The 244436-nt window shown below is 47.2% G+C and overlaps 2 protein-coding genes across 2 annotated transcripts; one reads left to right on the top strand and one right to left on the bottom strand.

The window, feature by feature from the left end:
• Positions 1-56633: 56633 nt before the first annotated feature.
• Positions 56634-152886, top strand: IGFBP2 (insulin like growth factor binding protein 2). Its single transcript, XM_045032316.1, has 4 exons — positions 56634-57030; positions 134909-135129; positions 140946-141086; positions 149983-152886. Exons 1-4 carry the CDS (start codon positions 56649-56651, stop codon positions 150148-150150), a joined length of 912 nt encoding a protein of 303 aa, XP_044888251.1. The 5' UTR covers positions 56634-56648; the 3' UTR covers positions 150151-152886.
• Positions 152887-162391: 9505 nt separating this feature from the next.
• IGFBP5 (insulin like growth factor binding protein 5) lies at positions 162392-192121 on the bottom strand. Its single transcript, XM_045032064.1, has 4 exons — positions 191169-192121; positions 169212-169435; positions 168807-168926; positions 162392-167792 (listed from the first exon to the last, which is right to left on the bottom strand). Exons 1-4 carry the CDS (start codon positions 191497-191499, stop codon positions 167661-167663), a joined length of 807 nt encoding a protein of 268 aa, XP_044887999.1. The 5' UTR covers positions 191500-192121; the 3' UTR covers positions 162392-167660.
• Between the last annotated feature and the right edge of the window lie 52315 nt (positions 192122-244436).

The following is a 244436-nucleotide window of genomic DNA, read 5'->3' as shown; positions in this document are numbered from 1 at the left end:
GAGGCTGTGAATCTGAAGGTGGAACCAGCTCACTGGGGCTGTCGTTGGCTGACCCTCAGCTTGGGCTCGAGCTGTAGTATCTTTGAGTCTCTTGCCTCTAAGTTCCTTATAGAAGCTCCTGGGAACAGCATGATTGCCCAGGACCAATGGGAGTTCAGCTCACTCCTGGGGTCTTTCCAGAGTCCGAGTTACAGTCCCCTAGTCTCTAGCCCTGGCAGCACTTCCCAGGACCCACCACAGGCCAATGGCTCAGAGCAGTCCTCCATGGCCTTCACTTATACCAAACTGATAGTGCAGGGGTGGCCAACCTGTGGCTCCAGAGCTGCACGCGGCTCTTCAGAAGTTTAATATGCGGCTCCTTGTATAGGCACCAACTCTAGGGCTGGAGCTACAGGCGTCAACTTTCCAATGTGCCGGGGGGTGCTCACTGCTCAACCCCTGGCTCTGCCACAGGCCCCACCCCCACTCCACCCCTTCCCGCTCCCTCCCCTGAGCCTGCCGTGCCCTCGCTCCTCCCCCCCAAGAGCCTCCTGCATGCCACGAAACAGCTGATTGGGAGGTGTGGGGAGGGAGGGGGAGGCGCAGAGCTGTCAGTGGGTGGGAGGTGCTGGGAGAGCAGATGGGGGGCTGCTGACATATTACTGGGGCTCTTTGGCAGTGTACATTGGTAAATTCTGGTTCCTTCTCAGGGTCAGGTTGGCCACCCCTGTTATAGAGTCTCTGCTTCAAGTGAGGGATCTGAAGGAAAAGATTAGCAACTGCCTCAGGCTGAGCTCCTCTTGTTACTGGAGCTCACTCACAGACCCTGGCAGTTTCCCTGTTCCTAGAAATTCTTTCCCCCTCTGTGGCCAGTTTCATCCTTTTAAACTCCACTTTTCCAGGTGGAGCATGTTCTGCAGTCGGGCCTAATTGGGAATGCTTCTTAGCCTGTCCACCAGAGGGATGGGGGCATGTCCCATCACAATCCGCCAGGATTCTGTTTTTCAGCACTCAGGCGTTTTCTTCGTTCAGTGAAATGAGATGGGCTGGTGCCTGTTCCAGCTCATCCATTCTTGACTGTTAATGGTACAGCCTTGCGGTGATGGCATGTGCAGCTTGCAAGGAAATATTGAATGACTGAATGGGAATCAGAGTACAAAGCCTCAGGGCACTGTTTGTACCAGGCACTTGTTACCATGCATGTTGCACTCCTAGCAACCTCACAGTGACATGACAGACACACCCTTGCCCACACAATCCCTTGCAGGCACGTACATCCAGGACAAGAGTCTGGGTGTGTCACTTGTCTGGGGCAGTGAATCACACACCCTTGCATCTTTGAGTGTGTAGGAGTCGGGTAGGCCAGTTTTTGTTTTCAAATATTTCAGGTGCTAGATGACCAGCCCTGGAGATGGAAGCCCCAGAAAGGGTAGGGCAGGGGCACCAGCAGGGCAAACTTCCCAACATTGCTCACCAACAGGTCTCTGTCCTGACTAGGAGAGTGCAGGAGTACTGCCTGGTAAACAAAGGGTTAACACCAGTTCTGCTGCACCGGCAATTGGGAAGGCTTCCGAGGTGTCTGTTTAGAAGAGAGAGTGCAAGAGAATACCTTTAGGTGAGGGAGGAGTCCCAAATTGGGGAGCTTGTTTTGTGCTAACTTATTCTTACCTGAGAAGGCTGAAGCCTGGGAAATCTGGAGAGCTTATGCCCTAACTGGCATATATTAATATCTGATTCCTTATTTACATGAACAAGCATTCTGATTCCATAACTGAAGCCTTATCGCGCGATCTTCCTGCTGCATGACCAACTGTTCACCCGCTGCTTGCCTGATCCATCCTTCCAGTGTGCCACTCCTCCTTTGGTGGATGGATGCATTCTGGCGCTTCCTCAGACCTAATAAAAAATAGGAGCAGATCACACAGGCCCACTGCAGCCCACTAAGGGATCCTTCGTGTGCCCAGGGTTTTCACGCTGTGTCCCCAATGTTGCGTGGTGGTGAGTGGCACCTGAGGCAAAGATACCACTAGTGATGATCATTTAAAATAATCTTCCCTCCCTGCATGCCAACGGTGCTCCTAGAAGGGCTGGGGCAGGTTCCCCTCTCCCAGGAAACTGACAGACCCCTTTCTAAGGAGGAAAGAGTTGTGCCTCCAGGGCCTAGCAAAGCCTTGGTTTTCTGCTAAGATTGTTGGCCAGTGGGGAAGTCATTCAAAGTCAGATGTGGGGGTTGGACTAGATGACCTCCTGAGGTCCCTTCCAACCCTGATATTCTATGAAGTACTAAGCTATCATCCACCTTCTGATTTCCCATGTTATCAAACAGGCTTCAGATGGGAATAGCTTCCAGTCACTACCAGTCCGGTCTGGATGTACTCCCGTGCTCTTGCAGTGAAATGCTCTGTATTCCATTCCTGGTCTCCTGAGCTATCGAGTCCCCAGTGGAGAACGGTTTAACAATGAATTGTAGGAGGAGGCATATAACTTCCACCAGATATGCTTTGCTGCAGTATGTGTTCCCTTCTGGCTTCCCCACTTTTCAGGATGCCTGGATGTTTCACGAAGGAGAGACAGAGCCTGAAGGCATATTGGAAAGTGGCATTTCCTGGGAGCTTGCTCTGTGGCACAGGAGTACCTAGGCCGAGTCTCCAAGTGTCGTGTGGAGACATTAGCCCCACGGACTTTTCTGGGAATCACACACCTGAAACTGGCCACAACTCTTTGAAAATGGGCAGTCACCGTCAGTCATGTATTCTTGCTTCATATGTTTGATCATTAACTCCTGTCCTTTGAGATTTAAGTATAGTTAAGTTGCTGATACACTTCAGGTGCCCAAGTAGTTAGATGGATGGATGCCTTATGAAAATTGCTTCTTCGAAAATGTCTGATTGCTATTCCACGTATTCGAAGTGTTTTTCCTTGACAAGGCTTTGGCATTCCACTGGTTGCTAAATATACTTTCCTCTTGTGAATACTTGGCAGGAATCAGTGTGTGGTCTCATGCCAAACTGTCTCTTTAAATGTTAACAAGCTCATTGGTGTGGCTTTCCCAGCACAGAGTCTGTGTTCTCCTTCTTCCACATCCAAAGAACCCGCACTGGTCTCCCTCCCCTTCCGTTCGGTGTTGATATGAACTCTAAGCACATCCAAGGAGGAAGCCAGGTTTCTCTTTTAGGGGCTGAGAAAGTTATTCCCAGGAGCTTCATGGGACTCGTTTTCAGAGGTTCTGAGCACCTGTTGCTCCCATTGAGTTCAGCTGGAATTGTGGGTGTTCAACACTTCTGAAAGCCCAAAATCTTTTAATCACTCACTCTGGCCTTCCCTTCTCTCCGCCACTGGTGAGGTCCCATCCCCAGCGTTTGGGAATGGCAGATCCAACGTCCTCCCCATTGGAGGGTCAGTTAGCAAGTGAATAAAGTTGATGTGCTTCATTTTTCTCTTCTGGGTTAATTATTGGCCGAGAGGGCACTCAATGGCTGCCGTGGCTTGAGCCATGAAGAAGCCGTAAGTATTGCCACTTAATCCAAATTTACATCTTGAAAGCCCCAACATCAGCACAGCTTTCTCCCGTTCTGTGTGATACTGAATACAATTGCAGCATGAAAATGGAACTGTGCTGGTGATCCTCCAACTGCACAAACGGGGAGCTAGAGCCGTCAGGGGGAAGCCACGGTCTTGCATCTGGTACTCTCAGACCACCCTTCTTCCAGGGCTGAAGCCCCAGGCAAGAGTAGCTTGCTTTTGGGAGCACGATGTTTCTCAGTAGCAGACAAACAAGTGGTTTTCCAACCAACCTCAGCCATTTCTCAGACCTTGACTCGTGCTCAAAATGACCCCTTTTTTGAGGTGGAAAAAGGTTTGATGCCTGAACTGCAGTGCCCTCTGTAATTCCCCTCATAGCCCTCCCCCAGCTCTGCTGGTGCCCCTCAATCTTGGCCTGCTGCACCTCCTGCTATTCTAACCCTGAGCCTGACCCAGCTCTGCCAATGCACCTCACTCTGACATGCGCTCAGAGTTTGACTGGCAACTTGCCAAACACCTCAGGGATGCATCTAATTTTCAGGCAGTGGAGCAGATTGGAGCTGCTCTCATCTTTAACAGCTCTGCCTAGTCTAGAGCACTTTGGAGCTCATCTTGGGTCCCCTTCGTTAGAGTGCCATTAAGGGTCAGGGCTGGACTTGCTTTACAATTTTTATACAAAGACGGGGCCAGAACCCGAGCTGGAGCTATGCTGATTGACAACAGCTGAGGATCTGGCCCACGATTTTTATGTAAGAGCCCAATAACTTAGATACTGGGTGTGTTCTGCACACTCACGTTCACCCTGTTTTTCCCATGTGATATCAAACGTTAGAAAAATATGTCCAGTCAGGAACCAAATAATCCTCAGGACCCGTGGCAAAGCACAATCCTCTTTCTGCTGGATCTGAAGACCTCCGTGATGTTTATGAACAAAAGGGCAGGTGGGGACCATGCAGTGCTTGATTTGTAATGAAAGAGGTTCCAGGGCTCAAGCAGTTTTTTTACTTTCATAATTGATGTGGCAAGCCCAGAGGTGCCAGGCTATGAACTGCCAAGCCTAGAGGTGCTAGGGCTCAGCCCTGGCAAGCCCTGGCACAAATTAAGCACTGAGGCTATGGGCGCAGCCTTAATTGATGTAACTAAACTGGTTGGTAGAGTGGAGCCCATGCTCAGTTATTCACCACGTTAGCAGAACTGAGGCGAGAGGAAAGGGGATGAAAACACCAAAGGAGGCAGCTCTTCTGTACAGAAACAGAACAAGACAGAAAATGAGCCGAAGAATAGATTGTAGCCCATGTTAAGTAATGTCTCCCCTCTTTGGGACAGTCACATTGGCCGTGTCCTCTCTTGTTGGCCCTTTGCATGCAGTAGAAAAAGAACGCATCAGCCCAGACGGTGGAACCCATAGTGTGGTAAGACTTGTTCTCTCATCCTTCGTGTTAACAGGAAGGATTTTTATTGTGTCCAACGAAATGAAATATTTTCACTCTGGACTTTTCCAAAGGGGCCTCCAGCCTCACCAAGGAATATTTATTTATAACAGATTACTTCGATTTCAGGAATTTGCTCCGTGACCCTTCTCCATTCCTTTGATTAAATCTAATATTATTAGGAGAAGAACATTTTATTCTGTATCCCTTGTCCTTCCAGAGACAAGCGACCTGCTAGTCACCTTCTTGCGCTCCAGTTCGGAATTGGAATAATCTCAGGGCTGCGGAGTCAGGAGAATGCACTATATTAAAGGGGAACCTCCGTCCCCAAAACAAACACTACGTTAAAGAGGTGTCAGACAAAAATGCTATGCTGCCAGCCCTGGAGAAAGAGAGGCCTCCATTTTTCCAAGGCATAACTATCTTCCAAACCACCACCCGCTGATATGCCTAACCCTGGAGCTAGAAAGGTTAGTTATAGGGCAGATTGGTGCTCAGATACCCTGGCAATGGGTGTGAACTTAGGTAATTTGTAGAGAAGGGAGTTTGGTCTCTATGACCCATTCGATCTTCACTGAGGTTGCTGGTTGTGATGATTTTGCATGAGCAGTTTTTTAATTTGGGATATAAAGAATAAACCTCTTAAGGAAGTGCTCAGAAAAAAGAAAAACATGTAGGCTGGATCCCAGTTTGGGGGAGGGGGGAAGTGGAAAAAACACCGTAGGCATCAACAATAGAGAATTCATAGATCTTAAACAGCTGAAAACATATTATTCCTGGTCAACAAAGAATCATATTACGGGCGTACAAAACACGGTGTAACAACAATAAAGAAATAATTCAACTCCTCCTAGCAAGTTGAGATTTTTAAGTGTGTCATCCTCATCAACCACTTTATAATTTGTATTGGGGTAGTGCCGACTCACCCCAGACATGGACCTGTACGAACACAGAATAACGTGGTCTCTGCCCCAAATTGCTTATAACAGTGGTGGGCAACCGGTGGCCCGCAGACTGCACGCGGCCCATGAGGGTAATCCACTGGCGGGCCGCCAGACAGTTTGTGTTATGTGCATGGCCGCCCGCAGCTCCCAGTGGCTGCAGTTTGCTGTCCCTGGCCAATGGGAGCTGCAGGAAGCGGCGGCCAGCACGTCCCTGCGACCTGCGCTGCTTCCTGCAGCTCCCATTGGCCGGGAACGGCGAACCGCGGCCACTGGGAGCGGCAGGCGCCTGTCTGGTGGCCTGCCAGCGGATTACCTTGACAGGCCACAGGTTGGCCACCACTGGCTTATAACCTAAGTATAAGAAAAGAGTCAACAGGTTTGGACAAATGGGGGAGTACAAGGAAACCGTATTGGTCTCTGTCATGGGCTATACAAACCCCATACTGGGTCTGAAGGGGTTAATAGGCAATACGGAGCCCTGTCCCCCAGACCATCTGAGTAAGCTCCGACTGGAGGAGTGAGTTAAAAGGGTGCTCAGAAGCCCAGGGAAGGTGGGTGGACAGATTGCAGGAGACAGGAAACCTTCTCCGGGAAGCTAGTCAGAAGGTCCTGCCTGAGAAAGGACCACAGAGTGGATAAGGCCCTCAGGCAGAACCTTCTCCCATCACCACCACTGCCATCCCCTTTGTGAACCAGCAGGTCCTGCAGGGCCCTACTCTTCTGGACTTTTTTGTTGTTGAGAGACGTACTGTTTTAACTATAGCGGCCATGCCCCAACCTGAAGGAACCTATTGGTAGGAAGTAGCCCAGGGAAGTGTACTTGGACTTGCTGTAGGGAGGACCCTGCCGGTGTTGCTTCCCACAGGGCCCTGGGATCCGATGGAGAGGGAGGGCCCGGGTCCCCCTAGCATATCCCTTTAAGGGATGAGGCCCAGAGGCAGGTGGGGATCAAAAGATTCCCAGTTAAGGTCAGGAACAGGCACCTCTACTGCCCTGACAGAAGCAAGGGGCTAGAAGTGGGTGCGCTGACCACGAGGCTGTCTGGTCCTCCAAGCCCTCTGTCAGAATCAACATAAGAGGCAGTGGTCTCAGCACTCCACCTGCCTAACTGTAGTGAAGTGTGTGTTACCAATCCTCCAAGCCATCTAATCCAGCCTGCAGCCCAAAGCAGAAGAAAGTAGTCCTAGCGGTCAGCGTAGTCACAGGGGGGTTGCTAGCATAGCATTGGCTAAGCTGGTGGGGAACCACTCTGACCACTTGGGGGTACATCTACACTGCAGCTGGGAGCATGCTTCCCAGGGGGGGTACGCAGACATCGCTCGGTGTGAGCTAGCGCGTTAAAAATAGTTGGCGGCACAGGCCACTTGAGTACGGGCCCAGGTGGTTGGGCAGGCTTGTTCCTTGGATGGTGAACCCAGGGTGCTGCCGCTGCCACAATGTCCACCCTGCTATATTTATCACGCTCACTTGAGGGGAGCTAGCGTGAGTGCCTGGCTGGCTCGGATGCACACGCTTAGCTGCGCTGTAGACATGCCCTAAGAGTACTTACTTTGGCAACCGTACGTGTGCCTACTGCTGTCTTGTCCCCGCCCACCTTTTCCAGTTATCCACCTTGCTTTATCGCCTTCGATGCTGTGAGCCCGTGAGTCAGGCACTATATTGTATTCGTTTGTATAGCAGCTAGTTCAACAGAGCCCTGATCGGAACCTCTGGATGTTACCACAATGCAAAGTAGTAATAGGTTTTTTTTGGCATGAAATATGCTCATTAAATGTAAGACGTTGCTAGTGCAGGAAGAGGTGTCCATTCATAAAAAGGGGAACAAATCTCTGCTTGGGGAAAAGGGGGTTCTATTTAAATCAGAGTGGGAGAGAATCCGGCTCCTATTGTCTTCTAAATCGGCTGGGTTTTTAACATCCAAAAAACAAATGAAGATGAAAGACTCCTTGGTTGGGTCCTCCACCCTCTGGGGAAAACAACCCACAAAAGCTTAATAGATATTTTGTGTTAATAAATTCCATTTCTCTTATAAAATGAAGTTTGCCAGCTACCAAAGCAGGGAAAATATTTTACATAACTCCCGAGAACTCTTTCTAAAAGGTTGTTATGGGCCTGGCTTGAACAACTCTTTCCATAACCCAAAACGCAAGGGAATGCTGAGAGGTAACTAGCCTCGTCCACGCAAGGGCTGTGCTTTGTTTTTGTTTTGTTTGACTCTAGTGCAGTGGAAGTTGCAAAATGCTTCCCGGCCAGTGGATGGAGTCCAGCAAGTGGGGGTAAGAACATGGAAAAATAAATAATGGACATAGAACAAAAAGTATTTGTAAAGCAAGAATAATGTCCCGTACAGTGCTGCAGGACTGTTGCTACACAAGGCATGCAAAGCACAGCTGCCTTCGGTTATAATTGTTTTATTATTTAGTTTTAGCAGTGAGAGTAATTAACCATGAGAACAGATTCCCCCGGGAAGTAGATTGCATGATGGAACGGGCCATGCAAATACCCCAGGAGAAACTGTTTCGATACAGAAACACCCCCACCCACCCTCCCACACACACACTGACTGCACACGCTAGTTGTCACCTACCACCCCACACTAGAACCCACACAAGGTATCATCAAACAGTTATAACCCATACTTGAAGGGGGCCGAATCCTGAAAGAAATCTTTCCCAAACTCCTTCTTCTGGCCTTCAATCAACCCACCAACCTCTCCAAGCTCATCACCAGAAGCAAGCTCCCTACAGACCAGGACACACCAACTCAAATGGCACCAGACTTTGCCAGAACAACAGATACAAAACCTCCACTGCTCTGATGCTCAATGTCACCCACAACACACCTTTCAAACTCCTGGGTCCTACACGTGCCTATCACAATATGTGGTGTACCTCATCCAGTCCATCAAATGCTCCAGCAACAACTATGTGGGTGAAACCAGACAATCACTATGCTCGTGAATGAACTCACACTGATAAAAGCTAAAAATGCACTTTCACCCATGGACAAACACTTTTCACAAAGCAATCACTTCATATCTGACCTCCAAGGGCGGCTCCAAGCACCAGCACACCAGCACACCAAGCCTGCCGGTCGCCGTGAGGGCAGCAGTCAGGGAGCCTTCGGCGGGGTGCCTGCGGGAGGTCTGCCGGTCCCGCGGCTTCGGCGGCAATTCGGCGGCAGGTACGCCGAAGGCACGGGACCGGCAGACCTCCCACAGGCATCCTGCTGAAAGCTGCCTGACTGCCGTGCTTGGGGCAGCAAAATACATAAAGCCGCCCCTGCTGACTTCTTAGTCCTTATCCTCAAAGGAAACCTGCACATCACCTTCAAAAGATGAGCCTGGGAACTTCAATACAAAACTCCACGGGAAACTAAGAACCATGGACTTAACAGAGACACTGGTTTTGTGTCTCATTACAACAATTTGTCACAAATCCTACTGCCTGCTAACCCTCCATTATCTTATGGGTGCAGAATTATTAATTACTCACTTCATTTTAAATGGTCTCCTGCAACATGCATGGACCCTTTATACTTAATCTGTCCCACACCTTGTATTTAGCTTGGGTGCCTAGTTACCTTCTCCAGGCCAGAGGCAAAGCTCTGTGAAGACTAAAGGAAGGTCTACACTTAAAATGCGGCATCCAATACAACTGCACTGCTGTAGCGCTTAAGCGAAGACGCCCCATGCCAATGGGAGACCTTCTCCGATCATTTTAGTTAATTCACCTACCCAAGAGGCAGTAGCTATGTCTACGGGGAAAATCCACACCCCTGAGTGATGTAGTTATACCGATATAGGTCTGTCATGTAGACCTGGCCTCAAAGCTTGCTCCTTTCATCAACAGAACTTGGCCCAGTAAAAGATATGACTTCACTTACCTTCTCTCTCATATCTTGGGACCAACACAGCTACAACAACACTGCAAATATTCTATTTCTAGACGCACACTCTGCAACTCGGCTGCCAGAATTGAGCAATCCCAGTTTCATAAATCTGATCTGTTGCAGAAGAGGTGCCACAGCTAGGGGTGGCTGGAAATAATCTTTCCCTCCCATGAAAGATTTCAAATTTTGGAAAATATTTTTCTCCTGAACTGGGATGAAAGAGCAAACATTCAAAATCTTTTGTGGGAGGGAAAGATTGAAAAAAATTCCGTATCCAGGGAGTCTGGCAGCCCAGAGACATTTTTTGATTTAAAGGAATCTACATTTTATGACAGAAAATGTTCCATCGGAAAATTGCTGACCAGCTCCAACCCCAGCTCTGTACTCAACCCCTAATGTGCTATCCTGACAAGGATTAGGGTTATTTTAATAAGTCTGGGCCATTTAAGCTGTGTCTACACTTACGGCAGCTTGTAGAGTCCATACTCTGCACGCCCCCTAACATGGGTATAAATAGCAGTGCAGACGGTGAGGCACTGCTGAGGTGAGTAGGTATATACCCTACACGGCTCTCTGTACACCCAAGCAGTGCCCCCCCTGCTCCTGTCTACACTGCTATTTTTAGTAGTGTAGTGTTCCACTGCCTCCCCCCAGGCAACACATTTCCCTGCCGCATGTAACTACACACCAGTAGTGTGGTCACAACCTACTTTTCCCTGTGGCGTGTAGCTACACCTACCCTACACACTGTCGCCAGGATAGCAAGAGTTTTGTCAGTGATTGTGCGAGTTCTTTATCTGTTAGCAATCACATTAGGAGCAAATGGCGAGTTCCACTAAATGATCTCTCTGGGCAGAAAACCAATGCCAGAGCTGGTTCATTGATTTTGTAATGTAGTACACAGAACCTCTCACCCCATGTGCATTCATGCACATACCTTCTGGAATCTAATTATTAATTTGCTGTTAACCAGTAGCTATCTCCTTGCTTCAACTCAGTACATTGGCCAAATGGAAAATTGAAAAGAGAGAGCGAGCATGCAAAAGCAACAACAACAATAATCAAAGAGGTTTAAAGTTCTAGCAAAGTTCACTGGGTGGGGTTAAAATTCCTTGTCTGTTCAATTGTGCTGTGCTGTTCATTGCTTGGCGACTCCGGGGTTAAAGTGGCACAACCTTTGCCATTCAAAACCTGCCCACGGATCCCTTCTGGGCTTCCAGCACAGCTTCTGTTTGATTGAAATTTCTCAGGCTAGAAATGGATTGAGCGGTGCGGAGAGTTTGAAGAAAATCAAACAAGCTGGTTGATGATGTTTTTTGAAAACAAATGCTTTTATTCGATTTTTTTAAAAATGTACTCTGTGGAAGGACTGTCTTCTGAGAAAGGTGTTTGCGACTGAGACTTAGAACAGTGGTTCTCAACCTTTCCAGACTACTGTACCCCATTCAGGAGGCTGTTTGTCTTGTGTACCCCAACTTTCTTGCTTATTAAATCAGACATAAAAATACCAAAGTGTCACAGCACACCATTAATGGAAAATTGCCGACTTTCTCAATACAATAAATCGTGGCCCCCCAGGTTGAGACACACAGCTATAGTACACACAGCAATATAAACAAGTCGTCGTCTGCTTGAAATTTTAGTTTGTACTGACTTGGCTAGTGCTTTTAATGTAGCCTGTTGTAAAACTAGGCAAATATCTAGATAAGTTGACATACCCCCTGGAAGACCTCTGCGTACCCCGAGGGGTACGCTTACCTCTTGTTGAGAATCAAAGACTTAGGAGATCTTGGTTCAATTCCTAGCTCTGCCACAAACTTCTTGTGTGCCTTTGGGCAAGTCACGTTTGGGATGTCTACATTGCAGTCAGGAGGTGTGCTGCAGCTGAGATTGAAGTTTGATCTAGGTAGCTCAAAGCTAGCTTGGGTATGTCTACATGTGTTGCAATCACACCTCTCGATCGCAGTGTAGACATACCCTGAATCTCTCAGCAACTCAGTCACCCCCTCTGTACGCCAAGGATAGTAACGCTTCCTTTATCCATCCCGCCTATTGCGGCTGTCAGCGCTTTGGAGCAGGGACTGTCTGTCACTGTGCGTTTGTACACCACCTAGCACAATAAGGCTCCGATCTTGGTTGAGGCTTCCAAGCCGTACCCGTAATATGATCAATTCATAGTAATACTAAAGTCTCATACCTCAGGAATAACTGTCTTTTGCCTTTCCAGTGTTTCCATGCTCCTAGTTCTCTAGAAGAACTCGGGCAGAGACCATTGCTGGACATCGTTTTTAAGAAATGTTGAAGTTGTTAACTGCTGAAATCTTTATGCTTCATGTCGCTGTCCGCTAGCACACGCAGAGCACAGGCTGGAGGGATGGTGAGAGGGAAGGGGCAAGACAGCTGAGGTCGGTGTTTGGAATGTTGTGACTTTTTCATGTTTAAAATCCTTACCATCCTCCTTTCCTTTGCCTGCCCTCCCTCTGCCTCCTCCTGCCCACAGAGCTAGTGTAACTCATGCCTTCTACGTGTGGGGCTCTGTCCCCCTCGAGTGCCACCTAGAGATTGATGAGTCTGCCGCAGCCTTGGGTAAGAGCCATGTGGCTTTCAGCTCATGCAGTAGCGGCTCATGCATTTAGCTTCAGAGGTCCCAGGTTCGATCCTGCCAGACTGGGGTCTGTCAGTGTTACTTTAGCACCAGGGGTGCCAGCTTTGTAGCCTCATCAACCCTGATGGTACAAGCAGTTGCAGAGTCTGTGAGTCTGTTGGTGGGGGCGGGAGAAAGGGAATGACTAGGCAGAGGTCTAGGTAATAGGCCAGTCCTGCTGGCACCTTCCAAGCCCTGAACTGCAAGGTCATCAGTATACGTACGCTCAACAACTGCTCAGTGGGCTTTCTGCTCCTTTGAGCCTGACACCTGCAGGAACCCAGCCCAGCTCCCTGCATGGCAGCAGAGAGAATGGGAGAACCCTAGGGGACCCAGCGGCTCCATTCCCACATGGAGAAAGCACGCCAGGAATGGGGTGTGGGCCAACATATGAAAATTTGGGGGGCAGTTTATGGTTTGTTTTAAAGGGGCTCATGATACCGGGTAGAGTCCCGGGTAGCAGAGCTGGGAACAGAACTCAGGAGTCCTGCCCTCCTGCCCCACCCTCCATTGAAATACTAGATGTAGATACTCTCCCTCCACTTAGTACTAAATCTACATGAGTGGCTGAGGAAACATGAGGATTTCCATTTATGGGCACGTACATTTCAGTACACAGGTCTTTTCCTCACCACCATGAGCCTCTGTAAATAAAATGATGGAAAACAGCTAGTAGCTTCTTGCTGATGGGTTATTTGCATTCAACACAAGGGCTTGTTCGCGCACTACTGTTTAATTTAAAAGGGATTAATTTTCACCCTTTAATGTATTTGTTTAATACCTGTTTGATGAAGTCTCTTCTTAGGCTGCTTGGTGAGCCACCAGCTTTCACAAACGTCCTGACTCACGAGCTTCCCTCTCAACTCCTGGCTGGTCTGAATGGGGACCAGCCTCATATCAAATTCTTGCCTCTTCCCTCAACCTTCTCTCCCACCTGGAGATTACTAACTCCCTTTGGAATGAAGTGCTTTATCACGCTCATCCCTGAGGTTGATGCATCATCAAGGATTTTACTGATCTCCAGCCAGAGAAACCCTGCTGTGCGTAATTTTCTCCCTGACTCAGTGTGCCATTTCTGACTTTCTTTCTCTTTAAATCAGAGATTTGCTCTTGCAGAGGGATACATTGTTTCCATCAATTCAGGGAGTATTCTCAGCATTGAACCATGAGCTACTGGGGTGGTGGTGGTGGGGGGGGGGTTCTCCGACCTGTGTGATGCAGGAGGTCAGACTGTATGATGACATTAGTCCCTTCTGGCTAGGTTCTGGAATGGTGGGAGAGACAGAGGAAGAGAAACATTTGGATGGGTTGTAGTTAAGGGGAGTTAAGTTCTGGAACAGGCTTCCAAGGGAGGTTGTGGAATCCCCATCACTGGAGAGTTTAAGACCAGTTTGGACAAACACCTATCAGGGATGGTCTAGGCTGAGTGGCAGCCTGCATGGCATGAGCTGATGCTCTCGATCCATTTTCCTGTGGCTATGTCCACAGCACAAATATGTCCACCCAGGAGCAGCCCTAGCTGATTTGCCGCCCAGGGCAGATGTGGTTTGAGGCACCCTCCCCCACCACACACACAACAACCGAGCAAAACAAACATAAAACCAACAACACAGCCAGCCAATCAGAGTGGAGCAAAACTGGCCAGCCTATCAGAGCAGAGGAAGAAAAATACAAAAAGCCCAGCGGTGCCCACCGGAAACTAGCTTCCAGGGCAACCACCCTGCTCACCACCATAGATGGCTTCCATTCACTGTCTCCGACCTCCTCTCTCACCCTCAGAGGCTGCCACCCCAGGGACAAGGGTGAAGAATTTTCATGGGGACAGAGAAGCTTGCACTGGCCCAGCCCATGGTGGCCTGCCCCTGGGTCAATAGATAGACAGCTTAAGTCTGCAAAGCTGTCGTTCCAGAATTTTTTGCATTTACCAGGCTCATATAAAGAGATTAAACAAAGAAAGACCTGGATAGTTTGCAAGTTTGCTGGCAGATTAAAGCCTGATCAAATGAATCATTTGAACTGGCCACCATGCTCCAAAGGGGCATCCAAAGAGTTAAAGATCACCTCCAGTCCCTTCCTCAGATACCTCAGATTGGGATAAATAACTCAGACTTCAGTTAGGCATGGGCAAATCTTAGGAAGTTCTGGGGTTCTGGAAGGTTTTGATGAGTCCACGAAGGTGTTTTCCTGTTATTTGTATCGCATTCCCCCCCTTACTCTCCCCAAATACCAGTGTCTCCCATCAAAGTCATCAGGTGTGGTGCCTGTTTGTACGAGCACTGATTTTGGCTACACAGGAAGATCCAAGGAAGGGAAGGGCACCTGAGTGGAAGGAAGGAGGACAGATGGGTCAAGGATTACTCTTTGGGTGGAGTCCAAACCATTGAATGAAGTAGTTGTGATGGAGAAGGAGGTTTGAATCACAAGCTGGAGCACTGGGAAGGTGGGGAAACGACTTGTGTGTATATTTCAGTGCTTTTCCTAACCAATTTGAATCTTTGGGATAGATCAGTGATACTCAGACCTCGGTTGTTCAGGAGCTAAATTAGCGATCAGCATTACCCAAAAGAGCCACAGTTGTGTGTATTCATTGTTTCATTTACTATAGTACTGTATGTTCATATTTAAACAGTATGACAGGGGAAATAGTGTGTGTGTGTGTGTACATATCTATAAAATTCTCACAGAAAAATGACTGACCAAGCATTATTATTTTATCAACTACAATTGGTTAATAACATATAGTAGAACCTCAAAGATACGAACACCAGGGTTACGGACTGACTGGCCAACTGGACACCATGTGAAAGCAGAAGTAACCAATCAGGTGGCAGCAGCAGAGACCAAAAAAAAAAACAAAACACAACAAAACCAAAAAAAGCCCCGCAAATATTGTACTGTGCCTGTATTTCATCTTAAAGGTCGGCACATCTGGGCTGCCTGTCCCCACCCCGACTCTCACCTGCAGGGCAGCCATTTACAGCAAGACGCTGGGGCTGCCAGCCCAAGGCAGCCGGTGCCGGCAGAGCAGGAGCAGCCCTGGGGTCTGCACTGCTTTAACCCCTCCCCACCGCCGCGAGGGGGATGCAATATTCCCCCCTCCCTGGCCGGGAGGGAGATGTGCTGTTTTTTACCCTCCCTCCCCTGGGGTGGGGACAGGTGCTGGGAGGGGGATAAGCTTGCAGACTCATGCCAGCACTGAGTAGGGAGCTCAGCCGCTGCTGAAACCTGGCTTCAAGTGTCAGGAGCTGGAGCTGGAGCCCGAACTTTGCTTTGTTCAGAGTTCCGAACATTTCAGAGTTACGGACGCCCTCCATTACCGAGGTATCCGTAACCCTGAGGTCCTACTGTAGTAAAAGCATCCTGACTGGTTAATAACAGCTTGGTTAATAATTAAGTCATAGAGTGTTTTAATATCATGTGCTGCAAAGAGATGCATTAAAGAGCCACTGCAGCTCGCGAGCCTGAGTCTGAGTATCACTGGGATAGATAGATTTAGTGAGGCAGCAGTGTCAAGGCTGGTGCCAATAGGAATGGTCTCTGAACCAGTTTACCAATCCCTACCCCACAAACTTGCAGATCTCCCCATTTGAGGATTAGTTTATCATTGCTTAGTAAAACAGTATGACATTTCTGTTGTTGTTTAATCTCCTATTCCTTTAAAAGAGTGTCACTCACCATGCACTCTACAGAGATGGGTATGCACTGAATGTTTTCCTTTCAGGGGTTTATTTAGTGTGCCGAGGACTTGGGGAAACTGCTAAGCTGTAGAAAACACCATACTAATCCCTTCAAAATCAACAGCAAATTCCTGGCCAAAGCAAACAGTGCAAAGCATGCGTTATCTTGTTTTCAGGAGCAGTGTTATGTTCACTTTACCTGCTGCCTCAGAAAGAGAAATAATCTGGAGTGTGGCATTGGCAGTGATATTGTGACCACTGACCGAGTGGAAGACACTACCTCATTTTCAGAGCTGGTCAAAATTTTTAATTTGAAATGTTTTAGGATGAAAAATAGTGTTTTCACCACCATAGGCGGCAGGTTTGTATAATTTTTGGTGGGGCCCAAAATGGTGGTGCCCCCCCGCTCCCGCCCTGTAAGCCGATATAAAATGAAGCTACAACGCGTCAGTGCCACAAGATTACAAGGGTCAATTAAAAGTGGAAAGTCAGAAGCAGCACTTGCCTACTTCAATATACAGTATTATATTTTGTTGCATCTGTTGTGATGAAGTGGGAATGTTCTTAATATTTTCTCTGAATACTGTGTGGGTGCCTCAGTTTCCCCTGCAAGATGCCAACTGAAGGTGTTGGGGACAAAGAGATCAGGTGGCCTCCTTGTCCAGAAGAGACACAGAGGCCAGAGGAGGGAGTGTCAGTTTGGAGCTGGCTGGGGAAATGGGGAGAGACCCAGAACTTGGTTCTGGGCTCCCTACCCCCAAGATGGACCTGACAGAGGGGTTCTGTTTTCTGTACCAACAAGCTCTGTTTAAACTGTGTTCCCGTCATCTAATAAACCTTCTGTTTTACTGTCTGGCTGAGAGTCACATCTGACTGCAGAGTTGGGGTGCAGCGACCTCTGGTTGCCCCAGGACCAGCCTGGGCAGACTCACTTTGGAAAGTGCATGATGTGGAAGGGCATGCTGAATGCTCCGAGGTCAGACCCAGGAAGGTGTAAACTTCTTGCCCTGGAGACAGTATGCTCCGAGAGAGGAGGCTCCCCCAGAGTCCTGACTGGCTTTGTATGGAGATGTTCCAAAGCATCACAGCATCCCCTTCCACACCGTGCACTTCCCAGAAGTCCGCACAGGCACTGACACTCCCTCCTCCGGCCTTTGTCTCTTTTCCAGGCATTAGGAGGCCACCTGATCTCTCTGTTCTCCAACACCTTCAGTTGGCACCTTGCAGGGGAAACTGATTTGGGAGAAATGAAGTAAAAGCTGCCCAAACCGAGCTTGAGCACTCCTGAATTTTGAGGTGTTCAAATCTGGAAGGCAGGTGCTGGGGGTGGGAGAGGGCTGTGGGCTCCATGGGGGAGCATGGCAGCAACTGTCTGGAGCTGCATGGAGCCAGATACGCTGGTCTGAGTGGCACAGTTTGCTTTTGGGGGTTGGTGAAGAGGTAGGGAGTTCCGGGGGGCAGTCAAGGGACAAGGAGCAGGGGGAGTTGGATGGGGCAGAGGTTCGAAGGGGCAGTCAGGGGACAGGCAGCAATTGGATAGGCATGGGAGTCTAAGGTTTATCAGGGGACAGGTAGGGGGTGCGGTCCTGGGGGGGGGGAAGTTGGGTGGGGTCTCAGGAGGGGGCAGTTGGGGACAAGGAGAAGGGAGGCTTAGATAGGGGCTGAGGTCCCAAGGGGCAGTTAGGGGCAGGGGTCTCGGGAGGGGGTAATTGGGGAACAAGGACCAGTGGGGCTTAGATAGGGGGTGGAGGTTCTGGGGGGCAGTTGGGGCAGGGGTCTGGGGAGGGGGCAATCAGCGGACAGAGGCTGGGATTCAAAGGGCTCTGGGCTGCCTGCAACCGCGGGGAGCGCAGAGCCTTTTAAATCCCAGCCGCAGCCGGGAATCAGAGGGCTCTGGGCTTCCCGCTGCAGCAGGCAGCCCAGAGCCCTCTGATTCCCGGCCGCGGCTGGGATTTAAAGGGCTCTGGGCAGCCCCGGCGGCGGCAGCGGCGGGGGGCGCTCCAAGCAGGGGAGAAAAAATATTGGTGGGGCAGAGCCCCTGCTTGGGATTTATTCATGGGGCTAAAGCCCCAGAGCCCCATATAAGTCGGCGCCTATGTTCACCACATCAGAAATCTCTGCAGGAAATGTCTCTTTTTGATGAAAATGGTTTTTTTTTTCACTGAAAACCCCAAACTGAAAAAATTTCAGTTTTCAGCAAATCTTTAGGTTTTGATGGCCAAAAACTGAAAAATGTTTGGGTTGTCCTCAGAAATGTTGTAAATAAATTTCAACAAAAATTTTTTTTTGTGTGGGAACCTTTCCTCTCCCACTCCAGTTTTCCAGCTCTGCTGATTGTTAATTCACCACTGTTAATTGCCTGAACGATACCCCAATCTATGCTGTCTATGAACATGACTTTTTAGTGGGTTCCCCCTGGAGGACGTAGTCACAGCATCACTAATCCCATTTGGCCAGTCATGGTAAGGGTGTTGCCAACTCTCCCGAGAAAGCGTCAGGATTTTGGCCCCTGCTGGAGCAAGTCTGGTAAAAATACAAGAAACTCCAGCCTTCCCCTGATTGCCAGTCCTGCCCAGAAGCTTTGATTGGCTGCTTTTCCCACTGCACCGCCTCCTGGGGAAGAGCAGCCAATCAGGAGAGCTGCTCCAGATCATTCTCCCCAGAGTGGTGGGGGAGCAGAAAGACCTCAGCAGCTCAGGGTGGCTCAGTCCCTCCACCCCTCTCTCCTTCTGTGGGCAACTGTGTGCTCTGCTCCTTTCCCTGCCCTTCTCCCTCCTCGCAGTACCCAGTCTGGGAAGTGGGAGAGGGGAGGCCACTGCAGTCCGCCCCTCCCCCACAAGCCTGGGAAGGACGTGAAGAGCCCTGAGACCTGCAGCAGGAGCAGAGGGGAGTGTGGACATGCAGAATTGATTGCTGGGCAGGGGATGGGCACATGTGAGGTGAGACATCCTGCAGCAGGAGCCAAAATCCCCAGGCCAAAAACCTCACCGTACAATATTTACAGAACAACCCTCAGGATGTTTTGGGTGCCTGACTCATGGTTTTTCAGCCTTTAGAGTTAGCAGTACTGCTGACGTGGGGAGGCAGTGTTGACTGGGCGCTGGAGGAGATGTAAGGGCTGGGGACACAACATTAATTGATATGGGGTGAGGGGGCAAAGATTAATTAATTGGAATTTGGGGTTTTGTGGAGGGGCTGTGAGCTCTTTGCATCACCAGGCGGCACTTTATAGAAATCTCTGTCATTTGATCTCCATTGGGTCTTCAAGCCCACACTGGGAGCATGCAGGGGGAGTTCACGCGCCTATGATTCTCTCTCTCTCTCTCACTCACACACACACACACACACACACACACACACACACTGGGGGTATGCAGAGGGAGTTAACGCACCTGTGAATGTCTCTCACACACACACACTGGGGGTGTACGAGGGGAGTTCACACACTGTGAGTGTCACACACACCTCCTGACATTGATGGGGAGTTCAGAAATGAGAAGACAGACCAAAAACTCAATGTAATTGTTTATAAAAAAAAACCTCACAGTTTTGGGGCCAACCTCATGATTTTGGGGATCTGGCTCTGGATTTTTGAAATGTTGGGGTTGGCAAAACTGAAGGTTCTAGCCCAACCCTCCAGCATGACAGAGGACAGAAGCAATGCTGAAGGGAGGTTGAGAGCTGAGAGAAGCTGATATGGACGAGGCCTTTGCTCTGCAGTGGGCTGAAAGTGGCTGATGTGGATCAGTGATAAGCCAGAATGTTTTGTATTGTTCTGACTTAGAACAAAGGTCCCCCCATATGTGGTTCATGGAGCACTGCTGGTCTGCAGAGATCTGGTTTCCCATTTGTTTCTAGTGAGGAACAGAAAATAAATGAAGAGCAAAAATGAACATTGGCCAAAATTTAAAAAAACAGGTGTCTACATTCAGGCCTGGTCTGCACTTCAAATCCATGCCCCGGAGCACCATAGCTATGCTGCCATAACCCCCTGTATACACACAACTAGGTCAATGGACGAATGCTCCTGGTGACCGAGCGGTCGTCGCTCGAGGAGGTAGACCGCCTACCGTGGTGGAACCTTGCCTGCTGTTGCTATAGGCTGCGCTAGAGTGCCTGTAGTGCAGACATGGCCGTCACCTTCTAAATGGTGTGTAGTCACTTCAAATAAGTGTCCTGGTTTTCAGAAATGCTGAGCACCCAACAGCTCCTGCTGACTGAGGCCTCGATTCAGCAAAGCACTTAAGCACATGCTTAAGTCCCATTGGTGTCAATGGGAATTAAGTGGGAATTAAGGGATGGACTTAAGCATGTGCTTAAGTCTTTGCTGAAATGGGGCCAAAATGACAGTGTGGGGCTGGTCTATACTCAATCTTTGACCTGTGACACTAGTATAAAGGTGCTCATATTGATTGAGCGTATTTTTGAAAATAGCCCAGCTTACTAAACTCTCGGCCAGTGTGATGAACAAAACCCTAACCCCAGTAAAGACATCTACGGATATGCAAATCCCCTGCCCTTTCCATTCCAACAATATCAGTACAGGTGCCGGAGGCATGTTCTGTGATCCCAAGCGGGAGAGTCTGTGAGACTCACAGTCATGAATGGGAGCGGAGATGCCCATGAGACAGAACGGAGCCCCCCTGACTTAGCAGGGCACTCTCATGGTGTTTTAAATAATTTTTAGAGTCAGTCTTTTTTCTGACTGTTATTTCAAACCTCCAGAAGCTTCATGCTGCAATCAGTTTGCTTGACGGATGACTTTTTCTCTTCCATGGTGTGTGCGCAGTGGGTTGTTGTAGGATTGTTCACGGGCCCTGGCTGCACGCGTTGGAGTGTAATTGTAGGGTTGCTGGTGAGAACTGAGCCACTGATGCTGATTTCATTTTATTTCAGAAAAAAAATTGCCCTGCAATATTCGTTTTTAGAAAAACAAAATTGGAAGGAACTTTGCAAACCCAAAGGGGAGAGAAATACTGGCCCTTCCCAGCCCTGGGAATGCTAAACTGATTTTGGTGTGTATGACCCTGGTAGCTCATCATGCCTGACTGGGAGCAAGGAAGGCTGGCCTTGTAGTCAAGTTACTGGACTGGATGTCTGGGTCCAGACCCCATCTCCGCCACAGGTTCTGTATTTGACCTCGGTTAAGTGACATAGGGTCAGACTTTTCGAAAGAGCGCAGGGGTCATTTAAACACCTAGATTGTCAAGAGTTCAGCCTCCAGCAGCTCCCAGTAGGGAAACCCAACAGGAACTGCTGGGTGCTGAGTGCTTTTGAAAATAAGGCCTACAGGTGCCTACACGAGAGCTCTTGGGTTTTGGACTCTTTTGAAAATGTGGCCGCTAGTCCCCTCTGTGGGCCTCAGTTCTGCATCCGTAAAAGGGGGGGTAACAGTTCTTCCTTTGTTTCACACTTCACCGTGTCTGTTTAGACTGCAAGCGGTTGGGGGTAGGGAGCGCATCGTCTGATGTGTTTATATAGCACCGAGCGCAGCGGGGCCCTGATCTGAGCTGGCGACAATACAGCAGCATCTTATTTCATATTCCTGTTCAAAGATAGACATTTCAGCACCATCATTTCCTTACTGTGTTATACTAATGTCGGTGAGGTATTAGAACTAAAGCCAGTTTGTGATTGAATGTATTATTATTCATTCATTTCTACAATAGCACCTAGAAACCGCAGTCCAGGATCCAGGCCCCACAGTGTTAGGTGGTGTACAGCCAAGTAAAAAATCAGACAGTCGCGTGCAGAGCTCACAGTCTGCATGTCAGACTGGCTGCAACAGGTGACTGAGACCCAGATGGTGCAGGGTTGTGTTGAGAGGATGAGTTGAGCAGAAAAGGAGACGTCACCATTACTCACTGTTTGCAGCGCGCCGGTGTGCCTGGGAGCAGAATTAGGTCCTGCATCTGTTGTTCTAACTTTAGGCAGAATAGTGTGTTGCACAGCTACTGGACTGATAATGTAAAATTTCTACAACAGTTAAGAAGGAAGGAAAATGAAAACCTATTTTTAAAGATGAGCCACTCTGCTCATTTAATATCATAATCCTCTGTGCTAACTGTATTGGATTTGGCATGCCCAACAAAGCTTATAAAAAGTTTCATAATAATTTTAGAATCTCTAATTATTAAGCGGTGACTGATCTGTATTGCTTGGTCTTAAAGCTGTTTCATATTCACTGTCAGAGAGTTAATCTCAACACACCCCAAAATGGACATCTTTTAACAGTGGCAAAGCTGAAAATTAATTCACTATTTCCCCTTCATCCTTTGAAATGTAGGGCAATGGGATCTCTTGTCTGTACATCCACCTTGTACTTTTTCTTTCTTTTGAATGCCTCAGCAGTATTAATTGTCCATAGCCCTGTTTGCTTATTCTTTCATCTTCACTCAGGCTGGGCAATGACAGTTAAAACGAGCCAGTTACACTTCAGTTTCTAGTGAGTTTCTCCACTAGCATAGCATTGCAATGTTTGCATTGCAAAAGCTTCAGGAGAAGGGTTAAGTCCAAAGAGAAAACGATTGTCACAGAAAGAAAATAAAAGGAAAGCCCATGAAAACATTGTATTAATAAAAGGTTTCATAGCCTCCTTTTAAATATTTTAACAAAACCTTCATTTGAGGCCTAAACTGATCTTGGAATAATAGTACACCTCTACCTCGATATAGTGTGACCTGATATAACACGAATTTGGATATAACGCGATAAAGCAGTGCTCTCGGGGGGGCTGCGCACTCCGGTGGACCAAAGCAAGTTCGATATAACACAGTTTCACCGATAACGCGGTAAGATTTTTGGGCTCCCGAGGACAGCGTTCTATCGAGGTAGAGGTGTATCTTGTTACTGTCATGGTCAAGTTTATTCCCTTACTAGTTGCACTAAAAAGCCTGACCTCATGACCTTTCAGGTTTTGAACTTGAACTTTGGAAGTGTAGAAGTAGGTTGACTAAGCTGTTTCTGGCACTTTTCCCAGCTCTGACCCCTCACTTTTCTGATAATGGTATTTTATGTTATAAGTGGAGAAAGTGGAAGGACAAGTGACACACACACACTCACGTTGGGCCAGGTTCATTCCTGGCATAACTCCACTGGTGTCCACATTTTACCGATGGGTACACTAAGGGTACTTCTGCCTCACAAATGAAGGTGTGATGGTGGTGCTGTCAGTCAAACCCATCCTCGCTTTAATCTAGCTGGCACAGGTAACAAGAGACTGGGGCAGCTGGCCGGTGCTGAAGCCCATGTGCCCATATCTTCACTACTATTGCTACCTGTGCTAGCTAGATTGAAGCTAGTAGGGTCTTGTCTCCCCATGCTGCAGTTAGACCTTCATTTGCAGTACAGCTGTGCCACGGGCACAGAAAGGAGAAATAGCATGCCCAGGGCCAGACAGAGAATCAGTGTCAGCATCAGGAACAGCATTCAGGAGTCCTGACTCCCAGTCCCCAGGGCTTTAATCCCTAGCTGACAGTGCACAACACCCATTGAATGAACAGTGCACAACACCCACTGAAAAAGGACAAAGCTGTTCAGCAAAACTGTGGAATAAGGAAGTCTGTGTGTTGATATTAATCCAAAGACATATTAACCGGCATGCAAGAGCTGGGATCAAATAGCTAAGGTATTAATTCAGCCAGGGGCTGGTAATGAATAAAAGAAATGCCCATGTTTACCCAAGTAGTCCCAAAGGTCTCCTGTTCAGAACATTGTGATCCTTAAAGTAATCTGTAAAAAAGTTAAACCACATGGTGAGGGCTATAAGCCATTAGGAGCAAAGTCCAGGGACCAATGTCATCTGTTAGCTGTTTCTGATCTGTCAGCCAATGGTACCATATTTAGGAGTCCCATACCACTTAAAGAGCATATATACTACCTTATAATCATTGATACCCTATATCTGGCATTGTAATACTATGTAGAGACCAGGGTAGCACACACGTGTACCAATGAGTGGAATGAGATTGTTCGAATGTTTCATAGGCCCTATACTGCTAGCAGCCAATAGAGATTCTCTTTTAGCCCAAGTGGCATTGGCCTATGCTGTGGCATAGGAAGAACTGGGTTTTTTTCTACCAATCAGCTCGTAGACTGTTGAAAGGAGGTGATGTCACGTATACACTAGACCAGGGATCGGTAACCTTTCAGAAGTGCTGTGCCGAGTCTTTATTTATTCACTCTAATTTAAGGTTTCGCGTGCCAGTAATACATTTTAACATTTTTAGAAGGTCTCTTTCTATAGGTCTATAATATAGAACTAAACTATTGTTGTATGTAAAGTAAATAAGGTTTTTAAAATGTTTAAGAAGCTTCATTTAAAATTAAATTAAAATGCAGAGCCCCCCAGACCAGTGGCCAGGACCCAGGCAGCGTGAGTGCCACTGAAAACCAGCTCGCATGCTGCCTTCGGCACCCGTGCCATAGGTTGCCTACCCCTGCACTAGACACTACCTAACACTACTGGAATTGTTTCCCTTACTTTCCTGGATGTTTTCTTCTCAGTGACAGGCTCCATCAGCTAATATCCCATAACGCACAAGGAGGGGCCATACAGGCCAAACAAGCGTCACTGGCTGCTGGTGCCACGGCCCCTCCCCGCCGAGCAGTAGTTCACATGTGAGCACAAGAGTGTAATTGCAGACTTCAAGAGGCTGAATCCCAACAGTCATTCTTTTCTCAAGTCTTTCTGACACCTGTCAGAACTTACAAGTACGGGCAGGTTGCATTCCTTCCTGCCAGAGCTGTGGCGGAAAGGCCAAGCGTTGTAGCAAGAAATCATTAAGGGACGCACATTGTTTGGGCCCACCAAAGAGCCGTGGGGTTGCTGTGTAAATGGAACTTGTGACCTTTGCTTTTTTTTTCTTCTTCTCTGGCTTCTCTGTTTATTTATTTCTTTGACACACAAAAGGGGAAGGGATGTGGGCGGAGGGCAGGGTGCCTAACCAATCCACATCACCAGCCACTGCTCCTGCCCAGGCCTTGGTGCAGACTGGGACTCGGGGCAGAGAGGCGAGAGGGTCTCTGTCCTACAGGCTGAACTGACCCACAGTGATAACTAACAGGAGATGAAAGTGCCGAGCGTGTTTGCTTTCTTGGAAATATCGGAGTGCAACCAGGCTGCAGATAGAGGCCCTTGGTGCTGAGCAGAGTCTACTCTCTAGGAAAAGAAAGAACCACAAGGGGGTGGGATGGGGCCAGGGGTATGTAGGAAAAAAAAGCAGTGGAGGCTGGAGATAGCTGACAGTGGGGAAAACCCCTAGTCTTCTCTGGGAGTGATCCTAACAGGGGCTGGAGGCCACTTCCTCACCAGACAGCAGGGTGATGAATGCAGTATAAATACCTACCCAGACAGATAACCAAGGTGAGATAAAACTTCCTCCGCAGTCAGTGACAGGTTTGTCCGAACCCTCAACCCAAAAACCCCTTTACCCCTTCCTGCCCTCCTGGCCATTGCCGCTCCTTTCCCCTTGCTGCAGGGAGCTGGATGACCTCAGCGCAGGGAGCCTTAAGGTGCAGCCACAGTTCAGCCTGGGGTGTGATTCCCAGCTCAAGGAGACGTACTCGTGCTAGCTCTGATTCAGTCGGAGCGCTAAAAATTGAGTGGAGCTGCGGCAGTGCAAGCAGCAGGAGCGGCTAGCTGCTGCAAGCATGTATCCAGGACGGTTGGTGCCTACTCAGGGCAGCTAGCCTGCCCCACCGCTCACACTGCCCTGGCTAGGCTCTATTTTTAGCATGCTAGCTTGGTCAGAGCTGGTGTGGGTACATCTCCTCAAGCTGGGAATTGCATCCCCAGCTCCAAGTGTAGACGCATGCTTGGAGACCAGGGCTGTTCCATTCAGTTCCACTCCCAAAGGAGAAGAGGTTTATGCCCAGGGCTGGTCTACACGACAAAATTAGATTGATCTAATGACATCACTCAGGGCTATGAAAAATGTAAGCTGACCTAAGCCCAGATGGAAGAATTCTTCTGGCAAATAACCAACGTCTCTTGGAGAGGTGGATTTATTACAGCAACGGAAGAACCTCTTCCATCGCAGTAGTAAGTGTCTACACTCCAGTGCTGCAGCTGTGCTGCTGTGGCATTTCTAGGGTAGACGTACCCTCAGACTGAACTCCCAGGTGATGTTGAATTCCATAAGCCCTTCCCTGCACTCACCAGACTGGTTTGAAACTCTTGACTTCAAGGGCAGGTACCTCCATAAAGTGATTCACCCAGCCCATCAAATCAGTGGGAAACCCAGGGGGAGTCAGCTTGTGCCATTCTCATTCTCCAAAGCCGTTTCCAGGCCTAATTCTGCTCTCACTGAAGTCAATAGCAAAACATCTGTGATGTTCATCAAGGGCAGGACTGGAGTCCCTGGGTTTTGGTTAAAGTTTGAAAATCATCTGAAATTTGGAGGTTGTGGCAGATAGGTAAATCCAAATGTTTTGAGGTTCACCCTTCCCTAATTAGAGGTATATAAAGTCACTAGTGTTTAGAGAGACTTTGAGCAAGTGGATGACACCATCATCATCATCATCATCATCATTAATTTAAGTATTTGTTTCTGCTAGCACCCAGAATCTACCAGGCATTGTGGGAAACATAACAGAAGACACAGTCCCTATTCCAAACCAAGTCTCCTTTAAGTAAAATATTTATTTCCCAGCCGTTGTGTGGATGCCAAAGTATTTGTAGTTGAACTGGGCTGGCCCTAGTGCAGCATGGTGATGGGGCTGATGGATGGGATATTGTACTAACGAAAAGGACAACATGAAAGGAGGATTAAAAATAGTGTTTTATGTGTATTTATTTAATCAATTTACAAGGTGCCTTTTGCAAAGTATCTAAGCGCCGCTCAAACCACAGCACAAAATATTTAAAAAATCTGTCCAGAAAGTCAGCCAGCCAGCCCCAGGGCACACCCAGCCAGCCTCAACAAAATCTGGCACCAGGAGGAACCCATTAACCATCTAGCCGGCTAGCCACCAGCAGAGGGATCCATTCTGCACTGGCAAGCCAGCCCTGAGCAGAGGGATCCATTCCACACAGATACAACAGGATAGAAGGAAAGGGAGTAGCAGAGGCCAAAACCAGAGTGTGCACAATGTAGCCCAGTGGGAATAAATGGATCCTACATGGTACCCTAAAGACAACAGAGGTTGGTTTCTGACCTGCAGATTCTGTCCAGGTGGGAGTTCCACAAACGCAGAACCTCCTGTGAGACAGTTGAGTCTTCTTCCCAACCTGACTCTGATTGCACCTGGAGACCTGGAGTTGCCCTAGGCTGGCTGACTCTAATTGCTGGGGTGACAGGTAGGGTAAGAGGTGATTGCTTAGGCCCTAAGGGCTCTGAAGGGCTTTATGTGCTGGCACTAAGGTCTTGACTATCTTTTGCAGATTGGCAGCCGATGCAGATCAGGTTGGGTGAATGTCACAGACCCCCATCACTCCTATTTGAAGGAGCAAGTTAACAGCCGTGTTCTGCAAACGTTGCTGCCTCTGGACCAATTTCAAGGGAAGCCCAATTAGAAACGCATTACAGTCATTTCACTTAGATGTGACAAGGTCATGGATGACTGTGTTGAGGTGCATGTCAGAGCGGATTTTCTTCCTCTCGTCATAAGGTCAAAGCGAGTCTTGATTCTGGCCCTGTGTATGTTGACAGAATGTTTCAGTTGGATATGAATAGTCTTCATATCCCATTCTAAACTGCTGTGAAGTGTTGCTCAGCGCTGTGAAACCACTGCTGCATTCCACCCCAGAAGTGGCTGCATTTCAGTAGCGGTAAAATGATTCTGGTATATGTAATCTGAGAAATGCTTTGGGCCCCTTTGGGCTGAGAGGTGTGATAGAAATGTAAGAAGCCATTCATAATATAGAATAGTATACAATAGTAAGCAGAGGGAATTAACTTTTGAATGGCTGACTGTTTTTAGGCAGGCTTATGACGGAACCATTCTGTGCAGGGTTTAGCTGACTCGAAGGACAGGTAAACCCCTCAGAGTGAAAGTGCATGATCTTTATTATATACCTTCCTCAGCTTGCCAAAATTCCCACCTGGAGCAAAGAGCCAAAAATGTGGACACACACACAAAAAAATGCCATGCTGACAGCTTCAAACCTTGCAATGTTTATTTCCTTAGCATGGTCAGTTTCCTGATTCAGCATTTTTCTGTAAATAATTTACAATAATAAAGGTGAAAAAACACCAGGTCTGTGGAGGCAGAGATAAATCTGCTGTAAGCCAAGGGACATCTCTTGGGAGAGGTGGAATAGTGTATCCATAACATATTGTTGCATTATTGCAGAAAAAATTACTCACCAAATACTTAGCTAAATCTATTCAAAGGGATAATGTCAGCCTAAAAATCACACTTTGACCTGAACAGTTTTTACAGACTGTTGTTACAAGTGGCACCTAAGATGGAGAAAAGGGAAAGAGATTAATATTTCTCTTTGTTTTCTCCAGTGTTTACTTTCTCCATTGGACAGCACTTTGTGCATAGTCAGTTTCATTGTTTCCCCCTGCATAGACAGGCACTTTCCCCTCTTGTTTGTCTTTTGCACAGCAACAGAGAAAGATAAACATTTGAAAAAAAGGAAAATTTGGTTGTAAAACTACAACAATTGACAGCAGGACTCAGGACAGGGCCTCAAGCTCCTTTTAACTCGCTCTTTTGTAAACTGACTAGATTTGAAGTCAACAATGTGCCTTTTAATTGCATATGAATAGTCATAGCATAAGAAGGCTTCAGGCAATGCTCAAACTGGAAAAAAGGCATCACATAGTTGCCCCTATGCTATAGTAAATATCTAGGGCTTTGTAGGCTGGTTTCTCAGCAGAAGAGAAATCAGTGATGCAAAGTCAGAGTATATTCTAAGAGCAACTTATTTATTTACATATATACACCAGTCCTGGAGTAGAGGTGGTCACAAACATCATGCAGGGATCCCTTCTTTCAGGAATTGCAGCCCAACAACAGTGCCCAGGGAGCTACTCTACCGCCAGAACTGATTCTAATCAGAGACCAAGGCAGAGAGCAAATTCACCTGCCACTCACACCTCTCCCCCTGCTTCTGAACTTTGTGTAGTAACACCACACAGCATGTCTTTCCAAGACTGAACATTTGCTTGCATGCTAAGAAAAAGAACTTGGAAGACTTTATGTAACAGTGCCACCTGGTGATGTGTCCCATACCTGTATGGCTTTTGTAAGTATGGCTTTGAAGTAAGGCTGTTAGCACAGTGCCACATGACACTCTCATAAGAAAGCTAGGGAAATGTCATCTAGATGAAATTACTATAAAATGGGGCAAAACTGGTTGAAAGACCTCATTCAAAGAGTGATCAATGGTTTGCTGTCAAACTGGGAGGGCAAATCTAGTGGGGTCTGTCAGGGATCAGTCCTGGGTCTGGTACTATTCAATATTTTAATTGATGACTTGGATAATGGAGTGGGGAGTATGCTTATAAAAGTTGTGGGTGACACCAAGCTGGGAGGGACCGAAAACACTTTGGAGGTCAGGATTAAAATTCAAAATGACTTTGGCAAATTAGAGAACTGGTCTGAAATCAACAAGATGGAATTCAATAAAGAAAAATGCAAAGTACTACACTGAGGAAGGAAAAATCAAATGCAGTGACAAAGCGAGGAATGGTGGTAGTACTGCTGAAATGGATCTAGGAGTTATAGTGGATCACAAACTGAATATGAGTCACCAATGTGGTGCAGTTGTGAAAAAGGCTGATGTCATTCTGGGGTGTGTTGACCGGAGTGTTGTATGTAAGACGTGGGAGGTAATTGTCCCATTCTACATGGCACTGGTGAGGTCTTTGCTGGAGTATTGTGTCTAATTCTGGGCGCCACACTTTGGGAAAGATGTGGACAAACTGGAGAGTCCAGAGGGCAGAAACAAAAATGATAAAAGTCTTAGAAAACCTGACCTATGAGGAAAGGTTAAAAAAAAAACTGGGAATGTTTCATCTTGAGAAAAGACTGAGGGGGACCTGATAACAGTCTTCAAATATGTGAAGGGCTGTTATAAAGAGGACAGTGATCAATTGCTCTCCATGTCCACTGAAGATAGGACAAGAAATAATGGGCTTAATCTGCAACAAGGGAGATTTAGGTTAGATATTAGGAAAACTTTCTAACTCTGAGGATAGTTAAGCACTGGGGCAGGTTACGAAGGGAGGTTGTGGAATCCCCATCACTTGAGGTTTTTAAGAACAGGTTGCACACACACCTGTCAGGGATGGTCCAGGTATACTTGGTCCTGCCTCAGCATAGGGGGCTGGATGAGATGACCTCTCAAGGTCCTTTCCAGCCAGACTTTTATGTTCTATGCCCTAAAAGTGAGGGCATTTCCCCAAGAATGTAATAGTCTGCAGTCCCCAAAAGGTGAAAGCATGTGCCCCCCCCAAGTAAAAATAGCTGCTAGGGGGCAACGAGGGATCAGCAGGGTGTAGGGAAGCCCTTATTATGCTCCCTACACCAGCAACCTGGAAGTGGGGTGATGTAGGAGTTGCTTCGCTGGCTCTGTGCCCCCAGGGAATCGTCCTACCCTGGGGTGATCTCCTGAGAGCTACTAGGACATTCCATTCAGAAGCCAGCAGTGGTGTAGCACAGAGAGACCTGCTATGCCCCCACCCCTGGATCCTGGCCAATGTTTATACAGATGAATGGCACTAAAGAAAGGTCACATTTTTTGTAATTTATGTAGCACCACAGATGTACATGGCACTTGACAGGCCCATAGTTAGCTAGGGTCCCTGCCTTGAACAGATGTATCCCCCGGAAGCGTAGCTAATGTGTGGACTGGTTTCAGAGGCGCTAAGTGCACTGCTGCTCGTACAGTGATTGGAGATACTCCGATGGAAGGTGCTAGAGCAGGGCAAAACAGTGAGAACTCTTATGTATTGTTACCGTGAAATGTGGATGAGCCAGTTTGGATCCAGTAAATCTTAACCCTGACTTTGGCCTGGAATTCAAACCACTTTTTTTTGTTGTTGAGGTTTTAAAAAGTTCCTCTGAGTTTATTTTTAAAAATATATATTTAATTTGCTCCCATCTCTGACCAGGTCTAGCTGTGTTGGTAAGAGGTGTGATCCCTAACTGACCGAGCTGGGCCAGCACACCCTCCTCATGTAGGCAGAGTTATACCTGCAAAGCTGTGCTTTTGCCAGCATAGCTTATTTCACCTGGGCGGGGAGAGAGGGGGAGGAAGGGGGCTGGAATAAACTATGCTGGAAAAAGCACAGTTTTGCCAGAATAAGTTGCATCCAGACTAGGAGCATTTAGTTGGTATAGGATATGGGTATAACCACACTGGCAAAGCACTCCTGGTGTCGACATGGCCTCTGTGTAACCCACTCCCAGCATCTGTGGCTCAGCCCTGGTCTACACTGTGGGGGGGATCGATCTAAGTTATGCAACTTCAGCTACGTGAATAAGATAGCTGAAGCTGACGTACTTAGATCGACTTACCGTGGTCTCTTCATCATGGTGAGTCGATTGCTGACGCTCCCCCGTTGACTCTGCTTGCGCCTCTCCTGGTGCTGGAGTACAGGAGTGGATGGGAGAGGGCTCAGGGATCAATTTATTGCATCTAGACTATATGTGATAAATCGATTCCCGCTGGATAGGGATACCCCGGTGGGTAGTGTAGACATACCCTCAGACACTAAAAGGGACACTTAGCACACACTGATCACATAGCTGCATCCCCCTCTGCTTTCTGGATGTCCAGAATTGCAGAGCCAGATGTTTTGGAGACAATTTGGATACTTCTCCAAGCCAGTGGAGAAGTGGAGGCTTCTCTCAAGCAGCCCCCTGAGCATTTGAACTCTCCCACTGCTGGCTAATTTGTGTCAGTCTGACTGTGTTAAACTCATTTGCACATTTTTTGTTGCTCTTGCACGTCCCTGTGTGACTATTGCTCCTGAGGGATCACATGCTGGGCTCCCGTCCCCCACAGAACATGCTGCTCCTTTCTGGGTGCTGCCAATAATGGACATGCAAAATGGTAATTGGCAAGGTGCCCCAGGATGGGTAAAAGCAGAAATAACCCAGTTCCAGTGCAAATTCCTCACTCTCTGCTGATTCGAAAGCTCAAAATATACCCATTGTGCACTTCGGAGTGTGCCAATGCACTTTTCCATTGGAGTGTTCCTCTCTCTAGTGACAGGAGGCCGGATCTCCTCTCATTGACACCAGAGTAATTCCAATAAAGGCCCGTGGAAATGAGAATCAGAATCGGGTAAGATGTCCATGGGATGACATGGGCCTCTGGAGAAAGGGAGCGAGAATGACATTTTTAGCTAAAATCTAAGAACCAGCGCTTCCCCTGACCAACTGTTATCTCTAAGGTGACAGAGCGAAGTTCAGTTCAGCTTCAGTGCCTGAAACAAAGTTGGTCCATCACATTCCTTCATCCCAAGAGTGTGCACCTTGGCACACTCCCCTCGCACTCACTTGCATTCCCAGCACTGAGCCAGTTTCATTCTTTAGGACCTGGGGCATGTTCAGTGTCTCCTGTGTGGAATCCCTAGGCCTTGTGCACACTAACCCTCTCTCTGAAAAAATTCCAGCTCTCGCTATCACTGGTTCAGGTCCATCGGCGTTAGCAGTGTTGGGAACACTAGTGTAGACCAGGCTCCTGTGGCACCAGCTTATGCCACCATGTCATGCAGACTAGCCCCGAGCAAGGATTGACGGTACTGTTGTTACATCCCCAGCAATCATCTGGGCTCTTGTGTATACTTGAACTTCCACAGCCTTAAACTGTATTGTCTTGCTGCACAGGGCTTCTGGATCTTCTGAACTCTTCAGTACCAACTCTCTGGGATGGAATGTTCCATCTGCTATCTTTCTCCCTCCCACCCTCGGGCTAATGCCTGGATTTCTCTGCCTGTTCCGCAATTTTTGTAGGCTTGATGCAGCAGGTTTTGCATTATCTCTGGCGAGCCTGTGCTCCCAGCCAGGGTGACTCATAGGCATACCTTTGGGTTTCTTCATCACCTCTTCAGCCACATGTGCTTCCCACTCTGCTCAGGGCGAATGTCATCATCTACCAGAAGCTTTGGAAAGATCCCTCTCCAGCGCACTCCTAAGGTGGTGATTCCATCCATGCCAGACCAAGGATTTCTCATTGATTCTTAAGGCTGGATTGCACTACATTGAACCGTTGGATATGGGTGAGATGTGACAAGCCAGGATTCCAGCCTCCAGGATGCTTGAGAATTAGCTACCAACACATGAACTACATCCATTTTCTTTACTGAAAGCATCATGAGGACCTTGGAGACGTGGATTCATTTTCACTACACTCCTGCAAGGAAGCTGAGTGCTACCGATGGGGAAACTGAAGCTCACATGGAGGTTAGGTGACCTGCCAAGGCCTCATGAATAATGGAAGTACAGTCATTACAGATGCCTTATGATCCTCCGTCCTAAACCATTCGCCCACATATCTAGAGATGGGCCTGAGACTCTGCAGTCAGCGCTGGATTCAGATCTCGAACTCCCTAAAGTTCACATTCGGGGTTTTGGTTTGGCTGGCACCTCGAGGGGTAGGGAGAAAAGGAAGGAAAGTTGCAGCTGATCCAGAGGATGCTGGGACTTCTCTGATTTAACGCCCCAGTGAGACTGCAGGAAGATGGAGTCTAACTAATTGCTCTCGGCGTGGAATGTGCCTGCCTTGCAAGCAGACCTTTCCGACTGCCTCTTAGCCGTATTGTTGTGGCTGTGAATAGCTCAGCCAGAGAAGCCCGTGTTTCCCTCAGGCCTTGATTTAAATCTAATGGGGCCCTTGTGCAGGCTGCCTTTATTATATGTACACAGAGACCCTTGTTAGCGTCTATGCTGCTTCATGCTGGGAACGGCCGACCTCCACCCTGGTCTGTCCACTGAAATTAGAGGACGCAGAAGCTATTTATTAGGGGACCTTTTGTCTTGTTGCAGGGCTGAGTGGCGCAGGCTACAAAGAGCCAAAGGTTTTGTTTTTGTTTTAGCAGGGGCAGGGATAGGAGGGGGAAATCCTCAAGAAGTCAGTTTAAATACAAGCTCAAGTCCACAGGGACACGCCTGGAATTCCGGAATGGCTGTAAGCTTCGTTTACCCAAGGGGTGGGGGGTTCGGCAGAGCACAGAAAGAATTCTCCCCCGAGTGGAGGAGGAGAGGAAATGGGTGTTTTCACCCCACGAAACAGGACCTGGCGATCCTTGATCATTAAAGATGGGGGGGAGGGATCGCTCAGTGGGTTAAGCATTGGCCTGCTAAACCCAGGGTTGTGAGTTCAGTCCCTGAGGGGACCATTTAGGTATCGGGGGCAAAGACCGGTCTGGGGATTGGTCCTGCTTTGAGCAGGGGGTTGGACTAGATGACCTCCTGAGGTCCCTTCTAACCCTGATATTCTATGAAAGATCCCAGGAAGCTCATCATAGAATCATAAGGTTAGAAGGGACCGCCAGGGTCATCTCGTCTAACTCCCATCACAAGAGTCGAGGAGTTAACCTTGGCATCCTGCCCACATTCCAATGTATGGACCAAATTAAGCCCTACCACAGAAAATGCCACTGAGGAAGGAGAACTCTGAGGCTCCCCTGTGCTGAGCCCCCTTGGTAGGAGGAGTATGGTGTGGGCTGTGTAGTCTGAGACCACCACACCATTACCCAACACCCACAGACTTCAGGGTTCCCTGGGGCAGGGAACCAATGGTTCCTGGCTCTGCTGTCTGTCCCCTCTCCTGTCTCTTTGGCAGAGCCGCCCCTTGTGAAATGCAGGTACCTCTGGGGTCAGAGAGCAACAGCAATCACACAACACACAAGATATTGCACAACAATGGGACAAGGGGAAATGTAGCCAAGTACTCTGGGGCAAGCTCCTTCTCTTACTGAAAGTGCCCTGGGATCATTACCACGATGCAGAGCAAATAGGACATCACTTTTTATGGTTTTGCTGGGAAATTTTGCACATGATGAGCTGTGATATTTTTAGTTCAACTGTCACTGAATGAAGTGCTCGGCTTTCCAGGGAACCTAGCTGCTTTGGTCCTGATGCTCAGATCACTAAGCAGCCTACCTGCTATGTCACCATCACAAGTTTCTACATGCGCCGTAACCCACCAGCACTTTGCTTGCCACGGCCTACAAATCACAGAGAGATTGATTTGATGTTGAAAATTCCAGGGGAGAGAGGAATTTGGTCTCCATTGTTTGTTCAATCCTTGACTTTTCTTGCTGAGATGGTATGTGCCAATTAATGCCAATCCTAATGATCTGACATCAGTAAATGAGCCCATCACAGGTGACATATGATGGGCTTATTTGACACAGGTGTCTACTCTAGGGGTCGGCAACCTTTCAGAAGTGGTGTGCCGAGTCTTCATTTATTCACTCGAATTTAAAGTTTCACGTGCCAGTAATACATTTTAACGTTTTTAGAAGGTCTCTTTTCTATAAGTCTATAATATATAACTAAACTATTGTTGTATGTAAAGTAAATAAGGTTTTTAAAATGTTTAAGAAGCTTCATTTCTTCATTGGTCCTGCTTTGAGCAGGGGGTTGGGCTAGATGATCTCCTGAGGTCCCTTCCAACCCTGATATTCTATGATTCTATGATTTAAAATTAAATTAAAATGCAGAGCCCCCCGAACCGGTGGCCAGGACCCAGGCAGTGTGAGTGCCACTGAAAATCAGCTCGCGTGCCGCCTTCGGCACACATGCCATAGGTTGCCTACCTCTGGTCTACTCTGTGTTATATGCAGCACTTACAAAAACAGAGCTGCAACCTTTTGTGATGTAGCCACCCGTCCACTGGGAACTGGAATCAGATCAAACGCTTGTTTCATATTGGCTTGAGGAACTTCACATATGATAATTATTTGTGTAAGGGGGAAACAATCCATCAGAAGTTACACATTGGCGTTCTTTTTTGTAACCCTCTGATATCATTTTACGTACGGTGAGGGCTTTTTCATTCAAACCCACATGTACATTCCACATATGGGTAAAACTTCCCCATTGCATCCGCACCCTTCATCTAATTTTCTTTTTGTAATCCCCCCGCTCCCGAGTTATTAGTGCAAGCAGCTATAGGCAAAAGAGCACCACCCTTTAAATGAGCACATTGAAAGCAAGGCCCTCCGAAAATTTACCTTGAAATATTGCTGTGCTCTTGCCATCCAGCAGAGGGCAAACAGGTTAGCTGACAAATCCTCTCTCTGCTATCCAATTCCACACTATTAATGAAATGTACATAATATAGATTCACAGTTAGTTAGGCCATAAAAGAAATACAGTCTGAGCCACTACATTTTACTGGACATCATCCTTTATCATGCCCATTATCGGCTTCTCAAACCTGTTCTTGAATCTCTGCTGTACTGGTGCCCTGACTGGTATCCAACTGATCTTACTCAAAAAGCTTTTAGCTTCTAGCTAGTCTAAAGTTCTCCTTCCTTAGCTTGAAATCTACCATGGGTGGATACAAAAACTTTACTCTGTTGGAATGAGCCGGGTTTTTTTAAGGGATACAGCTCTTTTTTCTAGCTCTGATGGGTCATAAGATATTGGATCTTAGACCTGGTCCCCTGGCAAAGATCCTAGTCCCATTCTTTGACATTCACTGGTAGCAAATATGGTAGTGTTAAATTCAGCCCAAGGTATGCAAATAAACTTCAAAAATTGTAATTGCTGGTATTCAAAGCTACAGTGCATGTACACAGCCACATTATCTTTCACCCACTGAGGTTACTGTTGACTGACAGAAACTCCAGCACTGCTGTAGGATATAACATTTTTCTCATTGCAAACTCTCTTTCTTCTCCTGGCTGCACCAGTTTCAGTAATGTACATTACACATCTGCATTTGACACCAGGAAATGAACCCCATCACAGGTGATATATTGTCGTATAGACAGCACTTACACAAAACAGCCTTTTTCAGAACCAGGCTGCGTGAATTCATTGGATTTAAGCTGTGAATAAAGAAAAGGGGACTTTAACTAAAGCGAGCGCACTTGTCTCATTTATGCTGCAACGTCTTTATTCTCTGAATAAAATATTCAGGGTGTGTTATTGGCATTTTGTGATTCTACTCTCAGAAGTCACTGCAAAAAATAACAGCTCCTTATTAGCCATTCTGCTCCCAGTGGAGTGTTCAGAATCAGATCTTGCTCACTAGCTGCCTAAGGAAATTAGGTGTCCAATTTCCACCAAATTTCAATAGGATTTAGGACCCTACATTCTTTAGACTCCTAAAACCCCAAGCCTTCGTGGCCAAGCTAAGTTTATACAACTTTTTACTCCTGTTAGTCCTGCAGAGCCAACACAGTTAAGGGAGAGGCAGCTTGAGTTCATTCTCCCTTGGACCTCAAAGGACTTGTTTGCTAAGTTCTGCTCATTTATGCCTGTGCAAACATATAGAAAGCAATGGGTTTGCACAGGTGTCACCGAAGCCTGTAGAACTTTTCTTTGTGGTAGTGGAGCGTGAGAAATAAAGAGACCAGATTGATTCAAAGTTTGCATGATGGGCTGTTAGAATGTCAGCACGTTTGATCTGGAATCACAGAGAGATCATAGGTTTCAGAGGGGTAGCCGTGTTAGTCTGTATCAGCAAAAACAACGAGGAGTCCTTGTGGCACGTTAGAGACTAACAAATTTATTCAGGCATAAGCTTTCGTGGGCTAGAACCCACTTCATCAGATGCATGGAATGAAAAATACAGTAAGCAGTATAAATATTACAGCACATGAAATGATGGGAGCTGCCTTACCAAGTTGGGGGTCAGTGCTAATGAGGCCAATTCAATTAAGGTGGAAGTGGCCTTTCTCAACAGTTGACAAGAAAGTGTGAGTATCAGCAGAGGGAGAATTACTTTTTGTGATGACTCATCCACTCCCAGTCTTTATTCAGGCCTAATATGATGGTGTCTAGTTTGCAAATTAATTCCAGTTCTGCAGTTACTCATTGGAGTCTGTTTTTGAAGATTTTTTGTTGAAGAATTGTGACTTTTAGGTCTGTAAGTGAGTGACCAGGGAGGTTGAAGTGTTCTGTGACTGATTTTGAATGTTATAATTTTTGACGTTTGATTTGTGACCATTTATTCTTTTGCGTACAGACTATCCCGTTTGGCCAATGTACATGGCAGAGGGGCATTGCTGGCACATGATGGCATATATCACATTGATAGATGTGCAGGTGAACGAGCCTCTGATGGTGTGGCTGATATGGTTAGGTCCCATGATGGTGTCCCTTGAATAGATATGTGGATAGGGTTGGCACCTGGATTAGTGTTTCTGTTGTGTGGTGTGTAGTTGCTGGTGAGTATTTGCTTCAGGTTGGGAGGCTGTCTGTAAGTGAGGACTGGCCTTTCTCCCAAGGTCTGTGAGAGTGAGGGATCGTCCTTTGGGATAGGTTGTAGACCTGTGATGATGTGCTGGAGAGGTTTTAGATGGGGGCTGTAGGTGACGGTTAGTGGCAGAATCATAGAACTGGAAGGGCATTTAGTCCAGTCCCCTGCACTCAAGGCAGGACTAAGTATTATCTAGACCATCCCTGACAGGTGTTTGTCCAACCTGCTCTTAAAAATCCCCAATGATGGAGATTCCACAACCTCCCTAGGCAATTTATTCCAGTGCTTACCCACCCTGACAATTAGGAAGTTTTTACGAATGTCCAACCGAAACCTCCCTTGCTGCAATTTAAGCCCCTTGCTTCTTGTCCTATCCTCAGAGAGATGATAAACAGGGAAACAACCCCACAATTACAGTTTTACAGTCACTTTTCAGAGTGGCCCTGCACTGCATATTCACATGTAGTTTATTTTGCTGTTTGCTGCTGGATTTCTAAGGTTTATGTTTGTCCTCAGAGTAACATGAAAGAATTTGGTCTACTACATACGTGGCCCTGAAGTCCTGGCCAAATTTCATTTGGGGTAATTCCATTTTACCTAACTACATTCCCACCACGGTTTCAACTGGATACATTGTTTTTCTTCACTTTGTATCCTCAGCTATGATGTAGCATTTCTGTGCACGGTTAACCAGCACGCCAGGTTCCAAAGCAAAAGTGGCTGCATTTTAGTACTGAAGTGATTTCTGGGTATAGCCTGTAAAGTCTCTAAAAATGTGAAATCACATTATCATTCCCAGTAGGACACTAGAACCTTAAGTAAAATAGCAAAAGAGTTGCTAGACACTATATGTCCCATGGTACTTTGCTTGTGAAATATTTCATGCTTTGTTTATTACTTGTGCTAGAGGAGTTATAGCCTCCATTGTATATTAACTGGATTATTTTATATAGATATATATTGTTGTGACAGGAGTTGCTAGATAGTGCTGTTGCGTGTGGTTATGCAGGTTCTTTTTCTTGGTGTGCAAACTGCACTCGTCGTTTTCTGATGCATTTGGAGGGGCAGGTGGGGGGGACTGTTGCCAATAGCAGCAGAGTTTGATCTCTGCCTTATTCTCTCTAGCTAGAATCAGCTCTTGGTGCAGAATTGCTCCCTGGAAAATGGGCATTGGTGTTTGTACTGAGACTTCTGAAAGAGGGGTTTGCCTGCATGCTGTTTCTGACCACCTGTGTTCAAGGACTGGGGCATAAAATGTAAATATACAGGTTACACCAAGAAAACACTCAAATTTCACATATCTGATCTCTCCTCCAATTGGATGCAAACTTGTCATGCCCCCAAATCAGCTCAGCATTGGGGTGACAATATATAATAGTGAATGAGATCATATGTATCATCTCCAGCCATGACAGGTAGGGTACTTTAAAGCATATGATTAAATATCCTGTGTTGAGACCTTGTGGCTATCTGGATAGTCCTTAGCTAACGCACTGTTATAAGTACAATGATTATAATACTCAGAAGAGAGAATTCAACTAGTGCAAGTAACAGAAATAGAAAAATAAAAGGAGAGTTTTCAACATTCACATTTGCATCTAAATATTTTTCTTATCAATACTGCTGATGAACAGAGGGGATTGTGCCTGGGTAGACAAAACCTGGTGCAGTGTGGCACTCTCCGATTCCTCCATATGAGAACTCCATCAAGAATCTGCACTCATTCCGGTGAGCTCAACCATTCGGGCAGGAACGGGGAGGAGTGTGACTAGTGCTCATCTGAGTCCATAAAGGAGAGAAACCCATGGGCCCGATTCTGGAGGGCACCTGTGACCTGGGAAGAGGCAGGAGCAGAACGTGCTGGGGCTGTGGGTAAGTGGCAGACTGGCGGAGAAAGAAAGGTAGGGTAGCGGGAAGCTGTTGTTTACAGGGTCCCCGGGCTGGGACCTAGAGTAGTGAGTGGGCCTGGGTCCCCCCACTCACTGCTGAAGAAGTGGCCAGGCTAGGGACTGCTAAACCACTGTGAGGAACGGCTAGACTGTTGCAGAAGGAGTCCCCTGGGTGGGGGGAACCTGGATTGTGACATGGCCGGAGGGCTGTGCCACGAAGCAGAGGCAGTGAGACTGGAACGGCAGGGGGTCTGCAGGCGGAGACAAGGACAGCAGAGCCACACCCACCGGAGGACACACCTGCTGGCCAGAGCTCATTCTCAAAATGGCCAGCTCAGTGGTTTGAGCATTGGCCTGCTAAACCCAGGGTTGTGAGTTCAATCCTTGAGGGGGCTACTTAGGGATGTGGGGCAAAAATTGGTCCTGCTAGTGAAGGCAGGGGGTTGGACTCAATGACCTTTCAAGGTCCCTTCCAGTTCTAGGAGATTGGTATATCTCCTATTATTATTATTATACCTGAAGTAGTAACAATAGTCTAAAAATCTGTGCTGGCTTTTTAAGAATTTGTACCCTGAGTTATAGGTTAAATAATTAAAGAACCCAGGGGGTCAAGGTGTCCATTCCTTCTTCCTCTACCCTGCCCAGTGCAAGACTGATCCCTACATTTTTTCTAGTGCTTTGTCCGGTCTAGTTTTACTTGTTCCAAGAGATGAGGCTTCTACCCCTGCCCCAGGGCGATTATTCCACAGCCTCCTAGATCCCACCAGTAGGAAGCTTTTCTTGATAAATATTCATCCTATAGTTTCCTTTTCTAAACTTCATCCCATTCCGTTGACTCACACTCTGCTGGATCGCACAAACAGTTCCATTCCCTACTGTGACCTTCTGCTGCTTTCAGACATACAGTGGCTTTTTAAACTTTTTAGGTGTTGCATTGTTACTCAAGGCAGTATCATAGCTTGGATTTCTATTGCCTAGGAAAGAGGGCGATGCTTATGCTTTCAACTATCTGAAGGGGGATTCCAAAGAGGATGGATCTAGGCTATTCTCAGTGGTACCAGATGACAGAACAAGGAGTAATGGTCTCAAGTTGCAGTGGGGGAGGCTTAGGCTGGATATTAGGAAAAACTTTTTCACTAGGAGCGTGGTGAAGCACTGGAATGGGTTCCCTAGGGAGGTGGTGGAATCTCCTTCCTTAGAGGTTTTTAAGGTCAGGCTTGACAAAAACCCTGGCTGGGATGATTTAGTTGGGGATTGGTCCTGCTTTCAGCAAGGGGTTGGACTAGATACCTCCTGAGGTCCCTTCCAACCCTGATATTTTATGATTCTATGATTGTTACCAAATTCGTATGCCTCTGCTTGTGTTTTGAAATGCATTCATCCTGCTGACCTGATCCAGGACTCCCAGACACCAACGGAAAGCTAATGAGCATAAAAGTGAAGAGTGGCTTTAATTTCCCAAATTTGTCAGATGGTGACCAAGTGATCTTGCCAAGTTCTGACTGTTAGTGCACAGGGGAATTGGGGAGCCTTACATGGAGCCAATCACTGTAGTATCTAGACACCAAAACCTGTGAGTTTATGAAGTCATGCACTTCCTCTTATGAGAAAAGATAAACACCTAGTCCATGGTAGATGGTTTTTAGCAGTTTTTCCACATTAAAAAAATCCTCTAACCTTGTTGAAAGATGCTGGATTGACCGGCCTGGAGATTGAAGGCCTCTCTGTAGTTGCAGCCTGGGCAATGGCAGTGAAAACTCAGAGTGACCAGTCTCAAGGTGAAAGGATGCTATTGTTTAGTCCTCATAGCCCATTTAGTATTTTCAGTCTTTGACCTTTCTGCTTAGACTGTCAACAAAGGTCTAGCACGGGTTTTGTGATGTGTTCAGTTGGCCACAGGGAACTGGACTAAGAACCCACCGACTCATTTCACATAGGCTATTTGACAACCAGCGGATGATTTTGGTCTTTACTGATACACTGTGGATTGGAATCAGCAACCAAGATGGAAAAAGGTCTGCATCTCATTACCAGTCCCTTTAGCCATCCAGTCCTTCAGCTGTCAGCTCACATATTTCAATTCAAGAATCACTTCAATTAGAGATTTTTTTAAAGCAAGAATATCCTTGTAAAGACACTCTGGGACCTTGGACCAGAGCCACGAGTTTTCTTTCCACTCCCTTGTACAGCTCCTTTCAGTGCCCTCCTATTCCCTCCTTCAATAGAAAGAAATCCAGGAGTCTCTGGAAGTCATTTATACTCACTTTGAGAAGCCTCCCTGGGTAACGTATGCCACATGTTTATTACCCTTAGAAGCAACGTCACTCTGCCTGAGTATTTAGAACCCTGCTCATTTGACCTCCTGCTCCCAGTGCACTGTTTTGTTGTGACGTGTTCTTTACATTTCTGGTACCAATTAAAATATTTTTGAAAAGTTTTTAGAAATAGATGCTAGACTTTTGCTACTAATAGGAGTTCAAATGCACAACCATTTCAATTTACTGCACAACCCCCTGATTGAAAGCTACCTCCAACTAGGGTGACCAGATGTCCTGATTTTATAGGGACAGTTCCGATTTTTGGGTCTTTTTCTTATATAGGATCTGTAAACCTCCTTCCCCCTCGTCCCGATTATTCACACTTGCTCTCTGGTCACCTTACCTCCAATCTTCCCTGGAGAGTCTCCATTGCTAAATAAGCAGAGGCTGGAGGCATCCAACATCGAGGCCCCATTCTCCACTGCCTGGCATCCTGTGTAGATATTTACACCTGTGCAAAGTGGCTGCAAATTGCTGACATCAAGGTACAAGATAGTTGGGAAATCAGGCCTCTTGTGTTCACTCATCCCAAGTGATAACACTTTCTTTTTACCCTGATAATATCTAATTGATGCTAAAGAAATCTAAATAATGATCTATCCTGGACAACTCTATTCATTTTTTTAACTACTGTCTGAGTCACCTAGACTACATGTTTATGGGTGCCCTAAAAATACCAAAGATAGACAGTGTAAAAACAAGCAAGTGCCCTGCACAAGAAACCAGCCTAGAATGGATCCCTCTTCCTCCTCAGAAATAAACTTTAAGTAGACCATGAATAGAAACATTTTTGCTGGGAAAACAGTTTAATGAAAAGTGACTCCATGGATCTTAGTGAAGAGAGATCTAGCTATGAAATATTAGGTGGGAGGCAATCGTGTATTTGTACATGAGTCACACAAAACTCTCCAGCCGTGTTAAGGATTTCACTTTTATATAGCTTCCTTGCTGCACAGAACTCTTTATGCAGAGAGTGAACCAAAACCCAGAGAGGAAAGGAAGGTTCTTTGAGAGAATTTAAACAAATGAAATGGCGAAGGGGAAAGAAAGAGTGAGAGAGAAAGAAAAGGAAAGAAAGTGGCATAGACAGATAAGCAGGATAAGTGAAAAAGTGACCATTAAGCATTAAGAGTCAAGGACAGAAAATATAGAGGAGGCCAAAACTGAAAAAGCATATGACATTATTCTCCCAGACTAGATGATAAACTCATAACATTTCTGTTTGTAAGTGTAACCTGCGTTCGTATCAATGTAGATCTTGTAGACCATGTAATGTAGTTTATGAGTCTGCTATTGCTGGTGCTTTTAAGCTGAGGCCTTTAGTTCACATTGTAAGTGCTTCTGCTTTTAGCTCAAGAGGTCTCAGGTTCAGTCCCTGCCAATGACCGATAAAAGGCTTTGACAAGTAGTAGCATTTGAGCAGTAGTTTCTTTGGATCTATTTAAATCCTTTTGGGTCTCCCACTTACGTTGATTGCTGGGGCATTTTCTTATTCCTATACACTTGTAACATTGGCTATCAGTGGTATCAGACCTCAGTTGTCCCTCAGTGGAAGCTGTCCTAAGTTTAAAAAAGCTGATGGGGTGGGCCTTGCTGAGCACCCTACTTATCCCTGAGCTCCTTATTCTTCTTACTCACAAGTAACAGATCTCGTGGGTTAGGATGATGAATTGCAATTTGTCCTGTTTCTGCAGCCCTTAAAGAGAACCATGCTATAGGTACGGCTATTGGTGGCCCTGGCTGTCTGGGTTTATTCTCTGTTGTTGAGGAAGTAAGTGGATCTGAAGGCAGGATGGACTAGACCCTAATGAGATTTTAGCATCAGGAGAGCAATTTCCAATTGGATTCCAAGATGACTAGGAGACAGAAGTTTCAGGTGGTGTGATTTTGGTTCCTGGAGCTGATCAAGAGCTCAATCTGTTATATACCATTTGCAGCCTAACGAGACTCTTGATAATGAGTTTGCCTCTCACTTTGGGCCAATTACCAAAAGCGGCTTCAATTTCTGAACCACTGTGCCTAGGACTGCAGCATACCAAAAGTCTGGCACAGAGCAAAGCTGTTTCCAAACCAGGGAAACCACTGACAGACCCAAAGAGCTACTGTGAAAGATTTCCCTGCTCTGTGTTACCTACAAGCTAATGGAGAGACTAATCCTGATACAGACTAATCCTGATGCAGCTAATTCTCAAAACGGCCAGCAGGAGGTGGCAGTATGGTGAGGGACCCCCTGACAGCACCTTCATCTCTCAGTGAGGGTAGCAGGACATGATGGTAGTTGATCCTCTGCTGCCTCCAACTGATGATGATGCACCCAAGATCAGGTTCTTTGTCTCACTGAAGACACAGAAAATGCACTGGAGTCCAGAAAGAGAGTGAGTGAAGTCCTTATTGGTCTGACGGCGGCATACAACACTGTGGGGCACGTCAGGCTGATTGCCAAACTGCTGCAAGTTATTCCTTGTAGGCCAATGGTGCGGCTCAGCCGAGAAATTACTAGTAACTGAAGCTTCATCTTGCAAGTTGGGGAGCAAATCAGTCACCTCAAACATCTCTGTAATAGCCTTCCTCCAGATGAAGCTTCAGTTACTAGTAATTTCTCGGCTGAGCCGCACCACATACACGGCATCCACATACTTCCAGAAACGGAGGCTGAGAAGAAGGTGTATGCTGATGACATCTATATTACTGACACTGGAAATGATCGCCGTAGGACTGAAGGGAATCTCAGTCAAAGCATGGACATTTTGACCATTTTCTTCCAGCAATGGAGACTAATTCTTAGTGAAACCAAGACAGTGGCAACTCTTTTCCATCTAAACAATTGTCTTGCCAGGCTGATCCATGTACAAGGACGGTTACTGCCATTGGACAACCAGTGATCATGTATTTGGGAGTAAAACTTGGACTGTAGCCTGACATACTGGTCTCACATGGAACACCTGAAAGTGAAGATCTTTTCCTGCACCACCTGGATATGAAAACTATCGGGAACCTCTTCAGGAGCAGAGCCTTGGTCCTTCAGAGATCTGTATTGTCCCTGGGAGGGTTGTGGCTGGCACCCCGTTCACTTGCACCTGCTTGGGCAGAGCCAGAGCGCAGCTGCCGCACACTGGGCTGCGGGAGGGATGAAAGACACCTGGGGACTGAAGATGCTGGGCCTCGAGGCGTGTAAGGTGTAAATCCGGCCCTGCTCATGTGGCAGAGGAGTGCCCGACTCAAACATCTGGAGGGCAGTTAACAACGCCTTGATTTCCGTCATACAGAAACTATGCTCCTGTTATAGAACCTGGATATGGAGCTCAGCAGGGAGTAGCCAGGTCCCAGCGCTCTGTTTTGATTTCAGAATGTTATGGAAAGGAAAGGTGTATTTTCACTCAAGGAAATAAACGTATCCCTTTCCTCAAATTCATAGCAAGTGGCTTCTCTTCGCCCCCGCACACCGCCCCAGCAACCGTGTGAGGCAATGCACTGATCATGAATGTTCAATTGCAGCTTTATTTGAACCAGCCCCTTTGTGTCTTCAGGGTGGGGAAGCTCTGTAATTGGATTTCAAGCCCATTTCTTTCCTTTTGTGAGAAAGCCTGGTCTAGTCAACTGAGCACGGAACTGGGAGCCTTCAATCATCTAATCCCAGCTCTGGCACTGATACACTTTGTGACCTTGGGCAAGTCACTTCCAAGTAAGTCCGGAGGCAGAGAGGAGGGCAGGGGTAGAAAGCTTCCCAAAAGCAATGCGGTGAATGGATCCAAAAGAACGTTAGTACTTCTTTCAGTGTCTCCAGGAATTCATGTTTGAGAAGCTTTCCTTTGGTTTCTACACATCACCGTGTGCTGTGGAAGTGCCTTTCCCTCTTGATGTTATTTGAGTGCAGCATTAGTTATAAATCCCTTTTCTCTCATTATTCTTTCTTTCTTTCTTTCTTTCTTTCTTTCTCTTTTGACAGCCTTGGGGTTAGGAGGTACTGAGCACTGTGTAGGATTGGGCCCCAAGTATATTCCACAACCTTTTTTCTTGTCACCTTCATCCTTCCCATCCCTGATACCCTTTGCATGTCATCCTTGATGTGCTTGTAAGCTCCATGTTGTCTGCAACATATCTTGTGCGCCTAGAATATGGATGTATAGAAATAACCCATAATAAGAATTCCTCAAGTTCAGGAAAGATAAGAGGAATAAATACATTTCCTTTCCCACAGCTGCGCAGTGCCCTACTTATTCATTTCAACCAGGAGAACCTCAGTGCTTGGCCTCCACTTTTTGTCTGCTAGTTCGTTTTTCTTAATTCATCATTGACAAACCACAGAGCCATAAAAGAATCAACTGACAACGTCTGTGGGAAAAAACGGCCTTGAAAAGGGTCCTAGAAATACTGTAGCATTCGCAAACAATTCCAGTGGCTAATGCCTCAGTGAGATGCAGTTTCAGTTATAAGTTTTCTTTCTAGGAACAAGCCTGCATCTGTTTGGCAATGCCATATTTTGTAGCGTAAAATAAACCCTTGAGAACAAACAGCCCAGCTTATACGGGGGGTAAACGCCTGGGAACAGAGCTCACTTGTTAATCCTAAAACTGTCAGCAAAGGCCCACTGGAGAAATTATAGCCAGCCACTGGCACTAATTCTGTCCCTCCCCGCTTCCTCTACCAAATCCGAACAGCTGTAAAATCTTCATTGTTCTTCTAGAGCCCAAGAGATTTAAAAAGAGGTCTCCTATTTTAACTTTGCCTGACTGGATCAATGAACAGCAACATCAGCAGTACAAGAAACATCAGAATCTATTGTATTTGCACCATTATTCTTTGGCTGGAGCCAATGAAAACAACATGAATAAAAGAAGGACAGTGGCCCAAGCACCTACTAAAAGAGGCATATGAACAGGAAATTCTGGTTCATTCCCACATCAGATCTGTATACTGTTTTTTTCCCTTTGGTATCATTATGTTTAATATCATCCTGCAGCACAGGCAGCTGTACCTACACTTTAGTTCCCCCCGCTCCTCCCAACAGATTTAAGAAGCACTCTGTGGAAAAATGATTTGTGCACTCTCTACCTAAACAATCGCTCTCCACAGGAATTTGTCACTGCCAGGGGTTATTAATGGCTTGCTCGTAAATACCCACGGCAAAATGAACTGTTGCAAAAATTAAGCGTGTGTTGAAAAATTGGTTTTAAATTGTCCCCTGGGTAATGACCTTTTGCCCACCAAAAAATGCAGGATTTGTTCACTGTATAATTAAGTTCAGGCCATCTCTCTTACAGACACACAGAGACAGATGCTATCTAGTTACAAGTTAAAGGGCCAGGCTGCCTCTAAAATACCTACCATATATCACAGCAGCATAACATTTGTAACTAAATGGATACCACCTTTGAAAACTTTGAAGCCTCAAAATACAGCTTCATTAGACAAGTGAAAATATTTCATTTGACCCAAATGTCACGAATTAGTGAAACCAACTGTAGTTCATAAAAAAAATACAAAAAGACTTCCACCATTCCTGGGGAATTGTGTGTGTGCAGTTACATTGATTTGCTACATTTTCTGTTGAACATCTGCTTAAATATGGACTTTAAATGGGGGTTTTGAGTGGGCTGCAGCTGTGTTTTCACCCCCCTCTATGATTTATGAGAGTCACAAGGCAAAATCTGTGATTTTTTTTTGTTTTTTGTTTTTGTTTTTTCTTCTTAAAGAGACATTCTTAAGTATCTTAGGCCCAGAATTTAAGTTTTGTAATTAAAAAAGGTTTCTGTAAAGTGAAACTTAATAGAAATAATTTCATTATTTGTTTTTAATATCAGTGAAAACTTTTTTGTTGTTATTGTTGGCTTGGATTTTAGGAGAACCCCCAGCACTTTCTGCAAACCAGATGTTGCAATGCAGTGCTAGTGCAAGAGAACTAGAAAATGAAATTGAATCTCCAAGGTGAAACTGAAAAGTCTGGATGAATTATATGTGTTGAGTGAAGTGGAAAAAGTAAATGAACTGCATAAATTTGGAAAAGCAAATTAGACCTTGAAAATTCTTTAATTTTTAATTATCCAAGGTGTTATTAGTAACAAGTGAATTTGATTTATAGCACTATATAAATGCAACAAATGAAGTTAAAATCACCAGAAGAATCATGAAAAAAAAAAGTTAAGGTTCCAACAGGAATGCTCTCTTTGTCCCTCTGCACACCGCATGTGTTTTATGGAATATGTCTAATGTCACAGGCCCAGATCTTGCAAACATTGCCCATGAGTAGTGCCATGTTTATTGTTGTGCAGGTGGGGAAGCATTTGGAGGTCCAGACTCATAAATAATAGAACACTGTATTAAGCTACCTATTTTATTTGAAAAAATAACAAATATTACATAAGTGCAACACAACTCCTTAATGTTGCTGTTGGAACTAAAAATTCATTTCCTGACTTTAATTTTAACTGTATAACCTTAATATTAATGGAGGTAGGGGATGGGGGTATTTGTTTACATTTAATTTCTTAGTGTTTTGTTAAGTGGAAAAAATAAATTGCCTTTGCTTAATAATGTTACTATTTAAAAGGTCCCATGTAAACTATGATGTTTATACATCACTGAGTGAGCGTAATGGGGATTTTTCTGCTGTTTTACATTTTTATGGCAGTATCTTCAAAATGGAAAAATTGTCCCAGCGGAAGCCCTGGTCCCTGCTTAAAGTCGTTCTGCCTGAGCCTGTTCCAACCTGTCATGTGAATATTTGTGACTCATGAGTAACACATGGGCAAACTGAAAAGCCATTTGTAATTCACACAAATGCTCATGAACACTGTTTTTTCAGCATTAAATCAGTTTTTATGACTAAAGTCCTGGACAAAATGTCTGTGTTTGTCCTTCATATTTTAAACCAAGATGTACTGCTTTCTCTCTGTGAGGCATGGAAAGCACTTCCTGCTTTGTTTGATTTGGGTTTTCAGACACTAGTGCAGACCAGCTGGATAAGGAAAGACCTTAGAGCGGGACAGGAAATTAACACCATGGGCTCTTTCATGGGCACACTGTACTTCATTTCTGACAGTTGGAGCACTGAGATCTCATTGACAGGAGCTGTGTCTTGGTTGTCCATGGGGAGCATGAGCTAATTAAAGATCTTGATTTAAACCCACTGGGGAAGCACCAGGGTCCTTAACTGAAAGGGGACAATGACACAGAGATAGGGTTTGTCTTTCCCTCTGTTGTCAGAGAGACTCGGAAACACAAGACTCACTACGCTTTCATGCACCTGTGACAGTACCATACATGAAGAAAAGCAGCAGCAGTGTCTGAATTTGCTAGAGCCAACCGAATTCTATAGGAAGTAAGGTGACCAGATGTCCTGATTTTATGGGGACAGTCCTGATATTCGGGGCTTTTTCTTATATAGGCTTCCATTACCTGCCACACCCTGTCCCGATTTTTCACACTTGCTGTCTGGTCACCCTAGTAGGAAGGGATCAGAGGTACAAGTGAAACTGTAACTCATTGGTCAGTGTAGGTTGTGTGTCTTTCTCTGTGCCTGGGCCACAGAAGACGTGAGTCTATTACAGCATTTAGCTTAAGACAAGGCTCTTTAGCTCAGGCTGCCATGATTTATGCTTTCAGCTCCAGAGGTCCCTGATTTAGGTCTGGTCTACACGACAAAGTTAGGTCGACATAAGCCACCTTGCACCGAGCTACTTGTGCATGTATCTACATTTAGATTTGTCTCCCACTGATGTAAGTACACTATTACTGTGATGCAGTAACACCACCTCCCCAAATGGCATTGAGCCACAGTTGATGTACTGAGGTTGATGCAGCATGAGTATAGATGCTGCGTGACTTACGTTAACCCTAACAGTCCTCCAGCAGTGTCCCATGATGCCTGACACTGACCACTCGGATCACAACTGGGAACTCCACTGCCCAGAGGTCATGGAGACTGGAAGGTCCCCTACCCGTGTAAAGCCTTGTGAATTTTTGAAATTCACAGCCTTTTTCTGATTGCCCAGTTTGGCTAGCACATCTGGCAGCTCTCCATTCTTGTGTGCAACTGCTCAGCTGACGACACCGACGACACATTTGAGACGCGTTCTGGCTTGGAATAGTCAGAAGATATTAGATCTCCTGGGCCTGTGGGAGAATAGGTTATGGACATAGAAATGTGGACACCTCTGAGTATTTTGCACAGGGGATGCAGGAGAAGGTGTATGACAGGGATTAGTAGCAGAGTTGCATGAAAGGGAAGGAACTGTGTCAGGCATATCAAAAGGCCAGGGATCTGAACAGTTAAGCTGGTGCTGAGCTGAAGACCTGCTGCTTTTACACAGAGCTGCATGCCATACTTTGGGGAGACCCCACTGCCACCCTATAGACTGCCATGGATACCTCTGAGAAGCCTGAGTCACAGGCCCCTAATGTGAAGAGTCAGGAGGAGGATGGTGGACATGCAATGGGGCGGGAGGTCCAACTATTCTGCAAGCCAGGATCTCACTGAGACTCTGCTGAAGTCCTGTCAATCCCAGAAGTCAAGTATGGAAGAGCTTGATTCAGGGGAAGGAACCTCGGGTAAGTGCGTAGTTGTATTTCCCATTACAGTAATGTACTGATGGCGCCTCCAACTTAACCAGACCCGGTATTGACTTTTCATGAATTTACTTGTGCTAGAAGAGGTAGCAGCACAACAAACAGAAGTAGCATTGCTATCTGCTTTTCATTCCTCTGTAAGTTGTGTGTGTGGGGTGGGGAGGGAACAGGGGACAACCATGCTGAGCAGTTTGTTTATGTTCACAGAGATGTTCATAGAATCATAGAATCTCAGGGTTGGAAGAGACCTCAGGAGGTCATCTAGTCCAACCCCCTGCTCAAAGCAGGACCAAACCCAACTAAATCATCCCATCCAGGGCTTTGTCAAGCCTGACCTTAAAAACCTCTAAGGAAGGAGATTCCACTACCTCCCTAGGTAACCCATTCCAGTTCTTCACCACCCTACTAGTGAAAAAGTTTTTCCTAATATCCAGCCTAAACCTCCCCCTCTGCAACTTGAGACCATTACTCCTTGTTCTGTCATCTTCTACCACTGAGAACAGTCTAGATCCATCCTCTTTGGAACCCCCTTTCAGGTAGTTGAAAGCAGCTATCAAATCCCCCCTCATTCTTCTCTTCTGCAGACTAAACAATCCCAGTTCCCTCAGCCTCTCCTCATAAGTCATGTGCTCCAGCCCCCTAATCATTTTTGTTGCCCTCCGCTGGACTCTCTCCAATTTATCCACATCCTTCTTGTAGTGTGGGGCCCAAAACTGGACACAGTACTCCAAATGAGGCCTCACCAGTGCTGAGTAGAGGGGAATGATCACATCCCTCGATCTGCTGGAAATGCCCCTACTTATACAACCCAAAATGCCATTAGCCTTCTTGGCAACAAGGGCACACTGTTGACTCATATTCAGCTTTTCGTCCACCGTAACCCCTAGGTCCTTTTCTGCAGAACTGCTGCCCAGCCATTCGGTCCCTAGTCTGTAGCAGTGCATGGGATTCTTCCGTCCTAAGTGCAAGACTCTGCACTTGTCCTTGTTGAACCTCATCATATTTCTTTGAATCCTCCTGAGATCTCAATGAAACTTTCATGGAGGTACTCTGTGATCTTCTCACAAAGGTTTCTAGGGATGGCAGCCTTATTTCTTCTCTATGGTAGGCCACTTTCCCATGCCAGTCAGCAATAATTTTTGCAGGCACCATTGCAGTACACAGGCTAGAAGCATACAGGCCTTGGTGGCTTCAGGACATGAGCAGCAATTGTGTTCTCTGTGCCTTTCTTACCCTCAGGAGTGAGATATCAGCTAAAATCACCACCGCTTATGGAAAATGGTGCCAGTATTCAGTTCCATTGCCCAACATTCATAGATTCATGCAACCAAGCAATTCTCCCCTCATTTTCCTCACCCCTGGTGGGCAATAACCTCCTTGGCTGGGGTTGTAAGTGGTACTGTGCACAAGCTCCCCGAGGCAGAAGTGTCAATAAGCACGTCATGTTTAAAACTTTAGGGGAGCAAGGGAAAGGCGTTCTGAATCTTAACTTTCACTTTCTGTTGTGACTGTACCAACAATGGTACCGCTGTGTGTTTTATCTGCAGCTGCCGCCATTGCAGCCTTGAGGGGTTCCCTGAATCCCCGAGTCAGACAAGGAGGAGAAAGAAGAGAACATGTTCAATGAAATCCTGCAAGCCAGTGAGCAGATATTATGCAGGACACACCACAGGGATGTTTCTTTCACAGAGACCAGTCTTGTGGGTAAGCAACGTCAGCGTCCCTTCAGTCTGCCAAAAGCTCATTCAACCGTAATTCTGCCCCTGCTGAGCCAGTAGTTGAATCATTCCTTAGTGCTGTCAAGCTGGCCAGTGTATGACTTCCTCAGCCAAGGAAGGAAGGAGTAGGCTGGGTCCCCAAGGATTGCTACTGGCATTTCAACATTGTCAGTGGTAATCCACCAGTTGGGAAAGTGTAGCCTTTTATTTTATTTAAAGTGAATTTTGTAATTTGGTACAGGAACTCCTCACTTACAGTCGTCCCGGTTAACGTTGTTTCAATGTTAAGTTGCTGATCAATTAGGGAACATGCTCCCTTCTAACATCGTTTGGCAGCCGCCTGTTTTGTCCATTGCTTGCAGGAAGAGCAGCCCATTGCAGCTAGCTGGTGGGTGGTTGGAACCAGGGTGGACCAGCAGACCCCTATCAGCTCCCCGCTCTCCTAAGTTCCCTGTGCAGCAGCTGTCCGTCCCCCCACTGCCATGTGCTGCTCCTGCTCTCTGCCTTGGAGCTGCTCCTGGGAGCCTCCTGCTTGCTGGGAGGAGGGGGAAGAGGGGTGCTAATGTCAGGGTGTCCCCCTCCACACTCTTCTGCCCACCCATACCTTATCTCCACAGAGCAGGGGGCAGGGGCAGGACAGGCTCAGGACGGACAGAGCTTGCTGGCAGCAGCGCGGTCTCAACTTGCTGATCTACTTAAAAAGGCAATGTACTTAGAGTGGGATCAGCGTACTTAAAGGGAAAATGCACATCTCTCTCTCACACGCACGGTGTGTGTCTCTGTCTCTCTCTGCCATGCTATCTCCCTTCCCTCCATTCCTGCTGCCTTGTAGAGTGTGAGGCTACATTAACAACAATGTGTTAACCCTTGAGGGCTCAGCCGAGTGCTAGTTCATCATTTAGCAGTATATATCCCACCCTCTTCCATCCTCTGACTTCACCACCTCAACTAAGCTTCACAATCATAGAATCATAGAATATCAGGGTTGGAAGGGACCTCAGGAGGTATCTAGTCCAGCCCCCTGCTCAAAGCAGGACCAAACCCAACTAAATCATCCCAGCCAGGGCTTTGTCAAGCCTGACCTTAAAAACCTCTAAGGAAGGAGATTCCACCACCTCCCTAGGGAACCCATTCCAGTGCTTCACCACCCTCCTAGTGAAAAAGTTTTTCCTAATATCCAACCTCAACCTCCCACACTGCAACTTGAGACCATTGCTCCTTGTTCTGTCATCAGGTACCACTGAGAACAGTCTAGATCCATCCTCTTTGGAACCCCCTTTCAGGTAGTTGAAAGCAGCTATCAAATCCCTCCTCACTCTTCTCTTCTGCAGACTAAACAATCCCAGTCCCCATAGCCTTTCATCATTGCTGTGTACAGTATTAAATTGTTTAAAACTGTGTGTGTGTGTGTGTGTGTGTGTGTGTGTGTGTGTGTGTGTGTGTGTGTGTGTCCTTTTGTCTGGCAAAAAAAATTTCCCTGGAACCTAACCCCCCTCAGTTACATTAATTTTTATTGGGAAATTGGATTTGCGTAACATCATTTTGTTAAAGTAGCATTTAACTACAACGTTAAATGAGGAGCTACTGCAACAGAAATAGTAATAATATAACTGCAGTTCTCAAGCCTTCTCTCACTAACTTTTTTCTTATCTGGTTGAACTCACAGTTGGCTCCCCTACTGCAGTGCATTGACTTTTTTTGCAGTAGCGAGAAGGATTGTCCAATGGTTATGGCACAAGCCTAGAACTTGGGAGACCAGAATTCTGCTCTGCCTACAGATTCCCAATATGAGCTCGGGCAAGTCAATTGGCTTTTGAGTGCCTCAGATCCCTATATGTACAATGGTGATACTAATACTTCCCTACCTCACAGGGGTGTTGTGAGGATAAATACTTCAAAGGTTGTGAAGCACTTTGAGATCTCCTGATGAAAAGCACTATATAAGAAATAGGTATTATTAGATCTGCTGGGTACTCATCAGGAGTAGTGATTGCATCAATCTCCAGAGGTTCTGAGGTTTGGTTCCTTAAGCATCAATATCTGGATGCCTCTATGAATCTCTGGAATCTGGGAAATCTCACAAGCAGAGGGTTTTGGTCATGTGGTTTGGCACTTCCAGTTTCATCTGGATACAACTATGCCTTTCTGTTGCACCCTCCATCTGAGAATCATTAAGTGCATTACAAACACTTAGGGACCCATGCAAAGTAGGGAGTAGATATACAGAATATACCTCCCTTAATCAAGACTTGCTGAATTGGAACATCTCTCCAGAAACTTATTTAAGACCAGTGATATTTAACAGCAATGTGAGAGAGCTGGACTGTGAGAGAGCCAGGGGTGCAAGTGAGAGGGACAAGAGAGGAAGCATGGTTTTGTGGTTAAGCCAGAAACCTGGGAAGTAGAAGATCAGGTTTATATTCTTGGCTCTGCAAAAGACTTGGGATGTGCCCTTGAGGAAGTCTCTGTGCCTTAGTTTCCACCTCTATAAAATCAGGACAGCACTTCCCTACATCTCAGAGGTGTTGGGAAGCCCTTGGATAGAAAGTACTGTTAATAATGGGTGTGGAAATTCACCTTCCAGGGGTTTCTTCGGGAAACAGAGGGGCGCTGAGGTGTCTCATCTGTGTTTCAGCCTCAAACTGATTCTGCCTCCTCCTTTAGTAGCTTCTTTCAGTCCTTCCATAGCTGGGATATAGACACCAAGTGCCTGGTTTCTTTCAACTCTGCCTGTCCCCGCTGTCAGTTTGCTTCTTCCACACGGAGTCCACATGCTGGGCAGATCTCAGCTGGCAGGCAGACGGGGCAGCCCTTGATCCCAATCAGATTCACTCTTCAAAACTCCAGTGGCTTGGCTGACATGGAAGCAAACACCAGCCGGATTCCTTGGCACAGGACCTGGAGCAGCCCCCTAACCTGGCACACAGCAGTGGGGGGGAGGGGGTGTCGTATCTCAGGCCTGCGGCACTGGGGGAGACTCAAGCCCCCTGGGACTGCGGGAGGAGGGGGAATTTAGTCCGCCCCCGCCAGCACTGGGGGAGGGCAGCCCCCGAGCCCCCCCCCCGGCACTGGGCTGGAGGGGGGCAGCCCCCGAGCCCCCCGTACTGGGCTGGAGGGGGGCAGTCCCCTCCCCCTCCCCGGCGCTGGGCTGGAGGGGGGCAGTTCCCGAGCCCCCCCGCACTGGGCTGGAGGGGGCAGCCCCCGAGCCCCCCCGCACTGGGCTGGAGGGAGCAGCCCCCGAGCCCCCCCTCCCCGGCGCTGGGCTGGAGGGGGGCAGTTCCCGAGCCCCCCCGCACTGGGCTGGAGGGGGCAGCCCCCGAGCCCCCCCCCGTCCGGCACTGGGCTGGAGGGGGGCAGTCCCCGAGCCCCCCCCTCCCCGGCACTGGGCTGGAGGGGGGCAGTCCCCGAGCCCCCCCCCTCCCCGGCACTGGGCTGGAGGGGGGCAGTCCCCGAGCCCCCCGTACTGGGCTGGAGGGAGCAGCCCCCGAGCCCCCCCTCCCCGGCACTGCGCTGGAGGGGGGCAGCCCCCGAGCCCCCCCGCACTGGGCTGGAGGGGGGCAGCCCGCTCCCCGCACTGGGCTGGAGACGGAGGCCGGCCCCGGCGGGGGCCGGCCCCGGCGGGGTGGGCGGAAGGGGGCGGCTCTAGGACCCGGCGGCGGCCGGCTCCCCGGGGGGCCGGGAGGAGGCTGCCACCTGCCCGCGCGCTCGCTGCCCCGCACTCCCGCGACGATGCTGCCGCGGGTCGGTCGCTGCCGCCCGGCTCCGGCCGCCTGGCTCCGGCCGCTGCTGCTGCTGCTGGCGGCGGCGCTGGCGCGGCCGGCGCTGCCCGAGGTGCTGTTCCGCTGCCCGCCCTGCACCGCCGAGCGCCTGGCCGCCTGCGCCCCGGCCGCCGCCTGCCCCGAGCTGGTGCGGGAGCCCGGCTGCGGCTGCTGCCCGGTCTGCGCCCGCCTGGAGAACCAGTCGTGCGGGGTGTACACGCCGCGCTGCGCCGCCGGGCTCCGCTGCTACCCGCACCCCGGCGCCGAGCTGCCGCTGCAGGCGCTAGTGCAGGGCCAGGGCACCTGCGTCCGGAGACGGGACGAGTACGGGGCCAGCGCCGAGCCGGGCGCAGGTGAGGGGGGCGGGATAGCGGGTGGGGGGGGGTCCGCTTGTGAGGGGGGCGGGACAGGGGGGTCCGCAAGTGAGAGCCCGGGGGGGGTGTCCAGAGGTGAGGGGGGTGGGGTGGGACGGGGCGGCAGGACAGCGGGGGGGAGGGCTCCGCAGGTGAGGGGAGCCGGGGGCGGGACGGGGGGGTCCGCAAGTGAGGAGAGAACGGGGGGGAACAGCGGGGGGGGCGGGTGTCTGCAGGTAAGGGGAGCATGGGGGTGTGTGCAGGTGAGGGGATCCCAGGGGCATAGGCGCCGACTTATATGGGGCTCTGGGGCTTTAGCCCCATGAATAAATCCCAAGCAGGGGCTCTGCCCCACCAATGTTTTTTCTCCCCTGCTTGGAGCGCCCCCCCGCCGCTGCCGCCGCCGCCAGGGCTGCCCAGAGCCCTTTAAATCCCAGCCGCGGCTGGGAATCAGAGGGCTCTGGGCTGCCTGCTGCAGCGGGAAGCCCAGAGCCCTCTGATTCCCGGCTGCGGCTGGGATTTAAAAGGCTCTGGGCTCCCCGCGGTTGCAGGCAGCCCAGAGCCCTTTAAATCCCAGCAGCGGCTGAGATTTAAAAGGCTCTGGGCTCCCCGCGGTTGCAGGCAGCCCAGAGCCCTCTGATTCCCGGCGGCGGCTGGGATTTAAAAGGCTCTGGGCTGCCCGCCGCAGCAGACAGCCCAGAGCCCTCTGATTCCCGGCCGCGGCTGGGATTTAAAGGGCTCTGGGCTGCCTGCAACCGCGGGGAGCGCAGAGCCTTTTACCTCCCAGCCGCGGCTGGGATTTAAAGGGCTCTGGGCTGCCTGCAAACGCGGGGAGCGCAGAGCCTTTTAAATCCCAGCCGCGGCTGGGATTTAAAGGGCTCTGGGCTGCCTGCAAACGCGGGGAGCGCAGAGCCCTTTAAATCCCAGGCGCGGCCGGCAAGCAGAGGGCTCTGGGCTGTCTGCTGGGGCGGGAAGCCCAGCGCCCTCTGATTCCCGGCCGCGGCGGGGATTTAAAAGGCTCTGGGCTCCCCGCGGTTGCAGGCAGCCCAGAGCCCTTTAAATCCCCGCCGCGGCTGAGATTTAAAAGGCTCTGGGCTCCCCGCGGTTGCAGGCAGCCCAGAGCCCTCTGATCCCGGCAGCGGCTGGGATTTAAAAGGCTCTGGGCTGCCCGCCGCAGCAGACAGCCCAGAGCCCTCTGATTCCCGGCCGCGGCTGGGATTTAAAGGGCTCTGGGCTGCCTGCCGCGGGAGCGCAGAGCCTTTTAAATCCCAGCCGCGGCTGGGATTTAAAGGGCTCTGGGCTGCCTGCAAACGCGGGGAGCGCAGAGCCTTTTAAATCCCAGCCGCGGCTGGGATTTAAAGGGCTCTGGGCTGCCTGCAAACGCGGGGAGCGCAGAGCCCTTTAAATCCCAGCCGCGGCCGGGAATCAGAGGGCTCTGGGCTGTCTGCTGCGGCGGGAAGCCCAGAGCCCTCAGATTCCCGGCCGCGGCGGGGATTTAAAATGCTCTGGGCTCCCCGCGGTTGCAGGCAGCCCAGAGCCCTTTAAATCCCAGCAGCGGCTGAGATTTAAAAGGCTCTGGGCTCCCCGCGGTTGCAGGCAGCCCAGAGCCCTCTGATTCCCGGCGGCGGCTGGGATTTAATAGGCTCTGGGCTGCCCGCCGCCGCAGACAGCCCACAGCCCTCTGATTCCCGGCCGCGGATGGGATTTAAAGGGCTCTGGGCTGCCAGCAAACGCGGGGAGCGCAGAGCCCTTTAAATCCCAGCCGCGGCTGGGATTTAAAGGGCTCTGGGCTGTCTGCTGCGGCGGGCAGCCCAGAGCCTTTTAAATCCCAGCCGCGGCCGGGAATCAGAGGGCTCTGGGCTTCCCGCTGCAGCAGGCAGCCCAGAGCCCTCTGATTCCCGGCCGCGGCTGGGATTTAAAGGGCTCTGGGCTGCCTGCAACCGCGGGGAGCCCAGAGCCTTTTAAATCCGAGCCGCGGCCGGGAATCAGAGGGCTCTGGGCTCCCCGCCGCGGCGGGCAGCCCAGAGCCTTTTAAATCCCAGCCGCGGCCGGGAATCAGAGGGCTCTGGGCTGCCTGCTGCGGCGGGGAGCCCAGAGCCCTCTGATTCCCTGCCGCGGCTGGGATTTTAAAAGCTCTGTGCTCCCCACGGGTGCAGGCAGCCCAGAGCCCTTTAAATCCCAGCCGCGGCTGAGATTTAAAGGGCTCTGGGCTCCCCGCCGCAGCGGGCAGCGCAGAGCCCTCTGATTCCCGGCTGCGGCTGGGATTTAAAAGGGTCTCAGCTCCCCCCGGTTGCAGGCAGCCCAGAGCCCTTTAAATCCCTGCCGCGGCTGAGTTTTTAAGGGCTGCGGGCTCCCCGCGGTTGCAGGCAGCCCAGAGCCCTTTAAATCCCAGCAGCGGCTGAGATTTAAAGGGTTCTGGGCTCCCCGCCGCAGCGGGCAGCCCAGAGCCCTCTGATTCCCGCCCCGGCTGGGATTTAAAAGGCTCTGGGCTCCCTGCGGTTGCAGGCAGCCCAGAGTCCTCTGACTCCCAGCCGGGGCTGGGATTCAAAGGGCTCTGGGATCCCCGCGGCTGCAGCCCAGAGCCCTTTGAATCCCAGCCTCTGTCCGCTGATTGCCCCCTCCCCAGACCCCTGCCCCAACTGCCCCCAGAACCTCCACCCCCTATCTAAGCCCCACTGGTCCTTGTTCCCCAATTACCCCCTCCCGAGACCCCTGCCCCTAACTGCCCCTTGGGACCTCAGCCCCTATCTAAGCCTCCCTTCTCCTTGTCCCCAACTGCCCCCTCCTGAGACCCCACCCAACTTCCCCCCGCAGGACCGCACCCCCTACCTGTCCCCTGATAAACCTCTTAGACTCCCATGCCTATCCAATTGCTGCCTGTCCCCTGACTGCCCCTTCGAACCTCTGCCCCATCCAACTCCCCCTGCTCCTTGTCCCTTGACTGCCCCCCGGAACTCCCTACCTCTTCTCCAACCCCCAAACCGCTTACTGTGCCACCAGCGTATCTGGCTCCATGCAGCTCCAGACAGTTGCTGCCATGCTCCCCCATGGAGCCCACAGCCCTCTCCCACCCCCAGCACCTGCCTTCCAGATTTGAACACCTCAAAATTCAGGAGTGCTCAAGCTCGGTTTGGGCAGCTTTTACTTCATTTCTCCCAAATCAGTTTCCCCTGCAAGGTGCCAACTGAAGGTGTTGGAGAACAGAGAGATCAGGTGGCCTCCTAATGCCTGGAAAAGAGACAAAGGCCGGAGGAGGGAGTGTCAGTGCCTGTGCGGACTTCTGGGAAGTGCACGGTGTGGAAGGGGATGCTGTGATGCTTTGGAACATCTCCATACAAAGCCAGTCAGGACTCTGGGGGAGCCTCCTCTCTCGGAGGATACTGTCTCCAGGGCAAGAAGCTTACACCTTCCTGGGTCTGACCTCGGAGCATTCAGCATGCCCTTCCACGTCATGCACTTTCCAAAGTGAGTCTGCCCAGGCTGGTCCTGGGGCAACCAGAGGTCGCTGCACCCCAACTCTGCAGTCAGATGTGACTCTCAGCCAGACAGTAAAACAGAAGGTTTATTAGATGACGGGAACACAGTTTAAACAGAGCTTGTTGGTACAGAAAACAGAACCCCTCTGTCAGGTCCATCTTGGGGGGTGGGGAGCCCAGAACCAAGTTCTGGGTCTCTCCCAATTTCCCCAGCCAGCTCCAAACTGACACTCCCTCCTCTGGCCTCTGTGTCTCTTCTGGACAAGGAGGCCACCTGATCTCTTTGTCCCCAACACAGTTGGCATCTTGCAGGGGAAACTGAGGCACCCACACAGTATTCAGAGAAAATATTAAGAACATTCCCACTTCATCACAACAGATGCAACAAAATATAATACCGTATATTGAAGTAGGCAAGTGCTGCTTCTGACTTTCCACTTTTAATTGACCCTTGTAATCTTGTGGCGCTGACGCGTTGTAGCTTCATTTTATATCGGCTTACAGGGCGGGAGCGGGGGGGCACCACCATTTTGGGCCCCACCAAAAATTATACAAACCTGCCGCCTATGCCCAGGGGGGCTCTGCAAGTGAGGGGAGCATGGAGTGGGGGCGGGACAGCGGGTGGGGGGGGTGTCCGGATGTGAGGGGAGCCCGGAGGGGGCGGGACAGTGGGGGGGACCCCAGTGGGTGAGGGGAACTGGTCTGAGGAGTATATGGGGGGGCTGGTGGGGGGAGTCGGGCTGTGGGAGGGGTGGGTGGGTGATGGGGACCCTGGTGAGGTGGGGGGGGCATGTGAGGGGACCCCAGTGGGTTGAGGGAAGCTTAGGTGAGGGGAAATCTAGAAAGGCAGGTGAGGGGGCAGGGGCACCCCAGTGGGGTGAGGAGGACCCCAGTGGGGTAGGGGAGACAGGCTGAGGGGCAACCTGGGGGGTGGGTGAGGAGAGCTGGGGGGGAGGGGACCCCAGTGGGGTGAGGGTGTTGAGGTGAGGGGAAGCTGGGGGGGGTGAGTGTGGGGAGCTGGACTGTGAGCGAGCCAGGGGTGCAAGTGAGAGGGACTCCAGTGGGGAGAAGGGAGCTGAGGCAGGGGGATCCTGGGGGCGGCACAGGTGAAAGACATTTCAGTGGGGTGAAGAGAGCTGGGCTGAGGGGGAGCCCAGCGGGTGGTGGCTTAGGGGAAGCCTGAGTGAGAGGAGCTGGGCTGATGGGGAGCCGGGGGCTGGCAGAGGGGAGCCGGAGGGAGAGGCGGCTGAGGGGAGCAATGAAACAGCCCCGAGTTGTGTGGCTTGGGCTACCAGCGGTTTTTTCTTTGCTGTGTAGACATACCCTAAGGGTACATCGCTAACATAATGGCTGTGTCTACACTGCCACTTTCAGCGCTAAAACTTTAATCATTAAGGGTGTGAAAAAACACTCCCCTGATTAAAAACGTTTTAGTGCTGAAAAGCACCAGTATAGACAGCGCTTTATTGCCAGGATAAAGCTATCACCCCTTGTTCAGGTTGGTTATTTTTTATCGCTGGGAGAGCTTTCCCCTGACGATAAAGTGTGTCTACACTGCCCACATCACAGCACTGCCTGATCTTGTTTGGAGCTTCTAGGTAGCATAAAGTGTGTAAAGATCTTTAGAAAGTCAAAACTCTTGAACAACTTGATGTGAAATCTTGCTCAGCTTACAGAAAACAAATGTCAAGGGTCTGATTTTACACTCTCCAGAAAATCGTGGACATTTAGGTTTGTCATCTCGAGTTGACTTTCCAGTTTTTACTTGTGCAGTTAGAAGGGCGGGAGGGGGCACAGTAACTTCAGAACAAATGTAAGTGTCAGCCTGGATTTCCTTACTGAATGCTGTTTTCTTGCATTTGTGGGTTTATCTCAGAACTTTTGTTACTTCTGTGGAGTTTTTTGTCTGGTTTTAAGTTTCTTGTTTCCTTGCAGTTTGTGTAATTATTTATCTTTATATATATATATATATATATAACACACAATAACAAATTTTAAAAACACTTTAGTGCTCTGTATGTGTTACTCTGTAATGCCCATAGGGATGAATAATGAAAATAATGGCAAATGGAGTATAAAGCATGGTGTTTTAATACTCAGAGCTGAACATGTCTTTGCAAAAGGGGTTGGACATCCTTTCGCACCAAAGAGAGAAGGATTCAGTCATTTTGAGCTATGTAAGTTTTAACAGGTTGTTGCAACCATTCGGGGAGAGGGGGAGGAAAGTTCCTAATAGCAGAAAAAACTGTCAGCTTCTCCTGATGTTCTTTTGTTGAAATTCATATTGTACCTTCTAGCTGCAACATGCACCCAAAATAAGGATGGGGGAGAGGTTTGTTTTTCCATTTCAAACAGGAACGGAGAACCATGAAATTCATTCTGTTCAGTTCTCAAGTTTGAGGAGCAGGGAAGAATCAAATTCACTTTCAGACGCTGATGTCAAATAGTTTGAAACATGCTGTGCTGTAGGAGCAGTTTTCTCTTGCAAAAAGGCAGGTGCTGATCCTTCCTTTTTATGCATTTCAAGGAATTCGCCCTGTTTTCACGCTTCCAGTTTAAAAAGTCTCCTTTTGCTAATTGGGGATTGGAATGTGAAACTCATATGTTATTCTTTAAATTAGGGGGTTGGCAAGTTATTTTATCTCTGATGAGAGGCAGGAAGGTTGCCTAAGTGAAACAAGGAATAAGACTCTGAAAATTCTCCTGCTGTGGGCTCTAGCATTGTTTAGTCTTCCACTTAGGTCTGCGATGCCAATCCAGAAATGGTTGTAGGCAGAAAGAAACATAAACCACCACGCAGTTAGGAAACATGCAGCACTGCTTGTTGCACAAGGGGTTTGGGTATTTTGAAGCCGTTGGGAATGTCGGAACAAAATAACGGTCTGTGAAAATCTGAGTGAGAATGTATAGATGCACCCTTGGGGCTGGATGCCACAGAGTGCTGAGTTCTCTCAACTCCCATAGAAGTTGGAAGCTGAGCTGCTCAGCACCTCTCAGGATCTGGTCCTCAGCAATAGTTTTGATGCCATTGAAATTGACTCTCTTTTTTTTTAGTTTATTTTACATCATTTGATAGTAAATTTTACACTCTGCACACAGAAACTGTATAAGCTCGGGACCAAATTTGTTGCCATCTATCTAAAGTGCTTATATGGCTCCCACCATATCCGAGGACCTCAGAATCTTTAACACATATATCCTAACATCCCTGGGAGGTAGGAAAAATGCTGTTATGCCCATTTTACAGATGGGGAACCAAGGTACAGAGAGACTGAGTTGCCCAAAGTCACTCAGGAAGCTTGTAGCAGAGCAGGGATTTGAACCTGGGTCTCCCAAAGGCCAATAGCTAGAGCTATTCTCTGATTCTTATTCTTTGATTGCTATTCTAAAGACTATATGAAATGATTTTGTGAGTTTATCTATTTCTTAGTGGATGAGTGTCCAGATTGTTGTTTTTATTGAAATGTCTTAGCCTTCCGGATCTTTCAGAGTTTTCCAAAGGCTGTAGCAGCTAGTCTGATTCTTCTTATCATCTTCACAATTCTCATTATTCAGTACTAGTCCTCCAAGGTACAATGTTTTTTCCATCTGTTCTAGTTCTTTGTCTCCAAGTTTGACCTTTATCTTTTTCTTTTATCTTCCAGTTGTCATAGGTTTTGTCTTCTCTGTGCTGCTCTTCAAACCAGATTTTCTGATTCCCAGTCTACCTGGTCAGTTATTATGTGTAAATCTTCCTCGGTCAAAGTCAATTTCATTTGTGTATCTACAAACAAAAATCAGCGTATAGGAGACAACTGTCATGCTGATACTGCTGTATGGGTTGGAATGCTGGAGTATGAGGAAAGCCGATGGACAAAAGATTTTGACTGCAGAAATAAGCTGATTTAGGGGCATACTGAGAGTTTCAAGACTTCAGGAAGTAAAAATGAAGTGATAAGAAATAACACTGTTACAGGCGATTCAAGAAAGATGACTGCCGTGGTTTGGACAAATGTCAAGAATGGACCCAGAAAGGATACCATACATGGCAATACATTCCATAGTGCAAAGAACTAGGAATAGAGGAAGACTGAGAAATAGAGGAAGCCGTGAAGCTGGTACAAGATAGAAAATGGTGGAAAGACTTAATTTGGCCCCATTGTCACTGTTGAGCTGATGGATGAGAATCAAAGAGAAAGGAAAGAAGATTACTCCCACAACCCCAGTCAAAATCATTGTCTCCCTCTTATACAGAGGCTAAGAACTGAATAGGTCATGGAGACTCTTCTTTTACCTTTTTGTCCTTAGAGGTGATCATTCCAGGGCAAGGGTGAGGCTCACTGGTAGGAGGCAGTGTTGCTATAACAATTCAGTGCATAGGAATATGGGAATGAGAAATACTGGTTTTGCCATGTTGAATTTAAATTGTTATTGGGACATCTAGGCGGTGTCTTCACTAGGGCAAAAGGTGTGTTCCTAATTTGTGTTAGCTAACTCGAGGCAAAATCTTAGCTAGTTTGTATTTTTCACATGTTAGCAGGTTGAAATAAAGACTATAGGGGAGACTTATCTTTAACTTGACCAGCTAACTTGTGTGAAAACCGCAAATTGCTTTGTCTTCTTCACTAGGATTTGATCTTGAGTTAGTTAGCTGACCCAAATCTTTTTTCCTTATTGCAGATTAGGCCTTAGGGTAAAAACATGCTTCTAATTCTGAAAAGTGGCTTTGAAGATGGTAGTGTGCATTGTAGGGTTCCTTGTTTGTGTCTCAATTATTCTAGCTCAAATTAGCAAAAAGACTGTTTTTCTAACTGCCAGAGCAGCACAATCAGCTTGGGATCATGGGATGTAAAAGTCAACCTTTGTTTTTTCTGGCTCATGTATCATCACTAGTAATCAGGGCCTTGTGTACTTTGCAATTCCAACTCCGTAGAAACTGTCACAGAATTCACCCTTTGCCACTGACTTATGCTCCAGAATATCAGCTTTCATTTAAAAAAATAAGTTTCTAGGTCTTATGATTGCAGAGAAAACCTTCCAAACATTAACTAAGCTGAGAGCCTGAAACAATAGCTTTGAAAGGTGGAAACTGGCCCATTCACCTCAATAAGGTGTTAACTTTGAAAGCTAATACAAATGTCAGCATCAGAATAGTATCAGAGGGGTAGCCGTGTTAGTCTGGGGGCTTGGCTACACTTACAAATTTGCAGCGCTGCAGCAGGGTGTGAAAACACACCCTCTGCAGCGCTGCAAATTGCGGCGCTACAAAGCGCCAGTGTAGTCAAAGCCCCAGCGCTGTCCGTTATTCCCCACAGGGAAGTGGAGTACGGACAGCGCTGGGAGAGTTTTCTCCCAGCGCTGGCGCTTTGATTACACTTAGCGCTTCAAAGCGCTGCCGCGGCAGCGCTTTGAAATGCAAGTGTAGCCAAAGCCTGGATCTTTGCTGCTTTTACAGCATCAGAATAGTTAACTTTTTCACTGTAGATCACTGTAACATCCAGCTATAGTGCTTATTTGACAAGCTCCAAATGCCTCACATCCTTCCTCAAGAGCCAAAGACCAAAAAGTAAAAAAAAATCTTCATCTTCCACCCAACAACTGCTAGAATACAGTTAAGCATTTTCAATCCAGACGTGTATCTCAATATGACAATTACAAATATAGAGGCAACATAAAATAAATTGAATGTAAATATCAATTTGAAAAACACTGGGCAATGTAGTGAGGGTGTTTTTCATTTCCATCTTTAATCCAGTGAAGACTTCTGTGTTTTAATTTCTTTCAAGATGCTGTAAAATCTCCAGTCTGTTGTGCTGAAGTGCTGCAGAATGCAGGGCTCTTGCCACAAAAGTTAGGTTACCCTTTGTGTGGACCACGCATGAGTTTCCAGACATTAAAATAACTTCAAATGGAGTGTATTTAACAAATCTATTGATGATGCATGAGCCAGAATAGAATACAGCTCATTCTCTCATCATAGCTGTGTGGTGTTTGCAGTAGGTTGGTCATCGTCTTTGTATGGCTGATGTAGAGCAACAACGATAATTTTACATTCAAATGGTTAAACCAGATAATTGTGTCAGGAGTAGCGGAGTCTATCACTGTGATACCTCCTTCATATTTGTGAATTGGGCATTGAGTAGTTATATGTTCCGTGATCTGTTCAGGGTGACCACAGCTGCCCACTGGAGAATCTTTAACTTTCCACTTCTGCAGCAAGCATGCACATCTGCCATGATTTGTACTGATGCAGTTTAGGGTTGCCCATGAGCTTCGCAGGTGATCAAAGCCAGGGATCTACTGCATCGGATCTTTCTCAAGGTGTGTATTTGTGACTTCTTGTGTACTCATTTCTGCTTTCCAAGCTTCATCAGAGGTGAAGTTGCATTGGCGAAGGTTAAATGCATGGGTCCGAAAAGGCTTACGTGACTTCAAGTGGTGGTGAGGGACATTGTTAAGGTTCCGTTGGATTGGGAGACGTTCATTTTCCATGATCCCGAAGGGTTGCGGTGAATGGATGGGGGAGCAATGGTGCGACAGAAGCGGCAGCCAAGGTGTTGGAGTTGACTTGAGGGTTCCAGTGATTCACTGCATTGCAGTGTTCAGTTGGACATCAACAAGTGGCTACTTCTGATCCATACCAGCGCACAGAACTTGGCAACAGAGTATATAAGGACCATCGCTGATCTCTGTGTCACTGATGCTGATGCTCCCCAGCTTGTGCTTGCTAGTTTCTGGATCAGGTTGACCCTTGTTTTCATCTTGGCAGCTACCTTCTTCAGATGGTTATGGAGGGTTAGTGTGCGGTCCAGCTTCACTCGGAGACAGGAGTGGGTTGGTTAATCTATGTAAGCTCTTTTGGAGCAAGATGTGCCTGTACAGATCTAGCACAATAAGACCCTAAACTGCCTGTGTTATTGTAACAAATAAATAATAATTATGAAGCAGCTCATTGAATATAACATAGCAATTCCTATCTCCACACACTTCTCCTTACTGAGGTGACAGTGGTGGTTTGTAGGAAGGGGTGAAGATTTTGAAGACTTCAGGACGCTTACTAAAGAAGTTGTTTTATTTTTGTCCTGTCCATTGGCAAATGTTCTGTTTCCTCCTTGTCCCAAGAGGCAATTGTTTCTTTTCCTCTTGGTTCCAGTTTGTTGCTAACTAAAAGCGGTATTTGCTGAGAGAATAGTTAGAAGTTCTGGCTGAGAGAAACTTCATGTAATTTGTTTTATCCACATCCAGGAATTGAGCTCAGATAAACAATGCAGAAGGGAGATCAGTGAAAAATGGAGCATAGGGGGGTGTATTTATTTATGAAACTTTGCACTAGAGTTTGTCAAATGATTAGCTGTGGCTTATTTATCTGACTAGTTTAGCCGTTGCATTTTCTCACACGTTATTCATGAACATAATGTGATTTTTACAAATTTGTTTTTTTATTCTAATTGTTTACAGACTCTTTTGTACAAACATTTTAGCTGATTGAATATTCATAAACAAGAAGTTCTGAGTATTTGTTATTTGTGTCATATGCTAGCTCTTGTAAATCACATGATATTTTTTCTGTTCTTGATTGGCTTATCTTAGCTTTAGGAAGAGGCGGAAGGCCAACTAAACCATTGGCACTTTGATTCTTTCAGAGAAATTATGTGAACACTTTAGGTAAAGAGACACACACAGAGAGATGGAAATAAAGTTTTAGGACATTGTAAGGCTTTTCTTTCATACTAGAAAGAGCATTGGATCCAGTTATGTATCTAGATCCCAGATTTTAAAATACCTTGGTTTCTTTCTCTGACTGAGAAAGAGATAAGCTATATTGATAGGCTGTTTAGCAGACTTTACATGTGTTTTGTTTCTTGTCCTAGTTGCACAAAATAATTGTGTGTGTGTGTAACTCTTTTTTCAAAGATGTTTTCACACACCTGTCTTTTCCTTGGTTGCTGTTGTGTTACATGTCCCATGCACAACAGTATTTAATGCATCTGCCAAGAGTATGAATTGAATCCGTTGGTCTCTTTTATTACACTTTATCACCAGCTGTTCACATCTGTTAATAGTTGTATATGTGTACTCAGACTTGCAGTTGCCAGTCGAGGCTTTAAATATATTGCTTTTTCTTGTTGGGTTAGCTGTATTAATGCCAGGTCTCTGGCCCAGGTCGCTTGGGAAAGTGCTCTATAAATTGTCCCACTCCTAAACAATAACATGCTGTTTCATATGTCTGCCAAATGCACTTATTTGCTCTAGGACTCTCGCACCCCTCTCAAAATTCACAACAATCATTTGTGCATCCAGTCTATAAGGTGCCACAGGACTCTCTGCAACAATCATTTGTGTCAGGAAAACTTAATAGTTATTGTACGTGCATGGTCCAGTGTGAAAAGAGTGAATTCTCTGTCATAACTGGGGTGCAGAGTTTAGGGGGAAACTCCTCCCCTTGTTGTAGTGATAATATTAAGCAGTGTCTCATAGTAATTGCCTGAACTCAATAGCGCACATAATGAGTAAACAGGGCAGTTATTAGCAAAACTGGAAGTAAAGTGAGGTCTGTTTGCTTTCAAAGATTAGTCCCTGAAAAGATACAAGGGGACAACCCTATGGTGGTCAACTCCAGGAAAGCTTCATCCTCGCACACTGTTGTTTGTGGTAGTGGCAGAGCAGAGTGAACTGCTGCCCAGAAATACCAGTCTTATTTGCACAGGTTGATTGTGAAAAGCAGGAAGTCAGAGGCTAGGGGAGCCTTGTTTTGTGTATTTGTATATAGAGCATCTGGCAAATGTTCTGGTCTCAATACAGGAGGAGGCAGCAGAGTGTATCTGCAGCTGAGTCTGGAGGCGGTTAAACTGCTGGGAGAGAAAAAGATAATGTTACTACCACAGTGCCAGTTACTCTTAACGACATGAGGGTTACCTGTAGAATGGCCTTGGGAATAAAAATTCTGGCACTTGACCTGCTCCCCTTTCCCTATGCGGAGGGTGAGAGTCTCTCCATTGCAACAGGTTATTTTGTTGTATTTATTATTTTATCAAATTCAGAGGCTAGCAAGTCCTTGTGTACAGACCAGCAGAAAGCAAGGACCTTCCTTTGTGAGATTGCAATGGAAGTTAGCTATTTTAAAAAGAAAAGAGTTAGCAATCAAGGTACTTTCTTATGGAAAGAGATGGAATATTGGGCGAAATAACAATGATCCCAAATCACTTTTGCAAATGGTAAAAACAATGTTTCAGCATTTCAGCCATTATTCATAGCAAAGCTGAGTTGTGCCTCTTGACTGGTAAAATTATATATTTGCTGCCTAGTCTCCTGTCCAGTCAAACATTCATGTGGCATTAGTTCTTTTCTGAGGAGCACTTTCTTGGTATTTGATTACAGAACCTATAACTGGAGTCTGGTCAGTAGTGACCCTTTTCGTAGATTGTGCATGTGGGAATTGGGCTATGTTGAAACTAGTACTGTTTACTCTTGCATTTTCTGTTAATACAAAATCTCTGGAGAGATAACAGAAATATAATGTTTTTCCTAGAAATTAATAATGTGTCCACATCATATTTTTGTTCAAAGACAATTTTTCGAGAATTGTGTGTGAGATTTGTAGCTTATTCAGGTCATCCAGTAGATATGGCATATATAGCCCAGTTACATATTGTTGCAAAGCGTTGGCCACCAGGTTTGTCAATATGTTGCAGATCTTGGCCACTCAGAAATTTCACAGTGGGATAGAACTCAGATCCTCCTGCTCCAAAGGCCTCTGCCTCTTTAAATAAAGGAGAATCATCTTTAGCTACGAGAAGTATTGGATCTATGATGCACAGTTGAGCAGTTCTGGTTCCATCCATTAGAGAACAGTGGTGTCACACAGACAGACTGAACCCTCCACACCCACAACCCCTCTCCCAGACACACCAGTCCAACGGTATATTTACATATTTCTACGCTCATCTTTCATTTAGGTAGCAGTAAAAACTGGCCATTATGAGCAGAATCACTGCAGTATTGGCAGTGTTGGATGCAAAGTTTAACTTCATTCAGTTGGTAAGGAGTTAAACCATGGTGAGGTTTGTGGGGAGATTGCATGCCAGACAGGGATATTGTAGTCATAGAGCTTAGCGAGAGAGAAATCTGCTAGGTCCTACTTAGTCCATCTCTCTGGGGTCAGTCTAGGATGTCCCTCTACAGTATATTCTCAAGTGTTCTGTCCATTCTAGCTTTAATTGCCCCAGGGACAAAGCACCCCACTGCCCTGTTGCAACCAGTCCATTCTAATAGATTCCTCTCACCTCAGTGTTAGAAGAGTTTTCCTGATAACCATCATACGTTTTCCTTTGCCTTTTAATAAGAAGACAGGATGGGCACTTACATTCCCAAAGCACAGACCATATGCTTGTCTCAACCTGGCGAGACAGTGCAATATGCAGTAGAGTGAGCTATCAAACTAATTTTTGTTATTTTCTGGGTGTCCTTCACCTAAAAGGTGATGCGCACACTTCTGTTTTCTCTCTACTCACCTGTTGTCTCTTCATCTTCAATCTAGTGACACTGCATCACAGCCACTCTGTCTGGAGGGGAGTCTCCAGAGTCTGTCATTGCTGCGCCGTGAAGTGTGATTATAACTCAAAATGTGACTCTAAAAATGGCATGGTGTGGCTCCATGTTTACTGGATCAATTTTTCTCAGTTTCTGAGTACAAATATTTCTTTTTTCTAATTGCCAGCCCTGCATCTTCCACCTAGGACATGAGTGTCAAGCTGAGGTTTTGTATTATCACCAATAATAAAAGATTCAGAAATTGGAACTTGGACTTTTCTGATGTGTTATCCAGAGTAGAATCCAGCTCCTCCATGCAGAGCTCTGATTACTCTTTAGGGGCAGCAAAGTAAAGGTAGTAGAAAATTATTTTTGTCAGTAAAATCAGCAGATTTAACTCAGAATACACATACAAAGAGTCTTACCGAGTAAGAAGATGCCATTCGGCATACTCACTTACCTGACAGTAACAACAATTTAATTATCTGAAGGGATCACTGCTGAGTAATAAGAATTTTATAGATTCATAGACTGTAGGATTGGAAGGGACCTCGAGAGGTCATCAAGTCCAGTCCCCTGCCCTTATGGAGGGACCAAATACTGTCTAGACCATCCCTGATAGACCATCCCCGAGAGAAAGGGAGGCACTCTCTTTCTCTCCTTCCTCCTTTGCCCTATTAGTGAAGTTACTATGGATTTATACCAGTATAACTGAGATCAGGATCTGGTTCACTGGGCCTGATTCTCCTCTCATTTACTGAGTCACTGACTTTAGTGGAGATGCTCCTGATTTGCATTCGTGTCAGTGAGAGGAGAATCAAGCCCACTGTCTCTAAATAGCATTCAGCTCAGTGTACCAGTTCCTTCAGAACACAGCTATAGGGCTAGATTGTGATCTGAGTTATACTGTTAAAACTGTAGAAGTCCTTGATTGTACCAGTGTAATAGAAAAAATTTGCTTCACAGTGTGCAGGGAATGTCCTATGTATTTTAAGACCTAAATGTAACTCCTGAGGTCAATGGAGCTACTCTGGATTTACACCAGTGTAACAGACCAAAATTTGGCCCTGTACAGAGTTACTTAGGAGTTTCAGTTCAAATGGAGGGAAGAAGGTGTCTTTTGAGTGGTATAGCTATTGAGCTCGGAGGGCACAGAGCTGACTGGTGGTTGTGTGTGGAGTGTGTGAGGCAATGCATGCTAACTTAGGAAAAATGGAGATTGACAAATGTATCAGACGAATGTCAATTCTCCCACACATCCACTCCTCCATGGATGTGCCCACAACTCAATCCTTTTAGTTTGCTTTCAACTCTTCCTCTCCATCTGGTGCCTTTTACCTTAGACCTGGCACTGGACCATTTGAAAACAAACAAGTGAAAATTAAAAAGTATCTCCTAGTAACAAACATGAAAAGTATGACAAATATCAACAGCTTATACTGTGGCCTTTCCATGCAAAATAGGATGAAGCAACAGCTGAGGTCTCTTCTTTTTGTTAGCTGCTCCTATTCCCTGTCAATTCTCCCCCAACTCTGCCTAGTGTATTCTTTCATTCTTTGCTAAATTATTTGTCTAACCTAGATTAGAACAGGGGTAGGCAACCTATGGCATGGCACAGTGAGCTGATTTTCAGTGGCACTCACACTGCCTGGGCCCTGGCCACCAGTCCAGGGGGCTCTGCATTTTAATGTAATTTTAAATGAAGCTTTTTAAACATTTTAATAACCTTATTTACCTTACATACAACAATAGTTTAGTTATATATTGTAGACTTATAGAAAGAGATCTTCTAAAACGTATGTATTAAAATGTATTACCGGCACGCGAAACCTTAAATCAGAGTGAATAAATGAAGACTTGACACACCACTTCTGAAAGGTTGCCAACCCCTGGATTAGAATTTCCTTGGAGAAGGGATAGTATGTTCTTTCTTCTCTGTACAGTGCCATGGACTTTCATGGAACACTATATACATAAAGGAGTTATCGGTCTTTGTTGAAACAGTTTGACTGCGTGACTGGTCCCAGGCTTCCTCCAACCTAAATTTTAGCAGGTTAGGCATGTTCAGCCAAGGCAATGTTATGCTTGTCTGAATATCCCTTTCTGCGTTTCATGAGATGTTCTGTGTCATCTCACTTGTAGGGACTAACCTGTCACCAAACTAGCCATTCACATGCCACTTTAGAGATGCTTCATTTCTTTGGATGTGCAATGAGAGCAGACAGGTGGAAATAAAAATAATTCTGATCCTGTACTGAATAGTGTGTATTTATCACCATTGCTGTCTACTGGATGGAAACAGAACTACTTGTTTTTTGTCATATGCCCTATACTGCTAATGGTGATTCCCCTTTTGCTCAAGTGTTATAGACCTCTTGCTTTGTAGAAGAAGGATCTTCTCTCCCTACTATCACTGTTTTGTTCCAAGGGACGCATAGTGACAACTGTTGTTTCCTAGTTGGCCATTGGTTTGTTTCAATATTTGCCCCTTATATAGCACGTTCCATCTTCTGAGTGTCATATAAATGTTACAGAATTAAATGGGGAGATCACTTCTCCCCACCTCGCTTTCAGGGATGGCATTAGTCCACCTTGTTGCCATAATGCTTTCATTGTAGTTTTAATTGGGTAGTTATTAATCTATCATCCTCTGAGATCACACATGCTGTGGGGCAAGGAGAGAGCAGTAAACAATGCTTAAAACAATTGACTAGCATTGTAGTTAACCACTTTTATTGCCCTGAATGAACAATGTCTGCGTGGCTTGCACTGAGGTGTGTGGGGTTTGTTTTTTTTTTAAAGGAATTTAGGATAATACCTTTAATTCATTATACAGGGGCCTTCTCCGCAGTCTGTTGTCCTTAGAAAACGTACCTAGATTCCTTTTGCAGCTGGTTGTGTTAAGAAATACAAGTATGTTTTCTTTGCATTTATTTTTAGACTTCCAAAATTGCAAGGGAAAGGAGGGTTACTTTGTTCAGTAGTCACTGTTACAGGTGTCCCTGTGGCTTTGTTTGTACTACTCGCCTCTTCTGGGTCAAAAGGTCTTGGCTCGTAGTTCATACCCGGACAGGGTCATACCAGTGCTCACAGAGAAGGATGGAGGTAGGTGCTTTAATGTTGGATCTTTAGGCTAAGCCATTAAACTAACACGGTCCAAGTGGAAGTTAAAATGCTGTTCATCTCAGAAAAATGAAGTGTAAAATATTAGCGAGACAAGGTGGGTGAGGCAATATCTTTTATTGCACCAACTTCTGTTGGGGTGTGTGTGTGTGTGTGTGTGTGTGAGAGAGAGAGAGAGAGAAAAAAGATTTTGAGCTTACACAGAGCTCTTCTTCGGGTCCAATAAAATATATTACCTCACCCGCCTTGTCTCTCTAATATCCTGGGACCAACATGCTTACAAATGCCCTGCATAAATCACGGGTAAAGCATCACTTTCTTACTTAACAGACCTGCTCCCTGTGTGTGTTCAGAGCCATTTTTCCTGATTTTAGTAACTAAAATAAAGTGTTTACAGCATTTTACTCTTGTTAGCTCTGCAGAGTCGGCACAGCTAAGAGGGAGTAAGATGGATTTTATTCCTTCTGGTGCACTATCAAGAGAATATGCTGCATTCCAGCTCAAGGGCCAGTCATTTACACATGTTCAAATATATTGGTGGCAAGGAATTGTACAGGTGTCATCATCATCCTGATGTTCTCATTACACCTCTGGCGTTTAGGGCAGTGACGAAGCTCCTCCACTCCTGTTTGTTTCTAGCAAGTCTTTCAGTGGTTCTCCAGCTGTGCCCCAGGTTTTTCAGCTCGGCTGCCACAGATCTTCGCCATGTTGTTTTCAGGTGGCCTCATTTTCGCTTGTCTTCAGGTGTTCATCTTATTGCCACTCTGGTCATGGAATCGGTTTCCATCCGAAGCACATGGCCAATCCATCTCCTGTGTCTCCTGGCAATGATGGTGTCACTGAGAGTGTAAACGGAAGACAATCAGATTGTACAAGCATTAGTGAAGGCACAATTTGGTCTGAAGAACCTTTAATGCCAGTGACGTTTTGTGAGAAAGAAAAAAAACTCTGTTTGACTCTGGCTTAGTTGGTAGGACTGAGTCAGTGAAAAACATATTTTTTCTTTAAACTGAGCACATTTAATCTGGAATCAATGAGAGAACATGGATTAACATGGCGCTTCATGATGATATTTTCTAAAGAGTCACGATGGTGTCTCAGTGACGCATTTGAAAACATGTAAGGCTTTGTTGATTGATGTTGAGCAAGTAATGGCACCTTTGATAGTCTGCATGGTCACTGCACATACAAATACAATCTATTTGGAGCCTGTTCTTGCACCACTGAAATCCGTGGGAAACTTGCTATTGACCAGAGCACGATTAATGGTCAGTACTGGCAGTTTTTCACAGGTGACGAAGCTTTAGCTACTTTGATAATATAGTTCTTATGAACTGCTTAATTTTTTTTTTGTGGTGAACATCCTTTCTGTTGCCTGAAACATTGAACAAATTACATAAGGGGGAGGGAATAGCTCAGTGGTTTGAGCATTGGCCTGCTAAACCCAGGGTTGTGAGCTCAATTCTTGAGGGGGCCATTTAGGGACGTGGGGATTGGTCCTGCTTTGAGCAGGGGGTTGGACTAGATGATCTCCTGAGGTCCCTTCCAACCCTAATAATCTGCTATTCTGTGATAGCAAAATCCAAATGGTGTTAAAAATACTGATTGGTATCTAAATTGTTTGTAAAAGGAAATCCAGACACATTAAACCAGAAGCTTTCCCTACTACTAACCTTGGATGTTAGTCACATTTTCAAATAAGCTCTAAAACAAAAGTCCTGACCAGAAGTTGCTCTTAAAGATTCCCTGGCATGTCCCACAGAGGTTTGAGTTCCCAGTGACCTGGCCAAATCCCAGCTCAAGCAATCCTGTCCTGCCTTCCTAAATTCCTCCTGCAGTTCCAGGTTGATATGGCATTCAGTTCTTTAGCTGTTGTGCAGTATTGTTGTGTACTGTTAAAACACCTGCCACTTCCCAACCAGGAGATGGAGCATTTCTATAACCCCTTGCCTATCTTCCAGGGATGTTATGTGAGAGTTCATCAATGTTTGTAAAGTACTTTGAAATCCTCAGAAGAAAGGCTGGTAAGTGCTTAGTATATTAGTCTTAGTAAATTGAATGCAATAAAAACAAGAGCATGAGACTTTAGCCATTTGAAGTCATAGTGTTAGGCTGAATAGTTATGGGCTACTAAAGCAATAATTTTGCTATTATATTACATTCAGAGGGGTAGCCGTGTTAGTCTGGATCTGTAAAAGCAGCAAAGAATCCTGTGGCACCTTATAGACTAACAGACGTTTTGGAGCATGAGCTTTCGTGGGTGAATATCCACTTCACATGCATCCGATGAAGTGGGTATTCACCCACGAAAGCTCATGCTCCAAAACGTCTGTTAGTCTATAAGGTGCCACAGGATTCTTTGCTGCTATTGTATTACATTATAAGTCTGTGCACATCTAACCGTGTACACTGTTGCTCAGCATTATGAACAGATGCTCTTTACATATTTAGTTTTATTAGATTTCAATCTCTTTTTAGAAATGGCAAAACTTTATTTTATGCAGCGGAATTGTAGCCATGTCAGTCTCAGGATATTAGAAGGACAAGGTGGGTGAGGTAATATCCAGTAAAAGATATTATCTCACCTGCCTTGTCTCTTCTCTCTAACACTTTCTTTTGGAATTTGCATTATATTAAGGGGTATTATGCAAAATGTAGCTTGCTTGGCCCATCCATTTCAGTGTTTGCTATGCTATTATTACTTCAGATACTTGTGTTTGGACAGGAATTTTCTCCATTCGAGCCCAGCTTCCCTTTCTTCCTAATCCAGCAATGATGTTAAAACTCATGTTTGTGATATGTCTGTCTGCTTTGGAAATGAAGGTGATGCACCAAGATCAGTATTATGGGCATGAGCCAAAGGAGAGGTGGAGCACTTGTAGCTCCTGTTGAATTTAATGAATGTGGTGTGTTCTCACGGTGAGGTCATGGAGCATAGTTTTGAAAGGGCTGAGATCTAGTAGGAAGACCCGCTGAGCTGAGGAAGGGGTGAAATGTAAATCTTCAGTCATTAGCAAAATGTGCCCAGAAAAATAATGAAAAATGAAAGTGAAATAATGGGTCTGTTCTAAGATGAATCCATTTGTAAATTTCTCCCAGGGTATGAAAGTCTCTTTTAGTCACTATTAGTTTGATTTCCTTCACCTTCCTCTGTTTTTGTCTGCTCTGTGTCTCTTCAGGATGTTTAGAAGAATATATCACTTGCTCTCAGCTTTATCATTCCAGGGAATCTCTTTGGAAATACTTTACAAGGACTTTAGAACAACAAAAGAGACTGCCTTCCAGAGAATACATCACTTTACATGGAGCTCAGTGCGTGCCGAGGCAGGATTTAGGGAATTTAATCTACGTTGTGTGAATTCCCACACAGTGCAGATATGATCAATAAAAGACATAATTATGTATCTCACTATTGGGTCTCTGGACTTCAATTCAGGGCGATCCCACTAGCTGGAGACATAACACCAGACAGAAGACTGTTCCTATAAGATTTCCAGTCCAGTTTTTCTGACCGCAGAGTGAGCACCCAAAAAGATTTGTGCGTAACCAAACCTCCTAATGCTTCTGAGGTAGCCCCACAGTAACCTAGCATACTAACTACCTTGACATTGGTCCTCTGGAAAGTCTGACCTTCTGCATGTGCAGCAGCCAAGCTCTTTGTGTATGAGACAAACTCTACTCTTTAACCCCCACAACATGTGACTTTGTTCTTAAGACTCCCAAACAAAACTGTCTGCACCTGCGGTGCTCTCCTATCTTCCTGTTTGTGCTTTGGGTGCAGCAGGTGTGGCAAGAGAAGGTGATTAGCTGAGCTGTAACTGGAGGAAAATAACACCAGTCCAGTCTGTTATTCCCCTGTGTTATCAACTTGGATAGTTTTGAATTCTCAGCTCCAAGGTGTGTTTGTGTTTAACTATGGAATTTTTTCCTATGAAACTAGTCTGTTCTAGCAGAGCTAAAGTGTTCCAGCTGACCTCAAAAACAGCTCAGTGTTAAAATGCGAGGGAGCTCCTATAAATGTTTAACCAAGACTGTATTTTTTTATATCTTCACTTCTCTCTCTCTCTCATATCAGCTGTGTGTAACCCTTTTGTATTTTAATTATACACCTTCCTTGCTTTCTCTCAGCAAAATTAGCTTTGTGTAGGACTGATACCAAGCTAAGTGACCCTATTGTTCCTGTGGTAGTATTTGTGATCTATTGGTCCTACTATCTAAATTACACCATAAGAGATGTGCAACACCAAACAGCTGGAATAAATTGTAACTGTCTTGTTGAAATAGGCTCCTATTTTGAATTTAAAAACTCCTTTAGATAAAGGATTCAGAAGTTTTGACAGTATCAAATGAGATTCAATTGTGACTACTCAATGCCTCAGTCTGCTGTTTGAGATGCAGAGTTCTGCATTATATTGTTTTTGTTGCACTGAAATAATGATTTTTCATTATCGGTTATATTTTTCTATGTAAGTGCTGTTTTTAGTGCCCTTGCACAAGCCTGAGCCTATAGACCTGAGCCTATAGCTCTGAGACACACTGCTGTGGATTTTAAAATACAGTGTAAAGGTTCCCTGTACAGTAGAACCTCAGAGTTATGAACGCCAGAGTTATGAACTGACCCATCAACCATATAGCTCATTTGGAACCGGAAGTACGCAATCAGGGAACAGCAGAAACAACAACAACAACCCCCCCCCCCCAAACAAACCCCAAAACAGTACAGTACTGTTATATGTAACCTAATTTAAAAAAAGAGAAAGCAGCATTTTTCTTCTGCATAGTAAAGTTTCAAAGCTGTATTAAGTCAATGTTCAGTTGTAAACTTCTGAAAGACCAACCATAACATTTTGTTCAGAGTTATGAACCATCTCTGTTGCCGAGGTGTTTGTAACTCCGAGGTTCTACAACTGTATGTCCTGATTTTTTTTGCTGCTTTTTCTATCCCTTTATCTCTGTCCTTTTCCCCCTTCACTTGGTTTTGTCCATGGTGTTGTTTTCTTCTTTACAAGTTGCTATGTTATTCTTTCTTGTGTCACATTTTCTGTTCACTTTACCTTTCCTCTCTGACTTTGCATGCAGAATTACTTTGTATGTTTTCTGTAAATCTCTGACATGATGATTCAGACCAGCCTCACTCAATGAAGACTTGCTCAGACTTGTTGTTCTGCCTTCTGAGAAAGCAGGACTTCATGGCTATCCCGATGGCGGAAGGGTCAGGTTCAGTGTCCTCTGTGTGTGCACATTTGTTAAGGGTGAAGGTGGCCTGCCTGTTCTGATGCTTGGATTCAGCGTAAAGCAGCCCAGGTTCAATATGCTGTGGAATCTGTGGACATCCAGATCAGCCAGTATATACAAGTCAATAAACTCTTTGCTATTTAATGAAAATAATTCTGGCATACTTTGCCCTTTTTTGGTGACCTTCCATGAGGCCCCTTTGCCTTACTCGTGCCATCAGTCCATTGACTTTAATGGAATTACAAAAGTGAGTACAGCGTCTAACTGTGCAGATTTAAGGCTTGATCCCGCTCCCATGAAAAGCTTTGCCATTGACATCAGTGAAAGCAGGACTGGACCCTTGTAACTCTCTATGATGAGAAGAAGCCTGCAGTATTTTTTTAAGTGAGGAGTCCTACCTTCCTTTCCTCGTGCTTTCAAGATGGCTTTCAATATGGGAGTCCTGTTTTTAATCCTTTAATCTTAAAGGATGTTTTCCGTTCCTGATTCCTGTGATCTGTGTAATTTGCTCCTGTTAGTGATCATAGGCCCTATGCTGCTCACACTGGGTGCTGGCCCTCTGCACAGGGGGGTGAAGTTCATTGAGCTGAATGGGAGCAGAAGCAGGCCCCTTGATAATTTTATTATAGAAACTTAACTGTTCTTTGTAAAAGAGAAATGTCACCCCATTCCTCTTATCACCAGACTCTGCACTTGTTTAAGTTGATCTCTTCTTGTTCTAGAATTCAATGTGTTGTAGCTTCTAACTTTTCCCTACTTCTTGTTTGCTTGAGGCATGACCCTGCACACCAAGAAACTTGCCCTGACCTTAAAAAGAAGCAAAAGAATGGAGAGTATGGGTGTGGATAAAAGGAGTGTATAACTCTTGGTTGACACCTTGGTTAAATGGCAGGTCTCAGTCTCTTTCCATTTAGTAAAACCAGTTCTCACTCCAGCTGCACACAGGTACCCAGAGATTTTCACACAGGGGTGGTTATTATACAAATGCGCACTTGTTTCTAAAGACTTGCTCAAAGTGTTTTAACTGTTCACAGCTTTTAGCGCTCACTTGAGAGCATTTGAGGAGAACTACTTTGCCTCACTACAGCTACATGTATCTTTTAGTTACAGCTCCCTTCCTTTATGAATGAGCAATAAAAAGAATTTCAGGCGGCTGCAGAGAGAGCAAATACTGTTGAGGCAGGAGATGCAAACTGTTACAGGCCACATGCTACCCTATGGCACCTTAGAGGCTAACAAATTTATTTGAGATAAGCTTTCATGGGCTAAAGCCCACTTCATCAGATGCATGCAGTGGAAAATACAGTAGGAATATATATATATACACAGAACATGAAAAAATGGGGGTTGTCATACCAGTTCTTTGAACTGTTTGAAATGCGCCATCCTGCTTATCACTACAAAAGTTTTTTTTTTCCTCCTGCTGATAATAGCCCACCTTAATCGACTAGTCTCATTAGATTTGGTATGGCAACCCCCATTTTTTCATGTTCTCTGTGTGTGTGGGGTGTGTGTGTGTGTGTGTGTGTGTGTGTGTATCTATATCTGTATCTGTATCTTCCTACTGTATTTTCCACTCCATGCATCCGATGAAGTGGGCTTTAGCCCACGAAAGCTTATGCTCAAATAAATTTGTTAGTCTCTAAGGTGCCACAAGGACTCCTCGTTCTTTTTGCTGATACAGACTAACACGGCTACCCCTCTGAAACATGCTACCAATGTACATGTTTCCAAACTGTGATGACAAAGTGGGGAGGAAGGGGACAGAACAGGTGTGGAGGCGTGTTTCTCCTAAATCAGCTGATTTCTGGACATGTGCAGGGAGCAGGATTATTTGTGTGGAAGCTCAGTGCCTCTGTGTAGCTCACTGCGGTGCCTGGCCCCCATGGTGGCAGGGCTCCCAGCTGTCAAGTACGTGTTTCTAGAACCCCCATTCAGGCAGTGACGGCAGAAGGTTTACAGACATGTAAGGAAGTTGCTCGTGATCTCACCAACAGGAATCAAGCGGACCAGGCTATACAGAGCAGCTGCTCCATCACCTCCAGCTGCACCATAGTAGCCTCTCAGTTCCTCCCACATGGAGAGTCTTTGCTGGTGGATAGAGGGGCTTTCCCCCTCCTGCTGTGGGTTTGTCCAGGCTTGCCACAGTTTGCTCCTCTCCAAATTTGGTGGTAGTACAGGGTAGCTTTTGAGCCCATGTCTTTATTAATGGATATCAGAGACTACTAAGCAAAGCCCTGCCATATAATTTTGCATGAGTTTGTCTGAACTTTTTCTGTGATTTAGATATGTAGGAGTTTGCACCCCTTAGAAATTGGGTTCAAACTCCCAAATTAATTCAGCATATTTAAGTTTCCCCCAGATTTCCATGCAGTCCACACACAAGCATGAATTTGGTGGATGTGCATCAAAACCACATGGATCAGTTCAAGTTATGAAACTTCTCCATGAACCGTCTGCCTGTTCTGAAACCCAGCAGGTTTGGCTGGAAATGGATTTTGAAGGGAAAGTTTCCAGAACTGGCGAGTAAGCTAATTTCAAATGCACTTTGTATAAAGGGAAGAAGGAGGAGATGCTTTATCTTTAGGTTTGGAAGGATTAGATTTTTATTGGTATATGTCGGTAAATGTCAATTTCAATGTGCACATACAAACAGATTAAAAATATTTCCATTAATAATAAAATTTACAGATGGACAAAGTCAGAAAATGCTGCCCCCCAGTTTCTTACATAATTTCACGCAGCTGTGAATATTTAAATTGATAAAAATCAAAACAATGTTTATAAATAAACATTGGTATTATAAGTTGAAATTATAAAAATCATATTCTGCCAAGACTGTTTATCTTACACCCTCCTGTTAGTGTCTTTTCCTGCTACAGTCTCCCCCCTTTCTATCTCCTCAGCATGTAAATTACACTTGTTTTGCATCTCAAAGAATTCAAGTTGGTGAAAATTAGGCTACTGCAGTGCTCATGCTGGTTTTCTGACTTACCACTTGTGCCACCACTGAATTTGGCTCATACACTTCCATGGGGCTGGCAACCCCTTACACTGCTCAGAATTTGGCCCTTTGTGTTCAAGCTATTTGCAGTATCTTGTGAGGTTTTTACTTCCTTGCTGTGAGTCTTTTTTGTTTCACTAATGTGAGCCATTTTCTGGTGGCGAGAGATTTAGGGCTGAGGGGGAGGTGAGAACGCTCCTTGTGCTTAGAGAAAAATGATGAATGACTCTCTTGTGCTCTGAACAAAACCAGGATGTAGTTTACTGTTTCTCATTCCCCCCCCCCCTTTTTTTAAACAGGTCTCCCCACCTCCATACAATCACTGGCTCCACAACATCTGGAGCCCAGTTAAAGAGCTGTTCCCAAGAGAACCCTCACTTGCCACTTACACAGATCCTCTTTCTTGAGAGCTATCAGGACAGCAAAGATACCTCGCCACCCTTAAATGCTTTTCTACCTGTGGAAATTTACCGGCATAGCTATAGCAGAATAGCTATTCCACTCTATCTGTGGTGGATTAACTTCCTGGTGTGGACTCTCTATTCCGGAATTAAAGCCACGTTTATTCCAGAATAATTATGTCACTTTTGAAGTAATTATCCCAGAATAAGAGCATCCACATGAAGAAATACAGATGCTCCCCAACTTACGCAAGCGTTCTGTTCCGGAATGCCTTGCATACGTCGAATTTTGTGTAAGTTATGCCAAAAAAAAAAAAAAGCTTACGGAACGTATGGAACTTTTTCTGTAAGTCTGGATTTGCATAAGTCGAGTTTGCATAACCTGAGGAGCATCTGTAGACTGGAATAGCTCCACAAATGGATGCTCTTATTCTGGAATAATTACTTCAAAAGTGACATAATTACTCTGGATAAAGTTATCTTTAATAAGACTATCCACACAGGGAGCTACTCTGGTCGATTTCCCTGTGTAGACAAGCCCTATCAGCAGTTTAATCAATTCATAGATTCCAAGGCCAGAATGAACTATTGTGATCACATATCTGATTTCTTGTATAACACAGGCCATAGGACTGCTCCAAAATATTTCCTAGAGCATAACTTTTAGAATAACATCCAATTGTCAGTGATGGAGAATCCACCACAACCCTTGGTAAATTGTTCGAATGATTAATTACTGTCTGTTAAAAATTTAGTCCTTGTTTCCAGTTTGAATTTGTCCAGCCACTGGATCATGTTATACCTTTCACTGCTAGATTGAAGAGCCCATTTTCCTTTGAGTAGTGGCCCTGTGGGTGCTCCACTTCCGATGCGCTTGTGCCTTTGATTGGGAATTTTTGGTAGCAGTGCCTGTTCAGCCTGTGCATGCGACCCCACATCCTTGTGCCCAGTGCCAAGACTGCCGTCCGTTTTTTCTCAACCTCCTTGGGCCCAAGATGGAGTCTACTATGTGCCCGTTTTCTACAATTTAGCTTTTTCTCAGATAGTTAACATATAGGTACTTACCTTATAGTGCTATAGTTGTTAGAACAATTATTCCCTTTGTTTTTAATTTTTCTTTAAAAAAAAACAAAACCTTTTTATTTGTAGAGAGAGTTATATAATTAACCCCTTCTAGGGTTAAAATTTCATTAGTTTTGCTTGAGAACGCTGGGTTTCCTAGGATTCAAAAGGTGCCTCTCCTGTCCTGACGCTGTTCTCATGTTGAAGACCTCACCTTTGGCAGTTGTAAGCGCTTTGCAGACTTGATGAATACATCTCTCCACACTTTAAAGGACCCAAGAGCCGCACTGTGATTCCTAGGGACTTGTTCTTGTGTAAATGTGAGGAGATTTAGTAGGTCTCATACTGCACAAAGAGCATACCCAGCCCCGTATTTAACATATGCCATGAAAGTTTATGCCCAAATAGATTTGTTAATCTCTAAAGTGCCACAAGTACTCCTCATTCTTTTTATTGACATTTAGCTGTATTAAAATGTATTTTGTTTTCTTGAGCTCAGTTTATTTGCCAAGTGATCCAGATTGCAGTATATCAGTGCCTTGTCATCTTCATTATTTAACACTCTCACAATTTTTGTGTCATCTGCAAACTTTATCAGTGATGATTTTATGTTTTTCTTCCAGGTCATTGATAAAAATGTTAAATAGCGAAGGGCCAACAACAGATTCCTGCGGGACCTCACTAGAAACATGCTCGCTCGATGATGAGATGTATATGTTAGCCAGATTTTAAACCATGTAATGTGTGCCATGATAATTTTATATAGTTCTAGTCTTTTAATTAAAATGTCATGTGGTACCAAGTCAAATGCCATAAAGAAGTCTGTTATAGCAACACTGTTACCTTTATCGACCAAACTTGTAAAAAAGGATCTATTTTCCATGAACCCAGGTTGATTGGCATTAATTATATTACCCTTCTTTATTTCTTTATTAATAAAGTCCTGTATCAGTTGATCCATAATCTTGCCTATGGTCCTTGTCAGGCTGACAGGCCTTTAATTACCTGGGTCATAATGTGTAGCCTTTTAAAATACTGGCACAACATTAGCTTTCTTTTAGTCTTCTGGAATTTCCTTAGTGTTCCAAGACTTGCTGAAAGTCAGCATTAACAGTCCAGCGAGTTTCTCCACCAGATCTATTAAAACTTTTGGATGCAAGTTATCTGGACCTGCTTGCTGACTGAAAAGTGTCTAACTTTAATAGCTGCTGTTTAGCATCCTCCTGAGATCCTAATGGAATGGAAAGAGTGTTATCAGCATCATATGATGAGACATCATCTGTTTTTTTTCCCCAAATACAAAATAGAAATATTTATTGAACACGTCTGCTTTTTCTGTGTTCTGTGTTTGGTGATAATTGTGCACCCCCAAAACATGTACATTAAAGCATCCGCATAATCTTACTGTAACTCTTGTCCTCTCTCTTTCTCCACTGTTTGTTACCATCTCCCATCAAGTCATGTCTTAATTTAAGTTGTGAACTCTCTGTGGCCAGGATGCTGGCAATATTTTGTTTTGTTATGCAGGTGTATCTCCAGAGTAATTTTATTGGTTTCATTGGATTACTCTGGATTTACACTGGCAAAATGGAGAGCAGAGTTTGGCCTTTGGGCTTTTGTCTGTAAGTGCAATGCTTGTTTATGGCACCATAGAAAGAATTTCTAATAGTAACATTTCAAGTTAGACAGGTATGGAGGACACTTCCTGCCTTCCTAATGTTCTTCTGACAGTTTTAACTAGTTACATTATTCCCCTTCACTTTCTGTCCAGTAATTTTGTGTAGTTTTACTGTATGTTACTTACCAGCTGCCACCTTCCAATCCAGAGGCATGTGAAATGATTCTTACATCAGGGTTGTAAAGCTCGTTGGGATCATTCAGTATGAAAAGCACCATTGAAATGTAAGTTCTCATTATTAGGAATAGTCCAGGCATTGTGTACCCTTTGGGGGAAGGGGTATAATAGGTACCATTTTTATTATGTTCAGGGTTCATGCCTTTCTTCAAGTCATAAAATTCTATTCACAGTCCCTAATGACCTGCTGGAATCTTGAATTTCCAGGGCTTTTGTTTTAACAAGCCCAGAGGGTTTTGTATGTGTATAAAAATATATTGTCATTCACCTATAAGGAGATGGAGTTTCCTCTTGTGAAAGAGGGATACAGTTTACATGGCTAACTCGGCTGTTTGCACTAACTGCGCTTCTTAGCACCTTGTGAGGGATTGCTGAGTGAAACCTCATCTAATTTGATGACCGTTATGTTTTCATCATGTAGCTCTGCTTTCAATATTTCCATGTAGACTTTCACTAGAAGGCTTATCGGGGAGTGTGTATTAATAGGTAGGGGAAGGATGGCATATTGAGGGTAGGCAGCATCTGCCTAATTGCTGAAGTTACACAAACTTTGCTATCTCGGGGAAAGATGTCAAACAGAATTATAGTAGATTGTTCCTAAGCAAAGCAACATCTTTAGGCTTTTCTAACTGGTTAATGATGGGGTCTTATAAAATCCTAGAAATTCAGACCTCTTGCCTGGTGTGTGTGTTACACAAAAGCTTTCTGGGTTCAAGGGCAATAGCAGTATTGCCTGTGGGTTTATAACAGTTCCTGGGATTGTGCAGTATTTAGATGAGGACACGATTGCACAATCTCAAGTTATTTTGTCTTTAACCCAGAAGACAATATTTTATTGCTATTTTTCTTGAACCTGGTCAATATTTACTCAGTCAGCTCTTTGGATTTTTCTCAGAGCTGGCTGTGCACTTGAAAAATATTGTGGGAAGCAAGGAAAACACGCACGGTCACCTCTAATGGATTGTTCTCTGAACGTAGACTAGTGACCTGTTGGGTCAGTTTGGGAGCAATCGTCTCAGTTGGTTTTGGTCAAGTAACAACTTTTGAGCCAATGATAACGCTTGAAACAGTCCAAAGAGTCTGTGGATGTGAGAGAAACCCAACCCCCCTGTCTCTGAGGCCTGAACAGGCTAGACATGTGTTCATTCGTTTTAGGGTAATGATTTGCATGTTGAATGACTGGTAACTATTTTTTCTTGTGTTTGTGCAAACTTGGGAAAGAGCCATGAATACACAGGAGGGACAAATGACCCCTTCCTGTACCAATGATGCCCACTGCAGTCTGGTGAAGGGTGAGAGGTCTCTTTGGGGAAGGCAGTGTTGTTTCATACCATATCCTCTCTCGGGTGTTATACTGGGGAAAGTAATTCACTTTCCAAAAGGAAATCTGTAGCTGGCCACTGAGGAGGTGTGCTGAATTAGCAGCCATTGCTGCCCCCAAATCAGACGTTAATGGGTGGGTATGATGTTGCAGAATCCCAATACATCTCCCTTAATTGACTTTTCACTGTGGGCGACCTTACACCTTGATTACTGCTGTCAAAAGCTAGCATGAACCGGGGTGATTTGAGCCCAATAGGCTTAATTTATAAAGTGGATTTATGTGGCAGTTCCTTAATCAGAAATCCAAGGATCATTGTTTGGTGAATGTTTGTCCAGTTGTAGGCAGATTAAGGTCCCTGGGCCAGAGCAAGGGGGGGAGGGGGCATAGCCCCGCCCCATTCCACCCTGCTGCCCACAGCCGTGCCCATGACCCCCCACCCTGTTCCGCCCGTTCCCCTGCGGCCCCACTCCTGTTCCCCCTGTGGCCACATTCCACCTGCAGCCCCACCCTGTTCCGCCCCTTCCCCTCCACAGCCCTGCCCCTCGCTCACTCCTTTCCTCTTCCCCCGCTGCGGCCCCGAGGCTGGAGAAGCTCTGAGCACGTGCCAGCTGCAGTGGGGAGCGAGAGCTCTTCCAGCTCCGTGGCCGAAGCATGAAGCCATGATGAGGAGAGATTTTTCTGGGGGCCCCAAATTGGCTGGGTCCCATGTGGTAATCCACCATTGTGTACAGTGCTATGCAAACGTAAAATGTGTATTAGGATCGTGATACAGAAATAGAAACATTAGCGCGCACCCTCCCTGGTGATAGTTTCTTACAGTAAAGTTTACTAATCCTTTGCCATTTCCGTAACAACAGATTATGTATCTGAGTATCCTGGAGTTTTATTAACTTGGCGTTGATGACTTTTGTGAGTTAGTTTTGTTAACGGCCAAATTGCATAATGATTAAGGCTATAAGAAAGTTGTGCTTTTTAAAAATTTTTTTTTGGTTGTAAAGTTGCAGCCACGGTTGGTTAAAATCGCAGCTACAGTTTGCGAAAGTTGAGGTTCAAGGCATGCCGCCTGCCTTCCAAAGCAGGGCAGAAGCGATGCCATGTGTCCTCCTTGGCTCCTGATGGCAAGCCTGATGCAGAGGTGGCTGGGCTGTATTTGAGTCAGTGGCTTTGTGACTTGGCACATGGGTTGCAACACCACTCAAATTTGTGGCAACTATGAAAGGTTGTGGTGTGTGTTAAAAGTTGTGGGTTTTGCAACAAAATTACAGCCCACAATTTTCTTACAGCCTTAATAACGATTAGGCCTTTTGCTTAACTCCCTGAGAAGGGTAACAGTAGTTGGGTAAGTTGATATGTTGTGAGGGGGCTTGGTGGCTCCAATAATGGAAGACTGAATTTGTCCCAGGTTGTACAGAGATCAGATGTGACTACCTGCCTGGTCGTCTTGGGACTGTGAAATGAGTTGTTTTCTTCATTCCAGTTCCTCACGGAAATGTGTCTGCATCTCTCATGCAAATCTACCATCGCAGTTGCTCTCTTTGTAGACCGTCTCAGGAGGGAGGTAAAGGTCTAAATGAGTCATGGAGATAGAATTTCCCTGCCACTCCTAGGTTGATCCCGGTGGATGCAGAGGTGCATTTCAGAAAACACTGTGACACTTCAATAGTTTCATAGAGTTTAAGTCAGAAGGGACCATTAGATCGTCTAGTCGGACCTCCTGTATATCACTGGCCATTAAATTTCACTCCGTTACCTCTCTGTTGAGCCTAAAGGAGCCTGAGAGTATGTTAGAACATAAGCAATGCCATACTGAAACAGACCATGGTCCATTTTGCCTAGTATCCTGTCTCCGCGAGTGTACCAGAGCTTCATGGAGAGTATACAGAACAGGGCAATTATGAAGTGATCCACCCCAGTCTTCCACTCCCGGCTTCTGGTAGTCAGAGGTTTGGGGTCACTCCAAGCAGGGAATTGAATCCCTGACTGTCTGTCTTGGCTAATAGCTATTGATGGGCCTGTCCTCCATGAACTCATCCAGTTCTTTTTTGAACCCAGTTATACTTTTGGCCATCACAGCATCCCATGGCTATGAGTTCCACAGACTAGTTGTGTGTTGTGTGAAAAAGTACTTCCTTTTGTTTATATTAAATCTGCTATCTATTGATTTCATAGGATGACCTCTGATTTTTGTATTGTGTGAAAGGATACAGAACACTTCTGTATTCACTTTCTCCACACCAGTCATGATTTTATAGACCTCTATCGTATTCCCCCCTTCATCGTCTCTTTTCTGAGCTGAGCAACCCTAAGAACATAAGAATGGCCAGACTGGGTCAGACCAAAAGTTCATCCAGCCCAGTATCCTCTCTGCCGACAGTGGCCAATGCCAGGTGCCCCAGAGGGAGTGAACCTAACAGGTAATGATCAAGTGATCTCTCTCCTGCCGTCCATCTCCACCCTCTGACAAACAGAGGCTAGGGACACCATTCCTTACCCATCCTGGCTAATAGCCATTAATGGACTTAACCTCCATGAATTTGTCTAGTTCTCTTTTAAACCCTGTTATAGTCCTAGCCTAATCTTTTTAGTGTTTCCTGTATGGAAGCCATTCCATTTGCCTTTCTCCAAACCTTTTCCAGTTCCACGCCATTGAGATGGGGTGACTAGAACTGAACACGGTATTCAAGGTGTGGACGCACTGTGGATTCCATAGTGGCATTATGATATTTTCTGTCTTATTTTCTCTGCTTTCCCTACTAGTTCCTAACATACTGCAAGGTTTTACCCCGTACTGCATTTGTTGTGTGGCTAAATAGAGCACTTTGGTCCCTTAGTTCTGAATCAGGTGCTTTTCACCAGCACACACAATATTCAGTAGTGCTTTTCACTTGATCTCAGAACTTGTAATTGAGTCTACACCAGGGCATAAGTAGGGGATATCGAAGGATTGGTTTAGCTACATCTGGGATGAAACTCAGCTGTTGTTGAACAGCATGCAGCAACAGTTGAGAGCTCACCACTCTGGCGCTCCATGTGTTAATTACAGACCATTACCAATTAATTTTGTTTAGGGATTGGATCTCCCATAAAAGGTAAATGTTGCTAATCACCTAATTTCCTTTGCTGCAGCTTTAGTTGTTGTTTAGTAGTTTAGGTACAGTATGTGTGCAGCCACTGTCCAGGCTAATTTCAAGAGAAAAGTATCAAACTTCAGTGGCCAAGAAAAAAAAATGCTGACCTATTTCAGCCACTTATTTATATTCAAGAAGCCTCTCTCTCTCTGTGTAAAAAGTTGTTGTTACTCTAATTTTTGTAAGTTTGTTCTTCTATAGTTTAAATATTATACAGTACAGTAAGTAGAAGGATTATATATCTATTTTACATTACTCAGAATAAATCTAGATTATTTTTTCATTTTATTTTTTGGTGAAATAATTTTTTCTCAGAAGCTCATTTGCTATTAAAGTTGGCTTTTGGGTTATACTCCCAAATCTCTTTGGATGCACTGTGACAGAATTTTTACATATTCCTCTGTTTTGTTTTTGTTTTTTTTAAATGTCATTAGTACATAGTTTAGCTTGATAACCAAAATGCAAAAATGACTAAAAAGCGTTCCCACTAGCCTTGAGCCCTGTGCATTACAAAAAGGTCTTGCATCGTATTATCACAAAATGTACAAAGGAACTAGAGAGAGAGAGGAAAAGTACTGCTCCATAGTATTATTTATTGACTGTTTATCATAGTGCCAAGTACTGTGTGCTCTTGTAATGAAATACATGATTAATATGGTGTTTTCATCCCATTTTACACCTGGCCATGCAGGCCTTTATATATACAGCCGTATAGATACTATAGTTATTTTATGATTTTTTTTATTAAATGGAAACAATTTTGTGTTTAATGTTAAGATTGCACTGTTAAAATCATAAAGCCAGAAAAGCAACGTTAAGCTACCTATGTCCAGTAACATTAACTAGCTACATTCCCCAATCTGTATATTTTACGGTGGAGGTTTTCAAAGTGTGGGGTGTGTGTGATGAGGTTAGCAGGGGAGCGCGAGGACCTGATGGGGCCACAATCAGTAGGGGGGGTCTGTCCTGCAGGAGAAACAGGTGGGGGTCTGTGTGAGTGCTCTTGTCTGCCGGGACCAGGCTCCCTGCCTGTAATGTTGCCAGCTGTCCAGTTTTCGACCAGAAAGTCCGATTGAAAAGGGGACCTGACAGAATCCAGTTAGATTTACTGACTGGACACCCAAAGTCTGGTTAGTGCAGGCGGGGAGGCACTGGGTCATCACCTGTGCCAGCCGTTCCTCAGCTACCTGCATCGGGCGGTTGCAGCTCCCAGCTTCAGTTCCGCAGGTGAGTCCCTCCCAACCCGGGGAGGGTGCGGGGGAGAGGGGAAAAGCAACGTGCAACGATCAAATGGGGGCGGGGCCTTGAGGGGGAGAGGTGGGGCAGGGCCTCGGGCATGGGGTCTGGGCGGGCACTCTGGGGTAGAGGCGGGGCAAGGGCGGGGCCTCGGGGGAGGAAGAGGTGGGGCAGGGAAGGTTCCGGCACTCCTGCCGGAGTGTCCAGCTTTTAAATATTACCAAGTTGGCAACTCTACCTGCCCCTTAGGGGGGTCACTGTCCACCCCCAGAATACCAGCCATTCTGGTACTTCCGGGAACAGTGTGACCCCGCCCTTGCTGGTGTGACCCCCACACTGACCATCATGACCTCGCGCACACACTGTCCTCACTGGCGTGACTTTACGCACGCCATGCGTGTGAGGTCATGGGGGCAGGGCTCTCTTCAAAACGGCATCCCCTGCCTGGTACTGGACAAGAAACATCTGGTTTTGTCTCCGTACTGGACAGGGAAGAAACCTTAGAAAGAGAGGAGTGTCCAGCTTAAAGCCGAACAAATGGTCTGACTACTGCCCATCTTGTCCCCTCGCTGGCGCAGCTGCAGTAGCCACCAATGGCAGTTACCCTCCATGCTACTGGACAGAGCCCGCTTTTGACGCTGGTCGTTCCGCATGGCCTCAGGGCACAGAGCCCCATCCGCTCCCCCTGCTGGACAGAGCCTGCGCAGGGGAAATGGACGGGGCCGTGCTGAAGGGCTGGGTTCAAGAGGGGCCTGTGTCTAGCCAGGTACTCACAAGGTGCAGCCTTCCTCTCACCTCTTCACCCAAGCCCTTCACTGTGTCCCTGTTTGCTTCCTCTGTGCAGTGGAGGAGCGAGACAGGCAGGGAGCTGGGTCCCGGCAGCTGAGACACCCCCACACCCACTCCTTGCCGCAGTGCAAGACTGCCTCATCTGCCACATGTACTGGGCACCCCTTCCCTCTGCAACCCCTGTGAGGACGGCATATCTGGCCCCCATGAGTGCAGGTCACCCCTTTCCCCATCCCCTGGCTCCCACGAATACAGGCCATCCTTCCCCCATGTTTCTTAGAAACAGGGGTGTGTGGGTGGGACATGAATCCTCTAAGAGGGGCTCAGCAAAAGAAAAAAAAAGCCAGTGATGTTCTGATTTAGGGCATGCATTTTACAACATCATAATATCATAAGCTACACGTTAAACTACAGAGGCTTGGCAAATACTGCATATGTGCAGGGCATCTGAATTAACATTGTTATAACATTTAACTTTTGCATTTCCTGATTTTTTTTAAATGTTACGTTATTGTGGAGGAGTTTTGTATTTAATTTCTTAGATTTTTTTTTTTTAAAGAACCAAGAGAGCAATGGAGAAAAAGAGAAAAAATGTCAGGAGCTACTTGATTTATGGGAATTACAAGCCCTCTGACCTCTTCAGCCACGCTTGCAAGTTCATTGAGCATACCAACATACCGCTAACATGCACACACACAGTGCATCTATAGTAGGGCCATCTCTAACTCCCAATGAAGTTAGTGGGAGTCTTTCCATTGTCTTCAGTAGGAGTTGGATTACACTCAAAGGATTAAGGAAATTTTCTACGTACGTATGCTGGTATGCAATTTTCAAATATATCCTCTTTCTATTCTTATATGACCCGCAATACTCTGGTAACTGTCTCCTAAAAGTATAAAAAGATGTCCCTGCAGTCATTCAGGGCTTTGTTTATGTTCTATGGTTTTGATTTTGTTTAGTTGATTTTAAGTGTGGCGTGATTGTGGTCAGGCTCGGTCAGAGAAGTGGGCTTTGTATATGGCTCCGAAGACTGCTCTGTGCGTGCTCACCTGTTCTCTTTGGGCAGTGAAGCTCCCTATTGGCAGGCCAGTTTCCAAGACAGCTCAGTCTCCTGCACACTCTTGAGGCTGACAGTTCTGTTGTTCCAATAGAGTGTAGCTGTTCTGGATGGTTGTATTCAAGGATAAAGTAAGACAGTCTAGTCTCTCTGTTAACTAGGGCCAGTCCCATGAAGGGCCTTGAAGATGAGGACCGAAATCTTGAATTTCACCCGGTACTCAATGTGGAGATGTGGGGATGAAATGCTCTTTGTGACGTGTGTTGCTGAGCAGATGGGCTGCTGTGTTCTGAGCAATTTATACCTTTTTCATAGTTGGTGGTTTTGTACCTTGGTACAGAAAATTGTGACAATGAAGCCTGAAGGTCCTGAAAGCGTGAATTGCCATGGCTGAGTATGGATCTGACAGGATTTGGGGTACTCTCGACATCTATACACAAAAAAGTGCAATGTTCTTGGCTGCAGCTATTTGGGTTCCAGAAGCAATGAGAAGTCCAGGGGACACTGAGGCTGCAGATTGTCCTAACAATTCGAGAGTAAAAGCTCCTAGGGGAGGGCACTGTTACAGAAGTGGCAAGTTCTTCTACACCCCAGCAACATCCCTGTTCTTCATTTAGCTGCTGATCGCAGCCACACCATTGGAGAGCTCAGAGATGGTGCTGTTTGTCAGCTGTGAAGGTGATACAGAGCTGCACATTGTCTGCATATAATATATAAAGCGAGTGGAATTTTTCAAATAGGAACAGTGGGCGAGATCGTTGTTTCGCTGCCCATATAGAGATTCTCGGTACTCTGACACGTTGAAGAGTGAGGTCGAATTCAACACGGTGCTGCAAAGCCAAGGAAAATGACCTTTCTAGTGACATAGGGCACAAACTTGAGCTCCTTATATTGTAGATGTTAATTTCCTACCATTCAGATAGTTAGACTCTCCAGTTATGAATGTTCATGTGTGTGTGCTGTTTTGTAACCTCCAATAGCGCACTGGTAAACTGTGATTAGTTCTATGCACTCTGAAGCTGTAATTTCCAAATACGAGTGCTTAAATTAGTTGTCTGATTTTCAAAGTGTCATTGACTTAAGTGGGAGCTGTGGGTCCTTTACACCTTTGAAAATTAGTGTGTGTGTGTGTGTTATGGAGTAGGTACTTAATTTTAGACAACCATGTTTCAAAATTTTGGGCTAACTTTTTGGTATTCTTGATTATGGGTCTTATTCAAAGGGTGGAGTCTGGAAGTTCAGAATGTGACTTGATGATTAGGGAGGATATTGGGAGTAGAAGAAACCTTTACTGGATTTGCTTTCTTCTTTGTGTGTATTGGACTTTTCATGACTTTTGGAAGAGGTGAAGTGGTTTCTCTTACCTTGTGCCTCTGATCTGCCAGGCATAGGGGCTTCAGGAATCAATGGCATATGAGTTTCAGTTTCCAGCGGTGGGAGTTGCAGCTTCTGAACGGCCTGATACTGGATTTTGTTCAGTGCTGTGTCTGTTCTTCCCCTGTGTCACCACTTTGGTGTTTGCATCAAGGCAGTAGGGTTTTGATTAAATTCCATTGCCACTTGGTTAGTGTCTACATAAAGCAGCTTCATAAGCTTCTATTAGATTCTATTTTTCATATTTCATTTATTATAGAGAATTGTAATGATTATTTCTTGTAATTACAAGTAAATGACAATGATGTTCAGAGAGATGAAGAAGATGCATCTCTAGCCACTGGATATCATCCTAAATAAGTACTGTATATACTGCTCAAATTTTCCTCGGAAGGTTGTCTAATTTTCATTATATTTTAATGAATTGGCTAGTATGTATGTATGTCACTGCTCTCTGTTGGACAAAATCAGAACTGCTAATTTGTTTCATAGATCTTGTATGACTAGCAACTGATGGAGACACATCCTATACTGCAAGACAAAACTGTGTTTTATTTGTATTAGGCATTACTATGTTTTAATAAGAGATTTCCATTGTTTAGATGAGGCATTTGATTCCACACATTGCATGCAGGGGGATAAACTGGAAACAGAATGCAAGGGCCTAATTGGGAATACAGTTGCCTAGCTGAGAAATGACACACCACAGATATTTAATATAACATTTCCTACTTTGGGTTCCAAAGAACAATAAGTCGTGAGCAGGCAGGGCAAGTTAGAGTAGGTCACAAGGCACATAGCAACTGGTTACTAGGGGAGAGTTTTATTTTAACCAATGATGAAACATTAATAAGGCTGGGATTTCGGCGAAAGACATGTATGATAATAGTTGTGTTTGCCACCTTGATATTTATCAGTTCAGTCTCCTTGGCCTTTTTTCCTCCCCCTCTCTGTTGGCCTCAGAGGACCCTCAGATGAATGGGTTTGTTTTGATTGCCTGTCTGATAGCTTAAAAGAAAATGTGGCCCCTTGTCCATGGGTCAGTGCAAGAATTCCAGGAAGAGTGACCTGTCTGTCAGGGAGCAGTGTACCAGAGAGTGAAGGGAGGGTGGCCACTTTCACGAGGGTTTCTTTTTTAAAATTAACCTTTGTTTTCTGTCAGGAAAGCTGTCCTGAGGCTTGACTTACTGAGGTAAACGTGTCCAGACAACCAGAGTGCTGCTAAGCATGCGAACAGGGCAGATGGTTATACCTCTAATTAGTGTGTGTGTGTCTGTAATTTTCCCCCCTCTCTGCTGATTGACTGACTGACGAGTCTTGAAAAAACTTGCAAGATGTGTTGTATGATTCATGGTGGCTGATCAGGTTCTCAGTGAAACCAGAGAGGAGAGGCATTTGGCTTGGGTTTGGAGGCTGATGGTAAGGATTAGTCAGAAATATTTAGGTCTTGATTCAGCAAAGCACTTAAGTCAGTGGGGCTACTCATGTGCTTAACATTAGGCACTTGCTTAAGTTCTTTGCTTAATGGGGCAGGTGGGAGGGTAGAGGGAAGATGAGCAGTGTTTTTGTTACCATTTTACACGGCCTGCTGCTGCAGCAGTAAACGGGTCATGTGCAAGCTGCTGGGTTTTTGGACTTTTCATAAGGAGGCTCCCAGATACCAAAGTGATGGGTAGAATATTGGCTCCTCACTCCTCTTTCCAGGCTCAGACAAGGCCACTAGGGATAGGAGGCTGCTGAAGGGCTGTAGCCTGGTTCTGGGGTCAGCCACCCGTCCCAGCACATGTGCCCCTGAATGTGCTGGCTTGGCTGGGAACACAAGGAGATAGGTTATGTGTAGTGGATTCAGCCTGCACCTAAGCAGAAAATGCACAACAGCACCTCCTGGTGTATAGTGCTGCACTGTATAGGCAGGATCTGTAGCCAGCTTCAGCTGCTGCCCGTGGGGTTCACTTGGATCCTTCCCAGTGTAAGGGAGATTCCAGTGGCTCCAGAGGAAACAGGAAAAGAGGCCAGTCAGCTAATAGCTTTCTCTTGTTCCTCAGCCCAGCAGCAAGGCGTGAGTTGGAGGAGAGATGCTGGGCCCTCTCCCAACCCAACTGCAAGCATTCCAAACTAGCCACGCTACCATCCCACCCTTCCAGCTCTTCATGACTCTTAGTCCAAGGAAGGGAAACTTTGGGGTGAGCAATCAGAAGTGAAAAGGGTTTGAGGGTTTGCTGTGGGAGAGGGGGCTGTATACATTAAATAAATTTGGGGAGTAAGTGATGAAAGAGTGGAGCGGGGCGCAGAGATGAAAATAGTGATCAGGGGGTTGTAGCGGTGGTGGGATTAAATTTTCGGGGTTGTGGCCAGACAGAAGAGAGCCGAGAGAAGGCATTGTCCAGCTGGAATGGGGTCAAGCATTGACATGGAACGGTTACTATGGCTGGGCATGGAGGTGGTTTGAATGAGGGTGTAAGATGTGACACAGAATTTTGGACGTGGTGAAATGCCTCGAGTGGGGGAAGCGATGGACATTGTGTGCAGGGAGAACCGGGGTCATAAAGATACTTCTGAAGAGAATATTTTTTTTCCTTTGGGATGCACTGGTTTGGCCCAAAACATTCTTCAGGGAGTGTTGCCATGAGGTGGTCTACACAAAAGCTTTCACCATCTCCTCGGCGAATGCCCATGCAGTACTCATGCCCCCTTCTCCTTATGCTTACACATTATTCAGTGTAGAACCCGTTTGACCGACTGTTGAACACCCTCCATTTGTTTTAAAAAAAAGTGGTGGACACCCTCCGTTGTCATTGATGTCAGCGTTGACTGAGTGAAGGAGGCACTCAGCACCTCATAGGATTAGGTCATATTTAGTGGGCTGGTCAAATGATATTGTCTGGATGAGTTTGACCCGTTAGTCTGCACTGCTGCCCCATGACCATATAAGCAGTGAGTGAGCAAGGCGTGCTGCATTAGCTTGATGGAGATGGGAGACCCCAATGCCTGAGTGTCCTGTGTCTTGCTAGGCAGCTAAAGATTTGTAGAAATATCTAGTGACCCATGTTTAAACATATCACCAGCAACTGCCTGGCCCTGACGAGATACTTAGCAATGGTCTTTCCTCTCACCTTCCCTGTTGCTCCCACTGCTGAGGGTTTCTCCAGGATGCTCTAGCAATTACAGACAGGATGCTACCTGCTCCACATACTAGGGGCTGTCCCAAAACCATTCTCACTTCCCTCCCATCTGCTTGGAAACTGCTGCACAACTCTGACTTCTTCCCTTCCCTTCTTCCCCAAGCCGCCTTCTGCAACCCTGCCTCCCTAGGGGCGAGCCTTAGTCAAGTGGGCCAGCAGGAGCCCAGGATGTGCGTGAACCGGCCCTAGCTCCCAATAGAGGTTGTAGTCCTGAAGAGCCTTCGACGTCCTGGCTGGAAGGTGCTATATAAATATCCGGCCATTCTTGCCTGGCAGCTCATTCTGTAAATGAAATGGTAGTTTAGGGTCTTCTAAACATTTATTTAATCCAGGTGTACTCAGCACAATAGGGTTTAGTGCAAGGCAGATGAGAGAAAAGGGAATTGGAGAGCCCTGGAGATGCAAACAGTCCCCTTTCTGACAAGCACAGGTGCTTCCCCAAGATTTCACGAAAGGATATGAGCAAGCTAAGAAATGGTCTCAATGGTCCCGCCAATACTGGTTAAAATTGGAAAGGTTTTACAAATAATCCTAAGAGAATTGTTTCTAGGTATCACTGGTGAGCATAAATATATGCCTGTGAGTTGGGGTCAGCACGCATGGAAAGTACAAATTGAGATGTTCCTGACCTGTGGTTGTGTTGAATTATTATTCATAGGGTCACAATATGGCAATGACATGTACATCCCACTTACCCCACCAAATGCAGCGTTCTTTCCTAGATTTCTAGAGCTTATCATATTTGCTTTTAAACGGCCTGACAAGGAGAAAGCTTCCACCATTTCCTTCTGGAAACTATTCCACAGCCTGCATATTACTGTTGGGACTTTTTTTTTTTTTTTTTTTGCTATTCAACCTACATTTCTACATCTGTTTTTCCTATTGTGAGATTATCCCACATTCTTATAAATCTAATTTAACTATTTAAAAGAAAATATTTATAATTAAATTTTCTCCCAGTGAATTTCTAATTTCCTCTTTTTTCCCCTTTTATTACAAAGATGTAAAATTTACTCATATACAAGAAAATGGGCATCTCAGCCATTTAACTAATTCCTCCCTCTGCCCTGTTGAAGATATCTTTGTCTCTAGTGCCATTTGGTTGGCAGGGAAGAGCAGTGAAAGGCAAATAATGGAACTTCAGTTGCATCTTGAAAACTGCAACAGGGATAGAAACAGTTTCTTTAAGAACAAAATAATCTAGGAGCCCTTTCACTAACTAGCACTGAGGAACTGCAGCAAACCTCAGCTCTTTCGCAGGAATCCCTTTGGTTTGAAAAGAAGTATTCATGCAGTTACGCAATCCATGTTGAATTTTCAATTTGTCACGGGTTTTTTTCCCCCTTTTGTTCACCAGCTCGACTAAGCTTCTAGTGAGTCAGTTCATTGACTGACATGGTTTAGAAACAGTAATAATCTTAAGAGCCTGCTCCTGCAGCCCTTCCTAAGACTACTCATGTGAGTAATGGCTGCAATGCAGAAGCAGGCCTGAAGTCTTTGAGAAAGTTAATGTCAGCCACACTAAGAGAGAGAAATAATTTTTCATGGTGAATTCTTTCCCTAAAGCAGGCAGTTGCCTGGTGTCTCGGTTTCTCTCTCTGGATCTGTGTGTGGAAGCCACTAGCATTTATAAGTGGGTCTTGCTCCTTTGAGAAGAAATTGCAGAAAATGAGAATCATGCCATTCTCTAGAACCAAAATCAATCATGTTCCAAGGAAAAAGGACATTAGATAAAGCTTAGGAGTCTTCCCTTCCCTTCAGTAATAATGTTGGCTTTAACTGGCAATGCGTAGGTATTGTATTTTACTTTGCTCAGAGAACTTCGTACCTGCTGTGGAGTTGCTCCCTATTTACACCACTCTAAGTGAGGCCAGAATCTGGTCTATTGGTTGGAAGTCCTCTCTCTATCTAGGCAAAGTGTTCTTAAAGCTTTGTTTACACTAGGGAACTTACCCATTGCTGGCAATGGGCATCAGCAGTGGGTGAAGCTGTCAGTGCAGAAAATGGTTTAATTTCAAGCTTGGACCAACTGGTTTTGGCATCATTTTAGAAACCCTTGTTGAACCTTAAAGACCATATCTGTGCAAGAAATTTTTATCAAAAGTTTCCTCGGGTGCTAACATAATTGTTAGGAACCCTAGAGGGTTTCAGCATTATTACCTAACACTACAGAGTGCTGAAAACCATGCTGGCACCTCAGATGTTGTCTACACTAGGGTTCCTAACACAGTCTGGTGATATCACTAAATTCTCTCCAGTGCTAAGATCCCCTAGTGTAGACAAGGCTAATCTGTTTTCAGCAGTCAGCTGCCCCTTTGCCAGTATATTTCCTACTGTAGGGAAGTCTCAGGGCATGCATCTGCCACATTAGATTACAAAATCAAGCCATTGCAGTGAATTCTAATCTGTCTATTTTATGGCCTCCCTTCTCTGCTGGACCCACAGAACAGAGGGCTCAGTGTTTGGAAATGGAGGGCCTGGTTAGTTGGAGTGCTGATTTTTTTTTCTTTTCTTTTTAATTCCATTCAACCTATGTTGATCTGGATTGGGAGTAGCATTTTCCTTGGCTCCTTTACTTTCTTTTTGATGTTAGAAGCTACATACTGTCCAAAAGCACAGATTCCTACCTAAGCTAAAGGATCTTTATTAGCTATGATCGGCATAAGACCTATGAAAAACAGTTCATAGAATCCTAGAATATCAGGGTTGGAAGGGCCCTCAGGAGGTATCTAGTCCAATCCCCTGCTCAAAGCAGGACCAATCCCCAACTAAATCATCCCAGCCAGGGCTTTGTCAAGCTGGGCCTTAAAAACCTCTGAAGATGGAGATTCCACCACCTCCCCTAAGTAGCCCATTCCAGTGCTTCACCACCTTCCTAGTGAAAAAGCTTTTCCTAATATCCAACCTAAACCTCCCCCACTGCAACTTGAGACCATTACTCCTTGTTCTGTCATCTGCTACCACTGAGAACAACCTAGATCCATCCTCTCTGGAACCCCCTTTCAGGTAGTTGAAAGCAGCTATCAGATCCCTCCTCGTTCTTCTTTTCTGCAGACTAAACAACCTCAGTTCCCTCAGCCTCTCCTCATAAGTCATGTGTTCCAGCCCCCTAATCATTTTTGTTGCTCTCCGCTGGACTCTTTCCAATTTTTCCACATCCTTCTTGTAGTGTGGGGCCCAAAACTGGACACAGTACTCCAGATGAGGCCTCACCAATGCCGAATAGAGGGGAATGATCATAAGAACGGCCATACTGGGTTAGACCAAAGGTCCATCTAGCCCAGTATCCTGTCTACCAACAGTGGCCAATGCCAGGTGCCCCAGAGGGAGTGAACCTAACAGGTAATGATCAAGTGAGCTCTGTCCTGCCATCCATCTCCCTCACGTCCCTCAATCTGCTGGCAATGCCCCTACTTATACAATCAGTTGAGCTGATTCTGCCCCACAGTCAGCAATGGTGATACATGCACATGAGATAATTCATTACAATATTAGACAAACATGATGTGTAGGCTGAAGGTTGAACATTCATGAGATAGTGTTTGTTTGTGCACATACTCTTATTCATTATAAACAATACAGTCAGTACATGGTGAAAATCTATGAAAGACTTTGCAGCAGAAATGTGTTTTAAGGGGAGATTTGAATACAGAGTCGGAGGTTAAGTTGTTAAAAATATCAGTTGTCATTTGCTAAAGTGTTAGTTAAAAACACCTCAAAAACGTTCAACAGAAAAAAATCCACTTGCCCATTCCTGTTTCCATGGTTCTCCTGCTTTGGTGATGCACAAAGGTTTTGTAACTTCAGGGTCTAAAAACGTGCAAGTGTTCATTCCTCCTATCATATTGCAATCAGGCTTTTGCAGCGAGGTGGAAAGAGCTGAATGTGAAATCATCTGGAAGGTGTAAAATCCAACTCCGGTTTCATGTAATCGTGTGTAGCTTTCTGAATTAAAAAAGAAAAATGCAACCTTTGTTGAGATCTCCTGGCATGGGAAGCAGCAGGCCCCAAATCTGACACCCATCCCTCTACATAATGTTTTCTGTTCATAATTTCTTGGTGCCCCTCTAAAATGAAGGTTGTAGTAAGTGTTAAAATCCCAGCTGCTAATCAGCAGACTTGGGCTGTGTTTCAACCCTGCTCCCATTCACAGGGGCTGTTGACGTGCCTATGTGTGTGTCTTTTGTGCTTGCCCTCCATCCTGACACAGCTCTTTTCTTTTCTTTCTTTTTTTTTTTTTAAAGGGTCAGGCTGGGGGCGTAACAAATTTTAGGCCCGTCAACCTTGACAGTGTCCCTTGGAAATTACCCTAGCAGTAGGAGAATGGAAAACTTGTTGGAGCATTTGAATTGCCGACTGGTTGGTTTGCCTCCTGGGTAAACGTGACAATGGCAAATATTGCTCCTTCCAGACAGGGCTTGATTGGAGACAGCAGGTCCTTGCACGTGAAAACGATCCCCAGAATACATGGCTTGCAATGCAGCGAACGAATGTGTCAGTCAGTCTGTGGGATCAGGCTGTATCTTGTGAGTGCTCCACTCACTCTGAATTAGATTCTACTTTTTTGTTTTGTTAATAAAATCACTTAAACTTTATTCAAGCTTATTTCACTTCACATCATCTCCTTCCTTTCTCCCCTGTGTGGGTATGGATGGAGGTCTGGAAATGTGGGCACCCCTTGAGGGAGCAGGGGGTTCTGAGAGCAGTAGTTAGTGGCACATACATTGGAGGATGTGTGGTGAAAGAGGGTAAAGAGTGATTCTTTGGAGGAATCTGAGGGTTTTGGAGGCTGAACATCTTTCTTCTGGGAGTGGAAAAGGTAACCCCCCTGCCCCCAGGGGAGAATGTAGATCTCCGTGGAATTTCTTACCCCCTTGTGTGGGGTTCTCTCATGCAGCGGATGATCTGGACCAATGCTATTTCCTTTCCCTGACGTAGCTTTAAGGATATATACATGCACAGACAATGCCTCCTTGTTTCACAGGCAAAGGCAACAGCTGGGGGCAGGTGGCAGACAGGCCTCTGCTGTTGTTTTTGCACAACCTACCAGTCAGCTTTGATTCTAAACAGGCCTCTTTAGAATGCCCTAAACCTTCAGCTGCACATCTGCCTCTGCCCATTCATATCCTGTGTGAGCTCTTGTGGCATTTATTCCCTTTGCTGCTCGAGGGCTTGACTCAGAATCACTGTGATGCTCTGGTGAGCACAGGCAAGCATGTTTGCAGTATGTTTTGGGAGTCCCGCTTCACCAAGCCCATTTCACCCCCCCATTCCCCCTCACACCTTTAAAATCACTTAATTTCACATTTAGATCCTTTACTATGTGCCTCTTTCTCCCCCATCCCTCCCCCTCATATGCTTCCTTTCTCAAAATGCCCTTGGCAGCGTTGGCATGCAATTGAAGACAGAGTCCTTTACAAAAAGAACATTTTATTTTCCCACAGGGGCTTGTTCATTCCACTGCCAGTATCTTGGGCACTTCAGTGTTTCCTTCTCCTCTAAAACCTCTACAATGGCCACTAATCTCTGATGAAGCCTAGCGGTGCCACTAAAATACAAACTTCTACCAAAATATAAGGGGGAAGCAAATGCACATGATAGAGGGGAAACAGATGTTATTATGGTGGCAGTCAGTAACGATTCGGATTTCAGGTGAAAAACGGAATGGGTGATTAAACGTTTTTTTTTTTTTAAAGATTTAAAGTACATTTCAATATTAGCTGTATATCTGTACAAAATCCTCCTTAGCTACCAGGCTGAGAAGCACAGTCCAAAACCCTGGACAGAGGGAACCAGAGCCAATTATTCACATGTATCGGTGAAGTGGACTGACTGTACCACTTCCCAAGGCTCCACATTCTTCTGTAATTTAAAGGATGATTCTGAGCCTGTAAGATTACTCATTTAAGTTACCCATTTTACATGTGGGATGGGAAGCGCTATGCGTTGCTGCTGTTGTTGTTGTTAAAGCAGTAGTAGGTGTAAAGTAATGGCAGGTGCGCGTTGCCCCCAAACTTCAGTTAGCATGTTGGGTTTCAGCAGGATTTAGGAAGAGACAGTAAATACTACGCCTTCGGCTTTCTCTAGCACCTTGTAGCTGAGGACTTTAAAGTGCTACATAAATAGTAATACTTTGTCTCACAGCCCCTCTGAGACATGCTCAGATTCCGTGGTGAGGGATTTAGATAGAGGCAATATATTTTCTGTTTTATTTATCCTTTTCCTAATGATTCCCCTCCCCCGCACCTCTCAGGGCCACTTTTCCTCTTTTGATGGCAATTCTTTCTTGGTGTTTCTAGACCTTTATCAGGTAGTCTCTTTTCCATGCTACGCATACTTAAGGCTCCTTCTCTCCTCCATTCAGTCCTCCAATCTCTTGATTTTTTTTTTACTACAGTACACCCCAAAGCTAGGAGCAGATGACTGATAGGGATAGTGCAGCATCCATGTCATAATCCCTATTTGTTTTTTCAAGTGGAAATCCTTATTAGCAAATGAGTTTGGATTGGAGTTTATCTGGCACTGAAACAAAGGGAGCGTGGGATGACTCGTATAGGTAGTGGAGAGGGAAGTGAGAAACTCCCTGAGCAGAAGTTAATTGTTGTCTGAACAAGTTGCTTTGCATCATCTTTGTCTAGTTTCATTTTGTGAGGTGGAACCCTGCTAACAACTACGTCTTTCAGATGTATGGATTGTGTTCTCTGCTAGCTCTTACAGGTAGAGATCACCTCTTTGTTCTGTGTTAGTACAGCACAAGGAGGCCCTGGTCGTTGTCAGTAATACAAATAGGCGTAAGTCGGGACTGGGCTCTCTGCGCTGTGCAGGAGGCGCTCCTTGTGTGTCTCTCGCCTAGGGCAGGGACTATGCAAAGGCAGCATGCTTAAGGCCTGGTAGGTACATGGGGAATGCTTCATGTCACTCAATGGCACCCCTTCTGGCAGATTAAGGAGGGGCACTAACTGCATCCATAGGTTTCAGAGTAGCAGCCGTGTTAGTCTGTATCCGCAAAAAGAACAGGAGTACTTGTGGCACCTTAAAGACTAACAAATTTATTTTAGCTTCCTGTCTATCCATTTATGGCTGGACACCATGATGTGTCACCTTGAGGTTGTGGGGGAAGGTGGGACTGGTAAGAGAAGTGATGAAAAGGAGGAGGAGCCTTGTGCCTAAAATGGGGGTTGTGGTTGCCTGTAGCTCGAGGTGACATAACACTAGATTTTGCTGGTGGAGAGTGTCTCTCTGCAGCAGACATGCATTGTCCTGGCTGAACCCAATAAGTGCAACTGGACTAGAAGCAACTCATCTAAATTTGAGATGCCCTTGAGCACATCTGATCTTCATGCTCTGTGAGGAGGAACAGAGCTGCTCTCCACTGTGGCTACTTAGTGAAGAAATGACAAGACCTTGTGAGACTGGTGGTAACTGTCAGCCGTCCTTACAGAGGTGGGCTGTATTTCTAATTCTGCTTTGTCTTTTATATGTCTTTCAACCCCATTGCAGTCAAGGCTGGTAATCTGGACATAAGGTGAGAGAATTCCACCTTCATGAGCTCTGAATAAACACATGGAGCAATACACCAGATTGAGATCTGAGCTTGCATGAGACAAGTTGCCAAGTCCCCAAATCACACTTTTTATTATGAAAGAACACTCTTGTGGCTAAAGCCCGGGAAAGGAGTAGGAGCACTGGCTTCTAATCCCAGCACTGCCACCAACTCCCTGCATGACGCTGAGCAATTGAGTTCACCTTAATGAGCATCAGTATCTGCCTCATGGGGACTGTGATATTTCTATGATGACTGCAAAACACTTTGAGAACCTTGTTGGAAGGTGATATAATAAAAATATTATTATTAATCCATTCTAGCAGCGTGTAGTGCTCTCTGTCTTTGGTAGTGCTAAAGGGCCACCCTGTGATACCGCCAGCCACTGCAAAAGTTTAACAAGACACCGTTAAGGAGGCTCAGAAGGAGGAGGTGAAGTTGTGAGAGCTCAGCACTTTGAAAGTTCTGGCCTTCGGGCCTAAACCTGCAAATTGCTATATCGAGTTGGATACCTACAATTTGATATTTAAATCCATCCAGTCTGAAGGCAGCAGAAATTAGGCATGTTCAACACCTCCGAAAACAAGGCCACTTTTTTTCTTTGATTGTATGCTCTTTGGGGCTGGGATCTTCTTCGAATATGTTTGCATAGCACCTAGTACATCCTGGTTGAGGCTTCTACAGCAAAGCTAAGTCATAATGGTAACACTTTTATTTAACTGCCCAAATATGGATATAGGTACCTGAGTTGAGGCAGCAAAAGTTTAAAAATTAAATTTTTTTGGTTCCAGTTCTCAGTTTCCTAAGAGTTATTTTTTCAAGGCCAAACCCTGGTCTCTCTAGAGTCAGTAGCAAAACTGACTTAATTGGGACCAAGATTTATCCTTCTATGAATTAGCAACTCAATGCTCTGATCACTTTTTTTTTCTTTTCCTTTTTGGGTATTACAATTAGTGGGATGTTTGGTGACAGGCACCTTGTGTCATATTGATGCCTTTGACATGAAAAACTACAATGTTAAAATGCAGATTGCTTGTGCTGAAATGTAGATTCTTGCCACTTTAAAAAAAAATGGCCCCAAACATTCCACTGAATATCCTGAGCCAGGAAGCTTTTGCCCCACTTGTGTTCTGTAATTATGTGCCAGATGCCAAACAAGCTGCAGAGCTTAGCGACACTTAACAAAGTGATTAGGTCTGTGGGATATGTGGCTCAGGTTACTGGCTGTATCTATTGACTTTGTATTCTTCCAGTTATTGAAGGCTTATTGTCTTGAGTGAGGCAGGTGAGGTAATTACCACAATGTCTTTCCTTTCTAATTTGCTTATCAGCTCCAGTCATGGAAGGACTGAGATAAGAAACCTGCCCTTTTTGTCCATTTGTAGATTTCTTTGTTTTGCTGTCTCAGGGGGAATGCTCTGACCAGTTATCCTTTAGGTTTTACTGCAGGGATAGCAGCATGCATCACCGAAATAAAATGGTATCATCTGTGTATCACCAAAAGTGAGCTCAGTGCCTTAGGGGTAGATACAAAGACCAAGAGGGCTTGATCCTATCTCTCTCTTTATATGTCCTCCATCACCATAGCAACCAATTGCCCTAAGTATTTATGGCTTTATTCTTACAATCACACTGTCAGGTAGGGAAGTATTCTTATCCCTGGTGGATTTACAGATGGGGGACTGAGGCATAGAGAGATAAATGATTGCCCAAGGGAGTCTGGGGTAGAACGGGGAATTGAACCATCAACTCTCCTGAAGCCCTGTCCAACGCCTCAGCTACAAGACTATTGTAATTCACCTTCTGATCTCACTTATACCACTGTAAATCAGAAGTGATGTCCATGAAGTTACACCAGTGTAAACCGGTTTAAGCAAGATCAACATCCCAGCACGATGCTCTGAAGATTTTACAATCTGAAAAAGACAAACTACCCAGGAAAAGGGAGTGATAGCGTGGGATGAAGGAAAGGAAGCTACAAGAAGCAAAATATTTGAGCCATGAAGTTTGGCACATGGTCTTAATAGTTCCTTGGGGTAGGGAGATTGGTACAGGTCATTCTTCAGGATGCAAGGGTACCACTTTCTCTTGGTGTAAATCTTGCCATAGCCAGCTATTCCTCCACGTTTCCCCATTTTTTATTATTAGGCTTTAATTAAACTAAGTACTAAGGCATGTATCTAACTTTAATTATGGGACTACAGTGAGACTGCTTAGATGTTTAAAGTTAGGCACATCCTTAAGTATCATGCTGAATCAGAGCCTTTTTCCATTACCTCGTCTTTGTCTGCTCCCCACAGTTGCTGGGGCTGATGATTGCTGATTCATTTCAGTTGCTTCATCTCTAGACCTTTCCTCTGGGTTAATTCCTTTTTCAGTCTTGCTGCTAAATCTTCCCTTTCCCTTCAGTCTTGGAGTGATTTCACTGTGCTTTATTTTGTAATGCTACTTGTGAAGGATATATTTATTTCAAAAAATATAATAAAATGTTTCTGGAGTACCTTTTGTAGAAATACATGGTTCTATCAAGTGACAGAGAGACTCACTAACACAAGAAGATCATTGTTGTTTCATTATTTTTAAAATACCTTGTAAATAGCTTTTTGATATGGTTTTCTGTTAAGCATTGTGATTATAGACGTCCGCTCTGTACATAGTGCCGGCGAATCAGAAAACAAACGTGAATAGTCTAGTATCTTTGTCATTAGGGTGTAATACAGGAGAGTAATGAACAACACAATGTATCAGAAGAAGTGAGCTGTAGCCCACGAAAGCTTATGCTGAAATAAATTTGTTAGTCTCTAAGGTGACAAAAATACTCCTGTTTTTTTTACGGATACAGACTAACACGGTTGATACTCTGCAACACAAATGATGTTACCCATCAGTTATTAGCCACACAAATAAGGATTTTGTAAATACAAAATCTATTTTTTTTAAATCTGGCTGTGCCTCTTTAAGATGTGTGTCTGATTCATTGGTGAATACATGGTGGGCCCTGTAATTCTTACATCATCTCGATTTTGCAATAATAAATTTTGGCTCATAAGATTGACATTCAGCGTTTAATATTTGTCCATTGAATTAAAGAAAAGATGTGCTGTCAGTGTTTGGAGACTAGTTCAAAGTGCAGTCTTCACATTTAAGCTGAAGCCATGTTTATGTTTTGCAATAGGTTACTGTACTGATTTTTAAAAAGAAAATACAGTTGCAGTTTCAAGTTTGCTGCCTATATTGTTAACCCTTTTTTTATAGTTATAGAATCCCATTCAGCAATAGGATACTTCATTCTCCCCATTTCTGATTGTTTAAAAGGCCTTTTTATTGCAACAAATCAAAGAGTATGACATACCTTTTCCTAAATCAATGTAAGATTTATTCTTGAGATTTGAGTACCCAGCTTTCAATGTTACACTGAAAAGCTCAATCTGTGTAATAGAAATGCCCTTCATTTTGTTGTTGTTGGAGCTAGAGTTTGCTCGAAAACAAAACCAAAGATTTGAACACTCCCATACTTCGGGGACATTTGAATTTTGAAATTTGAACTTTGTAGCCTTGAAGACTCTCTGGTGACAGGAACTAGTGAAATGGTGATCCTGCAAGAGCCAAGAGAGTGAAAGATGAGCTGTTGAACAAGGAAGGGTGTTGTGGTTTTTGTTTGTTTTTTCTCAATCCCAGTGAAATTTCAATGACTAACATTTTGGAGAAAGGAAGTAATTGATAGATTCAGCACCCCGTCATTCAGCTGAGGTTTGGGAGCTATCCATATATGTCCTATGTCCTCCCAAGCAAAACCAAGGAAAGATTAGTGTTGACATTCTTGATATTTCTAATCTAATTTAATCTAAAACAAAACAGAACAAAGCAGACCCCCCCCCCCACCTTTAACAGAAAAAAAATCCTTTTCAGGCCTCCTTCATACATCATCAAGGTTCACCCCAATTTTTAAAAAATTCTTTGCAGGCGACTTTAAAGTAATTTGATTATTATGACTTGGTAAGTCAGTGGCAGAGCTGGGATCAGAACTCAGGCATTGGTGACTTCCACCCCCAAACTCAGTCTACAAGGACACGTTGCCTTTGAATTGAAGGAGTGAGGTGTGCTTCAAGTGCCATGTCTATGCTACAAATTTATGTCAACTTAAGTTATGTCGCCGTACAGCCGCTGCAGTTATTACATTGCTTGTGCATGTGCATATTCAGCTCCTTGTGTCGGTGGTGCACGTCATCACCAGGAGTGCTTGTATCGATGCAGTGTGCAGTGTACCACAGGTAGGTATCCCACTGTGAAACTCTCCACCATCCAGCGAGGGGTATTTTGTGAAGTTTTCACAATGCCTGATGGGGCTGAAACGAGTCACTCAGGGATGATTGGGAGCATGGAGTCAACTTCCCGTAATGCAGTGTTCTCCATCCTATAATTTCATCTGCATCCCAGAATTTTCACGCCTTCTTTTCAAAATCCCACAAACCCACGCATTCCTCTTCACTGTCCGTCATCTCTGACAGAAGCATGAAGCCTGCACAGCTCTGCACTATTGTCACAAGTGTTGCAAGCTCAGGGCACATGATCTTGCAGTATTTGCAGAGCCGCAAGAGGAGCTGTGGGGATCATGACGATTCCTTGGCGCCTAGGTTGCTGTGAGACATAGAAAGAAACAATTCAAGGTTGTTGGTGCCGTTTATGGAGCAGCTGGAGATGGTGAACCACTAGCTCTGGGTCTGAGAAACATGCACTGAGATCGCATTGTTATGCAGGTTTGGGATGACGAGGAGTGGTTGCAGAACTTTCGGATGGACAAGGCCACATTCCTGGATCTGTGCTGAACTCACCCCAGCCCTCCAGTACCGGGATGCCAAAATGAGAACTGCACTGACGGTTGAGAAGGAAATCGCGATTGCATTGTGGAAACCTGCAAGGCCAGATCGCTGTTGGTCAGTCAGGAATCAATTTGGAATCGGGAAATCCACTGTAGGGGCCGTTGTCATACAAGTGTGCAGGGCCACTGCTCGTAGATGTCCACGTTTCTCCATCTGGGTCAGAGCAGCACCTGCATAGCCTCTTCTCCCCACAGGCCCAGGAGATCCAATATCTCCTGTCCACTCCAGGCAGGAACACGTCTGGAGCATGTAGCCGGCACGCTGCTAGGTGTGCTCACCAAGCCGGGCAACCAGGAAAAGTAATTAAATTTTTTTTTCAGGGCTTTAAAAGGGCGGGGAGGTTTCCTGTCTACCTGACCCCTGGGCAGCTGAGTTCAGAACTGTGACCGGAGCGGTCAGTGTGGGGCATTCTGGGACAGCTGCAGGAGGCCAGTAATGGTTGACGTAAGTAACGCAGTGTCTGCACTCTCACTGTGTGTACCGAACTCCATCAACTGTGACTCTACACCACTCGGGAAAGTGGTGTTATTGAGCTGGCATAGCGGCCACTTATGTCGGCAGGAGCCAAATTGAAATGAAGACCTATCCACAGCTAGGTTGACATAAGCTGCCTTGCGTTGACCTTACTGTGTAGTGTAGGCCATGCCAGGCTGTTTACAGATACAGCACATGCAAAAATTTCACTCTGGAAACATTTTAGGGAGTTGATAGCTATTTTAGTATCATTTTTGGCCAAATATTCAGCAGCCATCAATCATTTTCCAGGTAATTTGTCTGGGAGAGTTCTCAGATAAGATGTTAAATCTTTCATAAGCTGGAATTTTGATAAGAGTTTATTCCACTGACCTTTCGTTGGAATACTTCATAGTATCAGCACTGCAAGGTCTCTTGTCTCTTCTTTAAGAGTCTATATTGTCACCCCAACCCTCATCCCTGAGCCCCCTCCCAGAGCCAGTACCCTGTATCCCCTCCTGCACCCCAACAGTCTGGGTGCAGGAGGGGGCTCTGGGCTGGGGCAAACACCCTCTTATAGCTTGCACCCCTCACCCCCTGCCCTAGGCTCAGCCCAGAACCCCCTCCCACACCGTGAACCCCTCAGCGCCAGCCCAGAGCCCGAACCCCAACACCCTGCCCCAGCCCGGTGAAAGTGAGTGAGGGTGGGGGAGAATGAGTGACGGGGGAGGGGTGGATGGAGTGAGTGGGGTGGGGCCTCGGGGAAGGGGCGGAGTAGATCCTGAGTTGCCCTTAGCTTCAAAAAAGTTGGAGACCACTGGTATAAAGTATTATCCCAGAAAAGAATATGCTAGAAAAGGGCTTAGGCTGCAGGCAGGAGATGAGAGGTGGCTTTGGGGGGAATAATTACAGAAAAGCAATAATTGTGCTGCTGGATTTCAGAGCAGGATTTGCAATGTTAACAGTAATAAGTGGCCAATTAATAAATGCCAGATCATCTGTTGGGCGCCCTGTTAATTACTTCAGCCTGTGCCAGACAGTGGTATCATTGAAACCTGAAAAAATCCCATTAGAATGTGCTTTCATTGGTCAGCAGCCAACAGGCTTTGTAGGCTTTTTAGAAGGAACAGGCCATTAAAAGAAAGAGCCTGATAGGCTGGAGTTCGTAGAGCAATAAAGAGGGTTTTGGTGTAGGGGGAGTCTCAAGTCCCTTGTGGGGCATTTTGCATAGGTTGTTGGGCACTTCCGTGTATCCCCTACAATATTTCTGATGGGTTTAAATTCCTAGCTTTTGAATTAGGCTAGTAGTGATAAGGCTACACTTCTGCTATGGCTGTTCTCCATGTGCTCTGGCGTCTTTCCTGTGCCCGCTGATTGTTCCAAGGCCCTATCGTATTTATGAAAGGTCTGGACGCAGAAGAATTCCTTGCCTTAAAAGAAAAGGGGTCCTGGCTTAAAGCCCAGAAATAGGTTTGCAGTAATTTTCAGAGGCGTGATGGAGACATGTGTAAAACTCATTTCACCGTAATCCTGTACTGCAGGTGCGTACCACTCTCTAAACATTTGTTTCAGGTAATGCACATACTGATCAAGGGAAAGGCCTTTAAACGTGTTTGAACAGAATACCAAGATTTCACCTCTGGTATTCAGACCTCTACATGAACTTGCTCCAACCAGCTGCACATCCCAGCACTATGCTTTAGACCTACCCCCCTCTCTCTCTTGCGGGAGGGGGGATAAGAACATAAGAACGGCCATACTGGGTCAGACCAAAGGTCCATCTAGCCCAGTGTCCTGTCTTCTGTCAGTAGCCAATGCCAGGTGCCCCAGAGGGAATGAACAGAACAGGGAACCATCAAGTGATCCAGCCCCTGTCGCCCATTCCCAGCTTCTGGCAAACAGAGGCTAGGGACATTTCAGAGCATGATTTTACATCCCTGCCCATCTTGGCTAATAGCCATTGATGGACCTAACCTCTATGTGACACTATTGCACTGGTGATGCCCTTCTTTGCATTGGAACGCCTTCTCTCCAAGTCGCTGAAGCACTTTCTTCTCTTTAAACTGTATTTTAAAACGTTGCCTTTCACCTATGTTTGACCCTAACATTATTGTCATGAATCAGATGTGTGTATGAGTGTGTGTGTTATCAGTGCTCTCTACTGGGTTGAATCACAACTGTTCAACTGTGTGTCACAGGCCCTATACTGCTCACAGCTAATGGAGATTCCTCATTCAAATATGTAAAAGGTCGTTATAAGGAGGAGGGAGAAAAATTGTTCTCCTTAATCTCTGAGGATAGGACAAGAAGCAATGGGCTTAAATTACAGCAAGGGAGGTTTAGGTTGGACATTAGGAAAAACATCCTAACTGTCAGGATGGTTAAGCACTGGAATAAATTGCCTAGGGAGGTTGTGGAATCTCCATCATTGTCCAACCTGCTCTTAAAAATCTCCAAACACCTGTCAGGAATGGTCTAGATAATTCTTAGTCCTGCCTTGAGTGCAGGGGACTAGACTATGTGACTTCTCAAGTTCCCTTCCAGTTCTATGATAAGTACTCGAGGCAGCAGGGTCTGGGTTCTGTCTCTGTTGCTGCACTGGCATTGTGCACAGCCATGAAGTCCAATCTTAGGTGTCTGTGGTTTTGTTACAATCTGATGTGGCTCTTTCTCTGCTGATGGCTTTACACAAACCGAAATATATGGGAACCATGTCACCTACCCCTGAAATCCAGCCAACGTTTAACAGCATACAGCACAGGGCACGACGGTTTAGCATAGGAAGGTAATGAGACGCCTGCATCCAACTGAGACTTCAGGAGGGTTTATATTCTAATAACCCTAACTAGAACCTGACCTGTGGATTAACACCCCTCCTCCTGGAAAAAGCCCTATGGGATATTATACTGTGTATGGTCAGGGCCTCTACTTTATATTTACTCCAAAAGCAGCTTAAACCCTGTTTACTTTTTCTCTGGCCTCTTACCAGTGCTCTCACTATCACAGCGATGGATAAATATCTGTTTATACCTTTTGTCACTTTGTATTTCATCATCTCTCCCTGCCCCCTCCTCATTTTGCCTTTAGGAGTCACGAGCCTTTTCTATACAGTGACTTTATATCTCTCTCTGAAGCGATGCTACAGATAAATAAACTGAACTGAGTTCCCAGGTTCAGGACACTCACAGTTTGAGCAAGGGAGAGGAGACTGACTGGGGAGCTGTTGCTTTCGCATTCTTGGTTTTGGCCTTTATTCAACAGGGTTTCTGAATTTTACTATGTGCAATGGAGCCCAACAAGGCTCTGAAAGATACGAATGGATTTTACATGGTAACTGTGTCATCAATTTGTGTGAAAAAGCCAAGCTTGAAGGGCCAGGTAGTGAGAAGAGGTTTTGATATTGTTATTGCACGAATAAAACACTTTCATCCAAAAAGAACCCCAAATTGCTATAAATACTGTAGATATAGGGGTTGCTTATCCACCACTGAAATAAACGCAGCACAGAAACACAGTGTAGCAGTTTAGAAGAGGAAGTAAAGGATCTTGAGTCCAGATGAGACCACATGGAGAATATCAATATGTAGAATGTGATTACAGGAGTTCAAATTTGGGCACTTTTCAGTCTGTCATTTAAATGTAACATTTACAGAGTCAGGGCATCCACCTCAGTAAGTCTTTTGTTGTTGAGGATATGAGTTGCTTTGGCTTTCCAGCTGTGTCTCTGAAGGGGAGCTGCTGTGATGTTAAATGCACATATTTCATCAGCCACCTGAGAAAAGATGCTTGGTAGCAGGTGTAACACATTGTCAAACCAAGCACCACAGCATGAAATCAAGTTGGAACATGGCACTGATCAAGCTGATGCCTTTTGAACATCTTGGTTTCCTGGCATAGCCTGTGGATGGAGCTATCTGCTTCAGCTTCCTATTGGAAGAGTCAAAAGCCAGCAGCTTACAAGGGAGAACTTTCACATATGCCAGGCTAGCAGGATTCCCTTGTGTGCAGACAGCGTGCCCGCATGGGGAATGACTTACCGGGCTCAAAAATGCACAGTCCAGAAAACGTCCATGCAGAAGGAGGTGTCTGAGAAGTGCGACACCTTTCCTTGAGTGACTTGGTCCCAAGTGTAGGGAATAGCTCTGTCTGCTGTGTAAGAGAAAGAACTGAGCTACAGGTTACTGGCAGAGCCAGTGTTATAGATAGGGTCTCTATAGGTGCTACTGTTACCTGACTACCTCATGCTCGATGGAGAAAGGGGGATGGATGAGCACTGTCATGGGCATAGCACTAGGTTTTCCAGCCTTCTCGGGCAGCAATACTAGTTTACCAGACTAGAGCCTCAGCTGTGAGTTCCAGGCCCAGCTTCCTGCTGTTGAGCACTCTACCAGCAGTGGGATTTGGGATGTTTGAAACCCCAGCCCCACAATTGTGAGTGGCCCAAGCTCCATGGCAAGTTAGCACACTTGGAATTGAACAGGATGGGATGGTGGGCACACACCAAAGCCCAGCAGGCTGTTGCTGTGGAGCGGGGGGGACGGGACCCAGACTGATCGCACTAGTATTCTCCATCCCAGTGATGGGAACCCACTGGCGTGGCTTGGGAGTGGGAAGACCATAAAGTTTCCTGCTGTTGGCACTCTTCTCCACCCCGGCTCACCCCCTTCTTTGCCTGCTTGTGACCTTTAATATGAAGTGCACAAGTAGTTTCAGGCTTAAGGCAGTTGTGAACCTCATGTAAAGGCTTCTTAGGGCTGGAAATTGACAAAGAGATTTGCTGTTAACCCTTTCTCCAGCCACTGCATGAAGAACCTTTGCACTTACTGGAAGGGATTTAAAACGCCCCATGCAGCGGATGTAGACTTCCTGGGTTTTTGTTCTGACCACCTGGAAGGATGTACCAGAGGAGACTCTCAATGTAATTGTTTGTGAGCGGTAGCTGGCATCAGCACAGAACTAAGTGGGCTGATGGCAGGGAGTGTGGGGGCTGTGTTTTGCTTCTGCTTTTCCTGTTTGTTGTAACTTGGCAAACTTGAAGTTTCAGACGCTGCAGGGGCAGCGAGTTTTTTTTCTTTTTTTTCCTGGCGTTGGCTGAGATGGCTTTAGCCAACAACTGATTTTTTTCCAGGGGGATGGAGGTAGAGTGGGAGGCAGGGGAGTTAGCGTGTTAATGCTCTGCAGATTCAGAGCACGCACTGCCAGAACACTTAGGATCGGCTTCAGAGACTAGATGGGAGGCTTTCTTCATGGCCTGCTCAGCTCACACGAGTGGGTTGTGGTTGGGGCTTTCATTCTTGGCGGGGGTGGAGTCCCTGTGGAAAAAGAAAACAAAACAAAACCCCCTGTCCAGGAGACAGAGATAAAGCAGCAGTAAAACCGAGAGTTCAATTGAACCAGACGTATCTGTTTTTAAAATACTAGCAGATGTGGTGGCGGCAGCAGCAGGAACATTAATGAAGTAGAGTTTTATTAACTGAAGGTAATGGAGGCATGTGTATATGCTTTGTAACGGGTTGGAGTAAGGATTTATTTTTAGGAACTATGAAACTTAATATAGCAGGTGCTTGTAGTTCATCTTTTCTTCCATTCTCTGGAACAGTGTTTGCCAACCTTTTTGGTGGTGAGGGTCACAGTGGAATTGAAGATGTGCTGTGTTTCAGCCAATGTAGTCCATCCGTGGTCATTAAAGATCTCATGGTGCTGTTCAGAAGAATTAGGGGCATTAGTTACAATGCTCCAGTCCAGTTCCAATTTGGCTACTTACCGTCTGACATCCTAAATTCCCCCAGCAGGCTGAGCTGGATTCTTCTTCACTTCCTGTCCCAAACTATCGTATAGTGGTGTCATATGCAGTTAAATAACTGCCCTGTTTCATCCTAGAAATGGCTGCGGTTCAATGGTAGGTGAAGTGACCTGCTGTATATCTGTTGTAAAGAGCTTCGAGATGCTTCAGGCTTGAAGGTACAGTGTACATGTCATGTAAGATCACATGTGCACCTGTACACATTGCCAGTCTGTTTATCTTTAGAATTAATAGACGTTTAAGGCTGGCTTTCTTTCCTCCTATCTGTGGCAGCACATCATCTAACAATCAGTCTGCCACTGTGGGTGGCTGTTTGCCATGTACATTGTACCTCATGGCCCTGTCTTTCTTTAAATAACACAATAATCCTTCCATCTACAACTCTAGACCACTGGAGAATTGAGGGGGCTCCCAGGGTAGGTCTACACTGCAATTGAAGGTGTGATTGTAGCACAGGTAGCCATTATCCCCTGCTTGCTTTAATCTAACAATGTAGACATGGTGGCATGGTCTTTTGCATGGGCTAGCAACCCAAGTACATGCCATCCAGGAGATGCCTATACTGCAAGTAAAAGTATGATTGTAGCATGGGCAGGAATACCCATGTGAGCTTCACTCTAGCTATCATGGGTAACAGTAGCAGTATAGGCTTGGGGGCATGGGCTCGTCGCAACCCAAGCACATACCCGGGTTCCTTGAAGGGCTTGTACTCTGGTTGCTAGCCTGTGATGCCAGCACATCTACTCTGCAGGTCTTGTTATCCATGCCAGCCAGATGAAAGCTAGAATGGGTATGCCTGCCCCTGCTACAATCACAGCTTTCACCTGAAGTGTAGACGTACCGGCTGTGTCATAATGCAAAGGAAAAGCTAGTTCTCTGGGGATGTGTGCATACCAGGTACGTAAAGAAAGGGTGTGTCCCCTGGGAAAACTGGATGCCTGTGAAGTAGCTGCTGGTGTAGGATTTGTATATGACTGAGTTTTAGATAGATGTGATAATAGCTGTAATGTGACTGCTGCTTACCTCAGGGGATTAAGCTGGAGCCGAGGTCCCCAACTTCTTTCTTCTGGAGCCTTCTCTTATATTGTCAGATGGACCATACACATCACGGCACCATCATTTTTTTTCTGTCCGTTTTCTGAGTCTCTTTTTCTGCCTCTGTTTTTGCTCTCCCACTTCCCCCTCATCTTCCCTTTTCCTTTCTGTGTCCCCCTTCCCTCATTCTGGTTTTGTGACTCCCTGCCTGCTTCCCACTCAGCGGGAGGATACATGCTACTTCAAGTGGGGCCATGGGTGACTCCATGGGTGGGCAAAAAGCAGGAAAATTGGAAACAGTGCAACAAAGACATAGTGAAATCCAGGCTGTTTCTGTACAAATGCAAGAGACACAAGTAAAAACACTCTATGAATGTGTAACCGCATGCTGTCCTGACGTCTGCCTTACACTGCTACCTGTTTGAGAGGAAATTTCCCTCCAGGGAGGGTGAATGACATTGACAATTCCAGGCTGCAGGATAGGTAGGATTTCAGAACTCCAGGACTTCAGCATGAAAGAAGCAACATGAAAGTTAATGTCTCAGAGAGAAGGCTCTCATGAAGGGATAGCTCAGTGGTTTGAGCATTGGCCTGCTAAACTCAGAGTTGTGAGTTCAATGCTGGTGGGGGGGCACTTAGGGATCTGGGGCAAAATCAGCTAGTGAAGGCAGGGGGCTGGATTCAATGACCTCTCAGGGTCCCTTCCAGTTCTAGGAGATAGGTATAACACCATATATTTATAAAGATATTAGCCACAATGGTCAGGACTGCAATATCATGCTCCAGGTATCACTAAAGCCCCAGCTTCTGGCAGTTGGAGGTTGATGACAGGGGATGGGTCACTCAAAATTTGCCATTTTGTTCATTCCCTCTGAAGTGTTGGGCACTGGCCGCTGTTAGAGACAGGATGCTGAACTAGATGGACCATTGGTCTGACCCCATATGGCTGTTCTTATGGCTTTAAGTTGAATAACTTGTTCTGGCTGGTCAGTCTTGTCTCTCTAGCTGAGCTTCCTCCTGTTAAATTTACTTACACTTTGAACTGCTTGAGTGGGGATAAAGTAATCCTCAGATTTTAGCCAGATTGTCTGATAATATCTTAATTTATAGAGCATCTTTCATCTCAAAGGACTCCAAATAATTTTGCAGTCTTAGGTCTTGTCTGTAGGAGAGAGTTGCAGTAGCTTAATTTAAATAACTTAAACGGGTTAAAATTAGTGCAAACCGCATGTGGACACACTTATGTCAGTTTGTGTTTTATTTTAGTTCATCTTAAACCAATGCCTAACTGATTTAAGATAATTTGAAATAAACCTGGTTGTAACTAAAATAAGAGTCTTCACACAGGGATTTGCATTGGTTTAATGAAACCAGTTGAAAATCAGTCCTTTAGTTAAACTAGTGAAACACTGATGTAGACAGGCCCTTTAACTATGGGATAAATCTGGAAACCCTTATGCGGGCAAACTTTCTATTTATTTCAGTGGCAGGTTAGCCTGAGTAAGGACCTTGGGCACCAGTCAGAATAGCCACCTCTAGGGTTGAACATGGCCATTGTTTAATAGCACTAGTTGGAGAAGAAGTGAAGAAGAATGTCTATGTAGATTGCCACGGACTCGCAGGGGCGAAAAAAAATGCAGGCCTGTTATTTACCAGGCTGCACGTGGCAACAGACTGTATTGGTAAGGGATGCAAGGAGAGTGTGGGTCACGATGCAAACTGCAGACACACACACACACACACACACACACACACACACACACACACACACACACACACACACACCTTAATCAATTTAAAAGTTTTATTGGGGATAATTACAAGGGGTAAGGGAGCAGTGTATGATTAGCTAATAGAGTTAATGAAACTTAAAACACACAATGACTAAAATATCTACTAACAATATTTATAAACAAAGATGCAGCATTTAGTAATAACTGATACTTACAAATACAAACCAACGCATAACGACCGGCAAACGTAGAAGCTCTGTTTGAAACACGTGAGCTGAGAGAGAGGCTTCGAGGTGATCAGGCTCGGTTACGGGTATACACAGGATACACGGGTATACACAGGATTCGTTTTTCTTTCTCCTCTCCCTGCCTGCACAAGGCAGGCAGGCCATAAAGTACCCACTATGACATCATAGAAGTGTCATAGGGGACGGGGCCCAAAACCTGTTTGTGTTTGTTTCTGATTGGCACAAGCGAAGTTAACACCATGTAGGGGAGCAGGTGCCTTAAAGTCTGGCTTCGCCCCCAAAAGGTGAGGAAATGCATATTGGTTTAGAATGCGTACAACACTGAATGACAAAAGAAGAGGCCAGGGCAATACTGGTATGGGCAAGTTTTACAGGATGCAGACAGGAACTCATCTCAACAGTCTATAGCCATTTGAAACTGTCAGGGGATGTAGGTAGGTGGAATGAAGTGCTCAAAGTGAAATAAAACATTGATTACCTCCTTTCAGTAGTCTGTAGTGCTGATAATGGAGATGTAAGTTAAGTTGTCAGTTTGTTTTATTAAAAGAAACTTGTGGCATGGCTGAGGGGGACATGTGTTTCTCGGGAGAAAGCAGATAAGAGATTAGTTTGAGGCTTGGTGCTCAGCCAGAAAAGTCAAAGGATATTTTAGTTTCCAAGCTAATCCAGCCCTATAAATCACACTAATGGTAATTGAAATTGGGGTCTGGAGTTGTTTCTGAGGAGAAGGTAGAAAGGAATTATAATAATATTCCATTTTTAAAAGGCAGACTTTGAGGAAATGCACAGTGAGATTTGGGTGGGACGGGGGGATAACCCTGGATTAAACCACTGTCTGGAAAGTTGACTGTGGAAAAGTGAGATGTTATTTTAAGACTAATAATACCAATGGCTGAAATCCATTCCATTTGCATGCAATAGTCATAACAACAATAGAAGCCAATATGGCTGAAAAGGGAAAATGGAGCAATCTGAAAGATGGATGACTAGACGGCGCTAAAAGGCAGGGTGAGGTGTTGCTCTGACCTTTTTTTTTTTTTAAACTTTACTCATAGTATTTTCCTCCTATTTTTCAATCTTTATGCTTCTTTGCAGATCTTTGAGTGGAAGGTCAAACTTTTGGCAGGGCTACACAGCATCCTTTTCCAAATGCATACACAAATATTCTGTCATAGATTCTGAGGGTCAAATTCTGTCCTTAGGCACCAGTGTGCAGCAGCCCTTGGCTTCAGTGGGAGTTTGCTTGTTTGTCTAAGGGCAGAATCTGGCAGTATTCCAGTATCAGTCTCACCAATGCCATATACAGAGGTAAAATGACTTCCCTACCTCATTCACAGCTCCCCAGTGTATACATCCAAGGATCGCATTGGCCATTTTTGCCACATCATCACATTGGGACTTGCTTGTCCACTATGACACTTAGATTCTTTTCAGTGTCACTCCTTTCCAGGGTACATTCCCCCACTCTGTAGGTATGGCTTCCATTCTTTGTTCATTAATGTATGACCTTGCCTTCTGTTTGAATGGACCCAACTTACCAAGTGACTGTTGATGGAGTCTCATCACATTCTCATGGTGAAGCCTGTTAGACTCTGGAGTAGTCTCTCCACAGAAGATTTTTCTAATATACAGACTACATGGACTGAGGGCTGTTTGATTTTGCAGCGGTTACAATATGGATTTCACATATGAGCCTGCAGCTTCCTAGTCTTTGGGTGATACTGGAAAACTGCACAAGTTTAAGAGTCAGGCAGAGAAAGTGATTCACTTGTCAAAGCATGAGAAAACATGTAACTCCTGTTTACAGGAATTAGGGGTTAGCTGTATGAGGCTCCGATTCATCAAGGCAGTTCACATGAGTAATCTCATTACCTTCAGTTGGATTACTCATGTGCATAAATACTTTGCTGAATTGGGCCCTTAATCCCTAGCAAGTTCACAAGGGAGAAGGAAAAATCGAGCCCCCTATTATGCAACTCTTCCCTTTGCACATGGTGTGCTACCAAGAAAAGGAAACCTTCACCGGGGCCTTTCAAATCAGCTCTCTTCCTGTTGTTAAGAAATACCTGAATTGTGTCTGAGCTGTCTGCTCTTCATAAAGGTCTGGCTGCAAACAGCTTCAGACGCCACATAGAATCATAGAAATGTAGGGCTGGAACAGACCTTCAGAGGTCATCAAGTCCATCCCCTGCCCTGAGACAGGGCCAGGTAAACCTAGACCATCCCTGACAGGTGTTTGTCCAACCTGTTCTTAAACACCTCCAACAATGAGGATTCCACAACCTCCTTTGTAAGCCTGTTCCAGAATTTACTACCCTTATGGTGAGAGAGTTTTTTTCCCTAATATCTAACCTAAATCTACCTTGCTATAGATTAAGCCCATTACTTCTTCTCCTACCTTCAGTGGACATGGAGAACAATTAATCACTGTCTTCTTTATAACAGCCCTTCGCATATTTGAAGACTGTTATGAGGTTCCCCCTCAGTCTTCTCTCAAGACTAAACATTCCCAGTTTTTTAACCTTTCCTCACAGCCCACGTTTCTAAATCTCCTGTTATTTTTGTTGCTCTCCTCTGAACTCTCTCCAGTTTATCCATATCTTTCCTAAGTGTGGTGCCCAGTACCAGTGCCGAGTAGAGTGGGACAATTACCTCCCATGTCATGCATATGACACTCCTTGTAATGGGGTCAGCACCCACCTCTCGTGAGTGCCCCCTTTTCTCTGGCTGATAGTGCCTGCAAACACAGTTGTTTCTTGGAGGGCACCCACCTCTCGTGGATGGCCCCCTTTCTCTCGGTTAGGTGTGAGCCTGCTTTTCTTTTTCGGTCTTGCATCAGGGTGGCACCTGCCTCTCGCAAGCTCCCTTCCCGGCCGCTGTTTCTCTCCGCTGGTCTTTGGCAGCTCAGCTCTCCAGCCGAGCCGTGCACACTCCTGGGTACACAGTCCAAGTTCTTTCTCGGCCCTGGTATGGGGCTGTTGTTCTAAGGCTTCTTCCCCGAGGCCCTGCCTTCTTCAGCCACCCAGCCGGGGCTCATCTCAGTACTCTCAGCTGGTCTGGTCAGGTCCTTGGGCTCAGCCTGCCCACACTGACCTTTTCATGGTCCTACTGCTATTCTATCCAGCCAGCCAGCACCTGGTTTTTGGCAGCCTTCCCTGGGCTCAGTTCTGCCTGGTGAGCTCTCTGCAATGAGCTGCCCGTGGCCTGCTGTTCATCTAACCAGGCAGCACATGGTCCTCCCTTGTCAAGCTCCACACAGCAACTGACCTCTCTGCTCTGCTTCTTGTCTTATATAGGGTCCTTCTGGCCATAGATTGGCTGCTCCTCTGCAGCCATTCTAGGCTGTCTGGAGGACTTCTCTCTGCTCTCTTCTGGGGCAGGGTGATGCAGAGACACAAGGCCTCCCGCAGGGAGCCTCTGGACCTAGTCCACCCTGCCACACTCCTATTAATACATCCAGAATGATATTAGCCTTTTTTGCAACTGCATCATATTATTGACTCGTATTCAATTAATGATCTACTATGATGCCCAGCTGCTTTTCAGCAGTACTACCACCTACACAGTCATTCCCCGTTTTGTAGTGGTGCATTTGATTTTTCATTCCTAAGTGTAGTACTCTGCACTTGTCTTTATTGAATTTCTTCTTGTTGATTTCAGACCAGTTCTCCAATTTTCCAACGTCATTTTGAATTCTAATCCTGGCCTCCAAAGTGCCTGTGACCCCTCCCAGCTTCGTGTCATCTACCAATTTTATAAGCATACATTGTCCAAGTTATTAATGAAAATATTGAGTAATACCAGACCCTCCCAGTTTGACTGTGAACCATTGATCACTCTTTGAGTGAGGTCTTTCAATGAGTTGTGAAATTTCACCTAGACCACATTTTCCTAGTTTGCTTATGAGAATGTCATGTGGGACTATGTCAACAGACTTATTAACATCAAGATATATCCTATCTACTGCTTCTCCCCATCCAGTAGGTCAGTAACCCTTCACAAAAGGAAATTAGGCTGGTTTGACATGATTTGTTCTTGACAAATCCAGCCTGGCTATTCCTTATAACCCTATTGTTCTCTAGGTGCTTACAAATTGTTTAATCATTTGTTCCAGTATCTTTCCAGATATCAAAATTAGGCAGACTGGTCTACAATTTCACGGGTCCTCTTTGTTTCCCTTTTTAAAGACAGGTAGTATGTTTGCCCTTTTGTCCTCTGGGACCTCACCTGTCCTCCATGAGTTCTCAAAGATAACTGCTAATGGTTCCAATATTGCTTCAGGTAGTTCCTTAAGTATCCTATGATGATGTTCATCAGGCCTTGCCAACCTGAATGCATCTAATTTATCTAAATATTCTTTAATCTATTTCTGATTTTGTCCCTACATGCCTGTGCTGTTGTTTTGTACTCCTCTTTAGTATTTATCTGAGTTTTCACTTTTTGTATGATTCCTTTTGGATTTTCAGGCCATTAAAGATGCAGCCATATTGGCCTTTTACTATTCTTCCTATTTCCTCCGCTTCAGGAAAGTTTGTAGTTGTGCCTTTAATTTTGTCTCCTTGAGAAACTGCCAGCTGTTCTGAACTACTTTAGATTTTCTTCCCCGGGACCTTACTTACCATTTTTCTGAGTTTATTGAAGTCTGCTTTTTCTTGAGATGCATTGTCCTTATTCCGCTGCTCTCCTTCCTTTGCTTGGAATCATGAAAGCTATCATTTCATGATCACTTTCACCCAAATTGCCTTCCACTTTCACATACATGACCAATTCCTCCTTGTTGGTCAGAATCAAGTCTAAAATGGCTGTCCCCCTGGTTACTTCCTCCACTTTCTGAAACAAAAAGTTATCCCCAATACATTCCAATTACTTATTGGGAATTTTGTGTTTTGACATGTTACTTTTCCAGCAGTTGTCTGAGTACTTCAAGTCCCCCATTACTACCAGGTCTTGTATGCTTTTCTGCAACCACCCAGCAGGGTCCTTATTACATATAACTTGCTTTAAGATGGGTTTCCCATTGTCAGATTCAGGCAACAGTGTTCCAGCATCATGGCTTGCAGTTCAGGAGATCATTATACCAGAGGGTGCTTAAATAATATTTTTCAGAACACCATTTAGCTGTACTGAATTGCCCAGAAGATATTCTCAATGAGGGCATTATTATTCCTTTGAAATAACAGCGTTCTCTTCAAGTACAGGGATATATTGTGGTGGGTATTTCGTGATACATTTTTATGTTAGAGGTCATCTATGAGGGAAGCATATAGTAGATAAAGGCTGATCCTGGGTAGCCTGCCTAGATCAGAGGAGACAATAGAGCATTTTTATTATTATTGCTCCTTTAACCATCTGCATTTGGGATTTGTTGGCTTCAAAACTGAGTCCCTCTGTTGCATGGCCCGACTTACGGACAATTGGCTCTTGGACTTTTGCAGACACCGGAGGACTCAGCATCTTCCTTGATAAGGAAGGACAGTCATTTACTGCAGATTTTCTTTGAGACTCTGGCAGTTGTTAACACAGTGGTTTTATATTACTTAGGCTGAATAGCAGCTCTGGCATGTCTTCAGGTTCAGAATGACACATCTCAGAAACTCTAGTTTAGATGATTTGTGCAGTTATTTGGTCACTGGCAAAAAAAAATATGAATGAGTCCAGCGGAATGGCAGGCGGCACTGGGGCCTGTGATACCAGGTTGACCTTTTAGCTTCATGACAGAGCGTCTGGGTGGAGAAGGTTCGGATGGTTTCAACACACACTAGTGAAACGCCAGGAATTCTAACAAGGCAGTAGAGGGGAAAAGAAAGAAGTAAGGTTACTTTGTGGTCTTTGTGATTTGCCCAGTTTGATTTTGGAAACTCTTAGCCCATGGCTACACTTGCAAATTTGCAGTGCTGCAGCAGGGTGTGAAAACACACCCTCTCCAGCGCTGCAAATTGCGGCGCTGCAAAGCGCCAGTGTGGTCAAAGCCCCAGTGCTGGGAGCGCGGCTCCCAGCGCTGTACGTTATTCCCCACAGGGAGGTGGAGTACGGACAGCGCTGGGAGAGCTCTCTCCCAGCGCTGGCGCTTTGACTACACTTAGTGCTTCAAAGCGCTGCCGCGGCAGCGCTTTGAAGTGCAAGTGTAGCCTCAGCCTTAGGGACTGAGGAATTAAGAAGAGAATCCACCATGGAAATTGTACAGGCGCTTTAATGGTGCCAAAACACCAACAGTCACACATACCTGTGTGAATAACAGAGGAAGCAAGGACAGAAGCTTGACCTTGTAAAGTTAACGGCTTGTTTGATTCAGGTGAAACCTCCCCGTGATCTACAAGTAGCTGATTTATTGAGGATTTTAAATGTGGGGTCAAGGGTCAAATGGGAAATTGTAGTCCAATTATTTTAAGCTGGGCTGTGGCAACGGTCTTACAAGTAATTAATTTCTTTTGGGCTAGGGAGATTGCAACTTCTTTAAGGCTGTTCAGAACAGTGTCAAGAAAGCGCAGGATATGCTTCAGTACTGAGGTAGAACTCTTTTATGGCATCCCTGCCAGGGAGCATGGGGGGAGAGGGGAGAGGATTAGGCCTAGTTCAGCAAAGCATTTAAGCATATGCTTAAGTGCTTTGCTGAACTGGAGCCTTTGAGAGTTCACAGCATCAGGACTGGGCTTTTCGGTCGCCCTTCACATCTTCAGAGCACCCCTCCTCACAGTGTGCTGTTAGATAGGAAAGTAGTGAAACTGGACCAGACTAGCTTGTCCACAGCCCCACACAATGTGGCAGAGCTAGGAATGAAACCTGGGAGTTGCTGCTTCTCAGCTCTGAGCTCAGTGCACTAGGATCATGCAGCCTTTACGGGATTTAGATTTGCAGAAAGTGTTTGGCAAAGGTTCACGTGAGAGTTAAGATCTTAGCTCTGCAGTTACGTGCTAGGGTGGAAATTAAACTGACTGGTTAGAAGAGAAGTGACAACGAAGAAGAAAAAGAGCAACTACAGTGGTAATTTTTTTGAATGAGGGGATGTGAGAATAATTTTGCTGGATGCTCCAGGGATTTGAATTGAGTCCTTACTTAGCCATTCTCTGTACAGAGTAAATGACGTGGATAATGAGGTAATGCAAGCAGGATTTTCAGGTTTGCAGTTGGATATAAAAGGGTTAGGACAGAAGTTCCCAAATGGTGGTCTGTGGACCACTTTTGGTCCATGGAGAGCTGGATGGTCACATGATACTGGCTCGTCTTCCATATGTCCATCTGTACATCCCATTAAAAGAAAGCAAACAATACTTAAATCCTTCCCTAATGTTATTTTTCCAAGTAAGCAATTGCTGTAGTTGCCATAGGGATGCTACATGCCCATGAATGGGAGGAGAAGTCTCCATGAGACAAATTCTGAATGACCTTGGGTTAAACAGTTCAAATAGCAATCAAGGCAACACATGCTAAGTTGCCGGTTTTGTTTTCTTTACTTCACTGAAGGTGCATATTGGGCTGATCAAGCAACTGTTCTTTCAGATCCATTTCCTGGCTGGTATGATGTTGCATCTTTCATCTTAGCGATTAATCTAGACCTGGATCTAGAATGTATGATGTAGTCCATGCACAGAGTTCAGATTCATAAGGTGGCATCAATCATGTATCATCACACGTTGGCTCCTTCTTTGATATGGGGAGAGTACATATCTGATCCTGAAAAAGAGATCCAATAACTGGAGGGGGAAGATGAGGGCCTGGGATGACCTCCCCTCTCCATCGCCTTTGCTTCAAAAGCTGCTTATTTTACACTGAACTGCTAGTGCCTTTGCTGAACAGTGATTGTCAAGTCCATGAGCTTTGAAGGATTTAAAACTGTTTCCTGTGGAATGCTACAGCCAGAGGAGAGCACTGGGTACCCTTTGGATCACCCCTGTGCCAGCAGCCCGGACAAGAAGAGGAACTTGCTAAGCAACGACCAGCCAGAACATACCGTTCTCTTGCTTAATCATTCACTGCCTGCTTGCATAGATAGGCTGAACAGAGCGGACAGGAGAAATAATGTGTTTTTATGTAGTGCCTTTCAACCAGAAGGATCTCAAAGCACTTACAAATTATAGGTTGTTCACCAGTTCTCACACAGGCAGCTTTTAAACACCTTTTGACGTAAATGGGAGTCGTATGGATGCCAAGACTGCAACATCAGGCTGTGTGAGTGAGTGTGCACGTGTAACGAATGATTGTTTAATGAGTTCCATCAACTAAATCACACAAGGACTGTGCAATCCTAGAGAACATTATGGAATCTGCCCCAAGGAGCTCACAAACTAAACTAGACAAACAGTACAGGTCAGATACATCAATGGTGGATTATAAAACCCTTCTCTGAAAGCAGTGCAGATTATGTATAATAAGGTTCCTTTTGTGGATCATCATGGGACAAGTGTGCTTTTAAGGAAGGATTTGAATGAAGAGAGAGTGGGTGTGTGGGGCACAAGACGGCGGAAGGAGATCCAGGGAGTGTGGAAGACTTGAATGGGAGAAGGATACAGGAGGGACATTTTAGAGTCCAGCTTGGGAGAACAGATGGAAGTGAGAGCTGAGCAGTGGAGGGCACTGCATGTGGGATTTGCTGCAGTGGAGGGCACTGCCCAACCTTGATGATAAGAATGAGGATCTTGAATTTGATGGGGAGGACAAGAGGATTCAAAGAAGGGAGTAACATTGTCTGGGCGGTGGGCAAGGAAGACAGATTTACCAGCTGCATTTTGTATAGGCCACATAAGAGGAGGGCGCAGACAGGAGGATGTCGCAGTTGTCAAGGCCAGAGTTTGCCAAGGTATCGGTCAGGGGTTTTGCAATGGAAAGAGAGAGGAGATATGGATTGTAGAGGAAAATGTGACAGTGTTTGGTAAGAGCTAGAATGAGGAAGCAGAAGAGTAGGGATGCTTGAATATGGAGCCTGCATGATAGGGAAGGTAGTGGGAAGGAAGGAAACAGGAAACTCATTTTTTGCCATATTAAATTTGAGAGGGCAGTAGGACATCCAGGGGGAGATGGTGGAGACTGGACAGATAGATAACACAACGGGAGTGACTAGATTTGAGTTATTGGCAGGAAAATGGTAACCAAAACCACAGGATTTTGAGGCTGATCCAAAAGAGAATATAAAGGGAAAAGAGGAGGCTCAGAGAATGGAGTTTGGAGGGTTCTAGCTGGACATTGGCGGGAGACTCTGAGGGAGCAGTCTGCCAGGTACATGGAGAATCAAGAGAGGACAGAACTGTCGAAGCCAAGGCAGGAGAGCGAACGGAACAGGAGGTAGTGACTGTGAAAATTAGCACATAGCTGAGGATGAGACATGAACTTACTGCAGCAGCAGCCTCAGGCGGCACATGGCACCATCACACAGCAACACTGCACAATACTTTAGAACAGGAGGGGAGGATACTGTATCCAGTTAAGGGGAAAGGGGCCTTATCACATTTCCTTCAGCAGATGAGAGACCGTGGTCCAGATGACACAAGCTCTTCCCTGGGAACGTGTGAACCAGGAATCCGTGACGGGAGCAGAACTCATATTAGTTCTGTGCTGGTTATAAACCCAATGAACTGCTTGAAAATAGAGCATTTCAGATGACTTGTAGGCAAGTGGGTGAATCTGATATTATGGTTATACTGTGCCCCTGAGTGAATGTTTAGGCACCAAAAAAGGGTGTTGTGGGGGGTGGAGCTGGGGCGGGGGAGAGATCTGTAAAGGGAGAGTGCTGCCTGCTATGAAGCCTCTGGACTGCTTTCTGAATGAACAGAACTAAAAAGGCAAAGGCGACACATCCATTGACTTCAGAGGTACCGGAGTTCACCCAGATCCTCTCTCTCTCCTCTTCCAGTTCTCTCCTTTTCTCACAACTCCTCCCAACTTCACCTCACTGTCACAACCACCCCATTCACCTTGCCCTCCACCTTGCTGGTTCTGTTCTTCTCACTATGGTCTTTCCCACCATCCATGTCAATCCCCCTGTGTTTCTTTGGCGTGAGGAGGAATGGAGTGATAGTAAATGTTGAGCTGTAACCCGTTCAGGGAGATGCAACAAATCCTACTTGCTTCTGCAACTGAGGCCTGGTCTACACTGTGTGTGTGTGCGTGTGTGTGTGTGTGTATGTATGTAAGATACGCAACTTCAGCTACGGGAATACCGTAGCTGAAGTCAACATATCTTATTCCGACTTACCTCCTGTCCTCACGGCGCGAGATCGACGTCCGCGGCTCTCCCATCGACTCCGCTACCGCCGCTCGCCCTGGTGGAGTTCCGGAGTCGATGGGAGTGCGTTCAGGGATCAATCGCTACCCGCTGATACGGCGGGTAGTCTGGACGTAACCTCATGAATTGTAACAAAGTCCTTCCAGAGAAGACCGGGGGGAATATAAAAGGTGACATGCATCAAATCAAAGCCCTGTGTTTGTGAGCAATGTCCGTGAGCAAACAAGTGGGGGCTTGTGTGTGTGTGTGTGTGTTGGGTTGGGTTGGGTTGGGAGCGGTGGGGTGGGGTGGGAGAGATCGCATGGGAACTTTCTGTTCTTTGAAGCGCCTGTTTCAAGGAAATCAGAACACTGGTATGATTGCTGCTGCCAACCTCTTTCTCGGCTATCTAAATTCTACATGAGCAAAATCTGCTCTGGAGCCACTGACAGGAACCTTTGCCCAGGTTGCTCCTGAAAACGCTAAGATGCTTCAGAAGAGTCACGGGGACAGCTGGACGGGTGGGTGTGATGTTTATGTGCTCCGTCCCCACCCTTTTCCATGTCATCTTTCTGCAGCCATCCCTATGGCTTTCATTCAAAAGCTGCAGCAGAAAGACAGCTTTGCTCTAAATACTGGGAATGTGGCTAGTGATTAGAGCAGGGAATGAGGATTCAGGACTCCTGGGTTCTCTTCCTCAGTCACTGATTTGCTGTATGTCCTGGGGCAATACACTTAACGTCTCTGTGCCTTAGTTCACTGATGTGCATTATGGGGACAATAGCTCTCTCTTGGGGGTGTTGTGAGGCCTAGTTAAAGTGTTTTGATGTCCTCAGATGAAATGTGTTGTCGTAAGCAGAGTGCTGTTATTAAAGAGAGAAAATAATGGATACTTTTTGGCCTCTAAGGCCCTGATCCTCCAGTGAGTTCACCATAAGCAGCTCCCTGTGCAAGTGCAGAACCCTGCTGAAGTTAAAGGGTCTCTGGGTGAGTGCCGGGGTCCATGTGAGTGGAGTTCAATGCAGGACTGGGGCCTACATCTGCACTTAGACATTCTGTAAACACGTGAGATAGACAAGTTGTTGAATTTGTCACAGTGCATGTGAGTTCTTGCTAAAGAAAAACAAATAGAAACAGAATGGTGCTCCAAGGAAGGACAGTAACAAATTGCATGCTGCCCAGGCAGCTCATGGTTCAGGTTGGAGCTGTTGCCCTGAAGGAATACTATTGGCACAAGTCCAACCTGAAACTCAGATGTGTTTGGGAACTGATAAAATTCGTAAACGGTGTCATCATAATAACGCTTTTTGTTACAGTGAGACCGATTCTGAGTGCCTCAGTGTTATAGAGGTGTTCCACCTGGGCCCTCTAGAGAGCTGGAATTGGCCTCCCAAAGACTGAAGCAATGGAAATTGGTGCCTGCTCTTGGAAGTTTTGGTCAGACTGTGTAATGCATTACAGACATTAGCTGATGTACATTTTAAATATGCTTTTAATTGCAGCCAAATCTTAATCTTATTGAAGCTAATGGGAATTTTCCATAGAGAAAGCTGTAAGAACTCATTTTCTTGGCACACAGGGAGGTATTCCATGGACTCCACATCAATGCATATTAGGTAGAATTTCTGCTATCTGCTTTGACTTCTGTCACAAGTGACCCCGCCCTGTGTGAAACACTCTACCTTTTGATCCAAAAGAGAACAGGAGACGTTTTCCACATGCCGTATGAAAAATGAAGAACTATAAAACATAATTGTTTTGAATCTTAGCACCACTTTTTTTAGTAGATATATTTAGCGTAAATTGAAATTGGTTGGCAGAAGGGTGTATGACAAATGGGTTAGAGATGTATCACAAACGCAAACCAGTGCTTGCCCCCACCCAATACCTCAGGGTCAATGGGTGGCATAATTGGCTCCTGGATAGATGCATAATGGTTTTCAAAATGAATTGCTTCTCTCGGGCAGCATTTAAAAAATATTTGGCTGTAAAAAGTCACTATTTAGCTCAAAGTGTACTATGTGCTCTTCCAGCCTTGAGTCCTTTTTCTCTCTCGGATTTTGCTGTTGCATCCAGACTCCTGCACTAGGGATGTTTGCTTTCTCTTTGAAATGGATGCTGTCAAATATAATCCTAATCCAGTCCAATCTGCCCCACATGCGTGCACACACACATCTTGAACACATTACAAGTATTAAAGGACTCGCATTGCTTTCCAAGCATGGGCCATCTTCTTTGCTTCCTCGTTTAGCTCTTATTTCTTCGGTCATTGTAGAGTGGAAGTCCTTGTCACTGACTTTAACGCAGTGCAGTAGCTGGGAACAAGGAAAGCCAGTACCGTATGTCCAGCCAGCTCTTCAGAGACCACCAGCAAATACTCCATGGACTATTGGGGTCTACCAAATATAGTTTTAGAACCACTGATCTAGGGAATGGAAAAAAACAGGCTGGCCACTTTGTCGCTTCCTCTGTTGAGGAACAACCTATGCAAAGAAGTATGTCCCCCATGATGCTCTGAAAGGATCAAGATCCGAACTTTGATTATGGTGATCCTTCCTCCTCCCCATTACCCAGCTGCAGGTCCCCACCTCACAAGAGCTTTATTCTGATGTCCATCAGCTGCGTTGTCAGGCCACAGCTTTGATAAGAACTGGACCTGAACAGGGACCCAGTACAGAGTCTGCAGCCCTGCCCTAAGAAAGGTTGCAACAGCTTGCACATAGCCCCTGCAATCAGCCCCAGGTAGTGCATGTTCGAGGAGTCCAGTCCAAAGGTGATGAAAGCAAGGATCACCATGGACAGATCTGCGTCGGCGAGGAAGGGATGCAGTCTCTACCAGCTAGAGATTTCTGGCTCTTGCTGCAGTTTAACTTTTATGATCACATTGTTTCCAAAACCATTCTCTCCCATCTCCAGCGTGTGCGCTCACATCCAGTGTTTTCTTTGGTTTTATATTTGTTAGCTTTGGGAATAAAAATTGTATGAAAATATCAGAAGCAGATTTTGTGAATGAACCAGCTGACAAGATGTTTACCATCTGGCCTTGTTTTACTAGAACAATGCTTACTTGGGCAAATGTATATGTATTTCAGTAAGAAGCAGGAAGCAACAGGAGTTGATCAGGAAAGGACTGGCTGATCCTGCTTTAGATTTACTTGCTTTACATTAGCTCATGCTCATGTTTTTTTCTGAATGAAGCCGTGGAGAAGCTTGAGTGAAATAGCACCATTTCATTTTCTCTGTTTGTCTTAAATCCTGACTTTATTGGCAAGCACACCACTCATTCTCAACTGTAATTTACCAACATCAAAAGTTAATTATTTCTAGGAAATGGGTAAAACTTGGTCGTGTTTTGAGTTCTGCTTTATAACACGAAAAGGCTAAAATCCTCGAACAACTTTCAGAAAGCTGGGGTTTGGCACAGTATTTTTTCTTTAATTCCATTCATTTTAAAGGCAATTTAATTTGTCATTGTCCCCTCCACACCATCATATGTTTCTAATTAAATTGGAGACCTTGATATGTAAACAATTAAGATTATTATTAGAAAGTAATCCTTGGCCAGCTCCTAGGATGGCACGGAGAGCATTAAGTTGTTGTTGTTTTCGCTCTGTGTCCTGACAGCACACTTGTGTCCTGAGGTAACATCATGTTGTGGAAATATGTAAATGTTTTACAAGCTTAGTCTCCTAGGAAGCAGGACAGAACTGTAAAATTAGGACTGTTATGTGAACTGTGGTATAGCCCATGCACCTATATTCCATCACACACGGTTCTAACGTTACTTCACTTTGGCCATGGCTACACTTGCATATTTGCAGCGCTGCAGCAGGGTGTGAAAACACACCCTCTCCAGCACTGCAAATTGCGGCGCTGCAAAGCGCCAGTGTGGTCAAAGCCTCAGCGCTGGGAGCGCGGCTCCCAGCGCTGGCGCTTTGACCACACTTAGCGCTTTGAAGTGCAAGTGTAGCCATAGCCTTTGTGTCCATTGCTGACATCCAAAGTGCTGGATTGCTGAAAGTGAAATTACATCCAACTGGAAACACGGATCCCAGATTATTTCAGGCTTTAGTTACTGGAGTTTGCTGACGTGCTCTAGGTTTTAAAGGCCGGAGTTATACATTTGGTTCTTTACATGTTGAAAGATACTGTATGTATGTCTCTTTTGAGAGATGAATACGGCCTAGCTTTTGTCACAGCGGTAACTAATATGTGCTCCAGGCTCTTAAAGAATGGAGGAAAATCTACCAAATAATAGACTATTGCAATGACTGGTTGATGTGTGTGTGCATTCCACTACTCTCAGCCGAACTGCTCCTCTGTGTCTCCTCAGCACTGTACTGACAACAGCTAGTGGAGGTTCTCTTTTAGCAGTGAGATTTGTCAGGGCTTGTGCTTATGAAGCAAGCTGGGGAACATGAGTTCTGCCCCCACTGCTACCGCATAATGGCTGTGGTTTGTAGCAAAGTGACAACCATGACCTAGGGAGGAATAGATTGGATCACAATGTTACACGTTCTGTTGTAGGAGAACCAAAACGTGTGCAGAGTTTTGGAGTAAGCCCAACTGTAACCTTGAGTTTTCTTGCTGCTTGAGTCTGATCTTGCTAAATTATATTTTAGGTCTTGATGCTGAAAACAGTGGCATGTTTAGCCCAAAGCACCTGCACTTGTGTTGGAGTCAAGAGAAGTAGCCAAATGTAGCATATTTGGTTGAAGTTGGACCTGTCAAGAAGTATCATTGAAATGGCAGGTTCTACCAAAAAATTATGGCACTAGTAAAACAGTGGCGGCTATTTCTGAGAACAGTCTTGAACAATTACTTTAACCCACATGGAGTAAGTATTCCTGTAGATACACTGGGTGACGATAGATAGACCCCAAGTATCATTACTAATCACTTCAGTTTTAAGCTTTGAAGCTGAAATATAATTGGCACCGTAAACCCAACTGGACTTCTGATGGGAAAAGTACATGCCTAAGTAAGTAATTTAGAAGGGCAAATAAAACCAGCAAGAGTATCTCAGAAATGATTTCCCCTCTGCTCTAAACTATCTTTAAGAGAGGTAATTACACCCTAATGAAAGGAGCCATCCTCACTTCCCAGATTAAAGGGCTAATGTGATTTTAAATTTTGCATTTGTGGCTTGGTAATGTGCCAGCCTTGAAACAATCCAGGAAGGAATTGTGTGAATGATTGGGATTTTTCTTTATCTTCCTTCTGTTTCACGCAGACAATGGTGATGAGGAGCTTGAAGTCTTTACGGGGAATTATGTGGATGGCACCCCCGGGGTGGTGAGTGGAGGTGGCGGGAGAAAGTCCGTGAAGACTGGCATGAAGGAGCTTGCGGTCATGCGAGAGAAAGCGAATGAACAGCAGAGACAGATGGGCAAAGTCGTCAAGCACCACCACAACCATGAAGAGTTGAAGAAATTACGGCCATCATCCATGAGGGTCAGTTGGCAAAAACTGTGTGTTGATGGGGGTGGGGGGCTAGGAGAGAATTATCATTAGCCTGGTTCCAGTGCAGACTCCCAGGGGAAAATGTCAATCATTGCATTTGCAACAAGCATTTTTTAAAAAGGGCAAACAAATGAAGCAAACATTTGTTTTGGCCTGAAACTGGGCTCAAAACACACAAATAATGACCTTTGTGTGCTAGTGAGAAGGCCTTGCTTTCCTTAATTCTGCAGTGTTATGCATTAAAGCACTAAAAGGGATGCAAAGCATCCACCTTTGTAGGAACAGGACCTGTTCCTACTAAACAGCAGTAGGTGACAGTGGTGTGAATGGGCTCCTTGTCCAAGGCTTGGTTTCTCCACATCCTTTTCTCTAGATGACTCCAATGAACATCCCTGCGGGAATCTTTGATTTATCCTTGTTCAGTACAGATTCACTTCAGTTCACTGAAGGCCACTGTAGCCCACCACATGGTCGTCTCCCCTCACAGCGCCTCACGATGCGGATAAGTTTACTGGGTGAGGGATTTATGGTAGAGAACACATGGTGAGCTTCATGGTCTGCAGAAAAAAGTGACACACAATTATCTTGTCTCAGACCCCACTTAACATCAACCCGGATTTGATTGAGCACAAAGGCAATGGAGCCTTCTGAACCGGTTTCTTACCGGGCATGGAATTTGTGCTGCAGCAGAATTTCGTTGGCGTTTTAGAGACAATCCACTGTGTCAGTGTGGGCAGCCACAAACCATGACGCACACTGTTGAGGACTGCAAAATGACTCAATTTCCTAGAGGCCTTCGGGCCTCGAACTTGGTTGATAAGAATGCAGTGGCTTGGCTTTACCAGGTTGCATACGCCAAATAATAAATAAATACTACAGCCAATGATGGCACTCTGTAAATTGGCCAGTTGGCTGTCATCTTCCCTATAGATGCATGCCCCACAGAGACCACAGATCCCAACAGGCCATGGTCCTCCTTATGTCTGCAGGCTGCAATTTCTGAATTACAGAGGAAGAGCTCTGTAACCTGCTACATTTGGTAAAAGTCCTGTCCCCAGTGTCCATGGCCTTAGAAGAGCCACTACAATGCTTCTGTGCAAGGCATTGGATCTGGGCTCAGGGAAGTCCTGTAGGGAGCGTGTACCTGCATAGTATAGAGGGCAGATAGGCATGGGCCAGGGGAGGGAGGATGAGCCTATAAATCTCCAGCTGTATGGATCCATCAGTCTTTCATCCCATATTAGGGGCTTGAATGGAGTGTGTAGAGTTGGCTGAAGTAGCCTCTGATGAGCAGCTCTGCCTATATTCTGCAGCCTGGCAGGAGAGGATTCCTCTTTAGTCCCTTTTCCCATGTTGTGAGGATGTGTCCCTAAGGATCTCGATAAGTGGCCACTTCTTCCCTCTAGTGGACAATTTAGGCATGGTATGGCATCTTCTCTATGTGTATGTGTGTGTGTGTATATGTATGTATATATATATATATATGTATGGTGAGCTTTCCCGATGCACCCTCAAGCTCCCCACAATTTACATACCCAGCCAACAAGGTGCATGGTGGATTAGAAAAGATTTTCATGACAGCTCATCTTAATTAATTAGCCTCTTAGAGTTGGTTGGGCAACTTCCACCTTTTCATGTTCTCTGTACGCATATATATCTTCTTACTATATATTCCATTCAATGCATCTGATGAAGTGGGCTGTAGCCCACGAAAGCTTATGCTCAAATAAATTTGTTAGTCTCTAAGGTGCCACAAGTACTCCTGTTCTTTTTGCAGATACAGATTAACCCGGCTGCTACTCTGAAACATGACAATACTGTACAGCAGCTATGCCTAAATTAAACAGGAGTACTTGTGGCACCTCAGACACTAACAAATTTATTTGAGCATAAGCTTTCGTGGGCTACAGCCCACTTCATCGGATGCATAGAATGGAACATATAGTAAGAAGATAGATTGTATATATATCTATATATATACCGGTTTCTATGTATATATATACAATCTATCTTCTTACTAGGCAGTGAAGCCTGGAATCGGGCCCTTCATTTGGGGTGCAGGAGGAAGGATGATGAAAACATGTCCACTCCTAGTAGGGTCTGTGAATGCTCCCTCTCTTGCTAATCAAACCCTAACTTGTGGTGCCTACGCTGTGCGAGTGTCCCTTTAGGGCAACACACGTTCTTTGTCGGGGGTAAATCCTGCTCACACCTGGGGTGTTGGAGAGGCTCTGAGCCTGGTGGAACTGGGGCAGTTTTGCTACATAAATCCCCTGTGTACTGGGAAGCCCAGATCCCCTGGGACTCCTTCCACCACCCTGTGCAGGGAGCTTGAGGAACAGATGGGCTTAAGGAGGAGTGAAGACAAAGCCAGCAGATCCATTGATATGCAGATCCTCTATTAACCTCCCACACCCATGGCAGGGTTTGCCCCCATTGTGCGTGTGTGTGCATGTGTGTGTATGTACCACAGCCCTGAGGCTGGAGAGTGAAGAATCTTTCAACCCCCGATCCTCAGCAAGTTCCCCTCTCTCAAACTGGGTATGCTGGCTGGACACAGGAAAGAGAATTTGCCCCTTAATGAGCCTGGATATCAGTCAACTCACTTACTGGTTTAGTTCACCCAGACAGTCTCTGCTCCCTCCAGCGCTGACTTTTCTAATTCACTTTTTGATATTCTCCGGTTTGCTGAGTCGAGGCGATACAGGCCACTCCTGTGCTCACATCGTTTAGATCATCCTGGAGCAGCCATGTTACAAGGGGCTTTCCTCCCGCTCTGTATGTTCATAGTTGCTAGAAACACTGATCTAGTTGGCGCCTGCCTGGTCTTGTGCCAAGCAGAGTTTGAGTCCCTGAAAGTTTTTGACACAGGCTGGCAAAGTAGGGCATTAAAATTGTTTTAAGACTCACTCCAAAGCGTTTGTGCTCTGGAAGCGTGTGAGGGGCCTGGGGAGCTCACGCCTCATGGGTGGCCTTGCATTTTCCAATTCGAAGGGGAGGTAGAAAAGGGAAAGGGTGGCAGCAAGTTGAAGGCTGTGCCAAGTAATGGAAAAATGTAGCTGATTAGTAGGGGCTGTGGGAAATTGTGCAGTCAGACATTCCTTGTATAATGGGCCTTGGAACTACCCAAAACCCAAAGAGGGAGGCCACAGGGGAGAATCACTGGAGCATCTTAAAAGAAATACAATCTGATGTGAGTCTCCTCCAGTGCCATGTAACCTACATAGAGGGGAGGTAAATCGTGTTACTTACCTTTCTGTGCTACAGAACGCCTCTGGCTGACTTAAGTGTCTGCACAGACCATGAATTCATATCCTTGTAAGACACAACAGCTGGACTTTCTACAGGAACACTAAATATGAAAAGTGGAAATTATAATAGGATTCACTTTTCTTCACTCTTTTTAGGAATTAAGTACTAGTCTTCACCATAAGACAGCTACACACACAGAATTAGCAATTCCAGTTTTCTTTTTACTGAATAACATTCCAAAGATAAACCATTACAGCACATTCCCAGGCACCCTAGCTAAACTAACATCACTAGTTAATTAGAGATTTGTTATTTTCCTTGAAAATGAACAATATAACACAGAGCCTAAATCCTAAAATATATATATTTAATAGGGCTGTCAAGCAATAAAAAAGATTAATCGTTCTGTTAAACAACAATAGAATGCCATTTATTTTAAATATTTTTGGATGCTTGCTACATTTTCAAATATTTTAATTTCAATTAAAACAGAATACAAAGTGTACAGTGCTCACTTTATATTTATTTTTTATTACAAATATTTGCACTGTAAAAAACAAAAAAATTGTATTTTTCAGTTCACCTCATACAAGTACCGCAGTGCAATCTCTTTATCATGAAAGTTGAACTTACAAACGTAGAATTATGTACCAAAAAAACTGCATTAAAAAATAAAACAATGTAAAACTTTAGAGCCCACAAGTCCACTCAGTCCTACTTCTTGGTCAGCCAATCACTCTCACAAACAAGATTACAATTTGCAGGAGATAATGCTGCCTGCTTCTTGTTTACAATGTCACCTGAAAGTGAGAACAAGCGTTCTCATGGCACTGTAGTAGCTGGCGTCGCAATATATTTATGTGCCAGATGCTCTAAAGATTCACGTCCCTTCATGCTTCAACCACCATTCCAAGAGACATGTGTCCATGCTGATGACGGGTTCTGCTCAATAACGATCCAAGCAGGGCAGACTTACGCATGTTCATTTTCATCATCTGAGTCAGATGCCACCAGCAGAAGGTTGATTTTTTTTTTTGGTGGTTTGGGTTCTGTAGTTTCCGCATCAGAGTGTTGCTCTTTTAAGACTTCTAAAAGCATGCTCCAGACCTCGTCCCTCTCAGATTTTGGATGGCACTTCAGATTTTTAAACCTTGGGTCAAGTGCTGTAGCTGTTTTTAGAAATCTCACATCGGTACCTTCTTTGCATTTTGTCAAATCTGCTGTGGAAGTGTTCTTAAAACGAACACGTGCTGGGTCATCATCCGAGACTGCTATAACATGAAATATATGCAGAATGCAGGTAAAGCAGAGCAGGAGACATAATTCTCCCCCAAGGGTACAGTCACAAATTTAATTGACACATTTTTTTTTAAACAAACATCATCAGTATGGAACCATGTCCTCTGGAATGGTGGCCGAAGCATGAAGGGGCATACGAATGTTTAGCATATGAGGGTTTAGCATATTTGGGACTTTTAACTATCAAAAATCTTCTGCTTTCAGATAGGCTCACCTGAGTATTTATATTAACAACTAGATAAAAAATTTAGTTGTACCATATAACCAATTGTTTCAGCAGCCGCAATATTGAGTATATACACAACTTCAAAAAAACAAAACAAAAAAACCCTCCAATTTCTGTAGCTCTTAGGTGAACATAGTGTCTTTATTTCTATGATGTGATGTCACTCTCAGACATTTGGCCTCCAGTCTATGATTTCTCTGCTATGGTGTTTTCCCAGTTTTTATCCCACTGAGCTCCATAAAATTGCAGGAGACTGAGTTGAGATCCAACCCATAGATTCAGTCTGGATTACCTCTGGAAGCTCTGTCTTTTTAATTCTACCTAATAGAACCCTAAAGCTGGAATTGTTAAAGGTGTCTCAGAGTGATAGGCTCCTGAATCCTACTGAAATTTAATAGGAGTTGCTCATTTAACTCCCTTAAATGCCACTGAAAATCCCCGCCTGCTGCAGTAATGTTTGTAAAGAGCTGTGACTTCTGTCAATGCGAAGCCCCCACACCCCCTCTCCCCAGTAAAATTGGCTTAAAGACAAAGCTGTTGCTGTGGGTATTTTATTGCTAGTGGATTCAATCCACGAGCAGTTTCTATTAATCTATCAGGGGAAATACAAGCAAAGACTAACATTAAGATGATTGTGTATGAAGGCTTGATTGCTGTACGTAAGTACACATGCTAATATAGTGCCAGGGTCTCTGGGCAACTTGCCAATATGTCACAATGTTTGAGGGAACCTCTTTGAAGGTCGAGTGACCTTGAGAGAAGGCCCTGATAGGAAAAAATCAGCTGTGCTGGTAAATTCTCCAAGTGCTTCTGAAGGGATTTTTTTTTCTTTGATTGTTGAGAGCAACCTGAAGGCTGTGTTGAGTGAGAACTGTGAAACAATACCTCTTCCTGCTAGGTGGCTGTCAAGGGCCTTGACCTTACCCTGCATACGTCAGAGAAAGGGGAAAGAATTTGTCCTCTCTTTTGTTTTGGCTGAAACCTGCTGTTTCCCTGATTTTTTTTTTCTGCTTTCTTGGCCTTTTTTCAGACCCCCTGCCAGCAGGAATTGGATCAGGTCTTGGAACGTATCTCAACCATGCGTCTGCCAGATGAGCGTGGCCCGTTGGAGCACCTCTATTCCCTGCACATCCCCAACTGCGACAAGCAAGGCTTTTACAATCTCAAACAGGCAAGTGTGGAGAGCTGCTGGGCTACCCTGAGCGCATGCCGCCGCAAGCGTGCGCCTTTGCTTTGGGTTTGACCATTCAGTGTTGCTTTGAGATCATTGTTCAGCCGTTCCTGCATTGGAGGACATGGGCGAACAAAAGAGCAACTCACACGTACGTAGGTGCTGCCCTGGGAGAACACAGGTCCTAGCAAGCATGCAATGCTTCAGCATAATCCTAGAATCATAGAATATTAGGGTTGGAAGAGACCTCAGGAGGTCATCTAGTCCAACCCCCTGCTCAAAGCAGGACCAACACCAACTAAATTATCCAAGCCAGGGCTTTGTCAAGCCGGACCTGAAATCTCTAAGGATGGAGATTCCACCACCTCCCGAGTCCCTAGGGAACCCATTCCAGTGCTTCACCATCCTCCTAGTGAAATAGTGTTTCCTAATATCCAACCTAGACTTCCCCCACTGCAACTTGAGACCCTTACTCCTTGTTCTGTCATCTGCCGCCACTGAGAACAATCTAGATCCATCCTCTTTGGAACCCCCCCCTTCAGGTAGTTGAAGGCTGCTATCAAATCCCCGCATATTCTTCTCTTCTGCAGACTAAATAACCCCAGTTCCCTCAGCCTCTCTTTGTAAATCATGTGCCCCAGCCCCCTGATCATTTTCGTTGCCCTCCGCTGGACTCTCTCCAATTTGTCCACATCCCTTCTGTAGTGGGGGGACCAAAACTGGACCATAGAAGCCAGGCCATAGGTCTAGATAGGAGCTAGGGACATTGACTGTCATTTTACTTAGCATCTATATGAGCCAGAAGAGCCCTAGCTGGTCACCGCTAATCTTTCCCCAGGGGCCGGTGCGGGATTATTCCCTAGTGCTCTGTGCAGGCTACTCTTAAAAGTCCAGAGCAATTGGGCTTCCAGCCCTTCCTTTAGGAGACTATCCCACAGCCTTCCAGATCTCACTGCCTGAAAGTTTCTCCAGATATTGAGCCTTAACTTTCTCTTTCTTCTCATCCCAGTCCTTTTGGTTTATAACCTTGGGTGTCCAATCGTTACTTTCTCTTACAAGCCCTTCCCATGCTTGTGTAAAAGTTATCAGACACCACCCATTAAGTCCTTGTGCTCTCCCTCATAAACCAATTCCTCCAGCTCCTTAATCATAGCAGCATTGTTTGATAATTACTTAGATGCATGTTTATGCTGCTCTTTTACTGCAGAGTTCCACACTTACATACTTGTGACTTGGCACAGGAAAGAGGAACGGTTTTAGTCTCCCATTCTCCCCAAAACGGGAGAAAAATTAAATGTTCAGACCTTTGGTCTGATTGGGCCCCACTAAACTGTGAAAAAAGAGGACAGCTCTGCGGTATGTTGTACAACCCTACAGATGCCATAGCCTGTGGAAACCCTGAAGGGATGACAGACATACTTATGTCAGAACTGGAAAGGACCTTGAAAGGTCATTGAGTCCAGTCCCCTGCCTTCAGTAGCAGGACCAAGTACTATCCATGACAGTTCCCTCTGATCCCTAAATGGCCCCCTCAAGGATTGAACTCAGAACTCTGGGTTTAGCAGGCCAAGGCTCAAACCATTGAGCTATCCCTCCCCCTCATACTGAAGGAATGACAGTAAATTTTGGGTATAAAGATTTATGCCAAACTTCAGTAGTTTTCTACCGCAAGAGTAATGCCGATTCAAAGTTACCAGGATTCTGTGAAGGATGTTGAATTGGAGTCCTGGGGTACATCCTTCCACAGAAGCTCAGGGCTGAGATCTGTCATCCTTCTGAAGAAATCTACTGGGCCCAGAGTCCACTAAGTCAGTAGATGGGTTTGACCCCTTGGCTAGTGAGTTGTAGTAAGAAAGGTGGTTGGGCCACAAAGGAAAAGGATGACTTCGGTCAGATATGCCCTCTGCTTTTAGCATTTATATAGCACCTTTCATCCCAAAGCCTTTCATAACCTACCTACATACAGCACCATTGTTGGGGGTCCCAGCACCCAGCGTTATCACACTGCTGCACAGGGAAAGGAAACGTTGGCCAAGGACACCAGGGAAAACCTCGACTTTTACCAGAAGTGCTCTGGGATCTTTAATGTGCATGCAGAACAGACAGCCCATTCCTGCACCCACCACCAGACTCGGTGAATAAGCCTCAGAAAGAGGAAGGACTGAGCTTAGGGTGACCAGGCATCCCGATAAAATCGGGACTGTCCTGATTTTGAGGAGTTTGTCCCGCGTCGCGACCAGAGTACGGTCGGGACGCCATTTGTCCCGATATTTTGTTTCCTGGTCTTCGGCGGCAATTGGGCGGAGAGTCCTTCAGTCACGGACGGTCTTCGGCAGTATTTCAGCGGCAGTTGGTTCTGTCTTTGGCAGCAAGGTTTATTACCCACCGCTGAAATACTGCCAAAGACCATCCGTGACTGAAGGGCTCTCCGCTGAATTGCCGCCGAACTCCCGGACGGGTGAGTGTTTAAAAAAAAAAAAAAAAAAGCCCCCCCCGCAGCGGTCCCGATATTTTTTCCTTAACATATGGTCACCCTAACTGAGCTGGCCCTTCCATGTCTTGAACCTGTGGCTTAATGGTGTCTGGGTGTTTTAGATACAGCGCTTTAACCACAAACGCAGCCTCTTTGGCAATAATAATAGAAGGCTCCTTTACAAGACTTCTAGGCATGAGTAACATTGTGATATGCAGCAGTTAGCAAAGGTAGTGGCAGACACCGTGCAGTACTTTTCAACACCTGAAGCGGGAGTAGGACTTTTGACAAAATGGGTATCCGTTCCCTTTGGCATTGTGACTGTAGATCAGAGTCCAGCTGTGCCGTGTATGACTCACTCTGCATACCCTCCCTCCATAGGGGAACGGCATGCCCATGCCCTCCCTCCATAGGGGAACTGCGGCAACTGTGAGGCCCATTATCGTTTTGCTCCTGGTTGCATGTACTGCATTGTGAATAAACATGCACTGGGGCCCCAGCTGAAGAGGTGGGGCCTAAACATGTGTTGTAATTCCATCAATGCCAGGACAGTGGGATACACAGAATCACTGTGCGTGTTTTGCAGCACAGTCTGCTTGGTGGTGCTTAAAAACAAAAGCTTAAGAAATTATTATGCTATCTGAGTTATGACTATTTCTATGAATCTTGACTTCTGCCGTCATTACATGGTTAAAACATAATTAGTATTGCAGGGGATTTTTAAATTCCTGCTAGTGCAAAAATGTAAGTGTCTACGCTTTAAAAAAAAACCAACAATGTGGAATTAAATGTTAATAACTGTCAAGACTGATGAAGATGCAAATTTTTCCCTCCCCACCCTGAATACTGTACTGGATCCATAGTCACTTAGGAGTATCATGACTGTTACTGTGCAGTACACCATAGCCATGTGGAGCATCACAGAAGCAGCAGGGGATAGAACTCACATCTACCCTGCTCCAGAAGGACGAGTCCTTAGCATATAAATTCCAGGAGCTTCTCCATTAGATTTTATCAGTATAGTGCTTCTGACACACAGCTGAGCAGTTCTGAGTCCATTCAATAGAGGGCAGTGCAATCCATATACATACTAGCTATCTCATTACAGTTCAGCATATTAGCCTCAGCAATGTTTAATCTCTGGTTCCAAAGAGAGCTGATCAGGGTGGGAGTGTGTCTTCTTCTGTATTTGGAAAACATGTGCTTCCATTTGGGTGCTACTGCAAAAGGAATATTAAAAAAATTATTTTCTAACTGCCTCTTTCTATGTGAATCTGTGCCATGCAGATCTGTCAAAGTGAATGCAATTGGCCATCGATCAGTGCAGTCATTTAGAAGGTAAATCATTCTGCATATGGGAAACTGTTATAAAGGCCAATTCTCCATTCAGCCAAATTCTTACTACAGGCTTCAAAGAAGCATTTATCAACAGGGATTGAGAACAGGCTCCATCCACCAACATCGGGCGCTATTGAGAGGAGGCATTTGGTGAACTAGAGCAATCCATGTTAAATGCCCACATCTCCTCCTTTAATCTAAATTTACCTTGTCTCACTAATATCCTGGGACCAACACAGCTACAACAACGCTGCATGCATGTCTCTCCTTGTCCTTTGTAACAAGAATGGAGTGGCCTGAACCCTCACTGCTACTCCACACCCCCCAGCCCATCAGATCCCCAATGGCTAGCGTTGTTCTGCCTTGTTAGTCACCTGCTAGTGCCCACTGAAAGCGTTTCACGGGGCTGTCCCAAGGAGGCATGATGAAATAGCACAGCAAGGGATAATGAACAAAGAGGAGAGAGATAGTGGGAGGACCAGGGTTAGGACAGGAAGAGATTTAGAGATGTTTTATTACACATGCATTTGATCAGGTGCTGGGATATTGCATTGTATTTATTTTGTGGGACTGAGCCAGGAGAGCGGAATCTATATATACGCTGATAATTATAATATGAAGGAAGAATCAGCGAACAGGTCAGGCTGACTAGTAGTCAAGCAACATCCACTAGACAAAATAGCTGCATCTGTTGTGTGGTGTAACACAAATCATTTCATCCGAATGTTGTCCTAGGATAAATGTTGCTACTTTGAAAATCAACCTCTTGACTTTGTGCCTGCCATGCATCTGTCAGCGGGAGACTAGTGTGAACTTCGTGTGCCACCAGCCTGCCCTCGCCACTAACGAGATTTCTGTGATCTTGTAAGATAGCCATAAGCTAGCAGGATCAGGTGAAAGGCCTGCACAGGAAAGAACAGGCGCTGCAGCCCACACAGTGTTAGGGGATTATGGCTAGCGTGATAGGCAGCCGTAGAAAACCCTAAGCTAGGGAAAAGCAGTGTTGGTGACTCAGGAGTTGGCACTCTTGCTCTGAAGCAGGTTTGCAATTGGGAGTGGAACCAGCATGCAATCTAGTTTTAAAATTCCCAAAGAGGCTTCCATCACTTTCCTTAGACCTCTGTGATAGGAAACATATCCTGTCATTCAGTTTAATTTTTTCCTTTCATTATTTTGTTCCATTATGCATGTGTATCACCCCAAATAATTCCTCCTCCTCCTCAGTGACTCACCCTTCACAGGTAGTTGGGCAGAGATTCTTTTAATCTCTCTATAATACCCTAGCTCTTTTATAACACTTTTTATCAGCCGTTCTCAAAGCACTTTACAAATGAGGTCAATATCGTTATCCCCATTTTACAGGTAGGGAAACTGAGGCACAGAGCAGTGAAGTGAGTTGCCAGAGGTCACTCAGCAGGTCAATGGCATAGCTAGGAATAGAACCCTAGTCTCTTAAATGCCAGTCTACTCTTCTAGCCACTAGGGCACACTGCCACTCATCAATCAATCCCTCCACCTCCTCATCATATCTGTTGTTTTCCTCTCTACTTCCTCCTGTCTGTGCAGTATCTTCTTTGTAACTAGAATAACATGACAATCTTCCCTCCAGTTCCTGCCAGAAACTGAAGTGAACAAATGAGCTTTACACCCTAGCCTGTAGGGTCAATAAACTGTCAGCACTGTCATGCCAACAGGCAAAGCAAATTCCATAGCCAGGCACCCTCTGTAGAGAATGCCTTGTCCCCAGAAGGTCAAATCTAGCCACTGTTTGGGAGAGCATCCAACATGCCAAACCCGCCAAAAAAAATGCTGAAATTGGGCTTGTTTTTGGCTTAATTGGCTTGTGAGTTGCTTGTTGGCTTGTTTTTGGCTTGTAGCTTGTTTGGCTTGTTGCTTCTCTTTTTTTGATAGGCTCCCGGCAAGCCGGGGAGAGAGTCAGGGGTGCACAGCGGGCCCACCACAGTCCCAGACTGCACAGCGGGGGGATCTAGTCACATAGTGTTGGGGTTCTTAGGGACTGGCTTGTTTTATGGCTTATTATGAAAGTCGGGGGGCTTATTTACCGTGTGAAAGTTGGCAACTTGTGAGAGCATCCCATCTAATCTCAACTGCTATGATGGCACATTGGGAGAGAGGGGTGTCTCATGCAGCCGGGATCCAGATCATGTAGGACTGATCTGTGGGAGCACTTTGGACTGCACCTGGCCATTCCCTCAGTGGCCTCTGTATTATCAATACCTAGGAGACGCCTTAAGAAGACATGTCCCCGTGCTCGATCATTCACTTTCCCTTAGCCACTCCCTTGCTGAGCTGAGGTCTGGACTGGCCACTGCGGATGTGAGATGACAGAAGGGTGTGGTGGCTCTGAGGTAATCTCAACTCCTTGCCCTTGGGGCTATGAAGTGGCACATGGCCCAGCTAGATTTCCAGGGCTGTAATTATCTTGGAATGACCACACCTCATCGAGCTGGCTAATTCCCCTGAAACGGATGATCTGTCCTGTCTAAAGGAATCTAGGCTGTTGAATAAGCCCCATGCAGTACAGGTTTCACTTGCATTGCGAAGAAAAAGCCTCTCTAAAGTGGATTTCTGAGAGGAGGCCATGCCCGAGAAATGGGTGGGGCTTTGCTAGATACTGGAAATAGCAGCCAATCCTTCCCCAGAACGCGCTAGTGAAGAGAGAACTGTGAGACAGGCCAGCTGCTCCATTCTGGCCTCCCCTGTGCTTGGCACTGCCAGGGGACCAGCCCATTGGGGACGGTTTCACTTCTCGTCCAATCTGGGCTGATCCTGCTGCCATTGATTTTAATGGGAGTTGAGAGCACTCAGCCCGTGCAGGAGACTCTCAGCTCCTTGCAGGACAGAGCCCTAATTCGGTCTGATCCTGCCTCAGTAAAGTCAATGGGGGCTTTGCTGTTGGTTTCAGTGGGTGCAGGGGCAGCCTGTAGAAAGGTCCTGCAGCTGAACGGTGGGCCTCCCGGCCCTGCTTGGAACTTTCCCATAATGTGAACAAAATACCGGCCCAAGTAACCTGTTGTTCATATTTCCTGAGTGAGTGCATCTCCCATTGACAGCTGGGTGCACACACCTGAGGACTGGCTGGAGATGGGCAGGGTGGGGGCAGGGTGAGAGCTGTACCTCCCCTAAAGGCAGGGCAGAATACAGACCTAGATAGAGGAGGCTAATTTTCAAAGCTGCTGCGTGTGCTCATCAGCCCAGTGCTGTCCATTAACGGGGGCATTTTAACAAGGCCTAAGGGTGCGATTTTTCATCTGCACTCAGCATTGGCCTAACATGGCTCCTAGTGCAGTTCCACTGACGTCAATGAAAGCAGAGTTAGGAGAACATGGAGTACGTTTGAAAATCGCACTCCAGCCAAACGCCTGCCTGGGCAGCCCTTACTCATCTGAACAGTGCAGCCCTGTGGACCCTGTCGTGAGAGTAAGGGCTGCTGGATGGGGATGTTAATTGTAAATGCCCACGAGCCCTCTTGCTGCTGTGGGGTGAGGAGGGCATGCTCAATGCCACCCAATGCATAGGCACAAAACCACAGCCCATGCCCTTTCAGCGGGGAAGGGTTAGTCTGGTAGTTAATGCATAGGCCTGGCCTCAGGTTCTATGCCTGGATCTGCCACAGACAAGTTATAGGCCCTGGGTAAGTCCCTACTGCTCTCTGGGCCTCAGTTTCCCCATCAGTACAGTAGACCTAATGAAAAGCTCACTTGTTTAAGTGCTTTGGGATCTTTGGTGGGGAAGGGCGCCATCTTGTTAGCGCTGTTTCAGAGCTTGTCCAGGAGACACTAGCTCTCTCTGGGAGCTTTCCATCCCCGAGCCTGGAGCGCTGCCCTTGGGTCCCGTCTGGCCCAGCAGTCCAAAGTCACCTTGAAGCCCACTTTCCTTCCAGCTGCGTTTCCAGAGCCAAGTGCCCTGGGGTCAGCTCCTTTCTGTTTGCTGCCCCGAGTTTGGAAGCCTCATTGCCAACAAAAGCATTTCCAGTCCCTCCTGTGTCACAGCACTCAGGACTGAGGTGCCTGGAAGGGGCCTCGCATGAGGGATGGCCTGTGTTTTGTCCCTCAGTCCCGCTGCAGAAAGTGGCTCAGATTCAACTTTTAACGTGTACACAACCTCCAAGTCTTTCAGAATGAACCTCTGCCGTACGTATTGACAGCGCAGGTCACCATGGGCACCTGGGGCTGCCACACAGGGCAGGGCGTGGGCCTGCTGCCCAGGGCCCTCTCCAGGCAGGAGCAGGGAGCCAGAGAGTTGCAGGAGCAGAGAAATATTCCTTTCTCCTCTGCACAAAGACGCTAGGGCAATACGCTCCCCGTGAGACCTAGTGCAGCTGCTAAGGAAATCGGGCCCCCTAGGGTGCTACTCCCTCCTGCAGCAGAATTGGCACTAAGCTGCTGCAGGCAGGAGAGGGAGTATTCCTTTGCAGGGTGTCACCCTACTTCTTGGCCCTGCAGAAGCCTCAGGGGGATGTGGGTGGCAGTGGCTCACTTTGAGAAAGGGCAAAACATCCCTGTCCAGATCCTATCTGCTTTGTGTAGACGCTAAAGGTCCCACGCTCCTTTTTGTAAGAGCAGGGTTTGCTTGGTGCCCTTGGCCAGTGCTTATTCACCAGTGTGCTGGCTGCCATTCTCCACCCCAGAGGTGGCTGCGTTGCAGTATGTATGTGTGTGTACAGGCCCAAAGCATCTTGGGCGCTCTCAGGAGGAAAGATATATTATAGTAAAGCCAGCAGATGTTCATTAGAGATGGGCCTGAACAAAACACTCCCATCCCCAAGCATGCCTCTGGCCCGTAGTAGCTCTGTCAGGGGTCCATGTGACAGACTGGTTCCAAGCTTCTCCTCACTTGGAGGAGTCAGGATCCGTCTGTGGGGATGGATCCAGGCTGCAAACGCCAGTGTTGTTTATTATTAGTGTAAGAAGCGAAGGAGTCTGTATCCGTTTCTTACCAGGTTCTGATTTCATTCTTCAGCTGGAGGCCAGTTCTCCGACATGTGGGCTCTGAAGCAATTTGCTGTTCAGTGTCTTTTCCACCCAATAACCATTTCCATCCTGCCCTCTTCCCCTCCCGCAGTGCAAGATGTCTGTGAACGGCCAGCGAGGAGAGTGCTGGTGTGTGAACCCCATCACTGGGAAAGTGATCCAGGGAGCACCCACCATCCGCGGAGACCCCGAGTGCCACCTCTTCTACACGGCACATGAACAGGAGGAGCGGGGAGCACATGCCCTGCGCATGCAGTAGATGGACGCGTTCCTGCTCACTGGAGACAGCTCAGCCTGGCCAGAGTGCTGGATTTTACATGGGTTTCAGCATGTCTATTTATATTCTGAAAAAGACTGGCTTTGTGCATTGCCTGTGGCCCTCTTCTCTTGCCTTCAGCCTGCTGGGGAAGGACCGGGGTGCAGGGTGGGTTGCAAGGGGGGAAGGGGCAGAAATTGCTTTTCTTTGGTCTTTCGTGTAAAGTCAATGAAAGACAAAGCTTTGTCTTCTGTCAGCTCTGCCCCCACTGCAGCGTACTAGGTATTCGCGTGCTTCCAGAGTCACCTGCAGCCCACTAGCCCCACCACCGCAAAGTGATAGCATAGTGCAAGGGAAACAGGGCATAGGCGGGAGGCCCAGGTGAAAACCACGCAGCCCTGTTGAATGTAAAGTCCTGAGCTCCCCGGATGTCTCCAAAGAGCCTAGGTGATAATGCTCAAAACAAGATGGATGAAAATCTTTGCCCCCCAAGACCAAAGAATGTAAATAATGCACATCACCTCCTGCTCGAGTCCTGTCAACGTGTCCCTATTGCCAAGCTGCTGTTTCTGTTTGTCATGAAGTGGGCTGTGGTGGTGGGGTAGGAAAGGAGGGGAATTCCTGAATTTCGCAGATGGATCACGCCAGTACACAGCTCCAATCACCCTCCTCTAGGAAGGCAATGGAGAGAGAAAGGAATTGAGATGGTACAGCCAGCCCCATGCATTGTGCCTGGGACCACATCCCCAGAGATGCGGAGCACTTTCAGCTCTCATAGACTTCTCTGAGAGGGGATAGTTCCTAGTATCTCTCAGGACCGAGCCCTGAATTATAACCTAAAACTTAAAGATCCAGTCCCGGGATCTGCTGGGCAATCTCACTTCTTGGGGATAGGAACCTTACTGGTAAGGTGGGAATTAAGGGCCTGATCCTGAGAGATGCTGACCACCTGCAATTTAATTTAATTGCAAGTGCTCAGTATTTCACAGGATCAGGCCCTACATTTTTTAATTGAAGGAGCAAGAATTAAATTGCAGAGAGAGGAAGGCTCTTGCAGATTTAGGGTAACAATCCAGGGAGTCTCTCTCTCTCTCTCTCTCTTTTTCTAAATAGCAAAAACCCATCTAAAACCCGCACTTCCAAGCGGCTGCCAACGTCCCTCATATGTTGCAGGGAGCATCAGCCATTCAGCACACACCTTTTGTAAGTAAAGTGCAGTATATATATAGTGCTTTGAAAGCGCCCCTGTGCGTGCGCGCACACACACACAGATACCACCCCCCCCTCTCATAGATTAATAAACACAATTCCAGGAACTGTCGGTGATGTTGCACTGGAAGATCAGTTCCCAAGAACCGATGATGTGTCTCTGCCATTACTTTACACGTTGATTTGTTTCTGTATGAAACACACACAAGCTGAGAATAAGCCATGAGACTTTCTTTTCATACCTATGACATTTGCAGGACAATTACTAGGTCCTTATGCTTAGAGTAATCCTTGGATTTTTTAAAAAATATATTCAACGAGGAAGATAAGGCATCTCCACCGCTCGCATGTGGAAGTTGGTTCATTTCTAAGGTGATGATTAGTTGAAAGGAAAGGAGTGGGATTTAAGACAGGGCAAAGCACGTGGACTGCCCAGGGGGAGTTTGACTAGACTGTTGGAGCCCACAGTGGCTCTGCCGGACAGGCATGCTGAAGATGGACAAGTGCTTTGGAAGAGCTTTCAGGGGACAGAACGTCTGCTCGTGGGGAAATGTGCAGCAGCTCAGTGACTCGCTGGGGAAGCAACCTAAGCAGTAAAACAGCCACCATCCACTGAAGCATCTGAGTCATTTTGAGGCGCTGCTGTGTTATGTCGTATGCATCATGTGCTGCCCATAGAACTGGGAGAGAGGTTAAATCTGCACAAAATCGTTACCAGTTGAAAGGAAAGGAGAGCGTGTGTGACCTGAACTTCACTCTGCCTAACAATGGGCTTAGACTTTCCGTTCACTTCCTTGCTGTATAGTAGTTGAACTGAAACTGTGGTTGGCAAATCCGAGAACACCACTTGGGGTAGGAAGTGAGACCAGGCTGAACAGTTCTTTTGCTCTGTGAATATTTGCTGCCCAACTTAATGTACTTTCTTGTGCTCTAGTTTGCAGTTAGTTACCGGTGCCTTCAATTGGTAAATGTCACCTGCACTTGAACACACACAAAGATGATCTTAGTTACCAATAACAACTCCAGACTCTTCTTAAATGCAGATGCAGCGCTGTAATGGACAAAAGCATCAAGGAGGCAGGGAGGTGGGGAATCACACCCAGGTTTAGCGTTGTTAATATGAACAGAAAAAAAAATTCTGGAAGGGATCAAAATTTCACATGGAAACTGCAAATGACACAAAGAGAACTCCCAGCATAGGAGCTGCACTCTGAAATTAACCCCCCTACTCTTCCTGCCGTGAGATGAAATACAAAGGAGATTTTAAAAAGGAGGGGAAGGAGTCATCTTTTGTGTATGTGTGTGTGTGTGTGCACACGCGCAAAACCTAGTCGTATAAATTGGTGCTACCTGTTTTCTGTTAACATCAAAGGGGGTTTGTTCTGCTTTTCACATAAACCTAGTGAGCATCTGACCTTGTCTGCAGTTTGTACCTTTTGTTTTGTTTAGAAATCATGATGCTTTTTTCTTTCTCTTTTGGAAAAGCTGAACTGCATAAAGTTGGAATAAATTAAACGGGATGCCAAAAAAGTGTCATCTTTTCCCCCCCATCTGTTAATAGAACATATGTTTTTGCCTGGTGCATCACACACAAATACTGGCCCATTCCCTGCTTTGTCCTACAGGTATTGTAAACATGATGCAACAGGCAGCAAGGAGCCGGTGGGCATTTATGATTATTATGGGTCTCAGCTGTATATGGCGAGAACAGAGGTATAAGTTAGCCAGCCTGCCCGGTGCATTTATTCAGTGCTCATGGCTTATAGCAGTTATGCTCTCATTTTGAATAAAGAGAAGGCTTTGGCCCTCCTCGTTGCAAAGAAGATATTCCATGTACGAACCAAGTGTAACCCAAAGCAGTGAGCCTGTTGATAGCCTGAAACAACAGCTCTGAGCAGTGTGAACCTCCCTGCCACCATGGCTTTCATTGAGAGGTTAACTCCAAAGTGTACGGGTGGAATTTTAAATGGCAGCATTTATTATGTGATCATTGTAGCAGATGGCTGGGGAAGAAAGGAGGAGTGAAGGCTAGGAGGGATGGTAGTTGGGAGCTGCTGCAGGGAAGGAAATACAGACCCAAAGGAGGGGAGGAAGAAATGCAGGGAAAATAGAGGAGGCTGGGGAAGGAAGAGAAACAGGGCAGAAGCAGGATTGTCTTGGTCACAGCTAAGGACAACCACCTGTATTTCCCCTCAGTGGCCCAGCAATAGGGTGACCAGACAGCAAGTGTGAAAAATCGGGACCAGGGGTGGGGTGGAGGGTAATAGGTGCCTAATATAAGAAAAAGCCCTGCATACTGGGACTGTCCCTATAGAATTGGGACATCTGGTCACCCTACCCAGCAAGAACACCCACTTACGCATCCCGTTCCCCAGCATTGTCTTTCTGCACGGTTCCCTGCCTTCACTGTGTTATTCCCAGCAAAGACCAGCTGCCCAAGGCTGCCTGCTTGTTTTCTCTTCAGAGATGGTTAACAAGTGTGATTGCTTCAGTTGTTAGTTCCCACACAGCACTTCCTATGCAAGCCTACATTATTCTTATGGGAAAAGCATTAGAGAGGAAACATCTTAATAAAAGAACCTACACGCATGCTAATAAGCTAACCAGCGCTAACCCCAACCCTGGCATGGATTCTGGCAGGAGCAGTCCTTCAGAGCCCTACCGGGGGGATTCCTTCTTGTTATATGTTCAGCAGGGGGCTGGACTAGAAGATCTCTTGAGGTCCCTTCCAGTTCTACACTTCTATGATTCTATCACCGCTTCAGCTCACAACAAGCCCCGATCTTATGGGGGCTCCATAGGTCCAGTCCTTCCAACCCTACCCTAACAGTTGGAGGAGCCATCCATGGATCACGGTTCCTGTCCAATTGTTGGATCGGGAAGAAGACCCTGAGCTAGTTTAAAATCAGGCTATTTGTCCGAAAGCCCTTTCTTTGGGCTTGGCTACACTGGAGAGTTGCAGCGCTGGTGGAGGCTTTCCAGCGCTGCAACTTAGTAACTGTCCACACCTGCAAGGCACATCCAGCGCTGCAACTCCCTGGCTGCAGCGCTGGCTGTACACCTGGTCTGCTTGGGGTGTAATGAGTGCAGCGCTGGTGATGCAGCGCTGCTCGTCGGGTGTGGCCACACACCAGCACTGTTATTGGCCTCCAGGGTATTAGGAGATATCCCAGAATGCTTTTAACTAAATTACTCTCTTTGTTTTGTTATGCAGCCTCTCTTTGTTTTGTTGTGAACTCAGGGCTCTGGGGCTCCGGGAGCTGCTTATCTAAAAAACAAACACAGCTCCTGTTTGCTGTGATCAATCTGTAAATGAGATAACCCCTGTGAATGAGGCAGGCAGGGGGATGAGTGTTTGCTTGATGAGAGAAACAGATGCTTATCTGGTCTGCAGGCTGTTTGCAGTTAAGAGTAAGGGGTCGGGAAAATTTTCAGATTTTGCAAGGCAGGGAGCTGATACACAGTGTCGGCTCCAAAAATCCACTCTCTCTCTCTCCCCCCCCGCTCCCTGTCACACTACACCCCACCCCCTCTTTTGAAAAGCACGTTGCTGCCACTTGAATGCTGGGATAGCTGCCCATAATGCATCACTCCCCACAGCGCTGCAAATGCTGCAAATGTGGCCACACTGCAGTGCTGGTAGCTGTGAGTGTGGCCACACACCAGCGCTTTCCCTACACAGCTGTACAACCAGCGCTGTAACTCCCAGCGCTGCAACTCTCAAGTGTAGCCAAGCCCTTTGTCTGTTGGTCCCTGGTGAATCCAGTCTGAACTAGCGTATGCACCTCTCCGGGGGGTTGGGTTCAAAGGGTTGGTAACGGAACTACGTTAGTATTCCCCCTCCCTAGTAGAGGAAGTACATACAAGACCACAATAACACATACCCAATTGCATTTTTAATGCAACCCCCTCCCCCCGCCAGGTATTAACCCTAATTCAATAAGGTTTAGCTTAATTCAGTAAAGTTGATCGTAATTCCCCAAGGATATTACAGGCCTGAAGAAGAGCTCTGGGTAAGCTCAGAAGCTTGTCTCTCTTACCAGTGAAAGTTGGTCCGATAAAGGATATTACATCACCCACCTTGTCTCTCCAATATCTGGAATAACATGGCTACAACACCGCTGCGTATTACAGGATATTGGCTGTCCGTCACTGTGCTGGCCAGGGGCACATTGTCCAATGAATGATGCGGAATGTGACAACCAGAACAAATAATAGTGATACCGGCAAAAAGTTTGTTTGCTCCGTGAAGGCCCCGTGCTCCCCTGGATTGCTAGGTGCCAGCCGCCCGTTGAACATCAGTGGGCTCGCCGCTGCCATTCGTGGAGGCCTAAATGTGTCCCATATAATTAGAAATGGAAGCTGCCCTGTCCTCTGCTGTTTTAAAGGAGCGACCTTGCTTAAAAGAGAGGCTCTCTTGCCCCAGGAACTCTCTCTTTGGTTATTAATTGTCTTTGATGTCAAAGGGAGTTTTGGGTGCGCAGCACCTCAGGATGAGGGCCAGTACATATTATTTGCAGAGCACCCGAGTTCTGCTTACATAAGACACCGTGACCATCCAGGCCCACACCAGAGTCGTCAGCAGGGATCAAACTTTAAACCAAGCCTCTGTCTTATGAGTACAGTAGCAGTAGCTCGGTGCAGCTAAGTAAGGAGCGGGTGGGTAGCCTCATTGTAGCTGGCCAATTGCAGGGTCTGTGATGCAGACCCTAAACCAGTGGTTCTCAACCTATTTACCACTGTGGGCCACATCTAATTCTATGTGCATGACCCTGAGGCTGTCACATGGGCCACAGCTGTGTGCTGATTGGTCTGCAAGTGGCCCACGGGCCGCAGGTTGAGAACCACTGCCCTAAACCAATGCATTGTACTGGAGAGTTTATAGAACAAAGCAGACACCGACACTCTGAAATAACAAACAGTCCCGGTTTAACAGTGATTTGCCAGATAGCACCAGGCCATGTCAGGAACCATCTAGTTCAGGGGTAGGCAACCTATGGCACGTGTGCCAAAGCCGGCACGCAAGCTGATTTTCAGTGGCACTCACACTGCCCAGGTCCTGGCCACCGGTCCAGGGGGCTCTGCATTTTAATTTAATTTTAAATGAAGCTTCTTAAACATTTTATAAACCTTATTTACTTTACATACAATAGTTCAGTTATATATTATAGAGTTATAGAAAGAGACCGTCTAAAAACATTAATGTATGACTGGCACGCGAAACCTTAAATTAGAGTGAATAAATGAAGACTTGGCACAGCACTTCTGAAAGGTTGCTGACCCCCGAGCTAGTTATTACAGTATTTAGTCCTGCCTTGCGTGGGGGACTGGACTAGGTTACCTTGTGAGAGCCTTTCCAGTCCTATGATTCTGTGTGCGGCCTGAGTTTTCACAGTGTGTGCCAGGCGAGGCGGGGATAGGCGCTAGATGAGGGTCAGAGACAGTTTATTCCCACTCCCAAATCTCTGCTGATTGGCAAAGCAGGTGAGTGTAGGTGACCCACTCATTTCCAGCTCAGGCAGCGTTTGTGTGAGAGAGAGAGAGAGCATGCGCACGAGCGAGAGTGTGTGTGTGTGTGCGCGCGCATGCACGTACAGCTGCTGTGTTCCACATCAGAGCTGGGTGCAGCTCAGTGATGGGTGACGGTTTTGTGTGTGTGTGTGTGTGTTAATACAAATACATTATCTCCTTGTATTATTGTGAAACTGGCAAATAAACAGCCAGGACCCCCAACTGCTGAGCGTGTAGAGTCAGAGCCAGAGAAGACACATCTTCGCAACGGACATGGTTTCTTTTTAATTAATTTGCGCTTATTAGCAGCACAGCCTTTTGCCCGAGGATCTCACAGTATATGGGCCTAGCACTAATGGTGCTTTGCAACACTTTTGAGAGGAAGATGAGGAACGAAGGGGCGGGGGGGTCACCCCTGCTCAGGTGGAAGGAGGCTGTGAGCAGTGGACCGCAGGGCTGGTGCAAGGATGTTTCGCGCCCTAGGCGAAACTTCCACCTTGAGCCCTTGCTCACCTGTCCCGCGCTATTTGGCTTCTCAGGCGTTTCTGAGTCAGGGGCGCCGGAATGGGGTGACCAGATGTCCCTATTTTATAGGGACAGTCCTGATATTTGGGGCATTTTCTTCTGTAGGTGCCTATTACCCCCATCCCCCCCCGGCCCGATTTTTCACACTTGCTGTCTGGTCGCCCTATGCCGGAATGGGGGCCCACCGACTTTTCGCCATGGGGCCCCCACCCCTCCTCTCCACCCCAAGGCCCTGCCCCCCCCCAGCCAGGCTGGCAGCTGGAGCCTGGCCAGGGAGCCCAGGCAGCTCTGGGGCACCGCTGACCCTCCTGCCCTGGGCTGCTCTCGGCCTCCCCACCCCAGGCAGGTGGAGGCTCCATGGCTCCAGCTCCTGGCTTGGTGGAAGAGGCGGGCGGGGCCTCGGGCGGAAGCGGTGGGGTGGGGGTTGTCGACACGCTAATTGCACAAAACTGAACACCCCTGCCCCGCCGCTTCTCCGAGGCCCCCCCCCCACTCACTCCATCCGCCCTCCCTGCGTCGCTCCCGCTCCACCATCCTCACTCGCTCAGGGTCCCTTTTCGACCGGCTGTTTCCATTCAAAACCGGACACCTGGCAACCCTGTGGGGGCCCCCAGCTCCCCCCGCCACTTTTGGGAAGGCTCCACTGCCCCTGTTCTGAGTTCGGTCCCGTTTGGCCCGTATTCAAAATGGCTGCCCTCTCCCATTTCCCTACAGCCTTTGCAAGTGACAGCCAGCCTGCCTTAAGCAAAGATGGCCACTGGCTCCCCTTGTTTCCCAGGAGGCTGAAGCTGGCCTGCCCTGAAGGAAAATAGTGGCTCCCTGTGAAGGGCAGGCAGAGGCCAGGGGAATATAAAGAGGCAGGGAGTGAGCCTGTCGGCCAGCAGGTTCGGGGGGCTGAAGGTGGTGGTTGGGAGCAGGACAGGGAAGGTGGGGGGGGGGGGGGGCAGGAGGCAGGCCGACTGAGGGTGTGCAGGGGATAGTATGTGTGTGGGGGGGGCAGAGATGGCGCCAGTGGCACCAATTAGTGGGTGGGGGATGAACGCTCCCCCAAGATTTTCACCCTTGTGCAAAGTTCCATAGGTCACAGAGCCAGCCAGGGGGCTGTGGCCCGCCCATGTTTAAACAGGGGTCCTGCACTAAATCAGTATAGCTGCTACCGGCGTGGTCCCGCGCGTCGCACCAGCTGGCTGGTCCCAATGCCTCTGAAATGTGCAGCCGGGCCAAACAATGCTGGGACCTGGCGCCCAGAGAGCCGGGAAATCCAGCCAGAATTCGACTCCTGGCACAGATCCGAGGAGGGGCAATGTGCAGGGACCAGAACAGGGTCCCTACCATGAAGGGGGTAGGAACTGGAAACCCCCCTTCCCCCCAAAATATCTTGAAATGGTGCCACTGAGGGAGAATGTGATGGGTAGAAGGCTGGGAAGGAAAAGGGAGGGTTATACAGGGGGTGTGGGGGGGAGTGAAGCTAGTGGGCAGGAGACTGTGGGAGAGGGCCAGTGGGGCAATTGCTAGGAATGGGTACAGCAATGGCTGGCAGGGCAGCCTCCCTCACCCCCCCACCACGGGGCTAGGGGGCAGTGGCTGCCCCACAAGATGAAGGAATGAGAAGGTGTCAAAGATCCGTGCGAGTGAAAAAATCTCATGATTTGGGGGAGTCCTGACGCTCACGTTTTGCATGCTCAGGGCTGGTGACACTGCACACATAAATGCACGCACGCACGCACGCACCAGGGCCGGTGCAAGGATGTGTCGCGCCCTAGGCGAAACGTCCACCTTGCGCCCTCCCCCGTCCCTGAGCCCCTGCCCTGAGGCGCCCCCCTCCCCTGCGGCAGCTCCCCCCCTCTGCCCTGAGGCACCGCCCCCCCCCCACGGCAGCTCCCCCCCCTCCGCCCTGAGGCACCTCCCCCCCCACGGCAGCTCCCCCCCCACACCCTGTGGCACCAATCAGCTTAGGCGCCACAAGCCTGGGAGGCGGGAGAAGTGAAGCAGCCACGGTGTGCTCGGGGAGGAGGTGGGGCAGGGGTGAGCTGGAGTGGGGAGTTCCCCACGTGCCGCCACTCCCCTGCCTTACTTGCTGCAGGCAGCCCTCCCCGCGCTCCCCTTCCCAGCTCCCTCTGCCTAAATGCCGGCGGCGACCGGGGCAGCCAAAGATCTGGCCGCTGCGGTCGCTGCCGAAGAAAATGCCGCCCCCCTCCGCCCCCCCAAAATCCTAGTGCCCTAGGCGACCGCCTAGGTTACCTAAATGGTTGCACCGGCCCTGACTGGCACACGTGTGCACACATACACGTGCGTGTACACACACTCGTGCATGTATGTATCAGCGCTCTGTAGTGCATTTACAAATGAAAATACAGCCTGGCCCAATAACCGGGGGCGGCGGGCATGGGAAACGCGCGCCCACCCAGACCTGAGGAAAAAGGATCTAAGCTGGCGCTGAGCAGCAACCTCAGCCTTTCTCTGCCCTCTGCAGCTGCATCAGTCCCTGACCCCTAATGTGTTAATAGCCCAGCTGGCTCTGGTTGCCAGGGGCCGTGGTGGGGAGATGCTGGGCACAGCCGCCCCTGCTCCCTGTATGGGCCATTGCACATTGGCTCCTCTGGGCTGCCTGCATGATGGCGTTTCCTAAACAAAGGAGGGATACGTGTGTGAGTGAGCGAGCGAGCGAGAGGCACTGCTGGAGGTCTGATGAGGCCTGGGCCGGAGCAAGCCAAAGGTGCAGGGGAATGTGTGTGCTGGTCAACCCCAAGAGATGGCCTCATCCCCGAAGCCCAAGGGAGAGGGAGAGACAAAGTCAGGTGCAGATCCCCTCCATCCTGCTGCACCAAGGGGCACCACCCTGCCCGGGGAAGGGGGGGGGGATGCATCCTGCTGGGTGGTGGTGTGTGTGGGGGGGGGTTCTGTGTGGGCTGCAGGGGAGCCAGCGGGGTCTGGTCACTGCTCAATGCCACCTTGGGACCAGTGTCCATGCGCCTGGCCCTGCAGCGGAGTGACAGTGACACACCACCACCACCCGGTGGCAGAGAGTCAGTACTGCAGCCTCCCAGCCGCATCCTGGGGAAACTGAAAACTTGGGCCTGCTGTTTGGGCTTTGTGTCTGGCCATGTCTTGGTCTTGTCTGTTCAGGTGTGGCTGCTGGAAGGGCGGCGTCCTGCAGCCCAAGCAAGGTGAGGCCCATACAGCGATCACACAGCATGAACAGGTGGTGCCATTTGACGCCCACGGGCGGTACAGCTGGAGGGCCATAAATATGGTTGGCAGCCCACACCCCCCTCCCAAAAGCTGTGTAAAGACCAGACCTTCTTCACAGCAACTGGGTCCTTGGAAAGGCGAGATTATTCCCTGGATGTGTGCAGTGTGACTTAGTCTGTTTTTAATGGCACTTTCAATGAGGCTTCACCCTTTTGGATCTAGAATATGCTCTTGCTTGGGCATCCTCCCTGAGCCAGACTGCATCTGCAAACCATGGCAGGATGTGCTGCTCCTGTAGCCCATGAGGCAGCGTTCCCATGGCTGCATGTGTGCAGTTAGTGGCTTGCCTCAGGGTGTTGGGCTGGGGCTGCGGGGGGGCATGTGACCCCACAAAACTCTGCCTAACTCACGTAGCTAAGGCACAGTCTTGCCTCACGCTCTGTAGGCCGTGCTGCTCTAACAGGGACAGTGTGGTGCAGCTGCTTCATTAGCACGTGCGACACCCCAGGCGCTCACTGTGTTTTTGGCACACGAGTCCGTGAGTTCTATTCCCCGTGCTGCGCGGACTGCCAGCGCACCTCTGTGCACCCGGCTTGGGCTTGATTGTTAGCGCCTGGCAGCGTTTCCTGTGTGGGAAACACAAGGCCTTGTGTGGCCAGACCCATTGACCTCTGGTGACACTGGCCTGATACGCTGCCATGGTTTTCATCCCGTTAGGATAAGGCGTCTCTCCTCTCAGCCGCCTCACAGGAGTAATTTAAAACTAGCCTGGCCCAAGCACTGGAGAACAATCCTGCACTCCCATCAGTTCCCTTGGCCTCAGCCACAGGCACAGAACCCCTGGGCTCTGATCTAAGCCCTGACACTGACTTTGGCTAGCTCTGTTGGCCACTCTGTGCCTGAGTTTCTCCTTTGGGAAACTGGGGCGCGTGATTTGGTCGTTGCAGTCTGTGAAGGGCTGTGGAGATATAACAGCTCAGGGGGCCTTATCAGGATGTGCGGAGATTGTTATGAAGCGCTGCCTAAGGGCCCAACGTGGCATAGCCATGAATGAAAAGCCCCTCCCCACCTGCCCCCTCAATATTTCCTGCCTACTTTACAAATGGGGAAGGTAGGGCACAGAGCCACCAAAGGTCAAATTTGAATGCTTAAAGTTAGGCACCTAACGCAGCAGCCGGCTTTCCACTTGGATGCCTAACGTGAGGACCCTAAGTTGGAACATTTTGGCCTGTGGGAGGCGCCCAGCAAGAGGCAGGAGAGTCAGGAATCGTGCCCTGGTCACATGTGGGGTATGAGGGAGCGGTGCTGCCCTCTAGTGAAAGGCTTTTGCATCTGCTAAAACACTGCCACAGACTGCAAGGGCTATCGTCCAGGGAGAGAGGCACGTGGGTTTTGGATGTGCGCTCGCTCTAGTAAGCAGCCAGCCCATTCTCCCCAGCAGGACGGCCTTCCGCTCATCGGGAAATGGACCAGTTTCCAAACTAACCAGGAATCAGCCTTGTGAGAGCTTTTAGCAACGTCCAGCGGTGTCACAGGAATTGCTAGCATGGAGCCCCGTGTCCTGTCTTTGACAGCAGCCACTAACAAAAGCTTCAGAGGAAGACGCAGGAACCCCTGCAACTATGGGAGGAATGGCCTGGCCTAACCCCTTAAATAGTTAGAATGGCTAAAGCCTGAAGCGTGGAGCATTATAAGCTCCTCTCATCCTTTACCATAGTGACGCTGCTTCCAAGACATTGTAGCATGCGCTGTTCATGCTCATCCCTCCCTCCCAGATGCAGATATCCACCAGGGCGTAGTCCCGCGCTAACTGAATGCATAACTTTATTAAATAAATGCTTTGCCATGAGAAAAGACAAAGATCAAAGAGTAACATAAATTATACGTTGAATAAATAGTATACAGCAATCTTCACTTTTTAATAAAACGTGAGATTTGTTTTTTAAAAGTACAAAACAGAGCATTAAGCTCCTCATCCGTTGTCAGTTTTTCACAAACTGCTTTTTTTTTTTTCCCCACCAGTACGATTATCTATATGTCTTTTTTACTGGAAAAACAATAACAAAAACAAAAACAAAACAGAGCTACTGTATGTATGTAAAGCTATAAAAAGCTACCGTAAAATGTGTAGTGAGTATTGCTTAAAGATTAAAAACCAGGCAGGAATCTCGGAATCTGGTGTGTTAACAACTGTACTATAATGGTAGATAACTGCATTGTGGACGGGCCGTATCAAGGCCGGCGTGGCGAGGGGGGCCAGAGGCAGTGCAGTGCACTGGACGACGAGCCAAGGTGCTGGTACGGGGAGGGCTGGAGTCAGGGGGAATTGTTGCTTGTTTAAATAGACACACTCCATTAGGGAAAAAACAACCGAAAGAGAGAGTGGAAAATAGTGCAAAATGCTCTTGTACTAGTGGTTTTAAAGTAAGACTGCCTGCCTGCTGCAGCCCAGAGGTGGAATAACCCCGCTCACCACCATGCCCTTGCCTTGCTTTCAATCTGAACCCTATTAGATCCCCTTCCTCCCCACCCCCCCACTTGTTTCATTGGCACAGACTTAGGCTAGAAGAAACTTGAAAGGTGAAATGTGCCTCAGAGCCCCCTGGGGATTAAGCCGTTACTGGCGGGAGTCTTCCCGTCTGCGCGATCCACCATTAAAAAACACCCCAAACCGCTCCCCCAAAGCAAACTCCTTTCCTGGGGCAGGGTCACCATTTCCCGGGACATGGCGCGATCCCGCTTAGCAAATCTTAGTGCAGTTTTGAAACAGTCCCGGCCCTGGGGAGTATTGACAGCCCTTCTGTGCAGCTGGGCGTCCTCCTCTCTCCGGGCTCAGCCCCGGGCTCCTCCAAAAGGGACCATGCGGCTGTGAGCAATGATGGCAGAGACCCACAGCTCCGTGGGGGCGAAGCACCTGAGGGGCTGTGTCTCCACTGGGTTCCCGGTCCCTGGGCTGGCCCACTCAGGCTCTCGTTGTGGGGGAAGGGATCCCTGCGCTGATCCCTAGTGGGGGGGGATTGCACCGCCCCACCCCAGTCACTGTGTGCTTGCTGGGGTCCCAGGCGGCCTTGGGAAAGCCTCAATCTGCTCCAGCCTCAATCCCCTTTCCAGGCCCTCACTGAGTGACGGCAGGTCGCAGAATGCAGGCTGATGGGCAGCTTTAATGCCTTGGGGGCGGGGGGAGGGCGCTGGGATGCCACTGGCAGCCGTAACATGGGGCAATGGCTGGCTGTGCCTCCCGCCAGGGCTGAACTCACAGACACACGGGATCACTTCAGCAGGCGGGGGGGGAAACTGAGGCAGAAGAGTACTAGCTTTCGGCCAGCTGTAGCACCCCCAGTTAGCGCCAACCCCCAGAGCCACTCAGGCTGGGGGAACACGCAAACGGTGGCCCGGGGTTGTTCCTCCCACCAGAACTGCCGTGGCCGCCCAGTACAAAGGAGGGGGGGGCTGCCATTCAGGGTTGGGGCAGCAGCCAATGGGACAGGGGGCAACGCTCAGCTGAGAGTCGTCTTGCGGCCACCCGGCCTTTAGCTTGGCGAGCCAGGGCTTTTCCTAGGCTGCTGACCCAGGCCCAGCATTTCGCTCCTTCCCCCTCCTTCCCCCAGGGTGTGTACAGTGGGGGGACCCCACCGGAGCCACAGAGACAGTCCTTTTCTCACCCCCCCACTGTAAACGCCGCCGAGAGCCCAGAAGTGAGGACCAAGTTCTCCCCCCAGTAAAAGCAAAGGGATCCGTGCTACTGACTGCAATGGCCTGGGGCTCGACCCTGGGGTAGCCGAGAGCCACATTTAGACTCACCTTTGCCCCATCAATAAAGGGTCTCAGGGTGCGAGCTATAAGGAACAGTTGGGAGGTGACACCCCCGCCCCCACAGCCAGTAGCCGCCATCCCTAGCCGAGTGCAGACACGGCGAGACCCCAGCCCGGCCCTGCCCGAACAGGCTTTCGTAGCTTTCAAGTTTCGGGGACTGAACCCGCAGCAAGACAAACGAACAAGCAAGGGCGAGAAGGGAGGAAGGTGGGTACTGGCCTAAAAGAGTCAGGACTTGGGGGTCACTTGGGGAGGGCGCGTGGCAGAGGGACTGGCCAAGCCAGGGTGATGGGGGCGCTGCCTCCCCATGCGAGAGCTTTGCTGGTCCAGTCCGTCCCTCTTCGGGGTGCACATGGCCCCTGTGCTCTTCTCTGCCAGCTCCCCCATTCTCCAAGGCTGTGGCTCGCCTATAATGCACACAGTGACCTCCGGAGCAAGCTGGGATCACCCCGGGTCTGCTCCTGGGGGCGGGGAGCAGAGCCGGACCAGGCTATAAGTGTGACTTTGGCAAACCTCCCCTCTTCTTTCCCTTTCCAATGGACTGACCCAGCCCACCAACGCCAAACGCCTTGAAACGCTGACCTGTTCGGGCTCCCCGGCTGGACTCGGCCATAACAGCATGTGCTCATCTGTCCCTTCAAGTAGCCCAGAGCTTCCAGGACAAGCTGGAGAGATGCCCAGGGCTGCTGGGTGGCCTGGCTTTGATGCCTCATGGGGTGGGAGTGGGTCCCAATGGCTGCGCTATCCGTGGCCATGCGTGGAATAAATCCCTGCCTCCTGTAACTCCACTGAGTACCCTGGGGGTGGCCCTGTGTCCCCCGCACGCGTCTGGCTGGCAGCCTGGTAGACGCGAGCAGGGCGAGGGAAAAGTGTCGTGAGCTTTCTGCACCTCCCTGCACTAGAGCTAGGGCTGGTGTGTGTGTGGGGTGGGGGGGTGAGGGGAGTCCATGGACCGTCCTGAGAACCAGGTGTGGGTGGGCAGAGAGGGGACACATCTGATCCGGCGAGATCCCACCGGACGGAGACCCACGGACCGGCGCAGCCAGCCTTGCCCTGGGAAATGGCGCCACCTGGTGACAGGAGAAAGGCATTCGGGGTGGTTTCCGCTCTCCAATCACTGCCAGTTTCTCAGCCTAAGTCTCTGCTTCCCTCACCTGGGCCTGGTTCCCAGTTACACTGCGGCCCCTCTGCACAATGCTAGGCGCTGCGTCTCCAGCTGGCCGCGGGAGGAAGGGTGGCCAGAGCACACGGCACTGGGGCCAGAGCGTAAGCCAGAGCAGCCCTGAGGCTGCCCTACCTGACCCTGGGGGCTGCCCCGCCCCAGAATACAAGGCACCCTCTGCCCCGAGCACGTGCCTGGGGAACTGAGAATCAGGCTCCGTGAGCACGGCATGCTCTGGTGTTGGGAGCACGGCGTCACAGCACGGACAGGGGGCACTGACACACACAGACTCCCTGCCAGTCTCCCCCGGGGCAAAACCCTCTGCTCCGCTCAGCAAAACCGGCAGGGCAACCACTCCCCCCACCACTGCCCAAAGCCTGGCGGGGGAGGGAGGCACTGCCCAGCCCCCGCAATGCCAGGCTCATGCTCCTCTGGGAAGGTCGAGGAAGAAACCCCACAAGTTCTGGTCACGCAGTAGCCAGTCTAGCTCGGGGAGATTCCTTGGTTCCCTTTGATCTGCGCTAGTGTGTTGTGGGTGTCACGCTGGCTTTCCTGAGGATCAGCCCACAGCAAGGCCCGTCCCGGCTGGCACAGGGAAGAAACCATCTCGCTCTTCGTATCTCTAATTAGCACGCCGCCTGAGCCAGTCGTAGCCTCTGCCAGGATGGGGTGGGGCCTAGCTCTTTCGGTGGGCGCGTCCGCACAGTCGGCGACATAGCAATGGATAGCGACAGCTTGAGCACCGGTAGTTCGCCAAAGCAGGGAGTCAGCCAAACGCCCCGTCCTCTTTGCTGCGGAGTCTCGTTGGGAGCGACCTTAACAAAGACCCTTGTCGTGGTGAAAGTAGGGGGGGAAAAAACGGTCCCAAGAGTTAAAAAATACACAAGTCCAAAAGGCTGCAGCGATCTGGCCACGCCTGAAGATGCCGCTTGAGTTGGTCAGATCAGTGGCTTCCGTGGTGTGAGTCACGACAGCTGACGCGCTGGCCAAACAGTCCTGGCCAAGTTACGGCACTGATCCCACAATAAGCTCTGCCGGGGCCTAGGCGTCTCTGGAGCTCCTTGCAGGGGGAGAGACTTGACGTTTGTATCTCACCATTGCAATAGAAGAAGAGAGAGGTTTGCATTTGGGCAAACGATTCTTCTGATGGGCAAGGACAATAGCATTCGGTTTTCCCATCCTGGCAGAGGGTGGTAAAGATTTTTGAGCCCGATCCCACAGTCATTTAAGCACAGCTGCCTGTGGGACTGCATCCATGAGTAGAGTTATACACATGCTAAATTGTTTGCAGGATTGGGTGGGTGGGTGGGGGGCCCTTCTGCCTGAATTTGGGCGCTGATTTTCCAAACACTTGACCTTGTGCAGGATTTTAAGCCTGGGGAAAGGCCCATTCATGTCTACAGGACATAAGAACGGCCAGACTGGGTCAGACCAAAGGTGACTGGTTATCTTTTGGCTGCTTTTTTTAAAGGAGCCACCACTATTTTTTGCCGGCAGGAGCTGTTATCCCCTGACTAAAGAAACGCAAACCCATTTCCAACAATGTTCTAGACCCCGACTGCCCAGAAAGCTGTGCATCTCTCTCTCTAGAGATATCAATCAAAGGACTTCTAGCGCCAGTGGAGGGTCAACATTCGCTCTGGCAGTGCCAAACAAACCACTCAAACGCAAGGGCTGAGCGGCGGACATGCGCCTCATCGTGGGGCTTTGTCTGGTTTCGCTGGAGACCGTTTAGAAAGTTGCTGGCTAGTCTAAAAACCAAAACAAACAAAAAAAGACACCCCCCCCCGCCAATATCAACAAACCAAACCAAACCCACAATAGAAAAGCCCCCAAGTCGATGCCTACGTTGGCGCTGGCTGCGTCCCTGCATGGGGAGTCGAGAGCAGTTTTGGGGGCGGTCTGTACTGGGAAGGCGGCGCCGGTTTGACTTCTGCTTTCCTCTTCTCCGTTCGCCGCCGCCGCCGCCGAGCTGGCGAGGACGAGCTGCAGATTCCGAGGTCCTCAATTTCTTCCGTTTTTCGAAATGAGATGAAAGGGTTCGGAGTCCCGGGGCGTGGGGAGGCGTGGGGGCAGGGGGCGGGGGGACGGCGCAGGCCCTTCACTCGGTGACGCCGCTGTCGAAGCTGTGACACTGCAGGTCGCCCGCCACGTAATTGGTCCCCGGCAGCTTCAGTCCGTACTTGTCCACGCACCAGCACAGCCCGCGCTTCCGCCCCCGGGACGGCTTGCACTGGGGAGGCGAGGAGAGACGCAAAGGGAGGTCAGTGGCAGGCGCGTCACGGGGAAGTAACGGCGCAGGGAGCAGTGCCCAGGTCTCAGTGCCGCGTGGCTGCAAGCCGGGAACGAGACGCAGCCGTCACGTCTAATGGGGGCGCGACCTGGCATGAGTCCGCGACCTTGCCACAGGCTAGCCCCATGGCTCAGGCACTGTGCAGGACTCAGGAGAGAGCAGGGTTCGGTTCCTGGCTCTGTGCGACCTTGGCCAAGTCAGCTCAACTCTCTGGGCCTCAGTTCCCACTCTGTGAAATGGGATCAAGAATCCTTCCTTCCTCCCACCCTTTGCCTCGCTTCTCCAGGTGGAGCACGTGCTCTGTCTCTTGCTCTCAGTGCGCAGCATGCCTAGCACAATGGACCCCCAACCCACCAGGGCCTCCAGGTGCTACTGCTAACAAATGATTCAGGGAAGATGCAGCTTCCTGCTAGCTGCTGCATGGGGTGCCTGATGACACTTGACTTGATAGACCTCCCAGGAGGGTGGGCAGTAAGACAGCCCACCACTAACACGACCAGAGGAACCCTGCAGGGCGCGTCTAGGACACAGCACCGTGGGAGAGAACCGATAAATGGACAGCCCAGTTTGTGCACGACTGGTGAACCCTGGAACCCACGCCCAGGCTTGTGGAAATCCTGGTCGCGGTTTTACATCTGAGCTGAAAGAGGGCAGCCCGAGTGGCCTGACAGCAGTGTCGCCTAGTGGCTAGCTGCTGGGCTGGGGCTCTAGGTTGGTTCTGTTCCTGGCTCTGTCAGTGACCTTGGGCAGGTCACATCACCGCTCTATCCTCATTTTACAGACGGGGAAACCGAGGCCCGATGCTCCCGCTCTGCTTTGGGAGCTAAGGACGGGAAGTGCTGTGTAAGAGGCCATCATTAATGTCGACACGGAGCTATCGGGGAGAGCGGCCCTGACAGAATCAGACCCTTGTCGTGGGGGGGGGGCATGTCGGTTTCCCCTGGGGGAGCTCACCTGTTTCCTCTTGTAGAATCCCTTCCGGTCGCAGTTGGGAAGGTGAACGGCTCGTGGGATCATTCGTTCACTGGTTTTGATTTCCTGCAGCGAGGCCTCCATCTGCCTGCGGCAAGGGCCCTGCCAGAGGAGGGAGAGGATCAGCGAGAGCCCAGCAAGCCCTGGCCCGCTCCCCAACCAAGAGCCGGGAATCCCGCACGCCCCACAAGTCAGTGACCCGCTGGGCTCCTGGAAGGGATGGATTTCCCCAGCGCGGGGGTAGGAGAGAGCAGGGCAAAGCCTCATCTCCTGCATGGCAATACGGCCCCCCACTGGGCAACCGTGCCCTTCTCTCAGCACCTGCTGCTGGGGGCGCTAGGTGGCGGGCGGGAGGAAAGGGGCAGGCGCGGGGAACCCAGCACTCACCAGCTCGAACTCTTGCCTCAGCTCAGGGACGGCGACCCGGGGATGCGCTGTGTTCTCCGCCCCGCCGACGAACTTGGACGAGGTCAGCTTCTTCCTGCGATCCTTCTTCAGAGCCTCGGCCTTGAGCTCGGAGAGGCGCCCGTGCTTGCGGTACACCTTGGGCGAGAAGGTCTCCTCCGCCATCTCCGAGGTGGTCGGCTCCTCGTGCTCGCGGGATTCCCGCTCTGGAGGGGGAAGGGACAAAGCACAGCGACTTCTCCGTGAGCTGCGCCTGGAACCTGCAGGGGCCAGCCCTACCTACGCCTCTCGCTGAGTGCCCGGTGCCTTCCCAGCAGGCACGGGGGGAGGGCGGACTAACCCAGTGAGAGCCATGCCACTGCAGCGCTTTGGGCACCATCTCCCCATAAAGGAGAGACCCTTCCTTCCGGCGCGATTCCCCATGGGGGCACCCCCCTGTGACTCTCACAAGACTCAGTCGCATTGGGTCAGGGAGTGGTCCCTATAGACACAGACCACCAGGCCGCTGTGTATTGTTACATCGACCCAAGAGAGTCACAGGCACGTTACCGAATGCGCACGCTCTGCCTGTCACATACATGCACAGACAGACGCTGGCACGCGCAGGACAAAGCCACGCCACGAACGGTTTCCACACAGTGCCTGAACTGGCTCAGCTTTGCTGGGGAGAAGCCTTCAGGCTGGGCGGAAAAGCCATCGTCTCTTTGGGGCGTGGGGCTCAGAGGGCCAATCCCACTGCGGAGGAGAGGGTGGTAGGGATGGCCTGCTTCTCTCCTGCTGCCTTTCATTTGCCCCCGGGGGCAAAATCACCACAGGGTTCGGCAGGCTTAGCTCGAGACAGCAGGTCAGGTCTGGGGGCAGCTGCCAGGGCGATGTAGGGCTCAGGAGGGGAATAGCAGGAGATGCTTTGCATCAGGATTGGGGAGCTTTGGCAGAGCTGGGAGGTTCCTTTTAGGTAGCTGAACGCAGGGTCCACCCTAAAACCTCGAGTGTAGCATTGCTGGTGCAGAATGGGTGTCATGGTCCAACCAGAGGGGAGGCATGTTTGCGGTGGCTAAGTCATCCCCGAACAGTGTATACCTAGTCTCTGCAGTGCGGGGGGATCCTTCCGGATGAGTTCTTATTGGGATGATCAGCCTCAAGCTCTGTGTGTGTCTGTGCCTAAGTCAACTGCTGTTTCATCCATTGTAGTTACCCATATAGGCTGGGAGACCTTCTGAACACTTTGCTCCCAGGCAATATGATTTTAACAGCTGGGATGTCAGCAGGGCTCCCAAGTGCTTATATATAGGAGTGAGCCGGTGACAGCCTATACTTAGCTGACTTGTGACCTTTAATACAGCCGCTGGAGTGAAAGAGGGTTATTTCTGGTTCTAGATGTGAATATAGTGCTCCCCTCCAGAGACAGTGGAACCCTGGGCCATATTCCCACCGAGCCTGTTCTATTGTAGAGGCCCCTCTGGCAGAGGCAACGGAAAGAGATGGCAAATGCACCACACTGGGGCAGGGGACAACAGGGGGAAGAATGGAACAGAATCGTTCTGCCTCACACAGCCAGGAATACAAATATCAACCTACTCAGATGTTCTCATGATGGTGGTGGTGGTGGGGAGAATATGACTCGAATTTGGTCACAATGAACCCAACATGTGCAAAGGATGATCCTCGTGCAAGGAATAAGCCTGCAGATGATCTAGGGGCAGACGGGACGCCAGCCCCACAGAAGACGACTCTGTGACAAGCAGAGACACCCATCGACATAAAGAAAATTATTTTCTGACCTAGCCCAGGTGCAGGCTAGGAAAAGGCCAACAAGGGATTTTCACCAGGACCTAATGCAGCCACCTCTGGGGTGGAACATTATATTTAACAGCATACGGCAACACTGCAACACCATGTAGGATAGGAGGGGAAGTTTTAAGGGAGGTAGAATGTAATGGGAGTTATATTTCAGAGTGTCATTCACAGGCCCTCAGGAGTCTGTCAAGCCAGACAGCAATAAATAACGGTCCAGCCAGCAATCACTGACCTGGGTACTTGCACTTACAGAAAGGAAGCATTTCACCTGCTGATCAGCAGGTGGCAGCACATGCCTTTAGTTCGCACTTAACGCAAGGCAAAACCCTGCAAAATCATCACGGGGGTTTCACAAGGGCAGGAGGGTCTCAGAATTGGTGTGCTGGAGGGTGGCAGCTCAGACCCTGTGGTCCCTACAGCTGTCAGTCCAGGCCCCCGACACCCACACCCACTTCACAATTTCAATCAACGCCAAGTCGAACTTTTCCTCTCCCAGCTCTGAGAAAACCCAAATATGCTATTTGGCAAAGTCGAGTGTCCCAGCCTAGCAGCTACTCACATGCGTTATCCAAAGCCATGCAATGAACCTGATCACTGCTGGGCAAATCCTATTACAGCCTCTCAGGATCGTACTCAAACCTGCTGGATTCAACAGAGCCTGATGTACCTTCTTCAGTCCTGACAGGGTTCCCATCATCCCTGCATCTAACGCCTCACAACCCCTGCGAGGCAGGGCACTGTTGTTATGCCCATTGTACAGATAGGGGAACCGAGGCACCGAAATCTGCCCACGCTCACACAGGAAGTCTCTGGCAGAAGAGGAAATTGACACAAAGTCTTCCAAGTCCCAGATCTGCACCCTAACCACCAAGCCATCCTCCCTCTCTCTCATTTTGTGAGGCCCAAGGCTTATCTGTGCACTCAGGTTTTCTCAGGTGCAGATGATGTGTTTTTGCTTGTTGGAGGAAACAAATGTATTGATTAAATAAAACATGAAAAGATCACGCCTGGAAGAATGAACCAGTTGGGAATCAGGAGCCGGTCAGTTGCCTGGTCTGTGTCTCGTCAGTTACAATGACCAGCCAGCAGCCACTAGGTGTTGGTGTTTAGGTTTCCACCAGGAAATGGGGCGGTTTTACACTGAAGTCTTCTCATTCCCCAGATCATGGAAATGAAAACCCTACTCTACAAGCTGTATTAACCATACCTACACTCCGGGCATAAATCAGTGACGCCCCTTTATATAAAGTGACCTCCCTCGTCAGGCCAACGGAAAAGCCGGGCAGAAAAGCAGCATGTACCACAGCATAACACTCCCGCCTTCAACCTCAAGCCACCCCCACTGACTGCACCAGGCACTGGATTGGGCCCACAGGGCCCAGAACATCAGCCTGGGAAGGCAGGTAAGGTGCAACATCAGATCCGCTTGGTGCGGCATCCTACCTCTGGCAGCGCCCAAGCCCTGATACGCCAGAGGAAGGAAGAAACTCCCCACAATGCCCCTGGCCAATTGTGCTGTAGTGCTCCACGGAAGGAAACATTCTTTCCGAAAACCCAGCCGATGTTTGGAGTACGCCCTGAAGAATGGGGATTGACGGCCCTGGTCGTTTTTAGCCCAGCTCGCGTCAGAGCAGAAGCTAGTCTCATTCACCTGGGTCAGGCCACCGGACGAGGCAGAGACGGGCAGCGGAACACCGGGGGGAGACTGGAAGGCAGGGCAGCGGCTGGGAGACGGGCGTGAACACCGCCGATCTCATTACATCTCCCAGGAATGCGTCTGAAGAGCATTACCGCCCTCACCGTTCTCGGTCTTCCAGTCACCAGCTGCATCAGCAGCGTCGGCTTTAAAAACTTGTTTTGGACATTGGGCCCAGGCACTGGTGCTCAGCTCCTGCTGGAATCAGGTGTGAGCACCAAGATCCCACGCCCACTGAATACTCAGCTATAATAGTAAGGGGGCGGGGGGAGGGGCAGCTGAAAACTAACATCTCTCTCCTGGTATGCAGCTGTTTTTAGAATGAATGGTTCAGATTGAATTTTTCCTTTAAAAACATATAACCCTAATAAATAACCCTACAATAACAAAGCAGGGTGTACAGCCTGGCATTCCGTGCAACCCTACAATAACAAACCAGGGTATGCAGCCCACTGCTCTTGTGCAACCCTACAATAACAAACCAGGGTATGCAGCCTGGCATTCCTGTGCAACCCTACAATAACAAACCAGGATGTGCAACCCAGCACTCAGGCCGGCCTCCCCTACTGTCTGTACAGTATCGGTTACAGAGATAATCATGAACTGGAAGCCTGGGTCCTGGATCTTCCCAAACTCTGCCACGCGGATTTTGGTTTTGGGGGGGGGATCTGGTGGCCACTCAAGAAAATGACCTAGTCCAGCTCGAATGCAGCATTCCTCTCTTTTCTGAAGGGGCTGCCAGTGGCACAGGTATGACCAGGGAGAAGCCACATAATAAGGACGCCAACAGAGCACTTTGTTTCTGCTTGCTGTAATTTGTAATTTTGTAAACCTGGAATTTATCTGCAAGCCAGAATCATGAGTAGTAAGTGGATGGCCCAGTTCTGATCCCTTTTGGGAGGTAGGAGAGAGATGGAAGATGTGTGAGCAGACACCCTTTAAAGGGAATGGATTTGAGGGGTGCATGGCTGGCGGGCTGGCATTTCCCAAACTGATTTACACCTGTCTAGCTCCCAATACTCCTAGAGTTGTTCTTCCGTATTTGCCAGAGCATTATCTTGCTCCGATCAACATCCTGGCGTCCTCTGATCTCCACTGCACCCAAAGCTGGATCTCAGTCACTGTGATGATAAGCCTACTCCTCGGTCAGCCTCGTCTTCCTATCCCGCCCCGGCCATGGTTCGGTTTGTGCAAAACCACTGCCCAGCTGACGAAGCTTTTACAAAAGACACAGGTCTTACTTTAGCGGAGTCCTTGCCTGCCAGAGAGAGAGGGTGGGAGCCTGTAAATCCGGGAGAGCTGGTTGTGTTTTCAATCCACTGATCCACCTCTTGGAGCCTACGGCAGGGGGCTCCCCAGCTCCAGAAATCCGAGGACGGTTCCCTTGCTCCTGCTCTGCTAGAGTTACTCACGAGGCTGGCGTCCCAGTTGGGAAGGGAGGGCCAAGCAGTGCCCAGGGTTGGGGGAGGTGGCGGGGAGAGCTGCCAGACCCCCCTCGCCTCTCCTCCCCAAACAGGAGCTCGGTGGGATCCTGCCAGGGATCATGTATTCCTTGGCTGGGCCATTAGGGAGCGACTTGTATCCGGCGGCGTGCACACTCCCGGCCCAGGCTGCGTTACCGATACAGCCTCTCGCTGTCACCCTATCCCCCTCCTCGCTCCGGCCGAGAGAACCTGAGCCGGGCTCTGCAATCGGGGTAAGACGCCCACGTCAGCGACACATTAACACCTGCCGAAAGCCTCCGCCCCCCGAAACCTGCTCCGTTAACCCCCAGACAGGCCAGGCTGTGGCTGCTGGGGCTGAACAAGACCCAGGGGTTCCGCAGTTCTGCTCCCAAAAGACGGGGGGGGGACACCCCTCCAGGGCCAGCGTCCCCGGATGGGCATGCAGGAGCCTAGCGGCTCAGGAAGGAGACTCACGTTTGCCTCCGACTGCAGCAGGATCTGCCCCACCCCCAGCGCAGCAGCCCAGGCCAACCTCTAAGCAGCTTGCCAGCCCCGACGATTCAGTTCCAGTCTGATTGCCTTTTGCAGAGGCAGGAACTGCTAACCTTTCCCACCGTTTTACCCTTGGAGAGAGCCGGTGGGACCCAGGGGAGGAAGACGCTGCTGGGGGCAAGGACTGGCCTATTCGCTCCTGGCGAGGTTGCCCAGTGCAGGGTGGCAGCTTAATTAAACACAAACATTGTGGCCGACTGCGGAGAGAGCCAACTCTTCTGAAATGTGGGCGGAGCTTGGGACAGTGGGTGGAGTTTGAGTACGGCATCACCTACTATGCCCCATCTCCACTGGGACCCCAATGCACTCACCGGGCCCCATTCTTAGTTACCCCTTGGGGCAGGAAAGGTAGTGGGGAAAAGTTGCTTTAAGCAACCTTTGTGCTCCTTGAATTCTCGGACTGCCTGGTGACTGACACAAGTTAGAACAGCCTCGGGGCTGCTCTAAACTGTGCTCTGCTCCCCTTAACCTCCCATGGGCCCTGGTAAGCAGAGAACAGCCACAGTGCCATGCACTCCTGCCCCCTGTGCAGCGGGCCGAGAGCAGGACCAGTTTAACAACGGCAATCATTAACAACGGCTACACGTCACAGCTGACAAATTTCTGTCGCTTCTAACCCAGCCTGGATTTGAACCCGTGCTCATGATGCGGGGAAGGCTCAGGAGCCCATTGCCACGTCCCTGAGCCATTTGGTCTAACCCAGCTTCAAGCTCTGACCCTGTGTTTGAGGTACACGGGCAGGAGGCCCTATCTCAGTGTAACAGTGACCGACTCCGGTCATCGGCGGGCGGGATCGAACCTGGGACCTCTGGAGCTAAATGCACGAACCTCTACTCCATGAGCTAAAAGCCACGTGGCCCATGTGTAGAGGAGAGGCTGTAACAGACTCATTAATCAATAAGTGGTCTCGGTGCCACACATCACCACACCCAGGAGGTGTGCAGGTTTCAAATCGATCCAATCACCCGGCAGGGTTTTTCCTTTTGCTGTGAAAGCGAAGGGCATGAGGGTCTGCACAGAGCCGGCTGGAGGCTGCTGGGATCAGGTGGGAGAGAGGGAACTTGTCCAACCAGATGACGCCTTGACGATAACGGGCTGCTTAGGAAAACCCTGGCAGGCGGGACGGGCCCCGTAATGACAGCGGTTGTGTGAACAAATGACCCCGTTCCTCAGGGAGCTGGAGGGGAGAGGAGGGTAGGTGGCAGACAGGGAGGCTGGTCAGCATGAGGCCTTGTGCCTTAGGGTTCCCACTCAGGTCCAACGCCCCGATGAGGTCACCGGGTGATCTCAGTTCCTCGTCACCCCCCCACAGATCGGGGGGACCAGCTTCCAGCTGGGCACACTGAGCTCAGCTTCAGCATCCTCTGGCACAAGCAGGAGCGAGAGCGGCCAGGGCCTGAGCCTGAGCCAGCTCTCAGGGACCTCGTCCTTCTAAGCAAGAGGGACGGCTCGAGTTGGACGTGATCAGCTGCCACGGGCTTTGGGCTTGGTAAGAGCGAGTGGCAGAGTGCTGGGCTGTAGGGGGCTCTCAGAGGGACTGCCAAGGGTCGGGGTCAGGATCTACTGCACTGCGTGTAGAGCACATCAGTGATGTTTGTTCGCAGATTAAACTAAACTGGGAGGAGTCGCGTGCAGCAATGTGGACAGAAAAGCCCCCCAAAGAGGGGGGGGAGCGGATTAGAAACATGGGAAGATTCAGCTGGAACGACTGATGCAAAGCCACCTAGGGAATACAATCCGAAACGTAAGTCCCCGCTGGGAGGGAGCAAGCTGAGAAATAGTGGCGCTGAATGTGTCCCAGGGAGTGAGTGGAGCACACATACGATGCAAGTTTGCAACGTGATATATGGTTGCAGAAAAGAGCAATTTTAGAATCACAGAATATCAGGGTTGGAAGGGCCCTCAGGAGGTATCTAGTCCACCAATCCCCAACTAAATCATCCCAGCCAGGGCTTTGTCAAGCCGGGCCTTAAAAACCTCTAAGGAAGGAGATTCCACCACCTCCCCAGGTAACCCATTCCAGTGCTTCACCACCCTCCTAGTGAAATAGTGTTTCCTAATATCCAACCTAGACCTCCCCCTCTGCAACTTGAGACCATTGCTCCTTGTTCTGTCATCTGCCACCACTGAGAACTGCTGGTCTCCATCCTCTTTGGAACCCCACAACAACATCACAACAGCATCACATCCTGGAGCAGGAAGATGACCGTCCCTTCCTCCGGCAATGTTTTGCTTTGTTTGGCGCACCCCCTTAAGAGATGGGTATCGCTCAACAGGAGGCCGCTCAGAGAAGAGCAGCAAACGTGGTCGGGGACTGGAAGGACTGAACTATGGGCCAACGTTTGGCCTACTTTAGCCAAGTGGTGAATCAACAGGACACATCATAGCAGCCTACAAATATCCGCTGCGTAAACAGTCAGAGGATGATTTCAGGTGGCTCTTGGGGGTCTAACGAGGTGTGATGGAAGAGGTAATATTTAGGCTAGATATCACAGATACTTCACAGATACAATGTGACCTTGTCTCCCGAGTCATCATTTCGGACTATTAGAACTAGACTAGAATAATGCACTGGTGCAGGTACTATAAGGAACGACCCTGCGATGGTTTGGAGAATGGCTGGAGGATCTCCTAGCTCTTCTCCATCTCTCGGTTCGATGAGCCCACAAGCTGAGAATCCGGCACCAACATTCGAGCACACTGGACCCAGCTGGGGAAAACCAGGCTGAGCCATCTGTCAATCCCAGCTGCATGAAGCTGTGACACAAAAGGCTTGTCCTTCCCCTTCCAGAGGAGCTATTTGGGCCAGTGGCACATTGGGGCCTTCTCAACCAATCAGCGTCTCCCCTCTGCACCAACACGCTGGAGAAGACTCTGCTGAGTCAGCTGCTGCTTGCCTGTAGGGAGTGACTATGTGCGGCAAGGGACAGGAAGGTGTTTTACACCAGTGCTGCTACCTGGGCTGTTCTAAAACAAATGGGATTGATTTGAAATGCAGGCCTGGGAGCGCATTAACCCAATGACCTTGATGCACCTGGGCTGAGCTGGAGAAGAAAGCAGCTTAGTTTAGTGCCTGGGAAAGGCGCACCCAAGGGAACGACTTCATTTAGACCTGCATTTTTCAGTCTGCATTACAAGTGCAGGCCCGATCGGTGTAGACAGAGGGTCAAATCACGAGCTTAGCATGATCTGTCTGTGATGCTCATGTGTTTCTGTCACTGGGAGAGGTAAAATAGTCCCTGCAATATACGTTTGTTATTGGCGGCGTAGGGATGCAGTGGTAGAGAGTGCTGTAACTCCCTTTATTCAAATCACACAAGTATTTTAACTGCCTGTAATAACTTAGGAGTCCCACAAAGGCTTATGCAGGTGAAAAATCCATGCACTCACTCAAACAGTCCCACTGACTTCATGAGTAAGTGTCTGCAGTATTGGCCACTGAATGCTCCTAAAGCCATCACAGGTGCTAGTCCTCAGTGAGGCCAATAAAATACAACCCATGTGGCGTTCCTAGTGCAAGCCATTTTTGAGCTAGGATGAGCCACAAATAAAACAATTAGGAAACTTTTCAAAGAATGAAAACACTGAGGGCAAGAATTCCCTCAGCTGTAATTCGATGAAGGTCCATTGACTTCAGCCGTGCAGTGTGGATTTACACCAGCTGAGGATCTGGCCTCTAGTGTAAATACTCCTTTCTCTGAATTGCCTTGGTTCATTGGCCCTGTGCTTTCTAAAAGCAATTTGACTCAGGCACCAGACCACACAAGGGAACGGCAGGTGGATTGGATTGGATTTGGTGAGGCTGCAGTGGGCTGTGGGGGAGGAGCTGTTTCAAAATCAGGCTTACAATGGGAAGCTGCAGTAGCTTCAGTCTTGATGATGGAGAGATTAGCATTTCTCCAGATGGTGGGGATTTCTCCATGACCTCTGGAACTACAGAAGATGCAGAGGGATGAACAGAGGGAGAGCAGAGAGGCAGCTAAATTCAATATTGTCAGGACGGGTATTTTTGTTTCCATGATCAGAGGTTAAAATGGTTAACTCTCTCTGCACCCCCTTCCACCAGACACAGACCACAAGTGGAGAAATTAACAAGGCCTTCCCTTACCCATCCCCCAAGGGATTCCAAGCAGCAAGGAGGGAGATGGGGAAAAGAGAGAGAAACACCCTTCTAGAAAATGATTTGTAAACAGCCCCATGAATTGCTTGGTGGTAACGGGGCGCCAGAAGGTCGGAATCAGAGGTGCTGACATCTCGTCATGGCCGTGTTTATTGGTAACAAAAAAGTTGCATAACTTTATGCAAAAAATGGGAACGTGAGACTCTTCCCTGAGGACATCCTGGCACTCCAGGCCCTGAGCTGCCAGGGGTCTGGCCCCAGGAGACAACCCCAAAGCGGGAATGTGCTCCCCTAAAAAAATCTCAGCTGTATTGCTATGAAGGGGTTACAGCAGGTTGCAATAAACATCACACAGCAAGGGTCAGAAATCATTCCTTAGGCCCTGGTGCCAGATGACTCAACGGGAGAGGCATGGGGAGGAGCTGTGAGTTTGGGACTGTTAGTAACTCTGCTCTCTCTGGCTAGCTGGAGCCTTCCCTAAGGCTCAGTTGGAGCCTGGCTCATTTTGCTGCAGCCTGCACGAAACGTGCATGTACGTTCTGCTGAAATGACAGCACTGTTAGAACATAAATCAGAGTTAACGAAACAAAACCGAGCCAGGCCTGACGAAGCATAACTAAGGGGAAGAAGAGACCTTTACCAGAAAATATAATAGTATTCAGGAGTGAGGATCCCAGACACTAGAGAGTCCAGGGGTAGGACTGCAGAAGTTTTGGCTATTGCTGTAGAATAGAGGGGTGGTTTTGCCCAAGGCCAATGTTCAGATAAAGGGGAGATCTTTGTTATTTTCCGAGTGGGTAAAGTAGGGGACTCTGGAGTTGGGGATCTGCCCCATTACAGATGCTGAGCTCCCTTTTCAAGACAGCTGCATGAGAGATAGCCAAAAACTCTAGAACAATGGTTCTCAAACTGTTTTAATGGAGTCACCAGGGCTGGCGTTAGACCTGCTGGGGCCCAGGGCCGAAGCCCGAGCCTTGGGCGGCAAGACTCAGGCTTCGGCTTCAGTCCTAGGCGGTGGGGCTCAGATTACAGCCCCCCCGTCCGCCTGGGGCTGAAGCCCTTGGGCTTCGGCCCCCCCCACCCGGGGTGGCAGGGCTCAGACGGGCTCAGGCTTCAGTCCCCCGCTCCTGAGGTCGCGTAGTAATTTTTGTTGTCGGAAGGGGCTTGTGGAGCAATGAAGTTTGAGAATCCCTGGTCTAGAAAAAGCTCTGGGGATTGGTAACGGGATAGGGGGCCTTTCACCTCCCGGACCCTGGTTTGATTCCAAGGCAGGCAAGTAGTGAGTGAAAGCTGTTATCATCTGACAGCTGTGCCGTGGCCTAGTAGAAATGAGCAGGAGAGGTAGAGAGGGGGTGGGTGGGGAATCACAGGCCTGTTCCTGGTGGACATGTCTCCACATCACAAAATCCAGCATTTCTAATACCTCGGGGCCCTTGTTGCCAGCCAGAGCAGAGAAGCCAAGCACTCAGTGGGCCATGGAGACTGAACTTTTGTGTCATCCCTAAAGGGGTGAGGTGCATTGGAAGGGGACTGCATGGGGGAATCTTGTGCTGGTTTGGGGACAAACAGAGGGAGGATTTCAGTCTTTCGCGCTGTCACCTTTCACCAGCACTATCAAGAAGGAGGGCACAATCCTTATCAACCTGCAGAAGAAACGGGCGGGTGCATGCGCTGGAAGAGACAAAGTAAAACCCAACGAGAAACTTAACCTAGTGACTTGTGCCTTCAGCATCTGAACCACACAGGACTCCACTCTGGGACTCCAGCCTGATTCTCAAGGATGTCCCTGGAGTCGGGTGGATGATCCGCTCCCACCTCTGCACTAGCGTGAGATTGTGCCGCTCGCTATTAAACGGTGCAAGCAACCAGCTTTCTGCCTCTTCCTTTGGGAAACGATTCTACATAATAGATCTCATCAGCAGGAAATCGCTCAGCCAATTTAATCCTTTTACTACTCACTCTGCTCCTCGCTGCCACCCTAGGCAATTCCTCTCCCAGGTTGATGCTTACTCCCTTCCTTTATGGCAGACTGAAACCTCTGCTTCCCAAGCCAGATTTGAACCTGCACCCCCAATCCTTCCTAGCACTTTCCCTGTCTGTGCTACAATCCCCCGAAACATAAGAGACGTGGATTCAATCCTTTCCTCTGACACAGACTCCCTGTGTGACCTTGGCATGTCACTTACCCTCTCCATCCTTCCGTTGCCCCGTGAATGGGGGATGAATACAGAAGATGAATACAGAGACAGAGTCTAAAGCTGGATGGGACCACTGTGAGGGTCTAGTCTGACCTTCTGCGTAGCACAGGCCACAGGACTTCCCTGAAATACCTCCTGTTTGAACTAGAGCAGGTCTTCTAGAAAAACATCCAACCTTGATTAAAAAACTGCCAGGGATGGAGACTTCCCTGTGAGATCAAAGATTGTGAGTGGCTCCCATGCTGTGGTGATAGGGGCCATGTACATACCTGTGCTAGATAACCCCAGTACCCAGGCCACGTTCCAGGGCCGACATCCCAGCTCTTCTAAAAAATGCCTTTGGATGTTTAACGGCCGCAGAGAGAGAGCACTGCATGCAGCACAGCGTCCATAACACCGTATCGACTCCGGGCCGCATCACCAGCGCCATTTCTCGCAGCACAGCGCCCCCTAGCACCGTGCTGGGGAACTGGCGCAGTACTAACTCCCTGCTACTTCCAACCTGGCACTGGATTCAGTACTGGCTCTCAAGGAGGGGGTGTCACACACTGCGTTCCACCACCACTTCTTCTAGCACCACGAGGGGGTCTCTCATCCCCACACTGACCCAATCCAGCTCATGAGGGCTGGCGGGAATGACACAACCCACTGTCTGGCTGTATGACTGCAGAGGTCATGTGGATACAGGCAGGTGGCCAGTTCGCTGGAGACCCACAGGAGTAGACAGGGAAGGGAAAAAATATCCATTGTGTTGATTCGTCCTTTACAGACCACAGGATATTTTTAATCACCGTTTGGCAAAATGCATTCCCCTTACTATGCTGGGCGCTGGCCAATCCATAAAGTACCGCCTTGGGCTCCTGGCTAGGGAACCCACACAAGGGAGCCCCATAATTTAATTTGTCCTTAAGCACACATAGTCGTCTGTTACACCAGGTAGGAAGATGTCTCACTAGGCTACCGCTGTATAACACGACACATGGTTTGGCCAATTAGTACAAAGGAGAAGTAAATCTAGCTGAGATTTTTGGTCCATCAGGTCAGCTACCTGCCTCCGGTAATGACTCATATCTGATACTTCACAGCAAGGCAACTCCTATTCCCCCAAAACCTCAGCACCCCAACAATCCATAATGCACTTAGCTGTCTGTACCAAGCTGTATAGTGAGGAACAGAACTCTTCCTTGGTATCCGGAGGAGAACATCTTATACCCTGAAGCCTGAGAACAGAACACGCATATATTATTACCAGGCCCTCATTGGTCATAAAATTATCCAATAGAATGATTGGAAAGGACACTTTTTTTTCCTATACTGCTCCTCCAGAAAAATCTGCATAACTTCTTGGAATTAGCAAAGTGTTTTATGTTCAAACTGTGCCTCTTTCTATGACCTCAGAGGCCATGAAACAGTTTGTATGACTGCATTATGTGCCACACAATTGTGTACAAACAGTCTATCCACGTGCATTGTTTCCAAATGAGATCAAAAATCATATGACAATAACAGATTTTACCAGCAACACCTACATTTGTTACAACCATTTTTAGAAATTTCAAAACAAAACTAATTTTTCACTAAGATTCTTGTTTACTTTTTGCATTTCTTGGGGCTTAAAAAATGAAAACCAGCTAGTCAGTTTCACTTTTCCCTCTAGACATTTTCAGTTTCACTGCCTGGTTCTCATGTCCTAAGGCAAGGCGGTGGTGTTTGGGTTATTAAGAGGGAGCAGAAGGATTGTTTAAAAAAACAGATTCCACTTGAATTAAACAAACAAATGATCAAAGCCAAAACAAATCAAATGGAAACATTTGTGCTGTTTTTATAAAATCAAATTTTTGGACCAAATTTGACCAAAAAGTGCCTCTTTAAGCTCAATCTATGATGCTAGCTCAGTAATTACTGCATTCCATACCTATCAGACTGACCTTCTCCACCTTCTCCACCTTAAATAACACCCAAAGCTAAAACAATCACACCAGGCACAGTTTTCTTGGGATAGAACTTTCACTCCTCACCAGGTGTTGTGAGCCTTAATTAATGTTTGAACAGCCAGTTGAAATCCTTGGAAGAACAAAAGTGTTAGGGAAAAGCTAAGTATCGTTATTAGAGTATTGTTTGCAAGTAGACTTGATCCTTTAAACCCTCTGCATGTGGAATTCCCATTGACTTTCCCAGGAGTCACCTACAGGGGGAATTAAGTTTTGAGCGTTATCTACTCCAAGAGGGCCCCTACCGTTAAAAACGTTCTGGCTGTGCCTGCTTGCATATAGATTCATAGATTCCAAACATTGGTGCTGGAACTAGGGGTGCTACCGCACCCTCTGGTTATAAGTAGTTTCCATTATATACAGGGTTTACAGTTTGGTTCAATGGCTCTCAGCACCCCCACTATACAAATTGTTCCACCTCCCCTGATTCCAAGACCAGAACTGACCTGCTGTATAACACAGACCAGGGCACTTTCTCAGACCTATTCCTAGAGCAGATCTTTCAGGAAAACACCCAGTCTCAATTTAATAAATTGCAGACCTCTGAGTCTGTGTGCACGGACCAGGGCTTTGCATGAACAAACAGGTAGCCCTGCAAATTCTACTCATGCAAATTCTGGAGGCCTAGCGTGAACTTAACCCGTCACTAGCATCTGTCACCGGATGGCCAGATTCTTGCCATATGTGCAGCTGAGGTTCAAACCTCCCTATTTGCTTCAGCTTGAGTCTGTACAGCTGTATCAGCAGGAAGCTGGTGACTGTGTAACAGGCCGAACTAGTCTGTAGCAGGCCCTGATGACAAGGAACTCAGAGCCATTTTCTGAAAGATCAGTCTCCCTGCGGGTGAATTTGACCATACTGACCTCTAGAGGGCCGTGGATTTCAGTGAGCATATTATCCTGCCACCTGCAGGAACAAATTACAAGCAGATGAACTGAAATAAACACCAGCGCCCCCTTAGGTCATCAGCATCAAAGAGCTACTTAAAAAGTAACACCTGACTGAGATTTGCCCTGGCCAGTGACACCTGCTGAAGGACTACGGCCCTGGATGGTTCCAGGCATGGGTGCGTTTCACCTCCATGTTGCTGGAGGGAAGGAAGGCCATGATGACAGAGACTGAAAATCCTTTCCATCTCATGGCCGATGTTCAATGAGCTTGGTGGTCTCAAAGGACAGGTATTGACATCAGTTGCCCCTCGAGCACCGAGGCCTGGGATTAGACCCTCCCCGTCTCCCGGCTAGACGTGGTCTCTGTAGCTGAGGGGGCAGCGGATGCCTGCTTTGCTGCTGCCCATACAGGACCTGACCTGAGGCTAAGGAGACAATTTCAGTCTCTACCTGCATTATGTACCCCTGCAGATTATTACTGCATATCCAGCCATATATTATTCTGGTTGGCAAATGAATAATTGATTCCCCCAGGGCATCTTTGCTTCTTCTTCCTCAGCATCTCCATGCTCTCTGTTCTCACCGGCCCTCTCCTCTCCTCTCCCCAGCACCCACATCACTGCCCTCGGGCCCGTATAAAAACGCATCTGCCGCAGTCATGAAATCCCTCTGCTGGCTTTCCCATGCTGCGTTCAACCTCCATGGCTTCACTTCCTAGGCTCTTGACAGCCTCCTTTTCTTCCCCGCACTTGTCTCTTGCTGCAGCACCCGGCCTCCTCAGCTCCACCACTGAGTTCAAGATTCCCTCACCACAGCCATGTCCCTGTTTATTGTCTGCCACCCCTTTGGGTGGAACAACTTCCCCGGACAGACACCTGCACCCATTCCCACTAATCCCTCTCCTCAACCCACCCCCTTACTGTCAGACCTCCAAACTCTCAGCGGCTAGAGAGAGAGGCCAGCAGGGGATCCGTGCTATTTATTTAGTTTAGAAAAAACCTTATATGATTTCAGCTCCATCCAGTTGTGCACACAGCTGGATGACATAACCACAAGGTCTTGCTGCTGCTGCTGCCGCCTTTAGCCGCTCTCCCCCTTCCCTTCTGTTGTTTGTTGCGTTCCCTTGTGTCTTGTCTTGAACTAGACTGGGAGCACTTTGGGCTGGGGGCTCTTCTTCCGATGCATTTGGACAGCACCGGGCACCTAGCACCATGGGGCCCCAATCCAACAGGGGCTTCCGGGGGCTACCCTAAATACCGATATTTAATATTAATAGTAACGCACACAGTGCTTCTCTATTTATGTCTTATTGCATAGATGAGTGAGTGTATGTGTGCGTATTTCTATAGAATACTATCCAGTCCCACACATATCTGAGTAGCTATACATAGGTGTGGGCAAGTAAAGACACATTTCATATATGTAATAATATAATAAGATATAGGTATACGCAGATGTAACGTGTGCGTTCGGGGTGAATTCTGGCTTCCTTTACACCTCTGGAGCTGCCTGTTGACTTCAACAGGGTTGGAAGGTGTTTGGTAAGTGAGGGCCGAATAGGGGATTGTTATTGGCTGTGCTGTACAGGTTGGTGTGACTCTTCTTTCCTCTTTACTGCCTAACAGAACAGGGAGCCCTGGAAATCCTACTCAAGACCCTAGGAACTGCCGCCCCGGAATGGGCCTCTTCCCCGGCTCTCCTGCCTCTGATAGAGACTCTCGAGGAAAATGGGAAGCCTCATAAATCCACCCCGTCGCTGCCGTCAGGTAAAACTTTCAGTGGACATAAGGAGAAACCAGAATGCTGGGTATTGTCAGACAGGTGGCCTGGCTTCCGTGGAGCAGATTAGGCCATCTTGGGGCTTCTCTTCTCTTTATCAGTGCAGATAGGCTATAAATATACACCCCCTAACTACAGCTACAATATACTTAGGAACGGTTCAGAGATGAGCTTAACCTAAGTCAGCAAAGAACCTACAACAGTGTCTATCTCCCCTTCTTCCGGTCCCCATGTGTGTTTTCCTACGCCGTGATCCTACAAACACTTAAAGCATATGACTGACTTTATTCACGTGATTGACATGACAGTAAGACTACTCGTGTGGTTAAAGTATGCCTGCATGGCCAGGGCCCTTGACTTTCCTCTAGATTCCCTCAAACTTGCTTAGGCTCACATATTGGGTCAGATTCTGCTCTCAGTTCCAGTCATATAAAACGGGAGTAACTCCATTGCTGTCAGTGGAGTTACACCAGATTAACAGCAGTGCAAGACAGATCAGAATTTGGTCTATATAATGCTCAAACAGCCATGCATCTTTTCTCTGGTGGGATTAGGCAGAATTTTTTTTTTTTGGATCAACTACTCAATAAACTAGTTCCTGCTCTAAAAACTAGGCTGCTGCAGAATCTGTCCATCAAGAGGCCCCCATCCCTTCCCGTTTGATCCACCCCCCCACACCACAAAAACCAACTGTCTTCTTGCTTGCAGCTGACGGATTTCACAATTTTTTTAAACTTTAGATCAAAAAGAAAAATGGAGTTTTTCCTGTTTCTGCTCTGAGAGCTCCAGGCCTGTTGCTACTAGCTTTAGCTTTCAGATCTCAAGGGTTTTAATGGTCTCAGCTTCACACAAAGAACTCACCACTCAGCACAGATCACTATGGACAGCACATGTTCGTAACTGTAGTGTGTACATAGTTCCCTGCTCCCATGACCCTTGCCCTGACCCTGACCCTTAGATCTAACCCCAGTTCACCCCAGCTCTCCTGTCTATAGCGGCACACCTGCCCCTCTTATATCTCAGTCACTCATTTACAGCTGTTGTGTGTCTGTTAAACCCAGCCGCGTGTTAAAGCGCATTTAAACTGAGAGCATGAAAGAGGGAGAGGAAAATCTGTCAAGGGAATGATAAAGAATTAAACCCGGTACTAGCTGCAGAGAATGTAGCTACACCCACTGCTTCTCCTGTCTTGTTTAAGCTGACACAGCAAAATGCATTTTCTTAAAGCGAGCTCTGGATTTCTCCCTCGCAGCTACAGTTATCATTGGCTCAGAGTTTCATAAGGAAACTTGACAGAGATTATTTTTTCTTTCTTGAAAGAAAGAAGAAATGAGAGAGAGAAATGTTTGGCCACGTTTGTTTTTCCATGAACTTTTTCAAGTCAGTAGACTTGTATTTGGCCAGTAAACTCCACTCTGGTTCTTGTCTCTGACCTCTCTGTCTCTGAGGTCAACAGGCGGTGGTGGTGGGATGTGGCAAACCGTGAAACAAAAACGGAAAGAGCAGGCACATTTTAAAAACCGAGCTACATAAATGATGCTGCTTGTGTTTTTACAGTCCTGTAAATGTCACTGGGGTAAGTTACAGTTCTGAAGGTAAGGACGCTAGCCCTTTGATGATAGAGTATTTTTACAGGGACTCATCACATTGGCACCTAAGCACCAGTAATATTAACAACGGACAACATAATATTCCTTTGCAATTCTGTCGCGGCTTTCATTCAAGACACTTAGAATTCTCTATAAACATTAATGAATGTAGCCTGTACATAGGTAGATTCATTTCCCAGGTATCATTATTCCCAATTTACAGTTGGAGAAACTGAGGCACGGTGAGAGCCAGTCAACTCGCCCCCTGGTAAAACAGCTAGTCTGTAGCAGAGCTACCACTAGACTGCCAGGTCCCCTGCCTTCCAGTCCTATGCTATAATCTCCACCACATTAGCTGTCTATCCACCATAACGACGAGGAGGAGGAAAAAAATATTTCTGAGAAGTGGATTTAAACAGACCTGCTGCAAGAGCATGAATAAATAAATATGCAGCTGAATCCATCCCTCTCGACTGTCACTTAGTTAGACACGGTTGATTCTTTTGCAGCAGTTCTCAGTTCAGGGCCAAGTTTGGACATCCATAGACATCCAGGCCAGCTTCCCTGACACATTGTCCCCGGATTTCTGCCCAAACTGGCAGAGGCCAGCAAGTTCAAGTCAAACTTCATTTTCTTTCCTCCCTGGTTGCCTAGTAACATGCCTATGAAAATATACTTCTCTGTTCTCACCCTCTACCACTCAAAAGCCACGAGGAGTTTTTTGTTTTGCTTCATTTCTCCTTGTCCTCAAAAATTCCTGATTTTTACAACCTCGCAAGTCAGCAACCTCTGCTGCTCCCTTCCAATACAATCCAGGCATTTCTTGGCTCAAGGCCGTTGTTTTATTCTAAATTTCAGTTCAGACTTTCAGAATTATTCACTTAATCTGAGAAACCAACAGAGCTCCCGATGGGACCACCTGCAAGATTTGGGTGGAAGGCAACTAGGAGACCAGAAAAACAACTCCTCAATCCAATCTCTCTCTCTCTCACCCCCGTTCATCCGCTGGATTCCTGCCTGAGCCAGAGCCCGAAAGTGCCTTACAGGACGAAAAAGGAAGCCGATTAAAGGAAGCCCGGCCAAGTGGTTCATATCTATGCACCTGCTATAGGACTGGATTCCTTGGGAAGGGTGGCGAGAGAGAGAATAATCAGCCTTGCTGAGAAATAAGTGGAAAGTCAAAGTGTTACTGGTGCCATCTGTCTGCAAGGGTCACTGTTGTTACACTGAACTGCAGGTAGGGAGCCCAGCTCAGCCTCTTGCACTGGGCGTACACACATGTACACACAAAAAGAGGAAATAATGCTATGCGTGACACGCGTGGCGCATGGGGATATTTCACCTCGTTTCAGCGTTACCGGATTATTACTCAGTTTATTGGGTTCCAAGACAGGAAATCAGCTCCTTTTTTATCATCTTCCTCTTAACAGACCCAATCCACATTTCGGCAGGATGCAGGCAAGTGGCCTGCCTGTGCCTTTAAACTGCTCCAAAGACAGCCTGACTGGCTTTTTTGTCTGTGTGTGAAATACATACATTTGGCTTTGCTAGGAAGGAAGACAAATAAAAAGCAGCGAACGCCTGCAGCAGCAGAAGGGGGGAAAAATAATAAAAGTGGAAAGATTTATTGGGTGTTAGAAGGGATAAGCTGCAAATCGCCGATGCACGGATGCAACGAGCGGCTTGGCAAAAGGAAAAAAAAATGATTTTTTTTCTTTTGCATAAGCAGTTTGGGGGTTTTTATAAGTGTTTCCTCCCTCCGCTCCGCTTTGGTGGGTGAAGGTGCCCAAATGGGATATAGAAAGACAGGATCCTACTGGATCTTAGACAGGGCTCATGGAAATAAGGGAAAACCCTATGAACGATCAGGGATAATGCTTTATTTAAAGGGAGATTTTAGGGAAATAGTGTTTCCCTTCGCATATCATGTATTTTTTTCTCTCAGGTGTACATGGCGACTGCCCTCAGGTATACAGTGCAATTATCATAAGCTCCAGTTTCACGTTTAAAATGCTTCTTATGATCAGTTTTAATACATTTCAATACATCTGAAAACGAGGAATGGGTTGTCACCCTAAGGGAGAAATCAATGAACTCACGGCCAGGTGGTCACCCTAAAGAGGATCCCAAAATTGGAGATAATCAAAGGAAATGCTGCTTCCTTTTTTGCCTTATGCACTCTGCACCCTACAAAGGCGAAACCACCTTGGCTTTCTTTTAAATTTTTTTTTTGCATTCATTTTGCATCTGGGTTTTCCTTTCCCCGATGCACCTGCTCCCGCTCCTTGCCCAGCAAAGACCTCCAGCAGCCAAGCTGGAAAAGCTGGTCTGGAAGGGGTGGGGGTGGAGGGGTACGTGCTGCGGGCGTTGGGGGCTGAACTGAAGGGTTGGATGGGTGGGGATTTGGCATGGAAGGCTCGGGCTTGTATTGCTTCACTTCCAAAGCACAAGTTAGCCACCAAGCCAAGGGAGAGGGGGTGGGGAGGCAGATACGAAAAGGGAAGAAGGACGCAGGAGCCACGGGCTCGGGGAGGATGGACGGAGGGGCCAGGGAACCAGCAGCTTTCAGGGGATGGGCTGAGGTGGAAGACCAGGGGAGAGGGGCCGGTGGCAGAGGATGCCCTGGGGGAGAAGCCAACCTGGGTAGGTGAAGGGGGTACCGTCGGAGGGGAAGAGGGTGCAGCAAGATGAGCAGGAGGAGAGGAACAGAGAGGGGGTAGGAGAGGATCCCCAGAGGGGGGGGAAGGGGAGACGTTGCAGGGGGCTGGGCAGCAGACACTCTGCAGCAGGGGAGCATGGGGGGCGGGTGGTGAGTGTGGCTGGAGCCGGGGTGGGAGGCCAGGGGAGCACAGGAGAGTGTGAGCATGGTTGGAGTGTGTGTGGGGGGGGAAGCAAAGAGGGAAAGATGCAAAGCCATAAGGGGGGGCACAGCAGGGGAGCACGGGGGGGGTGAGCACAACCGGGGGGGCAGTTGCCAATCTCCAGAGCAGGGGCTGCCGCTGGAGGGGAGGACAGGGGAAAGGTGCAATGCCATGGAGGGGGGGGTGAGCGCAGCCGGAGCCCAGGGGGGCAGGTGCAATCCCCACAGCAGGAGCTGCTGCCTGAGGGGTGGGAGGACAGGGGGAAGGTGCAATGCCATGGGAGGGGGGCACAGCTGGGGAGCACGGGGGGGGTGAGCGCAGTCGGGGGGGGGCAAATGCAATCCCCACAGCAGGGGCTGCAGCGGGGGGGGGCCAGGGGGAAGGTGCAATGCCATGGGAGGGGGGCACAGCTGGGGAGCACGGGGGGGGGGTGAGCGCAGTCGGGGGGGGGCAAGTGCAATCCCCACAGCAGGGGCTGCAGCGGGGGAGGCCAGGGGGAAGGTGTAATGCCACGGGGGGGGGGGAGCGCAGCCGGAGTCCAGGGGGGCAGGTACAATCCCCACAGCAGGGGCTGCAGCGGGGGGAGGCCAGGGGGAAGGTGCAATGCCATGGGGGGGTGAGCGCAGCCGGAGCCCAGGGGGGCAGGTGCAATCCCCACAGCAGGAGCTGCCGCCGGAGGGGTGGGAGGCCAGGGGGAAGGTGCAATACCATGGCGGGGGGGGACGGTGCAAACCCCACAGCAGGGGCTGCAGCCAGTGGGGAGGACGGGGGAAAGGTGCAATGCCATGGGGGGGGGGGGGGACGGTGCAAACCCCGCAGCAGGGGCTGCAGCCGGAGGGGTGGCAGGACAGGGGGCAGGTGCAATGCCATGGGGGGGGGGGGGACGGTGCAAACCCCACAGCAGGGGCTGCAGCCAGTGGGGAGGACAGGGGGCAGGTGCAATGCCACGGGGGGGGGGGGGGGGACGGTGCAATCCCCGCAGCAGGGGCTGCCGCCCGAGGGCCCCGGCGCCGCCACTCACCCAGCTTGGCTTGCTCCCGGTAGCTCTTCTCGTTGAGGCAGAGCCCCCGGCCGTGCAGCAGCGCGTGCAGCGGCTTCTCCTCGCCCTGGCGGGGCAGGCAGCGCAGCCCCTGGGCGCAGCGCTCCGTGTAGACGCCGCACGACTGCCCCTCGGCCAGGGCGCAGCTCATGCAGCAGCCGCAGCCCGGCTCCTTCACCAGCTCGCAGCCCGCCGGGCTGGGCGGGCACATGGACAGGGCTTTCTCGTCGCACGGCTCGCAGTGCACGAAGGAGCCCAGGCCCTGGGAGCAGCCCAGGCACATGCCCAGCAGCAGGCAGAGGGTCAGGAGCATCTTCCAGGAGCGAGGATGCGAAGTTGGTTTTTTTTTTTAAGGGAGGGGTGGGAAAAAAAATCCCCCTCTAAACTCCAAAAAAACAAAGCACCCAAAAAGTCCCGGGAAGGATGATTTTTTTGGCCTCAGATTGCACAAGCCTGGTTGCCAGGCTGAGAGCTGCTGCAACAGGTTGTGGGGGGAAAAAAAATCCTAAGCCAGCAAGGAGCTGGGGGTGACTGCTACCCAAACCCTCCCTCCCCCGCCGGCCCCCCAACAGTTTTCCAAAGCTTGGCGAGGAGGGCAAGTGGGGAGCAAAGTTATTTTTGCAGCAGGGGCGCCTGGCAGGAGTGCAGCAAATAATATTGAAATACTGCAGAGCAGGTAGCACTAGGCGGCTGGAGAGGTTGGTTGAAAGCACATTTTTGTGTTTTGATTGGGTCTCTTTGCTTCCCCCTCCTCTTCCAGGTCTGTCAAGAAAAGTTTTCTGCCAAAGTTTGGATTTTTTTTTTTTGCAAAGGCTGCAGAAGAAGAGGGTTTTTTTAAAAAAAAAAAGAAAAAGAAAATGAAGAAAAAAAAAAAAGGAGGAAAAAAATTCCACTTTGTAGATCTCTCAACACTTTCCCCCCGGAGAAGTTTCTAAAGAGACTGAATACTGCCGAGCAGGGCTGTCTTTTAAATAGACTGCCCTGGCCGCCTGCCAGCCCTCAGCTGCAATTTGAGATCCCAATGACACCTCAGCTTGGATGGGTGCCAGAACTCGGGCAATGGCAGTGCACACGCAGAGTGGCTAGGGGTGGGGGCTGCAGCTTTTGACTTCTAGGTTTCAAACCCCCGGGCAACGATCAACGATAATATAATTGGGGGGGGGGGTGGGGGCGAAGGGAGGGTCACGAAAAGAACTTTTCCGATTTCCCCAAGGACCCTGGACGAGTAGGAGTGAAGCTTGAGAGAGACACCGAGAGAGGATTTGTCTGGGAGCCTCTGTGAGCACAGTTGCCAACTTTCACACGGTAAATAAGCCCCCCGACTTTCACAATAAACCAAAAATCAAGCTAGTCCCGTTTCAAAACAAGAACCCCAACACTCTATGTGACTAGATCCCTCCGGCGTGCAGTCTGGGACTGGGTGGGCCTGGTGTGCATCCCTGACTCTCTCCCCCTCTTACCCCTGATTGCCCCCCCTTACCCCTGATTTTCCCCCCTCCCTTGCCCCTGCTTGCTGGGAGCCGATCACAAAAAAGAAGGAACAAGCTACACCAAACAACAAGCCAGAAGCTAGCCAACAAGCAACTCACAAGCCAATTAAGCCAAAACCAAGCCCAATTTCTGCCTTTTTTTCCACGGGATTGGCATGTCTGTCTGTGAGATATTGCAGAGTGCTCTGTTGTTCTGATTTCCCACTGAAGTGCTAATGACTTTTTAAATCACGCAGGGCCCAATGCTGCAAACATTGGCTATCAGGCATAGTACTTATCATCACCAAGACATCATGAACCCCTCCGGATTGGGCCCTAAATAAGGGAGACAATGTGCATAGGAGTCCATCAGTTGTAAGTATGACATGTATGTACCAGGTGTTAACACAGGTCTATTATTCAAGACTGTAGCTACAGAATGAGCAGAGAACATTCCTAACTGTGCATGGGTGATATTACACAGCTGTACACCTGATAAAAAGATATTCTCCTTTGCATGCACACCTGTGCTGCTGACACAAGTTCCTTGCATGGAAAACACACAGAGTTAATAAAACTGAAGGATGAACATGACATAAGGCAGGAATAGGCCGACTGCAAGAACTGTGTTAGATTCCTCTCTGGAAAAGTGAGCTGTGCCTTGCAGGATGCCAGAAAGCAAGGGGAATTTTGCCACGCGAAGCACAATTTGTACATTTTATCTCAATCCTGTTCTGCCCCATAAATTCCCCTGCCCACCCCCGCATGTGAAAAGAGCCAGACTTCTGGTAGGGACACAGCATTCCTAAACACAAATGGTCAGGCCACATCCCTTCACACTAGCACACAACAAAGTCCTTCAGCACTTATTAATTATTTGTAAAGATTAACTTTTGTAGCACTAAATCTCCACTAATAAATACATCACCCGATCCCCTGACACTCCAGAACTGCTGTTAACAGACACAATACACCTTGAGCAACAATGGCAACAAAAAACAGGTTTTGGGGGCATGGTTCTGTGTTCTTTAAGTCAACTAAGTGATGCTGCCTTCAGACAGAGGGAGAAATTGAAAGGGATCAACCGTTTCTTCATGAGATTTAAATGAAATATCAGAGCCCCCTTTGCCCCCCCCCCAGTTCCATATTCCTTAGGTTGCGTCTCACCCGCATGAATGTGACTGCCTGCATTGCATGGATTTTGCCACTAGAATGCACCCTTATCTATGATAAGACATTGGGTCTGCTGCTGAAAAAGGTTAACTCTTTTTCTGCCAACATTTTCTAGCCTTAAGTCTGCCTTAGTCATCTCTGGGGTTCATTGTTTTAATGCATCGCTCATGTTTTCCCCATATAGAGGGATTTTGTATTAAATGTGAGATTCCCTTTTTTGTCTGAATTGTTTTTCTACAAGGAAGGTTTTCATAGGTTTTCTTGTAAACTATCTGTTTTGATCACACTTAGTTATTTCCAAGTGGCTGTCCCTTTGGTAGCTGATTAGATAGATAGATAGATTAGATGGGGTGTATAGGGATAGATAGATAGATAGGGTTAAGAAGACATATTTAAATATAAATTCTACACTGGACCCAAAACTGATCATTTTTATGGAATATTAGTCATATCCTGCTTTTGGAGGGACAAGGTGCGGGAGGTAATTTCTTTTACGGGAGCAACATCTGTTGGTGAGAGAGACAAGCTTTTGAGCTCCACAGAGCTCTCCTTCAGGTTAGCTCACCCACCTTGTCTCTGTAATGTCCCAGGACCAACACAGCTACACCAACACTGCAAATACTCTGCCTTTGATTTTCGTGAGGCTTTCCCATTGATTTTAAGGGGCGTTTTGCATGTCACAACAGCAATGCTGTGCACTTATATAGCACTTGTCACCTCAAGTACTTTGCAGGAGTGATTAAGGTTAAATCCCTCCCCCCTCATGGTTAAAGCTAGGGAAACCAAGGCATAGAGAAATTAAATGGCCCTCAGCAAGACATGGGCAGAGACAGCAATACAATACAGGGGAGAGATTTCACCCCTCTCCGGCCCCTGCACAATGTATAAAGGTGGCCAGAGTGAGGCATAAAGCCCAAATTCCCCTCATGGGAGGACTCCCTTGGCTCCAGCATTGTGGAAGACAGGTGTAAGGCCTGCCTTCCGAGGACTCCTCTGCAAGCCCGGCCACCGGGCTCCACTGGGAGGTGTGTATGAGGGTGGAGGTTCCCAACGGTACTGTGGAGAGTCTGGGGAGGCTGCCCTCACGTAGGCGGGTCCCTAGAGCTAAGTTACCATGCAAGAGCAAAGCTGTTAAGGATACCCAAATTCCTTCCTACTGGGCTGCAAGTTCTAAGCTGGGCCCCCCTCGCCGAGGCCTAGCACCCTCTCCTTAGTCTCAGCCGTGTCCTCTAACCACGAGACCATGTCCAGAGGCAGACTGAAGTCTTAAGCCAGTAGGCCTTAAACCTTTAGCCACAAGCTGATTCTGTCTGTAGTCTCTTGACTGAGGACTCTTCAAAGTGGTAAGAGCAGCCTCTGTACTGGATGCTGCAGTGCGACAGCGGGTATTAAACAGCCTCCTTGTCTGTAGTCTGGACAGAGTTGCCAGTAAATGGCTGGGGCAGGGTGAGCTCCTCTCCAAGGCTGTCAATCTGGCATCTTTCACCAGCCAGAAAGAAACCATTGCGTTTTAAAAGAATAGAAAAAAAGAAACCAGCCAGTCAGCAGCATATGGCTGGTCTTCAGCTGCAAGAGAACCTGTGACCAGCAAAGATCATATTTCTCCATTCCTGTACATTGCAAGGGGGTAAGTAGGATAATATTTGAAATTTATATAAAACTCTTTCTTATCTGGGGAGTGAACAGAATGCATTCGGAAATCCATGTTTCTGTTAGCCTCTTCTAATATACTTTAAGTCCATATACTGCACATTTTATACATGGATTTTTGTTACAAAAGATCTCTTTGGAAAATGGTCACTGTTCTTTACTTCTCAGCTATGTTACACTTCATTATAATCCTCTCTGTAATGTGTAAAAGCCCTGGCTTTCAAGGATGTGATAAAAGAGATGGAGCGTATGCTTTAGCCTGGCCTCATCAGTGTATTTTGGTGCCACTTGGAATATCCAACAAGTTCAGAGGTGACTCACAAATATGGGTTTTTTTTTTTTTTTTTCCCTCTCAGGGAACACTGTCAAATTAGTTTCAGCCCCAAATGTAGGCTTTGTGAAGGAAAATGAAGTTTTATAAACATGAAAAGAAGTGTTCTCATGCAATTAAAGAAAAGCCAGTGACAACAGCTATTTTGGAATCTGAACATCCCTTCACAGGGTTTCGAGAGCTCAACATTGCTAGGGCATAAGAACCAGAGACAGAAAACTGACTCATAACAAGTGAAATCAGAGAGATGTGCAAAAAATTAATCAGGCAACAAAATGGGATTTTGATTTCCAAGTTATTTTCCTATTTATTATAAGGTATTTTTTTGTATCTTGTGTAAAACATTTTTTTTTCTTTCCAAATACGTTATTTTTCTCTTGGCAGTGTCCCTTTAAACAGCATTCTGCTTTGTAATCGTAACAATAATTTAAGAAACCATTGCAGTTTTGTGTATGCAGCAACCCTAAGAACAGCCATATACCAATACACAAAAGGCAATGGCAGAGCATTCTTGGAGTGATGAGTGTAATAGCGGTTGTGAGGCCTAGGTGGCATAGTGGATACATTGGATGTTTACCTCCAGGGACATCCTTTCACACATGCTCTGGGCAATGATGAACGAAATTATCTCCTTGCAAGCAGTTTTCTGTATCACTAAAAAAACCTGAACACTTCAGTGCTTTAAGTGAAGACTGCATCGGTGTTTTGGTTCCTAACATGATTCTTGAGAGTATTAATTTTAAACTACCCAACTCAAGGCATTGGTCGCCGGAGTTGCTACCCTGCCAGAGTAGAAGCATTATGTAAGATCTTTGGCCCAGATTTTCAAGTGACTAGCGGTTATGGGGGCCTTGGTTTTAGTAAAGAGGAATGATTTTCAGAAAATGCCAAGTACCCAGCCTCTGAAAATCAGGCGGTCTCTAATGGGGCACCCCGAAAACAGAGGCATCCAAAATCACTAGTTACTTGCAGATCTTGCCCAAATGTAAGTCTAACAAGGGTGCTTAAATTCCATTGGCAGAAACCGCTAAGGGGCAACATTCCACAATCTAAGTCGATTGGTGACCAGAAAACTTGGCCCAAGTTTCTTGGACTGACAGTTATTTCATAATTAAAGGGCTATCGAAAGTTTTCTTTCCTTTGCTTAGCGCGTGGGACTGGGAAGCAGGAGCCAATTCTCCCTTGGTAGGACATGAGGCAACGCCCTATCAGACCTGAGTGGGAGTCACATGGTGGAGAACAAGTCACATGGTGGTAACCCAGAACCTGCTCTGGGTTACCTGCTCTTCCCTGAACTCGCAGTATGACTTTGGCCATGTCACCTCACTGCTCTGCACATCAGTTTCCTTATCGGTAAAACAGGGGTAATGAAACTGACCGACATCAGAGGGAGTCGTGAGGCTTAACTAATGAACATCTTCGAAAGCGCTCTGAGCGCCTCAAGCAGCGTGCTCGGTGAGGTTAAAATATATAGATATATTTATTCTCTCTCTTCTCCCTCTCCCTCCCTCCCTGCAGCCCGGCTTTTCACTGCAGTTCTCTTTAGATTCAGACAATGCCTCTTTGGCCCCAGCCAGAGGCACTGACTGAATCTCTCCAGCAGTTTAATGGTGACAAGGTGGGGCTGCAAGCATCTGCTGAGGCAGCAAAAAAATAAAATAAAATAAAAAAAAATCAGTTGCTCTCTCAGTGTCACATTCAAAAGGTGACCAAGACACAAACTTAAGACTGGAGTTGGCTGCAAAGTGAAAGTGCTCCCAGCTGAAGTGTAGAAAACACCTGTGTCTAATAAAAACAAAGAGAAACATCATCAATATCCAGCAAAGAGTATAAATAAAAAGAAGAGTATAAATTCAAGCTGTCTCCGGGAAACTTGAACAGATGCCCCAGCCTGCTGCATTCTATAGGTGTTATGCAATTATTTACCTTGTGGTGCAATAAAATACGGGTGGGGTGGGGTGGAGGGGTTGTCGTGCCAACTGTTGCAAAGCATAGTGCTTTTGAAGCTTAGCTACATAGCTTGATACCATGGTGATGGGTGCACCAGAAATACGCGGGATAGTTACAGTAGATGGAATCAGAGAGCAGCGTCTGGAGAAGCAAGCTTCCTTAAACGATCTTGGCAACTTCTGGGTTTTCATTACCATTCCTATACATTTTTACGGATACTGAGATGTGTTGTAGTAATGTAAGCAAGAGAGGGCACATTAGGAGTCAAGAGAGAAGAAGAATGCTGATCTCTTGAACCCAGGGAATACACCTGCACCGTTCTGCGGCTCTTTTGTCTCACTTAAAAGCATCCAGCTTCTTCTAAGTGATGGCTGCCTTTTATGTCCATTGCTGATTTTGGCCATGAATGTCATATACCATCCCATATGCCGGACTTGTTGTGCAATGTCATTTCATAACCCCTGAGAAGTTTGAAAATAACTTCTCTTCCCTTACTGATTTGGTCTTTTACCATTTAACAAACATGGATCCTTCCTCTCCCACCTTGGGTTATCATGGCGCATCAGCTGACATGGCTTTGCCTGCTTTACTTCCTTGTTGTAGCATGATTGGGGTGGATTGGTTTTGTGCGGGTGGAGTGCTGAGAGCATTCCAACTGGCCATGTCAAAGACCTGGCTGGGCACAACTTTGAAATATCAACTCCACCACCAGCCTCCACTCTCCAGACCAGAGAGGAGCAGCACTTCAGGTCACTGAGAGTAGAGATCGCCCTACAGAAGAAAGATGGGGGTGTTTCTGTGTGCACTGAGGAGAAGTGTGAGTAAGTAGGTTGGAGAACAACCTGCATTGAGGATGAGACATGTCCATTGAAGTACGTGATGGCAGAAAAGCAACCTTGCTTGAAATCCAGCCAGTCAATTCTTTAGCATGGCTGCTGAAGTTCTCAGAGATGTCCACATAGTTCTGGGGCCAGGTTTTGCTAGTTAATTTGTGCTTCCTTTGATAGCCACCTGCCTGGCTGTGTAGCACCAGTGCCTAAATACTGTGGCTCCGTGGTAATCAGTGGTCAATCTGCTTTGAAACATTCTGCAACAGTGTGATGGTGGATTTGACTTTTTAAAATAAAAATGTCCATTACGGGAAACATTAAGTTAGGTTATAATTTTGTCCTGCAAGCAAACATGCTTATTTCCTTTCTTTCTTATCTATTGCTCGATTTAATCACTTTCTCTTAGAGTTTTCTATAGGATATAAGTGCTGCTTCACAGCATCTCTTAATCCTTCCTTTATTAAGTGTAAAAGAGGAGGAGTGCTGTCTAGTGGTTAAAGCACATGAGTGGAAATCAGGAAACCAGTGTTCTGTTCCAGCCTGTGTCATGGACCCACTTTGCGACCCTCAGTTTCCCTGTCTCTAAAGTGGGAATAATATTTCCCCATCTCAAAAGGCAACTGTGAGGCTTAATTATTTGTAGAGCACTTTGCGATTTGAAATGAATGTTGCCATGGTGAATGACATGGCTTGAAAGCCCCAAAGGGAAACGTCCTTTGTACAAGTACAAAATGCCTTCACTGTGTTGGTCTCAGGATATTAGCGAGACAACGTGGTTGTGGTAATATCTTTTATTGGACCAACGTCTGTTGGTGAAAGAGACAAGGGTTTTGAACAACACAGAGCTTCACATCCTGAAGAACAGCTCTGTGTAATTTCAAAAGCTCGTTCCTTTTACCAACTGAAGTTTTTACCTCACTCATCTTGTCTCTCAAGTACAACGTTGGCAGTGGGCATGGGATCTCCCCCTATGTTTACCAACAGGAAGAAAGAATGGGGTTTAGTCCTCATGGTCCATTCAGATCCTGGCCAGTCTGCTGAGACTGTCACCATGGGTCCAGTTAGCATCAGCCTTAATGCTGGCTTCTGTGATGTGGACACATGCCCACTTGGAACTAGACTGAGACCTACCAACTCATTCCAAATGGGACATGGAGCAACTGTCAGATAACAACTCATTTCAGTTCCTAGTAACACAGGCTGGGTGTGGGCTCTTTAACTAATTCCCAGAAACCTCCACTCCCCACATCTCTAACATTCATCACAATTATTTTCTAACGACAATCCTGCCACTTATTTTCTTTCTTGTTTCCTTCCTCCCCCGAGTAATGAAAATATGACTATGGTATTTTTCCAAGAGCAGTTGTTAAGCAATTGTTGTTAACCCCACACCCCTTCTTTCCCCCCTCCTCATTTGAAGCATTTCAAGCTCTGTTGGATTTCTGGCCAGCGTTTTCACTGAGTTACCTTTTTTGATTGCCAAAAAAGCTAAACCAAAAAAAAAAAGTTATAATTTTCCAAGATTACTATGAATTAAATTTATAATAGTCACAGTTTGCCAGCCAGCTGGGACGCTGACAATTTCACCCATGCCTAGAAATCTGCCCTTGTAGCTCTACTTTCCTTTGTTTCAAAGATTAAAATCTCAGAACGCACAGTTGACACTAAACTTGGGAGGGGTCGCTACCCATTTCTCCATCTGCTTCTGCGGCCTTGCTGGAATCAATAACGCAGATGTCCTGGGGCGGGAGAAAGTTATCACCTAATATGCATCATGACTATGCAGCACAAATAGGCCCTAGCCATATACTCTAAACTATGCTTTTTTCTTTTCCCTGTCCGCTACACGTGCTGCCACATTTCATTAACCAGTTCATGGCACCCTCACCTGACCGCAAACGCTATGTAGATGTATCCATGCAGCAGCTTTTTCCCCCAACATGACAACTTGCATGTGTCTGCATCTTCCACGCTGCTTGACTGTATTTGTAACACTGCATGCTGGGCTGCTTTCCTATAGTGCCTCAGCAAGGGAATACAGTGCCTGGATAATATGCACAAAGAGCACCAGCAATGTATTCTGGGATGCCCAGGGAGCTGGATGGAAGGAGGACAGGCCAAAAGTGTTCCACAGGCATGGGTAGAAGGATTTCCCACACTACAAAAAAACAAAAACAAAACCAGAGTGCTGAATGGGTGACAGGAAAACATTCTGTCATAGTTACTGGGCTAGCTTTCCCTTTGACCCCTCTCAGATCTCTCTCAAGTGCATCGTTTCAGGTGACAGGTCCCATCCCCTCACTTCTATCCTGGTGGAATCCCACAATTCATCTACTGTTAGACTGGGCCTGCAGCACCCCTTTGTGATTGCTCCTCATGCGTGATGGCGTTTGGCCATCTGCACAGATTCTGGGTGGAAGCAGTAACCAGCACGTGATACAGTGACTCTAAATGGCTTCCTCAATACAAGGTAGTGTTTATTTATCCATAGGAACATGTCATTCAGAGAAAAGGCGTAAAACAACAAATGGCCTACATGCATACATCCTACCGAACATTTAGCATTTCCCTCAAAGCCTAAGCAGGGACAGCTATTTAAGACCCAGTGTTCAGAGTCTGTCCCTGTGTGTTAGTCTTCTTTCCTCCTTGAGCAGGTCCCTGACAACCCACTCTCTCTGTGCAGGCCCAGGGCCCAAGTTTTTATTTCCTTTAGGGTTCTTTGTTTCATGTTTCCCTCCTGAAGGCCTCCTCCCCTGGCCCAGCATGGTCAGAGGCAACATTTCAAAGGCGTTGACATGTGCGTTGTCAGTTTTGTACTGGTCACTGGGATATCTAAAGCCATTGTCTGTCTTCCTGTGGTTGTGAGGTGAGCTCCTGCTGGAGTTAACCCTTTGCAACCAGGTCGCTAACATCATAACAACAAATAAACAGAGGGACGCATAATAACGAAAATAATGCAGATAGCTCTCAGGTTCTTCACACATGTAAGCTGGTGGTAGGCGTGACATAGCTGGCTGCCATGGTGAGTATTAACTGCATTTTATGTAGGCACAAGCCAACTTTAGAGCCTTTCAGCATGTTACTAACTGGTTATAAACCCAGTTAAAAGTTATAAAACAGCCAGGGTCTTAGTGAGGGAGGATTTGTGTGACCGTATGTCAGATTCAACATTTGATTTTTATGCTGTGCTTGCTCGGTTTCACCCTGCGTTGCGTTGTGGGTTCATATGGGCCTTGGGAAGATTAAATAAGGAACCAGACACTTGTCATATCAACCTGTTGCAAAACCTTTTACAACCATAGTTTTTCTTTACTGTAAGCCTACCATGAGGACTCTGCCATCCAGCCATAACTTCTGCCGCAGCTGGATCCTTTTGCAAGTTAATACATATGTCCGAGGTCTTACGCTTCTCAAGGAGTCTGTGGATTTGACATTCAGGTGAGCAAAGGGACAGGATTGAAAGGACGGGAATGATGTCTGGAAGGGTGGGCAGGGTTCAGGGGAAACCATCATCTCCAGGCTAGGTAAGCTCAGGGGACTCAACCATTGGGATGAGATGAGGTAGGTGTGGGAGTGGGAGGGTGTCAGTAGGGTCAGAAGAGTGACCTGCATCACACCCCTGTTTTACACCCGCTACAATCCCACTGACTTCAATGGGGTGTTAAGTCAGGACAGAATTTGGCCCTTTCTCCAGGTGCAGTAAGTGTGCGTAAGGGGTGGGGAGCAGGAGACAGGACTCATTCATGAAGCTGGACGAGTCATTGTTACATAGAATTCTCCGTGTCCTCCCCAGGCACTTGCCTGCTCTCCCGGTGAAGTTTTCCTTCTCTCCTTAGCTTGCAGCCAGGTCCCTCTGTGAAGCCATGTACGGTAGCGTGTACGAAGAGCGCTATAACAGCACACTGTAGCGGGTTGTATTGTTCATCTGTGCACTAGCTAATGCCTTGCATCCTCAGCAGCACGGAAAATATAGACACCCTGACCCAAGCAACCCCTGGAGTGCGCCAGTCTGGAAAAAAATTGAGATTGGCCCCTAAAATATCTCATTGCTTCATTCGACAAAATAAAATAAAATAAAACCAAATTACCACCCCCCTCCTCCCCACCGGAGATGTAACGAACTGAAAGGCAATCCAAGAGGCAGGGAGGGAAGAAGGAGCCTGTGCCAAGCACAGAAACAGTGGGGCATTAAACATTCAATTGCCTCTAAGCTTCCAAGACTCAGAGCACACATCAAAGGCCTGAACTGGGTCCAAGCCATGTTCCCCCCCTCCCCCCCCAGGCCCATGAGAAAAGAGTTTCACAACCTGGGGGTTGCTCTCTCTCAACTTTTCTCCTTTGCTTTCAGAGCCATGATGGGCCCTGAGAGAGAAACTCCTGGTGGGGGAGGGGGACAAGTTGATGCCTGGTGTTCACAGTACTGACTTTGCTGAAGCCGCAGGTGGGGTGAAGGGAGCACATGACGCTTTCCGTCAAGGCTGTCAGCTTTGTGCATTTGTATCAAGAGACCGCGGCAATTCTTGCAATGTTGAGTCCCTGAGCTGGGTCAGTGCAGGGCAGCTTTGCATCCTCATGGCACTATGCACGTAGGGATGCAATATACCAACAGCTGACATTAATTCAGGGTTCTTTACCTTCCCACAAGCTAGTCCTGCAGGATGCCAGACAGACTGAGAACACTTCAGTACAGGCAGTGATGGTATTTTCAGGGGACGGTTCACAAAGAGTGCATTTCCCAAAGAGGCCGTGTTGCCTAGAGGCTAGCACACTGGACTGGAACTCAGGAGCCCTAAGTTCTTTAACAGGCTACCCCACGCGCCTGCTGGGTGACCTTGGGCAAGTCACGTCCCTGCTCTGTGCCTCAGTTTCCCCATCTGTAAAACAGGGATAATGATAATGACTTCCTTTGTAAAGCACTTTAACGTCTACTCAAGAAAACTGCTATGCAAGAGGTATTATTATACTGTTATTACTAAGGGACCCCAAAAGGTCGGACAAAAATGGAGTTCTCGCTTCTGCTGACAAAAAGCATTTATGAAGCCTGCTACTGTGGCAATTTCTCCCGCAGCACATAACAAAAGGGATGCCACAGCAAAAAAACGTTGCATGAGCATCACAGTACGATGCAACATTACAATGCTGGGAAGAAAGCAGAGGTGTTTTCCTCCCTAGACGAACTAAATTCAAGATGTATTTGGTTTTATGCCCAGCAAAATAGCCTTGCAGAATTCACAATCTACCCATGAAAAGTGAGTTCCATGCCAAGAAGATCAGGGCAGGTGGCCATCCCAGATTTATGATTCACAGCATTTTTGGAAAAATTAACTGTTAGTTGGCTCAACTGGTAAGGGAGGTCTGTGTCTTCGGAGGTCTCTCTTTGACTGATTTGGTTGGATAAGAGGAGGAATGACTAGGGTTTATAACATTGAACCCTTCTCCAGGAATTTTAAGAGGGCTTCTCTGGAGCAATGGTTCGCATACACTGACCCATGGGTCACCAGGAATCCTTAGAATGAAATACACTGAGAACCAGGCAGTGCAAGATTTCAGTGTGGGGAGGGGAAGCATTGTCATGAGATGATCTTTTTCCTTCAGAATGGTCTGGGGAAGAAGAAAGCTGGAGACTGAGCAAGAACCCCAGGAGATCTTCAGGATTATGCTACTTTCCTGTAATTTATATAATTAAGAGTAAAGCTTTCTTGCTGATCATAAGGCCATAGACAATTTTAAGCAAAAGAGCATGTTCATGCACCCCAATCTGTCTTCATTTCTATGGTTCATTTTAATTCCCCCTTCCTGATTTTTCACCAGCCTCCCTTCACTCCTCCTTCTACAGAAGTCCCTCAAGCCATCCTGATCTAATTTATATTCTGTTTCAACTGGCTTCCAAGGTAACTGGTTCCTGTCAATACTCTCTATGCTATAGGTCTGCCCGCAGTTTCCATTCACTGCTAGGGTCTCAGTTTCTAAATGATACCCCTTAGTTTGTGACCCCTTCAGTGATAACAACATCTCTGTCCACTTACTCCATTCCTTGCCTTAATCTGAAAAGTCTCGACAGGTCTCATCTTTTCGAACGATAAGCAAAGCCTTCTGCACATCACAGAACGTAGATTCTTCAGACTTGGTATTGTGTATTTTGCTCTCCAGGGAACTTTTTACAAATCAGTAACTTCCTTCTTGTGGGGCAGTGCCCTCCACTGCACACAGAAGTCCAGACGGGGCCCAACAAGTGCCTTGTACTGTAAAGTCACAACATCTCATCTTTTGTTCTGAATTCAGCCCCTCTTTCAACACAACCTGGTACCTTGTTTTTCTTATGTTACTGAAGGTGTGCACTGAGCTATGGTTTCAGTGATTTCTTCACTATCACATCCATTTTCTTTCCTTGGGCAGTATTGCTGGATGGCGATCATTTCTTTCATCACATGCTCCCAAGCTAGGATCCTTCCTCTCAGATTAATTAACTCACATACCAATATGTCTATATTGATCTACATTTTTCATCTGCTTGTCCAGTCATCTAGATCAGTGGTTCTCAAACTAGGGCCGCTGCTTGTTCAGGGAAAGCCCCTAGCGGGCTGGGCTGGTTTGTTTACCTGCTGCGTCCGCAGGTTTGGCCGATCGCGGCTCCTAGTGGCCACATTCGCCGCTCCAGGCCAATGGGGGCTGCAGGAAGGGCAGCCAGCACGTCCCTCGGCGCGCGGTGGCCCTAGTTTGAGAACCACTGATCTAGATGATCCCTGAGTTGCTCCAGTGCTTCAGGGGAATGTGTGCCTCTACTGAATGAAATGTTTTAGACTTGCTCATGTATATACTAATTCCCTCTAGTGGGAGACTCGGAAACAAAGCAGGCAGGGGAATGCTTTTTCTGTCTTGGGAAAATTTTCAAGAATTCAAATTTTTTTCCAGTCCTGAAGAATTGGAACAAAAAGTCAAAAATCTCAAAATATTTTGCAAATCAAAAATCCTAAAAAAAAAAGCAGCTGGGGGTCAATCAAAACATTTTGTTTAGTTAATTTTGAAATGTTTTGTTTGTGACCTCTTAAAATTAAAAAAAATACTATAATTAAATTTTGAAACGTAAAGTCACTTTGAACGGAGAAATTGAACTTTTTGTTTCAACAGTTTTGACTTTTCCAAATTTTCCAAAACTTTTTCAAAATGGGAAAGTCGCCCAAACGACCCTTTCCTGTAAAAAGATTCAGTTTTGAAAAATTAGCATTTTTGATGGAATAATGTTCAGTTGAAAAATCCCCGACCGGCTGGACTAAGAAAGATTTCTTCGTTAGCTCCGGGGATAACTGGGCTGTGGTTTTGGCGACTCATGACTCATGAACTCTATTCCCAAGGCTGCCTGCATGTGGTTTAGAGACACAAGGTGGGTGAGGTAATATCTTTTATTGGACCAACTTCTGCTGGTGACAGAGACAAAACTTTATGTGGTTTAAGATGATCACCGCACACGCGTCTGCAGAGTTAAAATTCATGGCTTCTTTCTCCTCCAGCGCGAGCAGTTTCCATGAGCACATTGAGGCCAACTGGGAACCTCATTTAAGGAAATAGATGAGTTAAGAAAATACATTTCCTTTTGCATCAAACAGCTCACACATACTGATTCCCCACAGGCCTGACCCCCTTCTAAAGAAACTCTGCATAAAGGGACAAACTGTTAAAAGAATAAAATTCCATGTGCACCACAAAGTGAAATACAATAGAAGTGGGACCAGATGTAAGAGGGTCACACTCTACTCTTGGTTCTGAGAGTGCAGTTCCACTGAAGTCAATGGGATTGTATCAGTGGAACTGAAGGTCTGTTTAATGAAGACATTTCCAGAGTACTGGTGTAACACCGGCAGATCCCAGTCGTCGTCGGGCGGGATTGAACCTGGGACCTCAGCACATGAGCCTCTACCACATAAGCTAAAAGCCAACTGGCTAAGACTGTAGAGCTCTCTCTCTCTCTCTCTCTCTCTCTCTCTCTCTCTCTCTCTCTCTCTCTCTCTCTCTCTCTCTCTCTCTCTCTCTCTCTCTCTCTCTCTCTCTCTCTCTCTCTCTCTCTCTCTCTCTCTCTCTCTTCCCCCCCCCCCCCCCATATATATATATATCTGCTAGATGGGACAGAACACCACACCCAGGAGGTGTGTGGGTTGCATACGTCCCCTAGCTGAGGAAGAACATAAGAATGGCCCTACTGGGTCAGACCAGGGGTCCATCTAGCCCCGTATCCTGTCTTTTGACAATGGCCAATTGCAGGTTCCCCAGAGGGAATGAACAGAACAGGTAATCATGAAGTGATCCATCCCCTGTCACTCATTCCCAGTTTCTGGCAAACAGAGGCTAAGCTTCGCAGTTGAAATCCCGGACGAGCCCCTACTTGTAACACCGACAGACCCTGGTTGTTGGCCTCTCAGACTCTCCCCACACACACACTCAGGAAGTGTGTGGGTTACAGCAGGTCATACGGCAGAGTTCTCCAAAACAACTCCCGTGAAAGGATACGAGGTCAGGACACTCAGATTATTTCTTTAACAGGCTTCTGCTGTATTACAGAACATGGCTCCTTGGACACTGACGAGAGCAGCCCTGTGGATCATTTTGCTTCTTTTGGTTTATTATTTAAAAGGTTGGTGAGAACCAAAATGGGACCTTCTTCTCATTTGCTCTGACAGAAGCATTTGCATGGTTGGTCTCTTTCTTTTGTGTGTGATATTTTGCCCCGCAAACCAAATGCTTCAATCTCTTTTTTTCTAAATAAACTAAATCCACCCACACAAACACACACATAAATATTAGTAGCCCAGCAAACTCAAGCCCAACAACAAACCATTATGCATGTAGCCCAGTGCCCATGAATATCCTGTACGAGCCAGCACACAAAACCCACCATTTACAAACAATGCTACAGTGTCTAACTAGTAAGAGCTACTTAGTGCTAACAAGCAACCCTACAATAATAATTCATTCTGTTCAGACCTGCATTCATGAGCAACCTTATAATAAATGATGGCAAAGACCACACCATCCATGAGCAACTCTGCAACAACCAACCAGTGCATGCAGCCCGGTGCTCATGAGCGACCCTACCAAAATAAACTGGGTAGCGTGGATGTTTTTCTGAAAGATATGGTTTAGGACAAGCATAGCTATTGGACCTGAAGCAGGAATTAATATAGAGAAATCCTATGGTCTGTGTTATGCAGGAGGTTAGACTAGGTGATCACAGTGGTACCTTGCATCCCTGTAATAACAACAAACCAGCTGTGTACACACAATGGAGACAACAACTTTGGTAATTAAATAGATTTCAGTTTCGTGAGTCCCAGGTGGGTGTTATAAACAACAGTGAGAAGAAATTAAAAAAAAAATCCAATAAGAACTATTTTAAGTGGCATTTTGACCACATCCATCTTAAAGGTCCACCAAAGTTTTAGCCTGGAAACTTTTCTGTTCCACCTGGGTCTTGAGTCGTGGGTTGAAATGTATTTTAAAACCAGAGGACACTGTGCAGTTTAGCTGGGGTGAGTACAAAGGATGAGCAACAAGCAGATCCTGGTTCTAATCTCTCCAGAGCTACTGACTCATTCTAGGATCTTGGACAAGTCACTTGACTCGCCTGACCTCTGCACAGCTGGAAATTTGGGGAAATAAATAGGATCCTTACCAAAAATGCAGAAGCTGCGTTTTCCTGGGTAAACAAATTACCAAAAAGAGGGAACGCCGCTCCCAAGCCTCTCTCTCTCTCCTTTGCGTCTCATAGTTGAAGTGAAGGCTAGTTTAAACAGTGAAAACGTTCAAAGTAAAAAGCTTAACCTGGCAGCTGTCTCAGAATGACCTTGCTTTGGCTGTGAAATCTGCCTGAGCTTTGCAGGAGCAGGTTTTTATGGCCTTTTCTGGTCGGAGAACAAAGATATATTGTGACGTTACGCTCCATATGCTTTATGAAAACATACTTATGAATGTGAATATGATGTAACTGGAATATGCTCTATGCAAACGGTCTCTTGTAAGGTATCATTACAAAGCTTATAATCTACTGAGTGTGTTCATCTGATTTGTTTGCATGTATTATTTTCTGTCTGGAGTTAGGAGACTAAGATATAAACTTGTATTACTGATGTAAACAGGTTAAGTGGAAGCCATTAAGGGTGCTTAGAATCAATGAACTGTAAATGGCTCTGTTTACTTGCAAACCTTCCTGTGTACAGGTGGGCCAGCCCAGGAAGAATGGAGGCTGGGGTCTCACAGGACATGTGATCATGTCACCTGATACTGGAATCCATCTTAAATCTGGTACTTTTCCATTTAGAAGAAGGGGTGGGGACCCAGAGAAACAAAAGATTCCTGCCTTGTGCCAAAGCTATAAAAGGGGGTGGAGCAGGACAAAGGGGTCCAAGTCATGAGAAAACCCCTGCTTACCCCCTAAGATGTCTGCTGGAACTAACGAGGACTGTACCGGGGGAAAGGGTTGGGTCCGGCCTAGGAAGGAGTCTAATCTGTGAAAGAGGCTTATTGGAACATCTCTGAGGGTGAGATATTACCTGTAATCAGTCTCTTAATGTATTAGGCTTAGACTTGCGTGGTTTGTTTTATTTTTCTTGGTGACTTACTTTGTTTTGTCTGTTATTACTTGGAACCACTTAAACCCTACCTTTTATACTTAATAAAATCACTTTTGTTTATTAATAAACACAGAGTGAGTGATTACAGCTGGGGAGAGCAAACAGCTGTGTATATCTCTCTATCAGTGTTATAGAGGGTGGGACAATTTATGAATTTACCCTGTATAAGCTTTATACAGAGTAAAATGGACTTATTTTAGGTTTGGATCCCATTGGGGGCTGGGTGTTTGGGTGCTGGAGGCACTAACCTGCTGAGCTGTTTTCACTTAAAGCCTGTGGCTTTGGGGGCATGGTCCAGAACCTGGGTCTGTGTTGCAGCAGGCTAGTGTGTCTGGCTCAACAAGGCAGGGTTCTGGAAGTCTGGCAGGGAAAATGGGCTCAGAGGTAATTTGAGCACATCAGGTGACAGTCCCAAGGGGGTCTCTGTGACCGAATCCGTCACATATATATTTATTTTAAAAGGAAATTTTATATAGACTTTGCATTACACTTTCTTCTGAGGCCGGATATCAAGCCAGCAGCCCTTTCCTCTCCCTCCACCACTCACTTTATATCACCCCAAAAAATAACATCCCAATCTCTCTTCCTCTCTCTGAGCAGCGATGGAAAGTTGGGTGTTTGCAAGCCCTGTTTTCTGTGCAGTTTAGTGCCGAAGCTACAGCTGCACAGAGAGACAATGCAACAAATCTGTGGCTACAGATGGACACAAGCAGTGGAGTCCTACCCTCCGCAGGAAGAATTAGTTAGGATTAGCAAAACATATGAGCTAAAGTAGCATTATCATTCACTGCTACAAGTGCTAAGGCTTTTATCATTTTGTCTTTGGCTAGAGGGCCACACAATCACAAACAGTTGTGCTATGCTGGTAAAACACATGGCAAATACACCCATTAGCTGGTACATTACACCACACAGGGTGCAATCCTCTAGCTTTTCACTGAAAAACAGTGGGAATGGCAGAACATCAGGTCTGACAGGAGACATCTGCCAAACTTTGTGCCAGTGCAGTTTTGTAGCTTTGACAGCTTCCCCCAGGGTCACAAGCCCACTGTTGTGTATGCTTGGGGAGGGGGCTGGTATTAGGGCACTAAGACTCATTTGTAAGGTAAAGAACCAGGAGCTTGGATTGAACACGTTGAACTCAGTGAACTGACTCCTCCCAAAGCGTGCTATCGCGGGAGGGTTTTGTGATGAATCGGTCTGCGATGGGTGCTCCAAAGTGCCAGAGAGGATATTCGGTGGGTCTACCTGCAGAAAAGGGCACTGGAAATCTCATTGGGAGTCTTCACTCTAGATTAGGGTGACCACCTGTCAAGGAAATAAATATCAACTGTTTAAAAAAATCTACGGCAAAGCTTGCTTTTAAGGGATACCAACCCACTGTGTTTTCTTCATGATATAAAATCAGTGTCTGGTCATTTGCATGTTTATTGCTTGAACACAGCCTCTTTATCCCATCAGCAGGGAATTAGAGAACATTAGGCACCAAAGAAGGGACACTCCTTACCTGCAGCACAGTTGCCTGTCCCCTGGAACAGAAGTAAGAAAGAGGGGTGTGGTTTAGGCCCAGGCCTGGGAAATGCCAGAGTTCTAATCTCTGTTCTTGGGCAAGTCACTTGATCCTCTTGACCTTGGTGACCCCATCTGTAAAATGGGGATAATTAACTCTCCCCTTACTGCACTGGGGAGTTGTGAGGATTAATGAGCTAACAAGTATAAAGCTAAGGACCAGCTACGGCAAACAGGCATAACTCCACTGTAGTCAACAGGTGCTACTTCAGTTACACCAGCTAAGGGTCTTGGCCTCAGTGTTATTTACTATTCTCCTTTTTCACTTTTCCCCCCAAGAAAACCTTTGCGGACCTCTTAGAGACAACAATAGACACCCCGAGCTGTTAACGCACATAGCGGGAAAGAGGCAAGAGGCCAGGAGAAGCAATTTAGAAGCTTGAGTCTGATCAGCTGGGTTGCTCTGTGTTTGAATAAGAGAACTCATCAGACCTCAATCTACACTGGGTTACCCTCATTTTTTTCCCATTATGTTGCTCCTTGATAATGACCAAAAAAAAAAATCCATGGAGAAAATGTGCAGGATGTTCGCCAGCTGAGATATTTACAGAATCAGCAGAAGAGATGAAATGCACTCGCTCCTGATTGGCATGAGTTTTCTCACTGCCGAGGTCAGAAATGCTAGCGCAGTCTATTGCAATTAGACAATTCATTTCCCTCACCACTGGGCCGCATGCACCGAGTCCATGGCCCCAGAGGTCTTTGTTCCGACGCGTAGCCGTAAGGGGATGTGCCAGTGAGAACTGATGGCAGTGTTTGTAAAGCAGTGACTTCTACATGGTTACGGGGTGGTGGCTGCCTCAGGTGGGGGTTCGGTTTCTCTGCGAGTGGCCCGGGAGGATGAGGAAAGCAGCACCACAGTATCTTAGACTTCCCAGGAGCCAGACTCTTAATCAAGCCACGGAGATTACTTTCAGTGTGATGATCCGGACTCTGTTAAAGGATATTCCCAGCAACTTCTTTCCTGCTGTGCTGAGGAGTTTTTGAGATGTAGTTATTTGATTAAGTGGAGGTGCTACGGCCATGGTGAACCATGGCAAAACCTGAGCTCGTCATTTTTCCTCTGAGGTCCTCCTCCCTTTCTCTCTTCTCTGTTGTGTTAGACAGTAGCCCACTCATCCCACTCAGCCAGGCTGGTAGCCTCAGTGGCATTTTGGACTCTTCTTTCCCTCTCTCTCTTCACCCCAAATATACAGGCCCATCACTAAACTCTGCCAATTCTTCCTCCATAACATCTCAGGAATCCATCCTGTCTTTCGTTAGGTACTGCCACAACTACCTTCCATTCCCATCTCGCTCTGCTCCAGTCTATCCTGACCACTGCTTAATTTGTAATGAAAGAGGTGCTGGGGCGCAAGCCATCTTTTAACTTTCATAACTGATGCAGCAAACCTAGAGGTGCCGGGGCTACAAAATGCCAAGCCCAGAGGTGCCGGGGCTCTGACCTGCCAGGCCCAGAGGTGCCGGGGCTCTGAATTGCCAGGCCTAAAGGTTCCAGGGCTCTGACCTGCCAGGCCCAGAAGTGCCGGGGCTCTGACCTACCAGGCCCAGAGATGCTGGGGCCAGGGGCGGCTCCAGACCCCAGCACGCTAAGCGCGTGCTTGGGGCAGCATGCCGCGGGGGGCGCTCGGCCGGTCGCTGGGAGGGTGGCAGGCAGGGCTCTGGTGGACCTCCCGCAGGCGTGCCTGCAGAGGGTCTGCTGGTCCCGTGGCTTCAGTGGAGCCGCGGGACCAGTGGACCCTCCACAGGCACGTCTGCGGGAGGTCCACCGGAGCCGCGGGACCAGTGACTGGCAGAGCGCCCCCCGTGGCATGCCGCCGTGCTTGGGGCAGCAAAATGTCTAGAGCTGCCCCTGGCAGGGGCTACGAACTGCCAAGCCCAGAGGTGCCAGGGCTACGAACTGCCAAGCCCAGAGGCGCCAGGGCTACAAACTGCCAAGCTTAGAGGTGTCAGGGCTGAGACCTGGCATAAATTAAGCACCGACCTTGACTGAAGTGGCTAAAGTCCTCCTCCTCATCTGCTCCTTGGGCCATGTCATTCTCCATTTTGACTAGCTCCGCTGGTTTCTTCTCACCATTTCTCATTCACTTCTCCTTTACCTATTACCTTTATATATTACCTCCAGGGCCCTACACAGCTCCATTCCTGCCTATATCTCTGCTCTGTCATCCCTCCTAACTCATATCTCTCCAGCAACCTGATTTGCTTCACTGCTTCCTTCATGGCCTGGATTAACTTCTCAATATCAGTGTCCCCACCCTCTCCTCATTTAAATCCCTCCTATCAATCTGCTTCTTCTGCAGAGCTCACAGACCTTACCCCCTGCCAGCAATGCAGATTGTCACTAACAGCACGTATGCATTGGATCTTCTTCTCCGTGTAACTCCAATAAGTTCAGTGGAGTGACTCCCGATTTACACTCCATCCTGAGCTTAACTTGTTTAGGGATTTCAGATAGAGCCCTGCTCTGTTTGTCCCCAGTTCTCTGAGGCTATAAATGATTGTTATTATGTATTACAGTACTGTGCTGAGGCTCCATCCAGCACTGGGGCCCCAGTGCCAGCCGCTCTACAGGCTTCGAGCAAGAGACAAGCGCCTGCCCCAACAAGCTTATCGTTTAAACAGACAACATGGACCAAGGGAGGGGTAAATGAAAACAATCTACATTGCAAATGTCCTGTTAGCACCATGATTTTTGCCTGCGGTTGCCTTTTCCATTTATTATCATTTTGTAGGTGCTTTTGGTTATTTTTTACTTCATATAATACATTACATACAAAAACTACATTAAGAGAAATTGATGAAGGTTGAAAAGTCAATTCATGACAAAAAAATAATAAAAACGAGCTATTAGTGAAATTAAAACCATTACAAGACCCAGTTTGCTCTCCCAGAATTCATTGCACTGGACATACTAAAAACAAACTTTTTAAACATTCAGGGAAGGGTCTTGCTTAGTAGGTTATAAATCCTTATATTTATTCATTTCTAGTAGGCAAGCACCAAAATATGCAACAACAACAAAAAAAATCAGTGCTCCATTGTACTAGGTATTCTATGAAGCCCTTGTCAGTTGCTGCACGCATTGATCTCAGGGACTGTCTACACTTGACTGCTGCAGTGGCACGGCTGCACTATGCACTAATGACAATTACTGTTGCCTGCTCTCCCAAATTTACTGGGCAAGGGGTTTGTGGCCTCTGCTTCAGGAGCTCTTTCCCCCACATCTGTCCATCCCCCGGGCTGCAATTCATTCTACCCCAACCCAGCCCATCAGTTCTGACCTCCCATCAGTTCAACCCCCCGGGCAGGTGTGGGGAAGCGCAGAGGCACTGTCCTGTCCCCATTGCTCATAGGAGGCGATGGGGAAGCAGGGAGAGGAGCCGGCCTGAGCTGCTGGGCATTTTTGCTCCCTCTTTCAGGTTGCTATGGGGAGGGGAGAGAGGGGCACCCGCGCCTGTTCTGATTGGTTATTCTGCCCCAGGAGGAGGGCAAATAGGGTGGGCAGCCAATCAGAGAGCTCAAATGTTCTACAGGACTGGGGCTTCTTGGTCATGGCCCAACTGGCTCCAGCCCCAGGAAAGATGCGGGGAAAAAATCATGAGAGTTGGCAAAGCTGAGAGTGTCAAATGCTCCCAGTCGCATGTGCTGGTGATTCACACCCACTTGGCACCGGAGAGTTGACTACACAAGGTGCAAGGCAGCAATGAAGAATCAGACCCATGATATTCAGTACAAACTTTCCATTCAAACCCTGATCCTTTCCCCTTTACTCAATGAATGTGCTTTTCCCAAGGAGCTGTTGGTTGAAGGGCATCAGGATTTTCTAGGCCTCTAAGCAGGGGCGGCTCTAGGCATTTTGCCGCCCCAAGCATGGCAGGCAGCCTGCCTGCCGCCCTCGCGGCGACCGGCAGAGCGCCCCCAGTGGCTTGCCGCCCCAAGCACGCGCTTGGCATGCTGGTGCCTGGAGCCGCCCCTGCCTCTAAGCCCGTTGTGGGCTGAAGGCAAGGGCAGTGGCCTTTCATTGCAGAGTTAGTCTGTGGTTGGCTCTGGGCAGGGCAATATGGCTACGTTTCCATTTCTCTTTGATGGCGTCCTGAGTGTGTATCCCCAGTCATATGGAGTCAGCAGAGTTTTGGGTCATTCAGTTTTGCTATCGAGGACATGTACTGAATGATTGATTGGCAGTCAGGGGCCAGAAGGGGACCCTACCTTAGTGTGTGATGTGCCTTTCTCAAGCCGGGCAATGGGAAGAAGTAGCAAATGAATACATAACAATTGTACTATAGTTTGTTTACAATCATTCAGTCAGTTATCAGCCCTTGTCATTACATCTGCAAACTGAATTGAATCAATCTGGTAAACTGGGACCAAGCACACAATATGCATTACAGCTAAATGTAAATGTATGTATCTAAGAACAAAGGATGCAGGCCATACTTCCACAATGGGGGACTCTATCCTGGCAAGCAGTGACTCTGAAAAAGATTTGGGAGATGTGGTGGATAATCAGCTGAACATGAGCTCCCAATGTGACTGTGCAGCCAAAAAAGCAAATGTGATGCTGGGATGCATATACAGGGGAATCTCGAATAGGAGCAGAGAGGTTATTTTACCTCTGTATTTGGCACTGGTATAACCATTGCTGGAATACGGTGTCCAGTTCTGGTACCTACAATTCAAGCAGGATGTTGATAAACTGAAGAGGATTCAGAGAAAAGCCATGAGAACGATTAAAAGATTAGAAAACCCGCCATATAGTAATAGACTCCAGGAGCTCAATCTATTTAGTTTAACCAAGAGAAGGTTAAGGGGTAACTTAATTATAATCTATAAGTATCTACATGGGGAAAATATTCAATAATGGTCTCTTCAATGTGGCAGAGAAAGGTATGACATGATCCAGTGGCTGGAAATTGAAGCTAGATGAATCCAGACTGGGTATAAGGCATAATTTTTAACAGGTAGGGTAATTAATAATTGGAACAATTTACTAAGGGTGGTGGTGGATTCTCCATCACTGACAATTTTTAAATCAAGATTGGATGTTTTTCTAAAAGATCCGCTCTAGGAATTATTTGAGGGTAGTTCTCTGGCCTGTGTTATATAGAACTAAATCAGGAGTCAGCAACCTTCTGCACGCGGTCCATCAAGGTAATCCATTGGCGGGCCATGAGACATTTTGTTTATGTTGACCGTCCGCAGGCATGGCCCCTCTCAGTGGCTGCGGTTCGCCATTCCCGGCCAATGGGAGCTGCAGGAAGAGGCGGACAGCATATCCTTGTGGCCCATGCCGCTTCCCGCAGCTCCCATTGGCCGGGAATGGTGAACTATGGCCACTCGGAGCTGCAAGGGGACGTGCCTGCAGATGGTCAATGTAAACAAAATGTTTCACGGCCCGCCAGTGGATTACCCTGTGGGCTGTGTGCCAAAGGCTGCTGACCATGAACTAAATGATCACAGTGCTACCTTCTGGCCTTGGACTCTATGAATCTTCATATGAGACACAGCATCATATGCTTTATTATAATCAGAACCTGCTACAACTACTTTCCCTTCATCCACTCATTTTGATACAATGTCATAATTAATAATAACATCTCCATCCATCTGAGGGGCTCAGTGCAGTTTACAGGCATTAATCAATGGCATCATAACAATGCAACACAGGAGAATTTGGCTCTATGGGACGCTAGTCAAATAACTAGACTACAAACACTCCCAAATTCTGGAAATACTCGGAGACTGTAAATGGCATTGTTATATGTGAAATGGGGAAATCTGAGTCAGTATTGTACCAACGACCCAGCATTGTAACAAGCAACACGATAACTGGAGATACTGAATTTCAGAGATTCCAAATGGAGGTCCTAACCACTCGTGGTCATTAAGATGCCTTGATTAGAGGTTTGGGCTAATGGCCATTTTGCCAGAGCAGGGGTGTGAATCTTAGTCCTCTGGCCAGATTCCAATTCAAGTATCACCATCCTGCCTACCATAAATGTATTCCATAGATTCAGTTGGATGTTGGATACATTTTTTGCAATTCCCTTCCTGTAAGGTATTGTTGTGTGATGTTTACCAGCTACGGATGTCACCTCAGAGGTGGCCGCATTTAAAGTGACCTCTAGGTATAATTTGTATACCACTTTGCAAAGTGCTTCAGGTGGAAAGAAACTATTTGAAGAGCAGATATTCATTAGTACTACCAGATGCCTAAGCACTTTGGAGGGCTTAGGAATTGTGAGACGGGTTATTAGGAGCAGCAACATTTTGCTGACTAGCCATTGTCCATTCTAGTCCTGTTTAACCCCCACCCAATACTTTTGTTTTGTTTTGCCAGATGGTAAATAAATGCAGCAATGGAATCAGATTCCTGGTATATGGCCCCAAACCTCCTCCCTTTTGTTGCCATTTGCGGGGTGGTCCATGTGTTAATGGTATCTGCTCTGGCTGGATCAGTGGGCACACCCTTCTGAAGAAATGATGTGGCCAAAGTACTGCACCTGGGACCTCAACAAGTCCCAGTTGGATGGCTTTAAGTGTTCAAGCCAGCCTGCTGCAGCCAGTTAAACACATCCTCCGGGCAATTGCAGTGTTCCTGGAAAGTCCTCTCCAAAACAATCACATCATCCAGATAAACCAAACATGTGGCCTACGGAATATCTGCCAAAATCAAATCTATTTGTCTTTGAAAGGAGCTGGGGGAATTGCAGAGACCAAAAGGCATCACGCTAAATTCAAAGAGGGAGACGTACAGTCCAGGGACAGCCCTCTGGGTGTGTTTCCACTTGCCAGAAGCCACTGGCTAAATCCAATGTTCAGCAAAGACTGGGGCACCCAGACTGTCCTCTGTGCAGGGGAATGGCTCTGCAGTTTGCTTGTTTTTTGAGTGCTTATGAAAGGTGCTGGACTGAAAAGCCCTGGAGACTGAAGTCCTCTGTCCCTCAAAGAGGTGCAGTGCACACTTTGGCAAGTCAGACGTCCTTCAGAACCACCCAGCTAGCATGCCTGAGCTCTGTGCTGGAGGGGTAGAAGGGGAATTTCGGTTTCCATTGCTTACTTAGTTCTAGTTCTTTCTGTTGTGTTTGGGTAGTGCCATAACAATAATCTGCTGAGACTGGTGATGTATATTTTGGGATGTGCACACTCGTCCAACTCATTCCTAACTAGCAACCTAGAAAGCCTTGCTATGAGAATCACCTGACCCATTCAGTTCCCTCTTATCCGTCTCTTGTAGTATGTTCATTAAGCTACCAATAACACAGAGGCCACTTTTTTTTAACTAAACAAAGATACCAGAGTTGCTGAAGGATATTTTGAAATGTGTAATTTTTGCATCACGCTTTGTATAACAGGGTACCACATGCTAAAACTACTGAATTGCTCAGACAGACTTTTTCTTGGTGACTCTTTGGAAACTTTCATTTTGTTTTTTTAGAAACATCTCACTGATCCTTCCAGCTATGTACTTGATAAAAATCTCCTTCCGCTGCCAATCTGTCAAACTTGCAACCCAAAGGAATGCTGGCAAAAGCAAAAATGGACAAGATGTCACACACTCGCCCTCCACCCCTTTGCTAACATCTGCCAGTGCAAGGTTGAACTCAGAGAAAAAAAAAAAAGCTATGCCTGCCAGCCAGTTGATGGATAGTGGCGCCATGATCAAAAATGGCCAAGGCAGATCTTACAGCAGCTCTGGCACCAGTTCCAATGCAGTTCCAGGACAGGAGCTTCCATGGTTGTCTCTGGTTTCAGGATGCAAAGTGGAATATTCTTTCCAGCAGCCAAAGGGACTGAACCTGGAAGGTGCTGAGTTCCCTCTACTCTGATGATTTAAATGGCAATTGAAGGCGCTGAGCAGCCCAGAGGCAGGGGCGGCTCTAGACATTTCGCCACCCCAAGCACGGCGGCATGCCACGGGGGGGCGCTCTGCCGGTTACCGGGAGGGCGGCAGGTGGCTCCGGTGGACCTCCCGCAGGTCCCGCGGCTTTGGTGGACCTCCCGCAAGTACGCCTGCGGGGAGTCCACCAGAGCCGAGGGACGAGCGGACCCTCTGCAGACGCCTGCGGGAGGTCCACCGGAGCCGCCTGCCGCCCTCCTGGTGACCGGCAGAGCGCCCCCTGCGGCATGCCTCTCCAAGCACGTGCTTGGCGTGCTGGAGCCTGGAGCCGCCCCTGCCCAGAGGAACAAGCCCTACAGCCTTAAGGGTTTGTTGTTGGTGTGCTATGAATGGAATGTTTAGAGCTTACGATGCAGCAGTTATATAAAAAGGTCCACAAGCTCCTTTCTGGAGACCATTGTCAACGTGAGACACTCCCTTTGCCGGTCTGTACTCTGTGGATCCCAGTCAGGGAGGAAGACATTAGGTTTCTGTAATGGGGTGAAGACTCACCGGGGCGGTGCCTCCTGCTGGTCATCCTGGGAATTAGCTTTTCCAGCCTGGAGCGCCCTCTGGAGGCCACTGTCTCGCCTGCCGCTGGCCCCCGTGTCCCTCCCAGACCCCGGTGCCCCTTTACATCAGGGCTCTGCCCCCTGACAGTGCCCCACACGCTGGGTATCCCTGCCCAGGGGAACCCCCAACGCCCTATCCCCACCTTGCCTCAGTGGCTACTGCCAGTCACCATCTAGCCTCCGCTCCCTGGGGCGGACTGCAGTCTGTGAGCCACTCATCATCGGCAACAGGGTTAGGACCTGCTGCCTTTGCCTACCCTGGGCTGCACCTCTGCAACCCCAGTACCCTTCCTGGCCTTCAGCAAGGCCTGCAGCCTGGGGGGGTTTCAGGTTGGAGCTCCCCCTCTCCTCTGGCCTTCCCCCAGCCCTGCTCCACTCTAGGTACCCTGCTCAGCTCCCAGGCAGCCAGGTCTGTCTCTCTCCACAGCTAGAGAGAGACTGTGTTTCTCCTTCTGGCCACCAACCTCTTATAAGGGCCAGCTGGGCCCTGATTGCACGGGGTGCAGCTGTGGCTGCTTTCCCATTCAGCCCAGCCTCTCCCCTGCGACAGCCCTCTCCCAGGGCTGTTTTAAGCCCTTCAGGGCAGGAGCGGGGTAACCATCCCGCTACAGTTTCCTACTGGTTTTAATTCATTTCTCTGTGACTCAGCACCTGAGTCAGCATGTCTGTTGCACAGAGAGATACTGCAAAAAACGACCCCTTTCAAGTATCTAAGCTATTCACACCCTTTCTCTTTAAAAAGCCAAAAGAACATACCCGCTAATGCACAACAGGAGAAGAATCACAAGCCAGGCATCGTGTTCTTACATGTTCAGCTGTCTACATCCTTGATATACTGCAGCTTCCCTCCTAAGGCTGCTTGTGGAGAATTATTAAGGACAATCACTCCCCGTTCATTTGCAACTTCGGCGAAGAACGTCAGCTGATCACTATCATGTCTCACATAGCTGTCTAGTAAAGATCCCGGGTGGAGTATTAGTCCCGTGAAGAGGGATGATACTACTGGGGGGATATTGTAGAGGCACCAGGCTTTAACTCTTTCACTGCTCTGCTGTGCTGCCGGACTTCCTTCATGCCGTATTGAAATCGGAACTTTGAGACAAAGCTGGAATGTTTGGTGACCCAGTGGTTGCATTATGCTCGGGCACACCTGGGACATTCTGCAGCCTGTTATACCTCGGCTGTACGTTGAATGTTCAGAAAGTAAACATAAAGCCAGTTAATTATCACAAAAATAGCATTATAGAAGAAGCGTGGTCTGACTGGGAGTCAAGACTTAAGAACATAAGAACGGCCAGACTGGGTCAGACCAAAGGTCCATCCAGCCCAGTAGCCTGTCTGCTGACAGTGGCCAATGCCAGGTGCCCCAGAGGGAGTGAACCTAACAGGTAATGATCAAGTGATCTCTCTCCTGCCATCCATCTCCACCCTCTGACAAACAGAGGCTAGGGACACCATTCCTTACCCATCCTGGCTAATAGCCATTAATGGACTTAACCTCCTGGAATTTATCTAGTTCTCTTTTAAACCCTGTTATAGTAAGTCGTAGCCTTCACAACCACCTCAGGCAAGGAGTTCCACAGGTTGACTGTGCCCTGTGTGAAGAACTTCCTTTTATTTGTTTTAAACCTGCTGCTCATTCATTTCATCTGGTGGCCCCTAGTTCTTATATTATGGGAACAAGTGAATAACTTTTCCTTATTCACTTTCTCCACACAACTCATGATTTTATACACCTCTATCATATCCCCCCTTAGTCTCCTCTTTTCCCAGCTGAAAAGTCCTAGACTTCTGCATTCTATTCCCAACATGGCCGCTGGTTCACTGTGTGATCATGGGCACATCAATTAAGCACTTTGGGGGTGCGGGGTGGGGAGAGATTTTGAGAGGCACAAATATTTGTTAGTGTCTGACTCCCACTGTGCCTTTGAATATTGTATCTTCTGTGCCTCAATTGCCCCATCTATAAAAAGGGTATAATAATACCTACCAAGTTGTATGAAGCTTAATTAATCAATGTTTGAAAAGTGCTCTGAGATCCGAGGATTAAAGTCATTGTATATATGTATAACAAGTGCCATGTATTGTTATATTATGTTGTTTGGGATTTTTTCCTGCTACATATGCTACCTGCTAAAGCTTTATGGCTAAGATTTTCCTGCGATTGTAGGTACTTCCATTTTGGGGTGCCCAACCTGAGGCACTTTAAAAGGGCCCTGGTCTTTCAGAAAGCGCTGAGCACCTGCTGTCACGGAGTCCCCGGGCGATGCTTTGGAACTGCTCCCCACAAAGCCAGTCAGGACTTTGGGGAGCCTCCTCTCCCTTGGAGCAGACTGTCTTCAGGGCAAGAAGCTCACACGGCTTCACCTCCTGGGTCTCTCCTTGGAGCATTCAGCATCCTCTGCCCCTCCGTGCGCTTCCCACAGCGAGTCCGCCCAGGCGGGGTCCTGGGGAAGTCACGGGGTCCTGCACCCCCACTTCACAGTCAGACATGACTCTCAGCCAGCCAGTAAAACAGAAGTTTATTAGATGACAGGAACACGGTCTAAAACAGAGCTTGTAGGTACAGAGAACGGAATCCCTCAGCCAGCTCCATTCTGGGGCCCAGCGAGCCAGACAACCCCGTCTGCCCCTCACTTCCCGTCCCCAGCCAGCTCGCAACTGAAACCACTTCCAGCCCCTCCTTCTCTGCTGAGTTCCTTTCCCAGGCCAGGAGGTCACCTGACCTCTTTGTTCTCCCACACCTTTAGCATCCCCTTGCAGGGGGGAAGGGCCCGGGCCATTAGTTGCCAGGAGACTGAGTGTCGGCCAGAAACTGAGGCACCCACACAGTATTCAGAGGAAACATTAAGAACAGTCCCACTTTGTCACACCTGCCCTCTGCAAATTAGACCCCTTTAAAATGTTTCACACTGGCTGCTCAAAAATCAAAGCTTCCAAGACCTGTCTACAGCCTTTGAAAATCTTTGTGTTTCAACATGTTCATTTCAAGGCATCTCCTTGCCCGTGAGATATTGACAAAGGAGTTTAGGGAAGAGGAATAAAAATGATCAGAGGGTTGAAGCGACTGATTTACAAGGAAAGTTTTAAAGAACTAATGATGTATCTGTTTATCCAGATTCTGATATTGGTGCCCATAAGTGTAACATCTGAGTGCTTATAGTATGGCTATGTGACAACTATGAGGAATATGACAAATCTGCTAATATCTCAAAGGGGTAAATACTGAGAAATGATTTGGCCTAATAAAAGTGGATATAGAGGGGAGGAGTGGAACCAGCTTAAGAAAGGGAAAATTTAGGCTGAAAAGTTTTCTGACAGTGAGAGCTCTTCGTCTGTGGAATAATCTCTGAAGGGAAGTGGCGGATGTGACACAGCACACTGCTACGACTTTGGAGCAGGAACTGTCTTTTACATCTGTATTTGGGCAGTACCTAGCACAATGGGGTCTTGGTTCAGGACTGGGGCTCCTTGACACTACGATAATACAAATAGATAATTAATAATGGCTGGACATGCCATAAATTAACGTATGTAGTGGGGTCCTGCCCATCTCTATGTTCTGCAAACACAGCAAGATACAGGATCAAGCACCTGTCTTTTTTGATTAATCAATTCAGGGAAGTCCCATGGCCTGTGTTATGCCGGAGGTCAGACTAGACCAGTGTCACTCAGACCTCAGTGGTTCAGAAGCCAAATTAGAGATCAACGTTACCCAAAAGAGCTGCAGGAGTGTGAATTTATTGTTTCAATTTACTCAGGGCCGGCTTTAAGCCGATTCCCCTGATTCCTCGGAATCGGGCCCCATGCCTAAGAGGGGCCTGCACCTTAGGTGTCGTTTTAATTTTTAATTTTTTTTTTACTCACCCGGCGGCGGGGGAAAGGGGTCCGCTCTGGGTCTTCGGCGGCATTTCGGCGGCGGCGGGGGGGGAGGGTCCACTCTGGGTCTTCAGCGGCATTTTGGTGGCGGGGCGTCCTTTGGTGCCACGGAAGACCCGGAGTGGACCCCCCACCGCCGAAGTGCCGCCGAAGCCCCGGACCGCTGCTGGGTATTCGAATCGGGCCCTGCGGGTCATAAAGCCGGCCCTGCATTTACTGTAGTACTAAATATTCAGTATGATGGGGAAATATTTCCATATGTTATTCTCACAGCGAAATGACTGCCCAAGTTTTATTATTTTATTGACTACAATTGGTTAATAACATAGTAAAAGCCTCCTGGTGGGTTAATAATTTAGATTGGTTAATAATTAAATCACACCGTGTTTTAATATCATGTGCTTCAAAGAACCGCAGGAGACACATTAAAGATCCACTTGCAACTTGTGAGCCTCAGTCCGAGTATCACTGGGATGGATGATCACAGCGGTCTCTCCGGGCCTTATGAGCTACGAGTCTTTCTCTCTTTATCCAGGCTTGGGAAAACATCAAGGTCCTTCTCTACGTGTGAAAATCAATTCAACGAAAATGCTGAGAAAACTGTGTACGATCCCGAGGCACCTCAGCCATATTTCAAGTGACAGAATTACCAGCTCCTGAAGCAGAGTATTCCCCCGCACCCTTTGCTATTTTTAGCAGGGTGGGTATTGTACATGGCAAATATCAGAAGGCGAAACTGATTTTCAGGAATTCTGTGTTAGTAGTTTTTAAGGTGACACCTACACTCTTTTATGGATTCAAGACCTTACAGTTGACTTTTATCTGTAAAATACTCACAACTAACAGCTGGAGCATTGCATATGGGGCTGCCCCAATGAACTTGGGGGACAAGCCAAAGAAAAGATTAGCTAATAACTCAGTTTGTACTAGATTCACCATGGGGAGCATGATGGAGTCTGGAGCTGGCTTATGGGAGGCATCAAGTGAGTGCCATTGTTTGGCGCAGTAGCATATTCCTAATAATAATACTTAGCACTTACATACAGCACTTTCCATCCATCGTCCTCCAAGAGCTTTTCAGTGAAGGGTGGATACGATTGTCTCCATTTTATACATCCGGGGGCTAATCTTGATCTTACTTACGCCGATCAAACTCCAGTGAAGTAAGATTAGAATCTGGCATAAGGCTCAATGAATTAAGGTAGCATATGAGTCATCAACCAGTCTGGAAACAGAATCCACTCTACGTCTCAGGCCCTTCCCACTGAACCATATTTAATGGGGCATCCCAGTGTACAGACTATCCGCCCGCTTGAGTCTGATTCAGTAAGGTTCTGAAGCAAATGTCTAATTTAAAAGCACCTGGATAGTCCCATGAGACACTGATGGAACTAAGCATATAGTTAAAGTTAGGCATGTGCTTAAACATCTGGCTGAAAAGGGGGCAGACAGCAATCCCCTAGATTCCTTAGATTATGTGAAAGCATATAGGAAGCTCCCAAATCACCTTTCCTAACTGATCATTGTTCTATATTCTTCTGTTGGTATCTTATTTGTCAACTGTCTAAATTATAGTCTTCATCTTTTCAATCTCTCCTATATGGAAATCTTTCCATGTCTCCTCTCTGGATCTTCTCTATTTCTGCACTGTTCTTTGAGAACTGATGACCAAAACTACGCACAGTATTATAGGAAAGGGAGTAACACCAGTTTACACAAAGGCTTTATACAGTTTTCAGTCCAGTTCGCCACAGTTTTCTTAATACCGTTATGAAGCCATTGTTGGCCACAAAGACCTCGAGGCTACCAACTAGTTTGGTATAAGACTTAAGAAATGGTGCAAGACAGCACCTCTGACTCTCTCTGTAATGGCTTCCCATTCCCAGCAAGCCTCACATCTGTCTCAATCGGGTCAGCTTTCACTTAGTTCAAGACTTCTCGCAATTTCGTCTACTGCTTTACATACACATTGAACAACAACTGTCGCCACCTCGGCAGCAGAATGTTGACCAGAGCAACGCTACACAACAGTTTAGGGCAGGAAAAGAAGAAAACCATATCTGCAAATGTAGCATGGGATTTTCATGATCTTAAGCGGACATGCCTTCAATTTAATATCTCACCTTAAAAATGGCACCTGCAGTAGCATAGCACTCCCTATCACTACACCAGGGCATTGATGGCACAGTATAGAAGAGAGAAAAGTCTATTCTATCAACTGCATCATTTCTTGGTCTTCCTTTAGTGGTTGCCTGTTTAATCCTGGTTGGTTTGTGAGATCAGACCATACAGAGATGAAGTCTCATGAAGGAATCTCTCTGGGGTTTTCGCCTCTGTCAGAAAAGGATGTCTTGGGCTCACAGTTGGGATCTCAGTGCGAAGAGGAATCTTGCTGCAAATTTGCTTCTAACCCCAGAACAGGGAGGCAGAAGATGTCCATCACTTGGTGTTTTCCCTCCGCAGATCTTTTTGCAGTCCTGCCTGGGGTAGGAGTGATCCTGGTTGGGAGGGGCAGCTATTTTCATTGCTTAGTTTTTATAGGGATATATACAAGTCTTTCAGGAACACTGTGCTCTGACTCAGGCAGATTAAGTTATGGTGTCTCCGAGGAGCTGGGATGAGGTATTGTCCGTGACAGAAGATATTGACTCAGGACGTTTTAAATACAGTCAAACTATATGACTTAAGACAACAAGCATTATTCAGAACTCATGCACATCCAACTGGCAAAGCCTGTTAATACCCAAAGAGCATCCCAATGCAGCCTGAACATTTTTTCAACCATCCAAAACATGAGCGAGCGAGAGAGAGAGGGGAAGAAAAGAAATGGCCTTTTTATTTTTTATTGTGTCTGCAAACATATGCATTTTTATAAGGACCATAAGCGTCCCTTAGTATATGGAAACTCATCATGTTGCCTAGGGAAGATTTCAGCTTTCCAGCAGAGAAACAGCCACACCAGCAACGGGGTTGGGTATATCTGTGTTTATGAATCCCCCATATGTAGTCCCTGAAGAGATCCCTCCACAGCCTCTGAAGGAACATCTCACAATGACTCATACTTCTGCTTCCCGAACTTAGGGGAAGGTTGATCCCAGGTACGCAACTGACTTGGCAGGAAGCAAGAAGAAACAGGGATGGGCAGGGGAAAAAAGCGACAAGGGTGGAAGGGAAAACATTGCAAATGTGGGGAATGTAAATAAACCTGTCTGAACCTCACAGATGTGACATCATTAAATTCCTTCACCCGAGTCTTTTGCTCCCAAACTGATAACTAATTAAAAAGACACATTTTTACTACTCCCTCAGCCTTATAATTTAATTAAAAGCAGTTTTCAGCTGGCCTGGCCAAACACCGAGAACTTCTCCAAAAGTTTGTACGCAAAGGAAACTCTTAATGCACGGTGCGGTCAGCTTTGTCATCGGACGAGCAGATTTTTACTGGCAAAGGGGGCGAGAGAAAAGCGAAGTGAATCTTGTTCTGTTCACAGTGGGTTTCAGCACTGGTTCGGGCTAGAGTTGAAGCCCCTCTCCCCAATCTGGAATATCGTCAGCGCTTACTCTGCACCATCCGGACAATCTGGTGTGTAATGGACGCACAACTCAGCCAAATTGCATCTTTCATTTTTAGTCTCTTTTTTCTCTCTTCTTTCCATTCTTGGCTGGAAGGTTCTTTTTGTGTGTGTGTTATTTCTCTTCGTTGCTGTCTGCGGCACCTGTCTTTGTAATAAATAAAGCATCCAGCCGCCTTTGATGCACCCCAGAGGGAAAGAGTTGGAAGGTTACAGCATGAGGACATGTCCTTTTGCCAACAATTATGCTCATAAAGCAAGTGCTCATTAAACTCTGTCAGTTTTTATGATGGAAACTGGTCCATGACTCCCAGCCATGGGCTTTTACAGACATTTTCATTTTCCATCAAAAAAGACTGACCCTATCAGTATACGGTCAATCGGCTGAATATGTTTAATGATCTTTAAGTGGCAGGAGTGTTTACAACAGCTCATGAAATGGCAAGCAGCCGTAAACACCGTGCTGCAGTCCTCCCTCTGCTCTGCTCAGTTATATTACATACTTCTCAGGTTTGTTTGTTTTTGTTATCGATAGTGACGTTTAGACGTTTTAAACCTTGGCAAAACTGGCCTGAACTGATACAACATGAGGATGCCTCTGAAATATTATCAACGCTCCCCTCTCAGATTTTGCCCTGACACGCTTTACCAATGTGATTTTAGTACCAGTGGCACACTGGCACTTGAAGACATACCTCCTCTGTTTATCTGCAAACCAGCACAGGCAGTAGCAGGCAGTTTGCACGTCTCCACGAGGGCTGAGAGCAGAGTTTAGTTTCCATGGCCTTTCTCTGCCAAGATGCCAGTCAGCAGCAATTGTGCTGTTGGTTTTTGCCCTCCAATTTCTGTCCTCCCGGAGACCCCTGGCTTCATGTCAGGTCAGGCCATTCTAACAGGGTAACCACTTTCATTCTCTGCTGACCTGCCGGGACTCAAATGGGGAACTGGAGGAGACATGCCAATCCACTGAGCCAGCTTTCCACCAAGCACCCGTGTACTGTAGGGAACAATCCTGCACCATCAGGGAAAGGGATGGATGATATTATATGCCTTTCCCATATCCAACATCTATGATTCCATGAACTACCTGTCTCCTAACCTACAGCCCAGACAGGAACTATAGATTACTAATGATAAGAGTTATGTATCCAAGCATCAAGACTGTCTTCTGAACACACTGACAGGAGCATGTGGCCTATTAAAACCGCCTGGAATTAAAGTTATCTAAGTATGGCTTCAGGCAGAACTACCGAGGGGGCTTTTTAAAAATTGCTTTATTTAACAGTATTCCTAAGCCTGACATGGGCTTTGCACTTGCCTCCCGTGGATTTTTTGGTGTTTGCATGAACTTAGTGAACCCGGTCACGTGTGCCAATGTTTCTATTTGCACAAGCCGTTCTGCCCGTCTCTATTTGTGTTGCCACTACATCAATGTGACTTGGTGGGGGGAGGCCTCCAGCTTCGTTTCAGCTGGGTGCAAATGAGCTTTGCCTCCATCTCTCAGGCTTTCCACCTGTCTGTCTTTCCTGACCTCTCTGAAATGCTACAGGACACCAGCGTTAGCCTGCTGCTGAACTTCTCACATACAAGGGTGACACAGAATAAAGCTAAACGCTCTCCCCACAAGTGTAACTCCTGGGAGGGTGGGAAAGAGTCCCCAACTTGCTTGAGTTTTCAGGGTGCAGGGAGGGGGAGGGATAAAGTCTGGGGCCATGTCCTGCTTGCACATTTTCCAGAGTTGGTGGGTTTCCAAAGTTTCAGAGTCCCTTCCGGAGATGTGAGGTCACCTTCGGTATGTCGGGCCAGTCTTATCATAACCCTCCCCCTTTCCATACCATGGAGACCTCCCAGTTTGCTTTTCTGTTCTTTATTTAGTTGTTGTTCTGAAGCAGATGTTTCTTACATATGTCAAATGATTGGCAGCGATGGGAAGGAGACAAACAGGGCTGTCAAGTGGGAGGGTTGTAGTGGGGAGGCTCTTGCCAATTATGGGGACGCAAGATATAACCATGCCGAGATGCAGCATCACCACACAATAATAGTTTGCGGTGCTGCCAGTATTAAATGCATAACTGAAAACCACACCAATGTGAAGGAAAGACAGAGAGAATAGTCAGAGGCCAATATGGCTCCATCAGGAGCTCTTTAATGACTTGAAAGAACTAGCTGAAGCAATCTTGGAACCATTAGCAATGATCTTTGAGAACTCCTAGAGGACTGGAGAAGGGCAAACATAGTACCTATCTTTAAAAAGGGGAAGAAAGGGGACTCAGGGAATTATAGACCAGTCAGCCAAACTTTGATATCTGGAAAGATACTGGAACAAATTATTAAGCAATTAGTTTGTAAGCACTTGGAGAATAAAAGTTACAATGAGCAGCCAGCATAGATTTATCAAGAACAAATCATGCCAAACCGTCCTAATTTCCTTCTTTGAAAGGGTTACCGGCCTAGTGGATTGGGGCAAAGCAGTAGATGTGATATATCTTCATTTTAGTAAGACTTTTGACACAACCTCACATGACAGTCTCATAAGCAAATCAGAGAAATGTGGTTTAGATGAAATTATTGCAAGGTGGGTGCACAACTGGTTGAAAGACTGTACTCAGAGTAGTTATCAATAGTTTGCTGACAAACTGAAAGGGTGTATTTAGTAGGGTCCTGCAGGTCTGGTACTATTCAATAATTTATTTTATGACTTGAATAATGGAGTGCAGAGTATGCTTATAAAATTTATGGATGACACCAAGCTGGGAGGGTTTGTAAGCACTTTGAAAGACGAGACTAGAATTCAAAATCATCTTGACAAATTGGAGAACTGGTCTGAAATCAACAAGCTTAAATTCAATAAAGAGAAGTGCAAAGTACTTAGTAAAGAAAAATGAAACACACAACTACAAAAAGGGGAATAGTTGGCTAGGTGTTAGTACCATTGAAAAAGATCTGGAGGTTATAGGGGATCACAAATTGAATATGAGTCACCAATGTGATGCAGTTGCAAAAAAGGCTAATATCATTTTGGGGTGTATTAACAGGGGTGTTGTATGCAAGACAGGAGAGGTAATTGTCTCATTCTAGTTGGCCCTGCTGAGGCCTCGGCTGTAGTACGGTGACCAATTCTGAGCCCCACACATTAGGAAAAGATGTGGACAACTTGGAGAAAGTCAAGAGGAGAGCAGCAAAGATGATAAATGGTGTCCTACGTGAACGAGACCCTGCCGCACATCCTGCGTGGATGCAAGCAGCACTCCGGAGCCTGGCGGCACCGCCACAACGCCATCCAGAACCGACTAGTGAAAGCCATCCCACCGTCCCTGGGGAAGATCACCATTGACTCTGCCATCCCTGGGACAGACAGCCGACTGCGACCCGACATCGTCGTGACGGATGCAGAAAAGAAAGTCCTCCTGGTAGACGTCACGGTGCCTTTCGAAAACCGGTCACCTGCCTTCCACGAGGCCTGAGCACGGAAGGAGTCGAAGTATGCCCCGCTGGCCGAGAGCCTGAGAGCCCAGGGCTATGAAGTCCAGGTACACACCCTGATCGTGGGAGCCTTGGGCTCATGGGACCCCCGCAACGAGCCGGTTCTGAGAGCATGTGGGGTCGGTCAACGCTACGCCCGGCTCATGAGAGAGCTCATGGTGTCTGACACCATCAGGTGGTCCAGAGACATTTATACCGAACACATCACCAGACACCGCCAATACCACACTGAGTAATTGAGACAGCCGACCAGGGAAATAACCCACTTCCTTCCCTGAGGGACCAAGGGACGCACCCCACCCATGTACCTATCCACTCCACCGATATTGACTTGGACTCCTTATTCATTCCATGGGTGGCGAACCCGAACCCACTTATTCACTGACACTTAAAAAACCCTTGCACCCCAATCTGGGTCTATGCCAGTTATGCGATATGTATGTATCTTTTCATCCTTGCAAACGATATCTGTAACCCCCCATAACCCAAGCCTGACCCCAGATGTACAGTACCTTCCCTCTCAACCTGTGTATATTTCATTTTAAACTTTTACTTTAATAAAATTTTTAAAACTGACCAATGAGGAAAGGTTAAAAAACCCCAGTGCATTTAGTCTTGAGAAATAAACACTGAGGGAGACCTGATAACAATCTTCAACCATGTTCAGAGCTGTTATAAAGAGGACTGTGATCAGTTGTTCTCTATGTCCACTGAAGGTAGGACAAGAAGCAATGGGCTTAATCTGCAGCAGAGGAAATTTAGGTTAGATATTGGGAAATACTTTCTAACTATAAGGGTAGTGAAGGTCTGGAATAGATTTCAAGGGAGGTTGTAGAATCCCCAATCATTGGAGGTTTTTAAGAACTGATTGGACAAACACCTGTCAGGGATGGTTGAAGTTTAGTTGGTCCTGCTTTGGTGTAGGGGACTGGACTTGATAACTTCTTAAGGTCCCTTCCAGCCTTACCTTTCTATGATTCTAAGAACGATGAGCATTTTTGTTGGGGACAATTTCTGTTAAAGTGAATTTTGTGTGGGTGAAAGGTAGAGGACTGCAGGCCCCAGAAACCTAAGTTCTCTAGGACTGGTATAGCACAGGCAGTTAATGCCAACTTTGCTGGGTCAAAGTTCCAGTAATAACCTTATAAATGTCCTTTTGTTACATCCTCCGGTGCTTACAACCTGGGTATTTTCTTGCTTCCTTGAAGAATGAACACCAGCTGCAAACGTCTTGTGTGGATTATTTGGCCTGACCGGCAATTTTGGTGTCTTTGATATTTTTGGTGCTTAGAGATGTCCCAATGGTTTTCCAGAGCTTTCACCTCAGAAATGATCCACAACTGGAGCTGTCAGTCTTAGTGTGTGTTTGGTTGGTGGAGATGTGCACAAATCCTGGAAATAAATGCCAAGTCCCTGCACATCCCCTAGTCCTTGGGGACTGACTTGTCAGTTGTTTCTCTTGTGCACAATGGGAAAATGTCATGGGTAATAGATATTGGGGACCAAGAACAGAAAATGCAGCCTTTCACCTTTAGGTCAATGGTTTGAGTCAAGCCCATATCTAGTAGTATCTGAAAGCAGGAATGATCAGGTCTTTGTGAAATTAGGCAGTGGCCTGAGTTCACTTTCTACGGCCCCCGAGGTCTATATCACACCACCCCCACCTCCACAATTGGCACTAACTGGCCAGCTGAGTAGAGCAGACAAGGACTAAATGAATCACGGAAAGTCAACTTCCCTTTCACCCACAGACTTGGACCTTCCAGAAAAAGACTGAGCAACCTTGGAGGATGATGGGGGGGTGGGAGAAGGAAAAGAATAACTTTCTGTTTTGGTTGTAGGTATAAAGAGAGGACTTTTGTCTCCAGTCCCATCTGGCCCATTTGATCAGCATAAAATTCAGAACGAACCTTTCCACGGATCACCGTGGTTACATATTGGGAGGACTTCGCATGAAGATCCTAGACCATGAAGGGAGAAATTACTGTCAAACCATACGAGTGAGTGGGAGCCCCATTGTGGAATAAAGAACTTGGAAAACTAGCAGGTAAGTGAACAAATGCTGTGAAACAATCAATAGATCCTACATCACCAAAGGTATGACATACACTTATGTAGCCAAATATACTTTAGGTGTAATGGAACAGACTGCTTAGTGAGGTAGTGGAAGCTCTTTCACTGGAGGTTTTCCAAAGGAGGCTGGATAGCATCTGTCTTGGATGGTTTAGACACAACAAATCCTGCATCCTGGCAGGGGGTTAGACTAGATGAACCTTGCGGTCCCTTCTAGCCCAATGATTCTATAATTAGGGATGTGCCAAAGTCAGTTGGGTAGGACCTGGCTTCAAATCTAAACTCAAGCATTCCCAAAGTTGGTGTCTTAGCTCTGCGTCTCATAGCCCGCAGGATCCAGATGTGAACTCCCCCTAAATGTATGTAGAGTTGGATCTGATGTTTCACTTTGGCCCCATCGTTAGTTTTCATGATGATCGTACTCCAGTGAATAGTGGTGAGTGCATATTTGTAAAACTAATGAAGTCTTGGTAATATTAGCCTTCATTCCAGTGCTGTCTCTGCTATTAAATGTTTGCTGAGATGTGAGCCGAAACTGCTGGGTCTTTTGTGGGAGAATGACTGGGTTTGGGAATTAGGGATGTGCTAATATTTCTGTGATTTTAAAGCCATTCTCTGATTCATTTCCAGATGAGGAGACAGAATCCCTGAGCTATTTCTCAACATTGTCTGTGTCCCAGCTGCCTCTCCCTATGTTTCTCACAGGACTATAGCGGTTTTAACATTCACCAGATCATTCTCTTCGGGATGCCTGCTATTCCAATGAAACAATTGACTGACCACAGCAACAAAGAGATAAAAGACACATAAATAATAATAAACAACAATTTTTTTAAATAAAAGAAAACTAATTTGGGATCAAAATGAGATACACATGCAGAGAAATCCATTAAGACTGGTGGGAACGTTTAAGAACCTATTAGTCTCCTGTCCCATAAAACAATACTGGAACAGGGCATGGTTGGCATGACAGCAGCAAAATCATCTGGCGTAGGTGCACAGCCCAGACCAGAAAGGAAGCAATGGAAGAGACTGAGCTGGGACAGCCTACCTGGGGTGGTTTCCTGGTTACTGCAGACAAGTGCTACCTATCTAGGAGTCTCCTAATGGCTGCTTGTTTTACAATTTCCCTTGAAGTTGGGGGCTGTGTAAAGAAATTTGGTACAGTGCCTCTCCATCCACTCCCTCACATCCCATCTATCTGCAGAAACCTCTCTCATAGCAGAGCCATGTCAGCTGGGGACATGGTTATGGCTTTTGACTCGTTCGTGTTCAGACGCTTTGTAAAGCAGCTATCGTATTTTATGAGAGTCTTTTGACAAGGCTTTTCGCGTCTCGCAAAAATCCAGCTTAGTGAGAGAGACCGAGACAGGGAGAGAAATACACAGGCAGCGACACAGAGAGAGAGTTACTACCATAACTTAAAGTAGTGTGTGCCAGTGGAGAGAGCATGGTACTGGGTTCTATTCCTAGCGCTGCCACTGACCTGATGGGTAACCTTGGGGAAGTCACTTCCCCCCTCTATGCCTCAGTTTTCCCATCTGTAAAATGGGGCTAATGATGCTAACCGCCGCTGTAAAGTGCTTTGGGAGCTACTGAAAAAAGTGCTATATAAGAGAGGGGGAGGGATAGCTCAGTGGTTTGAGCATTAGCCTGCTAAACCCAGGGTTGTGAGTTCAATCCTTGAGGAGGCCACTTAGGGATCTGGGGCAAAAAATTGGTCCTGCTAGTGAAGGCAGGGGGCTGGACTCAATGACCTTTAGAGGTCCCTTTCAGTTCTAGGAGTTTGGTATATCTCCAATTATTACCTTTAGAGCTAGAGAAACTAACTGAGGAACAGATAAAGGCAGTAGAGACTGAGGCAGAAGCAGGGATAGAGAGAGCTACATGCAGAAAACTCTGCTTTGCCAACAGCTGAGAGCCAACAAGCAGCAGTCAAACTTTCTAAACTGCAGCAATGTGATGCCCTGGCTTGGAACATCTGAAGTGATTGTTCACAAACCAGCCAACCAAATGAAGAGGAGAAGAAAGGATGGCCCGCAACCGCCTCTACCAGTCTCATTCTTGCAGCAGGCTGACAATGGCACTGGCACCTACGAGCAAGAGCTTCCACAGAAGGAGAGAAACAACAGGCGGAGCTATAACACAGATGTCTAAAATAACTAACAGGCCAGTGAAGGCACATCCTCCATCACGGGAATGAGGGGGGAGGATATAATACAAGTAAAAGGCAACAGGAAAGGAAATTGGTTTTCTTCCCATTTATAATCCACCTGGGGAACTCACTGCTGCAGGTTAATATTGAAATAAAATATTCAGAAAAGGGATTAGATATGTGTAGGACTATGGATATAATCTACAGTGACACGAGTTAGTAACAATAATTACAGGGACGCTCAATCCTCATGGTAGGGGGCATGGGCTAATCATTACCATGGTGGGGGAGGAATTTCATTATCCATGCATGGATAGCATTGGACAGCTAGGCAGTGGTATTAGGAGGGTTTCTTGCCTGCCTCTGAAGCATCACATATAGGGTACTTCTGGAGGCAGGATACTAGAGTGGATGGTCAGTGGTGGGCTTGCATATAGAAACTCATTTTCTAGTGCATCTAGGCCACCCCTAGTCTGGGTGCCTTACTCTGCTCTCTCGCAGATTCCCTCTTCCACTTTTAACCTGGAGTATCTTCCAGTTTTCTATTCTGAAGGTAGATCTGTTCTCTGGGGTAGCTGGGTAGGGGCAGGGTACATTCTTAGGTGCTTGGCAGGCTCATGACTTCCCAAAAACGATCAATAGGGCTATGTGTGTAGGTGACAGGCAATGCAGGGGTATAGCGAGCGTGCAGGACACTTGGGTCAGGTACCCAGTTCTGATCTTTCACTCCACCAGCCTATGACAGCATGGGGGACTGTGGAAAAGCCTTTTGCTACTTTCTCTGGCTGGCTAGGGAGCAGTGTTGACGTGTTCTGAATGGATTCCTATCCAGCCCTCTAAAGCCAGAGGCTAGATACAGTAGGTGCATGCAGTGCACTGCCTGGAGGGTGACGAGGTTAAAGAAGGAGAAAATGAGGGATTCTAAGAGATCTAGATGAACCAGGAAAGGAAAAAGAAGTAACCAGCTCACATACTGCAGCTTGCTTGCTCCCACTCTCCTATCTCTGCGGGAGCAGCGGCTTTTCTGTCTGAGTGAAATTGTGAGAGCCTGGCAGCTGCAATGAAGAAACAAGAAGGATGTGGAGAATTATTAGATTTTAATGGAATTGGCTCTTTCTTTGCCTCCTAATCTCTTGATCTCAAAACAAGAAAAACATGATTTCAGAAAGGCTTCCTGGGGGTGGGAACCACTCGGAATGTGACCTGGCCCATCAGAGCCCGGAGTTTGGGCATGGAAATATGTATGTGCTTAGGCAGGCAGGGAGGAGAGGAGAGGAAGTGTCTTCGGGGGCATTCAGATCCAGCTCTGAATCTGAACGCTGCAGCTCATGCCAATCTTTCATCATCGGTGACTGACTGGACTTCTGGTTTGGTTCAAACAGCTTTTTCCACCATGTGCATCCTCCTGACAGCTCTGCACGCCCCAGCGTCTGTCATTGACCCCTCCTTTAGTCCCCCTTCCTCTCCTCAGCCCTCTCCTGTTGGCACCTTGGTGCCAGCAGTGAGCCGATGGGATGAGAGGTCTCTCCTAGTTTGAGTCAGATGCAGCATGACCTTAATCCTCTGAACTATAAATCCTCCAGGCAGGGCCGCTGAAAGCGGGTTTGGGCCCCGGTGAAAAATTTTTTTCAGGCCCCCCAGCAAGGGCAGACTGGCTAAATAGGGCCGACGAAGCCGGGGAAGCCAGGCTCCAGGCCCCGGTAATTTGTACCGGTTTCCCCCCGCCTCGTCGGCCCTGCCTCCAGGACTTGAGCCTAGCAAGTGAATGCCCTCCAGCTGGGATCAAAAGGAAGGGAAAGGTCAGACCCAACATAGACAACAGCCCTACCCAAGCTGGTGCAGGATAAGCGGAAAAAGGGGAAATCACACCCAGCCTGCTCAGGACCATCAAAATGGGCTTTGGTTTAGGATCCCCAGTGCCCATCTAGCACAGCGACAGGCACATTCGAGTGTTAGATTAGATCAGACAGAGCAGGCCAAACCCCACCTCTCCTCCCTGCAAGATTTAAACTCCAGTGCTGGGAAAGCCTTTTTAAGCAACTGGGAGGGAAGGGGGGGGGGAATCATATTGTGCAACCATTCAAAGGCCTTTCCTTCTACTCATTCTGCTTGTTGAAACCCTGCCAGGCAGGCAAAAGTTTAATTTATATAAAGGCAAGAAAAAAAGAGAGACCCTCCTCCCTAGCTCTGCCTGATAGCCAGAGAGATGAGCTTGGATCACACTCAGTGCTAAGTCACCTGCTGATCACAAGCAGTTGTCATGCCACAGAGGCTGGGGCTTGGCTGCGCATGCCTTGGGCACAATGTTAATGTCCTGGGGTCAACTCTGTTTGCGTTTTTATTAACACCCCGCTCACTCTCCGTAGCTAAGTGCCCCTGCGGTGCCTGAGATCAGCTGGGTGGGCGCAGGGGGCAGCATTCCCATCCGGATCAGGGGTAGGTTTGAGATCGATGCCCCAGAAACCTCCTTTTTGGTCCATAGGTGGCAGAAATACAATCGTATGGGATTTCCCCCCCCTGAGAGCTGCAGCTGAACAGGAACCAGGTCAGCTCCTGCCTCTGCTCCAGCAGTGACAGCAGCTCATTGGCTAAATTTCCCAAACAAGCCCCTCCACGCTTTCTCCCATGCTGCCCCGCCCCCACACACTTGGAGGAGCTCCTCATGAACATCTGCAAAGCTCTCTCCTTTGAAACCCTCCTCAATGCTCTCCTTTGCTGGGAGGCCTACAAAAAACCCCAACACCTGACGATGGTGTGCGAAGACCACTGCCTCTCATGCTGACCAATATTGTCTCATTGTTTCCTTGTGCTTCCCCACCTGTTGTCTCCCGTCTGGCTGTCAGCTCCTTGGGGCAGGCACTGTCTTTCTGTTCCGGGTTTGATCCGCCCCCTCCCCATCTCGTGGGATCCAGGCAGGGGCTTGGATTTGAGGATCGAGCCCAACCTGGCGTGGGAATGCACATGATTAAGGCCAGAGACATCCTTCCTGCTCTTGCACTGCCCTGTGCAGGGCCCAGCGCTCGCCTCGTCCTTGTGCAAGTCTGGCTGTGTGAGGACCAGGGCAGTCTAACCTGGCAGCTCTGCTACACTCCTTAAGCACTGCCCCTGTCGGTGCACTAACAGCGGAACGGGGCCCTCTCTGAGGGCATAGCTGTGCTCCCGATTATCCTAGTTACACTGAGCCGGAGTCATCCTTCCCCACCCACAAAGCAGCTGCAAGAGGTGGCCCAAGGGAGGCAGGAGGCATAGTCAGTGCGTTTCCAGCTGTTGCCTGGTAGCACAAGATAGGGCCATTGCCTATACCAGCCGTGGTGGGAGAAAGGGTACGAATTGGGGCAGCCCTCTGGCACAGCCGTCCTGTGGCAGGGCCCCTGTGCTTTCCTCAAGCACACCCATTTGGTTGCCCAGGCAATGCAGGCGGTGGCTTTAAGCCACCCTCTTACCCGACCATTTACCAGTTTGCAGTTGCTGGAAGCACCCCTGCTGTGTCACCAGCAGAGAGGGGACAGTGTCACTGATGCAGAAGGGTCTCTTCCTGCTTCCAGGGTGGAAATGAAGGTGGCAGTAGCCCTGTTTGCGGAAGGTCTTCTCGTGAGGGGCTCAGGCCAAGAACAAACTCCAGAAAAGCCAGGAGTTTGCCCTTCCAAAAGGAAAAGCCATAAGCTCATCCCCTGGGGAGTGGGGGAAGTAACAAGGAAGAAAGAAGCAGGCGGATGAAAAAAGGCAGGTGCTATTTGAGCAGAAAGCCCGACTCAGCAGCTTTCTTTCAAACGTCTCCAACAGGGCTGTTTGCTTACCTCCTCCGGCCTCAGCTGCGAGGCAGGGCCGGCGAGTGTGCACACAGGACATGATTTTTCATGCTGGCTGCGAGCGGGCTCTGAACGCACTTGGCTGCTGTGGCATTTTCCGGCCCTCCCGGCGGGCTCCCAAGGGGACCTCTGTTTGCGGTGCCACATCTGTTTGAAATTTTGGCACAACTCAGCCAAAGAAACATGGTTTCTGGTGTCATGGCAACCAGTTTTTACTGATCCTATAGACATTTTTACTGTAAGGCCTTTAACTCCTTGGCTTTCAAACAGAAAATCCCAACTTATCGTAATTAGTCGTGGTTCCTGTAATGTCCCCTTGCAATAGAGAAGACACACGTCTCAGCTGTGATGAATATCAAGGGAACAGAGACTGATAGCCACAGACTGACCCTGTGGTTCTCTTTGGCTCCCTCGTGTCATTACACAGGGTCTCCTTAAATAACGGCGGGGACTGTGTTGAATACATCATAGGCCCAAACTAGAACCTCAGAACCCTCTGAACTGTGAGGGAGTCCAATGTGACTTGGTGACAAGCCGGTTTCTCTGTAAAAGGCCAACTCAAACCAAATGCCCCACATGAAAACACTCTGGAACTTTGGCCGGTTCAAACCTGGATCTAGGGCTGAACATTGCAGCTTAGGTCCATCTATGTTCAAAATTGTGTGGGTGTTTCATAGCCAAAGGACAATGTGACTGAGTGTCTGTAGCTCAGTATGCAGTAAGGAAGAAGGTATGAAAGTCCTCTCCAAGAGGGACTGGATGGCTTGACTGATTGTTAGCAAGCTCCAGAGAATTTCCTCTTTAGGCTGCTTGTTTGAATACAGATCAGGGTGGTGGAAATAAAGTTGTCATGATAGGTTCCATTTAGTAGCTGATATGAAATGAGTTTGGTGGGTCACTTTACAGAAGAGGGTGAAATCCTCGACATGGATACATGGTGTAGGCTCTGAGGCATTAGAGATCTGCAATACAGTCCAGTGGCAGCATGAAGGGCCCTGCAAAGTGCTAGTCAAAGTCAGTCCAAAATTTCAATAACACTGGGATCCATGGAAGAATGTCCCTAGGGAAAGCCCATTTTCTTTATAAGAAGCCAGCTGCCAGGTGTGACATAAGAATGGCCATATTTGGTGAGACCAACAGTCCATCCAGCCCAGTGTCCTGTCTGACAGTGCCCGAAGCCTGGTGCTTCAGAGGGAAAGAGCAGAACAGGGATCCATCCATCCCCTGTTGTCCACCCTCAGCTTCTGGCAAACAGAGGCTAGGGACACCATCCCTGCCCATCCTGGCTAATAGCCATGAATGGACGTATCCTCTACACCACTGACAGCTACGTTACAATTGTATGTAATAAGGCTAACTGATGTGAACTGTTAGTGGAGACCAAATTATTTTTGTTAGAGACCAATTAGAGACCAAATTATACGTTGTATGTCTGATAAACAGGTCAAAGCAAGGTTATACCAAGCAATAGACTTGGCTTTGCATAGAACAGAGATCAGTTGCTAGCCTGTTAAAAACTGTGCTTCCCAAATGAAAGCATTAGCATGTCATGAAAGAACAGAAGTACGTTCAATTAAAATACACACCATGGCAGAAAACAAGACTAAAACATGCAAGAACCCCAGTTTGTTTGCAATAAATGCGGAGGTAATCACAACACAAAGGTATTCAGCACCAGAGTTTCATGCAATAAAAGTAACCCTTACAAACTCTACTGGAGGGAGTCTGTTCAGAGACAACATGTCCTTATATAGTGGCCTGGCCACTGGGATTCAGTCCATGTCCTTGTGATGAAAGAAGCACAGTCTGCAATGTAACATTTGGACAGTCACCAGGAAGGGGTCCAGCTGTCGTGGGCACCAGCCTTTCCTCATGCAATTCCTTCCTCAAGGACCAACTCCCTGCTGTAATCTCTACAAGAAACCAGCTAACCAATGATGGGTAGGTGACGATCCGCTCCAGGAGAGCTAATTTTATGTATTTATGTAATATGATATATGGAGCGGAAAGCAGGTCAGCAACAAAAGCGGAGGAAGAAAAATTCGCTGTCACCCAGAGAGCTATGGAAAGGCGAATGTGCAAGATATCGCTCCATGACGATCATATACCGAATGAGGACATCAGAAGGCATACAGAGGTGACCGATGGAGTGCAGGCGATGTATGACGCAAAGCAGAGATGGGTGGGTCATGTAGTCTGCAGGCAAGACAATAGGTGGACAAACCGCATCGGTGACTAGATCCCCAGAGACCACAAGTGACTTCTGGGCAGACTGAAAACGCGCTGGGCTGATCCCATGACAAAACTCTTTGGCCAGAAATGGAAGGAACGTGCTCGCCACAAAACAGAATCGTGTGGCGTCGACTTGCGTTTGTGGAGGGACGGACGAGGACAAGCCGACAAAGGTGATTTAAAAAACCCCAACAAAACAACAACCTTGCTGATGGTTTGGTGCCATTAGTTTGCACCACCATTCCCTACCTGATGGTGTGAGTTTATTAGTTCCCCTTGTTCTCTCTCCTATCATTTACCTCTGTCACTTTCTGTATTGCTGTTTCTAATTAGACGGTTGGCTCTCTGGGGGCAGAGAGGGTGTCTACTGATGTGTTTGTACACCTAGCATACTGGAGCCCTGATCAGCACACACATGATCAGGCTGTTGAGCGTCACCATTAAACAAATACTCAATAGCAGTTGCCAGATGAAATTTGATAACAGATGGAGCTGCCCCAGATGTCAAGAGCTGCAGAGAAGAAGGCTGTTAGGCCAACTGTGGTCGGACCCTGAAGGCTGCAGGAGAGCAGAGTATTTTGAATGAGAAGCACATATATTGGCACATAACAATAAACATAACAACATCTCTCAATCCAGCTGGGGTCATGCTATAGTAATGAACAACTGGTTGTTTACCGTGTGGATATAAAGGGTGGTATGGCGTGATAGGGCTATGCATCTGGCATCAGCCACTCGCCAGAGGCATGTAAGATACCAGGCTCAGTGGACCATTGATCTGCTCCATTAAAGCTATTCCCATGCTGCTTTCTAGAAGTTGGAAAATTTCATTATCCATTGCCAAGAAAAAAAAAACCCCACCTTCAATTCAGAGAGGAAAAGATGCATGCAACTAGGGCAGGGCTTGACTTATGAGGAGTCACGTGGTCTTCTTGGACAAGGACCCGGCCGGATGGTGAGTTCTCGGAACACCTGACTCTGCAAGTGACCTTCAGCAAGTCACTTGACCTCAGCCAGCACAGCTGGAAAGTTAAGTAAAACACAGTTTGGCAGGAAAAATAAAGATGCTACATCAGAGCTGATCTTTCCTCCTTCTGTATTTGGGCAAACTTTGATTTGAAGGTACACACTCTAAATTGATAGGCAGAAAGTTTGATGGGTTTGGATAAGCACCCCTACACTTTAAATTTAAGAAGCATTTAATAGGCATGGAAAGCAGGTTCTATGGAAATTACACCCAAAACAAGTAGAATTTAACAGAGCATAGTTTTTTTAAAAATCAACCTATACAATTCTATAACAGGGAAATAACCATTACATTCCATAGGAATATCCAGAAAGTCTATAGAAAAGTTATTATTTTTTATTAAATTCTATAGAGGACTATTCTATAAGGGACAAAAGATTGGGCGGGGGTGGGGGCGGGAGTGGGGTGAGTAAAGTGGAAAACAGAACCAGGCCTCTGATTCCATTTCTGGGTTTGTCACCAATTCCTTATGTGAACTTGGGCAAACTACTTACCTTCTCTGTAATTCAAAATTCTCCATCTGTAAAACTGGGACAATACTATTTGCCATTTAAGGGTGAGGCTGTGAGACTCCAATTCAGTAATGTTTGGAGCTCAGCTGTTATAGCAGTGAACATAAGAACGGCCACACTGGGTCAGACCAAAGGTCCATCCAGCCCAGTGTCCTGTCTTCCGACAGTGGCCAATGCCAGGTGCCCCAGAGGGAATGAACAGAACAGGGAATCATCAAGTGATCCATCCCCTGTCGCCCATTCCCAGCTTCTGACAAACAGAGGCTAGGGACACCATCCCTGCCCATCCTGGCTAATAGCCATTGATGGACCTATCCTCCATGAATTTATCTAGTTCTTTTTTGAACCCTGTTATAGTTTTGGCCTTCACAACATTCTCTGGCAAGGAGTTCCACAGGTTGACTGTGCATTGTGTGCATTGTTTGTTTTAAACCTGCTGCCTGGTAATTTCGTTTGGTGACCCCTAGTACATTGGGGGTCATATGACTCAGAGAGAAGATTTTAAAGTGCCCTGGCATCCCAGAAAGTGCTCAAGGAAGGCAAAATATCATTATATTAGGTATTCTCTCCCACTTCTCCCTCCATGAGGACTTGCAGAGCTGAAAATGAAGAACCTCTGCCCCTGCCAAATATTCAATTCTGGTTTTAGGTGAAGGTTCGGATCAGTTTCTATTTGAGTCAAACCCATTTGCCTGTCCTTGTTCGGAAACGACCCTCCACACACAGAGTGATTTCTGTGTATGGCACTAAGAGATCTTGTCTTGAATGCTGCACAGTTTTCATTGCTGCTGGACTTCATCCCAGGTACTATGGTCTGGGCAGGGAATAAGAATCTAGATGGACAGACAGATCTCTCAAGGCTTTTTCAGTGTCATCAGGATCAATGTCCATAGGGCACTTGTTGGGCCCATCAAACTTGAAAGTGTCTCTCTTTTCAGAAGTCTCTTTTGACCCTTTAAACAGTTAACAATGCTCCATATCTTCCCTCCGGCAGAACTAATTCCCAGACGTTGAAGCATTTTCATTGCAAAACACAGCTTGGACTTCTGGACTCAGTTATTTGTTTGGAAGATGTAGACACAAATGAAAGTGTAGCAAACTCATACCAGATTGGATCCACTTCTGAAGCTGCCAAACAGCTGCCAACTCTGCTGAGTTTGGGGATCTAGCCAGGCTGCTCTCTAGAGGACAGGGCTTAGGGGGAAGCTGGGCTCTGGTGTCAAGCTCAATAGCAGTCCTGGCATAAAAAAATATGCCACCCACTGCATTTTCCCACCCACAAGTATATACACAGGGCCCACCACCTTCCTAGGCTGAAATGCTGTTGACCTGCAGTAGGACCACAACAAAAGCAGCACTAACAATTAGCAGTTGTTGTAGCATTGTGCAGACAACAGATTTTTTGGCCAGCAGAAGAGTTACAGACTGATCAGACCAGTGGAGTAGGCTCCTTGGGCAGATTGTGGAAGCACTCTCACTGCAGTGAGTGAGGACCAGGTGGCATTATTTCGCGTCGAGCGCTGTCCGTGTGCCCGAGCTGTAAGAAGCAGAGATGCCACAGGGAACTACATTAGACTAATTACTACATTCATGTTAGACGGCAGGACAGTGGGCAGAGGAAGGGAAGGGGAGAGAATGTGGCTGGGGTGGGCTGGATGGGGAGAGGAATTGATTTGTACAGCTCTTGAGACGCTCCCGAAGGCTCGGAGGACACTCAACGCAGAGCTCCCAGCACCCTATGAACCAGCTACCCCTAAGTTGCTGATTGTTCACGGTTAATCTTGCAAACCGTCACCAAGCCTCTCTCCAGCCAGGGGCGATACAGAGAGAGGGAAGGACTTGGCTTTTGTCTCTGTAAGTGGCAAGGAGATACAATTCCCAGCCTGCACTTACGCTCAGTTTCAGGTTTCCATTGAACAGCATCTGATATGTCCCATTTTCCATAGACGAATTAGCCAACCAGCAGACAAACAAAAGAGGCTAGTCTGCTACGTCAGCTAACGTGCTCAAAGGGGTGAAGAAGGGAGGGCTGACTAGTAAGCGATCTCTTCTCGGCTTGCTTATCTCTGTACCAAGTATGCCTGGGAACCAGTGAATGAACACAGCAGCTTCAGAGCTTGCAAAGCCGGAAATTTTTCACAACAGATTCTATTTTCTGAAACCATTTACAATGACACCTGCATGGTTTCATTTCATTCTGCCCGGGCAGGCGTCTATTGTATCGGACTTGCCTTCAGCCCAAATACATAGTGCTTGCCTTGCCTTCCCTTCAAGGGAGAAGTTGAAACAAACAAGCAGGTCCAGTTGTAATTAATGTCGTCATTGTTACAGAAGGGCCTATACCAACACTCTTGTCCTGAGCAACCCAAAGCTTTGGGGAAGCTTGGATCAGCCTCAGGCCTATTTCTAATGATTAGTATTTTGGACAAGTGGTGGCATAAAGGGCCCATTTATCCCCCA

This window comes from Mauremys mutica, chromosome 10 (assembly GCF_020497125.1).
Source record: "Mauremys mutica isolate MM-2020 ecotype Southern chromosome 10, ASM2049712v1, whole genome shotgun sequence".
Classification (NCBI taxonomy): Eukaryota; Metazoa; Chordata; order Testudines; family Geoemydidae; genus Mauremys; species Mauremys mutica.
The sequence above is the reverse complement of the archived record's forward strand: the minus strand, read 5'-3'. Positions and strand labels throughout refer to the sequence as shown.

Bases quoted from the DNA above. Each gene is read 5' to 3' on its own strand.
- IGFBP2 (XM_045032316.1), top strand. From the start codon at position 56,649: ATGCTGCCGCGGGTCGGTCGCTGCCGCCCGGCTCCGGCCGCCTGGCTC. The intron at 57,031-134,908 runs GTGAGGGGGGCG...TGTTTCACGCAG, and splicing joins CAGCGCCGAGCCGGGCGCAG to ACAATGGTGATGAGGAGCTT. The intron at 135,130-140,945 runs GTCAGTTGGCAA...GCCTTTTTTCAG, and splicing joins TACGGCCATCATCCATGAGG to ACCCCCTGCCAGCAGGAATT.
- IGFBP5 (XM_045032064.1), bottom strand. From the start codon at position 191,499: ATGCTCCTGACCCTCTGCCTGCTGCTGGGCATGTGCCTGGGCTGCTCC. The intron at 169,436-191,168 runs GTGAGTGGCGGC...TTCCCCCTCCAG, and splicing joins CCGGGAGCAAGCCAAGCTGG to AGCGGGAATCCCGCGAGCAC. The intron at 168,927-169,211 runs GTGAGTGCTGGG...CTCCTCTGGCAG, and splicing joins TGAGGCAAGAGTTCGAGCTG to GGCCCTTGCCGCAGGCAGAT.